Source organism: Hetaerina americana, unplaced genomic scaffold, assembly GCF_022747635.1.
Source record: "Hetaerina americana unplaced genomic scaffold, ioHetAmer1.1.p SCAF_47, whole genome shotgun sequence".
Taxonomy (NCBI): domain Eukaryota; kingdom Metazoa; phylum Arthropoda; class Insecta; order Odonata; family Calopterygidae; genus Hetaerina; species Hetaerina americana.
The window spans coordinates 3,441,708-3,730,065 of NW_027287063.1; the positions used below are offsets into that span (position 1 = coordinate 3,441,708).

Sequence of the window (288,358 nt, forward strand, 5' to 3'; positions counted from 1 at the left end):
CGGGGGAGGGGATTTGAGTGCAATCCCGTGTCTTTCTGGGGGAGCGAATGGAAGGGTGGCCTTGGAGGGACCCCCGGAAACGACTCAATTGTGGAGACAACAATGCGGAGGCACCTTCCCGGTGTAAGGGCGCCTTTCTCTACTCCTTCCCTTCCCCATTCCCGCCCTGAAATGAAACCTTCCACCTCCCCTACCCCCCCGTGTTCCCCCTAAATCTCACGCCACGTCGCGTGGGAGACGAAGTCGGGTGTGGTTTGTTCTCGGTTTCCTGCCATCGGAGGAAATATCGCCGTCTCTATGAGTGGAGAAGGGTTCTCGTGTGGTGTGTCGGGGGCGGTTGTGGTGGTGTTCGGGGTGAGGTTTAAGGCTCTGCGAGGGGCTTTGGCGGAAGGAATGGGGAAAAATGTGTCTACATCGAGGCCTTATTTTTTCGCGTTTCACGGGGATCACGTATCCTTCCTCTCCCGTCCGCTAATGGGGTGAAAGGCGCTTCGGAGGCTTTTATGAAAAAAATACACAGAAGAGGCAGAGATTGCGCCCCCGAAAATATCTCATTCAAGGACATCAAAAGTTGCAGGTTTTCTTAATGCGGCGGAAAGAAGCAACGGTCCCCGAAAGCCATTGTTGCCGCACTCCCAGCATTCTTTTCCCCTTGCTTTCGTCATTAATGAGCAATTATCATAATTAATTTCGGTAAACTTCGAGTTGTGCATTAATTCTCTTCAAAAAGAAGTACCCTGCCGCAACCCTTGCCCACGCTTTCCAAAACACAGGTAAACCTTTTTTTATTTCCATATTCTCTTGAAAATATGAGAGCTCGGGGCGAATGCTATTAAAAAGGGTGCCTGGATATGTTTGTCCACTCATTAGGGCTACTGTTATCAAAGTTGTTGCTTTTCGTTTAAACTGTATGTGTTTTTTAGCGGTGGTAATGGTATTTAAATCTCCATTCGGAGTTTGGAGAAAAGAGAAATGTAACGACTTGCTTTTGAATTTATGAATGACATATATTTGCTACAAACCTTTAAAATACAAAGGAACATAACTTGAGAGTCCTAGAAAATTAACCGCTGCTCAGCAATATGAGAACTGAAAACAAAGAATGCTTAATTTGTATTCTTCCATAGTATTATTGCTGTTTGTTCACTCACCCTCGTCAAATGAAAGAGGCAATGAAGCATGAATTGTTCATTGTGATTCCGCTTGTTAAACTTCCTGTTAAGATGCAAGTTTTATTGCTCTACGTCATCCGAGAATCCCGGTACTGACTTTGATCCGAGTCGAATGTACTTCCTCCAGAGAGGTGCGCGTGATCAAGGCGCTTATCTTCACAGCCATGTGAGCGACCAAAAGCAATGAACACAATCGGTACGCTAATAAAGGACAGTGGAAAGTTACTTTGTATTCTTAATTTCATTAAAATGAATTTCCACAAGGTTGAGCCAGGAACAATTGAAATCTTAATTGATTTCTTAGAGCATGTTTCATCTTCAATTGGCGTAGAATTTCTACGTCATCGTTATTTCCATGATGGCTAACCTTCGCCTTTCGACCTATTACGTACATATTATTCGGGTTGATAACTGAGGTGAATGTTTAACAACGGTCATTGCTATATCTTCACACAAAATGAAGCGAAAGACGCACTCGTTAATCTCTCATCCACTTATGGAAATTAATATTAACATTAACTAGCATTTTCTCTTATTTTTGGAAGCAAGTCCAATACGCCGTTGAAATTTATCTCCTTCTTAAAAATAGAAAGGGTAAAAAAATAATTATCCGAGCCTAGATGTATCTAATGATCTTATGATCACGGTCTCTTAATGGCAAAAAATTACTTAAATTACAATCTCTTCTGCGTTCCTATAAGGATAATGAAATTCATTTGTTTGGGTTGATCCATACTCGGAGGTGGGTGTGCGATACAGCATAGGGTTGGCTTGGGTTCTCGTAGTGCTGAATATGAAACTGGGGATAAGATGATGCATGGAAACGTAAATGGAAAAATTGGGGAGGTAGAATTCAGACTATTCATGGAGAGGTGCACAGGTGTCTCCTATCCCTCCAATCTTATCCAATTTTCTGCAATGCATCTATAAATTCTTATCCAATTCACTCTAGCAAACGCCTTGTCGAAATCTACGAAATAGGCATATACTTCCTGATTGTATTCTATATTCCTTTCGATTAGTGATATCATTACTGCAATGGCATTACGCGTGCCCCTCCCCTTCCTAAACCCAAACTGATCATCCCCTAAGAAATCATTTGCCTTGCCTTGCTCCATCTCTGTTGATGATCCCGAGAACAACTTTAGCTGCGGGAGAAAATGAAAATTATTGCTCTGTAGTCCTTAAATCATGTAGCTTTTACCTTTGTCGCAATAGGAACTAACACTCGTTTGAGGAAATCTTCCGGCCAAATTCCTTCCTCATAGATGCTCCGAATAGACTCCTTATAGACTCCTTCTCCTACGTTCACCCAAACCTTTAATTTGTCCCGGGGGAATGTTGCCTACCCCAACGGCCTTATTCGATTACAAATTCTCCAAAGCCTTTTCTGTCTCACCATCAAGTAAGTCTGGACCTATGCTATCCTCATCTACGTTATATTTACTTGTCATGTCAAATTTTGCTAGCCTAATATCTTTACCATACCACAGTGCCTCTATATATTCCTTTCATCGCTCTCCATTCATCTCTGGTTCAACTAATGCCCTCTATCTGATCGTATATCCTATCGACCTCTTCCTCCGTATGGTTGCTCGGTGGCATATATACCTGAACATTGATCAAGATCGTCGGTTCTGCTTTTATTTCCAATAGTAATGTTCTATCCATCCGTTGCTTATTCTATGTTGACTACGCTTCTTCCTACCTCTTTCTTTAATATTAAGGCAACCCCTCGTTGGCTCTCGTCCCCACCGCTGTATATTATTCTAATATCTATAATTATCACTCCAGTAATCCCTGCTATCCTTCCATCTCACCTCGCATAGACCTAAAATATTTATATTTTCCTCTTTTTATCTCTCCCTATAAATTCTTTGATTTTCCTGTTTTTAACATTGTCCTAACATTCAAAGTCCCTATTCTAACAAGGTTAGTTCCTCTTCCGTGTATTTCTTGCTGCTGCTGACGCATTTTTCTTGCAAGGACATCGTGAGATGACGACCGCGGAAGCCTTACCTCCTCCGCTGCCGGACATGACTCGCGGACGATCGGGACGTGTATCTCAGTTGCCAGAACTAATGTCTATCAGAATAACATGGGATTGATAATTGAGGTGGTTTCCCGTTGCCTTCCTCAATAGTATTTTTAACGTGACACCATCACTTACTGGCCGCCCCACTGGGGTCAGACGCCATTGCAGCCGCCTCACTGAGGAACAGAGGCTGCGTGGACTACCTTTCGTCTGGTTCCTAACCTTCGACCTATCTGGCATGGGTGTCCCTACCAGGAGCAATTATTATTACCCCCGCAAGCACAGCTCTAGGAGTCGTCGGAAAGCAGAAACCCTTCCACCACGTCAAGGTTGTAGTCAATGGGAGGGATAGCATAGATTAGATGATTTTAATGGGTGGGTATAAAGAAGTATGGGGAAAATAGGTTGGATAGATAGGAAAACTAAGGGCGAGGTTTTCAAGATAATGGACAAAGTTGGACGTTGAAGGACGTGTTGGAAATAAGAAAATAAGTTTATCAGGATAGAGGGAGTAGAAGTTTTGTCGCACCTGTAGGCAGCGGCAAGCTGTAGGCAGAAGTTACGAAGGTTTGAAGGAGAAAAAATTAAAGGAAAGTTAGGAAATTCTTACGATACATCGAAGATAAAGGTCCTTAGAGGCGGCCCAAAACCGGCTTTTTATAGAGAGTAAGCATATCTTGGGTGCAGGCATAAAAGCAATCACTCATATACATATACGCGGCTAGACTAAAAATGAAACCTTTAACAATTTTAATTTTGGAAATTACTCCATGAGTGCTTCGTTTACTCCCCCATTCCTTACAACACTCTCCTTCGAAATGAAAATCGGAGCCGTGACAAGTTCAATCGTCAGAAAACCGTGTCGCAAATGTATAGTCACCCTCTCGGTCACGGGTTTACTACTTCAATGAAAAATGGCGCGCTCTCGCGTTGAGAATGCACACCACCCAAAATACTCGCCCTCCCCCACCGAGTTCCTCCGTAAAAAGAGAGCGACCTCCGACGAAGTCAAGTTTTCCCCAATTCCGCGCTGTCCTTTGAAGACTCGAGAGAGGCACGAGGCCGACTCGAGAAACCTTCAAATTTTGTCCTTTGTCACTTCAAGATATACGCATACTCCTTCGGAGCAGTCCGACTTGAGAAAATAGTGTTCCATGCCATAAAAAATTAATTTTTTAACGATATTCTGGTGTTTTTTACTAAAAGAGTTTTTTACTTTACTCACTTTGCGAGTAAAGGGTAGATGGAAGAAACATTAGAAGGGGGCTTCGGATGGCGATGGAGCGATAAAGCCACGTTGGGATAAATAAGGAAACGATTTCTCCTCTGGGCCTGGTTTTTTCTCGGAAATCGGAGATGGGCTGGCATAAAATAAAAGAAATGTGTCATCGGACTGAGATACCCGGACTTCTTTCATTATTTTCACTTTTCGGCTCTTCTTCTGTCTCCTCCCACCTCTTTGCGATTCATCTTCTCTTGGAAAAAACTTGGAAAACACGGCCGTAAAGAAAGTACTGTCTGGAAGACAAAGAGAATGTTCTTATGGGGCCAGGAAATATTCCCTTGGTAGGAAAATAGGCTGGGAATGCCAGCGGTTATTAATGGACAAATTGATTTGGGAAAAGTTGGAAGTAGCCAGTAAAGCACATCTATTGACGAAGAATGCTATGAGCCGCCGGGAGGAGGGAATAAAGCACGCGACTCATTTTGACATCGGTTAGTGTTTACCTCTAAACAGCACACAATGCAGAGGACTCGATACCCTTTCTGTATCTGAGGGTGTAGTTCAATACCCATGGCATGGGGACGGGCGGACTAGAATATATGTTTATAATAATAAACTTTGGTAGCAGATTTCACATACCCATTTTTAATTCCCGCGTTTACCATTGCAGTCACGCGGAGGTAACTTCCACAAAAAATGAGTGATCTACACTCACGCTTCTTTCAATACTCTAAAAAATCGAGCACGGCAGAATACTCTGTGGGGAATTCAATTGATTAGAGATGCACTAAATGGCCGCAGACAAACGTTTGTTTGAAAATACCAGTCCCGTGCAATTGGGTCTAAATGAAATGCTTAGAAGAGAGGCCATTAAATGCCTCACTTGGCCGAACGGCAAACGGCAAAGGTTTTTAGGCTCTTATCGATCTCTCGTTTTCTCAGTTCGACACCACGACGTACGGAGAAAAGTTTCGATTACGAAAATAAAATACTTGTACAATTTAGCCACATACGTTAATGATACTCGTGGAATTGGGCGGTAGCAATTCAAGAACGCGACAAATAGGTTAACCTTTCCGTCAATGTCCCCTGCCAAAAGCTTTTCTCCTCCAAAAGGACTCCCGCCATTCGTCACTCGCGCAGTCAATTAAATCCCCATCGCTCCCGACTCATTCTCACACGCACTCATCGCCGCCCGCCCATCGCCATTTGCCGCCCTCCGTGGCCTCACTCTGCACTTTCACGATCGCTTCCTCATATGTTCACTTCTCGTCTAGCATGTGTTTTCTCACACCGAAATTCTTTGCTCATGCTCTTGCTTCGTACCGATAGCTTTCCACTCTTTTCACTTCCACTGAAAAGAAATTCATCCTTCTTTTCATTTCCATTGGCCATTTCCATGCACGATAACATATTTTCCATATGTAAAATCATTTCTTTAAATATCATGAAGTAACTTCAATCCCGTTTTTCCACTTAGCAAAAGAGATAGTCCATTACATGTGAAAAGGAAACCCAGCACTTTCTACCGCATGCTGTATTGCTTCTCATACGCTTAAGGGACGGATTTACGGAGGCAACAGTTTTTCTCCGCTAGTGACCGCAGATCCGTCAGGGAATCGGCCCACGGACCAATAACATACCACGAAAAATGGCTGTCTTGATTCAACGCTCAGAAGGCGTCTGAGCGTTGAAAATGTGAATTTCACCACTTACCCCGCACGAATTACCCCCGTTTAAAGATCATAATATAAATCAGGCATTAAATACCTACAGTAAGTATTGCTGAATACCGTCTCTCGTAATAAATAGTACTTACTAGTTTAACAGTAATTACGGTAGATTAACTGCATTTGTAATTACTAGAAATCCACATTATGATTGAATTCTGACCATGTACACATAAAAGTAATGCGCATTCTTTGGGAAAAATATATTTATTAATTGTACTTGTGCAAATGCTTACAAATACTTTCCCCCTGCTCGAATACACTTGCGTAGACGTGTCTCCACACCTGGAAGGCACTCTGAAACTCCTCTCGACGGGAATGTCTCTCAGGAACGTTATAATATGCTTCTGGATATTTTCCTCGGCCCCCCAATGCTTTCCCGTTCAGCTCTGCCTTCAGTCGGGGAAACGAAAAAAAGTCGCACGGAGCCAAGTGGGGACTGTAAGAGTGCTGGGGGACCACCGGGATGTAATAACTTACGACCATTTGGAGTAGTTCGCGCATCAAAACGTCCACCTCAGAAGCCATGAATATTATCATAATCTTCTCCTACTATTACTTCTCCCGCTTCTTCTACTCCTCTTCATTAGAAGCAAATGATAAACTTTTCAGATGAAATTGAAGCATTAATTTAGAAATGAATTGACCTCCTGCCCATCTTCCCCCGCTGCTTCCAATGTGGTCGACGACGAAGCGCCGGCAACAGCGCGTCGCCCACTGCAGATCTTCTGCCCTGCCCGAAATACTTGGCGGCCAAAAAGTTATCTTTTGCCCGATGTGCAACTTCCACTGAGGTTTCCTTAGCTCTGTCGAGACAGAGCCCGGAGTCGCTTGGCCAAATAAATATGAAGTAAATATGGGAGAAGATTGAACCGCTTGAGGTCAAGGAATAAACCGAGAAAGTCATTGGAAAATGTGTTTGATAAGACTCGGAGTGAAAGAGATCCGAGGAATACAAGAGAACTTGAGTGAAGCGATATACATTTTAAAAAGAGAAGAACAGGCGTATCCAAGCCTTCCATAAAACACCTCCAAGCAACAGAATCAAAATCAATTAACTTTCCAGCAATAATACGTCAGCATAGTACAACAGATTTCAATCATGTATCATTCTATTAAATTCTATCATCTTTTACTTATTGTTTTTCCGTCCAACAAGTAGTTTCTTGTAATGCCCAGTGCTTGCAGTACGATTAAAAAATCAGTGACATCTCTAAATAGTAGCCATATCACTAGATGGCTATCTCACCTTGAAAATAACTGAACTCAGTTATTCCCGGAGAATTGATTGGATGCTGAACTCTCGCGTCTCCTCCCGAACTCAGACGTCGAAAATCTCCGTGAAGCGATGGCTTCACCAAAAAGACGACGTTGGGATGTTGGTATGATGGTAATGAATTCAGGATGGAAGGATGATCAGTCAGTAAAGCGGACCATTGTGCGGGGAATCGACTGTTATTTTTATATACGTGGTTTTAACGCGTTTACATTTGGTTTTTACGCAGTCCGAAGCACGCCGTTGAAGAGCGCCGGTCCCTTCTCTTCAACGGGGCGAATGTCGAATATCCATTCATTGCGCACCGGACAGAAGGAGGGATATTTCCAACAAAAGACTTCAATGCAAGAGGATAGTTTTTTTAGAGACTATTGATTCATTCCGCCTTGCGGAAGTACAAATATATGCATTTATATACATCTACATCTACATAATACCCCGCAAGCCGCCGCAAGGGCGTATGGCGGGGGGTGTTAGGTCACCAACCGTAAAAAGGAAAAATACCACATGCAAAAGAAACAACACGGAAAATTACACCCACAGCAGCGCACACACTCATGCAAAAATCCCTTCATCCAATACTCATGCAAACACATATACCGCAAAACAACTAAAAAACTGCACCCCATGATGCAGCACGAAAGCCATCCTACAACACGGAAGCCTGGACACAACAAGCAAGAAATTGAAACATCACTACCACATGAAAATGTACCACGGAACACTCTACCCCCAAAGAGTCTGTAAAAGGCAGGGAAGTCAGTAATGCAATGCGTTACCGTAAAGTGTAGATTGCTTCCCTTATCTTTGGTCATGAAAAGGAAAGCTGTGGGAAGAAATTAATGTATAGCTAAATCAGAATGTCACCAGTCTTATATCCTGGATTATAATTAAAATCAGAGGTAGCCACGGTGTCACCTCGCATGCTGATTGGATGCTTTCTTTCGCTGAATCTCGGAACAGTATTTAATCTAGGATACATTTGGATTTTCATTGGTGAAAACTGATTAAGTTCAATTCTTATCAGTATAAAGAGCCACACCAGGTTGTTTTTTATGTAAAAGTCTTAATTTCCCTGAAATAGAATTAGGCCTAAATAAAATACACAATGAAGGATCGGCAGTGCAGCTATCAATTTTGCGGAACGGTACTGCAATGGAAGGGCACGGTACGCGGTGCCGGAGCAGGTAATGAAAAAATATTCCTTAAGGTCCACTTCGATATGAATTCGAACGGAAAGGTTTATTCTCAGAATGAATTGCCAGGCTTGAATCAAAACCGACTCACCACCCAACGCAGATGATCAATCGAATTCCTCTCTCCTTTTGATGCTGTCAGTTTCTTTTTTATGTCTGCTGGCAAAACTACGTCGGCTATAATCCGGTGAGTTTTCAGAGATATCTTCCAGAGTGTGGTGCGTGTTGCTCTGCATGGAAGTGCATGCAACCAGGCTCCGACGGAATATGCCGAGCAAATGAAAACTTCCCCGCAGACCTCCATTGTCCGTCGCATTGTGCAGGCAGGGTGGAGCAGAATGGAGGACGTCGGAGAGGGAGATAAAGCCCGGAGCCCTAGATTGCCAATCGGGGGAGAAAGGCGCTTCCTCCGCCCCCGTCCCCGATTGGGCCTCCGTCTCTGATGCGAGCAACACCGGAGGTTGCCGCTCGGACGCCAATTGCTCCGTGCTGCGACTCTCGCCGCTTCACCTCGCCCGGCGCTGCGGTCATCCATTCTCCCGCGAAACAATGTTTACCTGGTTCCTTTCTCCCACACGCCATTGTTTTTATTTTCCGCGGCGAGACAGCTCCAAAGGTTTCAATTTCTTCCCGATGAGGTCGATGGAGCATAGAAGTGGGGAATGGGAATCTAAGTCTCCCACGGCGAGCGAGTTCCTCGGCGATGATTTAAGTAGAAATGTACGTATGTATTCTAATTTTTTAAGTAAGTTTCCGCCGGGATGGGTGAAGGTGAGAAATTATTCTGCGGAAGACGAAGGGAGCTATTTTTTTCTCATCACTTTTCCCAGACTTCTCATAACTCCAGTATCTCATATTCTCCCATTTGTGCCGTTCCCCGGTTACGGCGTCGTCGCGGACGCCGTGAGGTCGGATGCCCCGCGGGTCACGTTTCCTCACACCACCGTCGTTCCCGGAACCATGTTTTCATCCTTAAAATACGTTTGGTCTGCAATGCGTCAATAAAAAAATAATGTGCCGAATCGCCCGAAGAGAGCACTAAACATGTCTACCATGTTTCGAATAGTTTCTCATATTTTAGGCTCGGAGGGAAAATCTCGCCAGCTATCACATTTGCATAGCGTTCGATTGACTTATTGACTACTCCCTCGGTAACTTCTCAGTTTAACTGTATCTGCTCAGCAAGGATCTGCACGCTGAATAGTAGCACATTAAAATGGCCCTTGGGCTCATAGAAATCGTATTGTTCGAAGAGAAACTTATAGACCGAGCGAAGCCGTCCTCCAAGACGGCTTTCAACCCGATCCTCGAAACTAGTCTCCAGGAGCGGCGGTGGTGTTATCGACCGCAGTAATGAACATGGAGGTTGGTGTTATAGATGAGGGTAGAGCTGAGCAGAGTGAGCCCACACATGAGGGGGGCCAGTTCCTTTCCATGCGCCACCCATTCTGGTGCCCGGGAATGAGATTTGGTGCCCGGGAAATCACACGGCTCGGCATTCACACACGCAAACGCATCCATCGCACTGATTTTCTAATGGCTGACGTGATTGGCCAGTGTATAAATTTCAATTGGGCTAAGTGTGCAATGGTCTTCATTCAAAAACGCACGTGTGCTGTTTTTAAAGGTACGAAATATGAATCGTTCCTCGCGTGGAGTTCAGCATGGTGGTGGCCACCTGAACTGAGCGAATCAAATTGTCTCTTTCATGAAATTCTAATTTTTAAAGAAGTCTTTCCACATCGCATGAGCCTAAACTTGATCTTTAGTGTAGACCTTCGAGTAATTTAAGGGGCAAGTAAGTAAAATAAGTAAAGTTAAGTGCATAATAATAATGAACTCCAAGGTAATGTTTTGGATAAAATTGATCTCAAACCAATGAACGCATTAAGCAGGCGTTGAAGTAATGTGAACCGTTCCCAATAAATGAAGGCATCGTGAGTATCTTAAATTATTTGCCTAAAGAGTTTGCTTCGCAGCGATCGTCCCCCTTTCTTTAGATGGGCGTGCAACGGTCAATCCGCAAATTAAGTAATTTCCCTTTCGACGCGCACGCCGCTCGCATTTCAACTGTTCGCACATGCAGGATGGATCGGGGAGAGGTTCTCTCGAGCCGAAATCTTCCGGGACTCAACCGGGAGGTCTTTGTGGGGATGCTAAATTTAGCAAAAAATAATGCTTTCTTGACTCTCCGAGAAAATGAAATAAAAGGCGCTACTCCGTCGCTGCCTCGGAATGCCCAAGGATCGGAGGGACTGGCATTTAAGGTCACGTCACGGGATAATATCGATTTTTTCAGATGTCACTCAACTTCATATATCGTTTTGAGTGAAAGAAAAAGGTCTTTTGAATAATAAATGCACACACGGCATCGCGTTTTCCTCTCTCTAGTCCCCCTTTTTAAATCTGGGACAAAAGTTAAAGAGGAAATAATGGAATCGAAGGATGTCGTGGTGGGCGAGGCCAGTCTCGGCTCTCTCCGCTTGCGCTAACATCCGTTCATATCAATGGAAAGCAATGAATGAGAAAGGCATCGAGGCCTATCCACGTCTTGAGTGGCCCTTTACAATCGCCTTGACGGAAGGGCCAATCAGAGATGCGGTGGAACTTGGCATACGGAGTTCCGAGAGTCCCTCGGTCTTCCTCCCTTGCCCGAATACTCACCTGAACCTGAACTAGGTTCCGCTCTTCAATGCATTGCCCAGGTAATCATTTTGGCCGCGGTCTTTCTCTCTCTCTCGCACATACTTTTTTCGCCCTCGGAATAAATTAATTTATAATTTCAATCATTTTTCTAGTGAATACTTTTGAAAAAGGTAATCTACAATAATTTTATAATATTATTTCTTTAATCTACCTTAAATCCCTGAGGAGTCATCTCGATTGCTCTTGCCTTTTTGGGATATTTAGTTCGTTCCATCCATCTTTGAATATCGTCCTATTTTCATTCTATTCAGGTACATATATTCAATTATGTACTTTAAATTTTTATTTCAACTACAGGTGAAGAGTTACAGCAAACATTAGCCCCTTTTTTGGCATTTCAAGCATTTGAACATATTTTGCTTTACCTGTGTTATAACAATCTCGGTCATTTTATTTAGCGTTAAAACCTCAAATATACATTCAAATACCTTGAGCCTCTTACCTTTGGATCGTCTACAATATATGCACCCTCTTATCAAACACCCTGAATCGGGACTTGTAGTACATTCAAAGGCTACCAAGAGAGCTTCGAAGACCTTATATGAGTCAATGCAACAATTTCAGAGTGTAAAAATCATTCGCCTTGACTGGGATTCGAACCCAGATCCCTCAATATCCGGTCGAGTGCTTTAGCCACTTGAGTGGCTAAAGCACTTGACCGGATATTGAGGGATCTGGGTTCGAATCCCAGTCAAGGCGAATGATTTTTACACTCTGAAATTGTTGCATTGAAATGCACATTAGCGGATGACTCCGTTAAAAGTTACTGTTGCGGCATCTCCCGCAGTTTCTTTGGAACCTTATATGAGGTCATGAACAGGTCTGTGCCTGGCCTCTGGTAATGGATCGACCAATCAAATGTCTGGCAATGTGCAACAGACATTTTGCTAATTTAAGGAAGAAGGCGTGGCGAATTAGAGCCAATTCATTTGCGATTCTTGCAAGAAAGAAAAGTGTAGAAACGTTTCCACTGAAACTGTTCCTGATCGAAGAAGTAAGGTGTGCTCGAATAAATGTCATTAAATATTCTTAGCCTAGAATAAAACCGTAAAATCCTCCAACAGATTTCATCATTAAGTTATTTTCCCAAACAATTATTGATGCTTACCAAATTTTTATTTGGATCCAATCCCAGTTCATTCTTCATGGTATCCTGTCCAATTAGAGTGAGGTTTGGGTCGGCTCCTAGCGAATATTCTCTTCTAAGTATTGCAAGAACTTACTAAACAATTTCTTTCTTCGCTTCTTCTTTGAGCGCTTTCATGCCGCCTAAAAGATCTTCCATCTTCTACCCAGCTTGCATCTAACATCCCCCCTTAGGGCCTTCAACATCAACCCCCCACCCTTCAACATCCCCATACACCCTTCAACATCCCCCCCACCCTTCAACATCAACCCCCCACCCTTCAACATCCCCCCACCCTTCGACATCCCCCCCACCCTTCAGCATTCCATCCTCTCGCTTTCCCTGCTGTTCTCTGAATTCCCCCGCAAACTCCGCTCCTCATCCCCCGTCTGCCTTCCAACTTATGTCCTCCATTCTCACCTTTAACCTCTACCCTCGTCCTCCTCTCGCCAGGTCTCGCATCCATGGAGCACTGCGTTTCATATTACAGTTTTCTACTAACCTTTCCCCACATCAGTAATCAGTGTACCGTCATCATTTCCCTTATACATGCCAATGTCTCTTTCCTCAACACACCTACTCTCTTAATGCTCCTTATGCAATGCTACTTTTCCTCCAAAATACTGACCAAATACATCACTCCTCAACCTGCTCTAGTTCATTCCCTCTACTTTAATAAGGTTTTAATTTTTAAATTGGCTTTTTTACTTCTCGAGGATCTCAGTACTTCTGCTTTCTTTTGGTTAATCCTCATCCCGTGCCTCTAACATTGTTCCTGTTATCACTCAATGGTCACCACCGCATTCCCTTGACTGTCTGAATCAATATTCATCTATCATCTGCAAACTTGACTGGCATGGTCATCCCTCCGCATTCTATTCTACCCTCAGCATTTGCGTCGGTAAGAGCCGGCATTGATGTATCCTTCCCCTGCCAATCCTCAATTAAAAGTCATCCTCCTCCTGCAATCCTCAAATATTTCTGCTTTTTTTAAACTTTTCCGGTATTCGGATCGAAATTAACCGAAAGAAATCTGGCCATATTCCCTCCTCGCTATGTTGCGCAAAACGTCTTAGAATCCCGTACTTTTATTTGTCCCAACGCTCTTAAGTAATCTGCCGGGAATATTATCTCTTCCCGTTGCCTTGGACGTTCTCATCACACTGAAAGCTTTTCTTGATTTTTCCATCTCGTGACATTGGACCCGATTTTCCCTCGGTGCATGGTAATAGACATGTTAGATAGAACGACGAGGGGAGGGAAGTGGGTGGAGTCGAAGAATGGTGCGTTGAAACGCAGAATGTTAGAGTTTTCATTTAGTCCCCATGTCCATCGCTAGCCAACCTTTTCCAGTGGATGACTACTTAACCTATATAAGTCTATTTATTCCAAAACATGTCATCAATTGCACGTCTGCAATCACCAATTTCGTCTTTTCAGTCGAGTTTTCTTTGCACCTATTTCTTGATTAAGTCCAAATATATCTGCTTATTTTACACCATATTTCTTGTCTTGTTTTTATTGGGCATTTAATTTGTCAAACATAGCAGTTTCCGAATTTTCGGGGGCGCTGTCCTCTTTCTCAAGGTAGAGAAGCACTCCCGAGAGTTCCTTGCAATGTAGGACTGTGAATTTGACCTCAAATGGCAAATTTATCGGTGGTTCAAGGCGGTGACTACAGGAAATAATCGCATTTTTGTCTACTTCAAAACTACCTATCAAGACTATGTGAAGGTGAAACTCTAAATAACACAAAGTAATTGGATAAAAAAGGGGGATTTTTACATTTTCGGCTCCGCGAAGAGCGAAGTAATGAAGTTTAAAGTTCTCGGATTAACCGGGACGAATAATGCTTACGCTAGCCTGTAGTAGCTTATATCTCCTTTGTGCTCTTGTGTGTGTGTGTGTGTATGTATATATATATATATATATATATATATATATATATATATATATTTATATATATATATATTTATATATATATATATATATATATATATATATATATATATATATATATATATATATATATATATATATATATATATTTATATATATATATATATTTATTTATTTATATATATATATATATATATATTTATATATATATATATATGTTTTTTTTAGGGGTGTGCACACACCCCTATGTGTGTGTGCACACACACGAAAGCGACAAGGGTATACGAGATGGGAGGCAATAGAAAGGAGGAGAGATGGGCGTGTGGGAGATGCAGAGGTGTGTGGAGGTCGTTAATCACGACAATCGAGACATATGGACCACAATTTTCACTTCTGCCCCATCGGCCAATGGACAACCGAAGACAAATTGGGTTCTCTCTTCCCTTCCCCCCGCCCACCTCCTCTCCCTTCCAACCGGTTTGTTTCGTCCGGGACTTAATCGAAGCTTCCGGCCGCCGCAACAAAAAACGGAGAGTGTGCCCCAAAGTCGAGCCCGAGCAGCATCTCCCTCGCATCCTTCCCTCTCCCCCTGGCGTCGCACCCTATCCCACTTTCTCTCTTTCACAATGCCATTCGCTGGGCAACCGCCAGCCTCCTCCACCGGCCGTCCGCCACTGATGCTATTCATTCGGCGCGAAGGAAGCGACAAGCATCCTCTTGCTGCCCTCATGCGCTGCCCCGCGCATCAAGTGGCCCGATGTCCAAGTTCTTGCAGTTTCACCGGCGACGTTTCGGCGCGCATGCTTGTAAATCACTCGCCGGCCTCCTCTCTCTCGAGAGCCTGCTCTCGGCATCGGGGCGTTTGCGGGCACGAAAGGAACGACTTCTTCCCTCAGGAATCGCGGGCAATCGGAGGTGAATTGCGAATGAGCGGACTAGGTATTTTCTCTTGTAGTTTTTGGAATCCAAAACTCGTGTATCTATTTTGAAATAGCTGACTTCGGAGATAAATAGGTCAGATATTTATTTCTTTCGAGCTCTCGTTTTAAATATTAAAGTCTTTCTCTTTAATCAGCGGTCGTCGGTCAGCCGTGATCAATGTTCATGTAGTATTGCGATGGATTACACCTGGCAGTTTATTAAGAGTCTTGGAAGTCGTTCGCCCAAATTTGGAAAACATCATCCACGCCGGACCGCGGCACCCCCTTGCGACTCGCGACTTATTAGGATCCACGCGAACGGGTGTGCGGTCCATCCGACTCACTCGGATGCAGCCAATAGACATTGCCAAAAACACTGATGCTCTTCGTTTGCGAAGGAATTTATCATTTCAAACGTGTGGAAAATCCCTATAATTCACGTTAGCCAACCGACTTTGAAACTTTACTTTGTTGAGCTATATAGGGCCTTTCTCTTATTCCTCAATTAAATTTCTTAAAAACACATATTCTTACATCTTGGTATTCGAATTTCCAAATTCTAACTTACTTAACTTTATACTTGCTACGCACAGCAAACCGCGTGTATTTTAGTCTAAACGTATTGAAGTCTTGCGACCGATTCTTATTGGTAACTTTTTTGGACTTCCATTAATATAAATCCATAAACTGATTAATCCTACTTTTCACATTAGTTCCGGGAATATGAGTCAAGGCAATTGACGCCTAATTTCGAAACATGTCTCCATATTCCGTTTATTACATTTATTAGTTTAGTCTTTCTCCATATTCCAGGCTATACTTACATTCTTATATTTCCAAGGTTTGACTTAAGGAGCGTAAAGCACTGAGAGGATATATATATATATATATATATATATATATATATATATATATATATATATATATATATATATATATAAGCTCTCCTGAGTCTATTTCAAGTTTGTCTGAGTCTAATTCACCTGATTTGGCTCCCTGTGACTTCTTTCTGTTCAATCGAGTTAAAAAACCATTACGGGGAACGCGTTTTAGCAGCCGAGAGGAAGTAATGGAAAAATCGCAGGAGGCACTGATGGACATACCGAAAACCGAATATAAAAAATGTTTCGAGGATTGGATCAAGCGCTGGCATAAGTGTGTTGCAGTCGATGGGGATTACTTTGAAGGGGACAATATAGATTTAGATGAATAAACTTGTCTTTTTAATTTTCTGAATAAATTCCGGGAAATTTTTGATCAAGGTAGTACATTCTTATATTTCCAAGGTTTGACTTAAGGAGCGTAAAGCACTGAGAGGATATATATATATATATATATATATATATATATATATATATATATATATATATATATATATATATATATATATATATATATAAGCTCTCCTGAGTCTATTTCAAGTTTCATGGGGTCGTTATGAAGAGTAAAGTCAGAGTTAAGAGAGAAGGGTCAGGAAAGTTAAGAGAGTTAAGTAATGAAGTGGACATAATGGAAGACTTAATTGGAGCGGCGCTGGTTGCAACGGCTCAGGCGTTGCTCTCATTCCCGTCACCGTAGGCAGTACCATATGTGCAAAGAATGGGCGCCCTAATATGCATGTAAAATGTCAGGCTTAGCTATTGTTGTCTATAGGAAAAATAATGACGGCAAGATTCTCAAGGAATAGATCACCCAGAGAGATATATTTCTGTTGAGGAGCCAAGAACTACTGCTGGTAGAAAGGTCGCCTATTTAGGAAGTGTTTTACCAGAAGGTGGGATAATTAGCATGGCCACTCTTCCTCTCTGCTCCTGTACATGTGCCATGAATTATGTTCATATATCTGCACCGATGGTTTGCCAAATGCCTATCATTTATTTCGCCTCGAATGAGAAGTATAGGTTATTCATTTTTCGGATGAATAATTAAATTCCCATGTAACCAGGTTTTTCAAAGAAATTATTTCAATTATGAGCGAAAGATTATTGAGCGAGTATAAAATTAATCAACATTATGACTAATAATTTGTGCATAAAAAGTTGATAAATTTTTTTAATTCATTAAAATATATTGGTGTTAATTATAAAAATTCCAGTTTCAACCGTAGGTTCGAGTATGAATGAGACATTCGTGTGACCAGAGCACCGAAAAAATATGAAATGTATAAATAAGTGTTAATCCGACGTGGAAGGAATTCATTAGTGGGTGCCATCGCCGTGTGAGTGTTTGGAGGGCGCGTCCTCAATTTGAGGGATTCATCTTCTCTCCTTCCTCCCATTCAGTCAAATGTTTCCGCGCAAATGGGAGGGTAGTATGGCAAAGAGGAGGAGACATTTTCCGTAGGTCGGCATTTCTTATGTCTCATCTCGGTTGCTCTCTCTCTTTCAAACATTCTGCCGCGCTATAGAGACACCCCCTGCCCCTCACCTTTGCGGACGGGGCGTAATTAGCATACGACGACGACGAAATTGCGGAAAAAATGGCTTTAAAAAGCGAGAACGATCTCTTGCTCGCGAGTTCCCGAACGAGGTTGATTACTCATTTGGAGCGTAAAATCTAATGCACTTGAATCCGGGGGCGAAATTTCAGTCTTTGAGGTGCGGCGGGGGGTGAGGGGGGTCGGTGTTCTTGATCCCGCTCTTTCTCTTTGGGAGGGTTCGTTCCCTTTCATCTCCACGTGCAGAGGTTTCCTCCCCCTTCGCCGCGGGGCGGGATTCCGCCGGGGATCAGTTTTCTCGGAAGCACACGCCCGTCGGGGGAGGGTCAAAGGGGGGGGGGAGGGGTTCTTTTATTTTTCTCCCCTCCAAATAATCCCATTCCGATGCCAGCGGCGGTCGGGAGGCGCTAATGAACCCCGTGCGCCCTGGCATTGGGATGTCCCTAATCCGGCGACGGCTAATACGGTCCACGTCGGAACTCAGCGTTTTCCATTCCGAAAAACTTGCGAGCGATTGGTTTATAAGTTCACGAGGACACCATTTTGCATATAAAATGAAAGAAGGCGGAGATAAGGTGCGCACGCTGGACATATCGCGCTGCCCAGATTGGGGTTATTGCGTCCGTTCAAAGGTCAGGGCACAGAAATGATGTGCGAACGGCGAGAGCTTCGTGGGAGCGGTGGAGACGAAAAGACGCATCTTCCAAGGGACGCGCCTCTGTTCGCACGCACTTATCGCGCCGTACGTAACTTTAAAGCGTGTAACGAACAGGGAGTTCACTTTCGGTACGCATTTATTTTCCGATACTTAAAAGTCTTGATTAACTCATGGAGTCCCCAAGAAACAACGCGTCTCGACTCTAATATTTTGAGGCTCTGTTTTAAGCGATAGGAAATGTATTGATCTGCATCCATCGGATCCGAACCATCAATAAATGTATCTGCTAACTTCAAAAATCCAATTTGATCCGTTCTCTCCCACCATTGTCCCCTTTTCAACCGTGATTCTCCTGCCTTGGCATCTCTTTCGCAATTTGCCTGCCCTGTTTATTCCCCTAATTCAACCTCTTCTTTCGATATTCGCCTTCTACATATTATTATGCATGCGCTTGAGCTGTCCGTCCAATGTGCCTCGCGCCCAAATCGGCCAAACCTTCTTTCCATTCTCCCTGTTGCTCCGCTCTGTCATGTACTCGAGTGCACGGAGAGATTCAACTGTTTGCTGTTTGTTTGCATCACCGAGTGACCAAGCACAGAGGGAATGCGGGGGGAAGCCATTACAGAGAGCTTTGAATCCTTTTCCCAAGCGTTGCCATCCTCTTTCTCTCGTTTTTGATACAGAGATTTTTTAGTTGCGAATCAAAAATTTGGTAATATTTCTGATCTCTCGAAAACTTCTTAGTTCCAGTTGGAATCTATGAAATGAATGCGATTAATATTAAGGCGGCAGCAAGAAGCTCAGATCTCACTCGGGAGAGTGTTGGTCGGATGGCTCCCTCGTCTCGTTCTCAGCTCTTCTTCAGTGAGTCTCGCCGGCCACTGGCAGCCGAGACCTCGAGGGAGCACTGCACCGCATTGCTCACGGCGCGGTCACTCAAGCTTTATTTCTATGGACTCCTCACGTTATAAAAAGGCCAAGACCAATAGGCGTGTCCGTGACACTTACCGAATGCGAAAACACGTGCTTGCTCTATGAAAATGAGAAACTCGATTGCCTTCTTCAAGAAAGTTCCAACATTGAGCTGCAACAATGAGACAACACTTGCACTAGAGGGAGATTCAGATGAAAACCCTGAAACTTACTTATATCTTTAACCTCGTAATTTCTTTAATTCTAAAGCTTCTCAGTTTAGTATTATTTTCATGTATACTCTCAAAATTCTGCACATTTATTCGTCACCGTATTTCCAAGTTTGCTGCCAAATTAGATATTTTTTCCTAAAATTCAAAACGACTTCTGCCTCAGTAATCCACTTAAAATTTGGGAAAACGCACTGCTACTGGACTATACAACTGAATGGATCAAACAACTGCCCACCTAACTTCAGTAACCTGCATGGTCGCTGCAAAATTTTCATTGATTATTAAGTTGTGGTGTTCATTGAAACATATATTATTCTTTATTTATTCATTTACTTCAATTTATTTTCCCGAGTTCTCCAAAGATATTGACTTAGGGGTCGTCAAAAAGTTTTATTGTAAATAGTTTTGAGTAGTTGAAGAGCCTAGGTATACCATTTGCCACCAGCGTGCAACAATTGTAATATCAAAATTAGACGATAATTTATTCGCCAAAATACGGGCAATAGTCTCATCGAGATCTTTCGTGAAACTGTCCAGGGCAGCACCTCTTTCTGGTATAAAAGAGACATTCTTTTAAATTTTATCATTTCATTCCGATTCTCAGGTCAGTGTACTGCAACGATTATAACTTATTCACAATATTTTTCATTCCGTTTTTATTCCAGAGAGTTGAGCTATGATTATTATGTTTTGTCAACACGAAACATTATTGCTCAGAAATATTCAAAAATCTTGAAATCTTTCTTTCCGAGTTTTTTTTAAATTTCTTCCCGTGAAAATAATTATTGTGATCACGACCGCATTCAATGGCGTAAAGGGTGACGATGAAAAGAGTTTGGCAACTTCAGGGATCACTTAATTTCATCCATTGCAGATGTCTGCAATCGCACGTAGGATCGGCCGGTGTGGTATAAATTCGCACACGGCAAGGCATCTCCGATGACAGCATTTGGAGTACGCCCCACTCTCTGCCTTCAATGGTACTAACCAGCTGAGTACTACCGACTGGTTTGACCTCCCAATCGCGTCTTAAACTCCGGGCCACCGCCTAGGGCCATTGGGGTCGTGCGCCGCGCAGAGCGACTGCTGCGTCCATTGCGCGCGGGACTGTTTGATTGCATCTCGGGCCTTTGTGAAGGATTTAGATCATTAATCTGGAGCGAGCTTTGTGCGTGATTTGTTTTGCAATGGAGATTTTAGGATACTTATTTAGTGCTGTGTTAGGAATGGCTAAGATGTGTGGTGGCATTGGATAGTCCACTAAAAGTCGCATTGACCAGTGGAATACTATTTACTCGTACGCATAATAATAATGATAGTTTTTGTTGCATAATAGAAGGATATGTCAGTCGGCGTTGATTAAACTTGACTTGTTTTGACAGTGAAGTAGAAACGTGGAGAAAAATTAAAGAAGATTAATCATTTTGCACTGGATAGGACGTGTCAAGAAAATGAATGAATGCAATCCTTCGTAGTTTCACACTCTCAAACATTACTTTATACGCGTTCCATTATCGTAGACTGAAAATGCGTCGTAAATGAATGCTTGAAGTGGACAATTACGGATGAATTTTTCATTTGATGAATAAATCCCAACCGCTTACATTGGCCAGCATTGAATTCGCACCATGAATACTCTCGGTGAATATCCGGACCCCATTGGAAGGCATTGAACCACGAGTGAGATGGCGAAAGGTGACCCTTAGGCATACAGAAATATAATTAGGAGCCATGAGGATCTCTAGGTTGTGAATTCTCTGATCAAGAAGAGAGGAACGCGTATGAATAACCCCTCAACCCAAGGAGTCTCCTTAACGGAATGCCCTGCTTTCGAAAGCGAATGTGGATGTTTGACCAAGAGCCTGACTTCTAGAAGGATGCACGCACTTAACTTCGAATGCCGAGGAAATGATTGTCTCCCTAGACTGTGTCAAATACTTAGAATATGTTCATCAAAGTTTAGGGAGGGAAATAATGGCAATAATGGTTTCCCGATTCCTTCCTGTGGAGTGTTTTTAACGTGTCGTCCTCGCTTCCATGGACACCCCACTAGGAAGCCTTCTGAGGGAGAGGGAATGATGCAAGGCAGGCCGGAGGGAAGGAACAGGCATGCGGAAGGCGATGGAGGGTGGTCCACGAAGTAGCCGAGTGGAATTGAAGACGCATTTATTGTGGAATAGGGTGTACTGTTGTGCTGTTTATTAAGAATTGGAAGATCTTGCTGTGGTCATTTGGCGTGTGCATCCAAACCAGTCTTAACCGTGAGGCCACAATTAATATTAACGTCGTATTAATTCAGGGAAAGGAACTGGCCCCCCTGCCATGATGTGTGAATTTCACACACGCCGTATAGGGCTTAGTACTGGGTGAACCCTACCACAATCACTTACCAAACCGATCTGAGGGTCGACTACTTTGTTTATGGTTCATAGTAGTTTATGTATCAATGGGTTATGCCCCTGAGGCCACGATTAATTAATGTTAGTCGGAAATATAACTATCAACTCCATGGCAATAACTCCATTGGCAGTAAAGAGTTTGGGCCAAATTTTGAGATCCAGGCACTATCACTCGCTGGGTCCTAAGTGATGGGTTGAGAGGCGCACGTCGCTCATTTGGCACAAAAACTCCCTTCCGCTAGTCCCGGAAAAATTAACTCCACCGCAATAAAAACCACTCTATTCAGTGATTCCTCACAGGGATGTTCCCCTTCTAAGGTCTGCCACATATCAAGCATGTGCGTCATTTGCGGAGAAGCTTAACCCGATCCAAAGGGCTATTTCGACAAATTCAAAACATGCCATAAACGCACCAAGCTGAGGGAGACTAGAGTCCTAGGCGCAGAAACTAAATTGCAAGGGCGGTGTGAAAGGCGCCACGGTGCAAAATAGGTCCACGGTCTTTTATTCGGGGCAGAATGAAAACAGACCGATGCAGAGCACTGGCCCGAGGCGAATGAGCAGCTTCCGCGATCGAAACAAACAAATGAAACAGCGTCCCGGAATCATTACGTATATAGTATTTCCCTCGCCAGTGTTTCCGATGCGGAGTGCTGAAATTATTCGGACTGCCAAGATGTGAAATCCTGTCCATTGGCATCTTAAACGTGGAATAAAAAAAATTGAAATTGGATCGCATAAGCACATTTTTGTTGATTCTGTATTCGGCTAATTTCACAAATTAATGCATTTGTTTCATTTAATCGCCTATTTCAATGATAAATATACTTAGTTGCCGTGGGATGTAACCGAATTCGAGGCTCAGAACAGCTGGAGTTTTCGTGAGAAGCCGATGATGCTCTTACACTCCCGCTGACGGTTGGCGAGGTATGAAACAGATGGACTCACAAGGAGCGAATTAGATTTCGTCGGAGTAGTTCTAATTCTTAGCGGGACGGCGCATGGGAGATATCAGGCTTTAACTGGAATGAAAATATCCCTGCACGTCCGGTGAAAATCGTTAGCGTTGCATCGATAAAAATGTCATAATGTTGCAATGAAGGGGTGCCAAATCCGCCGCAGCAGCACCCCCCCCCCCCCCACGTCCCCAGAGGAAAAGGCGAGAGTTGGTGAACGGCCCCTTTCACCGGGAGAGGTGGAACATTCATTTGGTATTTTAACATGAGCGTGGAGAATCGATTCGACGGGGCGACGTGGAACGGGCGGAGGAATACTGGGGGGGGGGGGGGGGCACGATAAGAAAAGCCTCTTCGTTCCAGCGAAAGGTAACGCGAAGGAAAAAAGCAACGCAAGAGCTCGACGAGGCTATAATTTGCGCCTGGCCCTTGGGTGTCCGCGGTGGAAAAGGGGGGGGGGGCGTAATGGATGGATTGGTCGTATAAGACGACGCCGAAGGATTTCGCCATCGTTTGACGTTGATTGCCCCGTTTAAAAAGTTCTTAAACTGATCGGAGGGTTTTTTTTGCCGACCGCCGTATCCCGGGCCAGCACGCCGGGGAGGGGGCAAGGGTTCCCGCGGGGCGAGAGAGGAGGCGGCGATTGGTGCGAGCAGACCGACGCATTCGGTGAAGCCTTCCATGAAAAGCACCGGGACCGGCCTTATGTCATCCATTTCCCATTTTTGAATAGATTTTCGTATCTAATTGAGAAAACTGATGATAGAAAAATTATCTCGGGTTTTAGGTATCCCAATGATGCCTATGTAGGACTATGGACGTTGTTTGGCAATCATAGGCACGTGAATAGCATTAGAAGATGCGAATTAACTATGCTTCAAGCCGTCCAATTGTGAAACATGACGAGTGTGAGGTTTTTCCGTATTGGTTCGCGGGCGGTGATATTCACTTTGAGGAGACATGTACGAGGCAAAAATGAGGGGAGGCGGAGACCCCTGGGGCACGAACTCGGACTAAGAGGGGAGGCGGAGAGCAAAATGCACGCCCTCTGCATGCATGCATTCTACGCTTGCCCTCGGCCCGAACGGACGACCGAACAACTGCGCTGTTAATTAAATGAAGAATACAATGTATCTTTCCACTGTCCTGATGTCAAAAACCTTTTCACAAATATCCCAGTTTTGGAAGCATTGGTAGTGGCGGAAAGAGTGCTAAAAAGTGCTGGGGCCGAACCACCCTTCCTCAGCGAGTTCATGTCACTTTTGAGATTGTGTGTGGAACAAAATTATTTCCAATTTAACAATGAATTCTTCAAACAAGTTGAAGGAAATGCCATGGGGTCCCCTTTATCACCACTACTTGCTGAACTGTACACAGACGATTTTGAAAGTAAAATATTCAGCAGCCCCTCAATTTGTATCAAGAATATTCACTCTTGGTTTCGAAATGTAGACGATATCTTTGCTATATGGACAGGCACTGATAGACAGAAAAGTTTTTGCACAACCTGAATTCCCAATGCGAGAGTATCAATTTCACTTGTGAGAAAGAACAGAATAATCACGTAAATTTTTTAGATATCACAGTGTCGAGAAAGGGACGGGACTTTGAATTTGCAATTATTCGGAAAAGTACCACCACAGACCACATCATCCCCTCCAACTCCCGCCATCACAGATCGCATAAGCTTTCCACTTTTCATTTCCTACTAAACAGACTGTTGGCCATTCCTCTTTCCAATAGTAATTTTGTTAAAGAACTCAAAACGATTAAAGGTTTAGCAATGAAAAATGGCTACAAAGAAAATGTTCCTTTAAAGCGTACAATCTTTTGTTCGAATCAATTAATGTGGAGGAAATATGTCACAAATGGTGCAAACTCCCGTATTATGGATTGATTTCACAAAGGTTAGCCAACCTCTTCCCTAGGGAGAAGTTTAGTTTGGCAAACGAGGAAAGTGCAGGAACAGGATAGGCATGTTGGGCGGGATGAAGGGAGGAAGGAAGTACTCAGAGATGAAGGGGGACCTGATGTAGAGTAGGATGCGGGAATTTGTGTTTTGTTAGGAGTCACAACATATAGTATTTATTTGGTAGTTGTGTCCATCCAAAAACCTACCTTAACCGGTAGGTTACCTGATAACATAACATAGACACCTAGAATCCTGCAAAAGTGGAATATGAAAGATTATAATAATTTTTATTGAATTTAACACACACACACACACACACACACACATATATATATATATATATATATATATATATATATATATATATATATATATGTTTATGTATCTTATTCCCGCTACCCTGTGTTATTTTTTTGCATAACTGACAGTGGAGTTTATTCAATAGGTATACAATACATATATAATGAAAGGGTCCTTTTCCACTTCGAATACTGTCACATCGCGAGTCTTAAGTAGCGAGAGAATGAAATGAAATAACTCTCATTATCATCATTTTCCAAAAAATTGAGGACTGAAGAAAATAAGGCCCCTAAGCCCGACTCAATGCAGAAGAAATGTCTTACCAAACGGCTGTAAAGTGCTTTTTTGTTTTATATTTTAAATAAAAAGGTAGCAAAACAGGGACACAGATTCTGCAATATAAAATAAAGAATTAATGTGTCTGCCCTTCAGAGATGGTTTGAAATGACCAAAGTAGAATAAGTAGGCATCGGTTAGAATCTAAACAATTGATTGACTCCTTAGTGAGAACGAATATTCCAATAACGAGTATTTTGTCTTATTCCTGCCCTTGGAACTGTATGCGCTGCTGCGAGGGGTGCTCTTTTGCTTTCCTGCTGTTCCCATGGCCAATTGCTCCAAATATTTTATGTCTCTGCTGCATTGGAATCTCGTTATTAACATGGATGGAATGAGTTCAGCCATCTTCGTTAATCCAAGGAGTTAATCCAACCTGCAGCCACTGCCGTTCTGCGCATTGATTCTTACTATTCACGCTTCCTTCTTAAAAGTCAGCTATCGTTTAAGGGGGGACGCCTTTTTGTCAACTCTTGTGCTACAATTGCTTTTTCCTCCTTTTAATAAAAACACTTTTTGAATAATTTATACATCCTAAGTTTTAGAGGCAGTTTATTTTTTACATTCCAGAAATTGAATCATGTGTTCTATGCCTGTTTCTACAGCTTAAGGGCATTATTTTTTTACCCGACCCACTGGGTAGGTATAATTATTTTTTAAGAACGCTGATGGGAAGTTTTTCCATCTTAGAATTGTTAGACAAATCGGCGCGAATGAATCCCCTCGATCGTTATTACTGGGTTATTATCTTTATGCATTTCCTCTTTTTTGTGCATTTCTTTTAGTAAAAGGGCGAAATTTGGGGTTGCTCCCTGTGTCCCTCCTGTCCTTTGATTACCGGGAAAACTTAATCTCTGGGATTACGAGAAAAAACATTATTTCCTTAATATTTCGGGGTATTGGTAACAGCATTATCAAATTATTAATTTTTCACAGACAATTTAACATAATTTGCCCACTTTTTTTCCTTTATCTAGTTCTAGTTCTCTTGCCCTAAATTATAGGCGAAGAAGGTTTCAACATGTCCCGCGGCTATGACGGGTGACTGGGGACAGAATACCTAAGCTTATAGGTTGATAAAATACCACTCATTCCGTTTTCATATTCGTTGACTTCAAAATATAATCGCCTATATTCATCACTTCTAGGAAAATTACATGGCAATGTCTGCGTTTCATTGATATGATCATTAGCCAAACATATCTTGACAGAGGTCGCATCAATCATGACTAGACAGCCGACCGGTCATCATTTTATGACTTGCAAAAATCATTTATTATACCGGTAATATTCCAGAGCTTGGAGGTGATAACTTTGAATTACTTGTCACCTGTAGAATTAAATTCAAATAATGAACACTTGAAATTGTTAATCTTTGAATACTCGTTTTAAAAAAATAAGAGATGTGTCTAACGGCTAACAGTTTGGTAGTTAACAAGTAGGCAATTTCGGTTGAGAACAGGTCAATAGATTTCGAGATTTTATCAGCTGAATTGCATATTTTCCATGCAAAGTCCACAAGCAATATATTCATGGTGCTCCGTGCTTCCGATGATATTTTCGTGGAATAGTCGTCATCTTGCAGTAGTCATTGCCTCTGAATATATCAATTTCTTCGCGTCTTTCTAAAAACGTCAAATAATTGTTCCTTTAATTTTACTATGTTTTGCCTATAGTTAATCAAGATCGGGTTCCTTCAATATCCTACTACGAACAGCAGGGATTTAAATATAATGATCTTCCCCATCTCATGGACTTCGCGTTGCGGAAGAGCGTCCGCGTTCCAATGCCCCCAGGGCTGAACTATTATGTGGGGCTGACGAAAGGAAGCTCTAATGAACGTACATATAAGTTGGGAGGACACTGAAGGAAATGAAAAGCTACCTTTGCGTGCGTCGCCACGGTCTTAGTCTGACTTATCATTCGTAATGTGTTCCTTGAATTTGCCGCTAAACTCAATTTTTGAGTCCTGCGTGGTTTTATGCATCATTCCTGGTAAATAAGCGATTTTCTAAAGTCTTAAATGTAATAAAAATGATTATTTTCCTTCATATTCCACTTTTGCAGGATTCTATTTCTATTGATATTAGCACGTAGAACTATTTTTGAAGTGGGAATACAAGAAGTTATATTGGAAAAAATGACAGCTTTGCCGTTAGAGCAAAACTTGCAGCCATGGAAGAACAAATCCAAGTTGTCCCCCACAGTTTTTTTTTTATTTTTGCGACAATTTTATGGGATTACGACTGTGGAAGATCAACGCAGATTCTATGAGGAAAAGATGAAATTCGGGAAATTCGAAAATGGGTGCCTGAAGGAGACCTTGAAATATATAAATAAGTTTTGAAGGCTGTAATTGAAGGATGTTTGGCAAGGGGTAAATGAATTTCCGAATGCAATGAGAATAGGTGTTTTCGTCAGAATGAAGGTAAATAAAAAGTGTGAGGTGCTGAAGAAAGTACTACTGTATTTTAGAGGGTATTTAGATGGTGAAGATGTGTTTTTAAATCGAAAAATATATTTAAGAGTGTTTAGGGATTGATTAATATAAGCCTTTGCACCAGAATGAGAAAGGGTGGCAAATGCAGGACTTAAGAGCTAATTTTTTCGGACGACGCTTGAAGTGTGAATCAGACGTCACGAAGGAAGCGACGGAGGAATAGGAATGGGCGGTGATCAGCAGGGCTCATAAAGGTCGTCCCCTAGAGCCATTGCTTTTTGACTTCCGTATGAAGGGGGGCATTCGAAGGGATCGAGAAGAGAGAGTACCACTTGGCAGAGAGGTGATTAAACCGGTAATTAGGATTATTTTAAGGAGGAAGTAATTAGTCAGAAGGCACAGGGATTGCAACTATTGACGTGCACATGATCAATGCGGGAAACTGGCATCAAAGTTCACCAAAAGAAAACCCAAGTACTGAAAGTTACAAGAAGTTGGCCAAGTTAATAATGAAAATAAATAATTAAGAGCAAATTTGTTTCTTTGCATTCTTAGCTGTTGTACTTCGTATGTTTGGCTTTAGATACCATTTACGAAGGACGCCACAGCTGCCGCTCGAACCAATGGCTGTTGGGATCCGCACGCACCTTCAAAACTTTAAGATTGTGTTTTGAAGGCTGTATTTGTTAAGTTGGCCCTCTTTGACTCGTCTTTGCATGCGGTGTCGAATTCCATCCGCTCCGCAGGACTACCAAAACGCCGGCGATTACCCCGACAGAAGTACACCCGCCCGCACGTTGAAAGAGTTTTTTCTATTTTGACTCCTCATTTATTTGATTTTTTATATATTTTTAAAGAAGAAGAATTTTTCGGGGACTGTTCTGTTTGCGAAGGAAAAAGAGAAATAAAATCAGAAACGATCCATATTTAAACCTCATCAAATATCAACGGCTTTAATGGGATAGAAGTCGCTGTCACAGCACATATCGCGAATTAATCCACAAATAATAAAATGCAAAACCATTGCTCCTGTTAAGCTGTTGCAGATGGAAGGATAAAAAATCTCGGAAAAAAACATGTCGGCAGAGCATTAATTTTCATGCATTTGATTTGGATCATGCCTATAATATTTGTATATTATATGCCAGAGTTTGGATTCCAATTCACATTTTCACAATTTGTTTCTTTATATCTGATTCCAGTAACTCAAAATAAACGTCAGTTATAAGGTGCAAACGTTTCAATTAGAAATAGCCGCGTGAGTCATCAAAATATTTAGAACATAAGAAAAATTTCGCGGGATGCCTACGATAGAGAGACGGTGGTGCATGATTGGGGGGGTGGATTCGCTAATGGGAACACGCATATGTTTGAACGCTCCGAAATAAGCATTAAATGTGGAGGAGAAATAATTTGGGGAGAATTATTGCATTCAATTCTTAAGAATGTTTCGGAACAAGCATTTACCAATTACTAACAAACATGACCTCTGTAAATGCTAATCTTGAAGCCACGGGCTACATTGATTGATCGAATCCAGGAGTGATATACGTACTTCACAATGCTTACATCAAGAGGAAGAAAAATAAACCTCAAGGTGAATGAGTTTTTAAAAAAATAAATAAAAAATTTGACCCAAACTTTTTTCTCTGGGAGACTCCCCTTGAGCTGCAATCACAAAAGTGTGGCTGCAAGGATATTTTAGCCGTTAGCCATTTATTCAAATGCCGCTGCTGTTTCGTAATTTGGCGTGTGACGAAAAGTTTATGCGATATACTCTCTCGGTGCTTAGCTCGAACACGTCTCTCGGTTCGCCGTTGATCAAGCGGGTCTTTTGCCAAAATGTTCAAAGATTAGAATATCTTACGGGAAAAAAAATATGAATCTCACGACCACTTGGCGCATCGAGGGACGAAGTCTCCGACGCCTGTTCGGGGGGGGGGTAGGGGGGTGGCAGACGAGGTGGGTGATGAATCCCTATGGAAACGGAGAGAGGCGTTGCGAGCATGGCCATCGGTTTACGATACGTCCAATGGATACCGCTCGTAAAGAATATAATAATTAGTGGAAGCGATCATTTCGATCAAAGTGAAAATTCGCCGACCCCAGCGAAAACTGGAAAGAATATTTCCCTTGCCCAATAGTTTGGCAAACGAACGTCTAGACCCTTGTGCTCGTATGTGAGCTTTTTTTATCGCCTTAGGACTCGCAAAGCGTCTCGCGGCGCGTTTTACGGCTCTGGAGATGTTGAGGAGAAGCGATATACATCGACAGTTCGCTACCCAGTGAGCAATCGGAAGGCGCTCGGTTTGGAGCCAGCGAGCATGAGCCACCTCCCCTTCTTCTCTCGACCACATGATAAAAAAGAAAGACCCCGAAGATAAAAGCACAGCTGTCGAATAAATCACGAGTCTTCCGGGGTTTTTTCTTCACGGAGGACGAGATATTGGTTGTGGGCTCGCCGGCGGACAGACACTAACACAAAAACAGCGGTGTTATGTCAGTCAGCGGCTTTAAGTTACCCGACACTGGGGTATCCACCGGTGTGGAACGCTATCGATGGACTCCAGAATATGTACGGGACCCCATTCGCTACTCCCCTGATTGAGACCTGACCGGCCCAGAGGAAAACGTCGTTCTTTGTAGGAAGCATTTATCAATGGAATTTCGAAATCCGCGGTATAATGGAAAATATGAAGAAAACGTAGAAGGGAAGTAAGGAGGAGAGCAGGCATTTAAAATGACGTGTGGGAAGTTTGGCGGAATAGGAGATAAAGATCAAGGCGGAGGAAGTTGCCGCGATTCTTAGAAGGCCTTGGAGACATCCATGGGCTGCATGCCGTGGAACGCTATGAATAAATCAATACGAACGTTGATTAAGGATTTTTTTTAAACATTCGAGTCGCTGTCGAGGCAAAAAACACCTCATGGGCTATGTAAAAAAGAAAGAAGTGATGATGTGTGTTTTGGGGAAACTATTTTTCAAGAAAATAGTAAAGGAAACGGGGTTCCTTGGAAACAAATATATTATTACAGTCTATTATAACTATTGCCGCCTTGATCTTTTTATTTTAAGTATTTTAAGTTATATGAATGGCAGGAAATGGATCCGGCATCGAACAAATCCGTGAACAGAGCTGCAAACTGGAAAATTAACGCAAACCTACATATGGCTCCAGGCAGAATCCTGTACTTAACTGCCTGAAATACATCCAGAGTTGAGGAGAAAAAAACATGAAGAGTTAATCGTCGTTTGATTCTAAGAAATCACCTCAAATGAGGGCTCTCTGCTCTAGGGCTCTTCACTCGGCGGAATGTTTCACTCGTGAGGAAAGGGAATGGAAGGAAACCCGGCGATTCCACATTTGCTACTTGTGGTCCATGACCATAGTTTCGCCGTGGTGCTGCACCAATCAGCACCCACACGGCGGCATACCCACGACTGTTTATAAACCGTAAATAGGGAATTTCGTTGATCTCCTCCCTATCCTTACTTGCACTTAATATTCTTTTCCTTGCCGAAGGAAGTTAAATTAAATTCGTCAGTAATGTATCATCACGTTGCGACCACCTAATGATTAAAAGTAAAATATATTGCTCTGTAATTTGAAATTAGATTACTTGATTTTCTAATGGGTTCGCCGATTCGAGTGCATGGAGATTTGGATTAAGTGATTTTAAACTTCTTGTTCAAAGTTTATCTCTATGAACCATCAGAAATAGCTGCCATATTACGTCAAAATGTCTCAGATTGTCAAATGTCTCAGACTGATCAGGTGCGGGTGGGGAACGGGGAGTCCGGATGGGCAGTGTTAGGAAGAGGTGTAAGGCAGGGTTGCCTATTATCACCGTTGCTGTTCAACCTGTATGCAGAGAAAATGATCAAAGAGGCATGGGAAGAACTGGAGGTAGGAATGAAAGTGGGCGGGGAATTCGTAAAATTAGTTAGGTTTGCTGATGAACAAGCTTTAATTCGTCAGTCAGCCAAGAGGTTGCAAGCATTGCTTAGTGAATTGGAAATTCAGTGCGACAGGTTTGGGATGAGAATCAATATTAATAAAACAAAGGTTATGCGATTTTCTAGAAAGAAAAAGGCCAAGCTTAACATTAAAATAGGAGGGCAAAAACTACAGCAGGTAGAACAGTTTACGTATCTCAGTAGTGTTTTGGACCAACACGGTCAAAGTAGTAAGGACGTAAGAAGAAGAATTGCGCTAGACAAAGAGGCTTTCACAAGGAGGAGGGATTTGATGACAGGGACGTTGAGTAAGGATGTTAAGGAAAGACTCGTAAAAACTTTGATATGGAGCGTAGCTATGTACGGCGCGGAAACGTGGTCATTGAAGCAGGAGAATAGAGCTTGAGGCTTTTGAAATGTGGGTGTGGAGAAGAATGGAGAAGGTGAAATGGACTGAGAAGAAAACAAATGAGGAAGTACTTGGTATGGTGGGCGAAGAGAGGGGTTTGTTGGGAGAAATCCTATGGAGGCAGGAAAAGTGGATGAAGGGCGTATTGATCGGTAGTGGGATGTTGAAAACTGTAATAGAGGGGAGAATGTTAGGCAAAGGAGGGAAGGGAAGGAAGAGGATAGGGATGTTGGACGGGATGAAGGGAGGAAGAAAGTACTCAGAGCTGAAGAGGGACCTGATGTAGAGTAGGATGTTTTGTTTTGCGAGGGGTCACAAATTATTTATATAGTAATTATGTCCATCCGAAAACCTACCTTAACCGGTAGATTACCTAATAATAATTACGTCAAAAAAAGAGAATTTCAATTCATTTACCACATATGTGTGTCACCAACTATGGGGAAGCAATATTACTTGCGAATTGAAGGTGAAAATTCCGCTTTTCGGAATATGCTTTAAGAAAAATATGAGATCGGATAGATTGACTGCATCTCCGGTGCTCGTCCACCCACTTCAGGTCTACTCAGTCCGCCTTTGAAAGGAATGAATTTCGGGATGGAAGTTGTGTAAACATCATCGAGTCATTATGTTCGTTTGTATGTATGACTACATTCACGTAGAATTAGACCATGCAGGTTATCTAAAAGATATTCTCCCTGATTATTAATGAAAATAATATCATTATTAAATAACAATTATTTACTGGTGTTACTTTGACCACGCTGAGTGACGATCCGAGGTGCATTTTAACCTCGACGTGAAAACCCATGGGCAATGCATTTTCTTGCCATTGTTCATGAGCGACCTGCTGTCATCCTTTGATCATCTTCTGGATCAAGCTTAGGCATGCCTGCGAGCGTCGTCATTTGCGCAAAGTTCCATCGCTTTACGCATGCGCATATGAAAGTAAAACAACAAAAACAGCAATAAACGACGGTAATTAGATTTCTATCAATTATGCACGCTATCTCTGAGGTTTAGAGCTAATTTTATGGCGGTAAAAGTGGTGTATGCCTACATAAAAGATAAAAATATCTGGTTGGATGAAATGGCCGTGCATTTAGAATGATTGCTGTACATGATTAAGAAAATTGAATCATTATTCAAATTTGCGTGGGCATTTTATGGAAACCAGAACGAAAATATTTCATCACTAACAGCATATTCTAAACTGTATAAGCCTCTATAAAAATATTTATGAGGCGAGGGTTCAATGTTTACATTTTTCACCTTGAACCATTTAATTGAAATTATTTTATAAAATACGTGTTCCCAACCTATAGTATTTAAGAGGAAAACATTTTTATGTTAACGTTGAGAACGTGTTAACCCTTCCCTCACTCCTTTAGCCCTTTTACGCTCTTGGTGTTGGAATCTTTTATTCTAAGAAAGCTCCAGAATATACAGTGAAATGTTTAAATGCCCTTTCCATGGAGGACGAACTGCGGCTCAAATTTTAGCGCTGAACTCAAACCCACTGATTAAATAGTATCGAGCTTTGATGACGAAATTTTCATTGTGAACTGTGTTATGCCGTTCATTTCACGATACGGTGAAACAGGTCGTTTCCTCCTTGACCGACAAATGTTGGAACACACGGAGGACATTATTTACCGAGGTATGTTTGGGAAACTCTCAAATGAGAAATAATGACCCTCATAAACCGAAATATTTTCGCCAACCAATATTTTATTCTTTATCTTTTTTATTCTTTTTATTCCTGATAACTCCCTTTTAATTTACGCATTTAGAGAGAGGGGGCGAGTTGCTTAGAGGTTTGTTGGATGCGTCTGCACTGCAGACACCCTGCAACCCCCTTTTCTGCACTAATGCCCTTTCTGCAATAATGTAAAGTTTGAAATAAAAACAAAAAATATGCAGGTTTATGCAAAAGGAATTCTTGTACTCTTTTTGTGTCATCCGTTAAAATCATTCCTTAAATCATATCAAATTTCTTTTTGTTGACAACCTTTTCCTCAGTTTTAAATTAATACCATAAATTTTTAAATTTCTAATTTATCTTCCTCTATTCTTTTCCTCTGTTTCCCTTTCCATTTTTTTTAAATACCACATATATCCTTCACTCATTTTGGGCGCAGGCGGTCGACCTAGTGGGTTCTACCAGCTCGCGGGCCCGAGCGAGGGCCAGGGGTCAAGCGGCCGCCGTTTTTCGGGTCCCACCAACACTAGTGCATCGCGATGCCCTCTGCACTGTTTTTTTCTAAAAAAATAAAGTTCCATCAAATGAGTGAAAGTACAAATATAAGCATACATATACAAAAAATATACATATGTTATATCTGTGTCTGCGCGCACAGGCACTTGGACCAGAACGAGGTTTCCGAGGTCCCGGTGGATGCCTTCCTGGGGCAGAGCAGCTCACTGCGGAGACTCCGCCTCAACGGCAACAGACTCCAAACTGTTCCCACGAAGGCCCTCGTACCGCTGCGGGGACTCGAGGCTCTGTGAGTCACTTGGAAAATCAAACATCAACAAAGGATACACCTCAGTGTAACACACCCCAGCACCCTCTGCCAATCACCCAACCAAACACCAAACTAACAGGGCTGCCATAATCTCCATTCGTCCCCTCAACCCACTCAGGCTGCAGGGATCAAAGAAATGAATCTCCTCGCGAGGTAGCAATAATCGCTTGGAAATGATCATTCGAATTTCTGTCAACATCCTTCAACTTAAATATAACCCCAGAGGAAATTTCGGAAGGTATTAACGCGAGGGGTTGTTCTTTTGGCGAGGGAATATCGCATCGAGCGATGGAAATTGCGGTGAGAGAATTCGATGCGTCCGTATTCTTCTTCTTTAGAGGGAACCTCCATGATACGCAGAAATTGAACCAATGTTTCCACCGGTGCCAATAGCTAGTCAGGCATCAATCTACTTTGGTCTGTTTCCTCCATAGCAGGCATAAATTAGCAAACACTCCTCGGACCTAGATTGAATTATCAATGGACGTATTCACCAAACATTGGCGCCAAAATGTAATTTTTCCAGCTTGTAATCGAAAAAAAAATTCTTCGTTAGGAAGACGTTTTTAGCAAAAGCTGTTTACCCTGTAACTCTGGACTAATTTCGAACAAATTATAATTCGATTCAGGAATGAAATCATCACAAAGCAACTAGCAGCAGTACGTTTCTCACGCCAGTGAGTACATTGGCTTATCAAACTGATCAGAAGGGTAATGAGATACAAAGAGCAGAAGAGTGAAATTAATTCAGTGAAGATACACACATCCAGTACATCTACGTCTCTCTATAAATCACATTCTGTTCATATTCAAAAAACTGTTTTTCGAGAGAAACCTGCGTAGTTGGTTGTGATGCACGCGCTAGAATTCTTTGAGGTCTTATGGCAGCCCTGCACCAAACCCTCTTCCACGCCGCCACGCATAATGTAGTGAGTGCTACGCCTAACGCAGCCGTATCCCTACGCCTTTGTTTCCCACCGCGCCACTAAACAGGGTAGAGATGTGTCCGTGCTAATAATGAGGGGGCATTGTCATTCAATGGCCGCAATGGATGCTGCTCGCATTTTCCCAGACGGCCTGACGATCAGTCAAGATCCAGATGTCAATACTTGGGGAACTTGAGAAATGCTCTTCTTCCTGGGAAAGTAATTGATTCTGCCGTTTGTGTGTTCTCTTTGTTTTAATCATTTTATGTTGCTTCTTGACTAACATTAGTTTTAGACTATGCGTGCAAAACACGTATCTGCAGGCAGGAAAAAACGGACTGAAGCTTTGTACGACGAGCTGTCATTCGTCACTTTCTTTAATTCATGCAATCCGCAAAAAAATGAAATTTTTTATTCAGGTATAAAAATATATTTTGGCGAAAAGATTTTTTATTAAATGCACGAAATGAATGTCACATTTCTAAACCTCGGCCTAAAATTGATGTAAATGGTAAATCTAAAAATTAATTACACAAAATTTATGACATCATTCACAAAAATTCCTTTTGAAGTGCATTGTGAAAATATTACACCATCTTAAAGGGAATACTCGGGAAGGCTGAACATCGTAAAAGGCTGGGACGATAGCCAAAGTAGTTCAGGATGAACGGGGTGGAAATTACAGAGTGACAACGTGTGGATGAAATGCCAGTGATCATAGTTCTTGTTCCTAATGTAATAGTTCTTGTTCCTAATGTAATATGTTCGATATTACATTAGGAACAAGAACTGGAAATCAGTCGCGGAGCGGAAGAGGAAACAAAAGGCAATGATTTCCTATTCAAGGAGGATTTATTTGGCAACTTTATCCAGCTTACTTCAGAAATGTTCTTACCTAATCAATTATTAGCCATCGACTAGCGCAAGTATCCAAGGGTTTTTTGATTTCAAACATTGCGGAGATGTTTGTGCCCCAGTATAATGGAGGGCCACGGACCTCAGTCATCAATGCGCCTCATCATTGAGCAGCCTGAACGAGTGAACAGTTTCTGAAATGAGGGATCTGCATTTGGTAACGAGATCTCCGCTTAGCTGGAAACTTCAATTGTGCACTTATTATGTCAATTACTATAAAATTTCCTCCCTGCTCCTAGTTCTCTCTAGCAAACTCATCACATTATATTGCGTCGTTTAAACCTGTTGGGCATATTTTTAGGGTCGAGGGTTTGACTAGGTGCCCTCAGTTGATGCGTGAACGACGCAGTGTGTCTTCCAGCCGAAGGATAGCTCCAGTATTTTCAACGATCGCTCCATTTACTTCTTTCGTCTTCCACGGGCATTCATCAGGTGACCTCCACTCGACGCCTCGCAGGGCTCCCTCGCACCCACGAAGACGCCTTCCGCCTTCACTTCTGGCAACCGTGGTCCCACAGCACTCTCGCCCCATACCTTGACTAAGCGCAAAATGTCGTGGGCACTTCGTATTTTTTATCTTTTACTCCATGTCCCATCTTCTATTTAAAGCTCATAAATTCCGTGAATGACTTTCCTCTGAAAGATTTAAGGAGCAGTTTTCACGGCCAATGCCACGGGCAACGCCTCGGGTGCTGCTGGTCTAATGAAAGTTTTCAAAATTCATTTTAGTGTTCCATGGAATCAACTTCAATTTTTTTAATTGAATATTCATGAAACTGGCTGTTTCCGTTGACTTTTGCCTTTCTTATTTCCTGTAAAATATCTCCCTTCAACTCAGGCAATAGATCAATTGAAGATGTTCTATTCTCTCTGAATTGAAAATGGTCTCTCTCGCTTTGAATCTTCAAGCATTTAGTCTCAATTTTGGGCACCTTCCAGTCTTAGTTTGCTCTTCCTGCGAATTGAAACATTTCTTTGACCGCTCCGAGACATTGCGAGCTTCTAATCCGCCATCGATGTCATCAGCAGAACCATGCACTCTCAATCATTCGTAAGATCGCGTCTTCCTTGCCGAACAACTCGGATCCCTTCGTTCCCGATGCGAATGCTTGCGGCGACCACCGATCGACTCATCGATCGGTGGTCGCCGCAACTTCTTGAGTTCTTCCTGGACATTTTGCTGGATTTTGCACAAGACAAAAATATGGGCCTGATTTTTTGCTATTCCTCTCTTATATCATGTCTCCCTAGAATTCGCTCAATCAATGAGTGCCGCTTTGATGGCAGAGAAAGCACGTTTTCAATCAAGGAGAGTCGTGAATTTGGAAAACGCGGTCCTCCATCCAATCAACAGCATAGTTATCACGAGTGCCTTTTGTTTCATGACCTTTTCAAAATAGCTGGACATTAGCACTTCTCAAGGTAAGCATAATAAAGTCAAGTTTTTTCATGGGGTCCACTCATTTCAATCTTAATTTGCAAAGTCATACGATCTTCGGGTGCAGCATGAACGATTCGGGAGCCGTTAAAGCCCACGGCATTCACGCGGTGCGTTGCTCGCCATCATTCGAGCAATCACACTCAAGTGCCGCACGCACGCACCACCAATCCTTATGATTGGTTGAGGAACTCGGCTCACATAATAATATTCATTCGTTTCTCTTTCTTAAATTACATCGATCGATGCGACCCCCCCCCCTGTCAGCGGAATAATCCCGGGCGGCAATAATGAACTCCGGTGCAGTTCCGCCCTCGTTATCATCGGTGTCATGGCCGCTGCGGTGGTGGTGGCGACGAGGTGGGTGCGCCACCCGAAAGACGGGTGCCCTCGCCCCCGGTGCCGCTCTCCGCGCAGGATGGGCATTTCGGACTAATCAATGGCCGACACCGGCGCGTTGTTCACTCGCCGGATTATTATGCGCCCGCAAACGAGGGGGAGCCAGTGGGAGCCGTCACGCGCGCGTTTGATGAAGTTAAGGGGGAACACGCGGGTGTGCGGGGATGGTGTGCGGGGGTGCGCATCTCTGGGCCGCCGTCGCGAAGGCTCTCCGTGCGCGCCGTGATCTGCATCGGAATGCTGCATCAATCGGCCAGGACGATAAGCCTCGAAAACACTCGGCGTTATTCTTCGCCTCCATCAGACGCATGTTTGGGCTCGACCCCCCTTGCTTCTGTGTTGTGTTGTGCTCATTTCAACGGCGGCAATCACGAGGCAAGCTTTCGATGAGTCGTATTTCTGAGGTGTGTATTCCCGGTAACTACCGTTTACTTCATGGACTCGAAATGAATCTAGCGGCTCGGCGTTGCTCTTTAATTTAGTGCGGATAATATCAATGTTTCACGTAATGTCAGCGTTTTCATATAAATAAAGGTCTTCAAATAAACGTGTGTTTAATACACCTTTATCTGAAAGAAAAATCGTAAAGAAGTAAATAATTTTTTGTAAATAGCTGTGTATGTAAAATGTTTGTTACTAACACTTGGAGTTCAATAGTCGTAGTGTAATTAATATTTAGGTATTTTGACTGGATTATTTAATGTTTTGTAATTCTGTGTTAATAATTAATTTTAAATGTTTTAATATTAAAAAATTAAAATTACCTAGTAAACATTACAGTAAATTAATTGATAAATTTTTGAAATTCATTTCCAATTTTAATCTATTTTAATGATTAATTTTTTTTCTAATTATTAATTGTGATATTCACTCAATAATTACAAATATTGGTTTGAAATTGATACCTAATACTGATTTTTTTCATGGAGTTTTCTCCTTCAGCAAGTTCTAATTGATGTTCTTATCAACTAAGAAAATACCATTCTCTGGTAATAAAAAAGTCTACTTAAAGAATAATTCTTCTTGCAATTGCCCGTCATTAATATTTATTTTTTGGTGAACGATTTCCTTGAAACTCATATTGAAAAATTCTCTTGGTTCCGAGCGCAATGAAGAAGAAAGGGATGAAATTGGAGGGAAAGACCTCGAAGGCAACACTCGGAAGAAAACCTAGAGTATCATGCTATTTCGTTTCATTCCTTAGTGAGTGCCATGCATGCACTGGGTTTCCTCCAGCGAATATCTTCTTTATAACAGCCGAACAACATACAGCACACACACAACCACCGAAGGGAAATTATATCACATATTCAACCAAAGTGATCATTCTAAATGCTAATAGCAAATATGCACTCTTGTTTTGCCTTATTTCAGAAATCTCGGGTCCAACAAGATGACGTCACTGTCTGCCAACGCCTTCGGGACCCTCGGCAGCCTCGTCATATTGTGAGTACAAATAGAAATATCCATTTCTCCTGTTTATGACTTTTGTTTGCATCTGTTGCGCCCACATCTGGTGTTTATTTTTCCTATTTAATGTAACGAAAACTGAAATGCTAAAAAATATGCTACCCGGCCAGTTGTTACGGGGTTCAAATTGTGGTACAAGGCATGTTTTTCAAGTCTTTTTACCGAAGTTCAAATTACCGCGGGTTGGCCAGCGCACGTGTCTCTGATTGGCTCACTGTCACGTGGTGATGATGCCAGGCCGAAATCGGCCTCAGACCCATCGTCGGAGCACTGCCTAGTTGGCATCTGAGCCACCGCGGAGCGAAGGGCCATCTGATCCTCCCGTCGACATAAAGTTGACTGGAGAGGATTTAACTTCCTGGAATTCCAGATCAATGTGGAAAGATGTGGCTCTCCTCAGTGAAATGTGAAAAGCACCAGCGAACTGGCGGCTCGGCCTGAAACCGCCCTCTCGGTATCGGATCAGGAGACGATCCGCTCTAGGCGCTCGATTGTGAAGCGCACAGGACCCGAATGCCAACTACAGTCACCACACTACTCTGCGCCACAGTGACTCCCAATCCAAGAGACAACGCCTTCTTCCATCGATAGCACGTGAGTGAAACTAAGGACACTTTCAAAAAAACGCTTCCACGACAATTTCCAGTTATTTATTCGTGGGGACAATCTTATTGTTGCCGTAGTCCATTGATTAGAGGCTGATGTTATCACCATTGTTAATGAACGTTCCCTCGGCAACGAAGCACTGCTACGCCCAAACTCTTGCGTTCAAATGAACCAGATCAAGATCTTCTTTGGCGCCCTTCATTCCGACCAAAAGGCCGTTCTCCAGTCCTTCCTCAATCAACCTTCTCTCCCTCACGTCTCAGTCTTCAAAAATCCATGCCCACCTTCCCAGCCTCCTTCGGACTTCGCCCAGCAAACTGGCACCTCTATCGCCGCACTTGGGACGATCAGTAAAAGGGAGAAAATGAGAAGAGAGAAAATGAGTAATTTGGCGAAGATCAGTTTGTGGTTAAAAATTAAATGGGTATGAGTGATGGCGTAGAAATAATGACACCGCAATTAACGAGGAACGTGGAAAAAATGAGGATGCATTCGTTTGTTTCGTTTATTTTGAAAATTCGTTTGATAAAGTTGGTTTAGTGGAATTATCATATGTGCTATCGAAAATATGAGTACATTTGAGGGGTATGAGACTTATCCGCACCATGTGCAGGGTGTGTCTGTCTCAGACTGTCTCAGACAGGTGGGAGTGGAGGACGGAGAGTCCGGATGGGCGGTGTTGGGAAGAGGTGTACGGCAGGGGTGTCCATTATCACCGGTGCTGTTCAACGCATGTGCAGAGGGCATGTTCAGGGGGGCATAGGGTACTCCGAGTATAGCAATGAAAGCCGGTGGGCAATTAATGAAATCAGTCAGGTTTGCGGATGATCAGCATTTAGTTTGTAATTCAGCAATGGGGTTGCAAACTCTGCTGTGTACATTGGAAAATCAGTGCCATCTGGGATGAGAATAAATGTAAACAAGACAACAGTTATGCGATTTTCGCGAAGGAGAAAGGCTAAGCTGAACGTTAAATGAGTAGGGCAAAATCTGGAGCAGGTGGAACAGCTTAAGTATCTCGGTAGTGTTTTGGGCCAAAATGGTCGAAGTAGTAGGGATGCAAGGAGAAGAAGAATTGGATTAAGTAAAGAATCTTTCACTAGGAGGAGGAAATTGATGATAGGGGCATTAAGAAAGGGTGCTAAGATGAGGCTTGCCAAAACTTTACTTTGGATCATGGTTTTGTACGACGCGGAAACATGGTCATTGAAGCATAATGATAGGATTAGGCTATGTACGACGCGGAAACGTGGTTACTGAAGCGTGATGATAGACGTAGATTGGAAGCTTTTGTGCTGTGGGTTTGGAGAAGGATGGAGAAGGTGTAATGGGCCGAAAGGAGAAGGTGCGAGAAAGTGCTAAGCATGATGGGCTGGATGTTCCAGGCGTGAATGGGGAAGAGAGGCGGCTGTTGGAAGAAATCCAATTAAGGGAGGATAAGTTTATGCATGAGATAATGAGAAGCAGTGGAATGTTTAGGACGGTATAAGAGGGGAAAATCCTGGGAAATGGTGAAGTAGTGGGAGGGAAATAATATGTTTTTGGTTTGGCATTGCAGGAGGTATTAAGAGCTAAAAAATCACTTATGAATTATTGAGTTAACCCTAATTTCTTCACTCTAATGCTTTTGAATCACGTTAATTAGTGGTTAGGAGTAGTGTGTAGTAGTTCCTCGCCCCACCAAAACCCTAGATTGATCGATTATAGCGCTGCTCATAAGTAAGTTCTTGTTATGAGTAGCAGTGTTTGTTCTCTTTCCCTCCACTACTAGTCTGCCAAAACACTTATTCGTAGACGTGAGTGCCTATCCTCGCCCACATCCTACGCCAAGTCTCGAGTGGAAGTTACCCAGGAGAAAAATCTCATGACTCAGCCGATCTCATATAAAGCCAGGTAGGTGAACAAATGCGTATTTTGTTTTGGCAACAGACAATTACGAACTGGTAAATAAAAAGAAAGGCAACAAATTAGTTTTTTGCCGTTGTGTTTGATGAGGTATTTTTTCTGTTAGAATATTAACGCTTAAACCCTGGTAAAATGTACGCAAAGGGAAGATTTAAAAAAACATAAAATAGCATGATGAAGTAGAGTGCATGAATGAAATACGAAATAAAAACGTTTAGTCCTTCTTGGGGACGACAAAATTTATTAAATACACCATTTCATAAAAAATACAAAAATAACCCGTAGTGTGGGCATACTTTTTTCCGTTGCAACAAAATGTCATATTCTAAATGATTAAAAGCAGAACATATTCTTCAAGGAGTGTTTGCGTATAGGCCTGTCTCCAGCTTCTATCGAACTGGAATCTCGCGGGGACCTGCGGTGACGCTGAATATCCGAATTATACGAGGCTACTCAGCTCCAAGGAGACGGAGTGGGGCAAGGATACCGATCGGAGAGATTGTGTGTTGTCCAGAGTGATGATCGAAGGTAACTAGAAGGAGAAAATTGTACTTATTTTTTGCATTTTTATCTGGGTAAACAAATTTGGTGGAAGTAATGCGGGATGTGGGAGTACTCGTAAACTGGAAGGATTAGACGACTTCCCTTTCCGTGAATCAGGCGTCCCAGGCAAGGGTAGCGAGGGAAGTCCCCCGGGGGGGCCGACGCGATCGGTGTGGACATTAGGCGGGGCTGCCGCGTGCTTTCGAACTCGCAAGTATATGCTGAGAATATGTTAAAATGACCCGGAATGCACTTGAGCTTGAAATCAAAGTGAGACGCGAGGCGATTAGCATCCATTAGGTTTGCTGATGATCAACTATTGAAGTATTCGTCACACACCAAGGGATTGAAGCTATTGCTTGGTGCATTTCAGCATCAATGCGAGAGGAATGGGGAATATGTCAATCGTTAGAAAACAAAAGCATTAAGTAGGGAAGATAAGTTAAGCGATAAAGTACCCGGCAATGAACTAGAGCAGGTGGAAAAATTACCGACCAACCTTCTGTTGGACAATGAGTGTAATGGCGGGTGCATTAGGAGATGTTTGTCCGGGAGGAATAAGATATCTTAGAATTTGAAAGCGCCTCGCATACTTGGTATATAACCCTGCGTGAATGAGCTATGATTGGTAATTCACAAATAATGAGTAAGTCTCAAACGGAGCCAATCTTTAGAGTGATGCACTTTTTCAAAGTCGAAGATTCAGTTGAAAATCTCGTTCCCAGATCCTACTTTATTTGTGGATAAACAAGGCATGGAATTCACAGATTAAGTGAATCATATGCGTGACATTAGAGAGCCTGGTAATTAATATTTTACGGAAGCTACCTTATTCCTTTAGCATCCCTTTCCTTGGGGATGTGAACACAAAGCAAAAGAAATGAATAACACACGATGGAATTCAGGTTGGCGTTCGCCGGAAATCTCTCCTACTTTGTCATCCCGATATTCCCGAAGGCAACAAGAAGGTTTTTCGGGAAAGGCTACCTATTTGCAAACCGCCTACACCCATGTCCCCTCACGCATCCTCCCCCTGACCAGTCTCCGGAAGGAGCCTTATTTTTAAGCAGTCCGACAAGGATTCATTCATCGCATTACCACGAGACGTGTCTTGGAAACGTACTTGAAGCTTTCGGAGACTTGCCACGTTCGCCCCGGGCGAGTGGGGCAGGAAAAGGAGTGATGAAGTGATCCGGGAGAGGGGGCGGGAGACTAAGAAAGGGATTTGGGAGAGGAAGGGCTCTCGGAGTTTGGGGGGTGCGAAGGAAAGCGATGCTAGCTGAGGGAGAGTATGCTGTACGCGCTGCTTCAAGGGGGGCGGGGGGACCGCTCATTCTCCCTGCCGAGAGATGGGATTATGTGAGTGGCCAGAGCTCTTTTTTTATCATTTTTGCGAACAAATGACGTCCCTCTGCGATCACCACTCTCCGACGCCAAGAGGAGGAGGGCATATGAACGCAGCATTCGCCTCTACTTTTGCGAGACGTCGCCGCGTCACTCCAAAAGTAAAAGGCTCTTTGTGTTCACACGTGCTCACGAAAAATGTTCGCCAAAGCGAAGTGCTTAAAAGGATAGCCAAGGCGGCGTTGAAAGGTTGAAACCTGGGTCTCGTATGTTGCAATAGTTGCGGTGAGCATGTTGTTCTATTTTCCGATTTTGTGTCAATTGCACCACCTCCCTCTCCCTCCTTGCCTATCTCCGCTCCCCTCTAGCCTCTCCTCGCCCTTTCCTCTCCCCAACCATTCCTCTCACCTCTCCTTCGCCTCCCGTTCTCCCCTTACCCTGCCCCCCTTCCCTTTCTCTCGCACCCCTCACCTCTACAATTCCAGCAGTTATTACTTCTATATCTTCAGATGAAGACGGATTGTTTCCGTCAAAATATCAAGGAACGACGTGTGAGTGTTCTTCTTTTTTTGTGTTTCTATATTGTGTGTTACTGTGAATTGTACTATTCGGCACTTCCGTGTTACGCCTACGAAAGCATATATATATATATATATATATATATATATATATATATATATATATATATATATATATAACACTTTTTGAAAGTCTAACGGACGTGAATAATAATGTATAACACTTATCACTAGTGGACACAGACAAAAATACAAAAACACACAAAAAAGAGACTCACTATTTTTCGAATTTTCGGTGGTCGTGACCACCTTTATCGAGGAAGAGAGGGACAGAACTGAAGGGAATACGAGGGCTGGAGCGATGCATGGAAGGGGAAGGTGGAGAGAGAATTCCGAAGGGACGTGTTTGGAGGGACAGCGTTAGAAGGGTGGGGAAAATGTAGAAGGTGATGGGGGTGGAAGGGTGATGAAAATATATTTGGAGCGGGGTAATTAATGCCTAATATTGATTCCTGGCCAATTCCAGGACTCCAAGAGCCAGATGAAGGATTGCTCTAATGTTTTAAGTTTCAATGGAGGATCAGAGGGTGGGAGGGATGCTACGATGGATACACTATAGCATTTATCAAACGGAGTGTTGTGGTCGGAGGCCTGTTTGGGGATAGGGAGATATAAATTAGGGAAGATTTTTTGCATGAGGCTCGGTAGCTGTTGATTCTGATATTTCGGGGTGTGGTGCACTGCCCAATGTAATAGGCAGGGCAAAGTTGGCACTTCAGAAGGTACACTACATTGCTAGATGTGCAAGTAGAGGAGGGAATTGGTGGGAGAGGGTTAAAAAGCGGGTGGGAGAGGGATGGGATTTTGGTTTTGAAAATAGGGCATGTTTTGCATCTGGGTTTATTGCATGGCGTGGGAGTGGTTTTGGGACCGGTTGGGGATTTAAGGAGTGGGTTGGTTGATTTGAGGAGATCGGATAGGTTGGCGGGTCGTTTGAAAGTAACTGAGGGACATTTGGGAAAAAGGTTGGCGGTGGCATTATGATTTTTTAGGATAGGGTAGAGGTCTTTTAGGATTGATCGTAGAGATTCTAAGCCCGGGAAGTATGTGGTGCAAATTGAAAGAGGGTGGGGTTCCGTGGTGGAGGAAAGCTTGGGAGTGTACGCATGTTTTCGGATTCTCCTGTTCAGGAGGGATTCGGGATAACCTCGTTTGAGGAGGGAACAGTGTAGACTTGAAAGGAAATTATCAAGGGAATCAGGGTTATTGCAAATTCTGTGTCCTCTTATGGTTTCCTCTGTGTGTCCTGTTATGGTCCTGTATCCTCTGATCCTCCACTGAAACTGAAAACATTAGAGCAATCCTTCATCTGGCTCTTGGAGTCCTGGAATTGGCCAGGAATGAATATTAGGCATTAATTACCCCGCTGCAATTATATTTTCATCCCCCTTCCACCCTCATCACCGTCTACATTTTCCCGACCCTTCTAAAGCTGCCCCTCCAAACCCGTCCCTTCGGAATTCTCTCTTCACCTTCCCCTTCCATCCATCGCTCCAGCCATCGTATTCCCTTCAGTTCTGTCCCTCTCTTCCTCGATAAAGGTGGTCACGACCACCGAAAATTCGAAAATAGTGAGTCTCTTTTTTTTGAAGCTGCAGGTGACCAGGGTGTCTTGCCCGGGAATCGAGCCCGGGACCCAGAGCTCTCGCTCCAACGCTCGGTAGTCTAACGCTCTACCCCCCAAGCTACCGCGACCAAATCCCCGACCCCGGCGTTTATATATATATATATATATATATATATATATATATATGTACATAATGTATAACAATTAGCACTAGTGGGCACAGACAAAAACACAGAAACACAATGAGAGTTCTGTCCCTCTCTTCCTTGATAAAGGTGGTAACGACCACCGAAAATTCGAAAAATAGTGAATCTCTTTTTTGTGTTTCTGTGTTTTTGTCTGTGTCCACTAGTGCCAAGTGTTATACATTATTATTCATGTCCGTGAACCTTTAAAAAAGTGTTATATATATGTATACATATATATATATATATATATATATGTATTATATATATATTGTGAGTGTCCTTTCTTTGTGTCTCTATATTCTAAAAATCTACATCTGTGTTTTTATATATTTGTGTGTCGCCGATGAGCGTTCCATTTCGAAGATATTTTATATATATATATATATATATATATATATATATATATATATATATATATATATATATATATATATTCTGTTATATTTTGTTTGGTAGTTGGGTCCATCCAAAAACCTACCTTAACCGGTAGATTACCTTATAAAAATATATATATATATATATATATATATGTTATTATAAAATATAATTATATATTTTATATATGTATGTATATAAATATATATATTATATATATTATATATATTATATATATATAATATATATATATATATATATATATATATATATATATATATATATATATATATATGAACGCCGGGGTCGGGGATTGGATCGCAGTAGCCCGGGGGGTAGAGCGTTGGACTGCCGAGCGTTGGAGCGAGAGCTCTGGATCCCGGGCTCGATTCCCGGGCAAGGCACTCTGGGCAACTGCAGCTTTACCTAAGCTCAAGTGATTTTTCGGGTACCAGATCTTCCTGGGAAACCATAACCGGCACAGGGAAAAGAACTGGCCCCCTTACCATGATCTGATGTGTGAATTTCACACGCCGAAAAGGGCTAAGTACTGGGTGAACTCCAGCATCACCTACTAAACCAACCTTCGGGTTGATTACTGTGTTTATGGTGTATATATATATATATATATATATATATATATATATATATATATATATATATATATATACATATATATACATATATATACATATATATAAAAAAAACATAAACACAGTAATCAACCCGAAGGTCGGTTTAGTATGTGATGGTAGAGATGACCCAGTACTAAGCCCTATGCGGCGTGTGAAAATTCACACCTCAGGGTAGGGGGGCCAGTTCCTTTCGCTGTGCCGGTTATGGTTTCCCAGGAAGACCTGGTACCCGAAAAATCACTTTAGCTTGGGTGGAGCTGCAGGTGCCCAGAGTGCCTTGCCCGGGAATCGAACCCGGGACCCTCCGGTCAGCAGTCCAACGCTCTACCCACTGGACTGCCGCGATCCACATACATATATATATGTATATATATATATATATATACATATATATACATATATATATACATATATATATGTATATATATGTATATATATATATACATATATATACATATATATACATATATATATACATATATATATATGTATATATATATGTATATATATATGTGTATATATATATGTATGTATATATATACATGTATATATATATATATATATATATGTATATTTATATTTATACTTAGTTATGTATACTTATAAATCTTGGACAGCAACAAACAATATATAGTAAGAACACATACCTGTAAAAAGAACACTCACACGCTGTATTTTGATAATTTCGTGGAATTTAGCTCCGTCTTCATCGGAAGAAACGGGCCAGGGGAAGGGGAGACAGGGAGGTGCAGGAGGGGTGAGAGAAATGGTTAGGGGAGAGGAAAGAGAGAGGAGAGGCTAGAGGTGAGCGGCGATAGGGAAGGAGTGAGAGGGAGGAGGTGGAATTGACATATGATCGGAAAAGGAAATAATTTGCTCACCACACCTAGTATAGATTCCCTCCATTCCTTCCACTCCCAACTCAATGATTCCTCATCTCTGTCCTTCACCTCGACTATTTCATCCTCTCAGATAACCTTCCTCGATGTCAATAATTCCCTCAGCAATAACAAATTCCTGACCCTTGTCCACACTAAACCTACTAATAAGCAACAATTACTTCATTACAGCAGTTACCACCCCTTCCATACTAAGCGCTCCCTCCCTTACTCCTTCTCTATCCGCGGTCACCGTATTTGCAACTACCCCGTACCCCTTAACAAATACCTCAACAACCTGCACCACTACCTCCTCCAACGAGGATACCCAGATTCCCTGCTCCACAAGAAAATACTCAAACATTCCTACACCCCCAAGTCATACCCACTCCATGTCATCGAGAAAGATGCAAAACTTACCCTATTTTCACCACTCCACTCCATCCCACCTTTACCCTCCTCCCGCCCTTCTCCACTCCTCCTGCACATCCAAGAATGTTGTTTATCTTCTGACTTGTAAACTCTGCCCGTCCTTTTACATAGTCCAATGATCCATACCACTGAACACTAGGATTAATAACCACCGCGCCTCGTGCAATCCCTCCTCTCCGTCCGCGGGTCTCCCCATCCCTAAACATGCTTCCCATCATAATAAACCTTTCAACAAGTGTTACAATGTTTCCGTCATAGCGTCCCTTCCCACATCCGATAACCCTATAGAATTAAAAACTCTTGAAATGGCATTCATTTTGTTCTGCGTGGCCTATCTGCATCCGGGTCTCAGTATCGTTCACTAATGATGATGTTGTGAATTTCAACTGAGTGGAAGCGATTCATTTCGCAGAGGTGAATACTTTGCTCTTCCGCATGAGTTTTGGTGTGCGTGGCTTTTGTTTCCAATTGCAGTGTCTTGATTACGACTTTGTAACTTGAAACCTGGGTCTCGGATGTTGTAATAGATGTGGTGAGTAGATTATTTTCCTCCCCAATTATGTGTCAATTCCACCTCCTCCTGGGAAACCATAAACGGCACAGGGAAGGAACTGTCCCCCCCCCTTCCCTGATGTGTGAATTTCACACGCCGTCGGGCTTAGTACTGGCTGAACTCTACCATCACCTACCAAACCGACCTTCGGGTTCATTACTATGTTCATAGTTTTAAGCTACATCTGTGTTTATCTTTATAAACACAGATGTAGATTTTTAAAACATAGAAACACAAAGAAAGGACACTCACATATATAGTTGGGAGTCGCCGAAGAGCGTTCCATTTCGAAGATATATATACATACATATACATAGATACATACATAGATACGTATAATGATACATATATATGTATATAAGCCCTTCCTGGACTACAACCTTCACCTGGCGGAAGGGCTTGTGCGTTCCGATGACCCCTAGAGCTGTGATGGCGGGAGTAACAATAATTGCTCCTGGTAGGGTCACCTATTACAGATAGTTCGAAGGTTAGGAACCAGACGAAAGGTAGTCCACGTAGCGTCTGTTCCTCAGTGGGCGGCCAGTTAGTGATGCTGTCACATTAAAAACACATTGAGGAAGGCAACGGGAAACCACCTCAATTATCATTCCCAAGATAAATATGATGGACAAAACAGAGATTTTGAGTCCTGGCAACTACGGGGCTCGGCCCAATCGGCCGTGTGTCATGCCCGGCAGCATGGGAGGCAAGGCTTCCGCGGTCGTCATCCCACGAAACCCTTGCAAGGGAAAACCAGCAGCAGCAGGACAGAAGACGCAGGAGAAGAAGACAAAATTAGTTAGAATAGGAACGTGGAATGTTAGGACAATGATGAGGACAGGAAAATTGGAGAATATCAAGCGAGAGATGGAAAGGGGAAAAATAGATATTTTAGGACTATGCGAGGTGAGATGGAAGGATAGCGGGGATTACTGGAGTGATCAGTATAAAATAATATACAGTTGTGGGGACGAGCCAACAAGGGGTTACCATAGTATTAAAAGAAGAGGTAGGAATAAGCATAGTCAGCATAGAGGAGTAACGATGGAATATTACTAATAGAGATAAAAGCAGAACCGACGAACTTGGTTATTATTCAGGTATACTTGCCACCGAGCATAAAGAAGAAGAGGTCGATACGATATACAATCAGTAAGAGGACATAATTGAGTGTTTTCCTGCAGGGAAACATTTGAAAGTGATGGGGGATTGGAATGCGATGGTAGGCAAAGTAAGAGATAAGGTGTTGGACTACGGTTTAGGCACATGGAATGACCGTGGGGAGAAAGCAGTTGAGTTTTGCAGGAGACAGGGCTTAGTCATTACTAACACTTGGTTTAGACACCACAATAGACGCAGATATACATGGAAATACGAGTTAGAAAATGGAATGTAGCTGCATAAAACGGTTTTAAAAGGAAGGAATACAAACAGGCGGTAGAGGATATCATGGAGGATGGTAAAGAGCTAAGTACTATCCAATAAAAAAGGGAAAGTATCTAGAAAGGGCTGTCTAAAGCCGCAAAAGACACTATTGGAAACGTTTATGCGAAAAGGACTAGGAAACCATGGATCACGGATGAGATGATTACAAAGATGGATGAGCGGAGAAAATGGAAGAATGTAAATACAGAGTTAGACAAAATGCAGTACAAAGAATTAAACAATAAATTGAGACGGGCAACAAATAATGCCAAAGAAGCATGGTGGAAGACGCAGTGCGAGGATATGGAAAGTCTGCAGAGGAAGGTTGAAATCGGTGCGCTCTACAGCAAAGTTAAATCGTTATCGGGAAGTAAGAAAGGAAGAGCTATGCTAACAGTTAGAGATAAGGCGGGTAAGGTAATAGTTGACGCAGGAAAGATCCAAAAGAGATGGAAGGAGTATATAGAAGAACTGTATAGTAAAAAACTTAGACCAACAAAGTTAGACATTGAAAAAGAAAATGACGTAGAGGAAGACTTAAGGCTTAGTTCCAGGCATACTAGACAATGACATAGAAAGGGCATTAAGGGAGATTAAGTTAAATAAGGCCGTGGGGGTGGATACCATTCCCGCATAACTATTGAAATGTTTAAGGAAAACGTGGCAGGAAGAGGCTATATTGGCTGATCTGTAGTATTTATGAGGAAGGAATCTGGCCGGAAGGCTTTTTGAGAGCAGTTTTAGTTCCTATTCGGAAAAAGGTAAAGGCTACATCATGAGACGACTACAGGACAATAAGTTGTATATCCCACGCAGCTAAAGTTGTTCTCAGGATCATTATCAAAAGGATAGAGAGTTGGTCAAATGATTACTTAAGGGGTTAACAGTTTGGGTTTAGGAAGGGGAGAGTTACGCGTGATGCCATTGCAGTAATGAGATTATTAATCGAGAGAAATATAGATTACAACCAGGAGGTATTTGCCTGTTTCGTAGATTTCGAAAAAGCGTTTCATAGTTGGGAAAAACTAATGAGTATATTGCAGAAAATAGGAATACATTGGAGGGAAAGGATGCTAATCAGCAACCTGTACATGTCTCAGACTGCTCAGGTGCGAGTGGGGAACGGGGAGTCGGGATGGGCAGTGTTAGGAAGAGGTGTAAGGCAGGGTGACTCATTATCACCGTTGCTGTTCAACCTGTATGCGGAGGAAATGATTAAAGAGGCATGGGAAGAACGGGAGGTAGGAATGAAGGTGGGCGGGGAATTCGTTAAATCAGTTAGGTTTGCTGATGATGAAGCTTTAATTTGTCTGTCAGCCAAGGGGTTGCAAGCATTGCTCAGTGAATTGGAAATTCAGTGCGACATGTATGCGATGAGAATCAATAGTTAAAGAACGGAGGTTATTCGAATCTCTAGAAAGAAAAAGGCTAAGCTTAACATTAAAATAGGAGGGCAAAAACTACAGCAGGTAGAACAGTTAACGTTTCTCGGTAGTGTTTTGGACCAACACGGTCAAAGTAGTAGGGACGTAAAGAGAAGAATTGCGCTAGACAAAGAGGCTTTCACAAGAAGGAGGGAGTTGATGACAGGGACGTTGAGTAAGGATGTTAAGAAAATACTCATAAAAACATTGATATGAAGCGTAGCTATGTACGGCGCAGAAACGTGGTCATTGAAGCAGGAGGATAGACGTAGATTGGTGGCTTTTGAAATGTGGGTTTGGAGAAGGTGAAATGGACAGAGAAGAAAACAAATGAGGAAGTACTTGGTATGATGGGCGAAGAGAGGGGTTGGTTGGTAGAAATCATATGGAGGAAAGAAAAGTGGATGAAGGGGTGTTGACCCGGCAGTGGGATGTTCAAGACTAATTGAGGGGTGAAGGTTAGGCAAACGAGGAAAGGGAAGGGACAGGATAGGGATGTTGGACGGGATGAAGGGAGGAAGAAAGTACTCAGAGCTGAAGAGGGACCTGATGTAGTGTAGGATATTGCGTTTTTCTAGGGGTCACAAATTATTTAATTAGTTGTTATGACCATCCAAAACTTACCTTAACCGGTATATTACCTAATAATAATGTATATAAGAACTTTATAGTGAAGAACTTAGACCAACAAAGTTAAACAGAAAAGGGACATGACGTAGATGAAGATAGCTTAGGTCCAGGCATACTCGACGATGAGTTAGAATTGGCATCAAGGGAGATGAAACAAATAAGGCCATGGGGGCGGATAACATTCTAGCGGAACTACTAAAAGGTTTAGGAACATGCGGGAGGAAGAGTCTATATTTGCTGATTCGTAGCATCTGTGAGGAAGGAATATGGTTGGAAGACTTTGTGAGATCAGTATTAGTCCGAGAACTTATGCTATGGCTACTAGGAGACGGCAGAGGCGCGGCGATAATTTTGGGGAACTGCATGGTAAGCATCCGAGCAGGCAACCAAAATGCCAGAAGAACATCTCCGAGGACGTTGGCATACGAAGAAGGACTTCTTCGTATGCCTTCGTATGGAAGGACTACTGCTAGGTCCAACCACTCCGACGCACGTCACCGTGGGGAAGAGTGCTTGACACTGAGATCACTCGAAATGTTAGGACGTGACGCATGCGTGCTTTCTTGCTTTGGTCGGACCACTACCCAACGAACTCATCGCGGGGACAAGGATTCTCCAAGGTGAGACTTGAGAGGGGCGTACCGGACTTCCTCCCGGAGATTCATCGCCGGAGAGCAGCCGAAGGAGCCGACGACGAGCGAGATGGCAGTTGGCATGGTGTGCCATTTCGTTCGCACAGTAACCGCTGCCATGGGTCTGCGATAACGAGGAAGGTGGCTAACCCGTTCTATCTTCGGGTGCCACTTCCTTCTCCGGTTCGAAGACTCATCACGCGCCGAATTAACATCCGTCGGCGTTGGACCTCCGGTGACAGCTCAAAGACCTGGAGAGACCTGGTGAACAACGCCCTCCAGGAAGTTCGGGGCGATCATTGGGAGTCCCACTGGAAGGAGGGCACCGGCGAGGAGAGGGTCAACGAGTTATGGAATGTGTGCAGGAAACTGTGCTTCACCCAACGTCAGTTGTGAGCGGCAATGACGTGGAGGCGTCCCGGGGGAAAAGGCAGTGATGCCAGCGGGATTTCTCGAAAGCGTCTTCTTACCGAATCCGGGGAACGGCGACTCAGTGGGAACGCAATCAGCAAACAGGGAGACACCGATGACGAGACACCTGCGCCTGTCATCGAGAGAGTAGACGTCGTATTAGAAATACGTCGCCTTTGCCCGAGGGAAACGCCCGGAATCGACGGCATCCGGGAGCTTCCAAAAGCGATGATGACGTACCTGGCCAGCATCTACAACGGTTGCGTCAGGATCTCCTATTTCACTTCCATCTGGAAGAGAGCGAGAATCGTCTGTCTTCCGAAGACGCAGAGAACGGAGGCGGGTCCCGTATATTTCCGGCCCAACTCTCTTCTCGACGGTTTCTGAAAGATATTCGAGAGAATTTTGCAGGGGCCGACTCTACGGTTCATCAGCTGGCAAAGACAACGGATTTCATCAGGGACCCCTTCTACGAGAGAATGGCGGTGGCCGGTGTCTTCTTTGATATAAAGAAGGCATTCGACCGCGTCTGGCACTCTGCCCTCTTGTTGAAGATGCAGCGACTCCACTTCTTGGCATGGATCATTTGTTTGATCAGGTCCCATCTAGGGGAGAAAACATGCTGAGCTGGCACGGCACAGGCTCTGGGTTTCGTCGGGTCCAAGCGTGCGTTCCTCTCGAATAAGGACCTCGTCGATGGTGGTCAGCAGTCAACGCCGAGAAGACAAAAGCAATCGTCTTCCATTCCGGCAGAGGATCACAATCTGTCGGCGAATGGAGTCGTCCCTCCGTGGGAGTCTTCAACCTTGGTGTGTTCGACGAACTTCTCCAGGGGAAAGAGCAGGATTTCTTCGGAAAAGCAGCAGTGTCCGATTTTGCTGCTCTTCGAAGGACCTCAGAGATGCCAGTCCGACCTTGGGCTTGCCACAAGTGACCCATTGCCAGTCTTCATCACCCATCGGCCCTTCCGCCAATGAAGATGCCCAGGAGATGCTGATTCCGTCAGCCCACAGAGGCGCCATCAGAAAAACAAAGTCGAAAACTATGCGCCTTAGAAAGCCTTCTGGGAAACCGACAGGAACGCCTCGGCACAGGAGAGGACTTCGCAAAGAAGAGAAGACACATAAAGATATCCCATAAGACCTAAGAAAAGACCTCTGTCGTGTCTAAGGGTTAGGTGGAAGAAGGGACTATTAACCTCAATTTTGCCCAATTAAGTCGATAAATGAAATAAGAGCAGGCCGAAAGCTCTATTTTTAATGTGAGTGACGCTTACTTTCCTTCTATTTTTGTTCTATAATTCCGTCCAAATTGTATATTGTTCTTGTGTATGCTTCTACATAATCTATATATTCCGCAGTCCAACGCTCTACCCCCTGGAAAACATGCATGCCCTAGCTGAGCGACTGACCACGGGTGTCTGGAGCGAGGGGTGCTCTGCTTAGGACCGCTTAAATTAGCACCAGGCATTATTTAATCGAGCGCCCTCTTCTTCCGGAGCGCCTCCCTTGAAGGATCTTCAGGAGCGCCACTCTGAATGCCTTCTCACTCGCACTGCGCTTGCTTGCTAATCGTCCTGGCATCGCATATTTTCTTCATCTTCGACGGGATGTGCATTTAGTAATTATATACGCTGGAACACATGGCTACGCTCGTGGCCATGGCGCAGTTGTATTCCTTTAATACTTCTTTATCAGTCTCCTTATGAAATTTCCGAGGGTTATATGATGCGTTTGCTTCTCCGTCTGCTGGACCACAGGCCTGAGAGCAGTGCCCTCCCCTGGGAAAGATTAGAGTTACTAAGGAAAGAACTCCAGTCTTTGCCAGGGGAGGGGTAGTTCAAACTCAGCGCCTTTCATAGGGAGCGCATATCAGGACGATATGCGGTTCCCATTAAAAGAAACTCGGCTTCATTTAACGGGTCTTCTTTCGACCGTATTATAAATTCGAAGAAATTATTTTTCCCGTCCGTGCAAATGATCAAGGTGTCTATGTGGAGGATAATAGGATTTCTTATAAAAATGCTTAAAAAGTATGCGCAATGAAGGAGAAGCTAGACACATTGCCACAAGACCAAAACATTCGTCCTCTTTCAGTCGCGTGTTCATCTTACGACATTTTCCATTGCTAGTCCACGTGAAATCTGAAAAAATGACGGAATAAGGTAATATTTATAGGCGCGCAAAATTTTCAGCAGTTATCAACATCACCTGTGTGGAACCGAATCCACTTGGTGAATGGTGCCCAAACCAGGTGATCACTTTCGAGCTGATAGCTCAACGTTCTCTTCCACCAAGGTGCGTCCCTCAAGTGACCAACTCTCGCATCCGGTCAACGGTCTCGTTCCCTTCGGTGCTGCATTTGTGACTGCAATCTCTCCGTCAAGTATGTCACGCCATCAGATCATCTTCGCAGCATGCCCTAACGGCCTTGACCTTAAGGGATATCTGGATGGCACAATTGCATGCGGTTTGACCTGCATGCCACGACTCATTTATAATAAAGCGACAATATAAAAATCAGCACTGTTATCCCCGAGAGTAGATTATCGATTTATTTTTGTCAGCTGTTCGCTTCTTCCAAGACGTATTCAAGCAGTTTATCCACGGACGCACGTTTTTCTAAACGCCCTTTTGAACGGAAGGAAGAAGATTGCCTTCTCTCTTCCGTTAAAGTCATGTGGCCGTGCCACCTATACACTCAAAAAACAAAATCGTGGACATCCTTTTCTCGTCCCAACTATGAATAACCATGCGAAGATATTCTCTATCATTTAAATGTATTCTCTCATACACGCAATATTACCCAGCAGCTCAACTGCAATCCTCACTCTGTCCCTCCTCCCACGTTGGACTGTGCACCACGCCCCTCCACATACGCATCAGCTATCACCGCGCCTCATTTAAAACCTACCCCAGCATTAGCCTCCCTCCTTCTCCCCAGCAGTGCCCAAACATGCCTCCCTCCGCAGTGTTTCCCTCAGCGATTGTTTCAATGCCTCGCACATTATCGCCTCCCTTCGTCCTTCATACAACCCGTTAAAGTTCAAGACCCTCGAGTGGGCATTTATTTGGCTCCTTGGATATGTTCGGAATCTGGCTTGAACCCTGGTCTCTAGGGGGAGGCTTCCCGTCGCCCCCACATCTTCCGTTGATGAGGGAGCCAGCGTCACCTAATTACTCAAAACACAAAAACGTGACTGCTCATTTTTGGTTATTATGTGCACCTCTATTTGTCGAGTAATGAACCCATTTATAAGATTCATGCAGCGCGGAGTCACAAATGTCGGTTGGTGCCCAAAAATATCCATGGCTTCGGCAGCATCCCAAACTAACGCCTTCATTGGCTGCGTTGTTCGTTGGAATCTCGAATCGGTAAGTGTGATATCTATTTGATGAACGCTTGCTCTCAAGGGATGTAATGACAATTATGCTCCGCTTTGACTCGAAAAAGATAATAAATTCAGAAAAATTTTCAATTGTATTTTTGCCGTCAACATCAAGCTTTTCTACCTTATGAATATCGATTTTTGATGACTAAATTAAAAGAATTGCTTTTATGCTGCTATGCTTACATAAGTAAGTGCGTCACTAGCCTTTGGACAGGAACACAATGAAGTTTTCCATGGTATAACAGATTTTTGAGGAAGTGACAGTGACTTAATCTGGCCGAACTAAGAGACAGAGAGTGAGTTACATTTACACGCGAGGGGAATAAGTTCCTTAAGGTCATTTATTTCATTTAGAGTCGACGGCCTAAGTACGAAGGAGGGCGTGCACGACTGGGAGCGGATGGCTTCATGGTCCAAACGTAATCGCCGCCTCGCCATAAGGCATAAAACAATCCTCGCGGCAAATGCACGAGGAAAAAACACATGAGTCTCGGAAATCGAAGTATACGGGAGGACATCGTAATCCCCATGACGGAGTTCCTCTTTGCCACGAGATGGATGCGGGCAGGGTATTGTGGGGTAGGGAGTGATTCGTCTCCATGGCATGCCTCCAATTACTGGGGGATTTAGGGGGCGCGTGGCAGTGATGAACTGAAAGGAGGAAGGGGGCGCCTAATCGATTGCCCCCACGTACGCACCACAGGTAAAGTTGAGGCGGGGGTCGTTTAGGGCCCGGCTCGTCCTGCCTGCTGGGGGGCAACTTGGAGCCGTGCCTTAGGCGTGCATGCACTAGAGCCAAACTCCAATTAAAATACTGGTACAAATATTAACACAGTTCAGCCAATCGGTATACCCTCTCAATTTATTAAATTGATCAACAGGAAGTCTCCCCTCTAGAAGTGTCCTCTCTGCTCGTGATCGGTAAGTTCTTCAGTTTTGCTCCTACAAATCGACATTCCGGAAGAATGCATACCTGCGACCCTTCTCACCCGCTTTCCCCTCCGGGATAGACCTCTCCGGATGGCTGGATGGCGGGCAAAAATAAACGGATGGACCGAAGCAGGATTACAGGCATCGCCTTCAGAGATCCGGTGAAAATTGAGTTCACGCCTGAGTTGCGCGGATATGACAATACGATATTTCATACCTACGCTTTCCCTAAAAATCTAAACTCTTTTGAGTTTATCACTCCTTTGATCGCAAATGGAATGCAATGGTGGTGTCCTAGTTTCAGTGGTCAGTTTCAGGAAACTCTCCGTGTTTGCATTCTAAAGATCCTCAATGAATACATATACTTGTCCTCGTATCAATTTTAACTCTATTTACCACTATCCAGACCAATTATTACTTCAATCTCGGATTTAGTTCCTTTTTTTTTTTAAATTTTACTAAAGCCATTTCCTCATATTAAATAAAAATACGATCTAACTTAATTTTTAAACCTAATTTAAAACTCACACGCAGCTAATAAGCGTAACCTCTAATTTTGGGTGACTCTTAAGTTTGAGTATAATGCAAATATTTCAAATTTAGCAAGTTTTCACCCACCAACTTGTCAAAAAAATGTAGCTCCTATTTTCCCCCGTCACGCGGTCTAATACTGTTAACTCTGATTTTCCGGCGTTCAAACATCAGTTACGTCGGTTTCTTTCGGCTCCTTTTGGCTCGCAAACTTATTGTAATTCTCCATATAGAATTGCTAAAGAGTAGCCAAATGTCGAATGGAGCAATGTGGTAGTGAATGAAATTCTTATTGTAATAGTCGAGATAATAGAAATGTTGTGGTGCCACTGTAAGGGCTCTACATATACTATACCTCATGTCTTCAAATTATGATGGATGGCCAAACATGCAATAACATCAGGGATTGAATCTGAATAGCAACATTCATTATTACTAATCACGTGCGATGATCCATTAGTCAAGGTATATTTACGATGGACCGAAAGAGTAATCACTATTCAACTTCGATCACCGCAAAAAAAAACGCTAAATGCCGTAAAACCACGCATCACAATGTGATACATTTTTAATTCACGAACTCAAATGATTGAAGATGTAAACCAACTCAACACACTCGTGTTCCGTACAGCAGTTTTCATAATGGCATTATTATTAAACATAAAGGAACCAATTCATATGTATATTCCAAAGAAACTGCGGGAGATGCCGCAACAGTAACTTTTAACGGAGTCATCCGCTAATGTGCATTTTAATGCAACAATTTCAGAGCGTAAAAATCATTCGCCTTGACTGGGACTCGAACCCAGATCCCTCAATATCCGGTCGAGTGCTTTAGCCACTTAAGCTACCGAGGCGTCCTCTTAAACTCTGATTTTTTTTTTTTTTTTTTTTAATTTCAAAAAAAAAAAAAATTCAGAGTTTAAGAGGACGCCTCGGTAGCTTAAGTGGCTAAAGCACTCGACCGGATATTGAGGGATCTGGGTTCGAGTCCCAGTCAAGGCGAATGATTTTTACGCTCTGAAATTGTTGCATTATTCATATGTATATGTTTATTTTTAACTGTGAATTTCCCAAATGCTGGTGTTGCTGCAAGCTCTTTTGGCTTAGGGAATCGATCTTTTCACAACGCACATCAACCCCTGTCACGACAGGGGTTGAGGTGCGTTGGGGGGCGTTAGGGGGTGGGGTGTGAAATAAGAAAGTAAAGCTGTCTGCAAAACTGTTCTTGAAAGAATTGCTTCAGAAGGAAGAGGCTCCCAATTAAATCCATATCTTTTCCATCTTCTGTTTATTTCCAATAAATTCTTTCACACATTTTAGCTTCTACACTATTTGTTCCGAGTATTTCTCATACTATAGTAATTCCTTGTAATTTCTTTTAGTTTAGTTTCTTTTTGATTTTATAAATTTAAACTATTGTACATAATTTTAATATTTTGCTCAAGTTTTAAGATGTAGATCACATTATAGATTATAAATTTGCTTTGGTTACCAAAGCTCATTAGTGCAACAGTTATTACAAAATGTGCGGAGTTTTAGATTACCACCCCTTTTATTTTATGTTCTTAAAATCTTCAGCAAGTCTCAAACACGGTATTATTTGCGCTAAATATGAATTTTTATCCTAGGGGCAATCTAAAAGTCAACGTTAGCTAGACATGGCAGAGATGAGTACATAGACTATGTACTATACTCTGTTGGAGACACTCTTGGGTTAGTTATATCTTGCCAAATAGTCGAAGTAATGATCTCTACGCTTTATATTACCTCAGTCTTCTATCCAAAGGCGTTAAACTACGCGTAGGAACAGTGTAGCTTAAATCACCAGCCACGTATTACGAAACTCTTCAAATTTTGGATACTGGACATTCAACATTTAAAATAATCGACATTTTGGTGCGTACCTACCTCACCTAGTTGCTCATAGCGCCGATTCTATTGAGCGTTATATTATTAACGATGAGCATCAAAACAGTAATGAAGTTGTTAAACTAGTTAAAAAGTGATAAAGCTCTTAAAGAATTTACTCAAGTTTCTTCGAAGGAGAGCTTTAAAGTTCTACGAGTCCAAATTGTCGATTGGGGCATTATTTATGTCAAAAGCAAACTAAATGACTCCTGCTGCCCCAAGAGTCAAATGATACTGCATGGCAACCATCACTGAACGTTTAATCTATTAACAGCGTTCTTTGTCTCCATACAATAATAAAATTTCTATGCAGAGCATTTATCCGTAAATCCCTCGCAGCCGAATGAAAATGCCTTTTGAACTATCAATTTCTTCCATCTTGTTATGTTTCTTCATTCTAGAATTCTCGAAATTCATAATGTGGTCGTCTTCACGTATTCGTTCATAACAAAATGAAAGTTGATATTATTACCGTAAATTAACCTCAATTATCTCAGATAATTATCAGCTTACATACTAGTATATCTACCGCATGTTTGTTATCGGTCCACCTTTTGTCGTATCTCTGCCGCATTCTCGTTCTACCTCCGTCTTAGAAATACTTTTCAGAGGAAATAGTCGGTGGAATAATGGAGGAACCGGTGAAGCGAACGGCGTGGAGCAAACCGGAGGAAGTTAATGCGATGCGTAGTGCATAACCACCGTTGAGCATCGCCGGAGCACTTCCGCGGCTTCCGTCGGACGCCGACGCGTGACTCTGCGCTTTTCCAGCACTAATTCCATTTCCATGAAATCTTTGGTCACGAATAGGTAGACTATCGGCGTTGGATTTGAAAAATTGATTTCAAATTTAAAAAGTGTTAATAATGAGAAGTTATGAATGGAAAAATTTACTTTCTTTGGCACTCTCACCCTAAAAGCAATCTTTACAGGACTAAACTAAAAGTGAGTTCATGCATTTGACGTCACAGAATATTAATGTCTTTCAGTGGAATATTTTGAAATTGATTGATAATCAAATACGACCGGGATATAATTTTTCAATATGAGTAAATTAACTGAAGTGACTGGGTTCAAGAATACGAAACATGTTTCCATTAATACGTATAATTCTTATCTCTGAGCTCGGAAACAAAAGACAAGTTGGTGAACTTTGAGTTCGCACAGTGAGAGTGAGCGCCGGCCGAAACGACTGCTGAGAAAATATTGAAATAACTTGGCAAGGAAGGATTTCATTAGCAGGTTTATTTAATTGCTCCCTCTCTCCTTAGAATTGTGGCGCCCCTGTGTTGCCTTCGCAGTCGAAACAAGTTCCCTCTGGGGGGCATGATGTCGAGAATTCCAACCGCCCGTATTATAACGAATATTTTGCGAAACACCAATGTACCGATGTCCGGCCAAGTTAAGCTACCGAGCCGTCCTATCACACCCCGAAATTTTGAGGCCTTTAAACATGTCGTGAAATTGTAAAATGTAAATTGTAAATTTAGTGACATTGTATGTACGGCATTTCGTCTCAACAAGTGGCCCTCCTATTGTCAGTTTTTGGGGAAGATTTATTTATATGCTATTTCTAGTCCTTTTCCCAGACTTATGTTTATTTATCAATATAAATATTTTATTTAAATACTATTTTATCAATATTTCAACTATTATATCATTGCAACTGCGTATCTTATAGCTAAAATTACTAGTAATCAACGAGAATAAGTGCCTTATCTCTTGTTAGAGTGAAACTAGCAGTTGATGAAAAAACATGTTAAACAAAATTAGCAGATGATCATTATTATCAAGAATGAGCTCAGAACTCAATCTGGTACAAACTATAACTGCAACCCTTCGGTGCGTCCTTTTCTAACTGCACCGTGCGTTAAAAAAGAAACAAATAGGGCTCCACCTGGAAAAACCGAATGACTTAATTTATAAAATATTAATGCCATCATTCACAAATAATTTTGCTTCGAACTAGATTTACTAATCGCACAATCCATCGAAATAAATATTCAGGTAAGCCTCACAGACGATTGATTGCCAGGCATGAGATTAAAGAGAGAAGGATTTCTAGGTTAAACCCTGAACGCAAAAGCTTACACGTGGCGAGGCTTTCTTTGGAATGAAGATTGAGGTCGTCGAACTTCTGATGATTTCGCACAACAGAACCGAACGGCTGCAAGAGGAAAAACGTACGAGTGGGAGCCATCGGATTACAAAGCGAATTAAGTCTTGCCCGGGTCGACCTTCACTTCGCGGTCGACGATCAATTAAATCCCCAATCCGAAGATTATTTTGCCGATTTTTACGCGTTCCCGACGGTCTTCCCATTTTGAAGCAACTCTCTCTCTCTCTGCTAGTTGGAAAAGGCTTTAAGCAGCTCGTTGGCCGCGAGGTTAACGATCTCATTGTACGCAGGCCACGCGCGAGGGCCGGGCGGGCAATGCCACACGTGAGAATGACCGTGGAGGCAAAGCAACCAGATCTCTCCGTCCGATCCGATCTCCTGAAAATCCCTCCTCAACACGCCCCTTCCAGGGCCGCCCCAGCCCGTGGAAGGGGGGGTGATCTCGCCTCGGTTCTCGAAAAGCAGTCTTTGTCGACAAAGTCTTGGTCAGCGGTGCGGCGAGGATCGCTTATACATACATCGTCTGTGAGGCTCAAGGGTGGCGGGAGTGGGAGGGGGTACACCCGGTTGACACAAATTGGGCACTCTTCCGGAGATGTGCGCTCGCCAATACGGAGCGATTGAAATTTCTTCTTGCCTCGCTCCATCAACGGGCGTCAATGCGGTCAGTGGGGTAGGCACCACCCCAGCCGGGAGGTGCTCGCTATGGTGTAGGGAGGCGTGGGGTGGGGACACTAAGGGGATTCCGAGGCACTTCATTAGCATTAGGAGCAATTCATTTCGTATCCGTTTCCAGCGGGAATGCTTTAATTTCAGCTCCCGATTTCAAAATCACATTGTCATTTTCTGGTGTGGTAACTGGGAAGTCAAGTTAAACGTTTTCACTGAAAATGGACATTAAGTTATTTCTAATTTTTACCCGACAAGGTGTAACTTCCACCAGGCCAAGTTATCCTGTTATGTGTGGTACATCTCCCCGAAATGTCCACACAGACTCTCACCTTTCCCGAACTCCTTGCTATCTTCTTCGAACTTGCCATTTCCTTTGCGATGTGTGATTTCCACATGCCATAGTGATCTATCTTTACCAGTAAAACCTAGCGCTTTGAATTTTGCGGTTATCGTTTATCGGTCCGAAGATCACATCCCTGACGGCAGTTAACGATGACCATAGAAGCACAATTAACCACGCATTGAGACCAATGTCCCGAATAAAGACCGAATGAGACCTTTCGAGCAGAAAGAGGTCGTGTGCACTAGTGTTGATTGGCGGACGAGGAATTCCGATCGTGATCCACCAACACTGTTCCTAGTCGCTCATCTGATTAGGACGAAGACATTTGTTATTCGCTGGAGTTAGGAGTGTCCGCCGCGGTGCTCCCATCCCCCGGGCGACGGCGGCGCGACTAGGAACAGGGGGAAGGGAGGGGGGGGGGTGCATCCCTCTTCAAATTCTCCGGAAATGACGCGCACGCCTTCGGAGTGAGGGTATCGATTGCTCTCTTGGCTTTGGTATCGCACCTGCCCCGGGGGGAGCTGCACACCGCGGCGATAAAACATATCGCCGAGGGACTGGAAGAAGTTTCTTCCCCACGCACAGATCCTCGATATCTCCGTTGGTTCTTCTCCCAAGTGAATGCGACGACGTCGCCATTCGAATCGCCCATCACCGCCGCAACTTGAAAAACTCCCACGCCTGCAAACAGAAAACTCACACGAAATAGGCGTCGAAATTTAACAATGCAAACATTTCTCCGAGGAGAAGTCAGTGAAAGCCGAGAGTTAACATTGACGAATCGGTGAAATGTGCCCCACATAAACAGGACAACTTGCCTAATACTTTTACAAACGATCGCATTATTACTACATCGCAGTCGGTCATGTTGATTTTGCGCTAAACCTGAATATTTAACCGTCATAATTTTTTCATTTCTCTCGACTAAACCTACCGTTCAAAGAGCTTGCTCATCATTCGAACTGGTTTTCCATTCAATTTCCATGTTTTTTCCCATTGCTCCTTAATTTAATTTTCCTGCTGGTACTTTCGTCTATTCCTTACAATAATCTTCTCGCTTCTCTATGAATATTCTGGTTATAACCATACGTCCCTGTTTCAATTGAGCCTTGCTTCTTCTCGGCTCTACTCCCTTGTTCTTTCAACTATATTCGTTTTATCTTACCCTCAATTCCGACCAAAATGTGTATTTCCTCTCAAACTCCGCCCCACTTGTGCGAAATTCTCCCTTTTAACTCTTTACACCCGATATCTCCTCGTTCCAGCTCCTCTTTCCCGGCAATCTCCTCCGAAATGCTTCCTCCCGATTCCCCTCAACACCTCCTCTCTTCCCCCAAACACTCCTCAATTTTCTCCTTTCCTCTTTCTCTCTCTCTCTCCCTCGCGTGCGTTAATATCTTCCAACCTTCTCCGCGACCAATTTTCATAATGTTCACGGCGCTACACTCATCTTCTTCCGTCCCATTCCAAAGCGTATAAAATTACAACGCTTGCAATCCATCCTAAAGAATTTTCTATTATTTTCTTTGTGTCCCCACGCTAGAGCCTCTCTTATTATTTCATGCTAATAGATTTAAATCTTCGAGGGAGTTTTTTGTATCATGTCAAATGTTAGCATTTAATTTTATTCTCTTTTGCGTCAAGATGCCCGACTGCCGTAATCCCATGACTGATAGAATAATTTATTATTTAAAATACGCAAATTTGACTCAATTTGCTCCCCCGTTACTTTCATTCTCGCCCTCTCCAGCCAACGAATTGCCATTCGTGCAAGTTGTCTCATGAACTTATCGATTCACTTATTGCTCTCTTTTTTTGCGTTAGTGGTCGCTGATCTTCGCCATTTTCTTCTTGAAGACTATTCTCTAGAATCGAAAAAAAATGTTTGCTGCGCAATTGTATTTAATTAGTAGTTAATTAATTTCACCTGGGTCTCTGCGATTTGAAATACAGATTATTGTTTCCAGGCCATCAAATATTAAATTAAAAGCCGACTTGAATCTTGAACTCAACTGGAGATTAACCGAACTTTGATTAGTGTTGCATATTGAAATGTTCATGAGATAAATATTAGTATTTACGAAGGCCCGCGTACACAATATTAAGATTTCCAAATGATCTCGAGTCCATAAAATGATGATGTCATTTAAATTGATTCGGATGTTCACTGTCCACCGATGGAGAGTCACCCCCCGTCCCGTGGAGCCCACCCGTGAGGCACCCCGTCCGCATCGGGAGGGGGCGCTGCGACGGAGGGGCGGGCGGGAACTGGGCCGCACGAGGGCGTCAACCGATAAGGACACGGCGGGGGAGAAGGGTGGTCTCGGGAGGATGGGAAAGGCGGATCAGGGTTTCGTGTGATCGGCGGTGGTGGAAGGGGGCTGTATTTCTTGGGGGTGGGGGAGAGAATTGCCCCCCGATGGAGGCAACTGGCGACTTTATTCTGGGGGAAGTGTTTGGAGACCGCCTACCGAGTCTTTTCTTTTCCCACTAATCCCCGATCCAAGATACGTAAGGCCGGCGGTAAACCGTCCTCAACCGCTAGCTTTGCGCCGTCCGCAAATCTTGGAAAGATAGCTCTGGATATTTAGGGAAAAAAAACAAATTTTAATTAAATTTCTCGAAAAGCCAGAAACCCTGATAAAAACGCATTTCCTTTCCTCTTTCTATTCTGCAGAAACCAAGTCAAAACGTACCTCCGTTAAAAGCTGTTTTTCATTGAATTTAAGATTTGTCTTCGAGAAACCGATTTACGCTTAATATTTCGCAAAGTTCGAAATTACTTGATATCTTCCAAGTTCTGCCAATCGATTTCCTCCTGTGTCGACAAATAGAGACATTCCGCATATTGCTTTTTTTTAATTTACTTAAAATTTCAAACTACTTATGTCAATGCTTAAAATGGATTTCAAATGTGTATTAAATGCTTCTCTTCTTTGTATCTGTTCCCCGCAAACTCACTAGGGACTTCGATCTAAAAAAACGAGGGAATTTATTTTGTACGAATATTTAAAGCATATGTGTGCGTGTGCGAGTGAACATGTGTATTTTTTATTTTTAATGTAGCTCGTTCTTCAAAATGAAATTTAACAAAGTATTTATTCCAAAAAGTCCCCAATCGTTATCCTTTTCAAACTGATTACTTTTTTGTTTGATTTTGTAACCAATTATTATTTCAAAATTGCAATGGCTTCTTTTTTACAGCGTTATGATTCAGCTTTTATAAAAATGCAAATATGAAGGAAATTAAATTGGCATCTTCCTTCTAATTTTCACTAACCGCGATTCTGTGCCTTCCTTCGGCACAATTGAAATGTACGCCAGGGCACTGACGCCGTAATCCTGAAGTTGCAACACTAAAAATGCCACGCTAAGACTAATCTACTGAAACTGATGAAACGAATATCTGCCGTTTGCAGTATGTTAATAACCAAAGGGCAGTGCAAATGCAAATCGTATCCATATTGCGAGTTTAGTTTCATTGATTAGTTTTCTTGAAGCATGCGTCAAATAAATAAAAAAGAATCCGAATCATCCCAATATGATAGCATAGTAGCCCTGTAAAAATTGAAGAGGAAATGGCACCGGGAAAAGTTTCAAAGCGATAAGTAAGTCTACTTGTGAAACTTCGGGGAGGAATTCCGCGGCATGGTTGGAAGTTGGTTCTGATGGAAAAAATCTGTTTCCTTTTATATGAATCCCAAAGTGTAGATGATCTGGAAAATTTTCCGGAGAGGAAGAGAGATAGGGTGATTTTCCAAGAGGGTGAAGGTTATTGTAACTTTTACTTTAAATTTGAGTTAAAAGTTATTGTCATTTTTTTCTAATTTTTAAATCCCTACTTTTCGACATGCATAGCCTGACGTGGCGAGGTGATTTTGGACGTTTCCTGAAAACTGCTTACGATGCAACCGATTAACTTCTAAATCTGTGGACCTCTGAAACTTTCTTGCTCAGCACCAACACGTTTTTGACTCCCTCCACTGTTCCTTCTTTCAAATTTCCAACTTGGTTGTCGACATCCTCCGTGCTGCGCATGCCCTCCCGAACGACTTCCTCACTCACGCCACTCTCATCCAATCAAGTCCCACGAATATCCCCCCATTTCCTCCCGGTGCATCCTCGCCCTTTGCCTTCATCTCCATTATCATTCCTTCTTCCTCCTTTCCCACTGCGACTCCGTCTTCCTCGAACATCACCAATAACTCGCTCCACGTCAAAGTGTCCGCTGTATGTATTTTTCCTGCGTCTTACCTCAAAGAGTTCAATACGCCTACGCCGTCCTTTGCGTTTATTTTTTTTTTGGCGGCGGATTCCTTATCCGAATGCACACACACCATTACCTTTTGGCCGTAAAACGTCTGACATTGCGATATCGGTAGGAATTGGGGGCGGATCGCCTAGGCACTATATTGCGGTGTCAGACTTTGGCGTTGCGTTTTTTCAGCGATGCTCCGCGTCTTATTTCATGCAGAGCAGTGGACAGGCACCGTTTGAATAAGGCAAGCAGTTGGCCTAAACACAAAAAACAATAGTCGAAAATGTCTAAAACGGCTGGATTGCGGCCACATCAAACCCATGTCCGAGAGTCCTTCAAAGAGCACGGATTTTATGAAGCATTTTCCGAGGCACAAATACTCTTCACTAAGTAGTAGCGATTGATTTGCTACCAGGAATGTTTACGGACCCGAGTTAAAGTTACCCGAAAGCCGATGTAGCTGTGGTAACGCCAAGCAACGTGGAAAAGTAATTTTTTCAAAGAAATTAAATTCCTCTCGTTTTCAATATTATAAAAAAAACCGAATCCGATATTAATTGCCATGAATAAATAAGGAAGCTGTCAACAGTGGGGAAAGAAGGCAGGTAAGATTTCTTAGAAGCCGAAAAAAATTTGAGCTGATATCATAGCTGAATATCAATCGAGGAGTCGAAATGTCGACTTATTACGCTTTCATTTTTAACTATTAGCTCTTAAGGTAATCTGTTGGCAAAACTGAGGAATCCATTTACTATATATCCTCTCAAGGTCTCTTAGATCCGTCCTTGTCCCCTGGGGCGGGGGGAGGGGGACACGAACCCCCGTCCGAGGTAAGGGTGAGTAGCGGGGTGCAGGGGTTCTCGGGTATGGCGATAAAATAGCAAACGAGGGGTTGCTTCCGGGAAAAGCAAAGAGGAAGAGGAGTGACTGAAGGCGGGATCCTAGCATGAGAGGGTGACGGGAAAGGGATGGAGGCCCATTTAAGGGCGGTGTCGAAGAGAATTGTTCGTATCGACGGTAATGCATCGATACATTCAATTATTGACCGACAATACGCCCGTGAAACCGATACTAGCCCTTGTCAAAGCTCCCGGTTCGCAGATAAATACAGAAGAAAAATGAAAGGGAAGCAGATAAAAATAATCGGAAAAGTTAAAGAAATATTAAGAGTAGCCATACAGTAGACGCTAGCAATCCTAAAAATAATGAAAAGCACTATTTTCGCTGGATTTATTAAAATTTTTGGTATTGTTTTGGATGCAGTGACCAGTGTGAGTACTACCACTCTGTGGTAAGAGATGAACTCTGGAGATGAACTTCAGTGGAGTGGAGTAAGACGACGTTCGTCGATGTTTCTTTGGAACTTAACCAACGTAATGAAACTCATCCCCTAAAAATGAACCATGGAAATTTAAAATGCATCATATCTATATTGATATGAAGCATTCATTGGTTGACGCACAATTCTAATATTACTTTTTCAAACAAGCCTTATATTGCAGGGGAGATTAAAGATTATTCCTTTCTAAGAATGAAAGCACTGCATCTAGAATATCTTTTTCTCCGGACGAGCAAAGAGTTAAGGAGTGCGAAAACATTACCCGATATGTAATTTCCTCCATTGCTCCATAATTAACTGTTTTCTTTTACTTACTTTCCAGCAGTGAAATCCAAGCGCATTTTACTTATTAGATACGTGTTACCCCTGTAAACTGTGAAAAGAAGACGATGCATATATTTCTTCACTTCTGTTGACGGTCTGGTTAAGCGAGCGGGAAACAAATCGCCTCAAAGATCGCGGATCCGTCTCCCGATGGCGTCGGTATAATTCCGGTGATTCTTACCCCGAGCAACAAAAATGCAATGCGGAACCCCATCCGTATCCCCATGGGAACCGCCACGGCCCACAATACCCTCGACGGACAAAAACGAAGTGCATGTATCGAATGCAAGAACATAGAATGGATTTTGACGTTGGCCGATAAATACACGAACTTAATTTTTAGAACCCACTCGCGAACCAAATAAACGGCCAGGTATCGAGCAATTGTTGCAGCGATCGGTGAAGAGTGGGAAAGGTATATTTTCTCCAATGACAGGAATTGGATAATTTATTTTCAACTGAAGAGTTGATTCTTGCTCATCTATATATTTTTTATGATAAAAAATTAACTGACTGACTTAGACTGACGTGATGGATGAAGCCTAAGTGGAAGTATGAAAATTAAGTAATGATATGTGACTATATTTAAGCCCATATAGCATTATTATTTTCTAAATGTTCGCGCCATAAGCCAAAGAATTCCTCTTTAGTGAATAAGTGACGCTCCGTGAAGCCGATGCAACAGAACATCGATCGATAAAGTGCCAGGAGTTTTTTCTATCGCGGAAAAGAATAATAAAAGTCCCAAATATTAAATTGTTTGTGGTAATTATCGGCATATAGGGTCTTGATTATTTTATGTTCGTGCACATATATCCGTTGCTGGCGATCGTTAAGTACAAGATAATAAATACGCAGCCCAAGGGTTCGATGTGGGCATCAATGCCGCTCTCGAAATGGCGAGGGGAGTTGGGAGCGGAGTTCCTCGGAATTGGGTCAACGTCCTCCCCGGCCTTCCCTCCCCCGTCGTGGTGTGGGGGCGTGGTGGTGGAGGAGCGGGGGTCGTAGTGGAGCATCCACCCGGGTGAATATGGGTGTAAGCGCGGGGGAGGGAGGCGCCCTTCGACCCGCGAGCATCTTCTGAGCGGCCAGGGATCTTTCGGAGGTAGAGAAGAAGCGGATGCTGACCCATGGGATGAAGATGATGCCCACCAATTATTCGTCGAATGCGAAAATATGCCCGAGTACCGAAGGATCGCGAACATTGAGAGGTCCAGCGATCGCCTTGATCGACAGCGATGCCTCAACTCGTCGAGACGCCATCTGACATTTTTAATTCCATTTGCAATTATCATGAAGTATGTTCGAAAATCGTTAATTATGTATTATTTATTCAATGCAGTATAATATCATAATAAGGGCTTCAGAGAACTAGTATCCACTGTTTTTTTAATACTTATTGCCGTTTAACAGTAATTTGAAATAACTTACTCCAATTCTTTTCCACTTGAAGTTTGATTATTTTTTTAAATTTTTGAATAAGACAAAATTAACGCTAAAATTTTAGCTGTTTTATAATTACCTAAAATTTTAACTTCACTTAATAAAACTGGACTAAATCTGAAATAAGGTAGTAACATTTATCATAATTTGTGATTTTCTCCGTGGAATGCAAAGAAAATAATATACGAGGGCGGTTTTCTTTCCAACCTCCGGTAGGCCATAAAAAAAGACCAGTGAATATTAAAAAATTATTTTATCACTTAAGGTCATGCACACTTATTCTTACTTTTCGACCTATCCACATTGACGATTGAGGCATTTGTCGTGCCTTTCAATACAATGCCATTATGTCGAAAAGTAACCATAAGTGTATAAAGTGTAGCGGGTTAAGTTGATTTTGGATGGGCACACCTGCCAAATAAATATTATGGTACTCCTAACAAACACAAAATCCATCATCCTACTCTATATCAGGTCCCTCTTCATCTTTGAGCACTTCCTTCCTTCCTTCATCCCGTCCAAACCCTATCCTGCTCCTTCCCTTTCCTCGTTTGCCTAACCTTCTCCCCTCTATTACAATCTTCAGCATCCCCCTGCTGCCCCTCATCCATTTTTCCTGCCTCCATAGGATTTCCCCCAACAAACCCCTCTCTTCGCCCACCATACCAAGTACTTCCTCATTTGTTTTCCATTTCACCTTCTCCATTCTTCTCCAAACACACATTTCAAAAGCCTCCAGTCTATCCTCCTGCTTCAATGACCACGTTTCCGCGCCGTACATAGCTACGCTCCATATAGCTTTTACGAGTCTTTTCTTAACATCCTTACTCAACGTCCCTGTCATCAACTCCCTCCTCCTTGTGAAAGCCTCTTTGCCTAGCGCAATTCTTCTCCTTACGTCCCTACTACTTTGACCGTGTTGGTCCAAAACACTATTGAGATACGTAAACTGTTCTACTTGCTCTAGTTTTATTCCCTCCTATTGTAATGTTAAGCTTAGCCATTTTCTTTCTGGAAAATCTCATAACCTTTATTTTATTAATATTGATTTTCATCCCATACCTGTCGCACTGAATTTCCAATTCACTCAGCAATGCTTGCAACCCCTTTGGCTGACTGACACACTAAAGCTTGGTCATCAGCGAACCTAACTGATTTTACGCATTCCCCGCCGACTTCTATTCCTATATCCAGTTCTCCTCCTACCCCTTGAATCATTTCCTCTACATTTCAGCTGAACGGCAGAGGTGGTAACTGATACCCCTGCGTTACACCTCTTCCTAGTGCTAACATTTTCAACTCTCCATCCTTCAATCGTACCTGAGGATCTTGACATTTATTCGCAAGCCAGAGTAGAAATCGTCTGAAAAATCCAAAAAAGTACTCTTGAAGAGCGAACATTTTATCAAGTGACCTCGTAATGAAAAACCAATATTATCCTAATTTCCATTCCTAATATGAAGATAGTATCGGGCAATTACCCTTTTTGTCATTTACCACGGGATCCTTTTTTTCTTACTCCACCTTTAGTTTAAAAACATCTGTTCGCTATTTTTAGGGCGCACGGGGGTCCTGGTTTTGTCCCGTGCAGCTCCGAGCAGGGATGGGTGAGTGACCGTCCGAATGCACGAGTGCATGCGAATATTCGGAAGGGCCGGGTAAACCTTGATTGCGCTAACCCCGTTGGTTGTCGGCGTGGGCGGAGTGACCATGGAATACTTTCCCCTCACTCCGCCGGAAGTGACTTATGAACTAATAAGGGATTACGTATCGGGGTCCCTTGGAGAGATATTGAAGCCTTTGGAGGACCCTGGGGGTGGTCCCCTGTGTCTTGCCGAGATGGGGGAATGTGTCGAGGTCTCCCGCTCCGGACACAGCAGCCGTCCCTCTTTGTTTCTTTCGATAAAAACTGCGGAGGGAAGGGGGTTGAAAGGGGGAGGAGGCGAGACCATTTCGGAGACCCCCTGTTAAAGTGTCGCATTGTGTGCCCGATAGTCTAATGTCTCCCACGCAAGTACGTCGACCAATTGGTTGGCACGCTTCCGGTTTAGAGCTACATTTTTTTTAGATTACGGAAAGGTAAAATCGTCAGAAAAATGGTGAGATTGCGAGGAAGGTTTTATATGAAATACCGAAAAAATAAACTCTAGAAGTAAGTAATCTCTTAATGTGGGAATAAAAGCATCCGTATGCCGTGACAAAAGGGTTTGACAGCCGGCGCAACTGAATGCTGCAGCATATCTAAAATGCCATCCTGTCAGGCAAATGTCGCCGAAATGAATTATTTCACGAATACTCCGTAATGAGTGCAATATGAATATAAACTCGGTTTGGAAAATAAAGGGAACATTTCAGGAATTTTGTTGTGTACATATTGATTGTTAATAACGCATGATATTTCTGTTTTTAGTTAATTCACGTGATGACAAGGGGAAAGAGTGACGTCTCCTCATTAATTGCAAAATTAGGAACATAAGATATTCTAATACATTTAATACTTTTATCCGATGTGGCGGATCGGGGTTTTCATTGGCAGACTTACGTGTTAAAGCTTAAAGAGTAGTAGTAGTTTTGAGGGGAGGCGACCGACAGCTGAGGTCATTTGCGCCATAGGGGATGGATAGGAAAGGATGAAGGGTGGAGAGAAACCCGGCGTCGGCATTAGCCTACTCTTTACGAAAGGCGCCAAGGGGTCCGCGGCTTAACGTCCCATCCGACGGACGGCGTACTCACTCAAAGTGCCCTCCACAAAGCACCTCAAGCAGGGATCGAGATACCTCTGAAAAATATTCAACACCGCCGGGATTTGAACCCGGGACCTCTGGGTGGGAAGCCAGTACGCTAGCCCCCGCACCATCTCGATCCCCCTTAAAGCTTAAAGAGCCAGTCAATAATGGGACGGGATGATAGTAAGTCCGCATGTGAACATGATAGTCGACCGTTCAGAATTCTTTCAGTTATTCCAGTGAGGTTTGCAAAATATTTCATTTTGTAGTTCAGTGCAACTTATTTGAAATAGCATATGCTTGGGTGTTTTTGGTGCCGTCGTTTCACAATTCAGCACCGAAGAAGTGAAGAGGTGCATTAGATCGCTTAAGTGCGATTCAACTATCCTCGTGCATCGGCTCGAAAATAGATCTATTATTGATAGAGGAGACTGTGGTTGAGAGAGTAAACGTCAAGAGAGACTAATGTCATTTGGACTCCGTATGTTACAATCCCTCTGCCATCCCTTCCCACCATTATTTGAGAAGTAAACTTTAACTAATACAATGAACGACACAAGGATCTAGCATCAAACATTCTAGTGGACACGTCAGAAGAAAATTATTTCTGCGGCGTCATCGCTTCGGCATTGTATTTGGATAATGAACTCTTGAACGGCCATGACTTCTCACGTGAAGAACCTCGCCCCAGACATGGCCGTGGTGCAGAAGGGAAGAAAAGAGGCAATGAGGGAAGAGAAGGGTGGTGGAGGGAAGAGAAGGGAGTGGGAACGAAGGAGAAGTGGCGAGGGAGGAATGGGAGAGGAAAGGATTGAGAGGAGGAGTCACGGAATTGGATGGAAAATATGGAAGTGAGCTAGCCGAAATTAAACTGCCACAGCCTAGCATGAAGATAGACAACGATTTATTACTTTTTTATTTTTTGGTATATCAGTGTATTTTATATTGCTCTTAAGTATTAACTCTCTATGAATTCCCCATAATAAAGCAAACTAATGCAGAAGTAAATTGATGTAAGAGTTTCTAGTTATGATCTGAGAAATCTCTATTTTACTCTTTGGTTGAATGAATATTTTTCACACCTTATGTTGAATAATGGATCACAATTGTTTTTGGATGGAATCTCTCCAATTCGGAGTTGTCAAATGGGGAAAGCCTATTCAATAGGCATCGATAGCAAAAATATTTGAACATTACAGGAATAGGAATATTTTGTCAGTATGTCATGTTTAAAAAGGGACCGATTTGTGACTTCGTTTTAAATGGGCATTATTAACATTATTTTTCATTTTAAAAGTTGGAATCCTGGTTCTCCTGGTCTTATCGTCCGCTCCAACGTATACATGATTCATGAATTACAAATAGGTTTTACGTTGGAATATTAATTAATAAAGGATAATAGAGTACGAAATTATAATTTGCCCTTTGGAAATGTAGTAAAACATTCCAAGCTGGGAATAGAACATCTTCTCTGTAGTATTAAATCAAACAAAGCACCTGATCCGGAAGAAATACCTGGTAGAATATTAAAGGAATTAACCAGAAGACATTCCCCATTTTTAGAATTTGTCTTTCTAAAATCGGTAGAAGAAAAATCTGTACCTTGCGACTATAAGGTAGCCCATATAACTTCCAATGATAAAGTCGGTGATAGGGATAAACCAACCAATTACCGACCCATTTCTTTAGCATCGATCTCTTGTAAAATATTGGAACACATTATTGCTGGTAGCATTATGAGATTTCTTGATGGTAGGAAACAACTAAGCCACAACCAGCACGGATTTAGGAAGAGCAGATCATGCGAACACAACTAGGTCTTTTCATTCACGATACACTCAGATCGGGAGAAAAGAACGCACAAGTCGATGCAGTTTTCCTGGATTTCAAAACAGCCTTCGACACTGTCCCGCACAATAAATTGTTACATAAACTTAAATACTATTGGATCAACGAGAAAATAATTAATTGGATGAGAGACTTCTTGTCAAACCGCAAACAAATAGTAGTCATAGATGGGTTGTGCTCAACCGATAGAGATGTAAATTCGGGCGTCCCCCAAGGAAGTGTAATGGGGCCTCTTTTAATTCTTAATATACATTTATGACTTAAGCGCACACGTTAGCCGCAATCTCAGGTTATTTTCTGACGACACAGTGGTATACAGGGAAATAAGGTGCCAACTAGATCGCGAGCTGCTCTCTAGTGACTTAGACACAATCTCGGATTGGTGCGAGGAATGCAGATAAATGCTTAATATAGACAAATGCGCAGTTTTAAAATTTGTGACGCGGTATTTAATTTATAGATAAATTTTCCCCGATACCGCGAGACAAGGGAGGCCGTGACTCTACTTGTTTTGAGGGCGCCAGGCTAGCCGCATGGCTAGCCGCAGAGTCACGCCGCTGGCTATCACCTGGCCCATCACACTCCTCGTCCCAGGGGAGGGCTCGCTCACCTTTGATGTGCCCCGGGGTGGGCAGCGGCTCTTCAGCTGAAATCACGAGGGACGCAAGGAGGCGCATAAAAATGGACTCCGACGAGTAAACTTCATAAGAACTATTTATTATCACAAGAAAAGGTGTGGGCGCTCCCAAGCAAACATGACGCGCGGTGCCGACGCCTGCTGGGCCACGATGTTGGGTGGCCGCTCGGCGGCAGCCGAAGATGGCCGCCTCGCTGTCGACTGCTGGGTCCCGATGTTCCGGTCGGGGCCTGCGGGGGGCCCACACGGCGAGGTCGGTTGCTGGCACGCGCACCCCCGGTGTTCGCAAGCTGTCGGTGACTCGACGATGATAGCACACGACCTTCTCTCTCGGACATCTCACAACGAACTCTCCTTACCACGTGTTGGCCGGCACTCTCCGCGCGCGGCGCGCTCCGCTCCTCTTTTTTCTTACATACATTGTCGGCGCCAACAGATAGCGCCCCGCCGTTCTACGGCTCGCGAGAGGGGCGCGCGTATTCGAACTGGGCAAGTGACGCTGCGCCAAGCACAACGTCACATACCCCCTCCCTAAGCCGGACACTCGTCCGAGTGGACCGCTTACAAACGAGCCTGCAACTGAAACCTATGAACACAATATAATAACAACAATTTCACAGATTTCTACCAGTAGTTCACTCAGTTTTGAGATTCTGTCTTCAGCTATTGGATAGAAAATGGATAGCACAACTTTTTCTAATTTTAACCACATTCTCTATGAACATCAAGTAATACATTTGGTATGAACAAACTTTTGGCATGAATATTTCATACATTCCAAGGGAATTTCTCACAAAATTTCAACAAAAGCATCACTCGCTCAGATAATTCACTCTATAAAAGGCAGTACGTCCTCAGCTCAAACACATCACACCTCGTTTGCAAACTTTCATTCACCACAATTCAAGGGCTATGTGCCATAACAACAATAATGTCCGACAGAGATTTTCACATCATTGAAAAATAAATCGCTCACTTTGACACACAGACAAGATAACATGAGGCAAACACACAATGCTGACCTATTACATAATACCAAAATTCATAAGGAATTTTTTTGAGAGTGTGCTCCGTGGGCTTGGCGCTCGGAGGACTCACCACTTTGACGAGTGGATCTTGGTGCTATATATCGTTTCAAGTCACCAATATCTACTTTCGCGTTTTGCTTATTGGAACGCGTTTCTACTATATAGACTGTTGGAGACAGTGTTTTTAGTATCGCGATTGGTCCTTCAAATTTAGGGGCTAGCTTGGCTGAAAACCTATCAATCCCACTGGACAGATGGTGGGTCCTACGCATTACTAGGTCTCCTACATTAAATTCGATGTTTCTTCTACCCTTATTATACGCTCGCGCCTGTTTTTCCTGAGCTTTCTCTATGTTCTCGGCTACTAGATCTCGTAATAAGCCTAACCTATCGGCCCTCTTTTTCCACGCTTGTGGATCCAATCTGCTCTCTATGCCTTCCCCCTTCTCAAGCTCGCGCCGCAAACTCTTCACTGGCAGTGGATGCCTTCCGAAGTTCAAGTAGGCTGGCGAGATCTTAGTCGAGGCCTGCTTCGCGGTGTTGACTGCATGCCTTATTTCGGGTAAATGCTGATCCCAGTCTCTATGGTCTTTTTCTACAAACATCGCGATGGCCGTCTTCAGCGTTCGATTGGATCTTTCCACTGGGTTTGCCTGAGCATGGTATGGAGGCGTTGTTGTATGCGTTATTCCATACTCTGCCAATGCTTCTCTTACGCATTTGTTATCAAACTCTTTTCCATTATCTGTCAAGAGATACTCCGGCGTTCCCCAGCGAAATAGGACAAGCTCCTCAAGTGCTTTAACCACGTTGGCCCCCGTAGCAGCTCTGACCGCCTTTAGCTCCACCCATCTTGAAAATAAGTCCTGAAAGATTATTAAGTACTTGTTCTTGGCTTTGCTAAGCGGAAACTCCATGAGATCTGCTGCTACGACGCTCCATGGTCTCTCTACCGTTCTTTTACCCAATAGTCCCTGAGGCGCTTGCTGCGACGTTTTGAACTGTTGACATTCCTGACATTGCCTCACAAAGTTGTGAATGTCGTGATAGGCCCCTCTCCAATAGTAATCTCGTACGACTCGATCGAACGTCTTTTCCACTCCGAGGTGGCCCGATGAAGGTTCACAATGGGCATCCCTTATGACCCGCTCTCGACATTCTTTTGGAACCACGAGTTTCCAGCCCTCTTCACAATCAGCGATTGGATCGAGCAGCTCATCGTACTTGTAACGATACAAGTGGCCCGCTTCGACCTTCCAATTTTTATACCTCTCCGGATATTTGCTGACTTCCTCGACTCTGCGTTGGTAGTCCTCATCCTTTACTTCCGTAATTTCAGCGATCTTCTCTTCGCCAGATAGTTGCTCGTACATACGAGATAGTGCATCAGGCAAATCATGGATTTTACCTCGACGATGCACCACCTCGAAGTCCCACTGCTGCAACTCCAGCGCCCATCTCGCGAGCCTACCCGTAGGTTCCTTGAGATTTCGCAGGTATTGAAGTGCGGAGTGGTCTGTGATCACGAGGAACTTGTAGCCCTCTAAATAAGGCCTTAGTTTTTTTATGGCCCATAGAATAGCTAATAACTCTCTCTCTGTCGTCGTATAGTTTTTCTCAGCTGATGTGAGAACTCGGCTGACATAAACGATTGGATGTTCTCCGTCCTCATTCACTTGAGAAAGAACACCTCCAATTGCTTCACTACTCGCATCAGTTTGTACGATGAAGGGTTTAGAGAAGTCCGGCCTTGCCAAGACCGGGGCTTCTGTAATGGCCCTTTTGTATGTCTCAAACGCTTTCTGCTGTTCCTCTGTCCATTCCCACTCTTGACCTTTGTGCAATAACTTGACCAATGGAAGCTTGATTTCCGAATCGTCCTTTATGAACCGAGCGTACCATCCAATCATACCAAGAAATCGTCTTAGTTGTTTGAGGTTAGATGGTGCTGGATAATTCACGACTGGAGCTATCTTTTCCGGATCTGGTCTAAGTCCCTCTGCGTCTAACAGATATCCAAGATATGCAGCCCTGGTACAACAAAACTCGCTCTTCTCCTTATTGATTACTAGCCCTGCCTGGTCCAGTTTTCTCAACACAATTTCGACCCATTTCAAATGTTCATCGAATAATTCGGTGACTATGATTATGTCGTCCAGATATCCGAACATTATTGGTTCGAATTCTGGCCCGAACAACGAATCAATTAGTCGTTGGAACGTTGCTGGTGCGTTCGTCAAACCGAATGGCATTCGTCGGAACTGGAACAGACCTGAGCCAGGAATAGCAAAGGCTGTGTACTTCTTAGACGATTCCTCCATAGGAATCTGGTTGTAGGCCCAACGGAGATCGATTTTCGATATATACTTGGCCTTCCTCAGCTTGTCAAGGATTGAATCCATATTAGGCAGAGGGTACGCATCCTTCTTTGTAACCTTATTAAGGTCTCTGTAATCGATACAGAATCTCGCGCTACCATCTGCTTTCTTGACAATGACTGGCGCACTGCTCCAAGCTGAGGCCGACCTTTCCACTACTCCCTCGTCTAACATCCTCTGAAGTTCCTGTTGAGCTACTTCCATCATTCTAGGAGACATTCGTCTCGGCCGATGTTTTATTGGTTCTGCTCCTTGAACGTCAATATGGTGTTCTGTCAGCAGCATTAACTTCGGGCCCTCTGTGATCGCTTGCTCTATTACCTTGTTCAGTCTTCTTCTCTGGTCATCAGTGAGCGTAGTGATGCCTCCACATTCCATGTTTTTTTCCTCACCCTGTTTCACATCCTCTCTATTAAATTCGCTCAGTAGTGCGCTGAGCCTTACGCTTTGATAACTCTCTAGGACTGATAGACCCGCGCATTCTGCGAAAATGTGTGGTTCATTTCTTGTCCCTTTCTTCCAAAATGGGTGCCACGGGCCCTTTTTTGCTCTCCAACACTTCTCCGCGGACATTGTATCAATTGAAAAGAGGTTTTTCAAATCCGCTCCTACGATCACTTGATGAGAAGACAGGAAATCAGCGGCTTTCCATTGCATCTTCTCCGTTTTTTCATCGATGGTAATCGTAACATCTAGGTATCCCAAAGTCTTAGCTGGTATGGGCGTCATTGGCATCGTCACTTGAGTCATTGACCCCTTCAATCTTGACTTATACCTTTTCACCACCTCGGGACCTACTATGGTCACTTGAGCCCCGGGGTCATAGAGCGCAATGTACTCTTTTCCCCCGATCAAGACTGAGACTTGGTCTCTATTCTCTGCTGTCACACTCGCTAAACTCACTCTAGGCGTGGGCTCCACGCCGACTCCCCCTCCCTGAACCGGACACAGCCTATCAGGTTTGTCCTCAATGGTTACAGGGTATGTCACACTCTCACTCGACTCATTCCTGCCCGTCCCTTTGTTGGAACACAACCGATCCAGAGTGAACAGTACTTGAGGCAATTTCTCATAATCGCTCTCCTCTTCTGATTTCTGGCCCGCGTGAAGCGACTGGGCAGAATCTACATTCCACGCATGTCTCGGCGGGCTTTGTGGCACCGACGAGATGCTCTGAGGCCTCTCACTCATTCTCTCACTCTCTGCTTGCTTTGGTGGCTGGAGACAGGCTGGCCTGTTCGATCCTACCAAAGACTTGACCCTTTCGCTTTCTTCCGACCTAACGGATTGGCAGAGCGGAGCTGACTCCGTCGACCAATGCGCCTTCTGCCCCTTCTGCCCCATATGATTTGATGGGCGGAGACGGGCTGACCCGCTCGGCTCGGCGAAATCAACGGCTGGACAGCAAATATCAGCTTTGCGGTGGAGGTCGGCCGTCCGTCTCGACTGCTCAGCTGGAGAGCTTTTCCTGATAGCTCCATTGCATTGGCCAGATCGATAGAGGTTGGCTGTCCACCTCGATCTGTAGATTTCTTCATCCTTGATCTTTGCCAACGCCTCAGATGGGTGGTGGATGTTGGCTGTCCAACTCGACCCAGGAGCAGATGTTTCATCTGGCCCATCTGAGTTTATCTCCCTTCCTTTCCCTATACAATCCTTTATTCCCCTATTTACATCTTCCTTGATCGAATTTGGTTCGCAGAATTTGGCTGTCCAACTCGGCTTTTCCAAAATCGAATCACCATTTCCTAACCTAATCGACTTATTCCTATGATTATCTAAATCTAATTCAGCCGGTTTGTGTTCGACGGGTTGGTTTGCGGGGAAGCCGCTTGGGCTAGGCGACTCCCCGCTTGTCCGTTTTCCTGCCGAGTAAACAGATGTTTGCAATTAGGGCAATTAATTGCCAATAAGCCGACCTTGCCGCAAAGTTGGCACTTTCCTCGTGTCCTACCCTGTCGACTGGGGCAATTGACACTGATATGCCCTCTTGCGCCACAGCTGAAACACTGGACTCTCGGGCACACATTTGCCCTATGTCCCGACTCTCCGCAGGAATAACAAGCTCCGTCAAAGCCCGGTCCCTGGTCTCTCGCCTGTGAAGGCCTAGACAACGTACGTCTCGTTATGGCCCGGTTGTCCCATCGGCCATTGTAACCTGCCCCAGAGGAGCTGGGCGTGACCTCTCTCGGAGAGGACGGCTCGCCATTTTTCCCCATAGTGGGCGGTATTCTCCCTCCTCCATCCGCGATGGACTTTTTCTTGACCTCATTGGGTTGAAGTTCATTAACAATGCTGGTCTTCTTATTCATTTCCTCCACATTACTCCCCAGGGCCCCTACTTTCGCTAGTTTTCTCGATCCTTGCTCTTCTCCTTTCCTCACATAAGCGCCAGTCGTGATTAGCGACTCGCTAGCTGGCATAGGATCATGATAACGAGCATTGATTGCCATTCTTCTTTCATACTTATGACCACAATCCATCAGCTCATCCAACGTCTTAAGTCGTCGATCCTTTATCTCATTTCGATATTCTGGAAGTAGATTGCTCAATGCGACCTTGAGCAGTTTCCTCTCTGACAACGGTTTCTTCAAATATTTAGAAAGATGTTGTAAATTTCCTATAAATTCTGCTATCTTCTCCTTCCTCCCTTGGGTTCTATTGGTAATTTCCCTCATCACTTGCTCTTCGTCCCACTCTTCGACGAATCTCTGTTTAAATCGCCGTTGAAAGTCATTCCAGTCTTTGATGTACTCCTCCGTGGCCGCATACCAGTTGTAAGCGGTATCTCGAAGAGTAAACGGCAAAACCTTCAAGATATCGCTATCCGAGGCATTAGTGCTGGCTCTGATGTTTCCCAACTTCTGGAGGTACTCTCTTGCCTTTGAATTGCCGTCTCCTCGAAATTCAAGCTTCCAACTCTGGAACGCCTTTATGCATCTTTGCGAGATCTCAGCTGAGCGTGACGAGCTCGTACGATGTCTCTTGGATTTAGATGCCAATTTTCTCGGAGCACTGGCCCTTCCTAACTCAGAGCTGATGCTCTGTCTATGTCCATCGTCCCCTGATGCATCGTCCGAGTCATCACTGCTGTCAGTAGATAACGACCCGCTCGTTACCTCCGACTCTGAAGAAGATGACGAAGTGGATGTTATTTCCCTCCGATACTTTTTCCTGGAACCCTTTCTCAAGTTCACTTCCTTATCGTTCTTCTCACTGCCCAATTTTTGTAAAATTCGGCTAAGTCCATCCGTTAGGTTGTTGATCATCTCGTTCTGCTGTTGCAATTGACTCCGCAACTCCTTTATTTCCTCAGAGTTGCGGTCGCTCTGTACTGGTATCTCTTTCTGATTTAATTTCGCTTCCGAAGGCAGAATGCGCAGTTTTTCCTTTTCTCTGGTCAAATCTGACGCTTCTTTCCTTTCCCCCAGCGGCGGAAAATCATATGAGTCCATCAGCGGCAGTTTGGGCTGAGGGCCTCCCGCTGCGTTTGCTGTAATGGTCCGAATGGGGTTCAGTTCCTCATTAATTTCTCCGTCGCTTGCGGCAACTTTCTCCGTCTCGATGTGCTTCTTTTTATGCCCCTTACTGCATGCTCCTTTCGTTTTCCGCCCTGCCTCTAGGTCTTCGTCCCAGTTTAAGGAGTGTAGAGCTCCTGAGAGGGTTACATCGTCAGGCTGCACATCCTCGTCCAATTCTTTTGACCATGGTGTCCCTAACCGTGGTTGTGCCAAAAGAAGCTTAGCCCGCAATAATCGCTCTTTGCGTACTAAGAGTGGCCCTACCAAGGAGTGTCCTTTACTTGACAACTCATTTTCCACCTCTTCTTCACTCATTTGCTTAATTATTTCAAATTCTGTCTTTACCGCTGAATGCCGTAGCAGTGCCCTCATATCTCTCTGATATCTCGCCAAAAATCCAGTGTCACCCTCCATTGTAAATTAGGAAAAAAAATTCTTAACCTATTGAATAATTAAAGGATTTGCCCCACCTAACCTAAAATACGCTTACTGCAAAAATTTAATCCTAATCTAAAGATATTTCCCTGTTCTACAGTTATTATAACAAATAGGGTAGAATAAATCAGAATTCTATATTAAAAGCATAACCTAACCTCAAAATTCAAAAATTACAAACTCCACTTCCTCTTTTCAAAGGATCCTCTGCCACTCTGGGGATACGTGGCCACGCACGGAGCTTCCCTCACGCCAATAATAGTAGTTAATCTTAGAAACCGATCGTCCCTCCGCAACTTAACTGGAAACAAGTCGCCTCGGGAATGTTCACAGCTTTCATCCCACCCTCAACGCCAAGCAACCACTCAAAGCAACCGCACAAACCACATTCAAGTACAAAAGATTGAGTAGAAATTATAATCTCTTATTTACTGCTTCCCTCACAAAGAATTTTAAATTTTTTTTTATTTCATGAAAATGTATAGCGAAAAAAAAAGGACTAATTTATAAATCAAATAGAAAAATTGTATACCGCTCGCGAAAGAGCTGTACGTAATAACTGGCGCTCGCGCGATGTTACTCACGCATCGTTCCCGCTCACACACACGCTATGCACACCATGCCGGTATCACTCCGCTCGCTCTCCTTCACACCATTGTTGCCTCGTCAAGGCCGACGCGACGCCATTTTACACTCGCGCCTCATGCGCACTCTCGAAATATAATTGTCACTTTTCTCGCACAACAATAGAAAGGCTGCCCCACGTTGGGCGCCATTTGTGACGCGGTATTTAATTTATAGATAAATTTTCCCCGATACCGCGAGACAAGGGAGGCCGTGACTCTACTTGTTTTGAGGGCGCCAGGCTAGCCGCATGGCTAGCCGCAGAGTCACGCCGCTGGCTATCACCTGGCCCATCACACTCCTCGTCCCAGGGGAGGGCTCGCTCACCTTTGATGTGCCCCGGGGTGGGCAGCGGCTCTTCAGCTGAAATCACGAGGGACGCAAGGAGGCGCATAAAAATGGACTCCGACGAGTAAACTTCATAAGAACTATTTATTATCACAAGAAAAGGTGTGGGCGCTCCCAAGCAAACATGACGCGCGGTGCCGACGCCTGCTGGGCCACGATGTTGGGTGGCCGCTCGGCGGCAGCCGAAGATGGCCGCCTCGCTGTCGACTGCTGGGTCCCGATGTTCCGGTCGGGGCCTGCGGGGGGCCCACACGGCGAGGTCGGTTGCTGGCACGCGCACCCCCGGTGTTCGCAAGCTGTCGGTGACTCGACGATGATAGCACACGACCTTCTCTCTCGGACATCTCACAACGAACTCTCCTTACCACGTGTTGGCCGGCACTCTCCGCGCGCGGCGCGCTCCGCTCCTCTTTTTTCTTACATACATTGTCGGCGCCAACAGATAGCGCCCCGCCGTTCTACGGCTCGCGAGAGGGGCGCGCGTATTCGAACTGGGCAAGTGACGCTGCGCCAAGCACAACGTCACAAATTTTGGAGCAAAGTGGCTAACAGGACATTAACTATGAAATAGAGTGTTTAGTGTTAACTACAGCCAATCGAGTTAAATATTTGTGGGTAGTTCTAACACCACGCCTTCCATTGGGAGCACATATCAGGACAATATTCGGATCCGCTTTAAAGAAATTCGGCTTCATTAAACGGGTGGTAGGGAAATGTAATGGTAAAGTTAAAGAGAGGTGTTATTTTGCTCAAGTTAGACCTCAATTGGAATATGCCACAAGTATTTGGGATCCTTGGGAGAAAATTTGGCAAAAAGAATTAGATAAAGTCCAGAGAAAATCCGCTAGTTTCGTTAAAAATTGTTATGATAGGAACAAAAGTGTGACAGGTCTCTTAGGGGATTTAGACTGGGAACCACTTGAGATACGAAGAGAACAAGCGAGACTAAGACCTTTAGAGAGATTCAGAAAAAAACGAGTTTAACGATGAAACTAATTAACGAATTATTATGGTCACATACTACGAGGGTGGTCTGAAAGGTTTCCGACCTAACAAAGATACATGACATTTTTTTCTGAAATTTTCTGAGGTCGGAAACTTTTAAGACCACCCTCATACTTCGGTAGAGATAGATTCATGTACAGATAGATACAAATACTTCCGTTCTTTCCCGAACAATCAGGAATCATAACAGTAAGAAACCGAAGTCACTTTAGAAATATTAAAAACATTTAATTTATAAGTAGGAACAAAGTTAAACATTGCAAAGGCATCAGATACAAGGTAGGAATGATTTTAATAATTTTTTATATCGACGGATACAGCTTAATCGAACTTGTCGCCCTCAAAGTACGTGCCTTGGCTGACGACACACCTTAGGGATCCTCTTCAGGTCCGCTGTATAATTAGTTTTAATGTCCGCAATAGAGTCGCCCTTTTCAGGTTGATTTTAACTTTGGAAACAAAAAATGTCTGATGGAGCCACGTTTGGAGAGTAAGGCAGCTGCGGGATCACGGAAGTTCCGGTTCTGGCGACAAACTCTGTCACGATCAGCGCCATGTGAACCGGTGCGTTATCGTGGTAGTAACGCCATGCATTGTTTCTCCACATGTCCGACCTATTTCGGCTCACTGCGACCCTCAGCCTCTTCATAGCCTTTTAAGTAAAAATCTTTGTCAACGGTTTGACCTTGAGGAAAGTATTCGTAATGAATCAACCCTTGCTAATCGAAGAAACACACCAGCATGACCTTCACATTGGACCGGAACATGCGAGCTTTCTTTGGTCGCGGAGAATGAGGACATTTCCACTGAGAAGACTGGGCCCCTGTCTTAACATCGTAACCGTAAACCTAAATTTCGTCACCGGTTACGATGGTTTTAAGAAACTGGGTCGGCATTGGCTCGATCCAGGAGTTCCTGGCAAATGTCCACACGTTTTTGTCTCTATTCATCAGTCAGCACCCGCGGGACGAATTTTGATGCGACGCGCGTCATGCCCAGAACGTCTGTCAAAATTGTTTGACAGGATTTAAAACTAATGTTCACTTCTTCGGATATCTCTGCAAAAGTTAAGCGATTTGCCCACAACAAATCGTTTACCAATTTGACATGGTTGGGATCTGTCGAAGTGGAAGGCCGCCCCATTCGTGAATCTTCATCTGTCAAGGTTCTGTCAAGGTTCTGCCCGATTTAAAACGACTGTACCACCCAAAACACTGGCTCCGACTCATAGCTTCATTAACAAATGCTTGCTGAATCATTCCAAATGTCTCCGTAGCACTTTTGCCAAGCTTGAAACAAAATTTCACGCACACACGCTGTTCCTCTAGCTCCTTCATTGCTGCCGTTGCACGCGGAGACAAACAGGTTAAGACACGTACCGCTGCTGCTGCGTAACGCCTCGACGTAAACAATGCAACCCCTCTCGTTTTAGTCGTCAGATGTGTCGCTAGATGGCGCACTGTCTCCTTTCGATCCGTTGAACGGTTTGAGCACAATAAATCAGTCCGGTCTTTTTTTTGGTCACACCTTGTAGATAACAGCTAATGAAAAAAAACCAAACTTATTTTTCTTACAACGGATTTTCGCATTTGACCCAACGTTTAGCTCAATGCCCTTCTATTCCATTCAGTAGAGAGTGATCGTCAAACATGTTGGCGTCATTTAGTAATAAATATCATCCATTGTGGCCTGGCCTTTGCGTGATTGAATGAACTCGGACATCCGTAGGTCGTCCGCGCACAAACATTTTCCGGTGGGCAATTTTGCTGCTGGAATTCGTTCCGCATCCTAGGATAAATTGAATTTTCATAATAAGCGACGGAAGAAGCTGCCAGCATGGAGTTCGTGCCGGCAGCTTCTTCCGTAGGCATGGAGACGTTCTCAGCGTGCTCCATACACTATACATATCCACCCCCTCCTTCTTCTCTTCCCATCTCATTCTCCGTCAGTTCCCAAACCGTTTCGGAATCTTCCGAAGCGGTTCCTTGACCTCATCCGCATCCTCGAACTCTCCCCGCCCGCCAGAAACGCATCTCTCGATCGGGCTTGACCCCGGAGGACTACTCGCACTGCAGTAGGCAGCCGGGCGCTGAAGGGACGATCCCCACTTCGAGCGAATCGAAGCATCTTGGCATTTTCCTTTTTAAAGACTCCTCTCGGCCCAATCCATGGGTATTATTTCGCTCGGCGCCCTCAAGGGCTGCAAACGGAGTCAACCGCTCGAGTGCCATGGACGACCCTCTGGCTGAATGTAGGACGGTGTCCTTACTCTTTCTGCACCTCAAATGGATATTACGATGCAAAAGAATTGGGGAAAATGTCTTTCGTGTCCGATATATACATGCATTGCTCGTCTGCAGAATACAGCCAGTCGAAGGGATAAAGGAAAATGTATTTCAAAAAAATGGTCAGGTATTTATAAAACAAGATGTTGATAATTGATTGGTATATCAATTTAATAGATAAATCCTTTCAGTGTCGCTGTTTTGTAACGTAACTTATATTAAAGCGTTTTGACAAAAATAGGATAGTACATTTATCATCAGTGGACCTTTCAATACCATATTTTTATCAAAGTATCAATATACAAATACATACAGGGTTCGTCCGAAAAATAAGTGTACTGATTTTTTCCCGCCGCTCCAGGCGCGCCCAGCACCGCTCTGACGGGCTGCGATTGGAGGGGGGTATGTTGGCAAGCGACGCTGAAAAAGGCAGTCGGCTCTGAGCTGTGGTGTAGTGAGGAGCTCTGTTAACGCGAACCTCCACGCTCGACCCACGTCACGGAACGCGGTGCCGAAGTTTTTGGAGCAGCGTTATTCCATCACATTTGCGGTAAAGCTTGGGAAATCGTCTACCGAAACTGTCGGTGTGATTAACCAGGCTTACGGGGAGTCAGCCATGTCAAGAAACATGATCTTTCGGTGGCACAAGATGTTCGTGGAGGGCAGAGAAGAGTTCGACGACGAACCACGGCCTGGACGCCCATCAACGACACTCACCGACGAAAATGTGCGAAAAGTTCGCGATGTACTGAACTCTGATCGTCGTCTTAGTGTTCGGATGATAGCAGAGCAGTGTAATGTGCCAAAAACAATAGTGCACGAGATTATTAGGGAGCAATTACAGATCTGGCTGCATTACGACAATGCGCCGTCTCACACCGCGCTTGTCGTGTCGGACTTCTTGGCCAAGCACGGCGTGGCAACGCTGCCGCACCCGCCCTACAGCCCGGACTTGGCACCATCGGACTTCTTTCTGTTCCCGAAGATAAAGAGGAGTTTGAAAGGAACGCGATACGGGACTTTGGACGCCGTCAAAGAGGCCGTGACGACGTGTCTTCGAGAGGTTCCCGATGATGCCTTCACGGGAGCGTTCCAGGAATGGGAACGCCGCTGGAACAAGTGTTTCGACTCACAAGGGTCCTATTTTGAGGAATATTAGCTTAAGATATGTAAAAGTGTAATAAATTTTTTTTCCTGAGCTCAGTACACTTATATTCCGGACGAACCCTGTATGCATTCCTTATTATTGTAGGAAGGCTAGCTTATTACCAATAGTTTATTACTTAGATACATTATTTTATTTTTGTTGTGTGCTTTGTAATAACCTTTTGTAATTTTGTAAACTTTATAATCAAATTTGAAAATGTTATTGATGTTTCTAACGAAATAGGTGTTTTGGATTCGGATAGAGTTCTTAGAGAGTGTTCAAGTGTATCCAGCCACAAATAACATTACTTCGATCCCTTGCTCGAAAGACGCCATGCCATTGGTAAGACAGTCCAATGGATTCATTGAGTATGCGCCGTAATTTACATGTTATGTTTGTCAATATGTAAAAAACAATATTTTTTTGGTAAACATGTCAGACCAGAAATTTTAGCTTATATATTTATTTCGTAGATACTCTGCAATTTTTTAGACCTAGTGAAATAACGTGACATATGCATCCTTCAAATGAATTTTGCAACATCGGCTCCTTTTGAGTCGGTGCACTTTGCCAGCGATGCGCCAACTTTTTTAACTGTTCCAAGTTGTTTTTTTTCGCAAAATAGGCGTTTACGTATTCGGTAACATTCACGTCCATTGAAAATCCCTGCCCTTCATGTTAAACTTTAAGGTTAAAAGAAAGGTAAACAGTCCCTGGGGACCAGATCTGGTGAATACAGGTTCCGTAAAATAAGTATCGTGACTGGTTCGGTGTAGCCTCAACGACTGGAGCGGTGGACGGGGGTCCGACCGGTCGGTTCGGTAGAGGGGTCCCTCACCATTCAGGTTCACTATAATTCATTCGCCTTCGGGTATGCTTTGAGACAGGAGGTTCCACCTTTCTCAACGCATGCCCGGGATTTTTGGAGGGATTTTTGTGACGTGTGATTGTTTGTGGTGTCGTCGCGCCAGCATGGAGCGCACCGTCGAGCGACGCTACGCTGTGAGGTTTTGCGTTAAACTCAAGAAATTCGCGTCGGATACCCTTGAACTCATTAAACATGCTTATGGGGATGATGCCTTAAGCCGCGCAAGAGTTTTTGCGTATTAATTTATACATATAAAAAAAATATATATATATATAAAAGTAATTGTTAGATAATCTACCGATTAAGATAGGTTTATGGATGGACAGAATTACTAATTAAATAATTTGTGACCCCTAGCAAAACACAACATCCTACAGTACATTAGGTCCCTCTTCAGCTCTGAGTACTTCCTTCCTCCCTTCATCCCGTCCAACATCCCTATCCTGTTCCTTCCCTTTCCCCCCTTTTGCCCATCACTCTCCCCTCTATTACAGTTTTCAACATCCCAATACCGATCAATACGCCCTTCATCCACTTTTCCTGCCCCCATAGGATTTTCTCCCAACAAACCCTCTCTTCGCCCACCATACCAAGTACTTCCTCATATTCTTTCTTCTCTGTCCATTTCACCTTCTCCATTCTTCTCCACACCCACATTTCAAAAGCCTCCAGTCTACGTCTATCCTCCTGCTTCAATGACCACGTTTCCTCGCCGTACATAGCTACGCTTCATACAAAAGTTTTACGAGTATTTTATTAAAATCATTACTCAACGTCACTGTGATCAACTCCCTCCTCCTTGTGGTAGCCTCTTTGCCTAGCGCAATTCTTCTCCTTACATCCATAATACTTTGACCGTGTTGGTCCAAAACACTTCCGAGATACGTTAACTGTTCTACCTGCTGTAGTTTTTGCCCTCCTATTTTAATATTTAGCTTAGCCTTTTTCTTTCTAGAAATTCGCATAACCTTTGTTTTATTAATATTGATTTTCATCCCATACCTGTCGAACTGATTTTCCAATTCACTCAGCAATGCTTGCAACCCCTAAGCTGACTGACCAACTGAAGCTTGGTCATCAGCAAACCTAACTGATTTTGCGAATTCCCCGCTCACTTTCATTCCTACCTCCCGTTCTTCCCATGCGTCTTTAATCATTTCCTCTGTATACAGGTTGCACAGCAACGGTGATAATGGGCAACCCTGCCTTACACCTCTTCCTAACACTGCCCAAACGGACTCCCCGTTTCCTACTCGCACCTGAGCAGTCTGAGACATGTACAGGTTGCGGATTAGCCTCCTTTCCATCCAATCTATTCCTATTTTCTGCAGAATACTCATAAGTTTTTCCCAATTCACTCTTTCAAACGCTTATTCGAAATCTACGAAACAGGCAAATACCTCCTGGTTGTAATCTATATTTCTCTCGATTAATAATGTCATTACTGCAATGGCATCACGCATGCCTCTGTCCTTCCTAAACCCAAACTGATCATCCCCTAAGTAATCATTTGACCTACTCTCTATCCTTTTGATAATGATCCTGAGAACAACTTTAGCTGCGTGGGATATACAACTTATTGTCCTGTAGTCGTCTCATGATGTAGCCGTTACCTTTTTGCGGAATAGGAACTACAAATGATCTCACAAAGTCTTTCGGCAAGATTCCTTCCTCATAAATACTACCAATCAGCCCATATAGCCCCTTCCTATCACATTTTACTAAACATTTCAATAGTTCCGCGTGAATTTTATCTACCCCCACGGCCTTATTTAGTTTCATATGCCTTAATGCCCTTTCTATCTCATCATCGAGTATGCCTGAACCTAAGCTATCTTCCTCTCTGTCATATTCTTTTTCACTGTCTAACTTTGTTGGTCTAAGTTCTTTACTATACAGTTCTTCTATATACTCCTTCCATCTCTCTTGGATCTTTCCTGTGTCAACTATTACCTTACCCGCCTAATCTCTAACAGTTAGTATTGATCTCCCTTTCTGAATTCCCGATAACGATTTAACTTTGCTGTACAGCGAACCGATTTCACCCTTCCTCTGCAGACTTTCCATATCCTCGCACTGCGTCTTCCACCATTCTTCTTTTGCTTTATTTGTTGCCCGCCTCAATTTATTGTTTAATTCTTTGTATTTCATTTTGCCTAACTCTGTATTCACAATCTTCCATTTTCTCCGCTCATTCATCCTTGTGATGATCTAATCCGTGATCCATGGTTTCCTAGTCCTTTTCGCATTAACGGTTCCAATAGTGTCTTTTGCGGCTTTCGATAACCCTTTTTTGATATTTTCCCATTTTTCTTCGATAGTACTTAGCTCTTTAGCATCCTCCATGATTTTCTCTACCGCCTGTTGGTACTCCTTCCTTTTCAAACCATTTAATGCTTCTACATTCCATTTTCTTACTCGCTGCCCCTGCCTTATCTTTTGAAACGGACGCTACATTTCATAGCAACTAAATTGTCCGCATCTCCTCCCGGGAAGCTGTGCGAATTTATCACACTGTTCCTAAACCTGTGTCTAACCAGAATCTAATCTAGCTGATACCTTTCTGAGTCACCTGGCATTTTCCATGTATACCTGCGTCTTATGTGGTGCCTAAACCAAATGTTGGTGATGGCTAACCCCTCTCTCCTGGAGAACTCAACTGCTTTCTCCCCGCGGTTATTCCTCGTGCCTAAACAGTAGTCCCCGACCTCATCACCATCTCTTCCTTCGCCTACCGTCGCATTTCAATCCCCCATCACTATCAAATATTTCCCGGAAGGAACACCCGCGATTCTGTCCTCTAATTGGCCATATATCATCGACCTCTTCTTCCTTGTGGTTGCTCGGTGGCATGTATACCTGAATCATAACCAAGTTCGTCGGTCCTGCTTTTATCTCTACTAGTAATATTCTATCCGTTACCTGCTCTTTGTTGACTGCGCTTCTTCCTACCTCTTCATTTAATACTATGGCAACCCCTTGTTGGCTCTCGTCCCCGCCGCTGTATATTATTGTATAATTATCACTCCAGTAATCCCCGCTATCCTTCCATCTCACCTCGCGTAAACCTAAAATATCCATATTTCCCCTTTCCATCTCTCGCTTAACATTCTCCAATTTCCCTGTCCTCATCATCGTCCTAACTCTCCACGTTCCTATTCTAACTATTTTGGTCTTCTTCTCCTGCGTCTACCGTCCTGCTGCTGCTGGATTTCCCTTGCAAGGGTTTCGTGGGGTAACGATCGCGGAAGCCTTGCCTCCCCCGTGCCGGGCAAGACACACGGCCGATTTGGCCGAGCCCCATAGTTACCAGGACTGAAAATCTCTCTATTGTCCATCTTGAGAATGATAAATGAGGTGGTTTCCCGTTTTCAACCTCAGTACTGTTTTTAACGTGACACCATCACTTACTGGCCGCCCCACTGGGGTCAGTCGCCATTGCATCCGCCTCACTGAGGAACAGACGCTGCGTGTACTACCTTTCGTCTGGCTCATAACCTTCGAACTATTTGTAATAGGTGACCCTACCAGGAGCAATTATTGTTACTCCGGCCAGCACAGGTCTAGGGGTCATCGGAACACACAAGCCCTTCCACCACGTCAAGGTTGTAGCCCGGGGAGGGATATATATATATATATATATATATATATATATATATATATATATATATATATATATATATATATATATACAGGGTCGCACCCAAAATGGAGTAGGACTGCTTTTTTTACAAGAATTTTATTGACGATATAATTACATCGACTTAATAATCTTTTAAGAATCCTCCTTGAGCTGCTAAACACTTAGTATAACGTTGCTCTCATTCCCCATAAGCCCGCTGGAAATTTTCTTTGGGGATGCCGTTGATGACCCTCGTCGCAGCCTCTTGAACGGCCTTTATCGAGTCAAAACGTCGTCCCTTGAGCTGTCTTTTCATCAGGGGGAAGAAGAAGAAGTACGAGGGGGAAGAAAGGAAGTGGTGCCAGATCGGGAGAATAGGGCGGGTGCGGCAACGTGGCAACGCCGTATTTGGCCAGGAGCTGTCTGACGACGAGCGCGCCATGGCACGGCGCGTTGTCATAATGAAGCACCCAGCAGTTTGCGACGGCCGGTCGGATTCTTTTCACGCGTTCTCGGAGGCGGGTGAGCACCTGGTGAGGGTCTGCAATTTCTTCACTGGTTAAGCGTCAGTCTGTGTTCAGCAGTGTCCTCACTCTGTCCATATTCGTGTCGGTTATTGCCGTCGACGGCCGTCCGGAGCGATGGTCGTCTTCAACGAGCTCCCTACCCTCTTTAAACAACCTGTGCCACTCAAATACTGTGGAACGGCTTAAGGCAGTGTCCCCATAAGCCTGCTTGATCATATCGAGGGTCTCAGTTGCCGGCGTCCCGAGTTTCGCACAAAACTTCACGGAATACCCTTGCTCTAAATTCAGATTCATTTTTTTTTCGACACGGACAAAAAACTTTCTTCACTAAAAACGGTGTCCTCAATCAACGACAGCCGGCAGGCGACTGAGCTTCGTGTTGGTATGTTGCTAAGAGCCCCCTCCACCTTACCCTGCCAGGCAGACCCCCCTCCACCGCTCTGTTCGCGCCAGAGAAAATCAGTCCTACCACTTTTGGGTGCCGTCCTGTATATATATATATATATATATATATATATATATATATATATATATATATATATATATATATATATATATATATATATATATATATATATATATATTTTTAAGTAATCTACCGGTTAAGGTAGGTTTTTGGATGGACACAACTACCAAACAAATATTTTATTACTCCTAACAAAACACAAAATCAATCATCCTACTCTATATCAGGTCCCTCTTCATCTCTGAGTACTTTCTTCCTCCCTTCATCCCGTCCAACAACCCTATCCTGTTCCTTCCCTTTCCTCTTTTGCCCAACATTCTACCCTCTATCACAGTCTTCAACATCCCACTGCCGGTCAACACCCCCTTCATCCACTTTTCCTGCCTCCATAGGATTGCTCCCAACAAACCCCTCTCTTCGCCCACCATACCAAGTACTTCCTCATATTCTTTCTTCTCTGTCCATTTCACCTTCTCCATTCTTCTCCACACCCACATTTCAAAAGCCTCCAATCTACGTCTATCCTCCTGCTTCAATGACCACGTTTCCGCTCCGTACATAGCTACGCTCCATATCAAAGTTTTTACGACTCTTTTCTTAACATCCTTACTCAAAGTCCCCGTCATCAACTCCCTCCTCCTTGTGAAAGCCTCTTTGCCTAGCGCAATTCTTCTCCTTACGTCCTTACTACTTTGACCGTGTTGGTCCAAAACACTACCGAGATACGTGAACTGTTCTACCTGCTCTATTTTTTATCCACCTATTTTAATGTTAAGCTTGGCCTTTTTCTTTCTAGAAAATCGCATAACCTTTGTTTTATTAATATTGATTCTCTTCCCATACCTGTCGCACTGAATTTCCAATTCACTCAGCAATGCTTGAAGCCCCTTGGCTGACTGACAAACTAAAGCTTGGTCATCAGCAAACCTAACTGATTTTGCGAATTGCCCGCCCACCTTCATTCCTACCTCCAGGTCTTCCTATGGTGCAAACTAGAGTCTCAATCAAATCACATACAGGAATACAATATTCCACAAGTTCTTCATTACTTATTTCAAAGTGGTTACTTACATCCTGCATACATATGTATGCATATTCTTCTGTGGATTTATTCTAAGCATAAAAGTTTTGTTCCATGCATTACTTCTCTACTTTTGCTCAAAGGATGAATGCGAATGAGATTTAAGTATTCAAAATAAAAAGTTAAAGAGCTCAGGGTTGAAATGAACAAAATATATGTCGCATAAAATAATAGGTATCATTATACCAAATCATTAATTAAATTGTCATAACAAAATAGAGGATTTCAGCGCAGTTGATATGAGATATTTTTGAAGAAACAATAAGGCTAAATTCACATCACCTGTTTTTACTCCACCCTTCTGGTTTCATTCAATGCAAAACAATAATTTAACGCACTCCTACCCTAAAATTAATTGACTTTAATAGGCCAGGTGAAGACCACCGATGTAAACAAACTGCTGCCATATTGAAACAGTGAATTATTCCAACCCGAGTTCACCCCATCCTCAACATTGTGGCACTGGAGATCCACATTCCCTAACCCTTGCCTCTCCTCTGCCTTCTCACATTTCAGGAGGTGCAGAATGCATTCGACCCCTAATGATGATGCTTAGGCATTGAATCAGATGGGGATGCGGATGGTGCGGTAGCTAACATACTGGCTTCCCACCCACAGGGCCCGGGTTTGATTCCTGGAGGTGGCAGATATATTTCAGTGGTGTCCCAATCCCTACTTTCCGAGCTTTTTGGAGAGCACTTTGAGTGAGTAATACATCCATTCGATGGGATGTTAAGCTGCAGACCCCTTGGCGCTTTTCGTTAAGTGCTGATGCTGGGTTTCTCTCCACCCTTCATCCTTTCCTGTCCATCTCTAATGGCACAAATGACCTCAGCTGTCGGTTGCCTCCCCTAAATACTACTACTACTGAAATCAGAAATTATAATACTGGGATTCAAAACTTGAAACTAAAAAAATAAAAAAGTGTAATCTCAACTTTTAAAATGATGAGAAGTATTTATCACGGGTAACACCTTTAGTAACAACATTCTAAAAGAATGTTTCATTGCTATATTTTCCATCATGCAAGACTTGAGGGCATAAGGCACCCCCATACATGACTCCATAAGACATTTTGGAAGTAATAAAGAGCCTCCAACTGCTCCCTATACACTAGAGAGCAATTGAAGGCTCCTGATATACAGTATCTGCGAAATATTATGCAGTCACAATGGTTTTGCCCTTCAAAACTTGAAATAATTTCTCATATTCCTCAAACAAGCTTGGATGAGTGACACATGAGCCACCAGAAAGTTTTACTAAAATCTGGGAAAACTTACTTATTCAAGATGAATATTGCATTTCTTACTAGATAAGTCATATTTTATTAAAAATAAACCATTACCTTAATACATTGCCCTAATAGGCTAATCTCCAAAAAATCTTTTTCCTCCTCGCCCCTCCCTTGACAAACCATTACTCCAACCCTCCCCTTCCGTCTCTGCATCATAGTCACACCCTTCTTATCCCTCCATCCACCAAATTCAACAAGAACTGACTTCCCCTTACTACACTAAAATGTGCATGGGATCTGGGATTATTGAGATCGCCATCTTATCAAACGGACCTTTGGGTTGTTCACTGGAGGTCAATTAAATCACAGTTCTCTCCAAAAGGTTTGTTATATAGCCGTTTAAAATATGTATCTGCACTCATAGAGCAGTTTCTATATCCATCACAAGTTTTATTTCACTCTGTGCCATGTAGTTTATGGCAGTGCAGCACGTGGCATGAGGAATGCTCAAGAGACATTTTATTGCACTGCCACGAGCACCCTCTCGACAAATTGGACTCGAGTATAAGGTGAGGGAGGGATGAAGAAATTATGACGCTAGCTGGAGGTGCTCCATAGATTGGACGTTTACTCTTCTATGCCAGGGGATTCGGACCAGGGATTAGTACCGGTGCCAAGAGGAACCAAGAAATACCCACAATTCTTTCCCGAGGTAGTGGTACCTAGGACTATTGCACCAGTACTGGTATCTAGGTAGGTGCATACGTGCAGGTGCAAGTGCGTGTTAGTTGGTAGTCTGAGTGGTGTTTGCATTTGTGTGGGGTGTAAGTGTTCTCGCATGAATGTATGCCATGTTTTTTTGTGAATGTATGAATTTGTGGCTCTTGCATACGGTTTTTTCCCTTTTCTTTCTAAATTACGGGTGGTGTCCTAATACCCCCCGCCACATGCCCTTGCAGCGGCTTGAGGGGTATTAAGTAGATGTAGATGTAGGTACCATTAATTATTCTTTTTGCCCTATGTGCCAACCTCCCATTTTAGAGGCATACGCACTACTTTATTGAAATTTATAAGAACTATTTCAATTGAAGTTACTAAACAATTAAAAAAGGAAGAAATAATTTTGATTTCAAAGCAACACAAAATAAACTTTGCATTCGGCCTTAGTATTTTTTGTGTTGCATTCAGATCATAGTTATGGATTTCCATAAGGTGTATGCCCCAGCTATCTCTCAAGAAATAATCTGATTTGGGCATATTAAGTCCTTTTAATATTTGGTAAAAATAATCATGGAATATTGTGAAAAAGTCATTGGATTTTGTGGTATCGCATGCCAGCTGAGGATTCTTTCCACGGGTGTACTGAGGTACCCACACTTAAGTCTTCATACCATAGTTACCAACCCTTGCTTTTGGTCAGAGATAAAGAGCTGTCAAGGAGAAAACCCTGGTGATTGTGGGTGGGTAAGGGGATGTTAAACTCCTCCGAGTTTTACTGCATTGTACGAAAGAGAAAGTCATTCGTGTGCCGCCAGCCTCCCCTATGCATCCCTTTTGCTCTCCCCCATGCATCCCTTTGACCTCCATATGCTCTTCCTCCCTTCCACAAACCATCCCCCCATCCACCGCCAACTCCACCCCCTCCGCATTCTCTCTTCAGGTGCCCCTGAGTGCCCCTAAATCCTATCCCTCCACTTGCCAACTTCTCTCACAGCCACCTACTCATTCTAATTTACCCACATTCTGGCATTTCTTTGACGCATCACTATCGAATCCTCATTTTCTTCAAGTGGAATTTCATCCTTCCTCTTGTCCCTCCCCCACCTCCTCTCCCGTCTTCAGGCTGTCCCTCCCTCCTTAACACCAACTGCATCAGAAGCACTGAAATAAAAAGTGTAGACTCGATTAAATGCTTGTGTGTCGCCATCACTCAAGACCTTTCCTGGGTGGGATACATATGGGGAATATGTGGACGAGGTAACAAAAAGAATTTTAGAGGGGTAATGGGGAATTGTAATGAAAAAGTCAAAGAGAAATTTTATCTATCTTTCTCTGGTTGGGCCTCATTTATAATATGTTGCAAATACTTATATGTAATCCTCACCAAGTTGGATTGATGGTCAAATTGGATCACGTGCAGCATACCTGTATAGGAGGTAGATTTGTAAAACGTTATGATAAACTGAGAAGTATATCAAAAATATTAAGAGGATCTAAATTGGCAATCACTCATGGAGCGAAAGCTTAATTACACATTATATCTCTTGCATAAATTGGGAGTCTCTTTAGCAGTGATGTTGAAAATGTATAATTACTTCCATCATACCACGGTAGGAGAGATCATGTCAATAAAGTTAGAGAGATCAAGTGTGGAACAGTGTGGATAAATTTAAGATGTCATTTTTTTCATGAATGACAAGAGATCAGAATGACATTGTCCGACCATGGTAAGGGTGAAAATATTTAATTAAAAATTAGTCTGGTGTGTATTTACCCCCCGCCACACACCCTAGTGGCGGCTTGTAGGGTACTGAATATGGTAAATACTAATTCCTTCTCCCCTCTCATTCATATCTTAAATCAGCTGTACTTAAAATACTTCATATTATTTTATTTACCCATCTAACCCAACCTTGAAAGATCCATTAGGTATCAACTCTCTCCCCAATCTTATATGATTGCTTTTGATTTGGCACCACCATGCCAAATAAAGAAATTTGAAAGAAAAGGATTTGAATTTAATGGAAGAATTTTCCACTAGGATTATCTACCAAGCACTTCAATTAAGTGTTTATACCGAAAGAAGTTAACTTACATTAGTAAAAACTAGCTTCCTTTATTATAGTGGTAGCACAAGTAGAAAAAAATATTTAAAGAAACCTTGTTGACGGATTGATAAATGTTAAAGCAATACAGGGGCAAAAAATTTTGACAGTGGACATTTTGACAATGTTTCCTTAGGTGATTAAGCATCATATAAATTCTTCCTACCTTAACAGTAGCTTAAAAGAATGCAATTTTAAATCTTGCAAAAGTTTTGAGTTTGAGTTCTCCTATTCGCCTCCTCCCCTTTTAACTCGCAAGGAAATGAAATAAAAATACACCGCTTTCATCACTTTGCATGACAGACTAAATCGCTGGATGCAGCTCACCCTTCTCTTAGACCGAGCAGTTAGTCATAATTTAAGCGACCAGTGGGTAATTTTAGTGAAAAACACCTCAGCCACACCTAAAATGCATCGTTTTGGCATAGGCCTGTAAGAAGCGAACAGTAACTACGGCTGTATGAATATTATAGGAAGAATCAACCCCAGCCATACTCTTACAAATAGGCAAAGGATGAGTGAGGGAAATTAGAGAGGAAAGAGAAAGAAAGAAATAAATGCTGATGTAATATCCACATCCACTACTCCAAAAATAAACTCATGAACCATGACCAGGGCCCCATCTCATCATCCTTAATCTCCTTAAACTAAACACCAAAATCTTTCCACTCAAAAAAATCACCATTAATGACTCGGCTTACATTGTAACCCGCGCAATGGCTTCTCCTCCCCACTGCCCCTCTTTTCCCTTTCCCCTCAAAATGACAAAAATCCCCAACATGACCATTCCCCACACCTCCCATTCCAACCGCCATTTGCCAACAACTCCTCCCTCGCTGCTTTTGACCACTGCGCTACACACAATGTATATAAGTCACCACACACGAAAAGGCATCATTCCTTCTCTGAAGAGGACTGCTTTGCAGTCAAAACACTGTGTCCGCTTCTGGGCCCATTCCCTACCTTACCCAAAGTCAGAGTCACAGGACTAACGATGGGAGAGATTCCACGGTAGACCTGAAAGTGAGTTTTGCAAGGGTTAAGGCATCTACACATACCCAAGCAAGTAGGTGAGTGGTGGGAAACTGGCGCAGAGGAAAACCTCTCGCAAACCCTGGTTGTGTGAGTTCCTACGTCTAGCAAGGATCAAGCCTATTCAGTACATCCAAGCTTGAGAGCACGTGATTTATTTGCATTTATTTAATTATATTACGTGTGATTGGTGGGCCACTGGCAGAGAGATAATGCCCTCGTAAGCCCCTGACTGGTTAATGCTTGATAAGGCCGAGGGTCAATGCTATCTAGTACACCATAGCCAAAGCGTTTATTGTTATCATATTTTGGTTCAGTCGTTTTCTGTTCTAAACCACCATTTTATTTAATTTGAATTATTTATTTCTTTCTTTTCCCTCGCCCATCCTTTGCCCATTTGTGAGTCATGCTGGGGTTGATTCTTCCCATTAGGTTCTTATAGTTTCTTTTGCAGCTTTTGATATCCTATTTTTAATACATTTCCATTTTTCTTCTATAGTACCCACCTCCTTTTTCTTGATCTTTAACTTCTCTCCTGTCAGATTATACTCCTCCCTTTTCAATCCAATTAATCATTTTATGTTCCATTCCCTTACATCCTTTTAAATCGAACGCTGCCCTTCATTTTAAATAAACTGACTCGAGTCAACATCCGATACTGGGAAACTGCGAATTGATCACACCGTTTCTAAATCTGTGCCCAATCATAATTTAGTCTTAATGATCATATAGTCTACCTTTCTGAGTCACCTAGCATTTATAAATGTATACCAACGCCTTTTGTGGTGTCAAAACCAAGTTTTGGTGATGAGTAATCCCTGTCTCCTGCAGAATTCAATGCTTTCTCCCCACAGTCATTCCTCATGCCTAAACCGTAATCCCTCGCCTCATTAGCATCTCTTCCTTCACCTACCATCGCATTCCAATCCCACATCACTATCAAATGTTTTCCTGGAGGAACACTCATAACTATGTCCTCTAACTGATGTATACTACCTTGATCAAAAAGTTCCCGGAATAACCACCGTGTGGCGCTCCCATCGTTCCGATTTGAGTTCTGTTTTTTTTTTGTTAAATTGGTACATCTGTTGTTAATATTCCCTTTAAATCTTAGTGTCATAACTTGACATTTGAAAAAGTTACGTAGCCAAGAGTACATCTATCTCTGTGTGTGTTGGCGATTATTTACAATTTCAGAAATGGATTTAAATTTGCAACAACGAACTTGTATTAAATTTTGCGTAAAAAACGGATTTAGTGGCGCACGGACGTTGGAAATGTTGGAAAAGTGTTTCGGCAACGATTCTCTAAAAAAAACGGTCGTTTACCAGTGGCACGAGCGGTTCAGAAGTGGTCGTGAGTCAATCGAAGATGATGAACGCAGTGGCAGACCATCGACATCGAAAGTCGGTGAAAAAATTGATAAAGTAAAAGAAATGTTGGTCAATAACCGCAAATTAACCATCAGAGAAATAGCGGAGGACTTGAACATTGCCTATGGATCCGCCCAAGACATTGTGGTTAATGATTTGGGTTTCCGTCGTGTAGCAGCAAAGACCTCAATTTCATGCAAAAAAGAGACCGTGTTGACGTCGCAAAAGACATGATTTGCGAGGCTGAATCCGATCCCACATTCATCAAAAGGATCATTACTGGAGACGAGACGTGGGTTTATGAGTACGACACGCAATCCAGACATCAGGCAAGTGAATGGCGTTCACCAAATGAGCCGAGACCAAAAAAACCACGTCGTTTTCAGTCAAAAAAGAAGGCAATGCTGACGGTTTTCATGGATTACAACGGTGTAGTGCATCATGAATTTTTGCCAGAAGGCCAGACAGTAAACAAAGAGTATTATTTGGGCGTTATGAGACGTTTGCGTGAAGCAATTCGCCGAAAGAGACCAGAAATGTGGGCAGAAAACTCGTGGATTTTGCACCATGATAACGCACCGTCGCACAGTGCTATCATTATTCGTAATTTTTTGACGAAAAATGCAACAAATACCATCCAACAGCCACCGAATTCACCTGATTTGGCTCCCTGTGACTTCTTTCTGTTCAATCGAGTTAAAAAACCATTACGGGGAACGCGTTTTAGCAGCCGAGAGGAAGTAATGGAAAAATCGCAGGAAGCACTGATGGACATACCGAAAACCGAATATAAAAAATGTTTCGAGGATTGGATCAAGCGCTGGCATAAGTGTGTTGCAGTCGATGGGGATTACTTTGAAGGGGACAATATAGATTTAGATGAATAAACTTGTATTTTTAATTTTCTGAATAAATTCCGGGAAATTTTTGATCAAGGTAGTATATATATATATATATATATATATATATATATATATATATATATATATATATATAATGCACATGACATTAGACAAATATAATATATATTTGTCAAATGTCATGTGCTTATGTGTCACGACCTTATTCCACTCATTACTCGAAAACGCGCTTGGCATGGAGGTTCGGTTTTCACTGAGAATTTACGGAATTCGCTCCTATTTCCATGGTTTCCGAATAATACCCGATTTCGACTGCATGATGGAATATTTTTTCCCATTTAAAATGCATCGAGAAGGTGTACCATGAAATTCTACGTGAGTAAATAATAAATGACGACTTTTTGTTTTCTGCTTCGATGTTTGCTTGCAAATAATTCTTCCGATCCTTCAGGTAAAAATTAGCATTTAAAAGTGCTGGCGATTTTATGTGCTTGAGGTGAGATGGGTGACACGTATATGTAGCAGTCCGATTTAATAGCTATCATTACTTTTGCTGAGACAATAAACAAATTATCATTATGAAGTTTTCATTTTTGGAATACAAAATCTTTATATTCGGTGTTGACTAAAAATCAATCATTTATTTCATTAAATCGGTCCATATTTTTATTTAGACGATGTCCGCGCTCAATTTGGAACCACTGGTATCCCGAGGGTCTTTGGTGTCAGGTATATATTTAGTTTTCCATTTTCGTTTTCCTTCTATCTGTTTTACCAGTCATATCTTTAAGTGGCTGATATTTTTGTTTTCAATTTCCTTTAGTTTCGCACATTAAATGTCGCTCCAAAAAATGTTCTCCAGATGTTTGGTCTCATTGGCCCAAACTACTTTCCGGATCAATGGAAGCCTGTGCACGCGAGGCGTAATGGCGGCCGAAACGTGAAGCTGTTTTTTTCAAGATGCTCTCCCGCGTGGGAGGAGGAACTCGGTCAAGATAGGCGGGCATTGGTTTTGCTTTCTTTAAACATGGACTCATTTACCTCAATCCTACATTCATTCAGTCAACAGCTACTCTAACTAAGAGCTTACTTGATGGGCATGCATGACAACGAAAAACATCAAACATTTACGACTACTGTCTAGCGGAGACGGCTAACGGATTTGTGCGCTTCATGAATATTTACGGGCAGCAATGCAAAATGTCGACGAGAATGAAAGGCAAATACGAGTGTAGGTGGCGAGGTACCTCACATATCAATGTAGATCACTAAAACATCATCAGTAGGCATTGCTGATGTCATGATGTTGCACGTGTCAATTAGACCATTATAGTACAAATACAATTGATGCCTAACATGCAAATGGCATTAATGCAAATAAACAGATAGCTCGATTCTTACCACTTCACATCCATCAAAGGAGACAGGAGCGACTCGAAGGACATCTCGACGGACGCAAATTCGAGGGAGAGTCCCGTCATGATGCGGGCGAACGGAAAGCCGCGGCTGAAGATTGAAGCGAGGGAATGGAGCATTCGATGGATCGGAGTCAAACGCCATTGGGATTTGATGAGGAGAGCATGTTGGCGACAAACAGCACAATCTTGGAGTGCCAAAAGTACGGGAAATACGTCAGAAAATGGGCTAAGTGAGATGCTTAAGAGAAAGACATCATCGCATTTGTTTTACACCTTGGCTCACTTCGATTACTCTCGGAAGCATCATGTTTCGATCAAGTCCACTACCGTGTCCGACCATTGCGTTGACTCTTGACTCCATTAACGCGCATCACATTCAATTCCTGTTTTAACATCCAGAACATAACCCGGTATACATTTCAGTTTGACACCATCTCTTTTACAGTTTTTGAGAGATTACGGAACCGAACGATCCATTCCAAGTTCCTATGGAATTCAGTTGGGAGTCATGATGCGTCGTTATTTGGAGGGAGTGCGATCGAATGGTAATAATTAAAGGTAAAAATATGAAGTAAGAACTTAGCATTGCAAATTATGGCGATAAACGTTGCTAGAAAATTCCGGATTCGTTTAGGCATAGTTTAACCGTATTACTTCGCTGTTGAATCATGTTCGTGTTGTTCCTCCTCGAACAAGAATCTCTGAAATGGCCAAAAAATAAACCAAAATGAATATCCAAAGAGTTAGCCTTTCATTGATGAGGAATGTTTCGTGTTCCGATGTCTTCGAGGGGTCGCGAGGGCGAAAGCGGCAGCACCTCCCCGCACCCGGAAGCAAGTCCCCTCGACCCTCCGGTGCCCAAGAAGCTGACCCAAAACTCTCCCCCGGACTAACCTCCCGGCCAGGTCCAGGCGAGAGGGGGTTTAAACCTGGCCCGGCTATTTCTGCGAATCCTCCGCCCCCACCCCGGCCAACCCTTTCGACAGCCCCGCCGCCAATTGTGTTCTTAGGAAATATCCCCCAGGAAGGGACGAGATCTCGGCTCGCCATCTCTCACGAAAGGACACGCGGAAATCGGGCGGCAAACGATGCTTATCAGAATGGCACACATTAGCGTTGGCGTGACTCGTCGGGGTGCGATTTTGAAGTGCAGGATTGGGGTTGAGCGCTCTCGAGACGCCGTCGGGGGACCCCGAGCACTTACTTCCTTCCCTCCAAAAAGGCGTTGGAAGGCGAAAGCTTGATTCCTATTGGACGTTTTTCTGCACGAAGTTTAATATTCTTGCTATGTCCGCCGTTTGTTGTACTTCTATTTTCATTCACTGTATTTTCAGACCGCCCGCGAAATTTTAAACTCCACATAGTCGACACATTTATTTAAGGTGAAATTAAGTTGCTTGTCAAGTGAAAACTTCTTGAATTTCTTCAAATAATATTCATCTTAAATTTCAGACACGTGTACACGGGCGTAATATTCTTCCCCCGTTTGATAAAAATGACACAATTATATCCAGTGAGTCCGCGTCTGCTTTCTTTCAAGAAATTTATTTCATTTTGTTTCCAACATAATCTCTCCTCCTTTAATCACGACAAGCTCGATGAATAAGTTAGCCGCGCTCGTGTGACGCGCACCAACCGAGAACTTTTTCCGCTTTTATTTCGTAATAGCAATAATAATATTGCGGCACTCTATAGCTAAGGTTTAAATATTATTTTTCGTTTTCTTTCCTCTATTGAACATCATCTACATCAGTTCAAAAGTCTGTAATAATTGCCAACCCTCATTTAAATGTGTGCATTTTATGAATGCATCTCTGCAATTTCGGCTTTCGAAGCATTAACGTTTTCGTGGGCAGGATTTATAAATTCGAAGGTTGGTTTGCGCTCCAACACGTGACTTATCTATTTAAGAGATGTTCAGATCGACTGCGACTTCCTTTGATGAGGAAAGGCATTCCCCGAGGAGGTTGCATTGAGGAAGAGGAGATGCCACACGGGGTCAGGTCTGGACGATATAACGGAAGATTTAGAGCTCACTTTACATTTATTTTCTCATTATCGTCTCTTCACCAACGCCTCTTGTCTAGAATAGTGTAATTATTATCCCGCACGCACACTCCTTCGATAACGCTGCTCCGTGGTCCACTCTGACTATCTCGTCGTTCTTCCAGATTTAACCATCGCTGAATTTTAAGAATTTCGAATTTCGCACTATGCTCCAGCGTGGGCCAACTCTCGAGCAGCCGTCCTATTGAAAAATGACGCCAGCGACACCAGCGCCGCTCGTCTCCGAGTCACAATTTTTGCATTTCGATGGTAGACCGCCAAAATTAATGGATATATTTTTCCAAGGTAATGCAGTCTAGCTTAATAGGAATGAAACCAATTCTCAGACACAACTGGTTTTAATTGCCCATTTTGTTGCGATGCCACGTAATCCACGTTAGTGCTTGCAAAATACGAATATTACCTATAACTTATAAAATAATTCTAATATTTTATCTGCGGCCACTAAGACGGGTTATTCTATGGTTGGGATGGATTTGGTGGACTTTCTCAACAATTTCACGGTACGTTACCTCAAACAAGAAATTCTCCATATTTGCAAGATAACATTGCCTGTATTTGATAACTTATCGTGAAATGGCGGCATTGGTTTGGCAAATCCACGTCACGATAAAATGGATAAATGAAAAATGAATTTTTTCTTTTGTGTATAGATTGCCCTGAGACTATTTTAGACTTAAAGGGTCAGACATTTTCTGCCGAGATGGCCGAAGGGATTAGACGCCAGGGGTCATTCCGCATTAATGCGCATAATTAACTCGTTGAATTCAATACTTTCCCTTTCAAATTATTTCTTTTGATTATTGAAATCCAAAAAATTGCTTTTTTCGCATCCAATTTGGAGTGAAAGGCGGATGATGTTCCGATTACCGTAATTCTTTCGAAGTCTTCTCAACTCTCGTTCGACATCCTGCCAAAACATTAATTAATTCAGACGCCGCGATTTTCGGCCATTTTCCCTCTTTCACCATGCATGTTCGCCGTGAATGTCTGTTGCCGCTGGAATCGTTTTTAGTCGTATTATAATGTATGTAGATGCTTTCAATTTACCAAATTACATGCCATGCAATAAAGCTCAAAGTATAAAGAATTAAAAATTGAAGTGTCGGGTAGAGTAAACCGCGTGCTTACGATAATGTGGCAATTCTTCTGTTTTCCAGTTGATTTGGATGTGCTTCAATTTTTTACATGCATCCATGATGAAAGATTCGGTCGGTAGTTACTTTCCGTATGACTTCCTTTTTCGCGATCGCTTCCAGGGCTTTCTATGATCTGCGCCTTCGTCCTTCGACTTGTAAACAGCTGACTTTGGACACGATGGTGTGATGTCTGCAGCAGTTTTCTTCAGCATTCTGGTGGGCATATCTTCCGGACATTGAGTTTTGTTTTTTTTTCATATTTCGGGGTTCTTTTTCTCTATCTTCTTGGTGCAATAATAACTCGCTCATGAGTGCGTGTTTGTGGGACAGCATCTTGCTCACTCTTATTTCCGCTGTAGACGCGCCGTAAGAAATCAGAGATATTTGATTGACAAGTGCGCTACGCTGCGTGAGTGTCCATTGGCCAAACGGATTCGCATATTGTGAAAGGAGAGCTTTTGAGAGGTCAGGGCGAGGAAGTCACGGGTGAATGAGCTCGAAGAAGCAGTCGGGTGTATCAGGAGTTCGTGCTTTCGTGACACAGTGATTTGCGGTTCAAAGAGACGGAAGGGACATCTACATCTACATCTACATAATACCCCGCAAGCCGCCGCAAGGGCGTGTGGCGGGGGGTGTTAGGTCACCAACCGTAAAAAAGAAAAATACCACATGCAAAAAAAAAAACAACACGGAAAATAACACCCACAGCAGCGCACACACTCATGCAAAAATCCCTTCATCCAATACTCATGCAAACACATAAACCGCAAAACAACTAAAAAACTGCACCCCATGATGCAGCACGAAAGACATCCTACAACACGGAAGCCAGGACACAACAAGCAAGAAATTGAAACATCACTACCACATGAAAATGCACCACGAAACACTCTACCCCCAAAGGGTCTCTAAATGGCAGGGAATGCGACCCAACGTTGCAGGTAGCAGGAATTTGCCCCCGCGGAGAGGGACGAGGGATTGAAAGGGAGACATAAAAACAGATGAACGGAACACGAATGAAGGGACGTGCATGTTCTTAGGGCAGTGCGTTGAGGAGTAGTCAAATGGAACGAACTTGAAGGTTCCTCTTAATAACTTGACATCTGCCTTTGTTTGACCTCGGAAAACCTGAGAGAGAACAGCGCGAAGGGCACTTTTCCGTATGATAAGTACTCCACTCCTAAACTCCAGGACAGGGTGACTTTAAGGGTTATTTCCACGCTGGCCAACCCCTCGATTACCTACCAATTAATTATGTCAATCGGAGTATGCCGACAGGGGCTTGAATCAACCTGTCGTTCGTTACTTTTGGGGTTACCTCACCCTTCTTATCAACTTCATGTGAACATTATTACTTGAGGGAGTTGACTTTCAAATATTTTTTAAGAATCCTTTATTATGCGACATGTTATTTCGAGGATTCGAATCGGGAACGGCTTTACCGATTTTAATGCTTGGTTTTTCCGATACGACGCAGCCCAGAATATCAGAATAACCATTAAAATATCGTAAAAGTATCGTATCATCGAAATTAACTCTATTTGGTCTTTTTTGTTTCAACTCAGCCAATAATAGCAGAATAACCATTGAAATATCGTAAAAATATCGCATTGTGATATCGCATCGTATTCTCGACTCCGATTGTATTTAGTTTTTTTTGGATTCTTCTCAGGCCAGATTAGCAGAATAACTATTAAAACATCGTTTAAGTATCGTATCGTAAAATATCGTATCGTATCGTCTATTTGAATGATATTTGGTTATTTTAATTCGCCTCAGCGCAGAATAGCAGAATAATCAATAAAAAATCGAAAGTGTCGTATCTTAAAATACCGTGTCGTATCGTCGATTTTAATGATGTTTAGTTATTTTTAGTCTTCTCAGCCCAGAATAGCAGAATAACCATTAAAATATGGTAAAGATATCGTACCTTAATATCATATCGTAAAATGTATCGAATCCCTTCATCGAAGATTTGGGTAGGGTTGGGCTGGGTTATATGTATAATTATAAAACACAGTCGTAAATTGTGTTAGTTACACCATTTATAACAGGAACGGCAGTACCGATTATAATTATACTTGGTTTTTTCGATACGACTCAGCCCAGAATACCAGAATAACCATTAAAATGTTGTAGGAGTATCGTATTGTATTATCGTATCGTACCGTGGACTTTCATTATATTTCGTTACTTAGATTCCCCTCTGGCCAGAATACTCATTAAAATATTGTAAAAGTATTGCATCGTAAAATATCGTATCGCCGATGTTAATGATATTGGGTTTTTTGGATTCATCTCAGCCAAGAGTATCAAGATAACCATTAAAATATTATATGAGTATCTCAATATCCTATCGTATTATCGTATCAAAAAATATCGTATCGTATCGCTTCAGCAAAGATTTGGTTTTGGTTGGGTTGGGTTGAGTGTGGTTGGTTTGGGTTATGTTAGGTTACATAGATATGCATGAGTCTATATATATCAAAATTGTGTTATTTATTGTATTATTTAGCGAAGTGAAGGGAGTGGGGGAGCGTCGCGTCCCTCCCTCCTGTCGCCGCCGGACCATCTTCTCCTCTCCCCTTGGTATTTCTCCCCTGGTGCGACCCCCCGCTATCCATCCCTACCTCGCCCCTTGTCTCGCGTCTCCTCCTTCTTCCTACTCAACCTCTGCTTCCGCCCAGGATAGAACCACTCAGGTCACTGAAACTGATGGCCTCTGGCACACTCAAATTATATGAGGCCTAGGGTAATGTTCAGAAATAACGCACTCTAATACTTCGATATTGTAAACAAATATCGTTGAGAGTATTGGTATCAATTAATAGTGAAAACAGAAACAACATTTTGCGTAGTACATTAATATAAATTAAACATGAATACATTTTGAAAAACATTCAATCATTTTTAATCCCGGACGCATCTGGATGCCCAGAGCATCAACAAGTCTGGGTGTTTTGACGAGTCGCACACCTCCCTCAGAGATTACAAGCGAGTAGTACATAGAGGGGAGCACACGGGCGATCAATGAGTCACCCCCAGATTTTTTTAACGTGACTCAATCCACCTGTATGCGTGGAGAAAATAATTAAAGAGGCATTATGGGAAGAACTGTAGATAGGAAGTCGGCGGGTAATTCGTAAATTAAGCTAGGTTTACTGATGATAAGCTCTAGATTACCAGTTAGCCCAGGATTTGCAAGGGTTGCTGAGTGAATTGGTAATCCAGTGCGATGGATACGGGATGAGAATAAATGTAAACAAAGCAAATGTATTCCTGCTTTCCAGCATGGCGAAGGCTAAGCTAAACATTAAAATAGGAGGGCACAAACTAGAGCAGGTAGAACAGTTTACGTATCTCGGTAGTGTTTTGGACCAAGGCAGTCAACGTATATGGGACGTAAGGAGAGGAATTGCACTAGGCAAAGAGGCTTTCACAAGGAGGAGGGAGTTGATGACAGAGACGTTGAGTAAGGATATTAAGAAAAGACTCGTGAAAACTTTGATATGAAGCGTAGCTATGTACGGCGCGGAAACGTGGTCATTGAAGCAGGAGGATAGACGTAGACTGGAGGCTCTTGAAATGTGGGTGTGGAGAGGAATGGAGAAGGTGAAATGGACAGAGAAGAAAGCTAATGAGGAAGTGCCTGGGTATAATGGGGGAGGAGTGAAGATCGTTGTGATGAATAAAAACGAGACACTAAAAATGGATGTAAAGCATATTGATCAGCAGGAGGATGTTGAAGGCAGTGATAAAGGGGAGAACGTTAGGCAAGGGAGGAAGAAGTAGCAATAGGAAAAGCATATTGGACGGAAGGATGAGAGATAGGATGTATGCTAAATCGTAGTGGAGGTTATTGTAGTGTTGGATGGTTGTGGTTGTGTTTTGTTAGGAGCGAAGAAGAAATGCGTCTTTGTTCGGTCTGTGTTCCTCCAAAACCTACCTTAAAAGGTAAAATGTCAATAATTATAATATAATTAATAGGTATAGTTATGTATAAAATGAAGTTGAGGTAGATGTAGTGTTAGATGCCTTTCCTCATGAAGGTATGTCATAAAGGAGAAACAGATATATGTTTATACAATAAATGCATCCATTTCCTTCAATGGAATATTCATGCCCATTGAAACATAAAAGAGACGGAGTTGAACGATGAGTGGAGGAGGGGTAGGTGATGGCCTTCGACGCAAAACGCTTTGCGCGGGAAACGGAAAGGACTTAAGTAGCCAAGGCCGGTTCCTCAATTAGGTTGACTTGATTGGCCTGAGTGGCGGGGGAAGATACGATGAATTCGCTGAGATATTTATTGGAACAAATGTAACGCACGGCAGCGTGACAGGGAAGTATGTGAACTCTGTAGTTATTACATGAAAGCGACGTTCATTGATTCTTGTACTCTGTGGCGTGTGGTGATTTTCCCGAGTAAGAAATCTGGGCGCAGTTAGCGCTTTGGGCTATCGGTATGTGACGCAGCTCGATTTGCGGGAAGAAGCTGGAATGGGCGGGAGTGGAAGTGTCGGGGAAGGGATTCCGGGGCTGGATGTGACATTTATTCGGCCGCACGGACTCTGAGGGATTTTGGTGATTAGTGGTGATATAGAAATGGGCCTGATGGTTTTTAGGATATTCTAAGTATTCTCGGAGCGTTTAAATGCCAGGGAGGGTAATTTGGGGCGTAGGATGGAAAGGGTTGGGGGAAAGGGTGGAATGGTTTTGGAGGGGATGCACTCGAGGGAAGTGCGACCGGGAAGGGCGCCGCGATCACTGTTTTGGGAGTGTCTGTGGAAATACGAAGGAGTGTTTGAGAATATTTTGGCTGGGACGGCGGGAGTCATCGGGCACACTCGCAAAGCCAAATATCATGGAATGCCCCTTCTCTGATGTTTGCGTTGAATGACGGATGCGAGATTCTGATGTTTCCGTGAGATGTATTTTAATTTACCTGACTCCTTCCGGCAATACCCGTGGCACGCTTATTGGTATGTTGCTCGACCTCTAACATGCGATGGGTCTCCAGGACACGAGCAAGTAAGAAAAAGAAAGGTATGACTGTATCATTAACTTTGTTTGCCATACCAAATACAAAAATCTCAAAATATGATACGTATCATGTGATAGATGCACAGATGAACGCACGAATTCAAAGCAAGGCATTAACCTTATTTTCAAAGTTGCTAAAGATTGGCACTGAAATATAAAATGGGCCACATCGTAAAAAATATTGTCCTACATTGCTGGAGCCACGGCAAAACAGTGACCCGCCAAAAAAAACCGCTCCATTTCGTGGCCAATTCCGACCTGGTCCCCTCGTTCGAACTTATCGACATTTTTCCGTGATATGATTGTTCTAAATATCTAATTTTGCGTTTGTATCGATATTTATTTCCCCCAATATCGTCATCCCCTTCCCTCCGCTCCGAACCAAACTCTTCCCTCGCGGGTCGCTTGATTTATGGGCCCCCGCTTCTCACCATGGGGCAGTATCGACCGGGCGCCCCCCTCTCTCCACCCCTATCTCAACAGAACGCCCCCTGGGAACCCCATCTCTTTCGCACCCCCTCCCGTCATAATTCATCAACGTCGCGGGACATCCTGGAGACGGCGGCCTCTCTCGGAATGTTTTTTTATCCGGGAGAGAGGGGTGGGGTGAGAGGGGGAGGGGGTTGAAAGGGGGAGGTGATGAATGGGGGAGGGAGACATTCCGGGGAACGAGCCGGAAGGAGGTGCGATCGCAAAAGTTATCATCTCGCCCCCCTCTGCCCACGGCCGTTTATTGAGTGAAGAGCGAGACTGGTTCCCATGGTCTCCCCTCCATCGCCTCCTCGTGGCAATCTTTCTTTTTCGTCCAAATTAGGTCGTTAACTCGGTGCTCCAATGTATCGGAAAGGATGCCGCGGCGAGCGTCGTTATCAAAGCCCCCCCCCCCCGCTGTCCGCTTCCCCCCAAGGCACACAAGGGAGTCGCATTCGCAGAGGCACAGTTGTCGCCGCCCGACCCCTCCGTCCACTCCGTCCACTTTTGCGCCCAGTCGACTGCAACGCCTGATCACTCCTCTGCGCGCTAATGTGCCTTCATTTTACGGTTTCGTATTTTTCCTGAGTCGATACATTTTACTGTCTACTTGGAGAAAAATATATTTTTCAGTTCCAAACCAAGTATGGACAGTGGTATTTCCGGGGAGGTATTAATTTTTACTTGAATATAAAATTTGTAATATTTTCTCTTCCTTATAAAAGGTCTATTTTCCATATAAGCATACTAATCTCATAATACCGCGCACACTTTCGAATGAAATGTGTGTATATATTACAGGACGGATTACTACGCAATGAAAATATATACATCGAACATTGGCATTGGGCAATTCTTGGTTTCGATGGAACTCGAGCGTTTTTGCGCCAGAGCGCCGAGGCATTCAAGGAGCTCCAATCGACGGAAATCACGCCAGCATTTCCGACGAAAGGTTTAAATGGAAGAAAATCCTTCTTGCCTCGAAAGAACAGGATGGAGTCTTCGAATCCACATCATCGTTATGAGAGCCTTCCACGTATTTGACAGCAATGTCAACCGGTCACCCAGTTGCCGTTAGTTGTTGCCAGTTGATTTTGTAAATGTTGCAAAGATAAACCTGCGAAAAAGGCAACTGAAGATGAAAAAGCCGAGTTGGCAAGAGCCAATGCAAAGGGACCGGTTTCACTTGCCTCAGTGGGAAGATGTGATGAACCATGAACCTCAAGATTAAAGAGGCACCAGAAAAGTTGAAATGGGAGAAAACGAAGGATTTGGTATTTTTTTTTAATTTCCAGAAGAAGAAGGATGCGCATAGTAGTATTGGACTGAGTGTGCGATATTTGATGGCGATGGTTAGAGTGTTATAAATAGATTAGAGTTTTGAAAAGATGCTGGAAAAGTAATTGGGTAGTGGATAAGATGGATGAGAGATGTGAATTGGGAAATGAATGCTAACATCAGAAGGATGGAGAAAGCAAGTAAGGAGGGAAGTCTTGAGAATAGGAAGATATGAGAGTGCCAAGCACGCACAAGACAGAGCGCTAAAGTAGATGGGGCGTGCAAGAGAAGGAGATGCTTGTAGAAGAGGAGTCGAGGAGATGGATGAGGAGGGGAATGCCAGAGTGGTGGTGTTAGACGAGGGAGAGCAGCCAAGGGAGGAGAGGCCCGGAAGCAAGAAGGACTTCAGCAAATCTCTGGACATCTGAATCCCTCCCTTCAATCAAGGCTTCTCTTGCGGCTGGATTCTTGTCCAGGCGATCATTCATTGAAATGCCAGCTCACTTTCGCCGCAGCGAAGTGTCTGGGCTGGATGCACTTGACTCGACCAATGAGGATTCCTGGCCGTCCTCACCTGTAACTGGCCACTTCGGCTATTAATACTCAATTTGAGAATTTATTACGATTATGCACCTAGCTAATGAAAAATTTGTCGAATGGCTATTATTGTCTTAAAAATAAATTTCCACGCAATAATGAGTAAAATATGATTAAAATAGATAACAAGGTAAATACTTTTGATAGAGCGAGAAACATACTTTGTAAATTCCACGAAGTCCTTTTACTGAATTGAAGTATTTTTCTATTCAGTTGGACCGGTTTTGCTAGTCATCAGGTTCATTGTGTATTGTGCCTGATTCTGTCATAGCAAATCCGGTGCTACCAAATAAAACAAATTTATCGTGGATTTAAATAAAATGTGTGAATTGTATGAAAACAATAATGAAGTTCACTGCGCAACACCTGAGGCTATTAATTTTATCAACTTACTTATTCAACGTAACGCAACATATTCTGAGAGTAAATATTATTGGCCTTGACCGGAATTCGAACCCAGATCCCAGGTGCTTTGTCCAGTTAAGCTATCGAGGCGTCCTCTGACACTTCGAGATTTAGGGGCCTTCAAAGGAACAAGATGCTTTGACGAAATACCGTCCAAATAATGTCGAGGGCATTCGTTGTGCGCGATGCGCCGCAGTTCACGAGGTTATTATTATTATTTTTTTATTTTATTACCCTGCAAGCCATCGCTAGGGTGTGTGTCAGGGGGTGAATTCAATCAGACTAATTTTGACCCGAATATGACCCTACCGCGGTCGTACAATGTTATTCTGATCCCTTATCGCTCATGGAAAAAAGACATCTTAAATCTGTTATACGCTTCTAGATCTGTTCTGCATCTCTCTAATTCAATTGACATAAACTCTCCTACCGCAGTACAATGGGACTAATAATACATTTTCAACATAACTGTTCATTTTCAACATAACAGAGACGTCCTTTCAATTTATGCAAGAGTTTCAAATCTGTAATTTAACCTCCGCTCCGTGAGTTATTCCCAGCCTAGCTGCTCTAGTATATTGGATACGCTACTAATTTTATAATAACAACGATTACCAAATCTACCTTCTCCACGCTGCACGCGATCCAATCCGGAAATCAATCCAACTTCGTGAGTATCCCATATAATTGTAACATATTCTAAATGAGGTCTAAACAGCGAATGATAACATTTCTCTTTGAACCTTTCATCACATTTCCACAATACTCTTCTAATAAATCCTATTTTTTTGTTAGCTTGACCACATATTCCTTGGATGTGTTTCACCCAGGAGAGGTCGTGAGTGAGGGTAACGCCTAGGTATTTAATTGAGTCTACACATTCCATTTCGGTGATTCCAATGCAGTTGTTTTCAGTTTTTCTGTGGAGGCGACCGACAGATGACGCCATTTGCGGCATTAGCGATGGACAGGAGAGGGTGAAGGGTGGAGAGAAACCCGGCGTCGGCATTAGCCTACTCTTGCCGAAAGGCGTCAAGGAGTCCGAATTTAACGTCCCATCCGACGGACGTCGTACTCACTCTAGGTCCTCTCCACAAAGCACCTCAAGTAGAAATCGGTATACCGCTGAAAAATATTTGTTGGCTCCAGGTGCCCGGGCCCTCTCGTTGGGAAGCCTGTACGTTAGCCACCGCACCATTCCGATCCCCGTTCCCGATGCAGTAGGCTTTCGGGAGGGAATTGCTCTTTTTCTAAAAATTCATCAATATGCCCTTTTTTAAGTTTCATTCTAATTGCCAAGTGTCGAACCAGGGTTGTATAGAATTTAGGTAATCTGATAAAGCTGCTGTGACTGCAGGATCGCGGAAATCACGTTAAACCACTTAATCGTCGACAAATAAACGTATCATACTAAGAGGCTACGGTGTTAATGTCGTTTACGTAAAGTAGGAATAAAAGTGGTCCGATAACGCTTCCTTGAGGAACACATGGAGTAACTTCCACTGCATTTGAGCTAACTCCATCCATCAGTACTCTCTCTACACGACCATTCAAAAATTTTTAATACAACCCCGAATGTTTTATTTATGCCATATACTTCTAGCTTTGTGAGTAGTTTACTATAAGGTACTTTGTCGATGGCTTTATTTCTTCTCTTCTCCTTTCCGTCCTTTTGACCTTCTCCATCCTTCTCCACACCCACTATTAAAAAGCTTCCATTCTATGGCTATCATCCAGCTTCAACAACCACTTTTCTGTGACGTAGAAAATCACGCTCCATATCTAAGTTTTAACGAGTCTTTTCTTAACATCCTTACTCAATATCCCAATTAACTGTCATCAACTTCCTCCTCCCCGAGAAATACTCTTAGCCTAGCTCAATTCTTCTCTTTACGTCTCTACTACTTTGACAATTGTGGTGCAAACACTTCCAAGGTACGTAAACTGTTCCACCTGCTCTAGTTTTTGCCCTCCTACGTGTATTTACATTTGCTTTTCTCTTTCTGGAGACTCGCATAACCTTTGTTTTATTTTTATTTATTCTCGTCCCATACCCATTGCACTGATTGTAAAATGCGCTCAGTACGAGTAATGCTTCAAATCTTAAATGGATAACTGAAGCTTGGTCATCTGCAAACCTAACTGATTTTACGAATTCCCCGCCCACTTTAATTCCTACCTCCAGTTCTTCCCATGCCTCTTTAATATTTTCCTCTGCGTACAGGTTGAACAGCAACGGTGATAATGGGCAACCCTGCCTTAAGTGTCTTCCTAACACTCCCCATCCGGCCTCCCCGTTCCCCACTCGCACATGAGCAGTGTGAGACATGTACAGGTTGCGGATTAACCTCCTTTCCCTCCAATCTATTCCTATTTTCTGCAGCCGGACGCCCTCTCAAAATCTACGAGACGTAAAAATGCGTCTTAGTTGTTTTTCATATTCCTCTTTAATTGTGACCACATTAGTGTCTGGAATCCAAAGTGATCATTCCCTAAGTAATCAATATTCTCCGTCCTTTTATTGATGGCCATTCGCGCTATTTTGCTGCGTGTCAATTCATTGCTTTACATTTAAGTGAACGAAATGATTTTGTGGGTAGTTAATATTAATTTAATTAATTAATCTTGTTAGAGCCATTATGAAAAGTATCCCCGGATAAGCAGTAACATTAACAGGTGCTTACGATAATATTCCGATTAATACTTCTAATGGCTTTCGTTAGTTTTCAAAATCCAAGAAAAATAGCGTAATCATTAACTATACATATATTTGCATTTTCTCTTATTAATTTATTCTTTTTCAAATTCATTCTCCTTTTACTTCCTTTAATTTTTCCCGAGAAAAGTTTTATAATCCCCAAGTTAATTCCGTGATAATTTCTTTGTCAGTTTGGAGTTAAATATGAGCAGAGCTTAATTTTTAGCCGTCATTAAAAAACGTGGAAATGGAACCAACTCGTTATTGTGCCATGGGACGCGGCATTTAAAATAATTTTCTCCTAACCTAGCTACATAGGGCACCGGACATTAATTTCACTTACGAAATGCTTTTTTCCCGGCATATTTTCCCCACTTTTATCTCCGTTCTCATCCCTCAGCCGCCACCCCAAATGTTAATTACCTCCGGCGTCATCTGGACAGTCACCTTCTTCCTTCTTAATAAATAAACCGTAAAAATTTGCATGAATTAGTTCCTAATGTAAATTTTATCCCTTGAATTTCTAACGAGTTTAATCAAGTGAACCAATGAAGCCCCCTTTTGGAAAGTAAGAAGCTCGCTCTTTCAGAATCATCGTAGGTTCTCCAGGAATGAAATCTTGAAAGCTCCTTATTTCTACGACCCTAAATTTGGTCAAATGGAGTTCCCGCCTCGTTCAAAAATCACAAACCAAGGTCGTGGGAGGGCATCGTGTGCATCCCTTGAAATCCGCGATGCAGAGAAATGCGGCGAATGAAGTCGGAGAATGAGTTGTCTCCCGAGCGAGAGCCGAGGGCCGATTCCAAGGAATTGCGGGGCAAGTGTCGGGTCGGTTCATTTTTACCGTGAAGGCGTGGAGCAATCTCGCGCAACCACCACGCAGTGGCACGTGACCGGCGGGGGAACCGAAGATTTTGTGCATGTTTCATTCCGTTGCGGATGGAAGGCTTGGGAAACAGGAACGGATTTTGAGAGAGGACCGGGTCATCCTCTCTCAAAATCCTGCCTTTTTCCTACCCCACTTCCTAGGGAGTCTCCTCTTCCCCCCCCCCCCACCTCTGCGAATAACAGGAATTTTGAAAGCGCGCCTCCTGGTCGGGGGAGGTCACTGTTCGTGACCTGGAAAATTTATACTCGAGGAAAATATCAAGAGGGTGCTGTCCTTATAAGTTAGACACCACAGTATTATTTTTTCCAATATGTCCCCCGAGTAGGAAGACGTTTTCGCGCAGCAAAACAAACAAATCACCGGGAAAGGTGATTTTTCGCCTGGGGGACATGTTTTGCAAAGTGGAAAGAGATGTGGTCTCAAATTGCAGTTTTCATTCGCGGTCCATACAGTCGCCTCTGACCTCGCCCGAGTCGTGATCACTTCCGACGTGATCCGTGCCTTTGGTGCCGTGGAGGTTTACTCAATTCGATTGGGTGCGTAGTTACGTGCGATGCTCCACGAAGCAGGAACAGTAATCCGTGGGCCTGGTTTCCGCTGCCCGTCGCGCTGCCTGGTGAGGATCGGAGGGACTGCCCTCCGATGCCCACCCCCGGGGGGACGCGCCGAACGGATCTGAGTGTTCATTATCCGTTTTCGTCATTAATCGAGGTTTTTCAGACTTATTTGAAAAACAGGGGGATGGAAGAGAGAGAATTTAGTTCATCTGCGGTGTCGACGTTCGCTTGCCACTTCAAAATGTGGACATGCTGAAAACACCGAATGTTGTGGCATAACAGGCAAACTGGTGCTTATTCACTTTGCGATTTGTGTCGTATTTACTGCGTCAAACATTATTTTTCGAGATTTTCAACAAAAAACACCAATATATGCTTATAAAAATACTGAATCGTGTTTAATACCCATTTAATATTTTTGTGTATATTATGAATTTCATGATGCGTAGAAAACTATGCATGGTTATAAAAATGACCGAATTGAACTTGTCACTCCTTCAAAATGAAACATAATTTTCGCAACAACTTCTTGAGACTCCTATGAATTGATTCTATTATTTCAGTGGTAATTTTTAATCGTCAGTTAAACAGTTTTTGCATATGTGAAAAACTGTGGTCTAAGATAAAAATTGTTGTCAATTTTCATTGATCGACACTCTATTCTAATACATTTCCAACTTCTCTCATGCATTTCCAGTTTGGGCGCACCATGATATTTATGGGTGTTTGAAATTTTCCACTGAAAATAACAGCACCGAACCTTGTACATCTTATGCTTGGATAAATAATTAATGTATGGAGTGAGTGGAGTCGATGCAAACTGAACCATGAGTGGTTTCAAAGACCAACAATATTTTAGGGCGCAGTTGTAATTTGAGGCAGTAGTAAGTCAGCTTGAAAAATGTGTCAATTTTTTATGATGGCTTCATAGGTAATACGTGAAAGTCCTATGCTGTGCTTCTCTTTCCAGGTGGTCATAATCTCATATTTTTCCGTTCAGTAAAAAATGTTATGCTCCAAAATGCATTGCTTTTGACATGCGTGGTCGCAACCTGCCTCTTCGAGAAAATCACCATATGAGTGACATTGATTCTTTGCCAGTCCAGTTGGATCAACAGATCTTAAAATTTTTATTGAAAGGTTTGCTCATACTATTCTGGGAAATATTCAAATTTTAAACATGAAATGAATGCATTAAGTTGTGGTGGCTATTACCCATGTGTCTGGTCGTCTACAGTGGAGCCCTTCGATCGATGCGTCTCGGGTGAAAATGCGTCCATTCTCAATGAGAATTGCTGAATCCTTAAATGTACGGCAGTTCGACGGCGCTCGAATACAATCGTGGAGTACCACCAAGGCGCTTCGTCGGTTATAATAGCGGCAGCGTGCCCCCGGCTAGGGATGATGATATGATTGGATCCGAGTCTTTAGTCTGAGAGTGAGCCAATTGAACTGGGACGAAGGGCGAACCTGTGTTGGTGCGGGGAAGACTTAGCACTCGGCTCCGCAATCCGCTCGGCACCGATTGCGTTACTTCCGCTCTCCCCCTACCCACCCCACCACCCGCCCTTATAGCGACCCCCCGTTACTCGGTGAAGAACTTGGCAGTCAAATTAGTGGGAAGCGTGACTACCACTATGCTCCGGCTAATAGGTTCAACGTACTGCTTCTAATGAGACGTCGAATAGGACCCTAAAAATAACAGGGCACGTTTCTTTTTTTATTCTTCAGATATCGAATGAGCCTCTTTCCAATCCTCTCCCGGTTAATCTCACGCGAGGTGATCGCTTTCGGCAGAAATCAGGAAAACGCTTGCCCTTTGGGGCATAGTCTGGTGCACCTTTGATCACGATTTCAACCCTTCCCTCCCCCCGGCTCGTATGCCTACCCACACGGCATTCACTTCCGGGAATAGTTCCCTCCGAGCCGCGGCCAAGTTTTGATTAAAATTGGCCCGACCCAATTCCGAGGTTCATAATGAAGGCGTGGCGGCGAGGGAGGTCGCCCCCTCGGGCGGGATGCCATATTGTGCAGTCTACGCACTGAAATCATTTGTGTAATTGTCAAGGCGGTCACAAATCAAAGGCAATACAGCTTGACACATCTTGAATACGAGGATGAGGGAAGTAAACAAAAAAAAGTCTCAAAGTTATTAATGTATGTAATGTTTAATTATATTACACACTTAATGAAAAATATCAAATTTCAGGCAAACCATGTTATATCCTTCCCTAAGCCATGGAGAATGGAAATAATTATTTGAATGTACGTTGTATTTGTATGGAATGAGGAATAATTTACCAATATTATATCTAAAGGCCAAAAAAAAGCAAAATTAATATTTTGCTGTGGTTGGCAATCCAAGCAGAGTTTAGTAAAAAATTTGATCAATAACTATTCAAATAAGTCTCCTAACTCGTAGCATGTCTTCAAACTCGCAGATATAACGAATTTTAATTTGTTGTCCTCAACGATAAGGAGTTATTAAAAATTAAGTAGATGCACACATACTGTTATAATTATTTTTTAAATGAGTTGAAACTAATTGCATTTCAGGTCATAAGAACTCCCACCCGTTGCTTTTGAATATGAGATGTTACCCTTATCGGAATAATGATCGCTACGAGAATTTAAAGCAACCTGTAGCATATGGCGAATCAGGATGCGTTCCGAAGGGAATGCAATTAAATTTCCCGCGCCGCTCATATTGGTCGGAGTGGAACTGAAATACTTGGAGTAGGTGTGAGGGACGCTGAGCTTTGCCGCAAAACCAGTCTCAATGCTCTCCAAGCTGTGCAAGCTGCAGGATGTCAGTTATTGTAAACCTCCGCTCGCCGACCGGGTCACGAAAAAAATGGAATCGGCGATCGAGCTACGTAACGCGGTCACAGATTTCGATTTAATATATTTCGGTGGATTATCAATTTTAATAGATTTTAATGGTTTTCATTGTTCGTCAGTGATTGTTTTGAATGATCTCCTAATTTAAAATATGATGAACACCAGGTTGAGCGTGTGTTGTGACATCATCAGCACCAATGGCCAACTTTCCTCCATTTGTCTACAGTATGTTTCTCTTCATTCGCAGGTTGCTGAAGCGAAACCAAATACAGTCCATTGACGACGACGCCTTCTCTGGTCTCGATTCACTCAGAGTTCTGTGAGTAGCGCATTCGGGATTTTCAAATGCTTTGCTGTCACTGCATGGCAGTTTTAATTTGTCCAAGAATTCACCATATGGTCATAAGAAATTGTAAAACTGTGCAAAGTTTGATTTTAAATTTAGACTATCGAAGAAAATGCTTTGGAATGATTTGCAGTTAATTTTAGCATTGGCTATTTGCATAATAAGCCGTTTAGTGTAAATGAGTCGATTTCCCAATTATATTGTATATTAATATCATTTTAACATATGCCAAGTATTTTGACGATTTCTTCGGGAAAACATTAAAAAATATAATCGCATTAGATCTGATAAATAGTTTATTATTCTAACAGTTCACCTAAATTTACTATTCACCACGTACATGGGCGAACGTACAAGCAATATTTTTAATCCTGTAGAAATATTAAGTTTATTTTAAGTTTACTTCAAATGAGTTAATATAAGGTTTTACATCTTTTCAGGGAGCTTGACGACAATTTGCTGACTCAAGTGCCATTGGCTATCGCAAGACTGACAACGCTTCAGGAGCTGTGAGTGACTAGAAAAGTCTTCACCTAGGGGCTTTAAAAAACATTCATGACGGGCAGCACAGAGCATTGAATTTGAATAATAATGATAATCAATGATGGTGCAACTTCCAGCAAAACCTTTTATTAAATAACTACAGAAAATATTTCAATCTTTTTATATTTAGGCCCACAGAATTACCCAGTGAGATAACCTTTTACTATTACCTCAAAAATTTCCCATTGAAATTTAAAGTTCAAATCAAAGCACCGATTTCTGTGGAATTTGACTTTCCTTTTTGATATAAAAATATATACATTTAATATAATTATATTTTTAGATTAATGAGGTAATGATGATATCCGTTGGGTCCATAAAGAGTTATCCTTATTACCCCTTTCCCTCAAACTATTGTGCTATTCAATCGCCTAGTGCGTAATTAGATCATCTGGTCTACAAGGTATGTATAAAAAGTATCGGTCAAAAATAGATGTATTTCCGATTTTGCCCCACTGCCTCAAATTCCTTTGAAGTACATCTCTAGAGAGCGTCGACACAATTTTGCCAGAGCGGTTTTTCCACGACTCGAAGGCTCCTTGGTAGACGGAAGGTCCTTGACGTGCAACGTGCAAGCTTCTTTGACGACACTTTGACATGGTGGTGTCCTAAAAGGGAGGTTTTAATTTTTGGGGATAAAAAATAGTCTGCTGGTGCCAAGTCGGGACTGTAAGGGGTTGGGGAATTGTCGCGATGACGTTGCAGAAGGCCTTCGCTAGCAGACAATTGACTCTGCTCTTGGTCATCCGTCAAGACCTTTTGGGCGAGTTTAGCGCATTTCTTACGCTTCGCCAAATTTTCAGTGATAACGGTGTGCCCTGTCCCTGTCTTATGAATGCCAATATACGATCAGTGATGATTAATGAATGCATTGCAGAAAATAAGAATCCACTTGAGGGATACGTGGCTCGTCAACAACCGGTACATTTCTCGGACACTTTAGGTGTGAGTGGTGGATGGAGAGTCGAAATGGGCAGTGTTAGGAAATACGCAAGGCAGTGGTATCCATTATCACCTGTGCTGCTCAATGCACCCGTATACGTGGAGAAAATAATTTAAGAGGCATTATGGGAAGAACTGGAGATAGGAAGTCGGCGGGAAATTCGTAAATTAAGTTAGGTTTACTGATGATTAAGCTCTAGATTACCAGTTAGCCCAGGATTTGCAAGGGTTGCTGAGTGAATTGGTAATCCAGTGCGATGGATACGGGATGAGAATAAACGTAAACAAAGCAAATGCATTCCTGCTCTCCATAATGGTAAAGGCTAAGCTGAACATTAAAATAGGAGGGCACAAACTAGAGCAGGTGGAGCAGTTTATGTATAACAACACTTCTTACTACCAATCCTAATATTGTAGCAACAGTAAATTTAAATCAACCGAGGATATCTTTCTTTAGTTTATTGATGGACAATTGCGAGCTTATTCCTTTTTCACACTTTACATTTGTTGATTCTATAATTTTGTGTTTGAGTGAATTATTTTTCCGCAATCCGTTTCCAGCAAAGATGAATCATGAATTTCATTTTCGATGAAATTTTTGGGTGCAATGAGCCCTTACCTTATTGAGTGAGAGAGTGAGACTGCATACTCATGCCTCCCAGATTATCCGGCATCAGTTTCATCTCCCCCTTCCCTTGCCTCCTTCGCATTTCCCCAGCCCCTCTTCACTGTCCATTCCTCACACTTCTTCCCATGCCTTCCTCCCTGCCTGGATTTTCTTCTCCCAAACCGTATTTCAAAAGCCCCCAGTCCAAGTTTCCCATTCCTCTCATCTCACACATTTCCTCCACGCTTTCTGATGTTGTTCTGCTCCAGCTCACGCAGTTCCCTTAGTGTTTCTAATTCTTAATCATCTTTGTCTAAACCTTAAGGATTAGACAAAGATGATCACCCACCTCTTTGAGGAACGCCCCCTATTTCCATTTCTCTGTATTTTCCTCTTTTGCCTCTTGCCGCGTTTCCATCGCCATGCGACATTAGAGGCGATAGAAAGTGCAACATTTGCTTGAGTCCAATCCATACTGACACTCGCCTTTTCTTCTCATTCCATATGCATTTATTTTTCATTTAGAGCCTTAAAATTCACCCGCTTCCACCTGCTTTTCGCGGATAATTCTTCGTAGTTGGGACAATCGTGGCCCCACTCATTAAATGTAACCAGGCTCACTTGCATTTCGTCCCAGGGTCCGCAGTGTAGCACTTCTGTTTTTTAGCTAGCCGATGAATGCTATTCCCACGGGGAAGTCTTTTCTCTCCTACAAGTACAGATTAGTCATCTGAAATCATAGAAGTTCCAGCGGCATCGCCGGTGCAACAAAGCGTGCCATTCATGGATGCTTGAGGCGCCTGTGCTTCAAAAGCCATGCCGCAGACTTCATTTCATATTTCACTTTGACGATCCAAATGATTCTAAGTAGCAGTTCTTTTGGAATATACGGTTTGCGACGGCCAATCATTACATTGCAAAATCAATTTTAAAATATTTTGCCCTGTGTATATTATTATGAATTCATTTTTCATTGATGGAGGTGAATCATTATTATCTGTCAGTTAAATTGCCCTCGTAGAACAGACCATTTCCAATAAGAAAAGGGTTGTTTTAATGATGTGCAATACTCATTACTTCAATACATCAAGTTAAGTATCAGAGAACTTGTAACTGTGTTCACTAATCTTTTCCTTTTTTATTCGCATTTTTAGATTCTTTGATTTTAATATATAAGTTTAACAGGCAGGCATACCACCGTTTCACATCCCTGGCGAGGGAGGATTTGGTCATCGCCAGGGAGGTATGTTCTGATGAAAACCTCCAAAGAGCTGCTTAGCATTCATTTCATTCAGATTTTTGGAATCCCCAAGGGGAAATCAAGAAAATACAATTTTAGTGTAATTTTGAATCACATTTTTGATTTCCTTAGACCTTTTTTAAGGTTACAAATTGATTTTAAGCAAGCAACTTAATGCACACTTAATTGAATGTATTCCACGCACCATTTTCTATTTCACTCAACATTCTCAGAACTTGCAGCACTACTTCTCGTGCCTGCAAGCAAATAAAGACTCACTCTTTGACTTTGGCTTCACCGAGCATTATCAAAAGGAGCAATGCCTTGTTGCAATAGACACTTGCCTCTCTCTATTCGCCGCTGCTTCCTTCAGGCAAACATACATGATCTGAAGTCCTGCTGCATGTTCTCTGAAGGAAGCAGCTCTGGGACGTCCTCTCTGTTTCTTCCCTACAACTAACTATCCCTTCGTATATGCTCTCAAGGCATTGGTAGTTCTGCCTTAGTAAATGTCCCATTAATTTTTCTTCTTTTCTTCCATTTCTTGTCCTTAGGAGCAATCTCTTCTCTTTCACACTCCTGCTGACACTTTTTTCATTCCTTTTCCTTTCCACCCTGCTTCTCCATGTTGGTTTCCTCCAAGTCCACTTTTCCATCGCCTCCTGTTCTTTCCTGTCCACTTTCCCGATTGTCCATGTGTCTCACATCCATAACTCCATCCATACACTCCACACGAACGTTTTCATCGACTTTTTCCTGGTTTCTATGCATAGGTGGTTGTACATACGCTAGTAAATTCTTCTTGTTTTGAGACGCTTGTTTTGCCAAGGCTATTCTCCTCTCAAACTCAGTCTCACATGTGTTTTTGTTGTTAACTGGGCCGAATGATTATGGTATAAGGAGAGTCTTGGTCGCGGATGTCGACTGAGTCAAAAACCAATCACGTCGTACTGATCGCACTTCTTTCATTGCAGTCTGGGTGCGAGGCAAAATAATCGCATTATAATAAATACCCTGACCCCTCCCCCCCTCTTCTCCCTCTCACCCCCGCAGGTCCGTTTCCGGCAACCGCATTACGTTCCTGGAGGCGGGCCTCCTCCAGCGCGCCAGTTCACTCACCATCCTCGAGATCCGAGGCAACCCGCTGCTCCGGATCCACCCGGACGCCTTCGCCTTCCTGCCGAGGCTCCGAAAACTGTAAGTGCACCCAAAAACCTTTTGGGAAGGATATCAACTCATTTTACCCCATTGCCTCATTGCAATTATTCCATTCACCGCATGAATTGGGAATAATTGAAAATATATCGAGGAGGTGAGAAAACGGCGATTTAATAGAATTAAAAGGAGTAGGATAGTGTTTGCGGAAGAGGTCTCAGCGAGAGTATGGAAATCTAGGGCAGATGCGCTCGGAAAAAAGTTAATCAAAGGTTAACGGTGTTTCTGTAAGGAGCGTGCCGATGTATGGATCGGATACCTGGTCTTTGAGGCTAGAAGGCTAATTTATGGATGATGCTTTTGAGATTTGGTAATGAATTACCGAATCATAAAATATCAGGAAGTAATTTGAAAAGCGGTGGGCGAAGAGAGGGATTGGCGAGGTGATATCCGAAAGGATGAAAAAGTGGGCGGAGGAAATATCGAAAGAAAGTGAGACTTATAAAGGGCTCTGGTGGAAAGAAGAATGCAGGCTGAGCTAGAGGAAGGAAGAGCTAATTGGACGGCATGGGGGAGGGGGTGGGGTTACGAAGCATTTATGTTCCCAACGCCCCAAATCGTCAGAGTTCACCGAAACGCTCGCCCCCGCGGTAGGTGGTGACCTTGAACGCCGGCCGGACTTGTTGGCCTGATTAACCCAACCGGCTTGTTTACTACACATTTTCGTGAATTCAATGTGACCTACGTTCGTAGAATTAAAGGAAGTAACTCCAGTATAATTTATAGCTCTGCTGCCCACAGGCGAAAAGCAGAGCTCATTGAACGGTTGGTATTTGAACGCAGGATTGCATTTTTCAGTCACTTGGTTTATGGAAAAGAGAAACTGCGTAGATTGAATCAGATGGTCGTAGGTGGAGACATGAAGAGGGATGGGAACGAACCGGAGATGGAGAGGAAGGTATTGATTGGGCAGTAGTGCGTGGAGAAGCATTTTGAAGGAAGGCAACCCGTAGGTGAGCAATAAAGAGGGGCGTTCAAGGCTGCTCTAGGCTGGAGAAAGGTACAATGCGAAATGAAGATTAGTACTTAAAGGGGAAGAGAGAAGAAAGTCAAAACTATTTGGCAATCGGGAAGGAAAAAAATTGCTCACATCATCCACGTATTTCAGTAGTTCGTGAAGGCCCGTAATTATCTCCGTCGAACATTCCAAATATGCCTCAGCCATGTAGACCCTCAGTTAATTTAATCATCCGTTTTAAAAATAAAATAATGTTATGCCCTAATTTTATTTCTGAACTTCAATTTTTCAAATATAATGTATTGTAAACTTATGAAAGTACACGAAACGCCGTTCCTCCAATGTTGCTGCTTAAAATTCACGCCTGGCCCGTGTTGGCGCTCGGGGCGCAACATTCCGTGATCCTGTACCTTCGGTCGCCCCCAGGATCCTGTCGGAGGCACGAGAGCTTCGCAGCTTCCCCAACCTCAACGGCACGTCCTCCCTGGAGATCCTCCGCCTGGACCGAGCCAACATTGCGGACACGCCCGACAACCTGTGCATCACCTGCCCCCGGCTGAAGAGTCTGTGAGTACCCGTATCTCGCCTTTTATCTGCTGACTTATTCACTATCGCCATGCGATATGCCATGTGTGCCAATGTTGCCGGTGAACACGGAGCACTTGGGGGTGTTAGCAGTGAAACTGAAGTGGACACGAAAGAATGTGAATTGATGGTTTGAGAGGAAGGGATGGGTGCCAAATAAATATGGCCAAAGAGATTGTCAAGACGCGATGTAGGCGCGATACTCTGCGAGCGATCGCTAGGCTTCGTGGCGGGGGGTGATTCCAGGCGACATCAAAATTAAAGCTTGGTAAAATATTAGCTGCCGAGTGGGATGTTAAATGTTTCGAATAGTCTAAATTCTTTTTATGACAGCTTACATGCGCTTCGGTTTCTAATAGTGCTGACGGTTAATAAAAGTGCTAAACTCTTCTCCGTTAGAGAGAGGCGAGAGACTAGTTCGAAGAATTGAGAAGAGTAAAAGAAGGGTCGGGCAAAACAATGCATGCCTTCGGCATTTGTTGTCGGAAGTATCGAGAGCAGAGGAGCATCTCGTAGGTACGTCTGGATGCGACCGAGACGGAAGAAGTGTCCGGACTGTCGAAGAAATCCACGAAAGGGTTTGAGTTACCATTCGCAACCCTGAAAATTAGGCTTTTCGAACGACATTTCCTTGACCGACAGAGAATGGTGTGAAGGGCACGTCTGTGCGTTCGTAAGGGTGTTTTTCCATTTTGTCAGTGAGAAGCCACACTCGGTAAGAGGAAGGGGAATAGGAAAAGATCTGATCAATTAACTGGAATATTCTGTTTATCGGATACCTATCGAATATCTATCGGATAACCAATAGTTGAAATATGAAAGATGTTTAATGTGGTGAGATGAAGACAGAGGATATCTAAATTTGATTGAGGAAGTTAATTGGTTAAGTTTATCTGTAAATAAAACTGTTCTACAACTGACTGAAAACAGTAATAAAGTTCCAAATGGTCCATTGCCAATAAGAATTTCTATTTCCAATGATGCTGTTTTAATGGTGTTCACGAACCAAGACAACATTTTAGGTGTCAGAGAACTTGTAACTACAGGTATGTTCTTCAATCTTTTCCTTTTTCAATCAAATTTTTATGATCTCCGATATTGATGTATTTTTTTAATGAGCATACCACCGTTTTACTTTCGTGGTAAGGATTTGTTCCACCAGAGATCATCTATAGCTTGTCGACCGATTGGTAGATTACTTCTTAATCGACGATAGCACAAAAGAGGAGACGCCTCGTTCTCACGGAAGGTCGAATTTCACGTGTCTTCCCGCCTCGTTCCCGACTTATCAATTGATCTTATGATACTTTCGATCAGATTCCAATATTATGGCTGAATTTTTATCCTAACTATACGTTTTATTTCCGTAATTCGATACTAATAAACAGATCTATTCAGTATTGTATCGCAATTTATTTTTTTTCATATTTACCTTAGCTATAGATTTTCAAATTTTCATCGTGACCATTGTCTGGGCTTCCTTGTGTGATATCACAATTTCAGACAAATCATCGTTTAACAAATATGTATAATGTGTGACCGTAAATAGCATGCAATATTCTAAAACTTATTTTGCTGTTTACCGTTCAAATCGTGAGCTGGTGATGCGGTCCATGATGCATTTAACAAAGAATCGCAAGCTCTCTTGACACCCGAGTGAGCGTGGCGACGCCTGGCAGGCGCCAGATATTCAAGATACGATAGGTCGGGCGACTGTAAATCACGGAGAGATTAAAGCTGGGTTAATACCACTTTTTTAATTTTAATTTCACAATTAACTGAAATCAACGCAGCTGTTTTTTCTTCCCGTAATGGATCATTCATTGGCCGTTCAATCCTAAGATTGGTTGACTGCAGCCCTCCATCCTACCCTATCCGATGCTAATTGGCTTACTTCTTGGTATTTTTTGCAATGCACTTTCTTCTTTATTTGTCCCATTTGCATATATATCTCTTGGCCTTCTTCTTGGGACTTTTCCCTCTATAATGTATATCCTTTAAGAATCCATTGTGCCTCAGGGTGTGGCCAATCCATCTGTTTCTTCTTTTCTCTACGGTGTTCCATAAGGTCCCTTCTTCGTCTATCCTGTATTCTTCTCTATACTTCTTCATTTATTATTTTATCCGTCCATTTGATCTTAGGCATCCTCCTCCAGCACTAGGTTTCAAAGGCCTCTAGTCTACTCTTCCGATGGTCCATGCTTCTTATCCATAGAGTGCCACGCTCCATACGAATGTTATCACGTATTGTTTCCTCGTCTGTAGTTCTATCTTCTTTGAACACAGCAGTTGTCTTTTCATTGTGAATGCTCTCTTAGCTTGAGCTATTCTTCGCTTGATGTCTGTAGTATTTATTCCATCCCATGTGATGGTACTTCCGAGATAGGTGAAGGAATCCGTCGCCGCAAGGGCGTGTGGCAGGGGGTTTAAGGTCACCACCCGTAAAAGGGAACAAAACCACCTGCAAAATCAACACATCCATGAAAAATCTATACCCACAGTGGCGTATACATTCATACAAAAATCCTTTCTTACAAAAATTACACCTTAGGATTTAGTGAAAAATTTATCCAATGACGTGCAAGCTAGAATTTGACAAGTAAGAAGCGAAATTCCACTACCACATGGGCATGCAACATACAACGACCTCCTCCCCCAAGGACACCTGTAGGGAATGTGACTCAATTCATTGCCCCTATCCATTGGTGTATGAACTGTTGTAAAATCTGTTTTAGGGATTAATTGCGGTAATATCCCGTAAAACCGACTCAAAATACAACAAGTTTTGCATAAAAAAGTATCGGTAATAATTTTGTCCTGACGTGTGGAAGAAGTTCGGACCGCCGTAAGTTAAGTGCGCGCATGATTGTATTATTGGCATTGATAAGATGATAGTGCACAAACCATTATATTACTGAAAATTCGGCATTGCGAAAGATCCACGCTAAATTCGTCCAGCCGAAGGTCTTCGGACGGATGACCAAGAGCAGAGTTGAGCGTCTGCTTGCGAAGGTCTTCTGCAAGGACATTGCCACTATTCCCCAACCCCCTTACAGCCCCGACTTGGTACCAGCAAATTATTTCCTAATCCCTGAAGTGAAATCCTCCATTTAAGGCACCACCATGGGACCCTAAGTGCCGCCAAAGAAGCTTGCACGCGTACCCTTGAGGACCATCTGCCTACCGGGGAGCCTTCGAGTGGTGGAAAAGCCGCTCCGGTGAAAGTGTATCGGTATTTCCTTCGAAGAATATTAAGGCATGGTGGCAATATCTTAAATAAATCTATTTTTGCCTGATACTTTTTATACAAGCCATGCTCATACATGCACCTCAACTGATCATACTCTTTTCTGAAGCTCTTGACTGCACGATTCGTAATGGAGTGTCATTTGTCACGCTACAGAGTTCAGTTCAGGATTTCCAGATGAGTATTTGAATTAAAACTCGCCAAGTGGTTGATTTAAAAGAGAAGGCAGTCGCCCGGATAGAGGTCATGCGTTAATCATGGGCATTTGCATATTTCTCATTAAAGGAGGAAAATACGAGGGTCATCCGGAAAGTAGTACCCGTTCGTGCCGCATGAAGTGCTGACGACGCGAGTAGCCGCTGGACGAGGTCAGATAGCTTCAGTGGCTTGTCTGCCTTCTCTGAGCCAAGTTGCGTGACGCTAGCATTGCCTGTGTTGTTTCTGTGATTGTTTACAATGTTTAAAAAAATTGAGAACGCCGCCAGTTGTGAAGTGAGGGCAGTGATTAAATTCCTCAATGCAAGAAACGTTCGCCCATGTGATATTCATCGCCAATTAAAGGAGGTGTATGGAGACAATGTAATGGACGAGTCGTCTGTTCGGCGGTGGTGTCGCAACTTCAACATGGGGAGGGGGAACACACACGACGATGAGCGTTCGGGGAGACCGTCTGTCATTACAGACCAACTGGTGAGCTCAGTTGACGAATTCGTGAGGAACGATCGGCGCGTCACAATTGATGACATCTGTGAGCATTTTCCCAATGTTTCTCGAACAATTGTTCATGAAATTGTTAAACACCATCTGCATTATGCAAAAATTTGTGCAAGATGGGTCCCTCGCGTATCTCAATGAGCTGGCGGCGAAGGACTATGCAGCAGGAATACAGAAACTTGTCACACGTTATGACAAATGCCTTAATTTGCTTGGAGATTATGTTGAGAAGTAGTTTAAAGTATCCTCTTTCAAATAATTTTTTTTATGTTTGTTAATATTTACTTTTGTGTCTTTATTTCACGAACGGGTACTACTTTCCGGATGACCCTCGTAGCTGTGAACTGGAAATCCATGAGCAACACAAAAACTACGATGACTTTTCTAAATAATTTCCACGCGTGGCATAAACTACTCCGAAAGTGAATAATTAATCACAGAACGCTTATTTTTCATTTGAACATAATTAGTGTGTGCTGTAAATTATATAATAATAGATTATATTAATATCTAAAGTTAATTGAGTCGTACGTCAGCCGAATGGGAGTTGGAAGGATGTATAGGAGTCCGGAGTTGGATGAGAGATACTTCGCAGCCTATCTCCGTCCGTGATTGATAGAAAGAACACGCCCCTCTCGGCCGTAATAGTAATCAAAGAATGAATGACCTCCCAATGGGATCGTTTACCTCACACATTCTCCATTTTCTGACCTCTACAATAAATTATAACTCGAAAGTAGTGAGCTTTACTTTTTTCTTGAAATCATTGTCAATTAGGGGGAACAACTTTTTCCTCTCAATGTGATCATCATCAAATGCAACCCCCCTTTCAGATGTTCGCTTCCATGGATATCCCCCCTTGACTTCTTCCTGGCACAGTTTTGCCCGTATCAGTTTCTTCATTCTATACATTTCGTATTCTATGATTTATGCATCATAAATTATATATATCGTATGGGTAATTCCTAGTAATTCTATTAAAAAACACAACAGTTTCTCGTAATAAATCCACATAAAAGTTTGGCAGCCTAAAACTGTCTGCCGCGACGCATCTTGTAGGTCATGATGTGCATAACGCAAACCTGACCTCGATGTAGAGTGCGTGGCGCTCTGGTGCACGCGTTCGTCCCGGGGGTCTGGTGTGGAGGGTGCTGTGGCCCCTCCCGCCGTGGTGTTCTGGTCCTCGGAAGTCGGAAGAGGGGGGGGAGGGGTTGAGGGTGGCGCCGGGATTTCACTTCCGACGGCAAACCGGTCCCTACTCGACGGATTCGGATGAATGGACGTCGCTTCGACCCGACTGTGACCTTGCGGGGAATATGGAGGGACGAACGGGGGGGAGGGCGTGCACGCCAAGCACGCACCACGATGCAGTGGACGCAGGAATCACCATATACGACGCAGCAGTTTGCCCCACTCACGGTCTTTAAAAAAAGGGAGCACCTTCATCAATCATGCTATCTGTTTACATTTAATAATATTGAAACAAGTGGTCTGCCCCAATGGCTCATTCCTTATAATTCTCACAACATAGTATTCAAAGTTTTGCAACTGTTCAATAAATAAGAATCAAAATTGTAATTTAATTGTTTTAATTGGAATTTTCGTGGAAACGTTCATCGTCCTTATCATCTCCACTTCGGGCATTGCCCTTCGTGGATATTCATGATGTCCTAACCCACTGCTAGTCTCTCTCTCTCTCTCTCTCTCTGGTGCCCTACTCCCATATTTAGGGCCGTTCTTTGAAGTTATCCGCCCACTCTCCCCTTGGACGCCTCTATTGTTCCCACGTGCCCACCCGCAGCACTCCTGACAACCATCTCCCTCCCCCCTCCCACTGCGCGACCCTCACAGTGTTGCCGTTAACCCCCAAGAGTGTGTGGACTGCATCCTCATAATCCTCATCCTAACTTCGCTCTTTTTATCCTGCCGATTTCAAATTTCTCCTTTCCCGCCACTCGCCCAGAACACTGGTTCTCTTCCCGATGTACTTGGCATTTGTCGATTTTTTGCGCCATAAAAGAATACCTGCCGCAAAAAAACCCAATCATTACCTTTTTCAATATTTACATAATTTGACACACCTTTTTTGGTTGCTCTGAAATGTTATTGCAGAGCCATCCCATTTCTTGTGTTGTTGTAGATTTAACCCTTTCAGTGTCGTATTGTATCCTACATGTAGGATACGTGACATGCATCCTGCATCCTCGTAGTCGTCGGAATTTATATAATTATCTATTTTCGTGTCGTTTATTCTAATTTCACATTTCTGGCATATTCCTTTCCAACTCATCATGATTTTTCTCCGTATTTGATTTCATTCCACATCCCTTTTTAATATTTTAAATGTTATTCGATGTATTTTTAGTTTAGCTTTTGTTATTTCAGCATGGCTTTGAATGGCCGTTCGTCTTCATTTTTCCAGTTCTCAAGTGAGCTTCGGTAGTTTCGCCCGCACTTGATTGCTATTTTTTAAAATAAGCGGTGGAATTTGTCTCGGTGCCACTCTGGTAAAAATTTACAATTGTAAATACGAAAAAGTTATGAATCAATATCTTTATTCACCATTTGTCATTTGTTTTTTTGCGTCACCTTAAGTGTCAAACTATTGTAAGCATTAAATTCCTCAAAAATTATCTTCACATTATTCGAAAGATAGAGCCCAATTGTCATGTCCACATGCCTAACCATAAAAAATCCTTACTGAGGCCGTTACACATTGGATGCAAGTACATATTTAGTTTTACAGTAGATGCCGGCTCAGAATTGAAGTAGCGAGTTCTCGCCTTGGTCACAATGAAGCACACCAAATTTCAGCCAATCAGCGATCAAATCACTGTTCTCCCACTTCGGCCGATAGAAACAAGCCGTATGTTGCTTGAGGCTTCGTTTTGAACATAATATAGAAATGTAAAGTGTAGTGTGTAGTAGATATTGCAATTTTTGATCAATCGCGGCGCAACGGTCGCACGTTTTTCGAGTGCTTAAGATGAGGTGACTAGACGACTTCGACTTAAAATATGAGAATGTTCCGCGTTACATGAAGTTCTTAAGGCGCAATGGACGGCCGGTTTCCACGCATGCGCTTAACTTCGTAATGCGCGCGCGCGCGCTTCGGTGCGCGCCTTTCAAGTTCTCATATTCAATACGAGTCGGCCTTCCTTCAGTAGGAGTTCACTCAGTCACTGCTGGAGTACAAGCACTCAGCCGAGGACGACCAATTATCCCCGGCGCTCGCAACGCGTACTTGGAGAAACACCTCCGACCTAAAGGCGCAGGCGGTCAGCGGAACCCGACTTGTCGTCACCCGAAAACAACCAAAGCGGATGGTAAACCCGAAGACGATGCCGAGACACGCTGTTCAACGCCACGGTGACCTTCGTGCGAACTTTTTAACTGAGTCATCCGCGAATGTGCATTACAATGCAACAGTTTTCAAATGTACTCGACTTTCGCCTTGACTAGAATGATCCCGGTCAAGGCGTCTTTCTTATCTTTTCCTATGTTTTCGTGTTTATTTCCTCTCCGTCGCATGAATAAATTCTTTTCGTGCAAGCTCTTCTGTTCTTGAGATATGTTTTGTCTTGAAAGTCTCTTCGAATTCATTGACTCGGTCTCCAAAAGCATTCACTCCTCCCTCGAGTTCTCTTGAGATAGCCTTCCTCCACTCTCCCCCCAATGTGATCCAAAGCCAGCGTGGCACACTTCTTCCATGATTACCTTTGCCGGTGTAATCAACCCGCATAATTCCGTAAACCCTTCTCTCCTCGCCCTATCTCTCCTACAGTTCCCCAAAAAGGAATTCTCTGGTGTTCCAATCACTCCGCCGAAGCCGTTGCAACTTATCTATTTCAGCTTAGCTCCTTCGCATTGCTTCCCCCTATTAACTGCGAGAGGCGCGCCGGATCCGATTTTATCCAATGCGACAGAATTTCGATAAGTTTCGCCAATCGATTCAGGTGTCGATCCAATTCCTACGTTTTTAACCTTTATTCCATTATTTGGCGGTAAGTATGAGGCAATATTGCGACGTTAAAACTTTTCATTTTCTTCCATAGCTTTTCTACTGATAAATAGTGCGCTGCTTTCCAGTAATTGTAAATTTTACCTGAGATCGTTGTAAAAATACCGACGTTCACACTTGTAACCCCTTACCTTATAATATTCTAACTTAGGAAAAATAACATTATCTTTGCTAACTACGGAATAAACTTTATTCGTCGACTAGTTTCGTTTACACTGTAACATCATCAGGACTAGTGGTACAATAGGACAATTATTTTTCCGAAGTTAAAAATGGAATTCTACAAAGTTAAGGCCTCAACCATTCAGTTATAATATTCTGTCAATTAGTGAGGTGCATTTATCCTTATTGTATTGCAGGCAATCGCTTAATTTCTCGTGCTTTCTGTTAATGTGAGTCTCGAAATTGTAACCTTAGAAAAATATAATCAGGAATTAATAAAATCAACCCAAATGATTTCTCAGTTCCCCTCCCTACATGGTCTCAGTCCCCCTCCCCTCAGTTCCCTTCCCCATGGACTACATACTTGGCTCTGGCCGCGATTTGCATGTTCCCTAGGGCCGCGCTGATCGCGGTAATTACCCTTGATGGGGTCACCCATGAAGGCAGGTCGAAGGGTAGGATAGAGACGAATGCAAGTCCGCGCAGCGTCTCTCTTTCGGTGATGTGGCTGCGAGGGCAGCGCCTGACCCCGGCGCACTCGGGTCAGGTATTGAGAACGGCAGATCGAGTCCCCAATACTGTTATGATGAACTGAATCTGATGATGAATCCCTACTTCGGCAAACACGAAATTTCCATAGTGTTAAAATTTCTAAAATTCTCAATCAATTCTCTCGTTTTTACAGTGCAAATTAAAAATTCCAACGAAGAAAATTTCCGCATCTAACCTTACTTTGTTCATATGGGAAGGAAATTGTTTCTAGGTCCAAACCCGGATTCCCGAATGTTTTCAAAGATTGGAGGCATAACGTTCAAAATTGTGTGTCTCATAATTCATGGGATCATGCTCCAACTCGACACCTCAAAGATTTTGATCCTCTCTCGAGCGTAATAGGCAGGCAGCCGAGTTTGGGAGAAATAGGACCTTCAAAGGTAAAATGAACAATATAATAAATCTTCGTGTTTTACCTGACTTTCTTCAATTATTATAAATTCATCAACCACACTATTCTTTCACCGTGCACATGAGTCAACAAAGGCCGCCATCATGTGCTATTCGGCTTTAAAAATATTCAAGCTGTCTATGCGATCCCGGTCAAGTGGAATGATGTTTGCATTTTTGGAATTCTGCATTTTAATGCATATTAGCGGATGATACCGTTAAATGTGACTGTCGCGGCATCGCGTGCAGTTCGTTGAACGTGCGTGCGTGTATTTGTGGGGACTCGACGGGTCAATGGACAAGTGAAGAGAACTGGAAAACTGTGGACTCATTCAATTTTAATTAAAACGCCAATTCTGCAGCTTGGTTATGATACACTAAAGTAAAGCATGCTCTCTGAAGAAGCATCTCTCTCGACAGATCAACGCGGACCTCCAATTCAAGAGGTTTTACCCCATAACATCCGCTCTCACTTGCAACCACCCAGAACACTTTGTCCCCGAAAGTTTGCATTGGCTGCACTAAGTGCCTCTCCGTAGTGAATTACGATTTTTCAGATAGCTCCTCGTTTTTTATGAGTGCTATGCTGCAAAGAGTGGGCCTCGCAATTTGTGGATAGTGTTTTCCTCTGGATGAACCTTTCTTGGGTTCTCAAGACTTCCTTTTCTCGAGAATAGTGTTTCCTATCTAAGAATATGCGCTCTCTTTTTTTGACACTCCGCATTTTCTTTTGATTGATTCATGTGAAGGAAAACGATTCCGGCCTGAAATAAGTATCAGTTAATGCGTTGATCATAAGTTGATAGCATCTCAAAGAACTCAATCCATGAAACTGCTGAAATAGCAAACAAAATTCATTATTAATTTTTTAATATTACTTAAACACCTTCCATAAAATTTATGTGTAAATTACTTGTGCACGTAATTTGAAATTAGCCATGAGACTGCGAGACTCATATTTCAGAGAATATGTTTCTAATCCATAATTCGATGTTGATCATTTTTGAGAACCATGGAAATCATCAATTAATTTAAATTATCGTATGATTGAAAATATCATGTCATAATTCGATCCTTCAATTGAAAAAACCGTTATTTATAGCTTTAGTCGATCATCCGAAAGTTCCGAGGAGAAAACTTTCCCATTGAAATTCAGCGAGTCAAGCCATCGAGCATTTCCCATTCCAAATGCCCCGATCAGTTTCAATTTATCTCTTGCCACGACCGGCGAATGAGTTCAATTTGGGCAAGACTCGTCATAGAGAGAGGGCAATGCCGAACTTAATTAACCGACCAGGCCATCCGCACGAGACGGGAAGCGGCGGAGTTTGGACTCGCAACTGCAATATTCTATTTCTCTCATCCGCACCTGTTCCCCGTCTCGCCACTCTCATCGCAAAGAGCCAATTAAAAACCGCGGTTGCAGTGTTTTAATTGGAGTCGATGGTCGATGCAGGAGGGTAGCGAATAATTAAGTTTGCTATGTCACGCTAAACCGTTCCCAATAAATTCCTCGTTAGGAGTTTCGAGCGAGTTTCAATTTGCTTGCGCCCGCTTGGAACGGAAATTACACGATAAACGGCCGCTGTGAATCACCGCGGGTTCGAAAAAAGCTCAGCTATCTCAGCGCCTCAACTCCTCCTTCTTCCCTGGCTGGGTTCATCCGAGACGCATTTAATTTTTGCCCTCCGTTCCAATCATTCCTTCGCATTTCTTCCCGTCGGTGGAATCGCTCCCATATCATGAACACCACTTCATTCATGTTTTATTTATATTTCTTCCTAAAGTAGGAACTGATTGCTTTACAAGTATGTATGGCAACCTTTCGATATCTAGATGAGCGTTTACGTCAAGTAATAATATAACTACAGTGTTGAAATGACTATATCGATGGAGAATTTGGCTCTGCCAAGTTCCATTTTCAATGCATGCATTTACATACATTTGCATGAAAAGTCTCGGAAACAATCAATCCCTTGCGTGAGTGCACGTCGCGGCGCGCTCGCACCGCAGAGGCTCGGTGTTGGGGGGTCTCACCTTCAACAAGTGTCAATCACCTGCGAGCATTCAATCAGGATATGTCGTGTGGAACCCTGTCCAGAGAATCGGTGCAAGGGCAGCGAACGATTGAACGGCGTTACGCGAACAAATTAAGTGTTGGATAAATCGGGTACGGAGACGTTGTTTGGCATAATTTCTCAATAATGTTCAAGGTTGAAAGATGTGACAAACTGCAGTTTTTCGGTGGCGAAAGCCCTTCAAAGATGGTCCCGCGCTGGACGGCCGTCGATGCCAAGAACCGACGACACTGCGCAACGAATGCGTGAAGTGCTGAATTGATACCGTCAGTACAGTGTGCGCATGCCAGCAGACCGTATTGGCATTGCTAAGACAGTGACATTGAAAACCGTTGCTACTAAAAACTTGGCGATGTGAAAGATCTACGCTAAACTCGTCTCGAAGGTCTTGACGGACGACCAAAAGCAGCGTCGACTTTTTCTCTGCTTGCGAAGACCTTCTGCAACGACATCGCGCCGATTTTCCAACCCGCTTACAGTCCCAACTTGGTACCAGCTAATTATTTAATAATCCCAAAAGTGAAATTCTCCCTCAAAGGACACCACCATGGCTCCCTAAGTTCCGACAAAGAAGCTTTCACGCGCACCCTTAAAGACTTTCTGAAATCCGCCTACCAGGACCTATATTATTATTATTAGGTAATCTACCGGTTAAGTTAGGTTTTTAGAAGGACACAGCTACTAAATAAATATTTTGTGACTCCTAACAAAACACAAAAACTTCAGTATCCTACTCTAAATCAGATCCCTCTTCATCTCTGAGTACTTTCTTCCTCCCTTCATCCCGCCCAACATGCCTATCCTGTTCCTTCCCTTTCCCCGTTTGCCTAACATTCTCCCCTCTATTACAGTCTTCAACATCCTACTGCCGGTCAATACCCCCTTCATCCACTTATCCTACCTCTATAGGATTTCTCCCATCAAACCCCTCTCTTCGCCCACCATACCAAGTACTTCCTCATTTGTTTTCTTCTCTGTCCATTTCACCTTCTCCATTCTTCTACAAACCCACATTTCAAAAGACTCTAGTCTACGTCTATCCTCCTGCTTCAATGACCGATTCCGCGCCGTACATAGCTACGCTCCATATCAAAGTTTTTACGAGTCTTTTCATAGCATCCTTACTCAACGTCCCCTGTCATCAAATCCCTCCTCCTTGTTAAAGCCTCTTTGCCTAGCGAAATTCTTCTTCTTACGTCCCTACTACTTTGACCGTGTTGGTCCAAAGCACTTCCGATATATAGCATGTAAACTGTTCTACCTGCTCTAGTTTTTGCCCTCCTATTTTAATGTTTAGCTTAGCCTTTTTCTTTCTAGAAAATCGCATTACTTTGGTTTTTTTATTTTCTATTGTTTCAGGCTTCACTTCGTGGAAGTATTTAATATCCATACTAAAAAGAAAGACTCGTACTTTTCCACGGATTTTATTATACGGTACAACGCATTTCACCGACTTGCGGCATCATCAGGTACAAATTTGCAAAAGAGACAGAGTAAGAATATATACCCTCAGGACAGAGTGGGGGCGGGGAGGGTTGGAAGGACCTGAGAGGAGTGGGGGCTCGCAGGTGCGGTGATGGGTTGTTTTGACCATATCCAGGCTAGTTTCTCGGATAGGAGTGGGGAGGGGTATGGGAACAATTGCTCATTACAAAGTGTCGTGTTGGGGTTTACCAAGTGCCTTCTTATCTCTAATTGCTCGAGAGCGTCCATTTTTAATCCTTTTGGGAGTGTGTGTAATATCTCTGGGACAAAGTCACTGCTGTGGTCGAATTCTAGTAAATGCTTGGCGAAGAGAGAGTTGTAATTCTGATTTTTGTGACACCTTGCGTTTTCCTTGACTCGTAGCTTGATATTCCTGCCGGTCTGACCGACATAAACGCTGTTGCAATCCTCGCATTGCAGTTTATAAATGCCTGATTTGAGAAGGCTATCCTGGGTGTCTTTTCCATTGGCTAGAAGTTTGGAGAGGGTTATGGGTGGGTAGAAGGCTGCTTTGAGTGAGGTGGGTAGGCAGTTGGAAATCCTATATGAAAGATCTTCCAGTAATGGGATCGATAACCACTTAAAATCTATAGATACTGCGGGCTGTGATACGAAAATGCTTTTTATGGCCATTGCTTTTTGTTTTATTAATATTGATTCTCATCCCATATCTGTCGTACTGAATTTCCAATTCACTCAGCAATGCTTGCAACCCCTGGGCTGACTGACAAACTAAAGCTTGGTCATCAGCAAACCTAACTGATTTTACGAATTCCCCGCCCACTTTCATTCCTACATCCTGCTCTTCCCATGCCTCCTTAATCATTTCCTCTAAATACCGGTAGAACAGCAACGGTGATAATGGGCAACCCCGCCTTACACCTCTTCCTGACATTGCCCATCCGGACTCCCCGTTCTCCTTTCGCACCTGAGCAGTCTGAGAAGTGTAATGGTTGCGGATCAGCCATCTGTCTCTTCAATATATTCCTTTTTTCTGCGATATACTCATTAGTTTTCCCCAATTCACTCTAGCAAATGCTTTTTCGAAGTCTACAAAACTGGCAAATACCTCCTGGTTGTATTCTATATTTCTCTCGATTAATAATCTCATTACTGCAATGGCATCACGCGTACCTCTCCCCTTCCTAAACCCAAACTGATCATCCCCTAAGAAATCGTTTGACCTACTCTCATTCCTTTTGTTAATGATCCTTAGAACCAATTTAGCTGCGTGGGATATCAAACTTATTGTCCTGCAGTACTCATAAGATGTAGCCTTTACCTTTTTTGGAATAGGAACTAAAACTGATCTAACAGTCTTCCGGCAAGATTCCTTCCTCATAGATACTACAAAACAGTCCATATAGCCTCTTACTCCCACATTTTCCTAAACTTTTCAATAGTTCCGCGGGAATGTTATCCACCCCCACGGCCTTATTTAGTTTCATCTCCCTTAATGCCTTTTCTATCTCATCGTCGGGTATGCCTGGACCTAAGCTATCTTCCTCTACGTCATATTCTTATTCAATGTCTAACTTTGTTGGTCGAAGTTCTTTATTATACAGTTCTTCTATATATTCCTTCCATCTCTCTTGGATCTTTCTTGCGTCAACTATTATCTTACCCGCCTTATCTCTAACTTTTAGCATAGATCTTCCTTTCTTACTTCCCGAAAACGATTTAACTTTGCTGTAAACCCCACCAATTTCACCCTTCCTCTCCAAACATTCCATATCCTCGCACTGTGTCTTCCACTATGCTTATTTTGCTTTATTTGTTGCCCACCTCAAGTTATTGTTTAACTCTTTGTATTTCATTTTGCCTAACTTTGTGTTTACATTCTTCCATTTTCTATTCTTGTCCATCTCTGTAATCATCTCATCCGTGATCCATCGCTTCCTAGTCTTTTTCGCGCTAAAGGTTCCAAAAGTGTCTTTTGCGGCTTTCAATATCCTTATCTTGATACATTCGTATTTTTCTTCGATAGTACTTAGCTCTTTACCATTCTCCATGATTTCCTCTACCGCCTTTTGTACTCCTTCCTTTTCAAACCATTTAATGCTTCTACATTCCATTTTCTAACTCGCCGTCCCTGCCTTATCTTTTTGAAACGGACGCTACATTTCATAACAACTAAATTGTGGTCAGAGCCCGCATCCGCTCCCGGGAAGCTGTGCGAATTTATCACGCCGTTCCTAAACCTGTGTCTAACCAGAATCTAATCTAGCTGATACCTTTCTGAGTCACCTGGCATTTTCCATGTACACCTGCGTCTTTTGTGGTGTCTCAACCAAATGTTGGTGATGGCTAACCCCTGTCTCCTGGAAAACTCTACTGCTTTCTCCCCGCGGTCATTCCTCGTGCCTAAACCGTAGTCCCCGACCTCGTCACCATCTCTTCTTTCGCCTACCGTCGCATTCCAATCCCCCAGCGCTATCAAATGTTTCCCGGAAGGAACACCCGCGATTCTGTCCTCTAATTGGCCGTATAGCATCGACCTCTTCTTCCTTGTGGTTGCTCGGTGGCATGTATACCTGAATCATAACCAAGTTCGTCGGTCCTGCTTTTATCTCTACTAGTAATATTCTATCCGTTACCTGCTCTATGTTGACTACGCGTCTTCCTACCTCTTCTTTTAATACTATGGTGCTATTATTTGTGATTGCGTTCGGCACGGGGGAAGAACGAATGCATGCATCTGTAGGTATCTCTTTCATTTTATCTTAACTGTCAAACTCTACCGATATAATTAACTAGGTGCAACAATAATTCCCTCGGTGACGCAAGAAAACTCAGATGTCCTATCTGCCTTGCCTGCTCCCAACCTGACGATCAGGCTGCTCCCAACATGATACTCGGCAACATGCCCGTCACGCTTATTTTCTCCTCGTAAAAATTTTGGCAAATCTTGCAAATATTCGCTTAATTTTTACCATTACTTAATTAACTTTTTATCCAATGAATCCCAAATACTTTCTCAATACACAGTTGGCCTAACTAAGGCAGAGTAAAACCTCTCTCTAAACTTTCCATTCAATTTCCCTACACCGTGTACAAGAAAATCTATCTTCTTCAAGGTTGACCCACAATTTTTCTGATGTGTGTACCCCATGAAAGGTTTGATGTTTTACCGCAATGGCATGACCTCCGCCGAAATACTTGATTCTGTCCCAATTATTTGATAATTTTCGTTTTATATTTCTTTTTCTTCATTCCAAAACTTGATGTACTTGGTCTGATATTTAATTCTAACCCCCATCCCTCTCACCGCAGAGGCATCGCTGGAGAGGTGCCCGCAGTTCCCCGGTGCCTTTATTTCTTGGTTAATCACGTTGCCGTCAGCAAGTAATCTAAGATGGCCGCTAACGAGAGCACATTGACGGTTAATGAGTATCGAGGAGAGTAGGGGCCCTATAACACTTACCTGTGGCACTCCTGAAGTTATGTCTTCCTCTAGTTAAGTAATCGAAAAAGGCGGGAGTGCCAAGGGGCGGTTGATAAAATGCCGATCAAGGGGAGCGGAAAGTGCAGGAAACTAATTAAGCGAGACGAGAAACAAATAAGGCAAAGGGGCCCTAGCGCCGGAGAGGGCTGTGAAAACACGGACGTGGGCGATCATCAATGTGATTGCACGCGGAAGCCGTCTCATCTTTTAACGAAGTACGTCTCCAATAATGAGAACGCGATGAAACAGCTCAAATTGCAATGATATCAATGCAGAATTCACATTCGGAAATTCTCGGCCGAATAAATTACCACATCGCACGCCCTATCGCTCCCCGTCTCCCTATCCTTCGATGAAGTCATGCTATCTATCACTTACTCTCCGCCACAATAGCGTAGGCACGTCATTAAGAGCGCATCTACTGGCCATTATATCTAGCCATGCACGCCTTGATATGCGCGCATTCGTTCAGTCGACAGCACATATTTAATATTTCATAGTTTTGCACTCAACTAAAAATCTGAAACATAATTCATTCAAGTACGTATACTTGCCACTTTGACGATAACTCCCATTAAAAGGTCAGTGTTGAACCCGAGACGGTCTGTCTACTGAGGAATTTCCCCGAAACAAATGAAAACCCTAGGAAAGGAAGAATATTAATAATTGAAGGAAGGCAATGACTTCTTAAGAGGCCGAGCCCCATTCTGAGTGAAGGCGCGACTCCGCGTCAATTTCCCCGTCGCGAATTCCGCATTCTTATTGGCGGAAAACTCTTCCCCTTTTATCTGCGACCGACTCGCTGCACCCATCGCTACAACCCCCGCACCCTTGCGCCCTCTGTTTTATTTCCCGCGCGTCCCTTTCCTCGGAAGCCGCCGCCTCCCGCCCCCGGGGATGGGGCGGAGATTGGGCAAGATAACCGAAACCAAGACATTCATTTGACGCCCTAGCCCCTCCGCGGGCCACCCCTTGCAATAGGACCCGGGGAGGCCGTGACGGAGGGAGGGGGACGTTTGTAAGGGAAGCTCCTGCGGGGGATGGGAAGAGGTCGTCGACCTACTAAAGCCATTCCGACAGTGTCGCTGGGCTGTAGCTTCGCCGCTTTCCCATGTACTCGCGTGAGAGAGCGTGGATGGGGCGGTAAAATTGGGTTACGGCAGTCCCATTAGATGCTCGTCGCCTCTGCCCCAACCTCCCCCGTTCCCTCCTAACTTCAAAGCGGGCTGGGGAGGGAGGGAAAGCACCCCGCCCCGTGCTCGTCTTGGCTCTTCCATCTGGAGCACCTCACCCAAGGAACCTTTCATTAAGGCCTCGACTCCTTCCGTCATCCAAGCCACCACCCTCCGTGCCCCTCGCCCGGGGATTCCTAACTCCCCCTCGCCCCCCCACGCCCCCACCACAGAGGCATGACTCCCGCCTTAACCCCCCCCCCTCTCTCCACTCGCCCCATCCAATTTCCCCGCGCCCTACGGCCGCCACCCGATCCTCGAAATCGCCCGCCACAGGAATAGGTCCCCGTTAACCCTCCCCCACCGCGCGCCGCTCTGATGAACCCTTAAATATTAAACGCGGCGCTGCGTACCTCTGGAAATGACCACGGGCGGATGGAAAGAATGAACGAATCTGACGCACTTCAAGGCTCGTGAGAGTGATTTCATGAGGCTAACTCTATCGACTGTCGTGTTGAACCTTCGCCGTGCGCACGGGTTGCCCTCGTCGAAGCAATGGTCCATCATCACCGCCACGGAACATTCGCTGGTCGAACGCCTGATGCTCCCACCCGACTATCCGAAATATTTCACAGTGGGAAAAAAATCATTTGACCTAGTAGGGATTCGATCCCGGATCTGCGGGTAAATTCTGTAGCCAATTTAACTATGTGCCAACGCATAATACTTGTATCCTGATTCGTTTTTCAAGGCATGAGTTTTTTATGCACAGTGTGAAAAGGAAATACACCATTTAGAAAAAATATTGCCGAAGGATATCACGTGGACAGTGATACATTTCATTGCAATCTCATGAGGAGCTGCCGAAGCGTGGAGAGAGGCACCATGGTAGTTGCTCAAACTGATGCCTGGCATAAAAGGCAAAATTTAAAGAACTCTACAGCAGACAGTTTATAAAGATACGTCCACCACTAAGGCGCGAGGCTGCAATGTTGCCACACCAGGCATTCACATTCAACGTTGAATGCTAGTGAATGATATGGAAGTTCAATGTAGTCATTCAAACGATAAATATAAATTTCGCGGCAGCCTTCACGTGCGCTGCAATATCTCAGTCGAGATGGCTTCCCTTAGCATGAGAGACGAACTGCTGGCGAGGGCTACGAATCAATAAGATATAGATATGATATTGGCTATAAAGGGGCTACTTTGCATTTTAAAAATGTTTCCTTTTGAGTTATATTTCGTTCTTTAACTTTCTCTGGGCTAAATGTGGCATTTTATTCATTTGTCTATTCCGTGATGAATTTTATCGTTAGGCATATGCGGAGTCGGTGTTTGGTCGTTTGATTTCATATGAAATATGTCCGCCTCGGCCATCTTTCGCATTCGTTAATTTCAAAGCAGGAAATATATTAACTTTCCAAGCTACCAAGTTTCATTCAGTTTCACTCAATATTTAAGTTAAATATGAATACTATATTTCCTTGAAGTTTTCGTCATTTGGATGCGTCCCCCAGAGTTGCCGAAATTGTTTTAATATATTTGTAAATGCGGACAAACCTTGCTGAAGGTAGTTGAAACATCAATTCCAGACGCAAGTAAAGGCATTTCTTCCCTTGATTAATTAATTTACCATGTGTCTGAATTTCGAGTCTTCCTCGGAAATTAATACTTTTCCTATTAATCGCATGTGGTACACATTACGTCTTCGTTCAAACAGTTTCGCCATTCACCGCATGACTTCGTTTGTTTCCTCCAATATGGAAACGTTTTCGGTTTTTTGCATCACAACAACGATCTCTCTCGTGAGAGAGGAGACTAGAATCACCCTCCGGTCGTCATCCCTTGGCATCTTCGACAATGTTCACGCGAATATTTACTCTGCGCTCCCGAATTAAGAGCAGCGTACCCTCAACTCCAACTTTTGAGCTCCAAAAAATGTATGCTCGCCATTTGTTTAGGTTAAACTTCCCATGTCAAGTCGTCATTCGATTGGGATGACCAGGCCACAGATCAAGGTTCCACGCCTCCTCTTTGCTGCCCCGCCCCCTGCACGGCACACGATGAGAAATGCCCAAGGGGGCGAAGGGCCTCTGTCCCTTTCGGTTGGGATCGCACCTTTTCTTCCCGCGAGCCTCTTCTTTATAAATTTTAACATTGAACCATATTAAAAGCACCAAAATAATCAACACCATGTCTACGAATTATTGAAACTAAAATGGAAAGTCCTAAAGCACCTTCACAGACACTAAAAGTAAGGAAATACATCAAAAAATAAAGATCAGATAAATATAAAATAAGAATGGCAAATATATAAAAAAAATAGCAAGAACTATAAATTCCAAACTTAACAAAGTGGAAAGTAAATGCTTACGCTTTCTTACAAAAGAAAAGATCCCAACAAAAATAAAAAAATAAAATATATAACAGTAAGTTATTATCTTCTTTATACCCCTTTCTTTCGCATCTCATTTGTTTAGTTCGCATTTTTTTCGTCCGTTAGCTTTCTCCTGTTCGAGCTATCATACTGACGTGTTTTTTTAAATTATTTCCTCACCAACTTTTGCGCCCAATTCTTTTTTGCATTTATTTTCCATTTTTTCGAGCTCATGTTTTGCTTTGGGTCTTCGACATCTTCCCCCCCCCCCGTTATTCAAACGCGCTCATTTTTTTCATGAAGATCATTTTTCATGTTTCATTCGGTTTTTCTCCCTCGCCTCCCCTTTCTCTTTCCCCTCCCTCATTTAGCGCCCCCGCATTTCCGGCGGCCGATGATAAAAATTAAACCCGCCCGCTCCCTTTAACCGCTTATCCTCCGCGCCCCCGTTCCCTCCTGCCGCGCGCCGCCCGTTAATTTCGGCGGCCAAGAGGGAGACTTCTTCTCCCCGAGGCGTTTGCTCCTCCCTCAATGACTTCCCCCCCTCAATGCCTCGGCAACCCAGAAGCGGGAGAAATTTGCGCGGAAATTTGTATAAATTTTGCAGGTATGGGCGTGTTCGTGGGTGGTTTTTCGGCGGCGGGAGGGATACGTGAGTCGAGGGTGTTACTCCGGTTAATGAGACGGTTCCCTGAATAGATGCCCGTTGCTTAGTCCCCCCCCCCACTCCGACCTCTCTTCTCATTACGCTGCCGAGGAAATAATTTGGCGCAATTTTGTTTCCTGATTCACTGTTATCGTTACTTCTTCGAAACGTAAGTCAATTTGGCCCCGATCCCTTTGGCCTTACTGTTTGCTGAAGAATAGCGACAAAATTGTGTGAAGGAGATAATAAGGTTCGGTTGCTAATTATGTGCATCTATCGGGAGAAATGAAAATTAAAAATTTTGATTTCCTGTATACTATTTTCATCCGCAAATGGGGAAAAAAATACTATGGGTGACAGTAACAATTGATACTTATCAGTTCTCTCCAATATGGAAAGATTCCACATAGTTAACCCTGTAACTATACGGTTAGCATCCATCTGTAAAACGCATGCTCAATCTCGCCTTTTAGGAGAAAATTTAATATTATTTCTTTGCATAAAGCACGTCCAAGCAGAATAATTATGGGGCGTATTTATTTTGCAATCACAAACACCCAAGCGCTAGGTTGAGAAGAATCCATCTAGACGGTAATCGAACCGGTATCCTCAGGGACAACAGGCGAGGTCTGTACTCAGCCTTCAATGATTCCACTTTTAGCACTTGAAAAATGCAGTCTAAAAAGAAAGCTCTTATCCTTGTATTAAACAATTTCATGTTTAATTTTAAGATCTAACTACTGCCGTTTAACTTAGCGGTTGTTAAATTTAACATCAGCATACTATTTTGGCTTACGTTCCGGGGAGAGCATTTTCAAATGTACGCTAAGGGGCAATTTCATTACATGGTGTGCATCATTTGAAAATGACAATTACAAACAAAATTACCAGCAAGAATGCATATTCAATTAAACTTAATAGCTTGGGTGCAGTGAATATATTTTCAACGCCAATTCATTTTCTTTCTTGCTACCTCTGGAAAAAAGCGAGAGGTCCACTTACGCAGCGCGCATAGCGATGTAAGTATAGCGCAGAGAGATGAAAGTAATTTTTCTCCTTAGTTAATCTACACCAACCTGTACGTCTTGTGTCGTAGATTATAGGGTTTAATGACCTCCTTGACGAGCGAATACATTTATTATTATTATTAGGTAATCTACCAGTTAAGGTAGGTTTTGGATGGACATAACCACTAATTAAATAATTTGTGACCCCTAGCAAAACACAATATCCTACACTACATCAGGTCCCTCTTCAGCTCTGATTACTTTCTTCCTCCCTTCATCCCGTCCAACATCCCTATCCTGTTCCTTCCCTTTCCTCGTTTGCCTAACCTTCTCCCATTCTATTTTCAAAAGCCTCCAATCTACGTCTATCCTCCTGCTTCAATGACCACGTTTCCGCGCCGCACATAGCTACGCTCCATATCAAAGTTTTTACGAGTCTTTTCTCAATATCCTTACTCAACGTTCCCTGTCATCAAATCCCTCCTCCTTGTTAAAGCCTCTTTGCCTAGCGCAATTCTTCTCCTTACATCCCCACTACTTTGACCGTGTTGGTACAAAACACTTCCGAGATACGTAAACTGTTCTACCTGCTTTAGTTTTTGGCCTCCTATTTTAGTATTTAGCTTAGCCTTTTTCTTTCTAGAAAATCGCATTACTTTTGTTTTATTAATATTGATTCTCATCCCATTCCTGTCGTACTGGATTTCCACTTCACTAAGCAATGCTTGCAAACCCTTGGCTGACTGACAAACTAAAATTTGGTCATCAGCAAACCTAACTGATTTTACGATTCCCCGCCCACTTTCATTCCTACCTGCAGCTCTTCCCATGCCTCTTAAATCATTTCCTCTGCATACAGGTAGCGAATATATTATTTGGGTGTAAATTTTCCAAGGATCCCACCTTCTGAGATTTATCTCTAGGCGCTATGGCGGTATGGTTACGAGTCATCCCGTTGGTTACAGAGTAACTACCTTGCTCGCTGAATTTATAGAATTTAATCAACGGTGGATTTCATTTACTTGCCTAAGAGAGGTGTTATGCGAAAATTATGTTTTAAAACCATGCAATGCATTCACTTTTTCGGAAATAACTCATCTTTTTCAATTAATGAAATATATATTTGAAGGTATGTGCGTTTATGAATATATACATATATATATACGTATATATACATATATATATAGAAAGAAATATATATATATACATATATATATATCTATACTTATATATATATATATATATATATATATATATATATATATATATATATATATATATATATATATATATAGAGAGAGAGAGAGAGAGAGAGCGTTGGACTACTGACCAGAGGGTCCCGGGATCGATTCCCGGGCCAGGTACTCTGGGCATCTGGAGCTCCACCCAAGCTATGTGATTTTTCGGGTACCAGGTCTTCCTGGGAAACCATAACCGGCACAGGGAAAGGAACTGGCCCCCCTACCCTGATGTGAATTTCACACGCCGCCGGCGTAGCACTGGATGAACACTTAACATCATCATCACTTAACCATCACTTAACAAACCGACCTTCGGGTTGTTTACTGTGTGTATGGTTTATGGTTATGTATCTATATATATATATATATATATATATATATAATTGGCTGACACAACATAACACAAATAGAAAAGAATAGACACATATAAAAGAACACTTACACGGTAAATTGTTCGAGCTTTCGGCCCTCTCAGGGGCCTTCTTCAAGAGAGACTGAAAATATGCTATGGAACAGGAGAGGGGAAAGAGTTATGGGCGTGGAGGGGAGGTGTGGAGGGGAGGTGTGGAGGGAATGCTGGGAGGGAAATTAAATATGGCGGTTAAGGGTGGGAATTTTAAAGGAACGGAAGGATAGTATGTAGGCGGATTCACGAGTTCTCACCTCTATGTTGGTAGCTGAATCAGGTAGGGATTCTAGGATGCTGAGGGAAAAACACTGGTCGAATGAAAGGTTGTGGGAATTGGCGTGTGAAGGGATAGGAAGAGAAGAGAGTGAGGCAGAATTACAGGAGTATCGGTGATTATTCATTCGGATGGATAAGGGGGTAATGCATTCACCTATGTAGAAGGAAGTGCAATGCTTGCATGATAAAAGATAAATAATATTTTTTGAGAGGCAATTAGCGTGGGAACGAGGTGGGGGGGCTATGAGGGGATGTAGGGAGAGGGGAGTAGGCATAATAAGAGGACAGGTTTTACATCGGGGGCGGTTGCAAGTTGGGGAAATATTGGGAAATTTGTCACGGGGGGGCGCCAAAGGGTTGGTGGATCTCAGAAGGTTTTTGAGATTGGCGGGTCGTCTGTATGCGATAGATGGGCATTGGGGTAGTAAGGATGAGGTCGCGTCATTGTCATGTAGAATTGGGAACAGTTCTTTAAGGAGGGTTTTCAGTCTGTGTGATCCGGGGTAATAGGTGGTGCAAAGGTTGAGTCCTGCGTCAGATGTGGGCTTGTTATTGTGTGGTGTGTGTGGTCGGGTGGAACGGTGGATTTTATTTCGTAGCAACTTTTCTGGGTAACCGCGTTTGAGGAGTGCAAGGTGTAGATTGGCAAGGTATTTGTTGAGAGTGGCTGTGGTGTTGCAAATTCGGTGTCCGCGGATAGAGAGAGAGTTAGGAATCGAGCGTTTTGTGTGTTGAGGATGACAGCTAGTGTGGTGAAGGTATTGCTGATGGTTAGTGGCTTTGATGTGTACTGAAGTAGTGAATTTGTTGTTTTGAAGTGAGATGTCTGTGTCAAGAAAGGTGATAGTGGAGTCTGAAATGGAAGAGGTGAATTTAACCGTGAAAGATGAATTTAAGGCGGATAAGAAGTTGTTGAGAGAGTCAGAGCCATGTGTCCAGAGAATAAAAATATCGTCTATGTAGCGGACCCAGAAAAGAGGTTGAAGGGGTTGCTGTGACAGGAAGGTCTCTTCGAGATGGCCCATGAAGAGATTGGCGTATGATGGTGCCATCCTCGTTCCCATCGCTGTGCCTTTTGTCTGTAGGTAAAAACAATTTTGGAAAGTGAATGCATTTTTTGTAAGGACGAAAGTGGCAAGATTGAGGAGAAATTCCGTTGAAGGGCGCTGGGGTAGGGGGCGCAGAGAAAGATAATGCCGGAGGGAGGATAAACCTTCTGCATGGGGAATAGAAGTGTATCGTCGATGGTGGCCATAAGTAGGTTGGGTGTGGAGGGAATAGAGACGGAATTTAGACGGTCGAGGAAGTGGTACGTGTCTTTCGTGAAGGAGGGCAAGGAGAGTACAAGTGGTTGTAGGTGGTGGTCAAGGAATGCGGAGATTCTTTCGGTGGGAGAATTGTAACTGGAAACTATAGGACGACAGGGGATGTTGGGTTTGTGTATTTTTGGGAGGAGATAAAACTGGGGTGTTCTGGGGTTTGGGGGTGAAAGTAGGGATATGTCTTGGGAGGTGAGGCCTTCTTCTGGTCCGGAGTGGAGGAGAAAAGACCGAATTTCGGTTTGGAAAGTTTGTGTTGGGTTTTTGGTTAGAGTGGTATAGGTGGATGTATCATTCAGGTGAGCGAGGGCTTTGGAAATATAATCTTTGGTGTTTAGAATTACAACAGAGGAGCCTTTGTCGGCGGAGGTAACAACGATGTTAGGATTGGACTGTAGGGTTTTTAGGGCATGACGTTCGTTCATGGAGAGGTTATTTTTCGGTCTGAGATGTTTTCTGAAGGATTGATTGGAAACTTTTTCGATGAGGAGACGTATAAAAATTTCGACAGGATGGTTACTAGGAAGGGGTTTTGGCTCATGAGTTGAAGCCGGGCGGAATTTGTTTGCGGAATTATTGTGCCGCTCGTATGAGTTTTTCCGTACAATCGTATATATATATATATATATATATATATATATATATATATACATACATACATACATATATATATATACATACATATATATATATACATACATACATATATATATATATTATATATATATATATAGATTAATAACCATAAACCATTACTTCTCTATCCATTGGTCATTACTTATGTATCTTCCGATGAAGACGGAGTAGAATTCCGTCGAAATTATCAAGAAATAACGTGTGAGTGTTCCTTTTTTTGTGTTTCTATATTGTTTGTTACTGTGTAATGTACTATTCGGCACTTCCGTGTTACGTCTACGAAAGCACACACACACACACACACATATATATATATATATATATGTGTGTGTGTGTGTGTGTGTGTGTGTGTATGTATGTGTGTGTGTGTATATACATATATATATACACAGATGTAGATTTTAAGCCATAGAAACACAAAGAAAGGACACTCACATATGTTGTTTTGACGTTTCGATGTCTCGGCCGTCGTCTTCAGAATCTGAATCAGGCAGAGTATCCACGTTCAACGGAAATAGCTCTCGTTTGAATCATATGAGTGACCCTGTTGTTTATGTTATTAGTGTTTTCTGAAGAATAATGATTGATAATTTAACTTCATTTTAACTTTGAGCCAATGGAGAGGAAGCCTCCTTTTTATGCTGTGAATTTATTTTATAAATCGATCGTTTGAGTATACTAATAACAATTTTTTTTAAAAGCAGCGTGATCGTAATGATTCAATCTGAGAAAACTATCATTTGTTTCCCGCAGCAATAAGGAGGCTGCTCCAAGCATTGTGTTCCAACCCAAAGGAGGAGGAGTACTCATCGCTAATCAAATCCACGCCTGTAGCAATTGCGATCACGGTTTTACATGCGTTAAATCCGCTCGAAGTCAGAATGCAAATCAACGCAGGCGACCACTTGATCTTGTCGAAATCTGTGTATCGCTTGGACCATTCGTTCTCGTCAATTCGTTCCATGGTTCAGCCTCTACTCTCTCAGTTAGTCGATCCGCTTTAATAAAAATGACTTTCATGTCCTTTCTGCTTTAAAACCTGAAAGATTTTCATCTCGAATCCTATCGTAGTAATGGAATATTAAGGGAACGAGGTGATTCTGAATCCATAATCCTCTTACATGTAATATAGGGTTTTCCAAGCGATAACTCCTCCAACTTGGTATCATTAATCCAACCGGCGAAACTTGCGCATAAAATTCCAAGATTTTTTGCAGATGGCGGCTTTTTTACCCACAATTCCCAGGTGTTTCCAATGAATATAGGCATTGCCAAATCATAAGACTACGTTTCATAAAACTGTGATTAAAGTGAATTGATCTCGTAAAATTCTGGAGAAAATAAGTATCACTGTTCTACAAGGACACCATCTAAAAGTTCACTCTCGCTGGGGGTTTCCCACAATAAAGCTTTCTTGATAATTTCAAGCCAACATTTTAAACCGAAGGGCTCCACTATTTTAAACCAAATGCATTTCGAGGGAGCATGTAGACGGGGGTTTAATGCCCACCATTGGCTATCAATCCGAACATTCAGTTGTAGCCGCTCTCCATTTCACCCCCCGGTGATCTTTCCACAAAATGTTCTTTCGTTTTCTCCCTCCTTATTCTCCATCCTTGATCCTTCCTCGTTCATTCTCCTCCTCTACTCTTTGTTTTTTCTTTCTTTTATGCTCTTTGCATAGCAGTGCTTTCTCATAATACACACCATGAGTTTTTCCCTCTCCTTTTAAAGATACTTCCGTCTCTCTTTGGAGTCTCTCTTCTCTTCTGTATCTCTTTGGAGTACCTCCTTCTTCATCCGGTATTCCTTTCATTTTGAGCCTTCCTCATTCCGCCTCTTCTCCTTTATCGGCTGCTCTTCATTTCACAGCCGAGTAAAAGCAGACCTCCATGCAACATCGTGCTTCAGTGGGTTTCTTCCTTGTGTTTTCCTTTGGCTAGTCATTACTGAGTGATGTCGCTGTCCAAATTGCAAAGGTCAAACACAAATTCAAATGTGTGCTTCCTCGTTTTTAATTTGAATGCATTAGTCATTACGGACCGTCCTAAACAAATCTTTTAACAGTAGAATACCTGGAATGAATGAATTTGAAAATGCTTTTACTATTAGAAATTTACTGTGGAACATTTTGAAGCACTTACTTGTTGACTTTTCCGAAATGAGCCCAATTGCTTCTGTCAGCAACGCGCCTGTGACACCTCTTCTCGACCGATCGAAGCGCCCGCAGTGAGGAAACAAAGGAGTTATTCCCCGTTCGCAATTTTCTATTTTCTCCGAAAGGCGGTTGGTTTCGCTTGTTGAGGTTTCGTTGATATTTCCGCCGCTGCTCGAAATTTTTATTTCTCCCGAGATCCCCCGACGTGCCCGTTATCTCGCCACTCGGGTTGCCAGTGCGAAGTCAAGTAAAACACCAAATTAAAAAGTAACTGCAGAGAATTCCCATTCCCCCCCCCCCCCGGAGAACGATTCTCCTTGCTCGTGGCTGCGGGGACGTGTTTGTTTTCCATGGAAATAGGGCCTCGCATGCCCTTTCCTTCGCGCTCTCCTTAAATTATACTCGAGATAAGCTAACATCATGAAAGGAGTCACTGGATTTGCCGCATTTGAGTGTGAACTCGGGGGCATTTGACCTCCCACATATCTAGGTGCGCCGGCAGCCGTTTATTTTAAGGAAATCGTAAATAATAGCCAGCCCTGTGTGGGGTAATTTTTTCACTTGGTTTGCCATTTCCTTAGTTAAATGAGAGTAGAAAGGAGTCGGGTAAGGGGGAGGAAGGGGAGGCGCATTTTTCCAATGGGCAGCTCATCAAACGGAGGGGAAAAATAAAACGAGAGAAAGAAAGGCGAAGGGAAGGGTGGTTCAAATGCTCAAATGGAGTTCTCTGATCCCTAGCCCTCGCAGCAGCGTCGGTTGCGATATTACTGGAGGCCTTCTTTTCGTTGTGAATTGGTCGAAATTGCTACCAACGGGCGGCGCTAAGGAAACAGAACTTCTTCATGTTCAAAAGCGCGGTATTTATTTCAATCTAGCTCGATTTAATCGTTCTTCTAGCTAGTATTTCGTCTTGCATCAGCATTCAAGAAGTATTCTAAACCTAGATGCCGTGTTGTATGTAAGCCATTGTAAAGATTACACCATCTTTTGAATCAATGCATATGTGTAATTATATTAGCAGCTAACAATTGAGCATTATTTAATTTTTATGTGGGCATGATTGGTGTGGTACCCATGCTCTGTTTCGCAGGGTGCCAAGTAGGTGCGGATGCCCGAGGTCATGTTGCACCCTTCGGTCCACTCGGAAGGGTCGGTGTCATGGTGTCCCCGTCTGGATGGAACTCGGGCCCGCGATTTCCTGGAAGCCGACCGAGTCGGCTTCAGTTTTTATTTCAGGTGCAAATATCTACGGGAATAGAATTCAATAAATACTTTAAAACTGGGTTATCTTGTTGGAAAATGTTCTCTTACCTGCTAACCCTAAATTTAAGAATCAAATATCATCACTGGTGTATCGGTGTTTTTCGTATTCTTATTGATAAAATGTGATAGTCGTAATTTTTCAATTGAAATGACAGAATGAGGGGACAATGCTCTCAGCCTTAACTGAAAAAGCATTTATCTCAAGTGCTCCTCTGAGCGCGGCGACCACTTCGATCCCAGAGAGGTTAGAATATTCTTTGTTATATGTCTTGGAAATTGTACGAGTTATGGTCCCCATAATTAATTTTTTTTCAGAAGTCACTCCGGTTATGTGTTGCCATTTACATAAGTTTCGTGATATTTTTGTAATAAAAGATCATATTAGTGAAGAGAAAAAATCAAGAGTCAGAGTTGCGGTGGGTGGAGCCTTCGCTGCCGCCGTCCAGCATTCGCCCTCTCGGGTTCGACTGGAGCCTCCAGCTCTAAACCTAGAACTGTGTTGCTTTATGGGTCCCGTAAGTCCTCGAGAAAGGGTGAGAACTGACCCCTGGGCGAAGCAGCACACTCGGCACTTCACGGTGTAATTTCACGAGCCGCTTTGCTTCTTATTAGAATCGACGGCTGTCGATCCAGTGGGAGAGTGGGGGGGGGGGGGCGAAGGAATTGGCACGTTTCCTTCGTGAAATCCAACGACAGGCACGCATTCGTGTTCCTACATCAGGGTGAGTATTCGCGATTTCGAACGTTTCCAAAAATCCCATCCTCGTTCTTAATACTTTCTATGTATGTTAACGTCAGGGTTCAAATTGCTCCAGTGTCTGTGATTCAATAGGCGCTATCGAAATTAGAAGTGATGTCACGATTACTGAAAAAGCCTTGTTCTAAAGAGGAGAAATTAGTTCGCATAGCTTGTATGACTTAATAACTTAAGTGACTCGGTTCTCTTTCCCTTCCAGGGACATGAAATCGAATCAGCTGTCAAGGATTCCAGTTCTGAATGACTGCTCCGACCTCAAGCTCCTGTAAGTACTTCAAATACGCCTCCTAGTCTCCTTGATCAGAATTTTCTATCAATCCTCGTCATACAATCAAGAATAACGCAAGGACAAGAATATCAATATTAAGGCTGGTTTATCTCATGGTGTTCTGTCGAGTGTGAATTGAACTTGCTCTATTGTTATAAGGATAAATATATTTCATAAATATGATATTTTTTCGATGTTGTATTTAATTATACACTCTATTCAATTTAGTTATACACTTATTCAAATATCAATCAATTCAAAACTCATTAAATGTAGTTTTTAAATGGAAGTATGAGGTTAAAATCTCAATACTTTGAGAATGGTAATGTAAAAAACTAAAGCTCTAGCAAAATTAATAGAATCGTGTTAATGCCATGGCATATATAAATGATAATTCATTGTATAATTACGAGGCATATTGGAAGAGTAAATGCCGTTTATTCATAAAAAATATATTCTTCAGAAGACATTTTCATAGAGGGTTGTAGTTTCATCTAAACCTACTTAACTCTTCCTGCATAGTCACAGTTCCCTTGTTGACACTTCTCTTCGTATCGCTGCGTCAGCCTCTTTAATCCCTCAACATAGAAAGAAGTTCTGGTCCTGGGAATAGAAGCAGTTGACGACAATCTTGGTGGTCTCGAGTCCCTCGTCTTCTTCAAACCGTCGCCCGCCAAGCCACTGCTACATGAGCGCAAGCAGAGGGAATGAAATGCGCTGGTCCACTCGTCGAACGACCATTTCATCGAACTCTGGATGTCATGCGGCCCGCCACTCCGATGTTCTTCATCACGCACATCTTGTGCAGCCATTTTTGAACTCTCGGCAACCCTTTGATTTTTAACCTTTCCTTCACTCATTGCTGCAGTTTCGTAAAATAGGCACGCCTCCCGATGAAGAATTTGGGCTGCTCATTTTGCACACAAAAATGGAATCACAGCTCTCACTTCGCAATTGGCAGGCGCAACGATTTTCGCGGACATTTTTATCTGCAATCACTGGAAGGCAAACGATCACTGAATCAAAACAACTCCAGTGACATCGGAAACAAGCGATAGATGGCATACGTCGTGCGTACAAATTTGTTCTAACTTGCCAATATTTAAATATAAGAAAGCGACCCTTCCGATTCGAAACTACCTCGTATATATTCTATTGTTTCAGGCTTCACTTCGTGGAAGTAATTGATATCCATTATTGAAATAGAAAGAAAGACTCGTACTTTTCCACAGATAATAAAATCTGTGGAAAAGTACGAGTCTTTCTTTCTATTTCAATAATGGATACCTCGTATATTACGGGAACCACAATCAATTAAAATAAAACTCTTGGGATAGAAGAGGATTTCTACTTTTCAACCTTGTGTTTCCGAATATTGTAAAATATATGTACATTGGCTGAGGTAAAAACTAGTTATAATGTTTTATGCTGAATAACCCTTAGAAGTCCTTAGTATAATACCACATGTGGATTAATAAACTCGTTCATTTTTAATGTAGTTACGACCCTGAAGCTATGTGGTTTAATTTGTAGTTTGAAATAAATCAACCCCGGTGGTGTTCAAGTCATTTTACGAGTATTAATGGCTCCCCTTGTCCAAATTAAATTTGGACGCGATGCCCGAATGAAGGGAAACGCCCGCACCTCAATCTGGAGCGGCACGTGGAAGGATGCCGGCGCGCAAATCAGGGCCGGCGCCCAAATCAGGGCCGGCGCGAGGCCGATGCCCGGAGGCGAGGAGGAGGAGCCTGACCTCCACCAACACATGTGTCCTCTCGTCTATATACCGCGCGGGCGGCCACTAATCCCTCCACCGTCGTCTCCGCTGTTGGCGAATGGGGGTGGGGGGATTGGGGAGGTGGAGAGGAACGGAGCCCATTCACGCCTCCCTCCATTGGCCGATGGATTCAGGACTCAAGCATGTCTCGCAGCCAACGCTCAAGTCATTTCACTACAAAGTCTACGAAAGTGCGTCCTCAAAACCAGACTGAGAGAATGAAGGGAATTGAAGCAAAGCATTCCATAACCTATTCTAATCTCATAGAAAAATCAGCTCATTTAAAATCATCGATGATGTGATGGGTAGCATACACTCATTATTATTATAATTATTATAGGAATTTTACCGTTTCCATGGACAGACTAAGCAATAAATTTCCTAAAATTCTACACTGCAAGAAATCCTTCAATTCTGCAAACTTCCTCCCTTCCATCCGTCCCCATTTCAACCCCTTACTCGCTTAACTAGCGTTCTCCTCTCCCCCAGCCTTCAAACATCAACCAACCAACTCACTGCCAGTTGACATCCATCTTTCCAGCCTCTCGCAACAATCCCATCTCCTACTCTCTCCCCCCCCCCCGCACACCCCCTCCCAACACACACCAATATTGTTGGTTATCGAGGAAACATAGAAAAACAAAGTATTTTTTATTTTTCAGCATAATCTCCTTTTAGCTCGGTATACTTTTCCCATCGTTTCTCCAACTTTTCTGATCCGTCATAAAATTAAGATTCCCGAAGGTTCTCGAATAGGAATCCTTTTATGAAGAATCGTAATGGAGGAACAAAAAGTGTCACGTTATCATTAATTGATAGAATGAATTGATAAACACTGGAAGCAAGAAGATTAAGTGTGCCTCTTAACTTTTATATAAATACAAGCCACTCCAGTTTAACGCTGGCAATGAGAAGAAATAAACTCTGCATTGCATTTGTAGCCGAGACTACATGCAGTGATAATGTTCTACTTGCTCTTTTAGAGATCAAAGCAATAAGATAGTGTCAACTTCCCGAATGCTTGTAATGCCCTAAATTTGGTTTGGTGACCTCACACCCCTGCCGTGCCCTTTCTTGACGACTTGCAGGGTAAGACGGAGATGAGTGAATGTGGAAACCTCAGGGATCCGCAAATTGAGCAGCACTCATTTCAATTTTGGTCAGGCAAACGTTTCTTCGACGGCTGCAGCATCGCAATGTCGAGGGAACAGGAAACCGCATTAAATACTGTTCCGGAAAGCGATTTTTATTGTATTCTCATCGGCCGATTAAAGAGTGGGAACGAGAAATCAACAACTTTGTCTGTTTAAAACAGTGAGAGTCGAAAAAACAGATCTTTTTTGGGTTAGCAAACTTGGCTTCTTCGTCGTAATAATTCCCGTGTGGCAAACGATGGTGTTCATCAATGCCTCCAAGAGCAAAATAAAACTTTAAATCCTAGAAACGAAAGAGGGATACGAAAGCAGAGGTCCCCGGAATATATTTCTTCAGATCGACAGTATTAAAAAATACTCGAGGTCAGTCGAGTGAACCCTGACTTTATGTCCCTCATCTCCCCGTCTACCAGCCACGTCTTCCCGTTTCCTCCTTTGGCCGTTTTCCAAAGTCATCTTACACCGTTCAGCGTAAATCTTGGAGTGACGTAAGGATTTTTATGACGCCATCATGGCTTTCCTCCAATGAGAGGGAGAAAGAACGTGAAGTGCTCGTCTGAGGGGGTCGAGGAAGTCCCACGGCGCTGTCCACCTCAAAGGCTCCAGGACCCTCCCTGTCCCGACCCTGCTCCCCGTCGCTAGGGGTGGCATAGGGGACGGCGCCCGACAAAGTACGCTGGATCGACAGGATCTATCGGGGTGGCCGCTCGTTCCTCGGAGAGGATCGGAAGCGAGGGGCGGAGGCCCCTGACCCATGGGGAGGGAGACGGGGGAGAAGAAAGGAGGGGTGGGGTGGGTTCCCGCCTGGCGCGTCGTTGGCCGAGGGGGCCGTTGACCAGTGCCAGTCGATCGAAGATGACCGCTCCTCTCTCCCGAGGACTCTGGTTTGCGGGAGTCGCTGGTGGTGGAGTTGCCAGCGAGTCACGCCACTCTCTCTTCGGCTAAATCCTCTTGTTCATTCTTCATCGCAATGGTGCGTGGAGGCGGCCTCGCAAAGGTTCGTGAAAAACTAACGGGCCTCGTTCGTGATGCCCCGAAACTTCTAAAAATCTGCAAATAAACAAAGAAACTCTTACCATACGCCATCTCCTTAGGAGCTTCCTTTGACATTCGTGCTTACTCAGGATCGGTATTTTCTTTCTCCCCTCAATTCCATCTCTCCCGTGGAACTTTCAAAAGCGAAAGCTCAATGCCTCACCTCCACCTCTCCTTCGAATTACCCTTTCCTATCTATCAAACTCGCGTGTTCAAACTCACGTGTGAGTTCCATCTGTGTGTTTTTCTGTGTTTTTGTTCGAAAGCGCTTTCTCGCTACTCCGTTTACGTTATTATTCACATCCGTGAGACTTTCCTTCAAGATATATTTATATATTTATATATATATATATATATAATTATTATTTTATATATATATATATATAATTTATATATATATATATTATTAATATTTTATATATATATATATATAATTTATATATATATATATTATTAATATTTATATATATATATATATATATATATATATATATTCAAACACGAAATCCCGCCAAACGGCGAATAAATACTCATATATACAGAAACAGATATAAGGAAAAGGGATAGGAACACATATAAAGGACGAACACAATAAAGGTGGGGAAGGCGGAATCGAACGGATCACGAGAGTAAAAATATTTCCTTGACCGGGACTCGAACCTCGGATCTTTCCACTTGCCGGGCGGATGCTCTTAACCACTTGAGCTATCGAGGAAATGTAATTTACCCTGAGATCCGTGGGTCTAATATGTCGCCAAGCGCCCCGATTCTTTAGCCAAGAGATGGCGTCAGGGGACTGTTTCACCTACCAAAGGAGAAATAGACAATACACAAGAGGACATATACGATTCTATGTATTTCGGTATTCTTCTCCTGCGTCTTTTGCCCTGCTGCTTCCGGTTTTCCCTTGCAAGGGTTTCGTGGGATGACGACCGCGGAAGCCTTGCCTCCCCCGCTGCCGGGCTCGACACACGGCCGATTGGGCCGAGCCCCGTAGTTGCCAGGACTCTTATTCTCTCTAGTGTCTATCATTATCAATATTGGGAATGACAATTGAGGTGGTTTCCCCTTGCCTTCCTCAATGGTGTTTTTAACGTGACACCATCACTTACTGGCTGCCTCATGGGGCATACCCCTTTGCAGCCGCCTAACTGAGGAACAGACCCTGCGTGGACTACCTTTCGTCTGGCTCCTAAACTTCGACCTTTCTGGTATGGATGACCCTACCAGGAGCAATTATTATTACTCCTACCAGCACAGCTCTAGGGGTCATTGGAACGCACAAGCCCTTCCACCCAGTCAAGGTTGTAGTCCATGGGAGGGGATAAAACCAAAAAAAACAGAAACACAGTAATCAACCCCAAGGTCGGTTTAATAAGTGATAGCAGAGATCACCCTGTACTAAGCCCTATACGGCGTGTGAAAATCCACACATCATGGTAGGGGGCCCAGTTCCTTCCCCTGTGCCGGTTATTGTTTCCCAGGAAGACCTGGTACCCGAAAAATCACTTTAGCTTGGGTGGAGCTGCAGGTACCCAGAGTCCTTTGCCCGGGAATGAACTACCGCGATCCACTGGGAGGGGATACTCACTATTTTTCGAATTTTCGGTGGTCGTGACCACCTTTATCAAGGAAGAGAGGGACAGAACTCAGAACTCAGGAGTTCTGTCCCTCTCTTCCTTAATAAAGGTGGTCACGACCACCGAAAATACGAAAAATAGTGAGTCTCTTTTTTGTGTGTTTCTGTGTTTTTGTGTGTGTCCACTAGTGCTAAGTGTTATACATTATTATTCACGTCCGTGAGACTTTCAAAAAGTGTTATATATATGTATATATCATATATATATATATATATATATATATATATATATATATATCATATATATATATATGTATATATATCATATATATACTATATATATACCTTTATATATATCATATATATATATATATATATATATATATGATTTTCATATATATATATATATATGATTTTGTCGAAGTAACACGGAAATGTTGGATAACAAACTTGGACAGAAACAAACAATATAAGAACACATAAAAAGATCACTCACACGTTATTTCTCGATCATTTTGGTGGAATTCAGCTCCGTCTTCATCGGAAGTACTATATATATACCTTTATATATATCATATATATATATATATATATGATTTTCATATATATATATATATATATGATTTTGTCGAAGTAACACGGAAATGTTGGATAACAAACTTGGACAGAAACAAACAATATAAGAACACATAAAAAGATCACTCACACGTTATTTCTCGATCATTTTGGTGGAATTCAGCTCCGTCTTCATCGGAAGTAATACTTCTGTTCCATTACTTCTATTTCTTCTGATGAAGACGTAGCTGAATTCCGTCGAAATGATCGAGAAATAACGTGTGAGTGATTTTTTTATGTGTTTTTATATTGTTTGTTTCTGTCCAAGTTTGTTATATATATATATATATATATATATATATATATATATATATATTTGTTTATTTACTTGTTTATACTATAGGTAATCTACCGGTCCAAGGTAGGTTTTCGATTGGCACATTCTTCCAAACAGCACGGCGGCAATCCCCTCGTCACTCCTCACAAATACGACCCAACATCGTATTTTTACGACCCCTCTTTAACACCTATGTATATCTCTAATTCACCCTCACGTATAGTTTAATGTACTCCTCTAATATACGCATCAAGTCCCAATCTTTTCTGGTGATGTTTATAATATCATATGTTTTTCATTTTCTGGTTTTTGCCATTGTTTCAGTAAAATTAAAAAATGAATGTCCCATTATGCAGATTAAAGCTTGCGCCATATGAATGGCAAAGACATTGTTTCTACCCAACTTGCTTAGTCCTCTTGGAGTGCTTTGGCTCATTTTTACGGCGTCTTTGATAATAATAAAGTAAATAAATAGCAATAAATGCCTGTCTGCGGTGCATTTGAAAAATCCCCGCAGTGCAGCCACATTCCCATGGCTCCTTCGGGGGCTCAAACATGCGCCTCTCCCCCCTGGGATGGCTATTGCCCCCTACGAGACGACTCGCTCAGGAGTGCCTTGTCCTTCCACCTTGCAGTGACCTGACGAGCAACAAGGTGACTTCGCTCGATGGCCAGCCTTTCCGCGGCCTCACCCAGCTCCACGACCTCCTGCTGGCCCACAACCACGTGACCAAACTCCCGAGCGACGCCTTCCTCGGCCTCGCCCGCCTCCAACTGCTGTGAGTATACTCTGTACGCCTTAGCTCACCCCCGCCAGCCCCCATCTGCCCTCACCTGCCCCCTCATGCCCCCCGCAGTGAACGTTTATTTCCTTTTTGTCTACTGACTGATGGCCGGTACTCATTCAAGTCTGTGATTAAATGCTACAAATCTTATCTATAGCATAGTCCAGCAAATGAAGATGACTGCTTCAATATTTAAATTCACTTAATTTAAGTTCATTAAGTACAACCACTTCATTGCGCAAGCCTCAAACAGATCGCGCATACACAATTTAACCAAAAGACCTGGCGGCTTTGATGGCGATTCAGCGTTGATGTGATTATGAGTAATGCTTTTCTACATCATTTATAAAACATATTAACCATCTTCAATTACATTAGGCAAAAAACAACGCACGTTGCTTCTAATTGTAATTGCAGGCCACAGTGCAAATCTTAAAAACATTGTTTTCAATACTTACCCGTTTCTTGTCTCTCATTCATGTCGAACCACTGCTTGTGTTGCGGTAAAGCAACGAAATTTGGGAATTGGCCATTGCCAACTCGTAATGCCAAATACTCGTTATTGGTGAAGGCCTTGCATGAACGAGGCCTTTTGCAATAATGCACCTATTGACAGCTTGTTTCTGCGCTCGTTCCCAGGGACTTGGAAGACAACAGGATCAAGGAGATTCACCCTGACGCCTTTCTGCCATTCTCGCAACTGGAGGACCTGTAAGTAGCACAAAACTGGACTTTTCTTTTCAAAGGACATATAATTTTAGCAATAGCGGCAATGTGATATGAGATCTCTCACGATGGTCGAGAGGTGACCGTGGCTCATTAGAATACCCGCTTTCGTGAAACTTTCGTAGATCCTCAATCACTTGCTGATTTTTGGGTGGCTGATCCCGTCAAAGATCGCATGAACTATTTAAATGTTTAGACATTGGGTGTCTAAACATTAGCCGCGCGCCTTTGGTTCTGCGAAATTCTGGAGCCGCCCGTCTCCTTCCCTTAGCTCTTACAGCTGTATGTGGCCTCGAAGCTCTTGCGTCCTCCCAGTTGAGATATTCCCCTGGAAAAATGCCTCGCCAGCACACCTTTGAATCATTGTAACTGTGCTCATTCATTTCTTAGGCCTTGTGCTCAAGATGGTTTTACGAGGTGCGATGCAATATCAGCATTCCAACTTTATTCAACATTTGCTTTTGTTGTACATGCGATCAAATCCTGAATAACATCTTTCCAGTTATATCGCCGAAGACTTTATTTGGTCATAGTGACTGTTTTTCATTGATCCAGCTTTCTCTCGGCACACAATTAATTGTGTTTAAAGAAGTGAGTTGAATAGCCTAAAAATGAATGGAAGGAAATCTATTTTCCCATGGGTCTCCTCTGTGAGAATAATCGTGCCTCGAAAAGTGGCCATAAGAAACAGGACAAACCCGTTGCAATCCGAAAACTAAGAAATCTATCAGAGATCAATAGCCAGTTCAGTATCTCGATTCGCTGTTATGTCGCTTACACCAACGTAACCGTACCATTCCCTAGAGACCTTGCAGAAGCTTGGCGCTCCAAGCGCGTAGGCACGATGCGGTGCATTTAAAGTGAGAAAGAAAATTATTATTTCGCCTCTTTACCCAACTGTAACTATTTCGTAGCTGCTATGTCGTCTTCTCTTACTCCGAGCACTGCTTGCGCGTTCGATGAATCAGTGTTAAGGGTTTTTTGAGTGCAATCCCAATTCGCATTCGTCCGTGGGAACGAACGACGCGAAAGCCTCCGCGGAGGAAGCATTCGATCGAGAGAAGAGGGCCCGAGCCACCCCGGCACTCCCCTGCTTCCTCGTGGCAGTCGCTATTCCTTGCCCTCCGCGGGGTCGGTTAGCCTCCGAGGACACCGCGACCCGGCCTTCGCGACCGCCGATCGGTGGAGAATGCAACACAACACATGTGAGGAAACGAAAAGTCCTCTCTTTCACCTTTTCGCCAAATTCCCATTCATTCAGAATAACGTCACTCTAAAACCGTATATAACAGAGGATGGTGTGTAGGTTCCGGTGAAGGTGCAAATGGTATAAATCCACATTAAATACTTTATGCCTAATTTTCAGGTAATACTAGCGTCAGACAGTGTCAAACCAAGAATGTGAGATAACGAACAAAAGCGATGGGAGCGGTATCGAAAGGTGATCTGGCTGAGCGGAGAAGTCAGGGAAATTTCCCGAAGGGCGTTCGATTCCTGGTGATGTAATCAGTAAAATGTTTAAGCATGTAGAATGCGTTCAAATTTTTCGCACGAAAAATGAGGAGCACATACGATGACGGACGAAAATCCTTCGGGCTCGGTTAGACTCCACATGCTGCCTCTTGAAATCTCTTATTCTGCGAGACATACGGCTTCATGGGCAAGAAGGTGATGATGGGAGGAACTTTGATTTTTATGCTACATGGAAGTGAAAGTTCAAGCCTCGAGAAGTTATTGCTTTCGAAATTCGGCGATCTTCTCACGGATCCCATGGGGTCCGTTTCTTGAAGCTGCAAGTTCCTTTACACGTCCTCCGAAAACAGTCTCAACTATTATGTAGAATCTCAAACCCACACACAGCGCAAGTAATGCAGCAAGACAAGTAGATAGTGCAGTGTCATCAATAGTCCGCGACTTGTTCAAAGTAAACTCGTAAACTGTCTTGTAGCTTTAAGGGAAGGCTACTTCCTGCCGCCGAAAGGCCCTTTCAACCCGTCTTCAACGCCCTTCTCTCCCCGTGCCCTCGGCAGCAACCTGGCCAACAACATCTTCCCGGCGCTGCCCCCCCACGGCACCGGCTACGAGCGCCTCCGCCACCTCAAGACCTTCAACAACCCGGAGTTGCGCGAGATCCCCCCGCCTCCGCTCTTCCCCCGCGTGCAGACCCTCGTCCTGTCGTACGCCTACCACTGCTGCGCCTTCCTCCCGGATGGTGTGCCGCCGCCCCTGGATAGGCGGCCCTCCGGCGGCGGGCCGCCCGCCTCGCCCTCCTCCCCTTCGTCCACGCACTCCGGGGGCCCCGACCCCCCGCCCAAGGAAATCATCTTCTACCCTTCGCGCGAGGACCTCGACATGACGCCGTGGAACTCGAGCAACGTGGACATCTGGCCGCAGATCCGTGAGTGCCCCCTCCAGTGCCACCGCCATTTCGGTCGCCCTCTGCTAACCCCGCGAGTGTGATCCCGACTCCTGCTTCACTCGGCCATGGCATATAATTGGATGATGTTTGCAGTGATGCCAGCGTTATTGAATTGAATGGCCATTGCCATTTATGCATTGTTAAATTTTAATAAAGCCGGCAGTTGTTTCAAACTTGACTAATTTCGGGTGTATCGATTTTTTTTTAGGCATAAAGCCTGCAGTTGTTTCAAACTCAACTAATTTGGGGTGTATCAATTGAGAAATGCCTAATAAATCATGAACAAAATGATTATGCTGAAGCTTTGACAACAAATAGTGATGTAAGTCTGTGAATGAAGGGAGGCCAATCTTCATCACTGAAGCAGATGGCGAGAGGAAAATGTTAATTCTCACTCTCCAGTGAGAGCACATGCTCCTGGGAAATTTCAGACATTCTCAGGCAATAAATTCTCCATTTTCACCACGGTTATTTTCTCATCTTTGTCACCATTCTGCTCTGCCAGCACCCAAAAGTGTATCTTTTCAGCCAAGATTCTGGTGAAATTCTTGAAAGTCCCTTCCTTACAAAAGAAAAAGCTTACTGTAGGGTATGGTTTAGATTCTATACAAATTTTCTGCTGTTGGGATATTCAGCAAGCATACTAAGAGCCACTGCTCTTGGCAACTCCAACAAAAATTCAATCTGATTACATATTTCATCAAAGAATTTTTTTAGTTTTAAATTATAATATTTTCAATGGCAAAAAAAAGACATCTTTGCATTAGAATGGCCTAATAAATGTCGCACCTGTAACTTTTCCATTTCAATTTATAGTAGCAGGGCATCACTAATTTGCACTCAAATGAGTATTGCTGTGAGTATTTTATCACAGTGGATATGTGTGTGCTCAAAAATCATATTTTTTCAATTAATTAACTAAAATTAATGTTTAAATATCAAGATGAGGTGCCCCCACTGAGCATTATATGTAGTGTGTTGAAGTTATCCATACTTTATTCATTAATGTTTGAGGAATTTTAAAGGGTACATCTTGTATAAATAGCGATATTAAATGCAATTATATTGAAATTGCATACCATTCTTTAGTACATATTTTACATGGAAGTTCAAATGCAACCTTTTTTTACTCTGTTCCCTCCAATAATTATGCATTCCAGTTCACATGATGTGAAATGGTCCATGCAACTTTAAAGTCAAAATCAGTGGATACTTGAAACTCATCCTTTGTCAATCCCAGGAATGTCGAAAGCACGAGAAATATTTTTACATTGCTTGTAAATCCTTTCTGATGGTAGCTCCATTCATTCCTGGACAGAAAACTTGAGCAAGAAATTTGGTCCTGAAATGAGAGATCTCTTTGAAAACTATGGGACAGACTTCACATACCCCGGAAACCTGCCCGCCTACGTGGAGGAGTACTTCGAGGAGCAGGAGGCCGGCCGGACCATTGGTGTCACCAATGAGGCTTACCATGGAAGGACGCAGTGCCTGCCCCTCCCGGGTAATGCTTCCCAAATGGCATGACCTCTCATTTCAGCCATTTAAGTCTCTGGTTAAGGCACTAATGCCTCAAATGGGGGCCTTTGTTTATAGATTTTTTCTATATATTCTCTATGGGTACATACTATATATCTTCCTCACTTTTAATGCTTCATTTACCTCCCATATAATCCACTGAAATAAGTTATACGGCATCCATAAAAAAAAAATAAACACAGTAATCAACCCGAAGGTTTGGTAGGTGATGACAGAGTTCACCCAGTACTAAGCCTGACGGTGTGTGAAATTCACACATCAGGGTATAAGGGCCAGTTCCTTTCCCTGTGCCAGTTATGGTTTCCTAGGAAGACCTGGTATCCGAAAAATCACATAGCTTGGGTGGAGCTGCAGGTACCCAGAGTGCCTTGCCTGGGAATCGAACCCGGGACCCCATATACTGGTAAAATAAATGTTTAAAAAATGGATAAATTATTAACAGTGGCATTTCAAAGTTTTTTATTATTTGGTAATCTACCGGTTAAGGTAGGTTTTTGGATGGACACAGCTACTAAATAAAACATTTTGTGGCTCCTAACAAAACACAAAATCCAGCATCCTACTCTATATCAGTTCCCTCTTCATCTCTGAGTACTTTCTTCCTCCCTTCATCCCGTCCAACATCCCTATCCTGTTCCTTCCCTTTCCTCATTTGCCAAACATTATCCCCTCCATTACAGTCTTCAACATCCCACTGCCGGTCAATACCCCATTCATCCACCTTTCCCGCCTCTATAGGATTTTTCCCAACAAACCCCTCTCTTCACCCACCATACCAAGTACTTCCTCATTTTTTTTCTTCTCTGTCCATTTCACCTTCTCCATTCTTCTCCACACCCACATTTCAAAAGCCTCCAGCCTACGTCTATCCTCCTTATTCAATGACCACGTTTCCGCACCTCTCTCTGGAGCTACGCTCCATATCAAAGTATTTACGAGTCTTTTCTTAACATCCTTACTCAACGTTCCCTGTCATCAAATCCCTCCTCCTTGTGAAAGCCTCTTTGCCTAGCGCAATTCTTCTCCTTACGTCCCTACTACTTTGACCGTGTTGGTCCAAAACACTTCCGAGATACGTAAACTGTTCTACCTGCTCTAGTTTTTGCCCTCCTATTTTAATGTTTAGCTTAGCCTTTTTCTTTCTAGAAAATCGCATTACTTTTGTTTTATTAATATTGATTCTCATCCCATACCTGTCGTACTGAATTTCCAATTCACTCAGCAATGTTTGCAGCCCCTTGGCTGACTGACAAACTAAAGCTTGGTCATCAGCAAACCTAACTGATTTTACAAATTCCCCGCCCACCTTCATGCCTACCTCCAGTTCTTCCCATGCCTCTTTTATCATTTCCTCTGCATACAGGTTGAACAGCAACGATGATAATGGGCAACCCTACCTTACACCTCTTCCTAACACTGCCCATCCAGACTCCCTGTTCCCCACCCGCACCTGAGCAGTCTGAGATATTTACAGGTTACAGATTAGCCTCCTTTCCCTCCAATCTATTTCTATTTTCTCCAATATACCCATTAGTTTTACCCAATTCACTCTATCAAATGCTTTTCCGAAATCTACGAAACAGGCAAATACCTCCTGGTTGTATTCTATAGTCCTCTCGATTAATAATCTCATTACTGCAATGGCATCACGCCTACCTCTGTCCTTCCTAAACCCAAACTGATCATCCCCTAAGTAATCATTTGCCCTACTCTCTATCCTTTTGTTTATGATCCTGAGGGCATCTTAAGCCGCGTGGGATATCAAACTTATTGTCCTGTATTCCTCGCATGATGCAGCCTTTACCTTTTTCGGAATAGGAACTAACACTGATCTCACAAAGTCTTCCGGCCACATTCCTTCCTCATAGATACTACGAATCAGCCCATATAGCCTCTTACTCCCACATTTTCCTAAACCTTTCAGTAGTTCTGCTGGAATGTTATCCACCCCCACGGCCTTATTTAGTTTCATCTCCGTTAGTTCCCTTTCTACCTTATCGTCGAGTATGCCTGAACCTAAGCTATCTTCCTCTACGTTATGTTCCATTTCTATGTCTAACTTTGTTGGTCTAAGTTCTATACTATACAGTTCCTCTATATATTCCTTCCATCTCTTGGATCTTTCCTGCATTATCTTATCCGCCTTATCTCTAACTGTTAGCATAGATCTTCCTTTCTTACTTCCCGATAAAGATTTAGCTTTACTCTACACCGCACCAATTTCACCCTTCCTCTGCAAACTTTCCATATCCTCACACTGCATCTTCCACCATGCTTCTTTTGCATTATTTGTTGCCCACCTCAATTTATTGCTTAACTGTTTGTACTTCATTTTGCCTAAGCAAAATTGCCTGGAGCAATTATTATTACTCCCGCCAATGCAGGTCTAGGAGTCATCAGAACCCACAAGCCCTTCCACCTCATCAAGGTTGTAGTCCAGGGAGGGCATTTCAAATTACAGGCATTAATATATCACATAAAAATATAATGTTCCTCAAAGTTTTCATTCAAAATTATTTTTATCTTTACGTCTTGAAAATATATTTTGCTAAATTTTTTGGGGGAATCTTACAAAAACTCGTTATGACATTATTGAATTTTATTATTTTGGTACCTGCTCAGTAAGGGTACCTTTGCTCTAGATCCCCTTTGCATGCCACCGAGTGCATAGCTTAGCATGATGACTAGAGGTCCCTAACATGAAAACTTGGAACCAAATAAACATGGCAAATAAAAGTAGGGGTCATGAAAATCCAATAATTTTACAGAAGCAACAAGTGGAAGCTGTGGAAGAAGCTGGAAATGAGTTAATTGTTTTTTTTTAACGAGGGATTTTCTGCCAATTGGATCTCTGAAGCAAATGAAGATTTTCTATTCCCCAAATGACTATTTACTATAGCTATTATTATGAAGTTTATGGGAAAAGATTAACCCCAGCCATAATCTAAATGGTGGGCAAAGGAGATAGTGAGGAAATATTCAGAGAAAAATTAAGGTGGGTTAGAACAGAACAAACCAACATACATTAACAAAACACACTCTAGCTGAGGTGTACTAGACTGCATTGACCCTCGTCCATCTCAAGCACCCACACACACAGGGCTTACAAGAGCTTTCTCCCTACACCAACGGCCCACCAAATGAATAGTTAAATTCTTACCTCATTTTTAAAATGGTATGGCAGATTGTTAAACAATTTTATGCTCACTGATGTTGATTCTTCAGCTACAATACATAGGTTTGATGTTTCAAAATGTATATCCTCTGGTATTGTGACAGTGATAACTAGTATTCATTATAAAGTCGCTCTTGTTTCTTAGCATAAGTCATTACATGAGAGATATATATTCAATTTACAGTGCATATTACCAAATATTTAAAAAGATGTTGGTAATGAGCATAAAAAGAGGTCAGCATGGTATATTTAAATTTTAGGAAATCTATGAATAAGCATGAATAATATTGTGAATCACATGTATGCTTCATTTAATAAGTCAATAGAAAATATTTCATAGAAATAAATTTTCAATTTCTTATGCATACTGTTCCATAAAAATATTATTGTGTGAAGGTGCCTAATGAACTAATGCTATCCCTGTAAAAGGGACAGAATTCTCTAAACCAGGTTCTCTCAATATTAAATCCATGAATTCATGAGCATTCTCTCTTCCTGTGACTGTTTTACTTATCACTATCCAGTAATGACAATTTTCTTACTAGATTGTATAATGCCATCACCTTATTACTTGTGTAATCAAGTTAAGCTCATAATGTGTAGACATTATGATGATCTAAAACTAATGACCTCCCCCATGGCCCTCATTGGGACTCTCTACTCTGTGTATGCCAAGCACTAAGAATTCCATGAGAACAGACTCTGGGTGCAGTGCTTAGTGCTTAACATGAAACTGTATATGTATAGCATATTTGGAGTGAATACACTCTAATTATAGTTCTACTGACATGATGCCAAATAACTCAGTAGAGTAGACAGTACTAAAGTATGGTTTTTCTTCATTTCCTATAATTTGTTGGTACCAACTTATTCTTACCTATATGTGCTTACCATAATACATATGGGGTAATAGCAGACATTTTATTGGACTTCATTTTACTCTATTATTTGATTCTCTTCATCAATAATAATTAGATTCCAGATATGCCCACCCTTCTCCTTGTTATGATGTGCCAATGGAAAAGAGATTTAAATATTTCAAAATGCATTTTATGTGAATAAGGACTCATCTACCTCCATGAAATTAATATATCTTCGTTCCTATTGCTGAAGTCAGCTCATTGACACCTGAGGAACTGTCACAAATTCTTCTTACTTGTCAATAAAACGGAGTTCATTGTAATGCATACTACTTCATTTTCATTGCAACTAGGATCCTATATTGATATAATTTTTGACAATATAATTTTACCTATGAGATAGATGAAAAATTGTTTGCATAAATAATAATAAGAGTGTTGCAGGGGTGCCCATTCTATACTATTGTTGGAAATATTTAAAGTTTTGGAAGAATAATATCATTCATATGTTTGCATTATAAAACATTTACATGAAATATCTACAGTTTTTATTATTTAATTATAATTTACATAAGTATTCCCTTGCAATTGAGATCATATTTGTACTCCTTTTCTCCTTATTCGGTCTCTAAAGAGCTGTGAAAAACTGTACTCTCAAAGAACATGTCATTTAACATGCCAAAAAGTTGAACAATCACATTGTTTCACAATTGGAGTCAAATGTTCTGATGATTTACACAGCTATTCATTCACTTTCTTGTTATTGAATCACTCAGATTCCTGAGGATAATTGCATAGAGCATCAATACAAAATTGGTAGCCAAGTGAATACCGGATATGATGGAAGAGTGATGAGAACTTCACTCATGGCATATCATACTTCTCCTTCCAGGTCCATTCCTGCCTTGCCAAGACCTTTTTGATTGGTGGACGCTGCGCTGTGGTGTGTGGATTGTGTTCCTTCTTGCTATGTTGGGTAATGGAACTGTGGTCTTTGTGTTGATCTTCTCCCGGAGCAAGATGGACGTGCCCCGGTTTCTCGTGTGCAACCTCGCAATGGCTGACTTTTTCATGGGAATATACCTTGGTAAAGAATTTCTTAATTACCCTCAAAACCGTCTATTTTGGCTCATGGGATTTGTTCATGGTTTCCTAAAAATTATTTCCTGAAATTATTGAAAAAGTCATTTTCTGCATCATATGTATATATGGTTGCTGTAAACAATGTATATGTTTATGAAAGCCTCACGAAAATTATCAGTGCAAAGATTACTTCTAATTAATATTTCACTGGGAAAAAATATCTATTATCAAGTTAGTATGAATAGTCCTTCGTGATGACCTTAATCCCTTGTACTCATCTGGTAGCACATTTGACAAACTGCAACAGCAGATGGGATAGTAATCCCTGCAAATTAAAGGATCATCTTGCAGATTCAATCATGCCCATTATGCACAATTCATTGTATGGTAGGTTTCATTTGATTTTGTATCGAATATGGGCTTAGACGAGGATGTCACTGAAGTCATATCGTGAGCATTGATTCAAGCAAACAAAGTTAGTAGTTAAAGAAAATATCACTTTTAAATATGGAAGGAAGTAGGAGTGTAAAACTTTTGACTCCCTGAATGCCAGGTTTCCTGGCTGTTGTGGATGCCTCAACCCTGGGAGAGTTCCGCAAATATGCCATCCCTTGGCAGATGTCAGCTGGTTGCCGCCTGGCTGGCTTTCTCGGTGTCCTCTCATCAGAGCTCTCTGTTTACACTCTGGCCGTCATCACGCTGGAGAGGAACTATGCCATCACACATGCCATGCACTTGAACAAGAGACTCTCCCTCAAGCATGCTGCATACATCATGGCAGTTGGCTGGAGCTTTGCTCTTGTCATGGCCCTCCTGCCTCTTGTTGGGGTCAGTGACTACAGGTGAGAGGAACCAGAGGGCCCTTCCAATGGTGCTCCACATCAAATTCATGCAGAAAACCCCTCACTAACCAATGGCAAGAAGGTTATATGGGAAAAAAGTCATTGTTACCTCATTTGAGAAATGTCAACTTTTGCTTTCTATAGTCCATAAATGCTACTATGCATTCACTTCTATTCTTCTTACTAATGCCTCATGGTTTCAAGGCTGTTGGTAAGTTGGGTGCTTACTGTATTCAGTAAATCTGAGTTCATGGAATACATTAAAATATATTATCTGCTGGATTTATATCAAAGATGTGTGCTCTGAAATGTGTAGCATCGATAAAATTGATCCAGATGGTGGCTGAAATGATTCTTGAATTTAGCAACAAAAGATATATATATATATATATATATATATATATATATATATATATATATATATATATATATATATATATATTATTAGGTAATCTACCGGTTGAGGTAGGTTTACATAATTACTAATTAAATAATTTGTGACCCCTAGCAAAACACAACACCATACTTTACATCAGGTCCCTCTTCAGCTCTGAGTACCTTCTTCCTCCCTTCATCCCGTCCTAACATCCCTATCCTGTTCCTTCCCTTTCCTCTTTTGCCCAACATTCTCCCCTCTATCACAGTCTTCAACATCCCACTACTGGTTAATACCCCCTTCATCCACTTTTCCTGCCTCCATAGGATTTATCCCAACAAACCCCTCTCTTCGCCCACCATACCAAGTACTTCCTCATTTGTTTTCTTCTCTGTCCATTTCACCTTCTCCATTCTTCTCCAAACCCACATTTCAAAAGCCACCAATCTACGTCTATCCTCCTGCTTCAATGACCAAGTTTCCGCGCCGTACATAGCTACGCTCCATATCAAAGTTTTTACAAGTCTTTTCTTAACATCCTTACTCAACGTCCCTGTCATCAACTCCCTCTGCCTTGTGAAAGCCTCTTTGCCTAGCGCAATTCTTCTCCTTGCGTCCCTACTACTTTGACCGTGTTGGTCCAAAACACTACCGAGATACGTAAACTGTTCTACCTGCTCTAGTTTTTGCCCTCCTATTTTAATTTTTAGCTTAGCCTTTTTCTTTCTAGAAAATCACATAACCTTTGTTTTATTAATATTGATTTTCATCCCATACCTGTCGCACTGAATTTCCAATTCACTCAGCAATGCTTGCAAACCCTTGGCTGACTGACCAACTGAAGCTTGGTCATCAGCAAACCTAACTGATTTTACGAATTCCCCGCCCACTTTCATTCCTACCTCCAGTTCTTCCCATGCCTCTTTGATCATTTCCTCTGCATACAGGTTGAACAGCAACAGTGATAATGGGCAACCCTGCTTGACACCTCTTCCTAACACTGCCCATCCGGACTCCCCGTTCCCCACTCACACCTGAGCAGTCTGAGACATGTACAGGTTCCGGATTAGCTTCCTGTCCCTCCAATCTATTCCTATTTTCTACAATATACTCATTAGTTTTCCCCAATTCACTCTATCAAATGCTTTTTCAAAGTCTACAAAACAGGCAAATACCTCCTGGTTGAATTTTATATTTCTCTCGATTAATAATCTCATTACTGCAATGGCATCACGCTTACCTCTCCCCTTTCTAAACCCAAACTGATCATCCCCTAAGTAATCATTTGCCCTACTCTCCATTCTTTTGTTGATAATCCTGAGAACCACTTTAGCTGTATGGAAAATCAAACTTATTGTTCTGTAGTCCTTACATGATGCCTTCCTCATATATGCTACATATCAGTCCATATAGGCTCCTCATCCCCATTTTCCTAAACCCCTAAGTGGTTCTAAAGGAATGTTGTCCACTCCCTCAGCCTCATTTGATTTCATTTCCTGTAATGCCCTTTCTATCGCACCATTGAGTAAGCTTGCATGTAAGCTATCTTCATCTACACCATATTCTGTTTCCATGTCTTAACTTGCTGGCCTACTGTCTTAGCCATGTAAGTCCTCTATATATTCTTTCCATCTCTCTTACATCTTTTCTGGTTCCATTGATAATTTTCTTGGATTTATTGTACTGAATGAGAGGATTTCCCCTTCTTGCGTCCAGGCTGTACTCTCACCTTTCTGTAAAGCGCATAAGTTTCACCCTTCCTTTGTGTACTTGGCATATCCTCACACTGCATCTTACACCAAGCTTCTTTGTCCCTATTAGTTTCCACCTCAGTTTATTGTTCAATTGATTGTTCTTTTTTTATCTAACTCTGTGTTTTCGATATTCCAATTCCTTCTCTTGCCTATCCGTCTAATGATCACACCAGTAATCCAAGGTTTTCTTACCTTTTCCTATTCACTGTCCCTATTGATTCATTTGCAGCTTTCAATATCCCTTTTTTGATATGTTTCCATATTTCCTCTATAATACCCAACTCCCTTTCCTCAATCATGATTTTCTCTACAGCCTACCGATATTCCTTCCTTGTCATTCCTTTTAATGCTCTTATGTTCCATTTTCTAAACCATCTTCCCTTTTAATCTTTTTTTAATCCTATACTACACTTCATTTATACTAAATTATGATCTGAATCCAAATCCGCTCCCAGGAAATTATGTGAATTGATCATGCTGTCCCTAAATCAATGCCTAATCGTAATAAAGTCCAACTGATATCTTCCTGAGTACCCCAGCATTTTTATGGGCACCTATGCCTTTTGTGATGCATAAACCATGTTTATTAAATGAAGAACACAATGTATCTTTCCACTGTCCTTTATTCACGTACAACTAGTTTCAACGCATCATCATAAGGTACCTTGTAAGCATCATCATCAGGTACCAAAGGTACCTGATGATGATGCTTGAGTATTGAAACTAGTTGTATGTGAATGAAGGACAGTGGAAAGATACATTGTGTTCTTCATTTAATAAACATGAACTTCCACAAAGTTGAGCCGGGAAAAATTGAATATTAGTAAACCGTGTGTTTGTTATGATTAACTTTTGTCTCCTTCAGAACTTTATTGCTTTCTCCATGCAGTCATCACTTGTTCCTAAACCATAGTCTCCCACCTAATTGTCATCCCCAAACCCCTCTGTCACATTCCAGTTCCCTGTCACTATCAAATGTTTCCTTCCAATAACACTTGCAATTATTACCTCTGGTCACACATTCCTACAACCTGGCGACTTCTTCTTCCCTATGATTGGTTGGCAACACGTATACCTGTACAGTGATATATTTTGTTCAGCCTTTACTTCCTCTAATAATATTACCACTTGCTGGTCCTGTTTACTGAAATTCTTCTTACCTTTTTATTCCATGTTATTACAACCCCTCGCTGGCTCTCCTCCACTCCACTGTATATTACTCTATATCTATCACTCCATTCATTCCCGCTATCTTGACATCTCACCTCACATATGTGGACCTAAAATCCCTTTATTTCCTCTCTCCATCTCTCACTTTGTATTTTCTATTTCCCTGTCCTCAGCATCATCCTAACAATCTAAGTCCCTTTTCTAACTTATTCAGTCTTCCTCGGTTCTTCTATGCTGCTGCTACTATTGATTCTCATTTGAAAGGTTTTTTTGAGATAACAACCATAAAAGCCTTGCTTTGCCTGCTACCAGGCACAACACCTGGCCCTGCAGGCTGAGTCCCACCTGGGCTCTTACTCTTAATCTACATCAAGCAATGATTCTCAGAATAGTTAATTGAGGTGATTTCCCATTGCCTTCCTCATTAGTGCTTCTAACATGACACCATTACTCAAATCATTCAGTGAGGCGGCTGTAAATGCATCTGACTCAACTCAGAAATTGCCTTACTGAGGAAAAGATGCTGCATAGACCACCTTTGGATTGGCTGCTATCTGCAAACTTTTGATCAGCTCAGTGCATGAGGTCATCAGAATCCACAAGCCTATGCATCATGCCAAGAATATAGTTCATAAGGAAGGAACCTGCCTGAGTATATCCTCACAAATGCTGTCATGGTTCTGGAATTTTTCCACTTTTTCATTCTCAATGTGTATATATTCTTGCCACAAAGGGACCACAAATACCTTTCCAATCAATCATCCATTCTATCCCTGGTAACTTCTTCTGTTCAGTGATAGCAACATCTTGTCTGGCAAGTTTCACACCTCCATTTTTCCTTTAGGCCATTTTCCATTCTCACTATTATTCTATTGGACCCATACATTTTCCAATGAAAACTCGCCTATTACAATGTAAGTAGTTATGTAGTAGATACATATATATTCAAATGATGAAGTTAATACATTGTTATTCAAATACTGGCATTAAACAAGTGTTAATTAAAGAGAAAATATCCAAATATTGAAGAGAATATTCCGAAAATAATTGTTGAAAATGTTTACAAATTTAATTAAGCCCTTAACCGGGTGCTGTCTCCTGACAATTAACTTCCAATGTGTGCCAATTAGAGAGATTGAATTACAGAGATTGAATATAGAGTGGGAACATTGTTTTAATTTTCATGCATTAATTTCCGTGTTACTTCATATTTAATCTAAAATCGACAATTTGTTTATTTATTTAAACATTTCATCCCAATGGAATGAAACTGCAGAGCAGATGGCATTTCGCGTTTTATCCTGAATAGTCGGCAATCCAGAGGTCTCCGGAGTGTTTCCTCGCATGAGGTCCGGGGGAAGTCGTCCCCAATTCGTGCAAAACGTACAATGAATGTATTTCTGGATAAGGAATCGATTCCTCCTCATGCCTAACTTCCCCAGCTAATCAAGTATCATAAGCCTTCGGGAAAGGGTTGTGTGACCATCTCCAATTTATTTTATTTCTGTTAACAAGGAAACCTAAAGATATTAGATGTAAGAATGTTCAGAATATAGACTTTCAAATCCTGTTGCAAATCCTATTTTTGTGATTATTATTTAAATTTTACGGAAAAAGCCTAGCATTCAATCCTGTCTATATTTTTTAAATATAGTCACACTTGACCTTACAGCTAAAACTCAAAATCTAAATAAATAGAAAATTAATTGTGTTAATGTCGAGTGGGAATTTGGCATTATTACGTTCTGCTACAATCATATGATCAAGAGCCGAAATAGCTATACGATTGACGCTGTGATTTTTTCGGATATTTTCTACGGGCGCTCAATACCCGTGTATCTTTGCGATTGACTTAGTTACAATTGAAAGCTCCAGAGAGCCATGACTAGAGCTATTTTGACGATTACAATGTTCACATGGAAACTAAACACCGCTCATATTGTACGTAGGTTCTTTTTAATTTCATCGGGTTAATGGCATAAATAGAACAGGAAAACTAACTGGAGCGTATTGCTTCTTACCTTGAAACGGGTTATTAGATTCAGGCACACTGCAAGGTAATTATTCAACGATTGTTTTGGTATCACAATGCAACAATTTCAGAGTGTAATAATCATTCACCTTGGCCGGTATTCGAACCCGGGTCCCTCGATGTCCAGCCGAGTACTTTAGCCAGCTAAGCTACCGTCCTCTTACAGTCCCAGATTTTGAGGGCTTTAGAGGAACACGATGTTGTGACGAAATACAATGTCACGGGCATCCACAGTCCACGAGGTTAAAACCAACTATAAACAACAGGGGTGTTTTACCTATGACAAATTCCAAAAAACTGCGGGAGATGTCGCGACAGTAACTTTAAACGGAGTCATCCGCTGTATGTGCATTACTATGAAACAATTTCAGAGTGTAAAAATCATTCGCCTTTAACCTCGTGGACTGCGACGCATTGCGCACGACTACGAATGCATGTGACATTGTATGTACGGTATTTCGTTGCAGCATCTTGTTCCTTTAAAGCCCCCAAAAGTTCGGAATGGAAGAGGAAGCCTCGATAGCTTAACTGGCTAAAGCACTCGGCCGGACATCGAGGGATTCAGGTTCGAATCCCGATCAAGGCGAATGATTTTGCTGCACTATACTGAATAATTAGCTGATGACTCAGTTGAAAGTTACTGTTGCGGCATCTCCCGCAGTTTCTTGGAATTGCTCGGCCTTTCTTTAATATGGATTCAGTGCAAAATTCTGCGTCGACTGCCGAACTAGTTATCCCGAAAAGAGACGAAGTCTGATTTCATCATCTCTATTAATGCTTGGAATTTCAGAATATTCGCCGTCTGCCTGCCGTTCGAGGCGGAGCGACCCCACAGTCTGGCGTATGTAGTGTTCCTGATGCTCATCAATGGAGTGGCCTTCCTCATCCTCATGGGCTGCTACCTCAAGATGTACTGCGCGATCAGGGGCTCACAGGCCTGGAACTCGAACGACTCGCGCATCGCGAAGAGGATGGCCCTCTTGGTCTTCACGGATTTCCTCTGCTGGTCACCAATAGCTTTCTTCTCCCTCACGGCGGCCTTCGGCCTGCAACTAGTCTCGCTGGAGCAGGCCAAGGTGTTCACCGTCTTCGTACTCCCCCTCAACTCCTGTTGCAACCCCTTCCTATACGCCATCCTCACGAAGCAGTTCAAGAAGGACTGCGTTCTCATCTGCAAGGCCATCGAGGAGTCACGCGTGACGAGGGGCATCGGGAGGTGCCGGCACTCCTCCAACTTCAGCAACCGGCAGACGCCGGCCAACACCAACAGCCTCGTCGACCGCTCCTCTCGAGAGCACGTCCACGCCGGGGGGCAGGTCCCCTGCACCTGCACCGCCAAGCTCCTGGCCCACGGGCACCACGCTCACGCCGTCGGGGGAGGCGTGGAGGGCCCGCATGTGGCCTCCACTCCCAACATGGCGCGGGGCAAGGCGAGCGGGTCGGGGCAGAACGCCGCCACCACCTCCACCTCATCCAACTCCTCCGCCCCGGTGGCGTCCACCTCCTCGGCCCGCCTCCGCCCCGGCCGGCCCTCGGACACCGCCACCGGCTCCAACGCCCGCCGCTGGCTCCTGGGCAAGGCCTCGTGGCTGCTGTGCCACCGCGACGGCGGCCGGAGGCGGGACCGGGAGCGGCGAGACGGCGGCCGGGGCGGTGGGGACCGCGGCGGGGGCGGCCCCCGGGCGCGCTCCGACCAGTACGCCCACCAGATCGCCGAGATCCAGCAGAAGCAGCACAAGAGGGCCTCGTCCGTCTCCTCCGAGAACTTCAGCTCCTCACGCTCCGATTCGTGGCGCCAAAACAACTGCGGCCTGCCTCTCCGGCTGCTCGACCCCAAGAAGCGCTCCTCCTGGCTGGTCACCAGGAAGACGTCCCAGGACTCGAACCTCTCCAGCTCCAGGAACGACTCTTCCGGGACGGCGACGAGCGCCAGCACGGCCACCTGGAGGATGTCCAGGTCCAGCGCCTCGGGCTGCACCGCCGCCGCGACGTCCGCCACGATCGCGGCGGCGGCGGCTACGGCGGCCGCTGCGGCTGACTCCCTCTCGCGCCCGCGCTCCGTCAGCCCCAACTCGGCGGTGGTCAGCCCCGAGCACCACTCCCCGCCTTCCACGTCGGCGCCTGCCTTTCCCCAGCACCACCATAACCCTCCCCACCACCACCACCACCTCCTCGCCGGCGCGGCAGCACCCCCGGCGGCACAGGACTGGACCGCGGCCGTGCACCATGGCACCCGGACGGTGCTGGCTTCGGTCCCGCGGCCCAAACCGAGGCTGACGCGGCAGAGCGCGGTGTCGGCCGACGACCCGCCGGTCTCCCCGGGCCGGCTGGCCGTGCGCTTCCTCACGACGATCCCGTCCGCAGCGGAGGGCAGTGTGCAGCAGGACGAGGACGAGACCGGCACGGAGGCGGACGAAGAGGACGCCGCCAGGGCCCCTCTCGTGCCCCCCGGGAGGCGGAGCCTGCCCACGGTGAAGCTGGTGGCGCTGCCGGCGGCGAGGGGTGGCGGGGCGGGCCCGAGGAGGCCCTCCTCTAACCTGTCGAGTCCCCCGAGGACCCTGGTGGCCCTGCAGCTGTTGGACAGCCGCCCCACGGCCCTGCTTCCGCTGAGGAGGGCCTCGACGGGGCAGACTAGTCACTCGCTCCCCTCTGGCATGCCGGGGGGAGCCTCCGCGGGCCGCTCTCCGCAAAGCCCTCTGCCGTCGCCCGCGGGAGGGCCGGGAGCCGCCCGGGGGTCGTCGCCCTCGTCCCCCGGGAGCTCGGGGGCGGAGGCGGAGGGCCACCACCCCACGTGAAAGCCGAGGGGGCGAGAGCGAATTGGGAATCAAAATACCGGTGCGGGTGAATGAAGCGCACGTTTTTATACCTTTTTTACGAAATGGGGTGCAGGGGAGGAGTATTTGAAGAGCGATGGCCCAAAGGACTTCAGCGTTGACCTTCGAATCGAATAGTGTGGTTATATGTCTTTCTGTGAAAATCCTGTCAATTGATGGAATGTACATGTGAGATATTTACTTTATTAAGTGTAGGTGCTGTAGAACAGGACCCCTCAAGTGTATTTACTATCATTAAAAATATTATGGTTAAGCACAACTACACTAAACAGTATCCATGATGTGAGCAGGAGATTCTACAAAAGGAATAATAATGGAACATCTCCATCTCTTCTCCTTCAGCCAGGAATATGTGATCACTACAGTAATGGGTATTGTGGTATGTGGTAACTGTTTGTTTACGAGGAATTTCTTTTTTTCCAAAGAAAACATTCTAAAGGGAAGTATTGCCAAGTTATAAGAATGTTTTACGATTTTCTCATAAAGATATCCCCTGTCAATAGTAAAATAATATAAATTATATAATCATGTATGCATGACAGCCTTTAAGCTGAAAGAAAAAAGTTTGCATTTTTCGTCATTTGGAATTTCCTTCATTCTTGATGGGGGAATGACTGGAGTGGGATATTGTGGTAAGGCCTTCAAAAAGATGTCATGACCGAAATCAAGGAGTTAAAGTCACCAGTTTTAAGATTGGTTTGACAAGTTTGTAATAAACTGAAGTTTTTAAAATATTATGCAGGTTTGGCTGAGACGTAATTGAGTGGACTGCGATAGGCTGAGTGTAAACTATGTCCGGGCGACTGAGAGAACAGACTGCTGGGCATAAAAATTCAGCCCCTAACTGCTGTTGAGAATGTATCTGACCTCAATGTTCTCTGTCTCTCAGGAAGAATGCCTATCTCTCTCGATGATAGAAAAGATTAGATCAGCTGAATGTATTCATTTTTGCATGAAATTGCAACTCAGATGATCTTAACTTCAGTGTGTATATGAAGTTGACAATAATTTCTTACATAAATACTGACTATTCCTAATGCTGCATTGTGTGTATAAATGATGGTGAGTATATTCTTTAGCATTTGGTTCCTTTATTTTATACAAGCTCTTTCTACTCCTCTTTTGAGATTTTAAACAAGAAAAAACTCTTTGGCTTTTAAAAAAGAGTGCAATGGGCTGAATGTTTTCATGGGTGTGCAATTGCATTGTATTAGCATTGGTCTTAGATGCCATTTGCCCAAAATTTTTTGAGGGAAGCTGCCCGCTTTTCATAGCTGTTGATATTTTTATCATAAAGGAAAAATTTTGAAGAAAGGATAGCTTAGGCGGTGCTCATCCCAAGCCCAACTCCATTAATTCCATTGCAAGATGGCCGACTGATATTACTGTTAGAGATAAAAAAGTAAACTGTGAAATATATACATATATATTATTATAAATGGAGTATTTTTGAAATACTATTGTAATACTAATTAAATTATTCTTTTCAAATGAAATGACAATTGTTTAGGGGCAGATTTGTTTAACTGACTTGTTGTAATCTTTGTTTTTTAAAACAGTGTTTGTTATTTAGTTTTCACATCCATTGACTTTTATATGTAAATAAATCAATGTATTGATAATAGTTTTCCAATTAAAGGTTGTTAAAAATGTTTGAAGAGATAGAGGGTGAGAAATTGCCCTTAAAATAGCACGCACCTTTGTTACTGAGCCATTAGAAAATATTTCACGGAATATTATCTAAACTTAACAATATCCTCTCGTTTAAACTTTTCATGTTAATGAAAAAATTAGTCTACCAATAATTATAACTGTTGAACTCATATAAATATGTATTTATTTATCCTAATGAAGTGCCAGTAGCAACTATGCGAGACAATGTTCGATGCACTTATTATGGATTAATCTCGCCTCATGACTCATTATTCTTTTTTTAAATATTTTTTTAAAAAAGGGCCATTGACATGAGCATGGAGTCAATTCTTCAATCTCAAGGAGTCCTATTTATGCCACAACAGTGCAAAATTAATTGTGTGAAATGAAATTTCCACGCCATAATGGTGTTTTTTGCATGTTCAAAATATCACTTAATGTAGCACAGAAAAAGCTGCAGGTTTTCTTCTGCATTTAATATGTTATATGTCCACAGTTCAGCCTGCTGAATGAGTACTCTTAACTAGCTCAAAATGTCAATGAGTGATGTGTTTTGAAGTGAGCTATGCTTTTCATATATACCCTTGTTAAGAAGAGTCATAAGAAATGATAGGTGATGCCATTAAATATTGCCATATTAATGGTCTAGTTTTGCTATGCCATGGATGCTTTCACTGTTGGATGATTCCATTCTGTTGATTGTGAAAGGAAATTATTTCCTTGAGTGTTACTGAAAAAATGGTCAAGAAGATGTAAGGGTATTTTTATTTAATTTAGCCACTGAGAAGAAAGTTCATAAAATATTAAAGAGAATTGGTTGTGATTACATTTGTGTTTTATTTACCCATTTATGTGTTTATTTAGCCATCCCTCTGCATATCTCACATTCTCCCTTTTTGTTTAAATGCTCTTAAAGTACATTGCGTAACATTGAGACTAATGTTATGTTGTAATAGGTACTTCTTTTTAGATACATATTTTTTCCACTATTCCTTTTGTCAAGTAGATCAAGAGAAATATGAAAATGCAGCACCTGACTCACTGGCTAAGGATTAAATACTCAACATTCATGCATGGCAATAATGGTGAGAGGCAGTACCTAGATTGTCTAGAGAGCATTTGACTATTTAAGAGAATGTATCATAATTTTAGGTCATCAGTTACAGATATCAGATTCCGTGGCTGTTGGAGAGAAGTCCTCAGAATTGGTTTCAAACTGCTACTATCTTTAATCAATTGGCATGGTATTTATCCAGGCTCTGTAGAGCAACTTAATTTTCTCAATTTTTTATGTAATTTCCTAGTCATTTTTGAACAATGCTTTCCTAAAAAAATACTAAGCTGTAAGCTCACCAAAACTAGAAATAATTTTTGGTGTGTTGAGGAGTTATGAGCTTTTAGAAACAATTTACTTAGTTACAACAACTACTCTTACAAAACCAGTAGAAGCCTGTATGACCAAGAGACATACATGAAATATGCTCATAAGAGATTATTTTAAGTCAATTAGATGTGCAAAAAATAAAACACATAAGGATTTTGTTTTCGATTAAAAAAATAAACAAAAGGCAGTATGGAGAGTAATCAATGAAGAAGTTGGTCATGGTAATTCAAAATAAAATTTTCCTTTTACCTCAGACACTGTAAACAATTTTTTCTTAAAAGCTGTTTAAGGCAATTTGTTCTCAGAAAAAGTTGATGCTGCCAATATTGGCAATATGCTGCAAAATCTTCCTCCAAATATTTTTAACAGAGTTTTGCTACACCATTCGATATTATATCGACTGTAAAAAAAGCTTTAAAAATCAAACACTAAGGATATACATATATGGTCTGCCTAATTCCCTAATCAAGGACATTATTGTGTTCATTGCAGAACCATTACATATGTTACTAAACTTATACTTTGAGACAGGAGATTTTCCGACTGCTCTAAACTTTACTGAAATAGTAATAGTCTATAAGAGAGGTGATTTAACTAATTACCACCCCATTTCCATAGTCTCTGTTTTTGGTAAAATTTTGGAAGGTCTAATGAAAAATCAAATATGTGATTTTTTTAGTCAAATAATCGGTTTTCTGAATCACAGAATGGCTTTTGATCTGGGGAATCTTCAGCTATGACTATAGAGTCGATAGTCAATGATGTCATTAATCCATTTGAAGAGAGGAAATCAGTCCCTGTGACACAATGTGATCTTAGTATGGCTTTCGACTGAGTTGATCATTCAATATTACTATCAAAGCTAGAATATTATGGTGTTATGGGAGTTGCACTGAAACTAATTAAGTCATACTTGGATGATTGCCACCAATTGGTTGAACTTGATGGCTGTCAATCTGCAGCTCTTAAAGTAAAATAAATAAAATTAGAATGCCCTTTGTCCCACAGGGCTCGGTGCCCAGCCCAGTAGTTTTCATCATCATGATTAATGATGTTCCCTTTAATATGAACTTTAAATCTGTTTTGTATGCTGATGTATAAAATTTTGTATAAAACTGTCAAAAGACATGATCTAGCACTGCCCACAGACAGACTAAGGAATGGTTTGATATTTATCATTTACATTTAAATACTAAAAAAACACATAATATTGCAAGCAGTCTTGAATCAAAAATAACTGAAATTGAAGCTATTCAAATACTAAGAAGTTATATCGATACAAAACTTAACTGGGAGAACCACATCAGTCAGATCTGTAATACTCTGAGTAAAACTGTTTAGTTTTTGACAAAACTCAACTTTCCCATTTCAAATGAGTATCGTTTAACACTATACCATGCCTTCTTCCAATTTCATTTGAGTGATAGTGTTCAGTTATGGGGTCATTCCACACATGTTAAACAAACTTGCCACTACAAATTCGCTCTTTTGCTAATATACTACCACATGATTCCATAATATACCACCATGCAATTCCTTGATGCCTTTTTTTATTAGACATGGAATCATAACTGATTTTCATTTATACGTCTTTAAGGTTCTATTTCATGTGAAAGTTACACCAGAAATTTACCAATCAGATCTCACATCCATTTCTACACCGTAAGGAGTAAAAGGAATCTAAATACTACTTAATGCAGACTGTCCTCAACTTGCAACTCATTTCTTAACATAAACATTTGACTGCATAACTAACTGTTCGCCTACTCAGCTGAAATCAGACATTATCCCGAATTTCAAGAATAGAGTGCACACCTAGTTACTTGCTAACGCACTTCACTCATTTGATGAACTCTTTTGTGACAATCTTTATCACATTTAAGAACTTATGTTTGTACATTAAGTGATATAGATGATATATATTGACCATATTGACGACATTTAATACAGTTGTACCATTTATCAAAATAAATAAATTATTATTATTGAAAAGTATTGACTCAACTTTAAAATTTCTTGACAATTTGTCTGACTAACCAAAAGTTTCTGGTTATTACTGAATGAATTTTCAATGCCTTTATTTTGAGCCACAAACTCAAAAAGAATGTGTGACAGGTATGTATTTATGGAAGAAATTATAATGAGATTAAGAAAAAGCAAAAAAGATTAGAAATATTCAGTAAAAATTAAATTTACACATGATATGATGGTGTTGCATGAGTCTAACAGTAATTTAATACATGAACCAATGCATATAAGCTTCCTATTAAGGGAAGATTAAAAAGGTACTCATTAGGATGAGAAATAACCATATTTTTCCATACTGGATTTGCCACGGCCACAAAAGCTTCCAATTGGTATTAGCATCATCCATGAAAAATATGAATGAAATCAATAAATATTTAATACTACTGCCTAGCCCCTTAAGTTAAATATTTTTGAAAATTTCAGATAAAATTTACCCAAAACTTGCCTTCAGAGGATATATGGGGTCTGCTCCATAAGTAAGTGCGTGCAAAATATCATCAATGGCTCAGGGCAGACTAAGAAACATGAAGATTCACATAGAAGTCCTCAAAAGGCTGCCCAAAAGAGTGCATTGCATCAGAAAGCCACTGGAGCACCAGCTTTGCCAACTAGAGGCTGCACCACAACAATGCCATGCCATCCCTCTCCACCTTCCTCATTAAGTAGCAAGTACCTGGCCAAGCGAAAGGTGGGGAAATGCTGCCCCAGCAGCCGATGTGGCACCGCCAATCTTCTTTTGGTTCTCAAGAATGAAACAGAGCCTGGAAGCAACCATTTTGTGACACTGGATAACATCAAAGAGGCCATGGCAAGGTGCAAGGTTGCTTGAAAGAGATTCCCATTGATACCTTCCGGGAAGTGTACTGTGATAGGCAGGGGCACTGGCATTGGTGTGTCAATGACCAATTGTGCTATTTTGAAGAATTTTAATTATTTATACTCAGATCTGCTATGAACTTTTTCTCAGATGTATTCTACTTTTTAGGGACAGCTCATGTATTACAAGGACCAGCAAATTTGCTGCAAAGACCTAGAGTTTGTAATAAATGGTGTGGTCCGGCCAATTCCACAGCAACCCCCTTATCTATTGGGCCAAAACGCAGCCTCCAGTCAGTAGCCAATACTCCACTCACTCAGCCATCATACCTCTGATTTCAATACTAGCAAAATCCCTAAATTTAGTATTGATGTTTTTATTTAACAGTACTCTCAGTAATGCAGGCGATGTTCATGCCGTGCAACAGTAAAACTGGCAATTTCCGTCTTGAAGTGGCATCAAGGGCTTACATTTATTACCATAAAAAATTAGGGAATGCTGTGACTCAACCCCTGCCATTCTTGGGTGACCATATTTCTAGATGCTGGGAAGCTAACAAAATAACAACTATGTAAAAGATCAAAAAAATATAGTAAGTAGAAAATAAGAGGCTTTTATTATGCCTGTCTTCATATGTTGCTTTAAATTACTTTTATCTTTATTGTCAATAAAAACCACTATATTGTATATTTCACATGTGACTCCATACCCTGCCTTTCTCTTTATAAAATCTGAACATTCTTTTTCTATACCTAAGATGAGAAGCTCTATAGTGTGTATATAGAATGTTTACATATTAATGATGTGGTCTCAATTGAAAGGATCCATAATGTTAAATATGTGCCAAATGCCAGTGCCAATCTGTAGTCAAAAAGGCTGTTTACAATGGTTTTGTTCCTGTGTTTAATGGTAATATGTGTACATTTTACTGGAAAGAAGATTACAAAACCTCAGGTGATAACACCTTGACTGCATCCCATCATAGGGGATGTATAAGTTAAGCAACAAAATGCCTGAGTAGTAACACTGCCACCATTTAATAATTAGCTACTTTGTAGCATTTTCAGCTATCAATAATTGATAACAAAATATTTAATGCAGCATGTTGGTTTATCCACGACTTATTGGGTGGATGTAGCCAAGACAGCGGTTTATTTAAAAATTTATATAGCGGTTTATTTATATATATATATATATATATATATAGCGGCGACAGCGGTTTATATATATATATATATATATATATATATATATATATATATATATATATATATATATATATATATATATATATATATATATATATATATAATATATATATGTATATATATATTTTTATAATTATATATACAGGAACGCAGCACTAATATACACGAATAGTACATTACACAGTAACAAACAATATAGAAACACAAAAAAAGGAACACTCACACGTTATGATAATTTCGACGGAATTCTGCTCCGTCTTCATCGGAAGATAGAGAAGTAATGACTGCTGGAATAGTAGAGGTGAGAGGCGCAAGAAAAAGGGAAGGGGGCCAGGGGAAGGGGAGAACGGGAGGCGGAGGAGGGGTGAGAGGAATGGTTGGGGAGAGGAAAGGGAGAGGAGAGGCTAGAGGGGAGCGGAGATAGGGAAGGAGGGAGAGGAAGGAGGTGGCATTGACACAAAATCGGAAAAGAAAATAATCTGCTCAACACAACTATTGCAACATCCAAGACCCAGGTTTCAACTTACAAAGTCGTGATCAAGACCCTGCAAGTTGGAACAAAGGCCACGCACACCAAAACTCATGCAAAAGAACAAAGTATTAACCAACTACAGACACACACACTCAACCCAAAATGGGATCCTTTGCAGGGTTGAAGGGACTCTGCTAATGATGCCTGGATCATGACCACAAACCCACTATCCCGGAATGTTTACAGGAATTAATTCCATGCCAGAGGCAAACACAGAGCACACACACTCACAAGAATTCAGGGAAACACTCACTCACACATTTAAAGAGAGCCTAAATAATGGGAGAATATTACTCAAATTGAGCAAAGTCAAGGGGTAGCAAAAAACAAAGAAAGATGAGGGTGTATGCCCGATGTGCATATTTCGGTCTCTAGGTGGCCCTCTTCAGCAAACAAGGAAATAAGAACTTGCAACAGAAGGTTGTAAGTGAAAGGTTATTCTTCAAAACTTGTTATTTTACAAGGCTGCAGAGTTCAAATTTCCCAGATTTTTGTTTAAAGAGGCATGGGAAGAACTGGAGATAGGAACAAGAGTTTTTTAGGAATCTATGTAATCAATTACATTTGCAGATGATCAAACTTTAGTTTATTTATTTAATGGGAATAACCCTTTACATGAAGAAAGGCAAAAAACATAAATTGCTTCCATAATTATAAAAGAAAAACAACAATTACAATCGGGTATAAATTACATTAAGTTGATATTGGCATTTATAGATATCAACACCACAATAATTAGCATTCCAAAATTTTTCAGATATATTTCATTTTTATTGTTCAGATATTTATTTTATTGTTTCTCCGTTGTAAGCATTGCTGGTTTCATTGGAGAATCAGTGCGATACATATGGGATGAAAATAAATGTAAACAAAACCAAGGTTATGCAATTTTCAAGAATGAAGAAAGCAAAGTAAAATATTAAGATAGGAGTACATAGACTAGAGCAGGTGGGAAAGTTTACTCATCTCGGGAGAGTTTTGGACCAAAATGGTTGAAGTAGTAGGGACATAAGGAGAATTACGTTAGACAAAGAAGCTTTCACAAAGAGGGAATTGATGAGGACATTGATTAAGGATGTTAAGAAGAGACTCTTTAAACATTTGATATAAAGCATAGCTATGTACAGCCCAGAAAAAAGTCGTTGAAGCAAGATGATAGGCTTATATATTGGCGGCTTTTTAAATGTGGGTGTGAGGGGGGATGGAGAAGGTGAAGTGGACGGAAAAGAAAACAAAAGAGGAAGTGCTAGGTGTGGTGGGAGAGGAGAGGGGTTTTTGGGGAAACTAAGCACCCTACATCATGTTCATTTAAGATCCATCTTGGATTTTCTGTATTCTGTCAACAAAATATTATGAATTAACAGAAATGGCAACTAAGACCGTGTGAATGTTATGGGAAAAGTTCAACCCCACTATTACGAGTACGGCTGACCTTTTCCCTTTTTAGAAGAAATATTAGTTGAGAATTACTCACGGAGCTAAGGTTAAACTGCAGATTGAATCTCTCGTAAAAATTGGAAGGCTTTCTATTTAGCAATGATGCTGAAAATGTTTTATTTGGCCAATCATTCTATGGCTGGAGCGGTTAGGTAAATAAAATTAGGGAGATTAAGTGTAAAACAGAGAGATTAAGATGCCATTTTTCCCACGATCAACAAATAAAGGACAAAGTCAATATTTGGGGATGCACAAGCAACCTAGTTGCACGACAGTTGCCTAGTCACTGCGGTACGAGTTGTTTCAACCAAATTATTAATAATTCCGCACTTTCAGGACAATGTAACTCCATTAAATATACGCTCATGGTATTGACATGAGGCGTATATAATTGAAATGCATTGGATATGTTTACACCGCGTGGGTATGTTTTCATGTTCCACACTATAGCATCTAGGCTAAGGCTGCGTATGTTATTCATTTGGCACTGCTATAATATTTCTCCAAATTTAAACCCATTTTATTAAATAACTATCTCATGAAGTTACCGGCTACTTTTTATAATTGCCACTGATGCATGAAAAAGTAACCTAAAACTTGCTTTTCCTGCTCTGTCATTCTCACACTTTGCATTGAGCGAAACAATGTGAACCAATTGAATCCGAGAGCTTTACGACTGTCTATTCTTTACAAACAAAATATGCTCCACTGCGCCATCTAGCGAGTTGTCACCGGCAGAGTACCTCAGAAATGGTGAGTGAGCATAATTTTAATTCAAAACTCTTTACACTTTTTTTCATTTTTGTAATTAATCTGTGTATTAATAATGAAAACAATTTATATTACAATGTTTTGGTGATTGGTCCGTAGTGTATAAAAGATAAAGGTAAAAACCAACAGGAGATAGCATAGCTTCGACAGTAATGAGTTTTCAGGATAATTTCAACACTCCCTTACATTTTGCCCTCTTTCTTTGAAATTTATCCTTATAGAATAGGCAAGGTTGTTGAATATGTTTGAAGTCTTATTATTTCAAATGTTAATATCGTATGATTGTTAATTTTTCTTGACCTAGTGTTGCATTGCATGTGTATAAGCCCAAGTTATGAAATTATATTCTCTATTCTCTAGTTTCGAAACCAGTACGACAGTGATGTGACCGTGTGGAGCCCGCAAGGGCGTTTGCATCAAGTAAGTGCATATATAAATTCCATTCGCTTTGTATAATATCGTACTTTTCGTTGTTCGAAAATGTTATATCCTCCACTAATGTCTTTCTGTTAAGTGGATATATAATTAAATGATGATTCTCATATGCTATAATTTCATGTATTTCACCTCAAGTTAATGTCAGAAATAAGTTTTCTTTCGTGTACATACCTAATTTGTTATAACAAAGTTGTGTAAGATTTAAATGGATAGTTAGTTCTTTTTACTCCCCATTTCCCGGTTGTCACAAATGTTCAGCTTGTTTTCTTCCACCGCTAATATTTCGTTATATATTATTTTTTTACTGTAAACTTCGTGGTTTTTGTTGTGAAATATTAGGGAAGTTGCCATATTGTCAACTCTTCCTCGCCCTTTAGATGCGGTGAACACTACGCCTAGTCTGCTAAAGGTTGTTAACCGTAAAGTGAATTCAACACTACTATGAATCCTTAATGCATATATTAGTTCCTTGTGATGATGACTGACTAAATGATAAATCCTGTACTTTCGATTCTGCGCAGTAATATTTTTATATTCGATACGATGTGTGCCTTTAATTTTGCAGTTGTATTTGATATTAAAAGCTACCCATAATAGATTCCCTCTAGTAGTTACTAAATTATATTACATGACGGTTTGTATGCTGACTGTCTATACTTGTTTTCAGGTTGAGTATGCAATGGAAGCCGTGAAATTGGGCTCTGCCACTGTAGGTTTGAAAAACAAAACCCATGCTGTGTTAATAGCATTAAAGCGAGCATCTTCAGAGCTCTCTGCTCATCAAAAGAAGGTCATTCCCATTGATGACCACTTAGGGATAAGCATTGCAGGGTTAACTGCTGATGCCAGGATTCTGAGGTTTGTGGGGCACTCCTCTTACTAATACTTATTTCTGACATTTATCATTTTCTAAAAGCTCTCATTTTTACAGCCGGTACATGAGGACGGAGTGCCTGAATCATAGATATTCCCATGATTCTGCTCTACCCATCACACGCCTCATCTCAAATCTTGGAAATAAGATGCAAGTGTGTACACAGCGCTATGACAGGCGACCATATGGCGTTGGTCTCTTAGTGGCTGGCTATGATGTAAGTGTAAGACTGACTCTGCAAAATATTTAGGACATTAATTGTGTTAGTTCTTGAATTTAAATTTATGAATCTGTGAAGTCATGAACCATTAACTTGTTAACAAAACGTATTAGGTCATCATCACTTTATATTGTTACGAAACGTTTATTACAACTTTGTCAACTCAGGACATATCAATAATAATAAAAGTACATATTATTTGCCCCAAGATCATATTACAAAAATTCCAGGCAGATGGTGTCTCGCATGTACATGATATAAGGCACGTCATAAAGGAGTGAAATGCATACAAGCTCAATTGAGATGCAAAATATGGCACTAACAATTACATTAAATGTAATGTAAATGCACTCAAATATTAAATGTAGAATACACAGAGATATCCATTCAAAATCACGGAGCATTAATATCAACTAGACTAAGATCAAATTAAAAATTGGCCATATTCCGCAAAATGAAATTCATTAATGCAACCGTTTTCAGTGTAACTACAACATCGTCAGGTCCAGTTGCATTTATCATACATTGAAATTTACATTGAAACCGATTGCATTAATAAACTTTATTTTGTGGAAAATTGCCATTTTGTAATTTATTATGATATTCCACCATATCACGCCTGAAACATCAAATTTTTATAGACTTAAGAGCATAGCTATAAACTAAAAGAATGGACTCTATGATAAGGAATATTGTTGAGATATTGGTCAATGGCATAGAACATGTTGAATCGTAGATAGCTTGTTAATGTATGTTCATAAGTAGTAGTTCCTTTGGTATCCCATATACTTATGGGTAAAATGTTTAATCTGACGCCCATTTCCTTGGCTCCAGATTTCAGTGCTTTAGTTCCATTGTTCGCATAATGAATGCTGTGCCTTCCTTTGGTACAATGGTGACTATAGTCAGAGTTAAGGGAATAAAAGATTATTTTATAAAGCATAGTATGTATGCATTGGAGAGGTAGTAAATTTAATTCCTGGAATATAGGCCTCATAATGAGGCTTTCCCATGATTATTTGGTGGCTTTCTTTTGCATTTCCAAGATTGTCAGAGAAACGGCGGCTGCACTCCAAAATATTTCACTATAGGTTATATCTGAATTCATTTCCCCAATTGCATTAATTAAGTAGTATTGTTGCACTTGTAGTCTCATGCAGGTGTAGAAATAAATAGCAAGTGAAACTGAGCTTATGCTATAAGGCTTTTTCGTATATATCTTAAGAAATGTTTGCATTCAAAGAATTACCCAAAAGTTTACGTTCTTTTGCCCGCTCAATTGATTGATCATTAAGTTTTACCACCAGTCACATTCTTTTTTCATGAAAAGTACTCCATTTTACTTTTACTTACATTTAAGTGTAGCTGTCACTTGTTTATTAAAAGTCACTTTGATTTTTTTCAAGGTGAGACACTATTTGATGAAACATTACCTTTTCAATTATTGTAGCAAATATATTTTGAATGGCTGTAGTTGTTTAAATCATTAATACAGTCCCTCTTTTTGTATATAAGCACTTCTTTTGATTCTTTTAATTGGGATGGGGACATCCCTTGCATCAAATATTTTTACATATGCAATGTAATCAAAATCAATGGAATCTATTGACTGTCAAATTCACTTGCGCATTGTTTGCCCATGCTTTTCTCTTTGCCCCAACAAAGATATAAGCTATTGAAATGTAATGAAATAATTGACTTTGTAATTCCACACACAAAAAAGTGTGTGGAATTACAAAGTCAATTATTTCATTACATTTCAATATGTTATGCAAATTCCACAAAGTTACGCCTGAGACAACAAAAGATATAAGCATTTTTTTACTAATGGCCCTTAAAGATATCCAAAAGCAGTCAACTATTCCAATGCCCATTGTAATCTATAGCCTACATAATATCTATTGTGCCAATCAAAAAATTTGTGAGGATGGACATAATTGATTACAAGTATTCGAAATCATCCAACTCTGAATGGATTTGACTTTTACAAATATGAATTCAAGTTTCCAGCTCTCGTGCACCATTTTGTAAACGGACATTTTTTTGGAAAATTTCATAGTTTTGCCAAAAAGTTTCAATGGTTTTAAGAACCCTATTCTAAATAGAATTTAAGTTCAATTCAATACATACCTTCTTTTGGATTGTACATATTTTAAACCCAAGATTTTCTCAGAACCAATGATTGACATTGGTGGATTGCAGTGGTTTGCAAAAGCTTGGACCAAAGCATCCTTCTGATGATGATGGCAATGCAGCTCTCAAAGTGACGTCGGTATGATCGGTCATTTTGCACTCACTCGTACGTTACAAAAATGCCTCCATCAATTTAGAATTTGATAATTTTGAATAACTGATATTAAGTATTTAATGGGAAAAAAGTTTGAATCAGTTAATAAAATTTTAGTGCTATTTATGCATATATTTGATTCATTGCATTAGAATGTAAGTAAGTGATGGCTAATGACATAATTCAGGAATGTATGCCTCCTTTATTTGCAGGATCAAGGCCCACACATCTATCAAACTTGCCCCTCGGCCAACTACTTTGACTGCAAGGCCATGGCCATTGGCTCGCGGTCGCAGAGTGCACGTACCTACTTGGAGAAGAACTTGGACAAGTTCTTGGAATGCAGTTTGGATGACCTTGTTAAGCATGGCCTACGTGCTCTGAGGGATACTCTGCCCAATGAAGTGGAGCTTAATACCAAGGTGAGTTTAGTCTTGAGTGCCTTCATGCTGATTAGTTCATTGATCTGAGAGGAATGCAGTTCTTTAAATAGAAAATTGATTTTATCCCCAGAGTTATTCGTTGGGCATTTGATCGGCCTGTTGAAGAATTTTTCCATGTGTTCATGCAAAACTTGTTACTTTAATCATTATTTTTAGCATTGGTATTGCATTATGTGAAAAAAATTTCCTCTGAAATTTTAGCCTGTGACTGCTGCATTCTTGAGTGTCAAGGGCAGTGTTTGCCTCATCATTGTTTAAATAAATAAGCTTAGCAATTACATTTTCATCGGTAAAATTTAAATCCATTTTGAAATAAATGAAAATCTTTGACATGATACAACCTGAGGTGATCAAGATATTTGTTCCAGCAGTATTCACTCCTATTACAGACATTCTGTATCTAATGTGACAGTGTATACTCAAAAAATAGTGGAAACCTCTGAATAACCAGAGAAGTGAAGTGATACTCCCAGAATATGCGAAAGATTCATGATTTTGTAATAAACCATTGATGTGATGCTTTCTAAAGTGCTCGTTGGTTGAATTGTGTTTTATGTATGAATAAGCATGCACGTGCATTGTAAGGATTTCCATAACATGTGCCGCATTCGTGCTCTTCGGCAGGCTAAGTAATATATTTATTACAGCACTGAATTTCCAGATTTCACACGCGTGTCCCTTGATGAATTATTAGCCTGGAATACCTGGCCCCAAATGGGTGGAGAGCTTCACATATTCAGCCTAAAATCTTGTATTGTCTCTTTATGTGCATTGATGTTCAAAACACCGCTCTCTTTCAAGAATGTTTCCATTGGCGTGGTTGGCAAGGGAACTCCCTTCACCATCTATGATGAGGATGAGACATCTCGCTACCTCACATCAATTGTGGGAGAGGAGAAGAGAGGAGGGGGTGGCGGGGGGGAGACCGAGCCGCCTCCAACGGCACGGCTCGTTCCCAAGCCGGAAGAGAAGCCGGAGCCGCAACCAGCTGTTGCCATGGACACGGAGTAAACAGCGTGGATTAACTTCTGAGTATTTTGAATCTGTCCCGGGAGCCATCGATCTTTAATGAGCTGTGGGCTTGTTGTGTTGGCTGAATATGGAATACAATGATGATGTGAGCTTCATGCATTGTTTCAGATGCTAAATTTGTTAATAAAGTTTAAACAAAAGACAATATTAAGGGAAACTCATTGGAACTGTAATTGGTAATTCTCGTTTATGCATTTATTGAGATATTTTCACTTTTATGTGTTAATCCATTATTTTTAGCTCAAATAAATATTTTGGGCATCATTTCTTAATTTTTTTGAAAGTTTTAAGTTTTCCTTATCGAAATTCTCCCTTGGGTCATGTGGCCATTATTAGTATTTTGTGAATTGCTCTTTGAAGTTTAATATTTAACCTTCATAAGTTTTTTGCTGGACCCGACTGAAGTTGGATATACAAAAATGTATAAGAATATCAAATGTGGTATTTTGCCGTGTGGAAACTCTTGCACTGTAGACATTGTGTACAGCACTGTTGGTCAATGATGGTAAATCCTAAGCAAAAACTGGATCTCTAATATCAATAATTTCATTTATACTATTCATTCTTAATTTATAATAGAACCAATCACAGGTTAATTGAATGATAGTTATCTCTTTCCAAGGATGTACCTACACCAAATTTTACCAGGCTTTAAAGTTAATAAAGTATGCATTCCCAAAATGATTCTGAATAGATTTTCAAAGCATGATCAAATGAAATTTACATTCTGTATTGTGATGTGGCAGCCTACAGTATGTATATGTGCAATGTGGACAAAATGATAAAGAAGAAATTTTCCCTATAGATTTCAAAGTTTACCGACACGATAGAGATACAAGACCCGGAGGAGGGGTTTTCATGGCAGTTAAAAGTCATTTTGCAAGCAGGCAAGTTTCATTTGAAAATAATGACATAGAAAGTGTTTGGTGCACCTTAATACGGACCAATCAACCCAACATAAATTTATGCTCTTTCTACAGACCTCCAGACTCAGGTTTGAAAACACTTCATACCCTCAATGATCAAATTTACAATTTTACACGTAAATATAATAACAGCATCAACATAATTGGTGGCGAGTTTAACCTCCCTGGTTGGGACAGCACTATTGTTAAATCTGGGACCCCCGATCGTGAATCTTGCAATTCCATGATAAAATTGGTGCAAAGAAACTCCCTCCATCAAGCAGTATGCATACCCACCCGTGGAAAGAACATATTGGATCTATTTCTTACAAACACGCCTGAACGTATTATTAGTGTATCAACTGATGAGGGCTTGAGTGACCATAAAGCAATTAATGTCCACTTGAACATAAAAATAAAAAAGATTGTTAAACCAAAAAGAAAAATTTATAATTACCATAAAGCAGACTTTGAATCTTTTGCCAATCAATTAAACTCTTCACTACCCGAGTTCAAAACCCACTTAAGTCATGCCAACGTCGAAGAAACTTGGACAGAATTTGTCAATATCATGCAAAAAGGAATCGTAGATTTCATACCTATAAAATACGTTAAAGCAAATCGCGACCCCAGGTGGTACAATAAAGACGTTAGAAAAGCCCTTCGAAAGCAGAGAATGCTACACTCTAGGGTAAAGAGGGAAGGTGTGAACACATCATCCCCTGGGAATAAACAATTATGGGACACATATAGATCCTCTAAAATTGAAACCAAAACACAATTACGTAGCGCCTTACTGGACGTTAAACGTGAAGTACTTTGCGAGCACTTGGACACTGACCCCAAAGCTTTCTGGTCGTTTGTTAGGGAAGTAAATGGGAGTAAACAAACCGTGGCTTGCGTAAGGGATTGTAGCAATATAATTCATACAGACAGCGAGGGTAAAGCTAAACTAAAATCCTAAATTCATTCTTCCAAAGCGTTTTCTCGAATGATGTTGCCACCGCATATCTCCAAGAAACAATACATACCCCACCCATGGAAAAAATAACAGTGGACCAACAAGGAATCCCAAAATTGCTTAATGACATTAAACCCAACAAATCCCTGGGTCCCGAAAATATACCAGCTAGGGTGATTAAACATTTAGCTCCAAACATTGCCCCGTACCTTGAATTTATATTTGACAAATCCCTCACAGTGAGGTCTCGACTAATCACGAGACAGCGGACCCCACGCCGAACATATAAATACTGGGCACAATCCCGGCAATGTCACTTCACCCTGAAGACGATGGCGGAGTTAGCTGTCGAAACGTTGGTGCTACCCAACCTGACCTGGTGCGAGACGCGAGAAGCCTTCATCCACAGTATTCGCCAGGAAAGCCTCAGATCATTCTAATTAGAATAATGTAGCTGTTTCTTCAATTCCATGATCCTCCTGAAATTTGTCATTATATTTGATAGTTGAATTCACGTACGCGGTGCAGCATCTATTCTATATATTATGTTGCAGGAAATGTTGAAATTCCTGCTTTGGGATAATAAGTTGTTGCAAAGGGCACAATGTAGTAGGAATAGTTTGTTCTGCTGAATTTGGGGGTTCATCAAATATGTTACCAGAATGCTGTTGGTTTAATTGTCTCAAACTTTCTTTCCATTGACGAGTTGAACCCATTTCAATGAAATGTTCATAATTTGTGGGCTTAATTCTTGTTTAAATGAATATACTTTGTAACTTCCACACAATTTTTATTCGTACTACCGGTTTCAACGCAACAGGGTACCTGATGATGACGCCGTTGCGTTGAAACCGGTAGTACGAATAAAAATTGTGTGGAAGTTACAAAGTATATTCATTTAAACAGCATGAACCTCCACAAAGTTGAGCCCGAGACCATAGAATTCGGCTTAATTCTTTTTTACTTTTGTCATATATTGAAAAATTTTGCACCTGAAAATTGTCTTCTGGTCTAGAAATCAAAGAATACCAATTCAAGTAAACTAAACATTTGTTTTTGTATTATCAAAAACTTCTACATCCAAATCCGCTTTAGATTCCTCAAGAAAATCCATGAATGTTGAGAAACACTGAAAAGTTATTTTGTTCTACAGTTGAAATCCGACATTGTGTTTTTAGAGATAAAACTACCAATCAATCTTTTCCTTGGATTATGTTGACATATTTCCCGAGTATAGTCAAATGTGATTAATTTAGTTTGTTAAATATATTTTCCAAAGTTCATAAATTCATGAAAGTATTTCACCTCACAGTATCCTCCTAGCTTCTCTCTGTAGAAGAAAGGAGCTCTTTTGTTACTAATGTATATCCATGTAAAATGCAGTAATTACTATTGTCGTTTTTTATCAAAAGTTTCAATCCATATTGCAGCACCCTTTACTACTGCTGCTACTTCATCTCTTTGCTATTTGTCCATCACTGTTCACTTCAATCCATTTTCTGTAGTAAGTTCCCTGCATTGTAATAAAATTATCTATGTATATAAGTATGAATTATATCCTGTGGAGTTAATTTTCACACTTTCACATGAGAGAAAACCTTCTGCAATGTTTTTTTAAGGATATTTGGCAAAAACAAGTTAAAGTGCTATTCCAGCAACATTTGTTAACTCATCTAGTTGTGATGCATAAGCATCACATGCACCTTATTGTGAAATATCTTACCTTTTCATTTTGTTGGCGATGTCATCAATATGTCTTAATTCAGTGGTGTTGGAAAGAGTGACTTATTTGATGCGCTCTTTGCCAAGTACATGCACACAAATGATATCTTTTACACAATGTTCAATGTAATTGACTCACTCATGTGATGTGCCATGCCTGAGAGAGCATTCCCTGTGGCATACTCTATAGGATGCCTCAATTGCTGATTGATAGTCTCCCTTGGACATTTTTAGCTTAACATTTTGGGAAACTTCATCTCCATCCAGCTTTTTTTTCAAATAAGAAATCTTTATTGCGTGATATCTCTGTAGTTTTGCTGGTACTAGGGAGCTGTTAGCCAATATTTTGCTACCAAGCAAATGCTGTCTGGAGCTTCTTCATCACAAGTAATTGTGAGTCCAAATGAAAAGTAACCAGGGTCATATTTAAGTGCGTTTGTTGGCATATGTCCAGAATCAGATTGTGTCCACCTCAGAAGGTGTGGTTTTACAGAACAGGAAGATGATGGCTGTACGTATTCCAGAATATCTGTGTGTGTGTATATTCTGTGGTTTCAACATCACAGTCGGTATTACCTTTCTTTAACATATTATATTTTAACCATTGATCCATTTTATGGGGACAGTTTCAGAGTTATAAAGTAAACTTTTACCCTGTTTCAAAAGATACAAATCACTTTTCTTTCTTTATAATAGATTTATGAATAATTTAAATTTCTGCTTAGAACATGGGCTAAGTGTCAAATAGCATTTTATTATTTGGATATTGGCTTTTGCGTCAGATCATGCCCATGTTCATGCGACCAGGTAATTCTTGCAACTTGACAGTGAATAAGACGGAGCAAAATAGGAGGAGATCATAAATAGAGTAAAAATAAAAAGTAGGCCGTCTTGCTGAACATTTACATTTTTCGTGGATGTCTCCATTTTTCGGGTTCCCGCCACGTTGGTAGTCATGCTTGACGACAGTTTCACCTGGATTCCACCAGGCATCTTCAGGTCGAAGTGCCGATATCATTTTGGCTGCGCTTATATAGCCTTCGCTCTCTTGCTGCTGCGTTGAAATTTCAACCGGGAAGACGGTTACCATCTGACAAATGCCTGGAAGAGAGTGTTTCAGAAACCAGCCAATCACAACGCAGCAGCGAGAGAGCGAGGGCTATATAAGCGCAGCCAAAATGATATCGACCTGAAGACGCCTGGTGGAATCCAGGCAAACTGTCATCAAGCATGACTACCAACACGGCGGGAACCCGAAAAATGGAGACATCCACGAATCCTGAACGCCACGGAAGACTACGATCCAACATTTACATTTTTTTGGTGAAACCCTAGGATTCCATGGAACACACTTTGGGATATTTTTATTTTCATTTTAAAATTCTGATTAATCCCAGTTATATTTTTGAGGCTGTAAGGCATCCTTGGCGTGGAGTAGGAGTAGACCCATAGTCAAAATAAATAGAGTTACATCACCATAACCGCTAGTTGCATGTGAGTAAAGTGTAGGTGTGAACTCTTTCATGGCTGAGTCCGTTGATGAAATCCAGGCTGGCATGTGAGAGGGGAAATAAATTGAGCAGAGTAGGATGTCTGAGTCAGGCTAAGTATTTTGGTACGGCCAAGTTCAAGTTCACAATGCCATGCACAAATGGGAAGGGTATTCACTGCTACTTGGCAGCCCTGCAGCAAACAACTCTTCCTTATTCTTAAATATTGCTCTTGCCTTGGCTGAGCATTCAAGACAAGGGTCAAATAAAGTAAAGGGGTGTTCTTTCAATTATGTGAAACTGCACATCATTTTGGTTAGTGTGTATTGTATTTTTAAAATAAATTTTAATTTAAACCCTAACATTTGTTGTTCAGTTTCTATTCATAGGGATGAATGGAACACACAAAATCACATTAAGTATTGTAAATCAGAACTCCACCAAGTTGTATTTTTTAGGCATGTACGTGACAGCACCAACTAAATTTTGTTTTGTAGGCCCATAGGCAAATGTAAATACGCTCATGGCTGCTTGGCGTGAATGGGAAGAAACTGACCCCCCCCCCTTTCAATCGTGCTCCCCTCTTCGAGTGGAAAGTGTCACCCAGGGATGGCAAACAAAATGAAGCGGAAGTCGGAACTTGTGCAATTTCAGAGGTTCCATTATAGAGAGCGAAATGAGTAAGCTAAACTAAATGGAGTGAAACTCAAGGACAAATCAAAATCAGAGACAAAGCTATTCTCGGTCAGAATTAAACACATCATCTGTAGTAGAACTGAACCCATTTGGAAATTCCTCAAGTTTCATGCCAGCTGGATCAACTGATTCCCCTTGGTGTAGGTTTGCTCCCCATGGAGAGTGGTGGTGATTCAATGGGTGCATGCATTCTTTTCGCTGTGTCCCATGGTTATAAGCTTTGAGCACCATTTTATGGAATCATGGATGGGGAAGTGTGATCTACCCTGAGAATTCCATAACATAATAACAAAATTGTTACTTTTTTAAACAGGTGAGATGGAAATCATTTTGATGATAAGTAGTGAACAATAGGCAATCCTGTTTTTGTGAATTATTTGTATTTCATTTGTAGGGATAGCTGCGGGTTAAAGGAACCTTGTGAGCCATCATATGCCTCTATCACTCGATAGAGATCACCTAGCAGGTCAAAACTCTCAGTTCCTTTCCCTCACCTCCAATCTCATGAGTTTGGCAATCGGACGATCGTCAAGAAGTTTTGTTTTGTTCCTGAGAGTCAAGTTTCATCCCTAGTCCAGACTAAACACTCGTATTTTCAAGAAGTTCTCTCGGTTTTCCCACAGGGTCAGGTGGGAAACCCAAGAGAACACCTGACCCGGTGGGTAACCCGAGAGAACTTGTTGAATACCGTACGCCGGGAAAACCTGAGATCCTTCGTAACTCGTAGTTTGTTTCATTTTCCAGGTAATGGGACAAAATGAAACAGAACTAGTTTCATTTTACTCCCAGCCAAAACATTAGTCATTTCCTGTAGTTCGATTGCCATCCATGGAACCACCTCCCCCACTATCTGAAGTACACTTGGCCCTCCAGTGCTGTGGACTACCAAGGTTCAGTTATCCCAAACTGATTACTATCTGCAGTAATGAAGAAATGTTTTCAAACGTTTTAGAGGGATTACAATTTTTAATTATGTACACTTTGATTTTTAATAGAAAAGCTCTCCAATGTGAACTTTGGCTTCTCAACAATGAAAGATATGAAAGGGTAGTGTTCTAATATCGTTATGCAAATATTCATAGGTTGAAAAGGTATTCATTATTGAACTAAATATGTATTCTGCCAAAATGAAATTCCCTTTAAATAAGTGAGGTGTTTGTTCGATTACTACCTGCTTCACTTTCACAAGAGTTTTAATTAATGTGAATCGGCAAAACAGCAGTTGTATTTTCCACAACTCTGTGTGCCCTTTGCGTAATCGTATACTTGGTGACTGCTCATCTTATTCATTTTACTTTGATGCTACATTTTAAATAAAATATACACTAAAAAATTAATCAAGAGCAAGGTAAATGCTTTTCAACACTGTTGTGCATACCATGTAATTGCAATATTAGAACAAGGGTATGGACTAGGTTTCATCAAATTTTAACATATATCAAAAGCATCGCAGCTCAGTTTATTTGCTAGTGATGTTAGCATTATTGGTAATTGAAAGCATTATTTACAAAGAGGGTTATTCAATCTTAAGAAATATAGTTTTATCTGGCCAATATTGAAATCATTATTTGCCAAATGAAGTATTGTTACTTTTTTATTTCAAAAATAAAGAATATATGATGATTAAAACTCTTCACCAACTGGTCTGATTGTAAGCTCTTGTATCTGTAAGTGAAAGAGATCACCAAAAGGATTTAACATAGCAACTCTTTAAAAAGCACACACAGTAAATGCGGAGGCATACATTAGAAGGGTGGACTTGGCATTTCAAAAGAAGGTTTTTAATCGGAAAATATCAGTATTCTTCATTTTACTCATTAATTGTGCAACTTATAAACTTTTGTTAATACTAAATATCATTTTTGATTCAGGATATATATCTTCCTCTTTACATAGGTGTACAATATATTTTTTATGAAGGGAAACTAAATGAAGGATGAAAATATTTCATAATTGCATTCTCTGTAATGTTGTAGCACAAATTATGTTGTTAATTCTCAATGAGTTGTGCCCGATCTTAGAAAAAAAAATTCATTTCTGAGGTTTAGAGGACAAGTATTTTAGGAGACAATACCTGAACATGAGGTGGTGTTCCAAGCACATAGATAACCCCATCTGCAATGTCTTTAGGTTCAAGCATTGGCATTTCAGCTATGTTGCTCTTCATGCCTGGTGTTTTGAAATCCTCCACCATCTCTGTATTCACTAAACCAGGACTAATACTCTGTGAATAAGGAAATCATTCTTTACTAATATCGAAAGGCAGAGAATATAAGAGTACAAGTAAACAGTTTTTATTTGATTTCTAACTATAATTAGTATATCTGTAGGTCGCGGTAGTCCAGGGGGTAGAGCATTGGACTGCTAACCGGAGGGGCCCGGGTTCGAATCCTGGGCAAGGCACTGGGCACCTGCAGCTCCACCCAAGCTATGTGATTTTTTAGGTACCAGGTCTTCCTGGGAAACTTCCTGGCCCCCTACCCTGATGTGTGAATTTCACACGCCATCGGGCTTAGTACTGGGTGAACTCTACCATCACCTACCAAACTGACCTTCGGGTTGATTACTGTGTTTATGATTTTTTTTTAATAGTATATCTATAGGTATCTAGATTAGAGTGACAGTGGGAATTGATTTGTAATTTTATAATCATAACTAACTGTAGGCAATAGATATGGGATGAGAATAAATATATTTCAATTAAGTTAATGTGGTTTTCTAGAAAGGGAAAGGCTAAGTTTATCTTTAAAAAAGGAGGGGTTGGAATGTTTAGGTATCTCAGAAGTGTGTGTTGGACCAAAATGACCAAAGTAAAAGGGATGTAAGGAGAGGGATTGCACAAGGCAAAGAGGCTCTCCCCCAAGGAGGAGAGAATTAATCACAGGAACGCTGAGTAAGGATGTTAAGAAAAGGTTTGTTAAAACTTTGATATGGAGCGTAGCTATGTATGGCGTGGAGGCATGGTCACTGAAACAGGAGGATAGACGTAGATGGAGGCTTTTGAAATGTGGATGTGGAGAAGAATGGAGAAGGTGAAATGGGCCAAGAAGAAAACAAATGAGGAAGTGCTAGGTATGGTATGGGGAGGAGAGGCGATTGTTGAATCGTTGGGAGAAATCATAAGGAGGCAGGGAAACTGGATGCAGAGAGCATATTGATCGGCAGTTGAATGCCAAAGACTGTGATTTTTGGGGGATATGTTAGACAAACAAAGAAGGGGCAGGAATTGGATAGGGATGTCGGATTGGATGAAGGGAGGAAGGAAGTACTCAAAGATGAAGCAGGGCTTATTTTGTTATAGGATGTTGGGTTGTTTTGCTAGGAGAGAGAAAAGAGAGAATTAACGTAGAATTATTTCTGTGGCAATGACATGCCAAACCTTTAAAATACATATTACGTGGATCATCAAAGAAGTGGTGCCCCAAATGAGTTTATGTTGGACAGTGATGTTCAATGATCCAAACATGGCTAACAAAAATAGACAGAAACTATGGTTTGTGCCACAACCTGAGTTTTCAGTCACACATTTGGGGTTAACATATTCCCATGAAAGTGGAATGAAAACAAGTAAGATGAAATAAACAGTGACTCCCAGGGATCAGTAACCAATCATAAATTAGTGAGAGTGCTGGTGCAATTAGGAGAATTAACAAGTCCTTGGTGCTCGTGCCTTCTTGCCCCGCTCCACACCCACCCCTTAAGAGCGCTCCATTGGAGATTGTGTGTTTACTTTGTTTGCCAAGGATCGATTTCAGCAGTCACATCCGCAAATACATACAGGTAGATGCCTCAGACTTTGATTTACATATTTCAATCAGGGTGATTCCATCTAGTGTGCCTCACTTGGGCAATTCGCTGCACAAGTTATGGGGCATTGCATCCTAGATGGAGGCAAGAATCTACCCCTTTGCAATATGGGAAAAAGTTCCGTGCATCTAGTCACACCTCATGAATGCAGTCGTCAAAAGAGCTAAGACCTACGCTGTACAAGGCATGGGGACATTATTGGCAATAATGTAAGTTAGGCATTCATTAGGAAGTGGGTAAGTTAAGATTCAGCATTGCCTAAGTTGAAATATCGTTAAGTGGGATGATCACATGTTGCAGGGTGGGCAAACTAGTGCTTAATTTCAGAGAGAGCGTGTGAAAATGGTAGATTACTTACCGTCACTTTAATTTTTGACTTCTCTTGTACCAACTCTCTTCTCAGCCCCTCTGTCATTACGGTCACTCCGTGTTTCAGAGCTGTGTGGATATAGTGTCCAGTGAATGGCAGTATATTATGGCCCACCACACTACATGTGAAATAAACTTGCTGTTATCCATAAGGAATGATGGATTTCATTGATTCATGACTTTCATTGATGGAATCAAAAGTGATTTTTCTCGGCAAGGTCACCATGTCAAAAATTAATGATAATTAAAAAATTCAAAATTTGATTATTATTATTATCATTATCATCAGATATATGATATAAAACTCAGGACTGAAGATTCTGGGTGGTGACCTCATGTATCAATTGTACAGCAAATCAACGGTGCTTAATCCCAAAGAGATGTCCAGTAAAGTGATGCTGGTGCATTTAATATACTTCCAGGAAAGATTCAACTAAGAAATTAGTTCTGAGGAACAACTAAATCTGTGAAAAGAATTGGAATTTTGATTTGAAAGGCTGCTACTCGGGGCTGTGCCCATTTAAAGGGAGGAAAAGCAAGGGTGCGTTGGACAGAATTAAAGGAGGATGTAATGGATATAAAGAACTTAAGTTATTATAATATGTACTTTTGGGTTTAATGGTATTATTTACTGTGTAAGGTATGGCTTAGAAATGCCTAGTGCTTTTGGTCCATTAGAAGCATGCCCAAACGCAGTCAACTACTACTAAATAACAATAAAACAAAGCAAGAAGTATGGAGAGAGGAATAAATTCAAGGATAGCAGAAAAGGAGGATCTTGAAGTTATTGAAAAATATTAGGCTCTTGAAGGCTGTACAGAAAGAGAAATTACTGACCTATTCAGGTGAATAATGTGCCCATCATCGATGCCAGTATCTTTCATGAGCTTCAGTGCTTCTGTTGTACAATTGGTGACACCAAAGGCATTGACTTTCATAAGTTGCTGCAAGTTTGCTACCTCTCCTTGACCTATTGAAAGAAATGAGATCGCCTGTAAACAATTACATGAATGGGTGATTTACTTCACTAGGATAAGGATATTGTTTTTTGAAATAAATATAATATAATTAATGGACATTTTTCCATTCCTTCTTTCTCCTTGTCAACAAGGTATAAATTGAGAAAAAGCACTTAGAGAGGATGAACCTTTGTCCTTTTCCTTCAGAGAATCACAATCAGCTCAGCCTTAAGGGTTACTTCTCACCACACGAGCTCATTGTTAGATTACTCTCAGCAGGGAATCTATCATGGGGAGTTTGTGGAATTATAATTGACCAGGAATTTTTCTTTTGGGAAGAGGAGTAGACAGTGACTGCAGGGAAATTTAAGGGGAAAAACCTTATCAACACATCCTAAGAGTACTCCCCATGCATTTTCATGCGTATCACTTTTGCAGACTTTGGTTGGCAAAAGTTAATTCTGCTATTTGTTATGTACAAGGTTAGGCTGAAAAGTAAAGCACACATGCTTGTAGAGCACTAATAAAAACAAGTAGCAAGATTGAGCAAAAAGTACATTAAAGTACAATTCTTAAGTTTCAAAATCATATATTTAATTTTCAACATAGTCGCCCTTAAGGCTAACACATAACTCTCCCAACTTTCCTTGAATTCAGGACTTGACAGCTGCCTTCACCTCATCATCCAAGGCGTAATGATTACTTTTGATACGTTGAGGAAAAAAATTAGGGGAATAAGGAGGGTGTGGAATTGGTTCAAATTTCAGGTTTCGTAGAGCCTCTCCAGTTGCACGCGAGGTGTGTGGACGAGCGTTGTCTTGTTGCAAGATTATTGGCGACAGGCTGCCTTTAACACAACAAACTTCTTCCTTGGATATTTCGCTATGGTTTTCTACATGCTTTTCAGTGATTCACCGGTCATTTTGAAGCAAATCTTCGATGAGTTTACAATGGTTATCATCTGTGGGAGCCATCGGACGTCCACTGCGTGTTTCATCAACAAATTATGACTTTTCCAGGCTCAAAACCACGAAATTTTACTACCCATTGATTTACAGTAAACCTATCAACAGCATTGTCACCATAAACAGCCTTTAAATAACAATGAATCTCACTAGGAGTCACTTTTCAAGCAGTTAAAAATTTGATAACAGCACGTTTTTTAAACTCACGTTGACATAGCCCTAGAACACGACTCCATACTTCTGCTTCTCAAAATACACTGGATGAATGTAACAACCTCAAATCTGCACATGCCTGTTTAGGGGGAATGTTACTTCCACATGCGACTAGGAGTGCTTGTGAAGGTCATTTTGTTTGCCGTCTATAAGCATGTGTGCATTAGTTTTCAGCCTACCCTTGTACTTTCAAACATTTCAGCTAGAATCCACGCAAATCTTAATATCTTCATCTTTCCTACTGTATTTCTTGTACATTCTCCCAAGTTATATAAAATTATCCACCTTTCATGTTTTTTCACTGTTTACCTTCACTATGTGATCATTTCTCACATTCTCTACGTAAACACTATGAAAGATGATTTCTGCAATTAACCAAAGGGTAAGCACTAATTTGGATGATGCATACCCACCTGTCAAGGGATAATATCTTCCAATCCAGGCACAGTTAACCAACACATGGACTGTTCTGAGATTAGTCTTTACCCACTGGAATGCTTCTGCCACATCTCTTTCATTTGAAATGTCTGCTTTTATTGCATGCAATATTCCTTTCCCCTTAAATGTTTCTGTAATTTCCTATATTTGTGAGTAAATATTTCCATTAAGTACATTTATTTTCATTGATGCTAGGGCATATGGAAACCACAGTAAAAGCATGCATTCAGCTAAAAATACAATTAGCTAAATATTTTGTAATATAATATGAGTGTGGGTCGCGGTAGTCCAGGGGGTGGAGTGTTGGACTGCCGACCAGAGGGTTCTGGGTTCGATTACCGGGCAAGGCACTTTGGGCACCTGCAGCTCCACCAAAGCCAAGAGATTTTTCGGGTACCAGGTCTTCCTTGGACACCACAACCGGCACAGGGAAATGAACCGGCCCCCTACCCTGACGTGTGAATTTCACACGCCGTCGGGCTTAGTCCTGGGTGAACTCTACCATCACCTACAAAAACGACCTTCGGGTTGATTACTGTGTTTATGGTTTATAATATGTGTACAAAAGAAGATGAGAATAGTCTTTCCATGCATGCACTGCATTACAAATCACAATTAGTGAGGTGTTGCCTTCCAGAGGTATTTGTAAGAAGTGAAACACCACTTTACTTTTTCCTCTATCTTGACTTGTCTCCACATAACAGTGTATCTTGTCTGAGCTAGTAAATGCTTGCTGTACAATTCCATGTGTCAGTGGGAATGTCAGATAGATAGATAGATGGAGGTATTTATTTGGGGCGAAGTTGAGACTTAATGGTCCCTTCTTCCATTTAACTTATCATTCTATACATACTATATTAGGCGTAAAATTTATAACTGCATGCATATATACTCATAAATACATATAGACAGACACAAGTTCATCATGCACAGATTTGCCCTTCAAAATGAAAAGGGAAATTATGTATATATATGTATATATATATATATACATATATATATACATATATACCTATATATATGTAAATATATACATATATACGAGGGTCATCCGGAAAGTAGTACCCGTTCGTGAAATAAAGACACAAAAGTAAATATTAACAAACATAAAAAATTTTATTTGAAAGAGGATACTTTAAACTACTTCTCAACATAATCTCCAAGCAAATTAAGGCATTTGTCATAACGTGTGACAAGTTTCTGTATTCCTGCTGCATAGTCCTTCGCCGCCAGCTCATTGAGATACGCGAGGGACCCATCTTGCACAAATTTTTGCATAATGCAGATGGTGTTTAACAATTTCATGAACAATTGTTCGAGAAACATTGGGAAAATTCTCACAGATGTCATCAATTGTGACGCGCCGATCGTTCCTCACGAATTCGTCAACTGAGCTCACCAGTTGGTCTGTAATGACAGACGGTCTCCCCGAACGCTCATCGTCGTGTGTGTTCCCCCTCCCCATGTTGAAGTTGCGACACCACCGCCGAACAGACGACTCGTCCATTACATTGTCTCCATACACCTCCTTTAATTGGCGATGAATATCACATGGGCGAACGTTTCTTGCATTGAGGAATTTAATCACTGCCCTCACTTCACAACTGGCGGCGTTCTCAATTTTTTTAAACATTGTAAACAATCACAGAAACAACACAGGCAATGCTAGCGTCACGCAACTTGGCTCAGAGAAGGCAGACAAGCCACTGAAGCTATCTGACCTCGTCCAGCGGCTACTCGCGTCGTCAGCACTTCATGCGGCACGAACGGGTACTTCTTTCCGGATGACCCTCGTATATACATGTGTATATATATATATATATTCCTCTGCCCCTGCCTTATCTTTTCGAAACGGGCTCTACATTTCATATATATATGTATATATATATATATATATATATATATATATATATATATATATATATATATATATATATATATATATATATATATATATATATATATATAGAATATAATCTAGCTGATACCTTTTTGAGTCACCTGTCAGTGGACAGGTTTAAGCTAAACCTTAAAATAAAAGGGCAAAAACAAGAGCAGGTAGAACAGTTTATGTATCTCGGTAGTGTTTTGGATCAACACAGTCAAAGTAGTAGGGACGTAAGGAGAAGAATTGCGTTAGGCAAAGAGGCTTTCACAAGGAGGAGGGAGTTGATGACAGGGACGTTGAGTAAGGATGTTAAGAAAATACTCATAAAAACTTTGATATGGAGCGTAGCTATGTACGGCGCGGAAACGTGGTCATTGAAGCAGGAGGATAGACGTAGATTGGAGGCTTTTGAAATGTGGGTGTGGAGAAGAATGGAGAAGGTGAAATGGACAGAGAAGAAAACAAATGAGGAAGTACTTGGTATAGTGGGCAAAGAGAGGGGTTTGTTGGGAGAAATCCTATAGAGGTAGGAAAAGTGGATGAAGGGGGTATTGAGCGGCAGCAGGATGTTGAAGACTGCAATTGAGAGGAGAATGTTAGGCAAACGAGGAAAGGGAAGGAACAGGATAAGGATGTTGGACGGGATGAAGGGAGGAAGAAAGTACTCAGAGATGAAGAGGGACCTGATATAGAGTGGGATTTTGTGTTTTGCTAGGGGTCAAAAATTATTTAATTAGTAATTATGTCCATCGAAAAACCTACCTTAAGCGGTAGATTACCTAATTATTTATATATATATATATATATATATATATATATATATATATATATATATATATATATATATATATATATACACCCACACATACATGTGCATTAAGGATACACCTACTGTTTCTCCAAGTAAATGACAGTGAAGAAAGAAACCAATAAAATAGGGAAAGTCTAAGTAGAGAATGTGGTTTAACGGAAAAGCTTTGGAGAGCGTGGCATTGCTCACCTAGCAAAAACCCACACATGAAAACACCCACGAAGAGAAGGGGGGGTGTGAAAAAACCTAGGAAAACCCTATGATTTATCAGTAAGATAGGTCAATCAATACATTGTTTCAATCATTTTTACGTAGTATACATATTATTAAGTTACTGAAATTGAAATGGAGAAATTAATTATATTTACCAGGCATGAGGAGAAATGAGATACATAAAATTAACTAAAAATAATTATGCAAAATCCTACTGCTTGAAATGACAAAAAAAAAGTAAAAACAGTATTCTGTATAGCAGCCAAGTGGAATAAGGGAGGGTATACTGGTTAATTTTTGTCCCTGAGGAAAATGTACTTGTGAAGTGCTTTCTTAAATGTTGTTGTGGATGGAGAGTTTTTATGTCAGCTGGGAGAGAGTTCCACAGACAGCGTGCCGTGGCATGAAAAAATTTGTGATGGATTTCTGTGTGATGACGTGGGACATTAGCTCACTGTTGCCCCTAGTGTTCCTGTTGTGGATTAAGCTGATGGGGAGGAAATTTTTGTATAAAATTTAGATGTGTGATTTGAAAATATCTTGTAGAAAATTGAAAGAATATGCCTGTGGCCTTTTAGCTTTAACCAGGATATTCTTTTAAATGAGTCGGAGATACAATTGTATTTTCTAAGTTCATATATGAACCACCCACAGGGATTATGGGTCCTCTTGTTTTGTTTTCTGTTCACCTGAAAGGTATTGGTATGCCACATCACACTAATCAAAATGGGGTATGACAAGAGAGGATACACAAAGCATCTTTAAGCAGAAGGGAGTAATGTGCTTTAACCTTTTCAATGAATGCAAGGATGAGTTAATTTTTCTGCAGATAGCAATGGCATTATCAGTTCGAGATAACATTTCATTTATGGTTACGCCTAAATTATTTGCTGTCGTTAGGTATGGTATGATAGATCCTTGCAATGCCAGGGGTAGAAGTTTATTAATACTTATTTTAGAATGTAGTTTATGATATCCAACTATAATAGACTGACTCATGATGGGGTTTATTTTCAGTGAATTTTTTATACCCCATACTGACTTAGTAGCAAGATCTGAATTAATATCGTTAATAATTCTAGGTAGGTTGCGAAGGTGGCAATGGTGATATATTTTTAAAGTATTGGCAGAAAGGTGATGATTGCAATTAGAAATACCTTTACTAATACAATTTATATACTGAGAAAAAAGCAAGGGTCCACGTGGAACATCCCTGTGTATTTGAAGCAAGTTAGAGGATGAATTAGGGTTGATGACTCTTAGAAATCGGCTATTTAAGTATTGTAATGGAATTAATTGTAAAGGCGAGGATGAAAAATTCACCATTGAAGACTTGCTAAAAGAATATCTTTGTCAATAGAGTCAAAGGCTTTGGTAAAGTCTAGGAGAGTCATTATTGTCACCTCTTTGTGATCCATGGATAGTCGGATGTCATCTGTTATTTTAAGGAGAGCGGTAGCTGTTCTGTGAGGGGACAAAGCCTGATTGTAAAGGATCAAGGAAGTTATTTCCATTCAGAAACTTTGAAATTTGTTCGTGAATGAGTCTCTTGAATTATTTTGATAAAGGAGGCAAAATGCTGATTTGCTTGTATTGAGCGATATTAGTGGATGTGGATTTTTTTGGGGGTGGGACGGAAGAGGGTGCGTTTGCAGAGCAAGGGATATGTTCCAGTTAGAAAGGACCAATTAAGGATATGAGATATAGCAGGAAGCACATTGGGAAGTAATTTGTGTATTTGAATAGCTAAAATTCCAGCAGCTTCATCTGAGGAGGACTTGATTTTTTAAGGCCCTGCAGGACTTGCATTTGTGAAGCTGGAGAAATTTTGAATGAGCTTGCCACTGAAACTGGAGTTAGTACAGAATTATGCGGTAAGTATTCATTTTTTGCATCATGGCCAATTTCCATCGGTAAAGTAGTGAATAAACTGTTTAGATCATCTGGAGAAATGTCAGCCGTAGGTAGTTTTGCCAACACCAAGGTGCTTCAAGCTTTTCCAAATTTGTGACGGGAGCTCTTTAGATATTTGGAAGACATATCTGATTTTGGAATTTCTGATGACTTGCTTGGTTTTGTTATGCTGTTTTTTGTAGATAATGAATAAGTTTTCATTTTTATGTTTTTTTTAAATAGAAGATAGGTTGTGTGTCACGCCTGCGCACCATGGCTTTTATTTAATCTGCTATCCATGGAGAGCGTGGTTTTGCCAGTTTGATTTTTCTTAACTGTGCATGTTTGTCTCATAGGTCACTTAAGAATGTATTGAATAGTTCTACTTTTTTATTTATGTCGTTGATGAATTCTATAGACTGCCATGGAATGATAGCAGCATCGGATGCTAGGTCGTTGTCGTCTATGGACTTGAAATTGCGAGTAAGAATGGATATCTGCTTAAATTTAGGACATCTAACTGGGTATATTAAAAATAATACATCACGCAAGGATATTCTAAGGGCAGAAAGTTGCCTGTATGTTGTGATTTTGTCAGGATTGGCTGTAATTATTGCATCGAGCCATGTGGCTGTTAAAGATGTGCGGTGAGTAGGTTCTAGGGGAGGTATGCTAAAGCCAAGTTATGACATAGAGTTGCTGATTGCTTTAGAGTCATAAGTTGAGGAAAGAAAGTCGGCATTGAAGTCACCGGTGATAATAACATGGTCATAGCTCGTAATGTGGGTGGATAGGGCTTCCAAGTCGGGAAAATAACCCACCTGGGGTTGGCAGTAAACAATGCCTAAAAGAATTTTTTGTAGGTTGAAGGCTATCTCTAAGAATGCAAACTCAGGTCTTTTACAGTAAATGGAAGAACCTTTTGATATAATTTTGAATGATAGATCTTTTCTCACATAGACACCTCCAACGCACTTACCAATACGATCATGTCAATAGAAGTTGTACCCAGGGATGTCGACAGACATGGTAGACATTTGAGACTTGAGCCAAGCCTCAGCGATTGAAATTGCATGAACATCATTGTCAGTTTGAATTTGGCGTAATTCGTCAAGGTGTGCAGAGAGACTTTAGGTGTTGGGGTAAATTATTTGAAAAAAATGAGGGTGAGATCTAAAAATGTTGCATAAGCGTAATGGATTGTTACGGAATTTGCTTGAAGGCACGCATCATTTACTTAGATCAATAGTTGAAGAGGAAAGACCTCAAGACGTATTTTTATCTTCTAGTTGGAAAGGGAAAAATTCTGGTGCAAAAGGGTTTAGAGATCTGTGGTGTCTTTTAGGGAAGAATTCTGGTGCAAAAGGGTTTAGAGATATGTGGTGTCTTTTAGGGAAGAATTCTGGTGCAAAAAGTTTGATGAAATCGGCCCTGGTATTTTGTGGGTAGTAGGGTAAAATGTGGTGACTTTCAAGGAATTTAATATGAAGGTGTTGGAGAAGCCACACATGAGCTGTGCATTTTGTTTTAACCTTGGGAAAAGTGCATGTGAAACTGATTCAATGATTCAAGAGGTATTTGGCAATGAATCCATGAGGCAGGCACAGTGTTTTTGTTGGTACAATCACTCCCAGTCTGTACAAACCTCAACCACAAAACCAAATCGAGAAGTGGATGACCATGAACGCCCATGTCAACAGTGTGAATGATATAGTGCATGCAAACCATAGGTTAACTGTCAGGGAGATTGCCAATGAGGTTGACATTAGTGTTGGATTGTGTTTCACCATTTTGACAGAAATTTTGGGCATGCAGTGAACCACGTCCGATTTGTGCCAGGAGTGTTAATGGATGAACAGAGGCAAAGATGTCTCGACATGAGCCAGGAACTACTCGATTGTTCAAACGACGACTGATGCACCTTAAAAACAATCATTACAGACAATGAAACCTGGGTTAATGCTCATGATATTGAAGCCAAAGCCCAGTCTTCGCAAAGGAAGAAGTCTTTATTCTTCCCCACAACCCACAAAAGCCCAGACTTAGTGATATAAGGCGAAGGTGATGTTGATCATTTTATCCCATTCGGAAGGGATTATTCATCATGAATATGTCCCCTAAAGACAAACAGTGAATTGGCAGCAATATGTAAGAGGCTATGAGAAGATGGGCAGGAACATGCCATGTTGTAGAAGAGCACAACTGTGCAAGAACAGGTCTTGGTGCTTTCATCAAGACAATGTACTGGTGCATGCATCATTGATTGTTATTGAGTTTTTGGCCAATTGCTATGTCTTGTTAGGGGTCCTACTAGTCTGTTTATTCTATTGCTTCGGTCAATTGGTAATATTCCCTCACTCCCTTCAGAACTACTTCATTACTTACTTGACAGTTTTTCTTTAACATAGCAGCAAGCATAGTCAAGAATTCTAATTTTCTTTTTCCTGGAGTGCTCCAGGTTTCCACGCTGTGTAATGCCACAATCTGATAATTTGTTTCGTATCTGTGCTGATTCTTTCACGTGCTGACAGCCTGCTTTTCCCATGGAAGTACTTCTTTGGCCCAAGCTATTTTTTTCTGTTTTTGGTCGGGCCCAGGTGCTTCTCAAGGGCTTGATCATATTCTGAAATGTTTATGATTTGTTCAAATTCTTTGTCCAGAATAATCCTTCGCTCTTTTGTCAGGATATCCCTTCCCAATTGCATTACACACATTTCTTCCTTATATATTTTCCATCTCAATGCAAATTCCTCTACACCACTTATTATTTTCACAATTTTCTTTCTTAAAATATTTTCTCAAAAGTTTGTCATTGTTAGGAATTTCCTTTAGATGTCAAAGTGTTTCTCCAGTCTCTCTCTTAGCCACATTTTCCTCAATATCTCTATGCATGTCCTCAGTTGATCTTTTCCTTTCATTTTTTAATTTTCTGTTTATTAAATTCTGTATTCTATCGCAATTGACACGTGTAACTATTTGCTTCCACGAGTCCAAGAAATATCATGAGATCTTCATGCAGACTCTGTATTTTTATTGGTGTGTGTCCATTTTCAGCATTCTTCACTAATTCCGAGCTTTTATTAAGTCTCTATTTGTGTTCATTTTACTCTTATATTTCTATGGCATCTATTTCATAAAATTTTTGTGACTTCCTAGTAAATAAAATCAAATTTGGAAAATTACTCGGCTATAGTGATGAACAACATCGAACGCCATGTTGTAAGATACTGCCCATTCCTAAAGGATGTATTTAACAATGGTCCACGTGTAAAAAGTTGGCTCTTTGTACACTGAAAGCAGAGCAGGTTTTAACAGGCTTACTAACAGGTCAGTTTGAGTTTTCAAGATAATGAACCATAAAAGCTACCTTTACTCAATTGTTTGTAAATCTACTATCTATGCTATTCATTAGTTGAAATAATTTTCTTTGTCTACCTTCTCCTCCTGAAAAAACTATTTTATGCTTAGGTTAATAAAAAATATTGGCCAATATGACACGGTGATATAATTGAGGACGCTGGCCTTTGTTAATTAATAGACAATGCACTAATCACTAGAATATAAGCATTTTTCAGGTTAAAAAAGCTAAAACTCTCAAGTTCAATCACAAAATGTGCACACAGGTTGGCTTTAATCCCTTAATCTACCGCATTGACTTAAATGCCACAATCTCATGCATGTATGAAACAAAATCATTTGCCAAATGATGATTTAATTAAAGACATGAATTCAATCCCTTTAAAGCGCTACATCTCATTGACTGGATCTTCATTGCGTCACAATGGCAAATAGAATTGAAGTATTGGAGAGTCATCTTCAATTCCCCCAAGTCCCTTTCAAACATTTCGTGTTTTCGTAACACCATTTATTCCGCAGCCAAAATCAGAATGCACATTAACTGTTTCACAATAGCAGTCAATCGTCTATTTCACCGTGATTTGTACTGTTTACATTTCAATTTTATAATTACATAAATATCGCAAACATTTTCTTTGTAAATTAACAAATAACGAATTAAAAGCTTCATGTCGCCGATAAAATAATGGAACATACGATTAAGCAGCTTAATTCATAACTCAATTAGTCATAGACGATTAAAATTTCGGAGGAGCGTTCTTTAATTCTAGAATAAGTGCCACCTGATGGAATCAGGTCGATGTGTTTCCGATGAAATAGTTTTTTAACCTAAAGCCTTACCTTTTTTCCCACTTCATCCCGTAGTCACCATTGCTGGTGACGACAAGGTATAGCAGCACGTCTATGGTTGTTTTAACATCAAATTGTTGAGTAACGATTAATTAGAATGCTTAAATTAAAAGTAGAAATACTTATTTTCTACTTTCGAAAACAACTATGTTGATACATCTAGCAATGGTAATAATAATAAAATTCATCTCCAAATGCAAATGGCCGGGCAGATTGTTAAAGTAAACTTCTGAATCAGCTTTTTCATCATTTTATTTGTAAAATATTAAATATACGCTAAATAACTATCTTGCTCCGCCGAGTCGTCTGCACAACATTGAAGTGAGTACCGTCGGAATCGCCTTATCACCTACTAACCAAGGGTTTCATTGGTTCGTGAAATTCCAGCACGAGAACTTCCCATCTTCTATAAACTTCTATGGAATGAGAGAATTCCTTCTTTAAATGACGTGTTAAGGTAAGATTTCATTGGCTAGGAGAAACACCTGCAAGAGAACTTCGCATCTTCCAAAAGCAAAGAGAGGCCAGACGTTTTCCTTTCCGGTTGACAGGGAAAGTTTTGGAAAAGTAAAGACGAGTCGGGATAATTCCAAAGGAGAATGCGTTGTCAACTTTCCCGGAGAAGAAAAGTTACGGAATTGAGCCTCGGGTGCATATTCAAAAAATGGTGACATCCCATTGACACCGCAAGCATTTAGCAGTGCCCTTTTCTTTAATTTTCATGCATTTGACCTTACTGTTCATTTAATTGAAAGTTTTGTAAATTATAGAGTGGCCTGACCTCGTTACCCATGCATTTGATACGACTTAATTACTTGCCAGTTGCCACAATTAAAATGAAGTACGACCTTGAAACGAAAGTGGTGTCATACAGATCTAGCGCTGATTACACCCAAGTAGTTCACAAATTGATAGCTTATCTCAACACTATGTTTCATTTTTTGTCCAAATGGTTTCTAAAGTGATCACAAAGCACTCAGCTATATGAGACTACACTAAATCTAACTTGGTAATCACTGCAATTTGGAATTGATTTTCTTCCTTAGCAGCTATTTTAATTAAAAGGGCTTATACCTCATTACCTTAATACGTTCGACTCTTCTGGCCATTCCAACCACGATCATTCCATTCTTCACCAATTTTGTTGCTATGGCTGCTCCTATTCCCGAGCTGGCTCCAGTGACCACGGCAACCTTTCCTATCCATCGATCCATATTTTAATGCTAACTACCAATCTTCTCAAAATAACCTCAACTAGGGGATGAAAGAATAAAAACTATTATTTATATTACGCTTAATTCAGAACTAACTGTCTCGAGTAACTGTCAAATAATTAAAATAATGATACTCTGGAATGCATTTATAAAATTCATATTATTTTTTTGCATGCACATGTTTAATTTAGAGTTTAATTTTCATGAAATTGTGCAAGTTTAAATTCATCGGGTATAGCAGACAACAAAATGAATTAGATTATCTAAATGAATATTAACTCATGAATGTACCAAGTATTTCGTTCATCGCGGGAGGCACCTCCGCACGTGTTACTCGTGCGTCCTAATATATTATCATGCATCAGAAATAGGAATTAAATCTGCATACCTTTGATGCGGACTTCCCCTAGTGCAGAAGAAAATGATCCTTCTTCCAAACCCTAGCGCGTTCCCCTTATAGAGTGTCGACCAGCCTCTCGCTCGTCCAAGTGGTCCAGCCTAAAGGCACTTCTTCGGCACAAGGGCGACACGTAGATAGCGCCAAATTGGTAACACACTTTGTGAAGAGATATTATTAGCATTCGGTAACATAGGTTTAAATTGCAAAATTTTTGCATGGCAAATTGTAATTACTCTACGGAATAATTTTTGCTAATTTCAATTGGAGACTGAAATAGCGCCTTTCTTTCGACGTGACCAATCGTGGGCAAGGCGGTATTGACCAATTGGATAGCAGTTGCAAAATGTTTGAAATTTTGGTTTACGTTTTCGACGCGGTTCTTAGTCATATGTGACTAATTAAATACAGTGTTTCTCGCCATAATTCTGAATTTTGTGTTGACAAACATTAATTTCCCAATTTTAATGGTCACTTCTGTTATGGGCGCAAGGAGAATACGTTAGTTGTTGATAAGAAGTTCGTCGAAGGAAACATTTATCGTCAAGTTGTCGAGGCTCTTGAAATTTTACATAAACATAGGTGATAAGATTTTGATATTTCAATATATTTTGAAATGTTACCAACTTTTTCACGTTTCTCAGTTAGTATTCGCAAAAAATATTTCTGGATGCTTCAAAGGCTGGCCATTCCATTGACAGTATCACATTAAAATCCATATTGAAGAAGGCGATGGTAAACCAAGTCAACTAACGATACCACGACCTTATTATGAAAACAGTTACAAGTAAAAGTCCTTGAAACAACAGTTCCCTGCCAGGTGTCACACTTGGGAATGGGGGAGCCTAGGCTGACACAACCCTTGTAACAAGAAATCCTTACAAATCAGAATCGACAGCAGTTGCTTAGAAGGTAACAAAAATATATTGAATAGGTTGGAATAGAGAAATAGAAAAATTTTGACGACAGGGAAAAAATAGAAATTAAAAGAGGGAGTTGAAAAATAGATATTTAGAACTGTGTGGGGTGAAATCGAAGCATAGCGGGAATTTTTTATTTTTAGAATAATATGTAGTTTTAAGAGGCTGTGGTAGTCCTGGGGGTAGAGCGTTGGACTACTGACTAGAGTGCGATTCCCAGGCAAGCTTCTCTTGGCACCCTCAGCTCCACTCAAGCTTTGTAATTTTTTGGGTACCAGGTCTTCCTGGGAAACCATAACCAGCAGAGAGAAAGGAACTGGCCCCCTCTTACCCTGATGTGTGAAGTTCACAAGCCATCAGGCTTCGTACTGGGTGAACTCTACCATCACCTACCAAACGGACCTTCTGGTTGATTACTGTGTTTATATAGTTATAGAATAATATATGTAATGCACAACAAAATCTTGATATAAACCATTTTAGTCTGTCTAAGTTTCAAAAATGTCTTTGAAAAATGTTTGTGCACCAACCCAATATACTCTATCAATGAGTATTTTGAGCTGAGTTTTGGATCTATTGCAGTTTAGAGTATTTATGTCTATTCTTTACGTGCTTACCAACTTTTATATCATTGTACTGTTTGACGATATCTGCAAGAATTTCTCCATGACATGGATGAATAAAGATTATGATTATTATTCAGTGGAGAAGAAGAGAAATGTAAGGGTAAAGTTGAGGATGTGAAATTAGATAATATAAAGTCAGGGGAAAGTCATTTTAGGGCTGTGCAAGGTGAAATGGAAGGATATCAAGGGTTACTGGAATGAGTTACAGAGTAACCTGCGGAGGAGAGGAAAAGAGGCAATAAGGCACGGCAGTAGTATTGAACAAAAAGGCAGGAAGAGACCAAATTAATATAGAGCAGGGGAGTCATTGAATATTATTGGTAAAAGTAAAAGCTGGACCAACAGATCTCGTCATTATTCAGGTCTCTATGTAAACAGTAATCATAAGGGAGGAAGGACTAGGGCGTATAAATCAGAGGAAATGTTAGAGGGTGTCCTTGGGAGGAAACATTTGATAATGGTGGGGGATTGGAATGGGGTGGTGTATGAAGGAGAGATGAGAGTGAAGTAGGATTATCTGGTTTAGGAATGACCGTAGGGTGGAAGCAATAGAATTCTTCAGGAGGCAGGACTTATTCATGACAACCAGGTGGTTTAGACATCACAACAGGCATAGGTATACATGGAAAATGCCAGGTGACTCAGCAAGGTGTCAGTTAGATTGTATAGTGGTTAGACACAGGTCCAGGAACAGTGTGATTGATTCGCACAGCTTCCCAGGAGCGGATGTGGATTCAGATCAAATTTTAATACTGAGGTTTAAATCAGATTCAAAACAAAGCAGGGAGGATGGGTGAGGAAATGGAATTTAGAAGAATTTACTGGAACCAAAAAATAGTATCAAAAGACAGTAGGAAAAAGTAAAAAGGATTCAGCAGAAGAAAAATCGGAACATCTCAAAAAAGGAATATGGATATCCACAAATGGAACAATATGAGTAGTAAATAATAATACTTTATTCATTTTGAAAAATGGTACAACCATATTAAATTTCATCAATATAAATATCATTTAATATATATGAACATTAGTTCTTGAATGCTATGAAGTTTGTCATAAAAGAATTCATCCAATGAGTAAAGTGGGTGAAAAAAGGGCAAGGAAAACATGGATTACTGATTACTTTATTCGGAAGATACACAAAAGAAGGAAATTGAAGAATTTATACACAGATTAGGTAGTGCAATGAGTTGAATAATTAATTAAGGCAGGAAGCTACTAGGTCAATATTAGTATGATTCAAGATGCTGAGCAAAGACTTGGAGAGTTTTCAAAAGAAGAAAGATATGAGTGTGCTGCGCATGAAGGTGAAATCACTATGAGGGATGCAAGGGAGGCCTGCAAGTGTGTCTGCATATTATGTTCACCTCTTTGGCATTTGATGGTGAAGCAATCCCATTTTTCAGCACTTTCACATATATTGCTTTTCCACTTAGTACTGTGACAATGAACACATGGAGGATGGAACTGAAGTCTTAACAGTGTCAGAGGAACAGGGGTGGGGAGATGATAGGGAGTAGATTTTACATGCAACTCATTCAATAAAAAAAATTCTATCCTCAAGAAGTAGATTATATATACATTATCATATTCTCAACTGCAACCCACTTTTATCAGTTCCTTGGGCCATAGGATTGATGCATGAGGAGTGATATATGTTTCATCAACTGATATAAAATTACTCGCAAATGTCTCCCGATTACATTGAAGGAGTCCCAAACCATGCTCTGAAATTTCAATTCATTCAATCTTTCAATGAATTGTGAGCAATCACAGCACCCAACTTGTGAACATTTTCCATGCATGGCAAGATTCATGTAAAATATGATGCACCCATTCATTTGTGATGCCTTTTATCTCCGAAATCTCACACAATTTCACTCTGCTATTCCCCATTACCATGCAATACCTTTTTTCAAGATTTTCTGCAATTGTGTATGCCATATGACCACTTCAAAAACATATAATTAAGGCTGTATAATATAATAATATAAGCCTAATTAATTGTCTAAACATTTAAGCTGGCTCATTAAGTAGCAATTAAGGCCTTAAATTGTACTCAACTGAATCAAAATCGTTCACAAACTCAAATTCCTTGATGATCGAGAGAGATGTTCTTCAAGGATCTGTACTGGGTCCCCTACTTTTCCTTTTATATATCAAGAACCTCCCTAATCATTTTGTCTATGGGTCAATGTGTATGTATACAGATGACACAACTCACTGATGTCATAGTCAAGAGAAACATTGACACTATGAGCAAATGGTGTGAAAACAACTTGGGTTTTATTAACAATGAGAAAACAGCATTTATTCAATTTAATCCCCACCAAAGGAAAATAATAGCCTCCCCTCTCTTGAGGATATATGGGTCATGTATTAAGGGCTCTAATTTAACTAAGTTTCAAGGGATACATAGTCATGAGTCCTTATCCTAGGCAGCTAATGCTGATCAATTATGTCCTAAAGTTGCCGCTGGATGCTATCTCCTGAGAAAAATACATACCATGGTTGACACTTCTACTGCTCCCTCAGTCTAGTATGCATCTATTCACGGTAGACTTACATATGGCATTGCTGTGTGGGGTCATTCATATCATTCCATGCGCCGCTTCAGACTACAGAAAAAGGCAGTAAGAATCCTAGAAAGTTCCAAGGGAAAGCAGTTGTAGACCTTATTTTATAGATTTAACATTCTAACTCTTCCATTTTTTTTATATTTCATACTATAACCTTTGTGCAGCAAAACAAAGCTATGTTCACTCTCACAACCGATGCTGATGTACATAGGTATATCACAAGAGGTTGTAATGACCTTAGAATAACTGCCTACAACTCATCCATGTTTGCCAAGAATCCTCGATTTGCTAGTATGGAATTACCTACAAAATTAAGGAAAATAGATAATTTTGTTATTTAAGTCTTAATCATATCAATTCCTTTGTGAGCATCAATGCTAAACAGTTGATGAATACATATCCTTTCTCTAGGAAAATGATTTTAATCATAAATAACTCAACGAAGATACTCCTATTACAACTCCAGGTTATTGTTTTGTTTTTTACTCTGTAAATTTACATTTTTATTTTGAGGACACTACGCGGTCCAATAAATACGCGAACTGAGGCCATCAAAAAATTTATTTTGCAAAATTCAGTCCTCATCGATTTAGTCCCCTTCTTCAAAGTACTCTCTCCATTCCAAAGAAACTGCAAAGAAAATTGTGGATATGCCACAACAGTAACTTTTAACGGAGTCATTCGCTAATGTGCATTTCAATGCAACAATTTCAAAGTGTACAAATCATTCGCCTTGACTAGGATTCGAACCCGGATCCCTCAATGTCCGGCCGGGTCCTTCAGCCAGTTAAGCTATCAAGGCGTCCTCTTAAACTATGAATTTTGGGGGCATTATTGGAACAAGATGTTGTGACGAAATAAGGAGATATGGTCAATAGATCCAAAATCTGTCCATCTCATACCACCCAAGTCAGTAGTACAGGAGAATCTGGGTTAACAGTGAGAGGTGTTGTGGGTTACTAAGGTAACCCACAACATGGTCACCTATACTTTTGAGTCCAAGAAAGGCATAGGAAGAAGGGAGGGCAATAATGAAAGTAGGTGGGGAACTGATCAAGTCTGCTAGATACACAGACGATCAAGCTTTCTTAGTCAGTCTGCAGAGAGATTGCAATCCTTACAGAGTGCAAGGCCAAATCAGTGTGACATATATATGATGATGATGATCAATCATTACTAAACAAAGATAATGGGATCTCAAGAAATAGGAAGGTTAAGATAAGTATTATGGTTGAGGGTCATAAACTTGAGAAAGTAGAACAATTAACCTACCAAGGCAGTGTTTTAGACTGACAAGCAAGGTGAAGAGGGTATCAAAAGAAGAACTGAATTATGAATAGGTAAGGAAGTTTTTGCAAGGCTTGGATATGAAGTGAGGCTGTCATGCCACACAACACTCACTTGAGGAAGTGAGTGTTGTGTGGCTCTGAGAATATTGCTGGCACGCACAAATTGGAGGCTTTTGAGGTGTGGGCATGGAGTGGGGAAAAGTGAGATGAGCAACAAAGAAAATCATAAAAGCTCTGCACATGGTGGTACAAGAGGTAAATGGGAGAAATTATTGTCTAATTCAGGACGAGTGGATGAAGATGATGCAGGGAGAGGCGATGGGGTGTTGCAAGATGTAGTGAGGCTGAGGGAGGAATAGATTGGGCAAGTTGGATGGAAAGAACGAAGGCAAAAAATATTCAGAGTTGAATTATGGCTTATTGCAGGGCATGGTTTCCACTGCCATATTAGTTGATGCTTAGAAATATTTGCAGTGATTAGTTGGTGTCCACCTACTTTCCCTCGGACACAACAATCAATGACTTTATCATTCATCAAAATAAATTTTTTCTGGTACATTTACAAACTTTTATTTTGACCTCAATTTATTTTGCAAGAACGGGGAAAAAACAAGTAAAAAAATATACAAATCTAGAAAAAAATATGAATTAGATGCACCACATACTCATCACATATGCATTACAGTAATAGAGAGAATCTTCAATGGATTTGAAAAAATGTACTTAAGAAGTTATTGTATACAAAACCTGAATACATGATCTATAATAATAAACCATCTACCAGTTGAAAACTTAAAATAGCCATTTGTACAGCAATGTAGCAAGTACATGATGAGTTTAGGAAAAGAAACTTTACACTTCCACATGAAGATTTAATAATACTTCACACAACCAAGGTTTTGATGATGCACAGCAGCAAAACCATGGTTGTGTGACTCATATTAAATCTTTATGGGGAAGTGCAAAGTTTCTTTTCCTAACCTCATCATGAAGGAATTCCACAAAGCTAAGCCTGAAGCTGTTATGTTTAGCAAGTACATGATTGATAAAGTACATATTATTGTGCTATGATAGGTGTCATCTGACAAACAACATTACAAAATTGTACAGCATGAACACAAAAACTCCCTTTCCTCCAATGATACTATGATTTTCTAAAAACTAATGAAATAGTTACTTAATAAAAAAATGAAATCTTAACACTTCAGAAGGTCACTTGAACCAATGCACAGGTTGACTGCTTTAATCATTCCTGTTTTCCAGGCACATATTTCTGATGGCAATGAAGCTCAAACCTCAACAGAACACTGAACATGTCACGAATCCCTCTCCAAACAATTGATACTTGATAGCACTCATTTATTGCATGTACTGATTTAAAGTGGCATTTAACATTATTTACAAAATAATATTTTTCTGGAATTTATGAGTGACATGCTCTCAACTACTCTCACCCATGGAATGCTCGGGGTAATCAGACCATCCATTTCTTCACAGTTACTTACATATGAGAACCTCCACAAATTTGCATTTATAAATGCACTATTGGCACATTATTTCCTGACAAAATAAATCTTCTTTCTCTACTAACATCCATGAAAATAGAAACATCTTTCAGAATTCAAGTCCCATTTGATGAGTTAACCACTGAATATGAAGAACGTCTTCTGTTATCATTTCAGTGCCAACTGAAATTCTAAGCATGCTATTGAATTTGAGTTGCTTGTGAATGTTACTTTTCCTTTGTACATTCCATGCTCAAGCCAGTGGGGTCCAATTTTAGTGACATTTAGGGGATATTTCTTCACCAAATACAAACCCTGAAATAAAGTTCAACAAGATAAGTATATATACAAATATTATTCACGCAAGTAGATAATTCAGCATTGTGTGACTGGTTGAATTTGATAGTGCCTTAAAAGGAGCGAATGCTTAGGCTCTTCACAAAGCAATGGGAGTTATTGTTAGGCAAGGATTAGAAATGTAGGTGTGTTCGGTCTATGTTCTTCCTGTACCTGTTTTCAAGAAAAAGCTGTTTAACCTTTTAAAAAATAATATGTTCTATTCTGTAAATGAATACCTGGCATTGTCGCTACGTGTCAATTCTGGCAATATATATATATATATGTATTGCATCTCTTCTAAAATTGTAAAATTTATATCTGACGTGTCCTATATTTGTGTATGTATGAAAATGCAACAAATCTCCAGACAAATAAATGTATTATTGTTATTATTATTCCAAAACCTACCTTAAATAGTTGACAAGCAAATAATAATCACTGAAGTAATACATAAAGTTAAGGGAGAAGAAAATATAATTACCTGAGGAGATTGGAATGGAATCATGAGAGAACTCCATGAAGGCAAAATAATAGCAAGACATGGACTGAGTAAATAAAAGAAAGAGGAAGATTTCTGGGGCTCAGTTGACAGCATAAGTTATTGGTGGAAAACAGAGTTTGATGACTAGTCACAAAAAAACATACTGGGAATGTCAGACATAATATGATGCCAGGCTGAATACTTACTTTAAATGAAGAGTTTTACTTATCGAACAAAGGGGCAGCAAAAGTTATCCATGTTTACATAGCTTTTACTGAAGTGGCCATAATTCAGTCCAAATTAAGTACACTTAAGAAAATTATGAAGAGCCAATAGTAGTTAGGTATACTGAATAAAACTATGCTAATTATGGTAATTTTCGCATGATGGAAAACCGCAGCAACATTGGATGGATAGAAGAAAGATGACCGGCCCTACGCAAAGTGACCACTCAACGTGCGCCACATCGCTGAAGAGTCTGTAAAGGCGCTTCCTCCTGGGAGATACGAAGAATGTTCTTTTGAAAGCAGCAAAACACGCTGAGAACTATGAAAGAGAATTCTTAGATTTTCGTGTCACACCCACAGTGAGTTGATTTTGACGATCAATTCACAGGTAAGAATTATTACCTTGATACTGGTTAACAATAACTATAATTAAATCTGTTTAAAAAGTAAAAGCGTCTTTTTGGTAGATAGAATGAATAATTGAAAAGAGACTTTGGTATTGTGTGTAACTTGTTAGAAAATAAAGGGGAATTCAGATGTAGTAAAAACAAAAAACCCACTTTTCCACTACGAGCATACCTCTTTCACTGGGCAAGCGCAGGGGAGCTGAAGCTTTTTGAAAACAGTAGGGCATTCTTTTTTGTAAGGAGACAATGCACAAATATCTCCGTAGTTGCAAGAGCCAATATTATCCACACACGGGATTTCTATCCATCCTAAAAACGAGTGTTTTTTAACGATCACCGATGCCTGTTGAGGAATTAATTTTATTAGAGATCGTCATAATTCCATCCTATGAGGAAAATAAAAATGCATTCATAGCACAATTACTTCAACTGGAGATGATATATTTCGCGCCAATTGTGCAACAGCACTTATTGTCTCGATTCCAGGAATACTCAGGGGGGTTGGGGTGATGTCAAGAAACGTTAACTTCAAGGGGTCGGTTGGTGGGCCGCAATTAGACCATTTCAAACCAGATGACAGTTTTAAACGCTGGAAAAATACAAAGAGAAATACTCATGTTTACTATTCCTAGAGATGAAAATGTTGGACTAATTTAATTTTTGCTCAGTTTTTGGCATGCCAATGTTAAATTAACTTCACCAACATCAGAATATCGACCTGCTTATACTTTTATCGCTCACCTTCGCGTTTGCGCAAATTACCGTCGTTAAAACCAGTAAACAGAATGAAGATTTCATGTTAGCCAACAGGTAGTTGGAGTGTAGACCAGCTCGTTTTCTTTCCGCTGGCTTGAATTGAGTGGTGCGCAACACATATGCTTTACGTGCTGGGAACTGGTCTGTTTTACAAACAAGTTGTTTTGCTTCAATTTTGTTCTTCATTTGTTATTTGGTGCTACGAAAAAGAGGGCAATAAAATACCTATCGTACCCTTTACTTGATAATATGATTATGTGTATTCTCAAGTTCCTATCCTTGTATGTTCTGAATTTTACCTTAACCAGCAATTTGTAAGTACCGTAGTACAGTACCGATATCTGTTATATGTTTATGTGGTATAGCTGCAGTTTGTAGTAGAAACATCGTCCTCATTTAGATTATTATCATATCTACATGTACAATTAATCGGTATGATAAGATTTTGCGAAACCTTATCAAAACTGCCATATTTTAATATACGTATGGTGAATGTTAAAGAATAGGATCTTCGTGCGTGAGAAAGTCAATGACACTGACTTATAAATTAATTATAGGGATATAGGTCTTTTTTGTTCTCCGGATCTAATTGGTGGTCAGCGCCTTATTGGACCCTCTCTAAGCTCAAGGCTTGTCATTAGGCCCCGAACTATCAATTTGTATAAAATAGCCGAGGCTGGGCTCGAACTCATGCTTTTCGTTTTCCGCTCTCGAGCGCCAAGGTTTTTTTAATATGCGTGTATTTTTCTTTTCCAAAGTGATGCTTTTGGTTCCTTTTTCTTTTGTATTAATATAAGTAATCTACCGGTTAAGGTAGGTTTTGGATTGACTTAACTACCGAGTAAATACGAGTGTAGATTGAAAAGTTCTCGGTATCACCACCGAGCCATATGAAACTATTACTTTTAAAATTTTTCACTTGTACCTACTTCCTTTACGCCTATATTTTGGCTTCCTACACTACTCCCGAAAATGGAAGGAAGACCTAAGGAAATAGTAACCGCAGGAAAATACTCAACCCCCTCCACTTCCCTCGGCGCCGGTTAGCCCCCTTTCTTCTACCCCCATCGTGGGGACCCTCCCCTCCCTTATCGCTCACCATCCCCTTCCCGGCCGATGGAAGCGTCTTCATCTTTTTCGGAGACGTTTCAGCGTTTGCAGTCAGTCCACTGCTTTGACTGCTGTTTCTTCTAAAAAGTGTGGTGGTGGGTCCAACTTTCATCTACTACAAAAATCGCTATTTGGCCACTCGGGCGGAACATTTGAAATCTCCAGTATTTAGGCTTGTTGCACCATCCTAGATGCGGCTGAGTACATGTTATTGCCCACAACTGCCCCGTGAATGTGAATAAAGTCATTCAATGTTTTCTCAGACTTGAGTTAGATACAACTCCTTTCTCTCAAAAGCTTGGTTGCATTAGTTATACTATGGCCGTTACTAACTGCATCAGCTACCGCATAAACATATTTGATTAGGGAGTTGCTAGGATGACCTTTCATGGTTATCGCCATCTTTTTAGTGGCAACCTTGGGAACAGGTTGGTATCTCTATCGAAAGCACATCTCTCATTTCCCAATTTCATTAGGCACCGGTATTAATTATTCAAATCTCTAATTTCATTAAATATCTGTGCAACTACCCATGAGTACTACATGGTGAAAGAAAGGCCTGAGAGATGAATGTTTTAATACATTAAAATTTCACTTAACAAAAGAAGACAGTCCCAATGATAAATTGTTGGCATGCAGACTGTAGTATAATGATGATAAAGTTTGTTAGTTTGTGTTTTACTTATAACATTATGTCCCTCATGAATGCCTTGTACGGTCTAAAGATCGTAAATGCCCTTCCATCACATTATCAAGGTTGTAATCCGTGGAGAAAGTTTGTTCATAATTCAGTGAAAATTTTAAATGAAAGTGATGCCTCCACTATCAATTAATATATTCATAAAATACGTGCCAGCGAGGGGCTGCCACAATATTGAATAAAAAGGTAGGGAGAAGTGCAGTTAGCATAGAGCAAGCAACGGAATGAATATTACTAGCAGAGATGAAAGCAGAATCGATGAGCTTTTTCATTTTTCAGGAAGAATTCAATAGAATATACGTTATATACATCAGTTAGAGGACATAGCTATGAGTGTTCCTCCAGGGAAACTTTTGATAGTGATGTGGGATTGGAATGCGATGGTAGGTGAGATGAGGCGAGGGATTATGGTTTAGGCACGAGGGATGACTGTGGGGAGAAAGCATTGAATTCTGCAGGAGACAGGGATTACTCATCACCAAAACTTGGTTTTGACACCACAAAAGGCATTGGTATACATTTATAAATGCTAGGTGACTCAGAAAGGTAGACTATATGATCATTAAGACTAAATTATGGTTGGGCACAGATTTAGAAACGGTGTGATCAATTCGCAGTTTCCCAGTATCGGATGTTGACTCGAGTCAGTTTATTTAAAATGAAGGGCAGCGTTCGATTTAAAAGGATGTAAGGGAATGGAACATAAAATGATTAATTGGATTGAAAAGGGAGGAGTATAATCTGACAGGAGAGAAGTTAAAGATCAAGAAAAAGGAGGTGGGTACTATAGAAGAAAAATGGAATGTATTAAAAATAGGATATCAAAAGCTGCAAAAGAAACTATAAGAACTTAATGGGAAGAATCAACCCCAGCATGACTCACAAATGGGCAAAGGATGGGCGAGGGAAAAGAAAGAAATAAATAATTCAAATTAAATAAAAATAAAATGGTGGTTTAGAACAGAAAACGACTGAACCAAAATATGATAACAATAAACGCTTTGGCTATGGTGTACTAGATAGCATTGACCCTCGGCCTTATCAAGCACTAACCAGTCAGGGGCTTACGAGGGCATTATCTCTGTGCCAGTGGCCCACCAATCACACGTAATATAATTAAATAAATGCAAATACATCACGTGCTCTCAAGCTTGGATGAACTAAATAGGCTTGATCCTTGCTAGACGTAGGAACTCACACAACCAGGGTTTGCAAGAGGTTTTCCTCTGCGCCAGTTTCCCACCACTCACCTACTTGCTTGGGTATGTGTAGATGCCTTAACCCTTGAAAAACTCACTTTCAGGTCTACCGTGGAATCTCTTCCATCGTTAGTCCTGTGACTCTGACTTTGGGTAAGGTAGGGAATGGGCCCAGAAGCTGACACAGTGTTTTGACTGCAAAGCAGTCCTCTTCAGAGAAGGAATGATGCCTTTTCGTGTGTGGTGACTTATATACATTGTGTGTAGCGCAGTGGTCAAAAGCAGCGAGGGAGGAGTTGTTGGCAAATGGCGTTTGGAATGGAAGGTGTGGGGAATAGTCATGTTGGGGATTTTTGTCATTTTGAGGGGGAAGGGAAAAGAGGGGCAGTGGGGAGGAGAAGCCATTGCGCGGGTTACAATGTAAGCCGAGTCATTAATGGTGATTTTTTTGAGTGGAAAGATTTTGGTGTTTAGTTTAAGGAGATTAAGGATGATGAGATGGGGCCCTGGTCATGGTTCATGAGTTTATTTTTGGAGTAGTGGATGTGGATATTACATCAGCATTTATTTCTTTCTTTCTCTTTCCTCTCTAATTTCCCTCACCCATCCTTTGCCTATTTGTAAGAGTATGGCTGGGGTTGATTCTTCCTATAATATTCATACAGCCGTAGTTACTGTTCGCTTCTTACAGGCCTATGCCAAAACGATGCATTTTAGGTGTGGCTGAGGTGTTTTTCACTAAAATTACCCACTGGTCGCTTAAATTATGACTAACTGCTCGGTCTAAGAGAAGGGTGAGCTGCATCCAGCGATTTAGTCTGTCATGCAAAGTGATGAAAGCGGTGTATTTTTATTTCATTTCCTTGCGAGTTAAAAGGGGAGGAGGCGTATAGGAGAACACAAACTCAAAACTTTTGCAAGATTTAAAATTGCATTCTTTTAAGCTACTGTTAAAGTAGGAAGAATTTATATGATGCTTAATCACCTAAGGAAACATTGTCAAAATGTCCACTGTCAAAATTTTTTGCCCCTGTATTGCTTTAATATTTATCAATCCGTCAACAAGGTTTCTTTAAATATTTTTTTCTACTTGTGCTACCACTATAATAAAGGAAGCTAGTTTTTACTAATGTAAGTAAACTTCTTTCGGTATAAACACTTAATTGAAGTGCTTGGTAGATAATCCTAGTGGAAAATTCTTCCATTAAATTCAAATCCTTTTCTTTCAAATTTCTTTATTTGGCATGGTGGTGCCAAATCAAAAGCAATCATATAAGATTGGGGAGAGAGTTGATACCTAATGGATCTTTCAAGGTTGGGTTAGATGGGTAAATAAAATAATATGAAGTATTTTAAGTACAGCTGATTTAAGATATGAATGAGAGGGGAGGAGGAATTAGTATTTACCATATTCAGTACCCTACAAGCCGCCACTAGGGTGTGTGGCGGGGGGTAAATACACACCAGACTAATTTTTAATTAAATATTTTCACCCTTACCATGGTCGGACAATGTCATTCTGATCTCTTGTCATTCGTGAAAAAAATGACATCTTAAATTTATCCACACTGTTCCACACTTGATCTCTCTAACTTTATTGACATGATCTCTCCTACCGTGGTATGATGGAAGTAATTATACATTTTCAACATCACTAAAGAGACTCCCAATTTATGCAAGAGATATAATGTGTAATTAAGCTTTCGCTCCATGAGTGATTGCCAATTTAGATCCTCTTAATATTTTTGATATACTTCTCAGTTTATCATAACGTTTTACAAATCTACCTCCTATACAGGTATGCTGCACGTGATCCAATTTGACCATCAATCCAACTTGGTGAGGATTACATATAAGTATTTGCAACATATTATAAATGAGGCCCAACCAGAGAAAGATAGATAAAATTTCTCTTTGACTTTTTCATTACAATGCCCCATTACCCCTCTAAAATTCTTTTTGTTACCTCATCCACATATTCCCCATATGTATCCCACCCAGGAAAGGTTTTGAGTGATGGCGACACACAAGCATTTAATCGAGTCTACACTTTTTATTTCAGTGCTTCTGATGCAGTGGGTGTTAAGGAGGGAGGGACAGCCTGAAGACGGGAGAGGAGGTGGGGGAGGGATAAGAGGAAGGATGAAATTCCACTTGAAGAAAATGAGGATTCGATAGCGATGCGTCAAAGAAATGCCAGAATGTGGGTAAATTAGAATGAGTAGGTGGCTGTGAGAGAAGTTGGCAAGTGGAGGGATAGGATTGAGGGGCACTCAGGGGCACCTGAAGAGAGAATGCAGAGGGGGTGGAGTTGGCGGTGGAAGGGGGGATGGTTTGTGGAAGGGAGGAAGAGCATATGGAGGTCAAAGGGATGCATGGGGGAGAGCAAAAGGGATGCATGGGGGAGGCTGGCAGCACACGAATGACTTTCTCTTTTGTACAATGCAGTAGACGTAAAGTCTCAGTTTATCTCTGACCAAAAGCAAGGGTTGGTAACTATGGTATGAAGAATTAAGTGTGGGTACCTCAGTACACCCATGGAAAGAATCCTCAGCTGGCATGCGATACCACAAAATCCAATGACTTTTTCACAATATTCCATGATTATTTTTACCGAATATTAAAAGGACTTAATATGCCCAAATCAGATTATTTCTTGAGAGATAGCTGGGGCATACACCTTATGGAAATCCATAACTATGATCTGAATGCAACACAAAAAATACTGAGGCCGAATGCAAAGTTTATTTTGTGTTGCTTTGAAATCAAAATTATTTCTTCCTTTTTTTAATTGTTTAGTAACTTCAATTGAAATAGTTCTTATAAATTTCAATAAAGTGGTGCGTATGCCTCTAAAATGGGAGGTTGACACATAGGGCAAAAAGAATAATTAATGGTACCTACATCTACATCTACTTAATACCCCTCAAGCCGCTGCAAGGGCATGTGGTGGGGGGTATTAGGACACCACCCGTAATTTAGAAAGAAAAGGGAAAAAACCGCATGCAAGAGCCACAAATTCATACATCCACAAAAAAACATGGCATACATTCATGCGAGAACACTTACACCCCACACAAATGCAAACACCACTCAGACTACCAACTAACACACACTTGCACCTGCACGCATACACCTACCTAGATACCAGTACTGGTGCAATAGTCCTAGGTACCACTACCTCGGGAAAGAATTGTGGGTATTTCTTGGTTCCTCTTGGCACCGGTACTAATCCCTGGTCCGAATCCACTGGTATAGAAGAGTAAACGTCCAATCTATGGAGCACCTCCAGCTAGCGTCATAATTTCTTCATCCCTCCCTCACCTTATACTCGAGTCCAATTTGTCGAGAGGGTGCTCCTGGCAGTGCTATAAAATGTCTCTTGAGCATTCCTCATGCCACGTGCTGCACTGCCATAAACTACATGGTACAGAGTGAAATAAAACTTGCGATGGATATAGAAACTGCTCTATGAGTGCAGATACATATTTTAAACGGCTATATAACAAACCTTTTGGAGAGAACTGTGATTTAATTGACCTCCAGTGAACAACCCAAAGGTCCGTTTGATAAGATGGCGATCTCAATAATCCCAGATCCCATGCACATTTTAGTGTAGTAAGGGGAAGTCAGTTCTTGTTGAATTTGGTGGATGGAGGGATAAGAAGGGTGTGACTATGATGCAGAGACGGAAGGGGAGGGTTGGAGTAATGGTTTGTCAAGGGAGGGGCGAGGAGGAAAAAGATTTTTTTGGAGATTAGCCTATTAGGGCAATGTATTAAGTTAATGGTTTATTTTTTATAAAATATGACTTATCTAGTAAGAAATGCAATATTCATCTTGAATAAGTAAGTTTTCCCAGATTTTAGTAAAACTTTCTGATGGCTCATGTGTCACTCATCCAAGCTTGTTTGAGGAATATGAGAAATTATTTCAAGTTTTGAAGGGCAAAACCATTGTGACTGCATAATATTTCGCAGATACTGTATATCAGGAGCCTTCAATTGCTCTCTAGTGTATAGGGAGCAGTTGGAGGCTCTTCATTACTTCCAAAATGTCTTATGGAGTCATGTATGGGGGTGCCTTATGCCCTCAAGTCTTGCATGATGGAAAATATAGCAATGAAACATTCTTTTAGAATGTTGTTACTAAAGGTGTTACCCGTGATAAATACTTCTCATCATTTTAAAAGTTGAGATTACACTTTTTTTATTTTTTAGTTTTAAATCCCAGTTATATATATATTATAAGTTATTATTATATTATATATATATATTATATATATGTATATACATATATATATATATATATATATATATATATATATATATATATATATATATATATATATATTATATATATATTATATATATATATAATATAAGTTTTGAATCCCAGTATTATAATTTCTGATTTCAGTAGTAGTAGTATTTAGGGGAGGTAACCGACAGCTGAGGTCATTTGTGCCATTAGAGATGGACAGGAAAGGATGAAGGGTGGAGAGAAACCCAGCATCAGCACTTAACGAAAAGCGCCAAGGGGTCTGCAGCTTAACATCCCATCGAATGGATGTATTACTCACTCAAAGTGCTCTCCAAAAAGCTCGGAAAGTAGGGATTGGGGCACCACTGAAATATATCTGCCACCTCCAGGAATCAAACCCGGGCCCTGTGGGTGGGAAGCCAGTATGTTAGCTACCGCACCATCCGCATCCCCATCTGATTCAATGCCTAAGCATCATCATTAGGGGTCGAATGCATTCTGCACCTCCTGAAATGTGAGAAGGCAGAGGAGAGGCAAGGGTTAGGGAATGTGGATCTCCAGTGCCACAATGTTGAGGATGGGGTGAACTCGGGTTGGAATAATTCACTGTTTCAATATGGCAGCAGTTTGTTTACATCGGTGGTCTTCACCTGGCCTATTAAAGTCAATTAATTTTAGGGTAGGAGTGCGTTAAATTATTGTTTTGCATTGAATGAAACCAGAAGGGTGGAGTAAAAACAGGTGATGTGAATTTAGCCTTATTGTTTCTTCAAAAATATCTCATATCAACTGCGCTGAAATCCTCTATTTTGTTATGACAATTTAATTAATGATTTGGTATAATGATACCTATTATTTTATGCGACATATATTTTGTTCATTTCAACCCTGAGCTCTTTAATTTTTTATTTTGAATACTTAAATCTCATTCGCATTCATCCTTTGAGCAAAAGTAGAGAAGTAATGCATGGAACAAAACTTTTATGCTTAGAATAAATCCACAGAAGAATATGCATACATATGTATGCAGGATGTAAGTAACCACTTTGAAATAAGTAATGAAGAACTTGTGGAATATTGTATTCCTGTATGTGATTTGATTGAAACTCTAGTTTGCACCATCACCATGCAATTGAGTGGGCAAAATTTATTCATCTATTTTTTGGCATTCCTTGTCAAAACAACAGATTTAAGTACTCAAATTACCCTTGCATGTTTATGTTATTATTAATAGATATGTAATGCGGGTTACCACCATTAAAATACGAGATCCTGGAAAGAAATAGTATAATCAAATCACAGTCTGGCCAAAGGGCCAAATACTTCAATCTTGAACTTAATGAAAACCAATATATAAGGAAAAGAGTCTTAAAAAAGAGACATTCTACCCAAGTGTTATTAGGCCATGGCAAAATTTCGAATTACCTTCACAAAATTGCAAAATCAAGGACTTACCTGTGTGATATTTCCTTGACTGAGGACACTGCCAAACACAGAATTGAGGAGTTTATCCGCTATGATAGAACTAGACTAGAAATATGGCATAACATGCCGGAGAGGAAAATTAAATTGTGCAAAATAGTATTATTTGGTTTAAATACCAATTGTAAATTCCTATTTGATTTTGTCACATAGGTGTTAAATTAAGTAATGTAAACAAATGCATCTAACATAATTTATTGTCTGTGTACATTCTCCTATTTACCGAGCTCTACAACTAGGTGCAAAACTAAACTACATCATTATGCATGACATGAATTATTTATATCTATGTATATTATGCTGTATGTTTTTGTACTTGTGCTGAATACTGTGAAAATATGTCCTAATTGTACTTTAAGTGCCTAAATTCTAATATTCTGTGATCTCTGTAAATGTTATGCGTGTAACTTCAAATGTATTACTATGTATCTATTTGATACTTGAGAGCTTATGTAAATAACTGTTTAACAATCTCATATTGGATATCTTCGGCGACTGAAGACAAAAAGGGGAATTTAAGCGTGAGCAGGTATTCCCTCAATCAGCATATAGCAGTGTTGTATAACTATGTATGTTGTTACTTGAATAAACAAGGAAGGGCTGGTTAGGATGTCTCTGCTCATTCCACACCCTTCCTTTTTTTATTTATAGACGTAATCGCTTTTCTCATATTAAATGAGGTAATGAAGATTAGTAAACTACTGGTGGGTCCTGATATTTGATTTGTCGTGCACATATTTATTCATTCTCTCTCCATTGCCTGTTGCCAAATCTATTGTTTTAATAATCTTTATTCCCATCATCACCTTCCTTATACCCCAATTACCTGTCATACCTCTTCATACCCTTGTTCATAGCCCCACAAGATCTACAAACCACAAACTACTAGAAGGGCATGCGACAGGATGTAAAGTCACCGGCTATATTTTTTTAATATTATAAATAGGTATTATCATATTTCACATGATGTTAATAATTACAAATAATAAATGATACAAGAGTGTAAGTCAGGCTTGCAACTTTCTTTCCAAATATTAACAAAGATCAGTGATTGGCCGGACTATTAATGCAAAATCGAATCCATATCATCTGAAAAACCCAAAAACAATTCAAGAAATCTATTCTCCCCATTGACAAATTCATACACTCTGAAATAAGATAGAAGAGAAAATCAGTGTGCACTTTCAAAGACACGTAAGAAAAATGATTACTTGAACCAAGAAAGATTCAGAACAGATGAAAAGAATACACAGAGGAACTATATGGTAAAGAATCAGGCCAGGACGCCTAGACATACCAAGAGAATGAGATACAGATGAGAATGTCAAAGTGAGGGACTTTTTCATGCTACACTTATTCTACACTATTGATGAGTTTCTGAATATGTAACAATGTATTGTATTTTATGTTAAGATCTTTGACGTGCCGTATATCTTGGAACATGAATGTACTCAGATCCTCAGGCAAATAAATAAAAATAAATAAATGGACTGTGTCCAGACATACTACATTTTGAGGACTCAATTATATGGACATTAAGGTAATTGAAATCAAGTAAGACTGTGGGAATAGACTACATTCCCATGGAACTACTCACGGTTTTCGGAAAATGTGAAAAGGATTTTCAAAGGAAAGGTGATTTCATTTGCTAATCTATAATAATTTCATTCATTTATGTAGGAGAAATTTGACCAAAATATTCTTTAGATCACTGCTTGTTACCATCCCAAAAAAGGTAAATGCAGCCATATGTGAGGGCAACACAAAAATAAGTTAATAAGATTGATTTCTCATAAGGCTGCAAGTGGTTCTCCAAATTATTAACAAAAGGATGGAGAGTAGAGCTCATGATTACTTAAGGGATGATCAGTTTGGGCTTAGAAAGGGGAGAGGCACGCGTGATACTAATGCAGTAATGAGATCACTAATTGAAATAAATATAGTATCCAATCAGGATGTATTTGCTTGTTTCTTAGATTTCTAGAAGGCATTTGATAGAGTGAATTGGGAAAAAGTAATGAATATATTGCCTAAAACAGGAGTAGATTGGAGGGATTGGTTTATGCCAATGAAACACTATTCACAGGTCTATGGATCAAGCTTTAGTTTGTCTGTCAGCCAAGGGTTAGCAAGTATTTCTGAGCATATAAGAAGTCAAACTGTTACTTGGGACCTCTCAGTTATTGCCTAGGACAGAAACAAGGCCTCCCTAGATATTTAGCGTACTGTAGTATATTTGGCCGAAATATCTGCTGATAGTCCTCGCATTTCTTCAGTAGGTGACCAACAGTAATAGGAGGATCACAATATTCACAGTTGGGTGTGGAGAGGTTAGAGTGAATCACACACATAGATTACAGTAGATAGTTTTTGGAGCAGGAGGAGGATAAATGCTTTCCTAGACTCACAAATTACTAACCTTTATTCAACCTCATTTCAACATAAAGGATACACTTGTTAAAGAACTTAAACCCAGGGCCTCTTTTCAAAAGCTACCCGTCAGATCGCAAGTTGACTAAAAACAGATATAAAAGTAATAAAAACTGTTACAAAAATTAACTAGAAATAATTAAGAAAGCTTGTTAATTGACTTGTAACTTCGTGAAATAGGTCCCTGTTTCATTGAAAAGTATTTAATCTTTTTAATTCTGTACACAATGAACTGCATATGTACAGGTGAAACTCTTGATCAAAGCTCATGGAAAAAGCACAATATCAGTCTTTCAAAAAAATACTTTTACATACCAAGTCTTTTCATGAAAAAGTCTTCATATACTTTTAACGTTTATCTTTGGTTTAGCACTTAAACACTGACCTTTAAGAAGTAATGTAATTTGGTGATCCATTTCATTAGTATGATAATCATAGTGGATTACAAGAGATAACATTTCTCATAAGTGGTTGTTAGGGTTATATATTTCAGGTATCTTTTGCAACACTTCCCTGGGTGGAAAGGACAAAGCATGATTGATGGCCACCACTCTTGGGTATAACAGCTTTCTTTAGAAAGATGAGGGAAGAGTTTTGGTATATTTACAAGCCTACTCATTAAAATAACAACAGGATATTGTTTGACCTTCACTGGCATACATTACAGTGTTATTATGATAGGCAAACATGACGGTAGAAATATGATGAAGTGTTCATTAATATCCATGTCAGGAATTTGGTGTTTTGCAGTCCACATATAGGTAACCTATGCTGCTATCTCACCAAATGTAAATTGTGCACTGTACCATCTCACACACATGTACCATGAATGCTCAGAAGCAAAAAGTTCATTCATCTTATCATGCATATTCATTTGTGTCCAGTTTAATTTCAAATTCTGCTCCAAAATTGCCCTGTGCACTAAGAAAATCACGTTAGAGACTGGAGGGCAATAGCTTTAACTCACTAGGAATTAACTCTTGTCAGCAGCCCATACTTTCTGAGTGAGTCATCGAAATTATATGTAATCTGAAGATGTAATGCAACTTCATTGCAAACCTATGATTATGTTTTAAATATTTTTATATAAATACATCACCACTGGAATCAGTGATCAGGGGAATGTTGGCCTGCTCTTCACTTGGAAAATAATTGGTGGTTGACGAACGAGCAAGGTCATAATGAATGTGGGGGGGGGGGAGGAGGAATGCTTTCATAATCCAACAGACTCATGTCCACCCACTATGTATATTAAAGATATGGTTTATCCCCTCAAAACGAGAGTTGGTCAATTTTCATAAAACATTTGAGCCAGGATGAATTTCTGATGATGAACTTTTTAATTTGTCCCTTGTGTGACACTGAGGTTTTATTTATACATCTGCTTTTATTCAAGTTCATATTGTAACTATGAGCATTTTACATTTGCATGTATCCTTTGGAAGAACTATTTGATTCCTCTGGATAAAAATATAGTGACTCAGCTCCAAAACAGCCGTTAGATTGTGAGTGTGATAAAGAATTGTATGGATGCAAATCTCATCTCTCACAATTACCTCATAAAATGAGAGGAACAGTCTAAACTCATGCCTGCAAATTCACTAAACACTTCAATTCAAATCAATAGCAACTCTCTCTACATTAACCCTGAAATAGTTATCTCTTGCTGTCCTGGAGCAATTATTTGCCTCTCTCTCTCTCTCACAGCATCAATTTCGGTGGGGTCTTTTCTAATGAATTGTAACATTAGAATATTGGTGTCTCCTGTTTAGAACTGAGGTATAACGACAAAAGCCTTGAGAAGTATTTACTCTGAAATAATGTATGCCAGATCTGCTTTTCAGAGTCAAACTCAAAAATACATTTTTAGTTTATGTTATGAGTGATATATGGGTAGCAGTGATTAGAGTGCCTAAACTGCTTTTATGAGATTGCTGTGCAGCATCACTCTTATGAGAGTAAACATGATGAAACATCTGCTCACAATTCGAACAACCTGATGTTTTATTTGCATAGAAAACCTACCGAATTTAGCATTTATGAGAGAGCTAAAGTTCTAGTGATTTCTCTATAATTCAAACACGGAGTTTGCTACTTTCCTCCTCACATTTCTTATTTTCAATAGAGTTCATAAGTTAGCTAATACTGCTCTCGTGGCATCATCACCTATTAGACTGAAACAAGTTTTCAGAGAAATCCATTTGAATGATGAAGGGTTTGCCTTCCAGGTGTTTCACCGGGGACAATTTGTTGCATCTTTGGGTAGTCTTCCTCTTTCTCGAGCTTCAAAATTGTCATTTTTGGGTCAATGGCACATTGATGGGAGCCAAACAACCTTCCCGGAGGAGCAGCAGATATTTAACTGACGCATAACGATGCCCGTCAAAGAGTAATGGTGCACCAAAGAGACGTTGTACTCTCAGGGGATCAAAAAAAACATTAATGAGGTCTTCTTCAGTGGATCAGTCAAGTTGGAAGTTGGCTGCAACACAGGCTAGCTGCTTTCCATCTTTCCCTTTGAACCGCACAGAGCCACGGTATGTCCCAGCAATAATGCCAGCCCACCTTGTGCCTTTTACTTGGAACTGTGCAACTGGGAGGCTGTAGTTGCCCTGAAGGGAAACAAGTTCATTAAAATGGGCATGGGTGAACAGGTGTATGGAGAATACAGGGTCGCACCCAAAAGTGGTAGGACTGATTTTCTCTGGCGCGAACGGAGCGGTGGAGGGGGGTCTGCCTGGCAGGATAAGGTGGAGGGGGCTCTTAGCAACAGACCGACACCAACCTCAGTCGCCTGCGGGCTGTCGTTGAGTGAGGACACCGTTTTTAGTGAAGCAAGTTTTTTGTCCGCGTCGAAAAACAAAATGAATCTGAATTTAGAGCAACGTTATTCCGTGAAGTTTTGTGCGAAACTCGGGAAGATGGCATCTGAGACCCTCGATATGATCAAGCAGGCTTATGGGGACACTGCCTTAAGCCGTTCCACGGTATTTGAGTGGCACAAGTTGTTTAAAGAGGGTAGGGAGCTCGTTGAAGACGACCATCGCTCCGGATGGCCGTCGACGGCAAGAACCGACACGAATGTGGACAGAGTGAGGACACTGCTGAACACAGACCGACGCTTAACGCAGAGAAGAAATTGCAGACCAGTTGGGTCTGTCTGCATTCAACGTCCAACGCATTATTTCACAGGATTTGGCCATGCGCAAGGTGTACTCCAAGATGGTGCCGAAAATTCTGCCATGCCGCGCTCGTCGTCAGACAGCTCCTGGCCAAATACGGCGTTGCCACATTGCCGCACCCGCCCTATTCTCCCGATCTGGCACCACCGGACTTCTTCTTCTTCCCCCTGATGAAAAGACAGCTCAAGGGACGACGTTTTGACTCGACAAAGGCCGTTCAAGAGACTTCGACGAGGGTCATCAACGGTATCCCCAAATAAAATTTCCAGCGGGCGTACGGGGAATGGGAGCAAAGTTATACTAAGTGTGTAGTAGCTCAAGGAGCATACTTTGAAGATTATTAAGTCGATGTAAGTATATCGTCAGCAAAATTCTTGTAAAAAATCAGTCCTACCACTTTTGGGTGCGACCCTGTATATATCTAGCAGATGAGGGATCTACAAGTGACAGCAATATTGTAGTCATTAATAAGGGGAACAATAATGAAAGGAGGTAACACTGCACTGATCCGCGACCAACCACATTGATCAAGAAAAGCAAAGTAGTTTGTTCCTTCTTGATATATAGCTTATCAAGTACGGACAAACTATCCAACTGCCTTTTTCATGGATCAGACTACATTACAGGGATCCTCTTTGGTCACATCAATTTGTTGAAAATAATTTAAAAAGGATCCACTAAATTCCCAGGGTAGCTAATTTATCTAGCCTCCAAAGAATTTCCTTTTTTAATTTAACTGAACAGAGTCCCCATGAATATGTTCTATTATTTTTTTGAGCTCTTATTCATCTATCAGTCTTCTTGCACCTTATTTATGTATATACATATTCCTCATTTTCCCCGATATATGCGACATGTGTTTACTAATTTATTCAATACCTTGCCTCATTGAATGGAATCTAAAATTCACACCACAAAGAGGTACTGTTCTGGATCCTGACACACATATGATCAGAAGAGCTGAACTCAAGAGGAGTCATAAACAAGGAATAATGCATAAATATGGCACGTGCAAGAACAGGGTATTGTGCAGTCTATTAGGAAATGGGATCAAGTGCCCCAACATGGCTTACTTATAATGAGGCTTTTTTGATGCAGCCTCTCCCTAGAAATGGAACAGGAGGGCGCTCTCCCTCAATATACTCGAAACTCGATGAATTCTTAAATAGAAAATTTTGCACCCACATTTCTGGAGGGAAGATAATTCTTCATTAATTAACTTTGAAATGAAAAGTCGGGTTTGAATAGGGTGTCAAATAGTGCATAACATTGATTTAAAGGAGATTCAGCAAATTATATGTAAATAGAAATGGTAGATAAAAGGATAGGTACTAGATACTTCCAAAATTTCGAGGATTAGAAATTTTACTAACAAAACAAATACTTATGAGCGTCACGTGACGTCCTAGGCAAAAATACAATTTCATGTCGTAAAAAAATCAAATTATGTAGTTGATTTTTGCTCCGAAAAACAGTCGCCAGCGCAGGGCCCGTTGCCTGTCGTGTGGGCCTGGGCTGGGACGAGTCGGCCCTGCATGGAGGGCTTGCACATAATATTTACGTGTGTTCTTAATTGAGGGAGGGGTGACCGCAATTGCCGGTTAAATATTGCGCATGGGATGGAATTGTAAGTAGAAGGTCAGGGCCTGCATACCGGGTCGATGGGACAGCTGCAAGGCACGTCGTGCTCCTCAAGGAGGGGTGGGCAGTATCCGTCCTGGGGTGCCATCTCGCAGACGTCGTTGAAGTCACAAGAACCGAACTGTCTTATGCAGAAGACGTGCATCCAGAGACCCAGCATCTTCCTCTGCATCTGGACCTCTGCCTGCGAAAAACAATGATGACCACATCAATCTCCCCGTCTGCTCAGACTGAGGGGTATTCAGTCGACTCTTTGGGGTTGGTTCGAGATTAGAGGTCTCGTCGCGTCAATCTCTTAAGGCGACATAAATCCACGAGATATGGTTGGTTGGAGGTCCCATCCCGGCTCGGCCTGCGATCCATTTCTTCATCACGGCACCACCGTGAAAATCACGCATCAAGGGTGAAGCTGGGAGGCGTCGCATGGAACCGAGCCTAGGGCATTCCGGTCAGCAGCCGCGTTGCCACATGGACATTCCTCAAGAGCGCGCGTTTTTCGGGAGTGCCATCTCCTCGTTCTTGTACGCGGTGATGAGGTAATGTCAAAGGGCAAACAAACCTACAATGCGGAGAGAATATTGCAGGGTGTAAATAAATGTCCCCTCTGATTCCCTTCTGATTCTTGAACTCGAAAATCTTCCAAAGTGAAACCAAGGATATGCTGAGTTATTTCGACAGTGTATGTTTGTAATCAAGACCCTTGGTGATGGGAGACCCATCCGGACGACGTCATTTCTACGCATGCGTCACCACATCGACAACGACCTTGAAGGTCGGGTCACATCGCATTCCAGAACTTAGCGTGAGGCAGGCACGAGGGTCCCTGCCCCCACCGGCCAATCAAGGGGTGCAACGCTTCCGACCGTGGTTGAGCCCACAATGGCCACTCTGCAGCCATGAAACCTGTTGCGGATGACGCTGAATTCATTTCAAACGACTCCAAGCATTTTTCAAAATCATGCAACTTGAAATTTCATAGTTGAGACTTGAATGCTAAACTGGAGGAAAGAAGTGGTGATTTAATATTTAGCTTGTAAATCATTAGATGATGTTTTTTCACTGAAACATAATTATTTCACTATAGCTTTGGGCTTATGTATACCTAAATGCGAGCACAAAATTCGCGATGCATCAATTTCATCAGTATCCCCAGCTGCACAATATTATTTTCCTTAATGCCTTTAATAAAAGTAATTGTTAAAACTCCTTTAGTGCATGCTCCTTACCACTGCAACAATTAATTGAATACACGCACCTACGTTGGTAAATGTGCAACGGTTGATTGCGAGTCGGTCTGGTTCGGTTGGGCGATGCGTACTCGATTCCTTATTATAATGAAAGATAAAAAACCTCTCCGCGGTGATTTCCCTGGACTAATCAATGGGCGCCTCTCGAACAGGAGGGACACCATGACCAGCATTTGCCTTTTACTTTCATATTTCTTCTTGGATGACTCATGGTTGGTCTTCCATCTCATTTCCCCACAGTGCAACAGCGAAGCACATTCCAGAGCACTTTCCTCTTGAAGAAGCCGTCCCATGCTCCTGGTTGGAATCATTCAAAGAATGAGAAAATGCAAGAATATCATCCCGTACCCATCGCTCGAACTGTAGTCGGCGAAATGTGCGTTTGTTCCACTCCGGTCTCAGGTATTCGTTGTCTTCTTTTGTTTGCGCAGCTCGGGTCACGTAGTCCTCGAAATCATTCCAGTTGCGTCTAAAAAGCCCTTTTCAAATGCGACGGATGAGTTTATAACAATACGTATGTTTAGCGGTTTCCGATCAAAAGGGAAAGTCGCGACTGATACATCTAAGCACCGAGGTGGGATGCCGTTTCCAACAATCTTACATTTCTAGTATTATTCATTATTTATTTAACGACTTTTATTGTAGTAAATATAGCATTTCAACCAATCCGATGGAGGAATATTCATTTTAATGTTTCGTGAGGAAATTTCGCACGAAATAGCCCTCGCCTTGAACGTGGGCAGGAAATCCTTTGAAACGGAATTCCATGGTAGAGAAACATCTCATTTCAGGGACAAAGTTAGCGGAAGTGAGATTTGGCCGATTTTGTGCGTTGTTCTCAAGGACTAACCGTTTATTTGTTGGGGTAAGCGTAATGGAATAAATATTATGGGAATTGAATAGTCCATCACAGGTTGTCTGCTAAAGTGTGCGGGTCTAGCCCATCAAACAGCTCATAATTGGGAGCCAAGGGTGTGAGTTCACTTGTGTAGCATAACTTGAATAATTCGATATGGTCTGATGTTTGCTTTCATAATCCGTTGTACTTCTTCAGCGAACTCACTATATAGAAGGGTTGAGGAAAATGAAGTGAATGTTTACACTTCCTTTGAAGCATTCGCAATCTACACGGCATCTTACTTGCATGTGGCGTCGAGAAATAAAAAGAGAAACATTCATGAAGGGGAGAGTCGAGACGCCGCGCGATATGTGCGAGTGCACTTGGTTTGGGCACCACAAAAGGCATAGGTACACATTGAAAATGACAGGTGACTCAGGGAGGTATGAGTTGGATAATAAATATGGTTAGGCAGGGGCTTAGGAACAGTGTGATCAAATTTGCGCAGCTTCCCGGAAGTGGATTCGGACTCTGATCACAATTTAGTTGTCACTCGAAGATGAGATAGAAAGACCATTGAGGGAGATGAAATCAATTAAGGCTGAGGGGACAGAAAACATTCCTGCGGAAGTACAGCTACTACTACTCCTACGGAAAACATTCCAGCGACAGCTATGCGATGAGAATCAATATAAATAAAACAAAGGTTATGCGATATTCCAGAGAGACATGGCTAGCTCTTGAGCTATCGAGGACCAAAGAATAGGTGGTCTTGGTCGCAAAAAACCCTATTAATCAGATTTCAGTGCAAATTACGTTTCCTCGATTGCATAGCAGACTACCCTTAACAAAAAACACCTTTCTCTGCTAGCGCGGCAGAACATACGCTTTTTTCACTGAAGTAAAAAAACACAATGTATCTTTCTCGCAATTTCAATAGGTACGACTGGTTTCAACGCAACGGCGCCATTCTTAGGTACACGGTTTATAATGCAGGGCGACGGTTTAAACCTATATTTATAACACGAATTGTGCTAGTTACACCACTTATAACTCAAGAACGGCTCTACCGATTTTAATAGTATTTGATTAATTGGATTCGTCTCAGCCCATAATAGCAGAAAAACCATTAAAATATCGTAAAAGTATCGTATCGTAGATTTTAATGATATATGGTTTTTTTTGGAATTGTCTCAGCCAAGAATAGCTAGATAACCAATAAAATATTGCAAAAAGTACCGTATCGTAAAATATCGTATCGAATCGCTTCATCGAAGAAATTTCAACGTCAGAAGTAAGGGGACGCGGTTCCTGGTCGTCCGAATGTGCGTTCTACTGATGCTCTTGGCCGTATTAATACAGTTCATCCGCAGAATGATAAAGGCATCTATTTGTGGTTGTTACTGGTGAATGTTCGAGGGCCAACATCGTTCGAATTACTACAAACTGTTAATCGTATAGTGAGCCAAACATTTCGTGCTGCATGTCAAGCTGCTATGTCAAGCTAGCATTTCATGCTGCTATTTCTGCATCTCCAAGTCAGATACGCATATTATTTGCTATCATCCTTTGGACATGCTTCCCATCCAATCCACGTGACCCGTGGAACAAATACAAGGATAACATGTCAGAAGACATTTTACATCGAATTCGTGTAAGTTCAAGAAATCTCGATACCGAGGTAAATGAGGAGATGCATAACCAGGCTTTGCTGTTGATTGAGGACACGTGTTACCTCATGTGCGGCAGTTCATTAGGGAAGTTAGGAATGGCAACGCCAGATCGTGGAATGATGGACGCGTTTAATCGAGAATTGGAACGTGAATATGATCGACATGAATTAGAACAATCAGTTCGAACGAATGTACCCCTGCTGAACCCCCAACAGAAAGAAGTATATGATACATTAATGAAGGCAGTTGATGATTGAAATGGTGGCTTATTTTTCCTGGTTGCCCCTGATGGAACCGGAAAGACATTTATATTCTATTGTTTCAGGCTTCACTTCGTGGAAGTCTTTAATATCCATACTACAAAGAAAGACTTTTACTTTTCCACAGTTTTTATTATAGGGTACAACGCGTTTCACCGACTTGCGAAATGTACCTGATGATGCCGATATATATATATATATATATATATATATATATATATATATATATATATATATATATATATATAAACACAGTAATCAACCCGAAGGTCTTAGTAGGTGATGGTAGAGATCGCCCAGTACTAAGCCCTATACGGTGTGTGAAAATTCACACATCAGATAGGGGGGCCAGTTCCTTTCCCTGTGCCGGTTATGGTTTCCCAGAAAGACCTGGTACCCGAAAAATCACTTTGGCTTGGGTGGAGCTGCAGGTGTCTAGTGTGCCTTGCCCGGGAATCGAACCCGGGACCCTCCGGTCAGCAGTCCAACGCTCTACCCACTGGAATACCGCGACCCGCAATAAATAAATAAATAAATAAATATATATATATATATATATATATATATATATATATATATATATATATATATACATACACACAAAAAAGAGACTCACTATTTTTCGAATTTTCGGTGGTCGTTGCCACCTTTATCAAGGAAGAGAGGGACAGAACTCATCCTTGATAAAGGTGGCAAAGACCACCGAAAATTCGAAAAATAGTGAGTCTCTTTTTTGTGTGTTTCTGTGTTTTTGTCTGTGTCCACTAGTGCCAAGTGTTATACATTATTATTCACGACCGTGAGACTTTCAAAAAGTGTTATATATATATATATATATATATATATACATATATATATATATATATATATATATATATGTAAATATATATAAATATATATATTTACATATATATTGCAGCGTCATCAGGTACATGTCGCAAGTCGGTGAAACGCGTTGTACCCTATAATAAAATCTGTGGAAAAGTAAGTCTTTCTTTGTAGTATGGATATTTAAGACTTCCACGAAGTGAAGCCTGAAACAATGATAAATATTTATTTTATTATTTATTTACACAATTACGCTGCCATTAGGCAAATTTCCTGGTGGCAACGGTCAGGTTAGGTCAAAGATAACTACTAACAACGAAAATTACATACGAACACATACAAACAGATAAGAGACAAAATATTTTTACAAACAATGACACTTCCACATCACATACAAACAAACTTCCACATCACATACAAAATGCCGTCCGCATCATATACAAACAATATTTTCAAAACTACAATGAAGTTTATTACCCAGTGGCTGCTTTACATTTCAACTTAAAACTTCTAAAATTGGATGGAAAGGGCTCAAACTCAAATAAATATACATATATACCATAAACATAATAATAAACCCGAGGGTCGGTTTGGTAGGCATAGTATTCGGCGGAAAAATAATAAAAATATGTGATTTAGAGAAATATTTGCTTAACACTGGGGCAAAACAAATGTTCTCGTTGATTTAAATAGACTCGTTGATCATGCCAAATGATGAAAAATGTTTCGTATGAACACTAGCTGTCAAAATACGAATAGGTTCCCACAAGTTTGAATCGTTGCTGTACCTGATTTTATCCTCAATTGAGTTGTATTTCTAAAAATACTCACCCTTATCGGGGCTGCGAGCTGAACTTGTGATGTAATTTTTCCGGAAACCACGAGGTCTCCTCCCGCATCCTCGTTGTCTTCGGTCGGAGCCTCGGACGTGGATATTTGAAGATCCAAGATTCGAACGGGGTCCGTATCACCGCAGTCCGCAAACTTGATTGATTTAATCCGCACCTTCCTCTGAAAAGAAATTAATTCCAAGTTATCCGGCGGATGCGACGTGGAAACTTCATAATTGGATTGGAAAAAGGAGAGAGCGGAGGTAGAATTCTGCAGAAGGTGTCGACGGATTTGAATTATGGCGGAAAAATAGAAGATGGCTCGTGAAAGATTTTGCACTGGATACACCGGAGCAAGAAAACCATGGGCTGCATTTGCACTTAAGCGTTCGATTCATATTGAGGGGAGAGCGGGTGAAAGTGGAAAGACCAAACGGATGCATGTATGCATGTGTGATAGACGAAAGAGATGATTTGAGGGGGGGGGGTGAATGTTGCCGGGGGTACTGGAGATCAGAGAACATTTGGGATTTTTCGGAAGCAAGAGTGAATCACAGCGTAAACTTGAGCTGGCAAAAGAAGTATTCAAGGATGCGGGAATATGTGTCGCGTGGTTGGCGGCCGCGACGTCATTGGTGGGAGCGTAGCACAGAATGAGAGAGTCGTATTCGTTTATTATTATTATTAGGTAATCTACCGGTTAAGGTAGGTTTTTGGATGAACATAATTACTAATTAAATAATTTGTGACCCCTAGCAAAACACAACATCCTACTCTACAGTAGGTCCCTCTCCAGCTCTGAGTACTTTCTTCCCCCCTTCATCTCGTCCATCATCCCTATCCTATTCCTTCCCTTTCCTCCCCCTTCATCCCCTTTTCCTGCCTCCTTAGGATTGCTCCCAACAAAACACTGTCCTCGCCCACCACACCAAGTACATCCCCATTTGTTTTCTTCTCTGTCCATTTCACCTTCTCCATGCTTCTCCATACCCACATTTCAAAAGCCTCCAGTCTACGTCTATCCTCCTGCTTCAATGACCACGTTTCCGCGCCGTACATAGCTACGCTCCATATCAAAGATTTTATAAGCCTTTTCTTAACATCCTTACTTAACATCCCTGTCATCAACTCCCTCCTCCTTGTGAAAGCCTCTTTAGCGCAATTCTTCTCCTTACGTCCCTACTACTTTGGCCGTGTTGGTCCAAAACACTACCGGGATACGTAAACTGTTCTACCTGCACTAGTTTTTGCCCTCCTATTTTAATGTTTAGCTTAGCCTTTTTCTTTCTAGAAAATCGCATAACTTTTGTTTTATCAATATTGATTCTCATCCCATACCTGTCGCACTGAATTTCCAATTCACTCAGCAATGCTTGCAAGCCCTTGGCTGACTGACAAACTAAAGCTTGGTCATCAGGAAACCTAACTGATTTTACGAATTCCCCGCCCACTTTCATTCCTACCTCCAGTTCTTCCCATGTATCTTTGATCATTTCCTCTGCATACAGGTTGAAGAGCAACGGTGATAATGGGCAACCCTGCCTTACACCTCTTCCTAACACTGCCCATCCGGACTCTCCGTTCCCCACTCGCACCTGAGCAGTCTGAGACATGTACAGGTTGCGGATTAGCCTCCTTTCCCTCCAATCTATTCCTATTTTCTGCAATATACTCATTAGTTTTTCCCAATTCACTCTATCAAACGCTTTTTCGAACTCTACGAAACAGGCAAGTACCTCCTGGTTTTGTTCTATATTCCTCTCGATTAATAATCGCATTACTGCAATGGCATCACGCGTGTCAAAATATCAAACTAATTGTCCTCTAGTCGTCACATGAAGTAGCCTTTACCTTTTTCGGAATAGGAACTAAAACTGATCTCACAAAGTCTTCCGGCCAGATTCCTTCCTCATAAATACTACGGATCAGCCCATATAGCCTCTTCCTCCCACATTTTCCTAAGCATTTTAAAAGTTCCGCTGGAATGTTATCCACCCCCACGGCCTTATTTAGTTTCATCACCCTTAATGCCCTTTCTATCTCATATTCTAGTATGCCTGGACCTAAGCTATCTTCCTTTACGTCATGTTCCTTTCAATGTCTAACGTTTCCTCTATATATTCCTTCCATCTCTCTTGGACCTTTCCTGTGTCAACTATTACCTTATCAGCCTTATCTCTAACTGTAAGCATAGATCTCCCTTTTTTACTTCCCGATAAAGATTTAACTCTTCTGTACAGCGCACCAATTTCACCCTTTCTCTGCAGATCTTCCATATCCTCACAATTCGTCCTCCACCATGCTTACCTTGCCCTATTTATTGCCCGATTCAATTTATTGTTGAACTCTTTGTTCTTCATTTTGCCAATCTCTGTATTTACATTCTTCCAATTTCTCCTCTCATCCATCTTTGTAATCATCTCATCCGTGATCCATGGTTTCCTAGTCCTTTGAGCGTTAACGGTTCCAATACTGTCCTTTGCGGCTTTATACAACCCTTCTTGATATTTTCCCATTTTTCTTCGATAGTACTTAGCTCTTTACCATCCTCCATGATTTCCTCTACAGCCTGCTGGTAGTCCTTCCTTTTTAATCCATTTAATGCTTCTACATTCCATTTTCTAACCCGCCGCCCCTGCCTTATCCTTTTGAAACGGACGCTACATTTCATAACAACTACATTGTGGTCAGAGTCTGCATTCGCTCCCGGGAAGCTGTGCGAATTTATCACAGTGTTCCTAAACTTGTGTCTAACCTGAATATAATCTAGCTGATACCTTTCCGAGTCACCTGGCATTTTCCATGTATACCTGCGTCTTTTGTGGTTTCTAAACCAAGTGTTGGTGATGACTAGCCCCTGTGTCCTGCAGAACTCAACTGCTTTCTCCCCGCGGTCATTCCTCGTGCCTAAACCGTAGTCCCCGACCTCGTCACCATCTCTTCCTTCGCCTACCGTTGCATTCCAATCCCCCATCACTATCAAATGTTTCCCTGAAGGAACACACGCGATTATGTCCTCTAATTGATCGTTTATCCTATCGACCTCTTTCTCCGTATGGTTGCTCGTTGGCATGTATACCTGAATAATAACCAAGTTCGTCGGTTCTGCTTTTATCTCTAATAGTGCTATTCTATCTGTTACCTGCTTTATGTTGACTGCGCTTCTTCCTACCTCTTCATTTAATACTATGGCAACCCCTCGTTGGCTCTCGTCCCCGCCGCTGTATATTGTTGTATAATTATCACTCCAGTAATCCCCGCTATCCTTCCATCTCACCTCACATAGACCTAAAATATCTATATTTCTCCTTTCCATTTCTCGCTTAACATTCTTCAATTTCCCTGTCCTCATCATTGTCCTAACATTCCACGTTCCTATTCTAACTAATGTGGTCTTTTTCTTCTGCGTCTTCTGTTCTGCTGCTGCTGGTTTTCCCTTGCAAGAATTTCGTGGGATGACGACCGCGGAAGCCTTGCCTCCCCCGCTGCCGGGCACGACACACGGCCAATTGGGCCGAGCCCCGTAGTTGCCAGGACTCAAAATCTCTGTAGTCCATCATGTTAATCTTGAGAATGATAATTGAGGTGGTTTCCCGTTGCCTTCCTCAATAGTGTTTTTAACGTGACACCATCACTTACAGGCCGCCCCACTGGGGTCAAACGCCATTGCAGCCGTCTCACTGAGGAACAGACGCTGCGTGGACTACCTTTCGTCTGGTTCCTAACCTTCGACCTATCTGGCATGGGTGACCCTAGTAGGAGCAATTATGATTACTCCCGCCAGCGCAGTTCTAGGGGTCATCGGAACGCACAAGCCCTTCCACCACGTCAAGGTTGTAGTCCGGGGAGGGCGTATTCGTTTATGAGTCTTTATTTAACCCTTTTCCAGCTATGGGGTTCAGGCACCGGGGAGTAGGGACGAGCGAGCGGGGCAAAGCTGGGCGTGTCTGTTGTGGTCGTAGGCTCGACCGACGGGCACAGACGCAGGGTATCTGGTGAGGAAGGGGGAAGGGAGTCGGGTCGTCGGGATAGGTGCAGGGAAGGCTGGGCATCTCGGGTGTGGTCGTAGGCTCGACCGAAGGACTGAGAGACAGGGTAGCAGGCGAGGAATGGGGAAGGGAATGGGTTGTCTCAGGTGTGGTCGTAGGCTCGACCGACGGACTCAGAGGCCGGGTATCGGGTGAAGAATGGGTCCCTGCTCAGAGCAGTTTCTTGCAAGGGCTCTAGCGTAGCCCTTACACTGCGCCTTTCCAGCCTCTAAGGCTACTAAGGTGGGAGGAATTCTTCTGCGTTGTCAGTCGTTTTGTTTTATTCCCGCTCAGAGCAGCCTTGGCTTCTTCTTTGCCGGAAGGGTGTCTTGCTCATCTTGGGATGCTATGGGGCGCTTGTGGCGGTCCCATGGCCAGACCCATATGTGGGGGTCCCTGTTCCAGGAGCGTCGCGCTGTATAAGGCATCGCGCCTTCGGGGGGGGGGCGACTTCGAAGTAACTACATAGTAGCCACATTGTAGCAACAAGGGAATTGGGTAGCGGACGTTGTCTCGTCTTGGTTTCCGAGAACCCCGCAATACACCACCATAAATGGTCTGGTATGCTGGGGGGTACTCCTTGGGAGAGTTAACCAATAGTGGGGGTTCCCGAGAAGTCCACGCTACAATGTATCTCTCAGTGGAAAGGGAGTGGGGTTCTTGAAGCAACCTAAAATCGGGCTTCAGCGCCAATATGGGAAGGAGGGCCGTCGAGAAGGTCCTGTTGTGTCCTCTTTTGATGCTGAGCAGCGGAGATAAGTCATCACTCCCGCGTTGGCGTATCTGGAGCACGGCATTCATCGGAGGATTTGCAATTGTCGCGGAAAATGGAACGTCGGGCATTTTAAGTACTTGCTCGAGGGTGTTGATGACGGGCGAGAACCTGGGCGAGGAGGAATGAGCGAGAGTCAACTCAACGAGGGAGTGGCTGGAATAGCAGCGAAGCGATGACTATGAGCAAATTTGAATATTTCGCACGGCTGACCATTTCAGACATTCCTTGGTTCGTCTTATCTCGGCAATTGATGTGCAAAGTGCAAATCTTACGAGGTAATTCGATGGCTTTACTCCGCATGAGTAATTAAATGACTTTGTGCACTTGAATTGTTTTATGAATTAGAATTATACAATAACTCAGTACCACATGCTTAATTATATGAAACAAAATTATTAAAATAATCTGAAAATAACGATTTCACGATATAACATTTCAAACGTAGTTTAGTGAAAAAATAAATGCTCCCAACACATCGCGGTCACTATTCAGATAATACGTGGTCTATAATGATAAACATTGCATTTAGCATCGTTTAGTGAGCACTTATTACCGGACTTGTAGCTTCTCTTGTAGGAAACTGGTCGGTTTAGGCGTCGCACAGAGCGTTTAAAAGTTCGTCGACGACACACTGCTTAGCAAATATTGACGATGCGGCGTAGGCGATATGCGAGGGATGGTGTCGGGTGGTCCAGGCAATCATAAAACCGCACCCTGAGTGACACCGCCGCCAGCAGAGGTGCCTCGAGTGCCCAAGGTCCTCCTTCGCCGCACGCAGGCATTTGGGAAGCCCACTGAGATTCTCTCGTGAGCGCATTCTTTCGTTTACGCTCCGACATCGCATCGCATTGTACACATATTCGATGACGTCGGAGCTATGACTTGACCGTGTGGACATTTCACATTTTGCAACATTTTGAGAGATAGTTGAGGCCAAGGAATAACAAATAACTTATGATAATTTGATTCTTCCTTGTTTATTATTCTCAAACATGGCAATTAGTCCTTTGGCTATGGATCTTCTGTATTCTCTGATTTCAAGCTCAAGTTCGTCAAATTTCATCAAGCTTATTTAATGTCGAGACGAAATACGAAAACAGTCTTACCGCAAAAAGGTGAATGACTCGACAAACTATCGCATCCACGTGCAAGGCGGACAAGCGGAAGAGCCTATCGCGTGACAGATCTCGAAAGTTAAGCAAAATGATATCGAGAAACCACCCCTCAAGGCGAGATCGCCTTTGCTTTCAACGGATGACCGGCGAACTGCCGGATTCCGGTCATTCTAGACCACGACAGCGTGAGGAAAATGAGGCGATTGTATCTTTATAACTTTTATCATTCATTCATTCTCCATTCGGTGGAGCATCCCACGAACAGGTTTGTTTTACTAAGGATGGGATGGGACTCATTTATTTCTCATTCGTTGAGTCGTTTCCTCAGAACCCCGTTTGATCATCCCTCCACCATTAACATACAGGCATTTATCTACGCGTATTATGGACGCTCAGAAAAATTGTTTCATTTAATTCGTCATGTTAATCACTCATTTTCCGGAAGATATTCCCTCAAATGCTTATCCTTTTTCCGTAAAACTTTTTTCTAATACTAACCATTTATTTCACCAATAATTATTGAAAATATTCGCGAAGAACCCTCACAAAGTCAAATTTCCAAGGTATTCAAGTAAAGATATCTAAGTAGAATCTATGAATTCAGGAAGCCCCGTACCGTTGCTCCGCATTTTTCATATCTTGATGGTGGTGGGGTTTTATTTATCTAATTTAACATTTAATATCAGCAGAGTTTTGACTGATGGTGTGATCCCGAGTAACGCGGGTTGATTGTTTAAGTTATGTAGTTATTTGCATTGATTACGCAAGGTTAATATATAAAAATATCGAGTCGGGAGATCAACTTTCTTGTCCAATGATCTGTGTGTGATTTTTTCATATGGCAACACTAATGCGAATTGCGATTTCATAAAATATCCACCAAGGAAATGTTTCCAGCGTAGCTCCTGGCGCAATAATGATTGAAATGCTTAAAATATCGTACCACAAATACTACAGTTATACACGTTAAATCATAATGAAATAATCAAAATCAAATTCTAGCTATATTTATTAATTCATAGTTAAAATCGGGAAACTAACTAATGTTTCGAGGCAAACGAAGAATCGGAGTTTCACGATTGTCATTCCTCTCCTCCGTCACAGTAAGGGTTTTTATGCAAACTACACTACAGATACACAGGTGCGATGAAACAAATATATTCTTTTATTTTCAGGTTAATTAAATTAGTTGACATGGACCTTAGTCCAGTCACATAGAATTGTTGTCTCGACTGACCGATACGTTTGAAAATTCTTATTGCGTCATCTTCTCCACCATATGGAGTACATATCCTCCTAATTGAAAGTGCACTTGGAAAGAGTTAATTACCTTAGAGGCGTCCAGGGCAGCAGCAATTAGTATTCCATTGCGCGGCTGCCTCTTCCCTAACCTGCGCTGCTGGCGGCCAACTAACATCATCCTCCGATTTCTGATTAGGCAGCATCGAGGGGGGGGGGTTGCAGGGAAGTGAACTCCCTTCCACTCCGCCCCCTTTCCCCCGCCACCACTTTGACCTTCCGGCGGCTCGCGGAAATGGAATGCCATAATTGCGGAATCGCCGCCGCTCGTGGGAGTCAAGTCCCGTGACCAGGGTCACCGTATATTCCGGAATTTCACCATGGCTGTGAGGGGAGGCGCTTAGCGAGTCGGCCCCGGGCTCGAAACCCGGTGGTTGGACTGTTGGGGGCAAATTATATGAAATAATGGCGAGGCAGTAAGCTATGCATAATGATTTAAAAAAATAAGCTGTAATAATTGAAGAATTAAAAAACGGGAAAATCCCATCCTTTACTTCGTACTCACCTAGAATTCGTTGGCCCACCCCGCCAGGACTTGAATACACGCATGCACGCCCCGAGGCTGCCCAAGTCATTTGTACTTTGTGGGTCAAACATTGGAGAGTAGGCGTCAGAGAAATATAAGGAGAACAGGGTGGATTGGCAGAGGCCTTCATTTGGGCGATATTGAGACCTAATGGTCCCTTCTTCCTCCATTTAACCCGTAAGATTGATAAGGTTCCCCATGAAAATCGGAGGTAAAAGACGAAATTTGGAAACATGTTGTACTTATCGTTAAACTAAGAAGCGAACTTATTTGCAATATTATGTACAATTAGTCACTTGTAAAATGCGACTGTTTATGGGGTTGCGGTAGTCCAGGGGGTGGAGCGTTGGACTGCTGACCTCAGGATGGGGAAGTAAGAGATTGGGACGTCTTTGTCTATATATAAAGATGCACAGAAGCAGCTAAGGCATACTAGCGATATTCATTCCGTGTCCCTCCCAACCCCATCTTAAACCGTAGACTTCCATATAATAATGCGATTATTAGTCTTGGTCTTTCTCTTCTACAACCTCCTTTCCCCTTAATGCAACCTTCTATGATACTTAATAAAAAAACCATAAACACAGTAATCAACCCGAAGGTCGGTTTGATAGGTGATGGTAGAGTTCACCCAGTACTAAGTCCGACGGCGTATGAAATTCACACATCAGGGTAGAGGGGGCAGATCCTTTCCCTGTGCCAGTAATGGTTTACCAGGAAGATCTGGTACCCGAAAAATCACATAGCTTGGGTGAAGCTGTACCCAGAGAGGAATTGCCCGGGAATCGAACCTGAGCCCTTCGGTCAGTAGTCCAACGCTCTACCCCTGGACTAACGGACCCACTGGAACTTAATACTGAAGTTCAAAGCGAAATACCGAAGACCGCAGCTTCACCCACATAGCTTGGGTGAAGCTGCAGGTGCCCAGAGTGAGGGACCGGAGGGGCCCGGGAATCGAACGAAGTATCATCATCTGGCCATCAAACTGCATCAAAACCGGTCGCCATAAAGTTATGGTTGTGTGGAATAGCAGTGTTTTATTCTTCCTTGCGCATTGCAAAGGAGTTCCACCGTGTTACGCCATCCACCATTGCATATAATGATAGCAGAATGAAAAATCGCCTAGAAAACAGCAATTTATTTTCTCCCAGTAATTGTTAAACAAAAAAACATAAGGAATTGTCTTCAAACTGAAGCAGATGTATCGACGGTGGTACGGTACGTCACAATTGTCGAACGAACGTCGCAATTTATTTCACGAATGAATCCAAATTCTTGGATTTGAACTGTGTACTGAAATTTGGAGCGCTGATTATTTTTTGGGTTTCTCGGTCTTTTGCGTAGCTGAGAAACTACGCGTCAATTTCCAGAGATTACGTTGTTATAAATGGTTTACCGGTCCCTCTAGATGCGTTGCTATTTTAAGGAATCACTGTGGTTGAAAACAATGGCGCATTTATCAATGTAAATGAACACGTCCTTAAGCACCAGGGCATTTTCAAAATAATACTAATAGTGTCACCCGGATTCTTTCGTGCGTCGGAGAGGGAGTCCGGATTGGGATAACTAAACACCGCGGGGGAAACAGACTGATAGAATTCTGAAACGACAAGAGAAACACGGTTGTGGAAAACGCACTCTTCGTTCAATATAGGAGGAGAAGACGTCGTGGGAATGCATCCTGGTCGGAACGAGACACAAGAACCAAGCGAAGTGGATTGCGAGAGGTTTCTCGGCGCACATATGAATAGCAATCGGAAGTGACGCGTACATTCAGCCGACTGAGATGCATGATGATGAAGAAAGTGACCCGGAAGAAAGGTGAAAGATGAAGCAAGAGGAACCCTAGATGTAGCACTTACATACTAGAGGAAAAGCAAGCAAAAGAAAAGTTCAAGGCGACCATCGACAAAGTCTGAAGTAAAGCAAGGCATTAGGAGTTAATAAAATAAACGGATAAATAATCAACGTAATCAGGCTCAGAGCGAAGGATACCCACCATGGAATGATAAAAAATAGCCAACACAATGGAGGACTACCATGTATGGTTTGTGAAAAAAGTATTTGGGAAAGTATTGGGCATAAATAGATTTATTTCAGATATCGCTACAACAATGTCTCAAAATTCTTCAGAGTACATCCCTTGAGAGTGTCGGCACACTTCGGCTCTTGCGGCTTTTCCACGACTCGAAGGCTACCTGGTAGGCGGAAGGTCCTTAAGTGTACGCGAGGAGGCTTCTTTGACGAAAGTTAGGGTCCCATGGCGGTGTCCCTGAGGGAGAGAGGATTTCACTTTTATAGGGAATAGGAAATAGTCTCGCAGGTGCCAAGTTGGACATTGAAGGGGTGGGGGAATAGTCGCGGTGCCGATACAGAAGGTCTATGTAAGCAGGCTCTGCTCTTTTGGTCGTTCATCGAAACCTTCGGGAATACGAGTTCAGCGCGGATCTTTCTCATTGCCAAATTTTCAGTGAAGTACGTAATGATATGTGCACTGCCACCGTCTAATCAGTGCCAATAATACGACCTGCGATCAAGCGCACACCTACCCGACGGTCTCAATTCAGCACCTCACGCACACTTAAGCAAAGAATTTGTTGCCGATACTTTATATACAAAGCTTGCATGACTTCGAGTAGTAGTAGTAGTATTTAGGGGAGGCGACTGACAGCTGAGGTCATTTGCGCCATAGGGGATGGACAGGAAAGGATGAAGTGTGGAGAGAAACCCCGTCGTTGGCTTAGCCTACTCTTTAAGAAAGGCGCCAAGGGGTCCGCAGCTTAACGTCCCATCCGACGGACGGCGTACCATGCCGTCAAAGTGCCCTCCACAAAGCACCTCAAGGAGGGATCGAAATACCGCAGAAAAATATTCAACACCGCCGGGATTTGAACCCGCACCCTCCGGGTGAGAAGCCAGTACGATAGGCACCGCAACATCTCGATCCGAGAAATCAGAAATGAGAAATGTGATTTGAATTAATGTATTTACACTGCAAATATTACGTACACGGGTATATTTTAGACGCTTTTATCCATACGAATGCATCTTACTTGATTTAATCCGCTGAATAACCCTATAGTTGTTGTTAATATATAGTCGCTGGATTTACGCGACTCCACAAAAATGCCGCCGAAAATCCTTGATTGTCCTCCCGTGAGTTTTAAGCAATCTCCCTTGATCAGTGGTCGGTAGCATTCTCTCCTGCGCCAAAGGGATCCGATTCCATGGGAACGCGAGCTTGCTTCCCTTCTCGCTACGGTCGCCTACCTACTTTGTTCTCGATGTCACCTTCACTGCACACTCGGTCGGAAACGGCGTGAGCGGGAGGAAGTCCTCGCACAGTCCAGCTCCGATGACGGCTCGGCCGACCGCGCTCCGCCCGACAGGACAATGGGTTGGGTGTTTTCACGCCCGAGCCTCGGGCGAACGGACGATGTCATCCGCGCAGCCGGACGTCTCTGCGCATTCTGAATGCATTCATCTGGGGAGGGGGGAAAGGGTGGAGGGTGCAGAACCGATTGTTACGTTCGAAGCACTCAGGAAAAGCGATATTGCTGAATCCAAAAGGTGGCGGCAAGACACTAATCACCGATGAAATGTTATTAAAATTGGAGATGCTCTTTTGAGTTGAATCATTATCGGAAGTGAAAGACTGGTTTGATAGACTTGGATACAGCAAATATGAAGCCCTGCGGCACGTGGAGTCCGCAATTTCAAGGTATTACGGGGGACCAGTTTCCCCTTTTGCTGTGCCAACTAATTGTTCTCGGGAAGCGCAAGTGGCACCCGAAATACCACTCATGGGCGGAGAACCACCTCCAGAGACGACGACGTCACGCTGCACTTGATATCGCCGAAGCAGTGCTAAGAGATAGGAGCATAGCTTTTGTTCTGATATCGCGTGGATATATTTCAGACATGAGCCATTCGCCATTTTTTCGACCCGTTTGTGCTAAGTTTTTAGCTTCAATCAAAATTGTTCTTTTGACGACTCGCCTTCAAAGTCAAAATCCGATTGGAAAAACTGATATGCGGTGTGTAAGTTGAGGGCTTGCCGAGTGCATGAGATTCGAACCGCAGCACTCCCCGTCGGATGACGATGACTACAACACGAGCCAGAGTTGATATCTGCGAGCGGGATTTGTTTATTCCGCAATTCATTCTTCTTAGATTAATTAAAGACATGCATGCGTTATAAATTGACCATTAAGATACTCAAAGATGTCGTGGAGAACATGGCGAAAAAGTAATTACATTTGGAAAACTTCGGATCCATTTTTTTTAAATAAATATATAAAATTTGAGCCCTCATCAAATGATTACAGACACGGTCAAAATTTTTATTGTTGTGTGAGTACGTAAGTGCTGTTGAGAGAATATCGAATTTTCATGCCCGTATGCTCAAATTCTGAGACTCAAAGTTGTCTACGAGTTTTGTAATCGATAGTATTGTTTCAAAAAATTATTATTATTATTGGTTGGGCACTTATCATTCTCCTATGACCGTTTGTGCTGCATCGTGGGGTCAACGTCAGAGGAGGCTCGGCATCTAGGTAGATGCCCAAGTCCATTGTCATTTGTTGTCTGAATTAAGTAAATCCACATCCTTGTATTTTCAGATGGATTAGCCATTAAGACGATTCCTCCCGCACGCGAGGGACTTCCTCTCTCACCGGTCGCGGTTTTCCGGCTTCTCTTCCCGGCCAATCAGGTTCAAGGCTCGTGAAGCGTTCGTTGCCCGACCCACTGATCGACAGCTCTCGGTCGCTTAGTGAATGAGACTTCTTCCTCTCGCGAGAGTCGCAACCTCCTGAAAACGCGATCGGAATGGTGGAGTAAGTAAACAAGACGGCTTCTTCCTCGAATTCGCTTCAGCTGAATTCCGAAAAGGCATTTCCGAAGGAGAAACAACGGAGCTGCCAAGACCTTCTGTTTTTAAAGGATCAAAAATGTCTCTCGCTGGCTCGTGTTCGCTCTACTGCTGACAAACCCATCCCTTGACTGCGTCGTCCCATCCAATTCTGCGAAATCGCACACCTCCTTTGGTGTTCAATGAACTCATGAGGCGCTCTCCGGGGTCGTTTATGGGACTTCGAAAGAATGGATACCGGAGACGGAATATTGCGAGTCCACGGGTCACGTGGGAGCGGAAGTGAAATGTTTCCGATTCACGACCTTTGAGATCACTTCGGAAGGGAAGGAAATCAGGATGCGTGTGAATATTGAAACTACATCTGCGAATTCATCACACTCACCTTACGATATATACGCGTATGTCACACTGGACATGTCCTGACACTTCCCACAACACGTGGGGTGTAGCGGAGAAATACAATATCGCCGGTTCAATTGATATGCTCAGTATTCCAATTGAAATATTGATCCCAGATATTTAACCATGTCAACCATACAGGGGAAATACTGAAATGTATAGTTAAATATGTATGTCACCGGAACAGGGTTGAGAGTGGTGCGTCGTGAATCACCCTTAGATTTCGGGACTGCTGAAGGCAGTTCCCCGAACAGGCCTCGTCATGGAAGCCCAAACCATGCAGCCGTCTCCTTGGAGACATATTTTGTTTACCGAAGCGTAAAAAAGCTCATTCTCGTAGCATTTCTGTGCGGAAAGGAATGGGATTACTCGTGTTACCCCCCACGGGCTTCTAAGGTCCGCAGAAACCTTGCGGTGAATGGAAGTGACTGCGAAGGTCGTATGCATTACGTATATCCAATTCTTCTATAGTTAATCAACTAGGTGCTCCCTTCGTGTGCTAACGCCATCGATTCCTAAAATGCGCATGCTCCACTTCCTTTTGTTTTTCCGAGGCAAACTTACAGTGAATATTTGGTATCGTGGAAAAAGCATGCATTGTGAAATAAATGCTCCTGAATCAAAATACCGTTTGAATTTAGGTAGTACTTGTTAAGAAGGATGGATGAATTGAAAGAAGGATTGAATTCCACCTCTTCTATTCCCGGTGGTGAACTTGATTCTCGTCAGGGAAAACTCTCCTCTTCCGTCAAAACCGAGCATTCAATGCTCGCGGCTTCTTGGATTTGCTTTCTCTGGTGCAGCGTCCATAGCAATGGAGCACTCTACATCACCATCGAAACGATAGGGAGACACCTCCGCCCGCCGTCCAACCAAAGGTCGCGACTTCGAATTTCTCTGCGGGCATTGATTGAACCATTTTTATTGAGTTCTAGTATCTGCATGAAATACTTACCGCTATCGGAGAAACTGAAGCACATGAATAATTTTCTCCTTTGAAATGTATACATTGTACATCTGGCTGTTGCCTGGTAGCTTTACTTACAACATAACGGTAATTAATACTGATTTTTCTTTTCTCCTTTTTAAAAGATCAGGGTCTAAAATTGCTGGATACTGATGGAAAACTTCCAGGTCACTGCCGAGACTGTGACGATGATCGAAGCGGAAGGATTCGTGACGAAGGGATTCGTTTGATCGAGTGGCACTATACGGTCACGTAGGATGACGGTACATAAATCCAAACATGTTGTCATGGCAGCACTCAAGGACATTGGACAGGGCATTAAATTGCGCGCGCACCGCGGATTTAGCGTCATGGCAGGGAAGGTGAGTCCCCCGAAGCGAGCAATAACAATCGATAAACAAAAATGTAAGTAAATTTTTCTCGATACTTACATTTCGAGGTGCACTGTGGGGCGGGGAAGACGGGAAGTATTGGGATTGACGCGTCATGAAATAGAGAGGCGATGAGTCAGGGCGGATTGGGGGTGATACGATGAAGCAGGGTCGACGGATGTGCGAGGAGGAAGCCTCTTCGGGGCTTCAGTCGACAACCGCGATGCTAATCGACATACAACTTCTTACAACTTGGTCTTGGCGGAGTGATTCCATTAAAAAGGCGATGCGAACACTTGAGGTCAGACTAAGCGGGGCAAAACTCCCTCACTCACATCTGGCCTTCGGCAGCTTCATGGGATTCAAGTAAGAAAAGAGGCAAAATGATTGTTGGCCGCAATGATTCATGAACGTTGAAGTCTCGTTCTCCAAGAACTGCAATGAATCAAGCTATCTCTGCAACGCCTCATGAATAAATGTCGTCCTTTCAAAATTGTGTGGTCATCCATTGCAATGTATTGGTTAATGAAAAACTTAAACAGAGTCACATTCAAACGGGACCCGGGTTCCAATGCATCATCGTCGGGTGCCTCTCCCTCCCCTCTCCTCAATTTCCTCCCCCATCAACACACCCTCTTTCTCCTCCTCCGTTCCTTCTCGACTATTAATCAGAGTTTCTGCTTCCTCTCCCGACGATGACGGGCCTTAGACGTATATTGAAGCCCCTAGGTCAAGTGGCTTTTCAACTGCGACTTTTTCTATTTCAGCAGTTTTGCCATACGTGTTTATGTGAAATTTAAAGCAAACATTTAGGATTTTTTAAATTTATAAATACTTAAATAATTATGAAAAGATAGTTTCATTAATTAGCTCCGCACATGTGTCCTTTGGTGACCACGGTTTAATAAAATGTATCCGTACAAATGGTCAGTGAAATGCATGCAATTATGGCACTTCCTCCAGGACCACCACCTCCCCAATCGTACGGAGACGCTCCGAACGAGTAGCAGCCACCCTCTACCCTCAAAGGATCTCAGTAGTTTAGGTGGAGCCTGATCCCACGTTTCGAGCCTGATCGAGAGGGAGCGAAAGACGGCGGCAGTGACCCGTTCGCTGTTTGTTTTGACGGGAGAAGAACGATTGGCAGACGGAGAGATTAAATTGACGATAGCAACTGGGCAGTTGTCTACATCAAAGAACATTTTGCTGAATTAATGGAATCTATGAAGTTACTCATTCGTCGCAAATAAGAGAAAAACGAGAATTCTTTCATGAAGAGGAAACTGAGTGAATGTGTATATATTTAAAAATGTTTTCAAGTTATTTTAGAAATTTCATTTTCTTCATGTGCTCTGCGAGGTTGATTACTTGTCAGTGGCCGTCTTTCTGTCGCCAGGCAACATATTTCCAATTGCTTCCCGCATTTAATTTTTTTCGAAGAATTCCATTCTGCGATCCTGTGGTCGATTCCATCGACCGTCCCGTGTCTCAATTTTCAGCCCAGCCTTGGAAAATATCTTGGAGGTAGATGCTATTCTAGTAGCGGCGTTTGTTCAAGAAAGATGTGCCCTGGGAAACTGTCGCAATAATTTTCATGTAAATGTGAATATCGCATACATTTCATTTTACTGCACCTTTAGAAATTATAATTGCTCCTTTTATCACTCAGCTTCCCTGCCTTACAGAAAGTGATGTGATAACTTCCAATGATACCGATTTTAAAATGACAAATCTGTTGATTGTCTTCTTTGTAAGCAATTAACCACAATTTTTAACGTTTTACATACCTTGATTACCGACGGTAGGTACGGGTTTTGGTGTTCACCGAGGGTTTTCGAGTGGCACGGAGGAATAATACAGTATTAATGAGCTGCGCAACTCTCCTTCATCGCCGTGGAAGAAAACGTCTACCTCCCCTCATAAATGATGAGACAACGCCGGGGGGATATTGCCATGGAGACAACGCCAGGGGGATATCGCCATAGAGACTGCGTCGGGGGGATATTGCCATAAAGACAACGCCAGGAGGACATTGCCTCCGTGCTCGCTCTTCTTCGAAATCAGACTAGCGACGGGAGGGAAGATCTTTTGCTTCAAAGAAAGTGCGGACAGTGCTTTGACAGCTTCCCGAGGCTGCAGCAGTAACCTTGGCGGTCTGTGTATTCACACCTATGCGAGAGCGCAAAACACCATTCGCCTAAACCAGGGCCCGAATCCTCTTTTGAGAGAATAAGTTCTCCAGTGCGAAATTCCTTGCATTTGCGGCAGTACCTAATCAATTCGAAAGCTGTTGTTTGATAGGCGAGGTTGAGGGTTTGTCTTTTGCTTGCACGGTATATGTAATTCCCACAGGATAGTGGAGGTCAGTTCCTTGACCTAGGTCATTGCTGAATCCTAAAAGTGATTCATTAGGTTGCTTCGAAACTTAGCCCATAATAAATTGATTTCTGTAGGGCAAAATTGCAATTAAAAGGCCACGCGAGACACCTTATGTCTCTTTCTCAGTGAAATATCAGAAGCATATCATTAAGTATGTTTGTGAAAATACTTGTAATAACATTTTGATTATTATTTAAAACGTTTTGGAGAAGTCGGAGAAGAGTTTCTGGTTGCTGAGTTGTGAAGTTGCTGGGGAAAATCCCACGAAGGCAGAAAAAGTAGGTGGAAACAATTGAGAGATAGTGGGATACGGCCGGAGGCCGAAGGACCACAAAGAGGGTGGGCTTCGTAGATGGCGCGGAGGAAGCCAGAAGCAACAAACAACTGAAGAAGGAAACTATGCAGATGGCAAGCAAGACGTTGCCGACGGACGAAGAACAGAATTGTACCTTTTTGCAAAACTCACCTTGTTTTGGCTGGATTGGCTACCCATAACCGGAATGCCTTACAGGAAAAAAAATTTTTATCTCACGATATTCCTCTCATAATATGCTAATTTTAATAGCAAGGCATATAAAGTGTGCCACCACGTTTATTATTTGACTCGTTTCATTCTTACAAGGGGCCGTGCATTTCTCGGTGGACTTTTTACCATTCGGACGACCGAGATTCTCATAACGAAAGTGAAGTGAAACACGCTCGTTGAGAAGGGTCGAGACTAAAACCTGAATAAAATACATTTCGCCCGACATTATTATTATTATTATTATTAGCAGTAGTCGATCGCCTTTGGATAGGTTTTTCATGGGTTGCCCTGCACTGCACAAGATGTACTCCTAAACCCTATGAACTGACCTAATATCCTTAAGCATCATACCACAATGGCTCATTATTCAGCCCTGCACACTTGGCATCTCCCTAAATTCCAACCAAAACGCCCGCTCTTTCCTTCGCTCTCCCCGCACTCTACCCTCCATCTCCGTCTTCTCCAGCATCCCACTGTCTCTCTCTCTCTCTCTCTCAGTATCTCAGGCATCTGCTTGTCCTGCCTTTTATGAATTTAACCCAACAGCCGTGTTTCTCTCCCTTCGTATGCCTAGGACTTATTGTCGGGTTAAATTTGAGATATTATCAGGAAGTCCTCAATTCATCCACATTTGGCATTCGATTGCGACGGTAAAACGTTAATGCAACATGTTTGTCGGTACAAAAATACATTCCGACTCGGGCGTCAGATAATTATGGATATGACAAGGTAGCGCGAAAAGCCCCAAGGTAACAGGAACCCATTTTTGTGCCTGGCGAATTTTAGCATGCGTAGCATTTAATTATCCCGTAACATGAAGTATGGAACACGGCCACAATCGAATCGCTTCCGGATGCTAGTGAGAACAGAAATCTCAAGAGCTGGGATCCCGGAGGCTTTGGCCGAGACTATACGAGCAATGTCTATTGAAGCACTTCGATTATCCATTCCAGACGGGAGGGCATTAAAGAAAATGGTGTGGAGTAGACTGAGATAAGGAGGCGGACGCACTCCGCTCTTGAAAAAAGACACCTTGAGGAACTCAGGCAGATTGACCTCGTTGAAGGGCAGTGCGCTACAGTCTTAGAGCGTTCTATACGTGACTGCTCACGAGAATACCTTGGAATCTGAAACTGAACTGAAATTGGAAATCTGAAACGCTGAAAACAAATGAAAATCCCTCGGGAATCTTTGGGTTGATTACTGTGTTTATGGTACACACACGCACGAGCGCACGCGCGCACGAGCGCGCACGCACACACGCGCACACACACACATTGGGTTTGTATTTTTGGGGCTCCTTCCCCTACCTGGTTTGGGTCCACCCCGAGTATTTCACGTCTTCGGTACCATCCATTTCTGGAAGGCTTTCCCCAATCCGCCACCTGGGGAGGCGCTCGGTAGGGGACCAGGAACCCCCCTGAAGAAGTTCCAGAGATATTCCTCTCTATGTAGAACAGGTGCATGAGGGAAGGAACTTTTTTCACTCATTAGAAACGGCAGAGACTAGTTCTCCTCCCAAAAGGAAAGAAGCCAACAGACGAACCGTCATCCTATCGTCCACTCTGTATGCTTGATACGGCAGGAAAAATTTTTCGAGCGAATAATCTATGGGAGAATTGAAGAAATATCGGAGAGACATCTATCCGAAAATCAGTTTGGATTGCGAAAGAACCGTAACACTCTCGACGCCATCAGTCTCGTCGTTAATAAGGCAAGAGAGGCAATAGCTGGCGAAAGGTGGAAGAACGGCGAGAAACAGTACTGCCTGATACTGACATTAGACATCAAAAATGCATTCAACTCAGCCAGATGGGATCGTATTATGGAGGCGCTCTCTAAAATGGCTGTCCCTGGATATATACGGAAGATGGTGAGGAGCTATTTCAAAGACTGAATCCTGAGGTATGACAGCAACGAAGGTCCTAAGCAGTATCACGTTACCGGAGGAGTTCCACAAGGCTCGGTGCTTGGACCGCTACTTTGGAATATCATTTATAATGGGCTCCTGAGAATTAAAGGCCCCAGAGCAGTGACAAAAGTGGCGTTCGCTGAAGACGTCGAATGGTCATTGTGGCAAATCATCTCGATGAGGTTACCCGCCTCTTCAGTGTTTCCTTTGAGATGAGTAGAGAATGGATGGGGCAAATGGGATTAGGGCTGGCCGAACACAAAACGGAAGCGGTACTAGTCACCAGCAGGGAGAACCTGGAGACCATAACTCTGAGAGTGGGAGAACATCGAATTGCCACCCAGTCATCTTTACGATACCTCGGCGTGCAGATTGACTCGCATCTGAATTTCAAAGCCCAGGTAGAGAGCGCAAGCACAAAGGCAGCTGCAGTTGGCAAGGCCCTATCACGGCTCATGCCCAACGTCGGAGGAGCAAAGCAGAAGAGGAGAGCACTCCTGACGTCAGTCACCAAATCAGTCATCAAGTTGGCATTGCCATTTGGGCCAACGCACTCGCAACCCAGAGCTCGCGTAAGAAAGTGGCGTCCGTGTATCGGCTAAGGGCCCCACGAGTAGCAAGTGGATTCCGCACGGTGTCCAAGGAAGCAGTAGAAGTCATCTCAGGACTTCTGACAATCGAGATACTGGCGGAAGAACGGAAGGAGATCTTCAAAAAAAGGAAAGCTCTACGAGATCTGAAAGACAAGAAAAAAGAAGAGGACCTGAAGAAAACTGAGGAACGTAAAAGGAGTTTAGAACGGTGGCAGAAAAGTTGGGATGAGTCAACTAAGGGCAGATGACGCACCGGTTGATTCCCCAAGTTGGCGACTGGCTGAATCGCAGTCACGGTGAGGTCAACTATTACCTGACATAGATGCTATCAGGCCATGGGTGCTACCGAGCCTACCTATAAAACTTCAAGCACGAGTCCCCAGAGTGCCCATCCTGTGTAGGAGTCGACGAAAATGCAGAGCATGTGTTCTTCAAGTGCCCGAGATACGATGAAGCAAGGAAAGAGCTAGAAATGACGATTAAACAGAATATAACTCCAGAAGGTTTGGCGGAGGTGATGATTTCATCAAAGGAGGCGTGGGGAGCAGTCGATACCTCTGCATCGTAAGTTCTAAAGGGCCTACAAATCGAAGAGCAGGAGAGAAAGACGAATGAACGTAGAAAAAAGAAGAATGAAGATAAAATATTAGAGAGACAAGATTAGAATAAAGAACAGTATAAGAGGATAAACCACAAGAAAGAAGAGCACTCCGAACCCCTAATCTTGCCGCCAACATCATGGCAGGGAGGGGGGAGTGAGGGTGCCGCTAAACAGATTAAGAGCTAGCAATAGCTATCGCCCCCCCGCGAAGTAATTCCTGACGGCAGTTCCGCGGGGGGATCAGGCTTGGATGTCAAGAGGGTAGTTTTTTACTTGGTATTGGTCGCCGGGTATGACTCCGGCCGCGTTCCGATACATCCAGGAACCCGTGGTCATTCACCCTCGGTTGACTTTGATACCAGACCGAGCGCAAAGTCGCACCCAAAATTGGTAGGACTGATTTTCTCTGGCGCGAACGGAGCGGTGGAGGGGGGTCTGCCTGGCAGGGTAAGGTGGAGGGGGCTCTTAGCAACAGACCGACACCAACCCCAGTCGCCTGCGGGCTGTCGCTGAGTGAGGACACCGTTTTTAGTGAAGCAAATTTTTTGTCCGCGTCGAAAAACAAAATGAATCTGAATTTAGAGCAACGTTATTCCGTGAAGTTTTGTGCGAAACTCGGGAAGACGGCAACTGAGACCCTCGATATGATCAAGCAGGCTTATGGGGACACTGCCTTAAGCAGTTTTACAGTATTTGAGTGGCACAAGTTGTTTAAATAGGGTAAGGAGCTCGTTGAAGACGACCATCGCTCCGGACGGCCGTCGACGGCAAGAACCGACACGAATGAGGACAGAGTGAGGACACTGCTGAACACAGACCGACGCTTAACCAGTGAAGAAATTGCAGGCCAGTTGGGTCTGTCTGCATCCAACGTCCAACGCATTATTTCACAGATGACGAGATGAAGACTGCATGGAAGGAGGAGCTGAACAAGATCACAAAAAATGATTTCTTGAAGTGCTTCGAGCATTGGAAAAAACGTTGGCGCAAGTGTATAATATCTAATGGGGATTACTCTGCAGGGGACAAAATAGATATTCATGAATAAATAAATAATTTTTGAAAGAATACAAAAGTCGTGATACTTTTTGAACAGGCCTCGTATAGGTATAACTGTAGTGTAGCATAATTTATGGGTCCATTTCCATATTTTTAGAGTTCCTTTGAATAAAAAGTTACCTCTATTATGAAATAATCCGATTCCTTGGGTTTGTTTCTCAGTGACCCCTACGGGAAATCATTTCGTGAACCATAGATATTGGAATATATCTACAGATTTTATTTTTGAAAAATACGGCAAATAAGGGTAATAATTATGCTTGTAAAACGTGGCTTAATCGTGAGTGTTTTTGGGATAGTGAGGAACAGAAAATTTATCTTTGATATTACTCGATAAACATTTATTAATCCTCTGACTAAATTTCATTGTGTCCGATATCAATCCCCGCCTCGTTCGAATTTTCGATAAAACGCGTGGATTCTTAGCTCTGTGTGCTCCTCATTCATTTGTGATGTCAGTGTATGATTCCACATCAAGAAGGCACATCTACAATTCCCCTTCGAACGCAGTTTAAGTTTAATTTAACGTGTGGGGGGGAGGAATCCGATTACATTATTTGATTATTATTTTCGATTCTAAATTGTATTTAATTTAAGAGATACATTATTTAAATACCTACTGTTAGGTACTGAATATATTAATCGATATTTAGTTATAAAATATTTCGAACAGAAAAACCAAGCACTGCAGGATTTTTACCTAATCGGTTTAGAAACAATGCTGTAAACATGCCAATGGAAATATTAAGTGGAGAGCTTAAATATAAAAATTGATGAAGATCCAAAATTTTGATTCGATATATCTACAATAGAATTTCGTTCTAAGATAATCAGCCTCTCTGCAAGAGTAACAGCGAAGCAAAAGGAGAGGATTTCCAATCCCGGGTAGAAGAAGGAGCGGGAGATGTGAAGACGCGCTTTATTCGAATACTGATTATTTTTAGTTGACTTTATTATGGCGTAAGGTAATGGCTGGCCGTGGATTTGGCCATGCGCAAGGTGTGCTCCAAGATGGTGCCGAAAATTCTGCCATGCCGCGCTCGTCGTCAGACAGCTCCTGGCCAAATACGGCGTTGCTACGTTGCCGCACCCGCCCTATTCTCCCGATCTGGCACCACCGGACTTCTTCTTCTTCCCCCTGATGAAAAGACAGCTCAAGGGACGACGTTTTGACACGATAAAGGCCGTTCAAGAGGCTTCGACGAGGGTCATCAACGGCATCCCCAAAGAAAATTTCCAGCGGGCGTACGGGGAATGGGAGCAACGTTATACTAAGTGTGTAGCAGCTCAAGGAGCATACTTTGAAGATTATTAAGTCGATGTAAGTATATCGTCAATAAAATTCTTGTAAAAAAATCAGTCCTACCACTTTTGGGTACGACACTGTATATATATATATATATATATATATATATATATATATATATATATATATATATATATATATATATATATATATAAACACACACACATTATCCCCTCCCCGGACTACAATCTTGACGTGGTGGAAGGGCTTATGCGTTCCGATGCCCCTAGAACTGCGCTGGCGGGAGTAATCATAATTGCTCCTACTAGGGTCACCCATGCCAGATAGGTCGAAAATTACGAGCTAGACGAAAGGTAGTCCACGAGCCGACTGTCCCTCAGTGAGACAGCTGCAATGACGTCTGACCCCAGTGGGGCGGCCAGTATGTCATGGCGTCACGTTAAAAAAAAACTATTGAATAGGCAATCTCCTCAAGGAAACCTCCTCAATTATTATTCCTAAGATAAATATGATGATCAGTAGAGAGATTTTGAGTCCTGAAAACTACGGGGCTCAGCCCAATCGTCCGTGCGCCGTGCCCGGCAGCGGGGGAGGCAAGGTTTTCGCGGTCGTCATCCCACTAAACCCTTGGAAGAGAGAACCGACAGCAGCAGGATGAAAGAGGCAGGAGAAGAAGACCAAAATAGATAGAATAGGAACGCGGAATGTTAGGGCAATGATGAGGACTTGAAAATTGGAGAAAATTAAGCGAAAGATGGAAAGGGTAAATATAGATATTTTAGGTCTATGTAGTGTGAGATGGAAGGATAGCGGGGATAACTGGAGTGATAATTATAGAATAATATACAGCGCCGGGGACGAGAGCCAACGAGGGGTTGCCATAGTATTAAATAAAGAGGTAGGAAGAAGCGTAGTTAGCATAGCACCGGTAACGGATAGAATATCACTAGTATACACAAAAGCAGACCCAACGAACTTGGTCAATATTCAGGTATACATGCCAACGAGCAAACATACGGAGAAAGAGGTCCACAGGACATACGATCAGTTAGAGGACATAATGGCGCTTGTTCCCGCAGGGAAACATCTGATAGTGATGGAGGAGACGAATGCGACGGTAGGCGAAGGAAGAGATGGTGATGAGGTCGGGGACTACGGTTTAGGCACGAGGAATGACCGCAGGGAGAAAGCAGTTGAGTTCTGCAGGAGACAGGGGCTAGTCATCACCAACACTTGGTTTAGACACCACAAAAGACGCAAGTATACATGGAAAATGCCAGGTGACTCGGAAAGGTATCAGCTAGATTATATTCTGGTTAGACACAAGTTTAGGAACACTGATAAATTCGCACCGCTTCCCGGGAGCGAATGCAGACTCTGACAACAATTTAGTTGTTATGAAATGTAGCGTCCGTTTCGAAAGGATAAGGCAGGGGCGGCGGGTTAGAAAATGGAATGTAGAACCATTAAATGGATTAAAAAGGAAGGACTACCAACAGGCTGTAGAGGAAATCATGGAGGATGGTAAAGAGCTAAGTACTATCGAAGAAAAATGGGAAAGTATCAAGAAAGGGTTGTCTAAAGCCGCAAAGGACAGTATTGGAACCGTTAACGCTCAAAGGACTAGGAAACCATGGATCACGGATGAGATGATTACAAAGATGGTTGAGAGGAGAAATTGGAAGAATGTAAATACAGAGATTGGCAAAATGAAGAACAAAGAGTTGAACAATAAATTGAATCGGGCAATAAATAGGGCAAGGGAAGCATGGTGGAGGACGAAGTGTGAGGATATGGAAGGTTTGCAGAGAAAGGGTGAAATTGGTGCGCTCTACAGAAGAGTTAAATCTTTATCGGGAAGTAGAAAAGGGAGATCTATGCTTACAGTTAGAGATAAGGAGGATAAGGTAATAGTTGACACAGGAAAGGTCCAAGAGAGATGGAAGGAATATGTAGAAGAACTGTAGAGTAAAGAACTCAGACCAAAAAATTTAGACATAGAAAAGGAACATGACGTAGAGAAAGATAGCTTAGGTCCAGGCATACTCGACAAGGAGATAGGAAGGGCATTAATGGAGATGAAACTAATTAAGGCTGTGGGGGTGGATAACATTCCTGTGAAGCTACTGAAATGTTTAGGCAAATGTGGAAGGAATAGGCTATATGGGCTGATCCGTAGTATTTATGAGGAAGGAATCTGGCCGGAAGACTTTGTGAGATCAGTTTTAGTTCCTTTTCCGAAAAAGGGAAAGGCTACATCATGTGAGGACTACAGGACAATAAGTTTGATATCCCACGCAGCTCAAGTTTTTCTCAAGATCATAAACAAAAGAATAGAGAGTAGGGCAAATGTTTACTCAGGGGATGATCAGTTTGGGTTTAGGAAGGGGGAGGTACGCGTGATGCCATTGCAGTAAAAAGAGATTATTAATCGAGAGGAATATAGAACGCAACCAGGAGGTATTTGCCTGTTTCGTAGATTTCGAAAAAGCGTTTCATAGAGTGAATAAGGAAAAACTAATGAGCATATTGAAGAAAATAGGAATAGATTGGATGGAAAGGAGGCTAATCCGCAGCTTGCACATGTCTCAGACTGCTCTGGTGCGAGTGGGGAACGGAGAGTCCGGATGGGCAGTGTTAGGAAGAGGTGTAAGGCAGGGTTGCCCATTATCACCGTTGCTCTTCAACCTGTATGCAGAGAAAATGATCAAAGAGGCATGGGAAGAACTGGAGGTAGGAATGAACGTTGGGGGGGGGGGGAATTCGTAAAATCAGTTAGGTTTGCTGATGATCAAGCTTTAGTTTGTCAGTCAGCCAAGGGCTTGCAAGCATTGCTTAGTGATTTGGAAATTCATTGCGACAGGTATGGGATGAAAATCAACATTAATAAAACAAAGGTTATGCGATTTTCTGGAAAGAAAAAGGCTAAGCTAAACATTAAAACAGGAGGGCAAAAACTAGAGCAGGTAGAACAGTTTACATATCTCGGAATTTTTTGGATTAACACGGGAGGGAGTTGATGACAGGGACGTTGAGTAAGGATATTAAGAAAATACTCGTAAAAACTGTGATATGGAGCGTAGCTATGTACGGTGCGGAAACGTGGTAATTGAAGCAGGAGGATAGACGTAGACTGGAGGCTTTTGAAATGTGGGTGTGGAGAAGAATGGAGAAGGTGAAATGGACCGTGAAGAAAACAAATGAGGAAGTACTTGGTATGGTGGGCGAGGACAGGGGATTGTTTGGAGAAATTCTATCTTGTGTCGAAAGAATATTGACGCACATTTCCATTTGCCAAATCAAAGCAAGTCTAATGGTTGTGGCAAAGACAACCCAAATAATTAGGACTGTCGAATATTTTATTAAATACTTCAAAAGTTGGCGCACACTTAAAAATGAGCAACATTTCGATTGTTATGATAAAAAAGCTCCCTCCTTTCATTATTTCCTATTGAAAAGCGCCCCCGTCCACCGAAAGCTGATCATCTCGACCAGCAGAAGTTTTGTGTTTGCGTCTCTGAACCCGAGCAACCTCCACCGCGCGTCTCCTTACTTCCGCCTCCGTTCGCTGTAAATGCCCATGGCACCCTCACTGCCGCACACCAACCTTGCTGAGGAATCCTCCGGAGGCGACTCGGAAGCTGTCGGACAACAGGAGGAGGAGGCAACAAGCCAGGCATACCCCCGGTTGCGCCGCAGGAGTCCTCATCTCTGCTCGATTCCCACGGCGGTTCGCCCGGCGATTAACCAACGCCGCCCTACTCAGACAAGAAACCCTCGAGTCAAGTCGGACTTCTTTCCGTATCCGGGGGAGTGACGGGCTACCGTTGGAAGTCCGGCACGGAGCAGCGACACGTAAACGACTCCTTCGTCCTGCCGGCGATTGTCAACACTCGCAGCGACCTGCCGTCTCTGCGAGGTTGCGAGGGGAGGGGATACAAAAGGCGATGACGCCTGCGCAGTGAGGGCTCTTGCGCGAAGCCGTACCGTACACACACACACAAACACACCGTCACTCCTGGAACTCCGACCCCTTTCCCCCTCCCGCGCACAGCGACTTCACGGATTTCAGCCATATGGTTGCGCGGCATGGAGGAGTCATTCCTTCGCCGGAAGGTGACGCGCGATTTCCGTGAAGGAGATTTAAAAAAATCCGTGCTCTGGGAAATCTGTAGCTGAGCGTCGCACGACACCTTCTCCAATACGTAGTCCGGGAGCGTTTGCGATAGAGACGGGAGGCACCACTCGATTAATCGGAACGTCAGCTGTCCCTATTCCTCTAAATGTAAGGAGAGTGGACAATGAACACTATTAGGCCAGTAGAATAGGTAGATGGCGCGCGCGGGGTTACGGCGTGGCGTGAGGCTGGATTGACGAGTCAGAATATCGTATAGCATTGGATAAATAGAGTTTGGTAATTGTTAATCCCGTGCCGTGATTAATTTAATCTTTCAAGTGTGCGGATACAAAAAATGAACGCAAACGGCAACATAAGGCTGACTTCTTATAAATGTTAATGAATTTAATATCGGCGATCCTTTAACTTTTCCCTGTTTTCTTTCTCTCACCTACGTTATTTTTTCACATTCCATCTTGGATACCATTTACACAACATAATCTCTATTTAAGAGGTGCGCAGAGCGGAGTAGCTCAGCCATCAAACCAACCTCCGGGACGATTACCATGGTTTTGTTTGCTCCTCACAACACTTGATCGTATTTTCTTCAGTGTTTTAATGTTTTCCTTGCCTGTGTCAAGGCGAGTAGAGAGGGGCCATTATAGATTTGTCTGCCGTGAGTCTTTTTCACGTTGATAAGACTTACTTTGGATAGCATTGCAATCTTTTCAATAATTTTTGCTTTGGAATGCTCTGGTGGGAGAAGAGGAGTAAAGGAGGGAAATTGGGGGATCGAGATGGTGCGGGGGCTAACGTACTGGCTTCCCACCCTGAGGGTGCGGGTTCAAATCCCGGCGGTGTTGAATATTTTTCAGAGGTATCTCGATCCCTACTTGAGATGCTTTGTGGAGGGCACTTTGAGTGAGTACGCCGTCCGTCGGATGGGAGGTTAAACTGCGGACCTTTTGGCGCCTTTCGTAAAGAGTAGGCTAATGTCGACGCCGGGTTTCTCTCCACCCTTCATCCTTTCCTGTCCATCCCCTATGGCGCAAATGACCTCAGTTGTCGGTCGCCTCCCCTCAAAACTACTACTAGGAGGGATATTTTCCTGATGGGCTATGGCTGTATGGGTGCGGATAGCTAACGGAAAGTCGTGGAGATGTGCAGCTGACCTCTTCTTCTCTAATGAGTTCCTAATATGAATTTTTACTGTTCCTATATGCCAATTCTTTCTCCAGGCTAACATCATTGCATTCTTTTTTTGCTGAAGGAATTTCTTACTTTGAAACCCTTCCTTATTATTTTCTATCCATGGTTAATTTAAAGTACGACCCCTCACATATATTATTTTTCTTTTTTTCTATGGCTGTGCTAAACATATTATTAACATATTTACCTTGGATGAATATGTTATGCTGCATTAAATCATCAATTATTTTCCCTCGAATTTAATTTGTCACATTCATTTTCAGCAAGCCTTTCGCTGGCTCCTCATCCTATATTAATTCTTTGTCTTCTTAAAAAAATTTGACATATTATCATTTCCTGATCCGTAAATTCAAAATTTAAAGTAACATCGTCTAACCCAAGTTAACGACCTTCAAACTTCTCTCGGTGAAAACATTCTTTCGTAAAATACTTCGGACGACATTCGAAATGCGATTTTGGCGCAAAAATCTTTGTGAAACAACCATTTTCGTTTCACGTTTTCATAGAAATAAAACTGTGGGGATGAAAAGAAATAAAACATAAGAGGGATGAAATATTAATTCAGAATTAATGTCAATTTGAGATATTATATGAAGTATCGTGAAAGGAAGAGGAAATGTTAACATTCACCATATCATAGATTTACGAATTAGAATGTTTTTAGAATTAACTAAGCCATCAACGGTCATTTATGTAATGATTATGTTCACGTTCACACGATTGAATAACTAACCAGTGAACATAAAAAAGCGCTTAATTTCATGAATATTCCTTTTCTTCTGTATGCACAGCGCGAACCATAGTGATACCCACAGTTTTCCATAATGTCTCGCGGTCATCCCTTTTCTTATGTTTTCCTCAGGCACCATTCTTCGTCCCTGCTCCACCTTTACCCATCATGCACTATACTCAATAATAAAGACTTAATCTAACATTTTGGCGTATATTTACCCTCGGCTCTAGATCGAAAGACGACATTGGAGGACCGAAAATTATTTACGTGGGCACTATCTGAGCGTGACAGTTCTCTTCAAGGCATACATTTCAAGGTTCCTGTACATAATAACGTGGGAACAATAACGTGCACCAGAGACTCGTCTCTCTACATGGATCACTTATTTCTTGCCGACAAATGAAAGAGAAGAGCAATTTATTTTTCCTGGAGTTTTCAAATTAGTGGATTTTAAATGAGGAACAATCCTAAATATGTATTCATTTATGGTGTTATTAATTATTCCTTCTGCAAATAGGGTCGAAAGAATTCAACGAAAAATGGTGCACGCCTTCTTTGAGCGCGTAACTTCGCAAGGTGCCACGCGTGTGACGTCATTCCACACTGGGCCGCAATCGGCGCCCCTCCCGGGAGGCGTTTGTTTCCGCGTACCCCCTCGAATCCAATAATTCTGGTTTTATGCTGGGATTCGAAGCTCTGCGACCATTTTAAAACACACATCAAGAAAAGTGCGGACGTCCCTGATGGCTTTGTCAACAACTCTTTCCTTAATCACCCCTATGAACTCCCTCAGAAGTTTCGCTTGCGAGTGAGTGGCCTTGTGCGCTCTCTCTCTCTCTCTCTCTGCGGGAGGTGACGTAACCGATTGCTGCGATTTGCGGTGCCAGCCAATCAGAGCGCAGGAAATGTCCTCAAAGAAGCTCTTTATGCTTCCCTTTCGCACCTCTCCGGCGCCTGAGAAGCGGCGTGCATGAGCACATGGGGTCCAGGGGCCCTGGCTCTAAATGCATGCAAGGAATATCCCTCCTGCTTCTAAGCAACGGCCAAACCAAAGGTCTTTCGTTCGAGACCCGAGGATACGGATGTTATTACACGTCGTCATGGCGTCCGCTGTACAACAATATTTTTAATGTTATTACTAATATCATAGCTTTTGACGCTGAACATTTTTTTCTGATTAGCTTTTCAGAAACGTTCCTAAGAAACTTTTCGAAAAGATGGAAACTTCAACTTTTAAAATCGGCATCACTGCCATTCATCTTCTCTCGTTTGGAATGGATCTTTCGCGCTGCTCGAAATGCATAGTATAAAATTACTTCTGTGTCGCTCGGGCCGTTTCTATGGTGCGACACAAAGGGTATCGGAGAAGGTCAGAATAACTACACCGAGTCTCACCCTAACAATCATATATTATAAAACATCAGGAGTATTACACTATTTACATAGGTGTACGCAAATTATGGATGGCTAGACTCTCAGTAACCCAGCGCGAGTGCGGAAAAATGGCAGAACATTACCTGGGAAAGGGTGAAGGCAGGTTAGACGCGGTCACGAGACTCGTAACCCAGGCAGAGCCCTCGTCCAAAGGTAAGGTCCAACGAGGAGTGCGGGAGCGGCGAACGCTGTCACAGAAATTAACACGGGCGAGGCCCTCGTCCGTCGGCAAGGAAGGGAGATTGGCATGGTGGACGCGGTCACGAAGCACGTAACCTCGGCGGAGCCCTCGTCCGAAGTTGAGTCAGCAATAGGATACGCTGTCGCGACAAGCGCAACACAGCCGAAGCATCGTGTCCTACCGGTCACTGCCAGATAACCAACTGACCGCTTTTATATTTAGGAGTGGACGACGACTTTTCGCCCCGCGACCTGGGCTTTTATAGCCAATTTAGGAGCCGGAGGAGGAATACTCTTGAAACATTGTCTTTGGTCACGTGGGAGATTCGGAGGAGCCAGGGAAGGAATATCATGCTGCATACGTGCAACATTGAGTCTTTGATCGCTTGGGGTATTCGGAGGAGCCAGGAAAGGAGTACCATGTCGCATACTTGCGACATCTGGTTGCGAAAATTTCTTTCAGTGAATTCGCTTCATTGCCTTGCATTCGCCTAATTACCGTTTATTGAATTGACACTAATTGATCCGAGAGGAGTAATGCAAACAACCAATAAGGACGGATTTAATATTAACGCATCTTTGTGCGAATTAATTACCTCGCTATCGCAACTACATTATCCCATTAAAATTTGATTTAAGTATTAAGCATATGCCGAGGAAAATGGACATTGAGTAGAGAAAAATGATACATTATGAAACATAAATGAAAATGCTGAGTAATTGCTGAGGCATGCGCGATACTTATTTATTATTGAGGCAGAGTATACTTATCAGTATTATACTTCCAGTACACTGAGACTACATTGAACAATACACAATTTTCACTGAGGTAAGACATTTATTTCTATTCCATTCGAAGAAATTTTCAAATTAACCTCGTAAAGAATCATTGAGATCTCCCAGCTGATTCCACGGAAGAATTTGGGAAGAGTGAAGTTAGTGCCTTCTGCATGACGATCCAAGTTGATGAAAGTTTGACAAAAGAAAAACGTATTCTTTCAATCCAAGTCATTGGTTGAAATCGCTGAACTGAAAGTTTCCAGCAAATTGAAATACAGCGGTCTCAGATTATTGATGTTTACTGAATACTTTTATTATCATATTCGTCGGTTTCCCTTTTTAAATCATCACTCATCATCACCTCGCATTTCATAATTACCATTTTTATATCAGAGATAATTTGTGGCAGGTAATGCAGTCTGATATGAAAGTGTGAATCAAGAAATCTTTACTATTGGCCGTTTATATATCCATTTTCCTCTGCGAGCATCACTAATGTCAAAAGTCGCTAAATAAATAACATTTAAATATGGAATTTCATTAAAAAGTAAAATCAACATGAGACAAACGTAAAGTATAGCAATATTCTTCCAAATTGAAACTCAAAAGCCCTCTAATAAAGTGTTAGTCACCATAGTATATCAGCCGCAAAACTCCCTGAATTCTCTTCGATTCTCATGTTTACATTGCGTTTTGTTCGACGATTTTTCTATGACGACAAATGGCTACTTCAACGCAATGCATTTGCCGATGCTATTTTAGCGGTGCCAGTAAGTCACGGGCTCGGTAGCCCAACACTCTAATAGCATCCAGGAATGGTGCCTTTTAAGGATTAACTTCTGATGTCATTTCGCGTAGCCGTTCCCCATCCTTGAACAAATAGACTCGGGTGAATTCCCCGTCAGGGAATTACCCCCCTGCTTTGCCTTCGCCGGCGACTCATTCTAGCGTTGCTTCGAATCATAGCCGAGCTTGCTCTACTTTAAGCTGAGACCTTCAGTGACATGAATGGACCAATGGTGTCTCCTGTGTCTGCGAAGTTATTCATGGTCAAGAAGTGTTGTGGGAAAAGAACACGATTGAAATATTCCGCAAAGTAACCTTTGAATTCAGAGTGTGGTAGAATGAAAGAAGCAATGGAGGGGCTCCGGTGGCCCGAAGAAAACCACTCGAAAAGAATGTCCGAAAAAATTAACACCAAAAGCAGCGGATCATTGAAGATATTAGAATGGAAAGGAAAAGTTGAAACCTAAACTCAGCTTTGGGTTCGTGTTGATTATGACGATATTTGTCATTTTCCTCAAATTTAGGCTTCATCAAACTCCTTATGATGAACAATAAATTACGATTTGACGGGAACCAAAATTGATATTATGTCTGTTGAGATTTCAACTCTTGTTTATGAGCTAGTAATGGAGGGGTACAAAACTGAAAAATTTCAGCCACTAAGTAGTGTCTCAACAGCTTATATTTTACAATACACGGCAGCAGGGAATACAGAGGTCAGGGAATAAGATATCCTTGACATAATTATTATTAGGTAATCTACCGGTTAAGGTAGGTTTTTGGATGGACATAATTACTAATTAAATAATTTGTGACTCCTAGCAAAACACAACATCCTACTTTAAATCAGGTCCCTCTTCATATCTGAGTACTTGCTTCCTCCCTTCATCCCGTCCAAATCCCTATCCTGTTCCTTCCCTTTCCCCGTTTGCCTAACATTCTCCCCTCAATTACAGTCTTCAACATCCCGCTGCCGGTCAATACCCCCTTCAGCCACTTTTCCTGCCTCCATAGGATTTCTCCCAACAAACCCCTCTCTTCGCCCACCATACCAAGTACTTCCTCGTTTGTTTTCTTCTCTGTCCATTTCACCTTCTCCATTCTTCTCCACACCCACATTGCAAAAGCCTCCGGTCTACGTCTATCCACCTGCTTCAATGACCACGTTTCCGCGCCGTGCATAGCTACGCTCCATATCAAAGTTTTTACAAGTCTTATCTTAACATCCTTACTCAACGTCCCTGTCAACAACTACCTCTTCCTTGTCAAAGCCTCTTTGCCTCGCGCAATTCTTCTCCTTACGTCCTTACTACTTTGACCCTGTTGGTCCAAAACACTACCGAGATACGTAAACTGTTCCACCTGCTCTAGTTTTTGCCCTCCTATTTTAATGTTGAGCTTAGCCTTTTTCTTTCTAGAAAATCGAATAACCTTTGTTTTATTAATATTGATTTTCATCCCATACCTGTCACACTGAATTTCCAATTCACTAAGCAATGCTTGCAGCCCCTTGGCTGACTGACAAACTAAAGCTTGATCATCAGCAAACCTAACTGATTTTACAAATTCCCCGCCCACTTTCATTCCTACCTCCAGTTCTTCCAATGCCTCTTTGATCATTTTCTCTGCATACAGGTCGAACAGCAACGGTGATAATGGGCAACCCTGCCTTACACCTCTTCCTAACACTGCCCATCCGGACTCCCCGTTCCCCACTCGCACATGAGCAGTCTGAGACATGTACAGGTTGCGGATTAGCCTCCTTTCCATCCAATCTATTCCTATTTTCTGCAATATACTCATTAGTTTTTCCAATTCACTCTATCAAACGCTTTTTCGAAGTCTACGAAACAGGCAAATACCTCCTGGTTGTGTTCTATATTCCTCTCGATTAATAATCTCATTACTGCAATGGCATCACGCGTACCTCCCCCTTCCTGAACCCAAACTAGTCATCCCCTAAGTAATCATTTGCCCTACTCTCTATCGATTTGTTTATGATCCTGAGAACAACTTTAGCTGTGTGGGATATCAAACTTATTGTCCTGTAGTCCTCACATGATGTAGCCTTTACCTTTTTCGGAATAAGAACTAAAACTGATCTCACAGAGTCTTCCGGCCAGATTCCTTCCTCTTAAATACTACGGATCAGCCCATACAGCCTCATACTCCCACATTTTCCTAAGCACTTTAAAAGTTCCGCGGGAATTTTATCCCCCCCCCCCCCCACGGCCTTATTTAGTTTCATCTGCCTTAATGGTTGCTTGCTGTTCTCCTTTTATCTCTACCATTAGTATTCTATCCGTTACCTGCTCTATGTTGACTACGCTTCTTCCTACCTCTTCATTTAATACTATGGCAACCCCTCGTTGGCTCTCGTCCCCACCGCTGTATATTATTGTATAATTATCACTCCAGTAAATCCCGCTATCCTTCCAACTCACCTCACATAGACCTAAAATATCTATATTTCCCCTTTCCATCTCTCGCTTAACATTCTCCAATTTCCCTGTGCTTATCAACGTCCTAACATTCCACGTTCCTATTCTAACTGATGTGGTCTTTTTCTTCTGCGTCTTCTGTCCTGCTGCTGCTGGTTTTCCCTTTCAAGGGTTTAGTGGGATGACGACCGCGGAAGCCTTGCCTCCCCTGCTGCCGGGCACGACACACAGCCGAGT

The 288,358-nt window shown here is 41.9% G+C and overlaps 5 protein-coding genes across 5 annotated transcripts; 2 read left to right on the plus strand and 3 right to left on the minus strand.

The window, feature by feature from the left end:
- The first annotated feature begins 31,609 nt into the window (after nucleotides 1-31,609).
- Nucleotides 31,610-184,626, plus strand: rk (G-protein coupled receptor rickets). The gene is made up of 17 exons (XM_071591471.1): nucleotides 31,610-31,644; nucleotides 34,596-34,742; nucleotides 39,816-39,887; nucleotides 122,819-122,890; nucleotides 123,358-123,426; nucleotides 127,303-127,446; nucleotides 128,849-128,989; nucleotides 158,565-158,630; nucleotides 165,706-165,849; nucleotides 166,495-166,566; nucleotides 168,612-168,979; nucleotides 170,319-170,504; nucleotides 175,467-175,661; nucleotides 176,211-176,499; nucleotides 182,622-183,277; nucleotides 183,506-183,799; nucleotides 184,079-184,626. Exons 1-17 carry the CDS (start codon nucleotides 31,610-31,612, stop codon nucleotides 184,624-184,626), a joined length of 3,498 nt encoding a protein of 1,165 aa, XP_071447572.1.
- Nucleotides 184,627-194,433: 9,807 nt separating this feature from the next.
- On the plus strand, nucleotides 194,434-200,053 carry LOC139693330 (proteasome subunit alpha type-1-like). The gene is made up of 6 exons (XM_071591442.1): nucleotides 194,434-194,477; nucleotides 194,856-194,915; nucleotides 195,601-195,791; nucleotides 195,865-196,024; nucleotides 198,527-198,736; nucleotides 199,559-200,053. The coding sequence occupies exons 1-6, from the start codon at nucleotides 194,475-194,477 to the stop codon at nucleotides 199,766-199,768; spliced, it is 834 nt and encodes a 277-aa protein (XP_071447543.1). The 5' UTR covers nucleotides 194,434-194,474; the 3' UTR covers nucleotides 199,769-200,053.
- A 6,927-nt stretch (nucleotides 200,054-206,980) lies between these two features.
- On the minus strand, nucleotides 206,981-223,031 carry LOC139693340 (farnesol dehydrogenase-like). The gene is made up of 7 exons (XM_071591466.1): nucleotides 222,928-223,031; nucleotides 222,408-222,579; nucleotides 212,290-212,455; nucleotides 210,577-210,709; nucleotides 209,729-209,858; nucleotides 207,638-207,787; nucleotides 206,981-207,228 (listed from the first exon to the last, which is right to left on the minus strand). Exons 2-7 carry the CDS (start codon nucleotides 222,537-222,539, stop codon nucleotides 207,187-207,189), a joined length of 753 nt encoding a protein of 250 aa, XP_071447567.1. The 5' UTR covers nucleotides 222,540-222,579; nucleotides 222,928-223,031; the 3' UTR covers nucleotides 206,981-207,186.
- A 4,764-nt stretch (nucleotides 223,032-227,795) lies between these two features.
- Nucleotides 227,796-232,354, minus strand: LOC139693337 (ganglioside GM2 activator-like). The gene is made up of 4 exons (XM_071591461.1): nucleotides 232,051-232,354; nucleotides 231,734-231,898; nucleotides 231,482-231,652; nucleotides 227,796-230,170 (listed from the first exon to the last, which is right to left on the minus strand). The coding sequence occupies exons 1-4, from the start codon at nucleotides 232,249-232,251 to the stop codon at nucleotides 230,024-230,026; spliced, it is 684 nt and encodes a 227-aa protein (XP_071447562.1). The 5' UTR covers nucleotides 232,252-232,354; the 3' UTR covers nucleotides 227,796-230,023.
- Nucleotides 232,355-242,580: 10,226 nt separating this feature from the next.
- LOC139693341 (ganglioside GM2 activator-like) lies at nucleotides 242,581-280,365 on the minus strand. The gene is made up of 4 exons (XM_071591467.1): nucleotides 280,049-280,365; nucleotides 253,750-253,929; nucleotides 248,086-248,256; nucleotides 242,581-245,861 (listed from the first exon to the last, which is right to left on the minus strand). The coding sequence occupies exons 1-4, from the start codon at nucleotides 280,148-280,150 to the stop codon at nucleotides 245,712-245,714; spliced, it is 603 nt and encodes a 200-aa protein (XP_071447568.1). The 5' UTR covers nucleotides 280,151-280,365; the 3' UTR covers nucleotides 242,581-245,711.
- Nucleotides 280,366-288,358: the final 7,993 nt, after the last annotated feature.

What these genes read in the sequence shown, in the direction of transcription:
- LOC139693340 (XM_071591466.1), bottom strand. Translation starts at nt 222,539, where the DNA reads ATGGATCGATGGATAGGAAAGGTTGCCGTGGTCACTGGAGCCAGCTCG. An exon ending in GAAGAGTCGAACGTATTAAG is followed by an intron (nt 212,456 to 222,407) that starts GTAATGAGGTAT and finishes TCACAAATATAG; the next exon opens with GAAATTACAGAAACATTTAA. An exon ending in AGTCAAAAATTAAAGTGACG is followed by an intron (nt 207,788 to 209,728) that starts GTAAGTAATCTA and finishes CCTTATTCACAG; the next exon opens with AGTATTAGTCCTGGTTTAGT.
- LOC139693337 (XM_071591461.1), bottom strand. Translation starts at nt 232,251, where the DNA reads ATGAAGAACAAAATTGAAGCAAAACAACTTGTTTGTAAAACAGACCAG. An exon ending in TAATTTGCGCAAACGCGAAG is followed by an intron (nt 231,899 to 232,050) that starts GTGAGCGATAAA and finishes GTATTTTTCCAG; the next exon opens with CGTTTAAAACTGTCATCTGG. An exon ending in ATATATCATCTCCAGTTGAA is followed by an intron (nt 231,653 to 231,733) that starts GTAATTGTGCTA and finishes ATTCCTCAACAG; the next exon opens with GCATCGGTGATCGTTAAAAA.
- LOC139693341 (XM_071591467.1), bottom strand. Translation starts at nt 280,150, where the DNA reads ATGAGGACTCCTGCGGCGCAACCGGGGGTATGCCTGGCTTGTTGCCTC. An exon ending in AGCTCGCAGCCCCGATAAGG is followed by an intron (nt 248,257 to 253,749) that starts GTGAGTATTTTT and finishes TGTTTTTCGCAG; the next exon opens with GCAGAGGTCCAGATGCAGAG. An exon ending in GCAGCTGTCCCATCGACCCG is followed by an intron (nt 245,862 to 248,085) that starts GTATGCAGGCCC and finishes GTTTCCCTTCAG; the next exon opens with GGCAACTACAGCCTCCCAGT.
- LOC139693330 (XM_071591442.1), top strand. An exon ending in CGCAAGGGCGTTTGCATCAA is followed by an intron (nt 194,916 to 195,600) that starts GTAAGTGCATAT and finishes ACTTGTTTTCAG; the next exon opens with GTTGAGTATGCAATGGAAGC. An exon ending in GCTGATGCCAGGATTCTGAG is followed by an intron (nt 195,792 to 195,864) that starts GTTTGTGGGGCA and finishes TCATTTTTACAG; the next exon opens with CCGGTACATGAGGACGGAGT.
- rk (XM_071591471.1), top strand. Translation starts at nt 31,610, where the DNA reads ATGTCTCAGATTGTCAAATGTCTCAGACTGATCAG. An exon ending in TTTCATGGGAATATACCTTG is followed by an intron (nt 175,662 to 176,210) that starts GTAAAGAATTTC and finishes CCTGAATGCCAG; the next exon opens with GTTTCCTGGCTGTTGTGGAT. An exon ending in GATGTCCAGGTCCAGCGCCT is followed by an intron (nt 183,800 to 184,078) that starts CGGGCTGCACCG and finishes GGACGGTGCTGG; the next exon opens with CTTCGGTCCCGCGGCCCAAA.